The sequence below is a fragment of the Bufo gargarizans genome, chromosome 3 (assembly GCF_014858855.1).
Source record: "Bufo gargarizans isolate SCDJY-AF-19 chromosome 3, ASM1485885v1, whole genome shotgun sequence".
Taxonomy (NCBI): domain Eukaryota; kingdom Metazoa; phylum Chordata; class Amphibia; order Anura; family Bufonidae; genus Bufo; species Bufo gargarizans.
In genome coordinates this window covers 539,266,387-539,554,744 of record NC_058082.1, presented here as the reverse complement: position 1 = coordinate 539,554,744, position 288,358 = coordinate 539,266,387, and positions in this window count along the sequence as shown.

The following is a 288,358-nucleotide window of genomic DNA, read 5'->3' as shown; positions in this document are numbered from 1 at the left end:
GTGCCTGCGCAACGACAGCAGAGTTGCCCACATTTTAACCTGTGCGGACTACTGGGTTGCCACCCTGCTGGATCCACGCTACAAAGACAATGTGCCCACCTTACTTCCTGCACTGGAGCGTGATAGGAAGATGCGCGAGTACAAGCGCACGTTGGTAGACGCGCTACTGAGAGCATTCCCAAATGTCACAGGGGAACAAGTGGAAGCCCAAGGCCAAGGCAGAGGAGGAGCAAGAGGTCGCCAAGGCAGCTGTGTCACGGCCAGCTCCTCTGAGGGCAGGGTTAGCATGGCAGAGATGTGGAAAACTTTTGTCAACACGCCACAGCTAACTGCACCACCACCTGATACGCAACGTGTTAGCAGGAGGCAACATTTCACTAACATGGTGGAACAGTACGTGTGCACACCCCTCCACGTACTGACTGATGGTTCGGCCCCATTCAACTTCTGGGTCTCTAAATTGTCCACGTGGCCAGAGCTAGCCTTTTATGCCTTGGAGGTGCTGGCCTGCCCGGCAGCCAGCGTTTTGTCTGAACGTGTATTCAGCACGGCAGGGGGCGTCATTACAGACAAACGCAGCCGCCTGTCTACAGCCAATGTGGACAAGCTGACGTTCATAAAAATGAACCAGGCATGGATCCCACAGGACCTGTCCGTCCCTTGTCCAGATTAGACATTAACTACCTCCCCATAACCATATATTATTGGACTCCAGGGCACTTCCTCATTCAATCCTATTTTTATTTTCATTTTACCATTATATTGCGATGCTACCCAAAGTTGAATGAACCTCTCCTCTGCCTGTGTGCTAGGCCTAAATATATGCCAATGGACTGTTGCAGTGGTGGCTGACATGAAGCCTGATTCTCTGCTATGACATGCAGACTAATTCTCTGCTGACATGAAGCCAGATTGTCTGTTACGGGACCTCTCTCCTCTGCCTGGGTGCTGGGCCTAAATTTATGACCATGGACTGTTGCAGTGGTGGCTGACGTGAAGCCTGATTCTCTGCTATGACATGCAGACTGATTCTCTGCTGACATGAAGCCAGATCGTCTGTTACGGGACCTCTCTGCTCTGCCTGTGTGCTAGGCCTAAATATATGCCAATGGACTGTTGCAGTGGTGGGTGACGTGAAGCCTCATTCTCTGCTATGACATGCAGACTGATTCTCTGCTGACATGAAGCCAGATTGTCTGTTACGGGACCTCTCTGCTCTGCCTGTGTGCTAGGCCTAAATATATGCCAATGGACTGTTGCAGTGGTGGGTGACGTGAAGCCTCATTCTCTGCTATGACATGCAGACTGATTCTCTGCTGTCATGAAGCCAGATTGTCTGTTACGGGACCTCTCTGCTCTGCCTGTGTGCTAGGCCTAAATATATGCCAATGGACTGTTGCAGTGGTGGGTGACGTGAAGCCTCATTCTCTGCTATGACATGCAGACTGATTCTCTGCTGACATGAAGCCAGATTGTCTGTTACGGGACCTCTCTGCTCTGCCTGTGTGCTAGGCCTAAATATATGCCAATGGACTGTTGCAGTGGTGGGTGACGTGAAGCCTCATTCTCTGCTATGACATGCAGACTGATTCTCTGCTGTCATGAAGCCAGATTGTCTGTTACGGGACCTCTCTGCTCTGCCTGTGTGCTAGGCCTAAATATATGCCAATGGACTGTTGCAGTGGTGGGTGACGTGAAGCCTCATTCTCTGCTATGACATGCAGACTGATTCTCTGCTGACATGAAGCCAGATTGTCTGTTACGGGACCTCTCTGCTCTGCCTGTGTGCTAGGCCTAAATATATGCCAATGGACTGTTGCAGTGGTGGGTGACGTGAAGCCTCATTCTCTGCTATGACATGCAGACTGATTCTCTGCTGACATGAAGCCAGATCCTCTGTTACGGGAGCTCTCTCCTCTGCCTGGGTGCTGGGCCTAAATTTATGACAATTGACTGTTGCAGTGGTGGGTGACGTGAAGCCTGATTCTCTGCTATGATATGAAGACTGATTCTCTGCTGACATGAAGCCAGATTGTCTGTTACGGGACCTTTCTCCTCTGCCTGGGTTCTGGGCCTAAATTTATGAAAATTGACTCTTACAGTGGTGGGTGACGTGAAGCCTGATTCTAGGCTATGATATGAAGACTGATTCTCTGCTGACATGAAGCCAGATTGTCTGTTACGGGACCTTTCTCCTCTGCCTGGGTTCTGGGCCTAAATTTATGAAAATTGACTCTTACAGTGGTGGGTGACGTGAAGCCTGATTCTCTGCTATGATATGAAGACTGATTCTCTGCTGACATGAAGCCAGATTCTCTGTTACGGGACCTCTCTCCTCTGCCTGGGTGCTGGGCCTAAATTTATGACAATGGACTGTTGCAGTGGTGGCTGACGTGAAGCCTGATTCTCTGCTATGACATGCAGACTGATTCTCTGCTGTCATGAAGCCAGATTGTCTGTTACGGGACCTCTCTGCTCTGCCTGTGTGCTAGGCCTAAATATATGCCAATGGACTGTTGCAGTGGTGGCTGACGTGAAGCCTCATTCTCTGCTATGACATGCAGACTAATTCTCTGCTGACATGAAGCCAGATTGTCTGTTACGGGACCTCTCTCCTCTGCCTGGGTGCTGGGCCTAAATTTATGACAATGGACTGTTGCAGTGGTGGCTGACGTGAAGCCTGATTCTCTGCTATGACATGCAGACTAATTCTCTGCTGACATGAAGCCAGATTGTCTGTTACGGGACCTCTCTCCTCTGCCTGGGTGCTGGGCCTAAATATATGCCAATGGACTGTTGCAGTGGTGGCTGACGTGAAGCCTCATTCTCTGCTATGACATGCAGACTAATTCTCTGCTGTCATGAAGCCAGATTGTCTGTTACGGGACCTCTCTGCTCTGCCTGTGTGCTAGGCCTAAATATATGCCAATGGACTGTTGCAGTGGTGGGTGACGTGAAGCCTCATTCTCTGCTATGACATGCAGACTGATTCTCTGCTGACATGAAGCCAGATTGTCTGTTACGGGACCTCTCTGCTCTGCCTGTGTGCTAGGCCTAAATATATGCCAATGGACTGTTGCAGTGGTGGGTGACGTGAAGCCTCATTCTCTGCTATGACATGCAGACTGATTCTCTGCTGACATGAAGCCAGATTCTCTGTTACGGGACCTCTCTCCTCTGCCTGTGTGTGTGCTGGGCCTAAATATATGCCAATGGACTGTTGCAGTGGTGGCTGACGTGAAGCCTCATTCTCTGCTATGACATGCAGACTAATTCTCTGCTGACATGAAGACAGATTCTCTGTTACGGGACCTCCCTCCTCTGCCTGGGTGCTGGGCCTAAATATATGCCAATGGACTGTTGCAGTGGTGGCTGACGTGAAGCCTCATTCTCTGCTATGACATGCAGACTGATTCTCTGCTGACATGAAGCCAGATTCTCTGTTACGGGACCTCTCTCCTCTGCCTGTGTGTGTGCTGGGCCTAAATATATGCCAATGGACTGTTGCAGTGGTGGCTGACGTGAAGCCTCATTCTCTGCTATGACATGCAGACTGATTCTCTGCTGACATGAAGCCAGATTCTCTGTTACGGGACCTCTCTCCTCTGCCTGTGTGTGCTGGGCCTAAATATATGCCAATGGACTGTTGCAGTGGTGGCTGACGTGAAGCCTCATTCTCTGCTATGACATGCAGACTAATTCTCTGCTGACATGAAGACAGATTCTCTGTTACGGGACCTCCCTCCTCTGCCTGGGTGCTGGGCCTAAATATATGCCAATGGACTGTTGCAGTGGTGGCTGACGTGAAGCCTCATTCTCTGCTATGACATGCAGACTGATTCTCTGCTGACATGAAGCCAGATTCTCTGTTACGGGACCTCTCTCCTCTGCCTGTGTGTGTGCTGGGCCTAAATATATGCCAATGGACTGTTGCAGTGGTGGCTGACGTGAAGCCTCATTCTCTGCTATGACATGCAGACTGATTCTCTGCTGACATGAAGCCAGATTCTCTGTTACGGGACCTCTCTCCTCTGCCTGTGTGTGTGCTGGGCCTAAATATATGCCAATGGACTGTTGCAGTGGTGGCTGACGTGAAGCCTCATTCTCTGCTATGACATGCAGACTAATTCTCTGCTGACATGAAGACAGATTCTCTGTTACGGGACCTCCCTCCTCTGCCTGGGTGCTGGGCCTAAATATATGCCAATGGACTGTTGCAGTGGTGGCTGACGTGAAGCCTCATTCTCTGCTATGACATGCAGACTAATTCTCTGCTGACATGAAGACAGATTCTCTGTTACGGGACCTCTCTCCTCTGCCTGGGTGCCGGGGCCTAAATATCTGAGAATGGACTGTTCCAGTGGTGGGTGACGGGAAGCCAGATTCTCTGCTATGGAACCTCTCTCCAATTGATTTTGGTTAATTTTTATTTATTTAATTTTTATTTTAATTAATTTCCCTATCCACATTTGTTTGCAGGGGATTTACCTACATGTTGCTGCCTTTTGCAGCCCTCTAGCTCTTTCCTGGGCTGTTTTACAGCCTTTTTAGTGCCGAAAAGTTCGGGTCCCCATTGACTTCAATGGGGTTCGGGTTCGGGACGAAGTTCGGATCGGGTTCGGATCCCGAACCCGAACATTTCCGGGATGTTCGGCCGAACTTCTCGAACCCGAACATCCAGGTGTTCGCTCAACTCTAATCTGTATGCATATTACTTATCACCTATTTCCATTACCCAGACACCCTGTTCCATCTGTGCTCCTTTTTTAAAGATTTGTTTTTGTTCCCTCCGATAACCAACTTTACATTTGCTTAGTATGGGAATTAACCTACAGTAAATTAATTAATTCATGTCGTGAGCTTGTATTCACCTAGTAATGGAGCCCAGGTAAAAAAAAAAAAAAAACATTTGAAATGAACAATTGCTACGCAGCCATGGAGCATTTGTATTTATTTTGTGAGTGTATCAAATGTTAATCTGGCAAAGCTACTTTCAACCAGCAGGAAAGGGCCATGTGTCACTGTCTTTCTTGCACACATTCCCCAGCTGAGAGAACTTATTGCTAGCAATGTCTGCCAAATACCTTCTCCAAATCATTCATTACTTGCATAATCTTTTAGAAAAGTCACTTGGCAAATGCGGTAGTAGTTTCCAAAATTAACAAATAAAAGCATTTGAATAGTCAAAAAGTCAAAAGCAAGGTCTAATTGAGTTTGTTGAAAAGTAAATAACCTCATGCTCAGATATTAACTTTTTTTTCAGTACTCAACACAGCAATTAGTTTACGACTATGTCAGAAAGTCACGTCTTGAGATCCTTTGGTTGAATATTTTTTATATGTTTATCTCTCTTATTTTTCAAACACAAAAACAGAAATGTACTGGTTTAAAATATTGTGTCATACAGGCATTTAGTGGACCAGTTACCCATTACAGTGTTGTTAAAAGGGGCAATTGCCCAGAGGCCTCCACCACCAAGGGGTACTCTATTAGCAAGCTCTGTTCAGTCCTTCAAGATGCTCCCAAGGAAAAGAGGACACAATATGGGAGCTTGAAAATATTTAGTGCACTTCCAACAATATGTATTGTGCTGTATGTATTGTGATATTTAATTTAAAGTATGTTCCAAAAGTATATTTATTATACATAGGCTTTGCTCTGTTCTTTTTTTTTAGTAACATTAATGCCTCATTCAGACATCAGTGTTTTGGTTAGTTATTTCCATCAGTGATTTTGAGCCAAAACCAGGTGTGGCTCTAAACACACAACAGGTGCAGATCTTTCCCTTATGTCCGTGGAGGCTCTAATTCTAGCTTTGGTCACAATCACTAATGGAAATCATTGACCAAAACACTGACGTGTCAATGAGGTTTAACTTTGATAAAATATAAAAAAATACATATTTTAATAAAGGTATGTCTTGGAAATTGAACCCCAGACAAGGCAGCAACCTTACCTACTAGACTATGGAATAACTATAGAAAAAGTTTAGGATTTTCTGTGCCTAAATAGTATTACAGAATTTTTCATAGACATAATTTTTAATAAATAGTAACTACGAGGGAAAATCCAATTTAAACACTGGAGTTTTTCTATACATTAGAGGTTAAGGTTGCTGCCTATCATACATAGGGTTGGGGGTTTGATTTCCAGTTTATTTTTTTACATTTTTTTAATTACAATTTATGGCAAAAGAATGGAACATTTATTTTACCGCTTTTCTGTTAAAACTTTTTTTTTATGTTGCTAGAAAAAAAAACAGAACAAAAACCATTACAATAAGTGCATTTTTGTGACACACTTACTATTAAATATCACAAAACAATATTTAGTATCCCTGTAATCATAATAACCCAGACAACACAATGGGGATCATTTACAAAGCTTTTTATGCCAGTCTTTTACTTCTTTTTTGTAGTGGTTTTGCTCACAAAAGATTCTCTAAATTTATCATGAGAGGAGTGTGCCTTGTCATAAATTAGGTGCATCTTCAACAAGTCCATTTGCCTGCTGGAAAAAAATAGACCAGACCCGGGCTGGATTATTTTTTTGTCAACATTTACCATGTTTGGCCCTCAGCATGCCCCTGCCTGACCTTCACCACACTCTTGACACTCCTATGCGTGGAGCATGGTGTAAAAAGCCTGTACAACAAAATATTGTCACACAAGCATTCAAAAAGTAAAAAAAAAAGGGGGTTATACAGCATTTTATGCCAAAAACTGGCATAAAAATGTTTGTAAATAACCCCCATTATTCATTATGATTGCCAAAGCTATGTTTAGCAGAGTAGGAGTGCAGGCTCTGATGGGAAACAGTGTTCACACGGGTGTCACATCTGAATTGCTGCTCTGAAGCCAAAGCAGAGCCTATGCCCTTGGCTGGGCTAAATCTCCAGTCTTTAAATTTAGTGGCACATGGGTGCTTCTTCACTTGTGGAGACAGCCCCCCACAGGTGAATAAGCCCTTCTAATGAGACAAATTAATTTGTAGAATTGATTTGCTCATCTCTATGCAACACCTTTTCATGGGTTGTGACTGGTTCGTAGCTTGGCTATAGAAAATAAAAAGCATATAGGATGCTTCATAGGCAGTATTGTATTTAGTGATAGGTAGCATGTTTTTTAGACTTAGGGGGTCATTTATGAAGACCGCAGTTTTAGAAGCCAGTCTTAATAACCCCTATGCTGGCGGTAGATCTTCAGTAGTTGCATAGAGGCGTCAACCTCTACATAACTTTGGCGCATCCATCACCAGTCTAAATCTAGGCTGTCTTCCTTGCTGACATACATTTAGAACATTTTGAATTCCTATAACAATTGTAGAAAATGATCAATGAGATGGGCCTAGCATCCCACCCCCTTCCACGCCCATGTCACACTTTTTTTTAGACCTAGTGTGAGCTGAGAATAGGATTGGTTCACAAGTGATAGGTCGCACTACTGTATGGGGGAACCCGGATGGGTGCTCACAGCCCGCAGATTCACCCAATCTAACAAGCAGAAAATTATACAAAAGAAAGGGCTGGGCACTCACTATATCTGGTAGCCGTGGTACTTTATTGAATAAAATAAAATATTATATTATTAAAACCATATATTTATACATATATACATACACATCAGTAATAAAAGTACCTAAAATATATATATAATCACTGTAACACAATCGTAAAAAGGACCTATTTGATATATAAAAAAGGCGGATATGGCCAATAATTCGCATATATGGAGGATAGGAAATATCCGAAACTATCCAAATTTTCAGTCCAATGTCAGAGGTGTGCCATATACAAGAAAAGACGGATGATATTCGTAGCCTGTATAATTGTAATCGTGGATTCAAATATATTTGCACAGTTCAAGGTAACAGCGTTAACTTCCAAATGAATTATTTGTCCAGTCTACTCACATAATAGATGTACTTAGGCGGCTCAGATCAACAATCCGCGTAATGGTCAGGGTATGATCTCCGCTTGCACGTGTGAGCCTCGACTTCACAATAGGATGGTATATGATAACCCCCAGTGAATTTCACAAAGGGTTTTAGACAAGCTGTTTTTCAATTGAACAATCAGAGTTCCTCACTTACTGGCGCCAGCTCTGCAGCTATACGATCAACCTTCAGTGTATTTTCTCCAAGAAGAGTCGGAACTGCAAGAATTTGTGGTCCTTAAGTCCAATTGGTGGGTCCAGTACCAGACGCGTTTCGGGGCTCTTAGTGGCTCCTTCATCAGTGGATGACCTCCCCTCCTTAATGTCTCTCCTTTTATAGAGGACTTCAGTAATCAGTCCGACTTGGGAATAAACCAGGTATTCCTCAAATTCTGAAATGGATCGGGTTATCCTCAAAATCTGTAGTGTATCTTAATGTTGGGATCTCTTCAAATCAATCACTATTATGGTTTTCAATAAAACAGAATATCCTCCATAATCCTTTTCATAATTTTCATTAGCTATGCATGCTATTTGTAAATCTGGATTGTATATGTCAAGGATACACCAAATATAGGAACCGCATATGCGGTATTGGTGCGTCTTTGTTGCGTTTATATTGAAAAACAATCCAGGTTTCATAACTGCATGGATCCCTCATATACATATATACTAAAATATATAAACATCAAATAATTAGTCACCATCGTGTTGGGCTATGTTATATAGCCTTATTATGATGTACAGAAGATTTGTGAGCTGAGAAAAGTCAAAGATTTTGGCACAAATAACCTTCGCCCCACAATCTGCAACAGATATAGGCCAGAAAACTGACCTATATCTGATAGTAAATTACCTCCTTAGTGCTTATGCGCTGACTGTAGCAACTTTGCCTCTCCCTGCTTCAGAAGCCAGGCACAGAGGCAGGAGAGGGCCTTGACTGAGACAAGCTCACTTTTTCTAGCTCCTAAGATGGAACAGATACAGTAGGCAGGAAGAGGCTTGCTTTTTAAGCCAATCAGGTAGATCTGTTCTCTATTTCAAATCCTACTGTCTAATCCTACTTTGCTTAGTGCCAGTTATTATTTATTAATCTTGTATTCCTGTGCATTTTGTGAGTATACTTATGTTTATTCACCCGGCTTATTTACCAGATTATACTTAGTCTTCTCCGTAGTGTTTTTTGCTGTGTATTACTTTGGACTGTTTCTGATCATTCTATTGCTTTTCATTTCTGTGTTATATGTGTTTTTTGGTTTGACCTGGCTTGTTGCTGTTATGGATACTGGTAACCAATTTGGCTTTTTACATTTTTCCCACAGTACCACCACCCTACCTGTTCACTCTACCTGCTAACAGTTACCCTTTGAATGCAGCCGTGGATTCTATTACAAGCAGGGACCACTCAGGGTAAATTGGTCTAGGCTCCTGAGTGGGAATGCTCTTACTGGGGCTGCTATTCTGCTGTAGGTATTTAAGATTTTGAAACTGATCCTTTTTCAAGTTACCAAATAAGATCCTTCTTCAAGTTCCCAAGTTTGAGAACATAAATAAGGATTCATTTTGGATATGAAATGTATTGTTTGTGTAAAGAACAGATAAAGAATTTGAAAGCATTTTGTCAGAATTAGCTTGCTAGAGTCTACCAGAAGAATTCATTTGGATGGTCTACTCTCCATCTGTACAGGACATTACACATACACAGAGAACATATCATCAATGTGTTCTAGTGTGTAACTGGTAAGAAATGGGACCTCATCAGCTTCAAATGCAGCTGGACCTTTAATGCTCCTTACAAAGAATCACTGGTGGACTTTTCCATATGGAATATATCATTATACAGCTAATTTGATGTGATATAAATGTGCACATTTGTGGTTTGCGTGTGAAATATTCCTCAATATTTATTTTGTCGATCTAGATATTTAACTATGCATTCAGTTGGCTCCTTGTACAAGGAACCATGATATAACAATTTTTTTTTTTTTTTTTATGTGCATTAAGTATTCTAATTTGGAAAATTAGCTACATTGTAATTATTTTCCCAAATGATTTATATGACCATACTTAATACTTACAAATTAGTTATGGTAGAAGTGTCAATGTTTAAGACAAATTAACTGTAAATTAAAAATATGTACCCTATGTACAAAGTTAATTGAATCCACTGGAACCAAACACAATTAAGAGTTTAAATATCAAGCTATGGCTCATTACTAGTACAGTGTAATTTGAGGGAATCACTAGACTATATTAAATGAGGTGCCAACATTTAATATAATTATAGTTTAGTTTATGTGGTTGCTCATACTGCACTGTGTCTATGAAGGGCTGTACAGGAGTTTTAAAAATCATCACTAATGTTTCTGATTGTTTGTGAACCATAAATTATTGTTACTACTAGCAGTTACTACTACTAAGTTTCTGCATGACTTAGAGAGGCATAACTAATTCTTCCTTAAAAATAAAAAAATAAAAAATAAACAACCAAAAAACAAAATCATTGCTTTAGGCATTGTAGCATAGGCTTGAGTGGAATCATCACATTGGCTATTTCAGCAGACTTTGAACTTTGCATTAAACTTACCACTGACTCTTATCTAATAATAACTATACCACGATGATAGAAGACAAAAGTAAAGCAATAGAGATGGCTTTGCAGTTCGCCCAGCGGGCGTTTTGCGGTGAACTTTGCTCGTTTGTGGGTTCACCGAACAAGCAAACATATAGCAATGTCCGCCGGCGCCATATTCTTTTGCATTGTGCCGAAATGTTATCCATGATACATCCATCAGGTGGGACAGGACAGCCAATTGAGATGTTTCAACACATGTACACAACCCCTACCCTATAAATAAACCCGATCTGGCCGCCATTTTACATTCAGTTTTTAGCCAGTGTAGGGAGAGGTTGCTGTGTGGAGCTGGGACAGACTGTTAGGGACAATAAAAGCTGGCTAATAGGGCCACAAAAGTTGTTTAAAGGTATAGGGGTGCTATGGATAGGCGTGACATACTGAGGGGTGTGATATATTTATAATATACTTTCTAACATAGAAAGTATATTATAGTACATTTGTATTATGCAGCAGTTGTGTTCGATTCTGCTGCTATACTGCAGCTATACAGAGGGACAAACGCTATTGGAATAACTAATTGTAATGGGGGTGATATTTAGTGATGGACGAATATCTGCCGGGACAGTTCGCGAACGCGATCACGCGAACGCGGTCAAATGTTCGCGAACCACAAGTTTGCTGCGGGTCGCATTCATTTTAATGGCAGGCAAATTTGTGATCTTCATTCACTATTTTTTTCAATGAGAGATATCGGCAATATAATTTTCGCGTACACGCATGTGCAAATGCACTATAAAGTACCCACATGCACTATAAAGAAAGTATATTGGTATATAACACCCCACTTCAAATCATTTTTTTTGGGGGGGCGACTGGTATATAACACCAGTAGAAATTATTTGTTCCAATAACGCTTGTCCCTCTTTATACCTGCAGTATTGCAGCAGAACCGCACACAACTGCCGCACAATACAAATGCACTATAATATACTTTCTAACATAGAAAGTATATTATAACATTGTGCAAGGAAGGCAATCCATTAGAATATACATAAAGATAAAACGTAACCTTTAATAATGTTACTATGAGGGTCCATTCACACGTCCATAAGTGTTTTACAGATCCGCAAAACACGGACACCGGCTATGTGCATTCCGCTATTTGCGGACGGCACAATAATAGAAAATGCCTAATCTTGTCTGCAATTGCAGTCAAGAATAGGACATGTTCTATTTTTTTGCGGAAACGGGAGCACGGATGCGGATGTGCGGATCCGCAAATGCGGACAGCACATTACGGCCCCATTGAAAATGAATGGGTCTGCACCCATTCTGCAAAATTGCGGAATGGATGCGGACCCATTTTGCGAACGTGAGAATGGAAAGATATGCCTCAAAATAAAAAAATAAAAATTATTAAAGTTAAGCAAAAAGCATAGATGTGATAGGCAATAACAAGTGCTCGGAGGCACTAAATCAGGTGCTCGGCGGCACCAAATCAGAGACCATATGTCCTACCATAATCCAGGGGGTTCCAGTGCACAGCCATAAATCCCAGAGGGAAAGCAAAAAACATCTATCCGTGGGCTAGATGATGATGTGGTATTGAAGGACAGGGTGGGCAAAGAACTGTCCCTGATATTGCCCTACAGTGGGTGCTATTCTGCCCCTGAAAGCCTTACCACAGACCACCCGCCTAGATAAGAACAACCCCATACGGAACCTTACCCTATATAAAAATGGCCCTAGTAAGCCCCTAGCCCCTAGGCCCCTGACTTCCAGGAAATCACTATACAGATCTATGTGTTTTTGACTCATTATAAAAGTATATTATAAGTATATTGCACCCCTCTCTGTATCACACCTATCGATAGCACACCTATACCAGTCCTTAAAATGACTTTTGTGGCCCTATAAGCTAGCGTTTGGGGTCCCTAACAGCCTGTCCCTGCTTCACAGCAACCTCTCCCTACACTGGCAAAACACTGAATGTAAAATGGCGGCCAGATCAGGTTTATTTATAAGGTAGGGGGTATGTACATGTGCTGAAACGTCTCAATTGGCTGTCCTGTACCACCTGATCGATGTGTCATGGGTCAAAGTTCTTCACAATGTAAAAGAATATGGCTGGCGCGAAAATCTCCATATGTTTGCATGTTCGGCGAATCGCGAACACGCAAAGTTTGCTGCGAAACGACCGCCGGGCGAACCGCAAGGCCATCTCTAGTGATATACCTGTTGCCCCCCCAAAAAAAAACTGATTGACAAGTGTGAAATACCTATTATATAACTTCTAACATAGAAAGTATATTATAGTGCATTTGTATTGTACAGCAGTTGTGTGCGGTTCTGCTGAGATACCGAAATACCAAATACTGAATAAGGATTTTATATAGCTGCTTCTACAAAACATTGATTGATTCCTTTGATACACCGGCTTTGACCAAATATTGATTAAGGGGTTTGATATGCCTGCTTCCAGCAAATACTCTTTAAGGGGTTCTATAAAACTGTTTCCACAAAATATTGATAGAAGGGAAATATATACCAGCTTCAACCAAATATTGATTGAGACCTTCAATACTCGGGCTTCCAACAAATATTAATTAAGGGGTTTGATATACCTGTTTCCACAAAATACTGATAGAGGGGATTGATATACCAGCTTCCACCAGATATTGATTGAGGCCTGCGATACACTGGCTTCCAACAAATATTGATTATGAGGTTTGATTTACCTGCTTCCAGCAAATACTCATTAAGGGGTTCTATATATCTGTTTCCACAAAATACTGATAGAGGTGATTGATATACCGTCTTCCACCAAATATTGTTTGAGGCCTGCGATATACTGTCTTCCACCAAATATTGATTAAAAAGTTTGATATACCAACTTCCAGCAAATGCTCATTAAGGGGTTCTATATACTGGTTTCCACAAAATACTGATAGAGGGAATTGATATGCTGGCTTCCACCAAATATTGTTTGAGGCCTGCGATACACCAGCTTCCACCAAATATTGGTTAAAGGGTTTGATATACCAGCTTCCGGCAAATACTTATTGTGGTGTTCTATATCCCTGTTTCCACAAAATACTGATAGAGGGGATTGATATACCGGCTTCCACCAAATATTGATTGAGACCTGCAATATACCTGCTTCCACAAATACTGCTTTTCTAAGGGGACTTTCACAGGGCCATTTTGAAAATGACAGGCAGAGGAAGAGGCAGGCCATTCCGCAGGGTAGATAGGGGTCGGGCAGGTGCACCACACCGTAGCCTAAGTGGGAAGTTGGAGAAGCTGTGTGCGATTACTTCAAAGGACGCACCAGAGTTGGATGAGTGGCTCACTCAGCCTTTCGCTTCTGCACCCTCCTCATCGTATGCTTCAGCACCCTACTCACTCTCTGCTGTGTGCACCCCCAAAGACACAACCACCAGCACCACAACCATAATCCGTCCACTCAAGTCAGAGGAACTATTTTCCCATCAATTTTCAGACCTTACCGATGAGCAGCCAATCTTGGCATCGGATGAGGAAAAGGAGGTAGCAACGGCAGCCTCCCAGCGGTCTGACAACAGTTCCCAGATCAGCCCAAGGAGGGTGGTCCCCCCTGTTGCTGTCTACTCCGAGATCTCTAATATCAGTGGTGGTGCAGGTGACGATGATAACATGTCGATGGACGTCACGTAGGTGCCCACAAGAGAGGCAGAGGAGGGGAGTTCAGAGGCAGAACTTGCAGTGCACTGGAGGCAAAAAGTAGACTGCAAATACAGGGAGTGCAGAATTATTAGGCAAATGAGTATTTTGACCACATCATCCTCTTTATGCATGTTGTCTCACTCCAAGCTGTATAGGCTCGAAAGCCTACTACCAATTAAGCATATTAGGTGATGTGCATCTCTGTAATGAGAAGGGGTGTGGTCTAATGACATCAACACCCTATATAAGGTGTGGATAATTATTAGGCAACTTCCTTTCCTTTGGCAAAATGGGTCAAAAGAAGGACTTGACAGGCTCAGAAAAGTCAAAAATAGTGAGATGCAGAGGGATGCAGCACTCTTAAAATTGCAAAGCTTCTAAAGCGTGATCATCGAACAATCAAGCGTTTCATTCAAAATAGTCAACAGGGTCGCAAGAAGCGTGTGGAAAAACCAAGGCGCAAAATAACTGCCCATGAACTGAGAAAAGTCAAGCAGTGCAGCTGCCAAGATGCCACTTGCCACCAGTTTGGCCATATTTCAGAGCTGCAACATCACTGGAGTGCCCAAAAGCACAAGGTGTGCAATACTCAGAGACATGGCCAAGGTAAGAAAGGCTGAAAGACGACCACCACTGAACAAGACACACAAGCTGAAACGTCAAGACTGGGCCAAGAAATATCTCAAGACTGATTTTTCTATGGTTTTATGGACTGATGAAATGAGAGTGAGTCTTGATGGGCCAGATGGATGGGCCCGTGGCTGGATTGGTAAAGGGCAGAGAGCTCCAGTCCGACTCAGACGCCAGCAAGGTGGAGGTGGAGTACTGGTTTGGGCTGGTATCATCAAAGATGAGCTTGTGGGGCCTTTTCGGGTTGAGGATGGAGTCAAGCTCAACTCCCAGTCCTACTGCCAGTTTATGGAAGACATCTTCTTCAAGCAGTGGTACAGGAAGAAGTCTGCATCCTTCAAGAAAAACATGATTTTCATGCAGGACAATGCTCCATCACACGCGTCCAAGACAGCGTGGCTGGCAAGAAAGGGTATAAAAGAAGAAAAACTAATGACATGGCCTCCTTGTTCACCTGATCTGAACCCCATTGAGAACCTCATCAAATGTGAGATTTACAAGGAGGGAAAACAGTACACCTCTCTGAACAGTGTCTGGGAGGCTGTGGTTGCTGCTGCACGCAATGTTGATGGTGAACAGATCAAAACACTGACAGAATCCATGGATGGCAGGCTTTTGAGAGTCCTTGCAAAGAAAGGTGGCTATATTGGTCACTGATTTGTTTTTGTTTTGTTTTTGAATGTCAGAAATGTATATTTGTGAATGTTGAGATGTTATATTGGTTTCACTGGTAAAAATAAATAATTGAAATGGGTATATATTTGTTTTTTGTTAAGTTGCCTAATAATTATGCACAGTAATAGTCACCTGCACACACAGATATCCCCCTAAAATAGTTAAAACTAAAAACAAACTAAAAACTACTTCCAAAAATATTCAGCTTTGATATTAATGAGTTTTTTGGGTTCATTGAGAACATGGTTGTTGTTCAATAATAAAATTAATCCTCAAAAATACAACTTGCCTAATAATTCTGCACTCCCTGTATATCTGGAACGAGCCATCCACCATGCACAGTCACATCTGGCGCTCCCAGAACGCAGGAACAGTGTGGGCTTTTTTAACGTGTCCGCTGCTGACAATAGTGTTGCCATCTGCAGCCTGTGCTGTCAACGCATAAGTCAGGTAAGCCCAACAGGCACCTGGCCTCCCATCACCGAGACCAGTTAGAGTAACACCGTCAAAACCCACAAAGCCACACTCCCGGCACTCCACGTTCTGCCTTTTCTCCTTCTCCTCTCTCCTCCAATTTGTTCTGCCCTCCTCCTTTGACTGTGCCGTTGTCATGTTTATCTGGCAAAAGGCAGGCTTCCGTGGAGCAAATGTTCGAAAGTAAAAAGTTGATGACGTCGGATAACCCTCTTGCCCAACGGCTGACTACTACCTTGTCGAAACTGCTAGCCCGCCAACTACTGCCATATAAACTGGTGTACTCAGAGGCCTTTAGAAGATTTATGGCCATTGGCACACCGCAAAGTAAGGTCCCATGGCGGAAATATTTCTCCCAGAAGGGCATCCCAGAGCTATATGGCCACGTTCAGCGGCAGGTGAATATATCTCTGGCACACAGTGTCGGTGCCAAGATACATCTGACCACAGACATATGGTCTAGCAAACAGGGGCAGGGAAGGTACATAACTTTTACTACCCACTGGGTGAACCTTCAGACGGCTGTGAAGCATGCAACCCATGGCACCCGTGTGGGATTGGTGTTTCCGCCATAGATTGCATGCAGCGCTGCCTCTTCTTCTCCTCCTCCTACTTCATCCTCCGTCTCCTCCTCAGCTGACTTGTCCTTTTCCACAGATACCGCCCCTTCGCTGCACCCGTCAAGCAGCCCAGAACCTTTTTTTTTTTTTTTTTTATTGCTTTCATAATACAAAATTAAAATATAATTTGACAATACAAAGTCTGAGTGCCTCTATATACCATCTACAAGAACAGCCATTACAATTAGAGTTGAGCGAACACCTGGATGTTCAGGTTCGAGAAGTTCGGCCGAACTTCCCGGAAATGTTCGGGTTCGGGATCCGAACCCGACCTGAACTTCGTCCCGAACCCGAACCCCATTGAGGTCAATGGGGACCAGAACTTTTCGGCACTAAAAAGGCTGTAAAACAGCCCGGGAAAGGGCTAGAGGGCTGCAAAAGGCAGCGACATGTAGGAAAATCCCCTGCAAACAAATGTGGATAGGGAAATGAATAAAAATAAAAATAAAATATAAAAAAATTTACCAATATCAATTGGAGAGAGGTCCCATAGCAGAGAATCAGGCTTCACGTCACCCACCACTGTAACAGTCCATTGTCATATATTTAGGCCCAGGCACCCAGGCAGAGGAGAGAGGTCCCGTAACAGAGAATCTGGCTTCATGTCAGCAGAGAATCAGTCTTTATATCATAGCAGAGAATCATGCTTCACGTCATCCAACACTGGAACAGTCCATTGTCAAATATTTAGGCCCAGGCACCCAGGCAGAGGAGAGAGGTCCCGTAACAGAGAATTTGGCTTCATGTCAGCAGAGAATCGGTCTTCATATCATAGGAGAGAATCATGCTTCACGTCACCCAACACTGGAACAGTCCATTGTCAGATATTTAGGCCAAGGCACCCAGGCAGAGGAGAGAGGTCCCGTAACAGAGAATCTGGCTTCATGTCAGCAGAAAATCAGTCTTCATATCATAGCAGAGAATCATGCTTTACGTCACCCACCACTGTAACAGTCCATTGTCATAAATTTAGGCCCCGGCACCCAGGCAGAGGAGAGAGGTCCCGTAACAAAGAATCTGGCTTTATGTCAGCAGAGAATCAGTCTTCATGTCATAGCAGAGAATCATGCTTCACGTCACCCAACACTGGAACAGTCCATTGTCAGATATTTAGGCCCAGGCACCCAGGCAGAGGAGAGAGGTCCCGTAACAGAGAATCTGGCTTCATGTCAGCAGAGAATCAGTCTTTATATCATAGCAGAGTATCATGCTTCACGTCACCCAACACTGGAACAGTCCATTGTCAGATATTTAGGCCCAGGCACCCAGGCAGAGGAGAGAGGTCCCGTAACAGAGAATCTGGCTTCATGTCAGCAGAGAATCAGTCTTCATGTCATAGCAGAGAATCACGCTTCACGTCACCCAACACTGGAACAGTCCATTGTCATATATTTAGGCCCCGACACCCAGACAGAGGAAAGGTTCATTCAACTTTGGGTTGCCCCGCAATATATTGGTAAAATGAAAATAAAAATAGGATTGAATAAGGAAGTGCCCTGGAGTCCAATAATATATGGTTAAGGGGAGGTAGTTAATGTCTAATCTGCACAAGGGATGGACAGGTCCTGTGGGATCCATGCCTGGTTCATTTTTATGAACGTCAACTTGTCCACATTGGCTGTAGACAGGCGGCTGCATTTGTCTGTAATGACGCATCCTGCCGTGCTGAATACACGTTCAGACAAAACGCTGGCCGCCGGGCAGGCCAGCACCTCCAAGGCATAAAAGGATAGCTCTGGCCACGTGGACAATTTAGAGACCCAGAAGTTGAATGGGGCCTAACCATCAGTCAGTACGTGGAGGGGTGTGCACACGTACTGTTCCACCATGTTAGTGAAATGTTGCCTCCTGCTAACACGTTGCGTATCAGGTGGTGGTGCAGTTAGCTGTGGCGTGTTGACAAAACTTTTCCACATCTCTGCCATGCTAACCCTGCCCTCAGAGGAGCTGGCCGTGAAACAGCTGCCTTGGCGACCTCTTGCTCCTCCTCTGCCTTGGCCTTGGGCTTCCACTTGTTCCCCTGTGACATTTGGGAATGCTCTCAGTAGCGCGTCTACCAACGTGCACTTGTACTCGCGCATCTTCCTATCACACTCCAGTGCAGGAAGTAAGGTGGGCACATTGTCTTTGTACCGTGGACCCAGCAGGGTGGCAACCAAGTATTCCGCACACGTTAAAATGTGGGCAACTCTGCTGTCGTTGCGCAGGCACTGCAGCATGTAGTCGCTCATGTGTGCCAGGCTGCCCAGGGGTAAGGACAAGCTGTCCTCTGTGGGAGACGTATCGTCAGCGTTCTGCGTTTCCCCCCCAGCCACGCACCAGTGATAGGCCCGAGCTGCGTTGGCTGCCACCCCGCTGTGACCATGCTTCATCCTCATCCTCCACCTCCTCCTCATCCTCGTCCTCCTCATCCTCCAGTAGTGCGCCCTGGCTGGCCACATTTGTACCTGGCCTCTGCTTTTGCAAAAAAACTCCCTCTGAGTCACTTCGAAGAGACTGGCCTGAAAGTGCTAAAAATGACCCCTCTTCCTCCTCCTCCTCCTCCTGGGGCACCTCCTCTTCCATCATTGCCCTAAGTGTTTTCTCAAGGAGACATAGAAATGGTATTGTAACGCTGATAACGGCGTCATCGCCACTGGCCATGTTGGTGGAGTACACAAAACAGCGCAACAGGGCACACAGGTCTTGCATGGAGGCCCAGTCATTGGTGGTGAAGTGGTGCTGTTCCGCAGTGCGACTGACCCGTGCGTGTTGCAGCTGAAACTCCACTATGGCCTGCTGCTGCTCGCACAGTCTGTCCAGCATGTGCAAGGTGGAGTTCCACCTGGTGGGCACGTCGCATATGAGGCGGTGAGCAGGAAGGCCGAAGTTACGCTGTAGCGCAGACAGGCGAGCAGCGGCAGGATGTGAACGCTGGAAGCGCGAACAGACGGCCCGCACTTTATGCAGCAGCTCTGACATGTCGGGGTAGTTGTGAATGAACTTCTGCACCACCAAATTCAGCACATGCGCCAGGCAAGGGATGTGCGTCAAACCAGCTATTCCCAGAGCTGCAACGAGATTTCGCCCATTATCGCACACCACCAGGCCGGGCTTGAGGCTCACCGACAGCAACCACTCATCGGTCGGTTGTTCGATACCCCGCCACAACTCCTGCGCGGTGTGGGGCCTGTCCCCTAAACATATGAGTTTCAGAATGGCCTGCTGACGTTTTCCCCGGGCTGTGCTGAAGTTGGTGGTGAAGGTGTGTGGCTGCCTGGATGAGCAGGTGAAAGAAGAGGAAGAGGAAGCTGAGTAGGAGGAGGTGGCAACAGGAGGCAAAGAATGTTGCCCTGCGATCCTTGACGGCAGAAGGACGTGCGCCAAACAGCTCTCCGCCTGGGGCCCAGCCGCCACTACATTTACCCAGTGTGCAGTTAGGGAGATATAGCGTCCCTGGCCGTGCTTACTGGTCCACGTATCTGTGGTTAGGTGGACCTTGCCACAGATGGCATTGCGCAGTGCACACTTGATTTTATCGGATACTTGGTTGTGCAGGGAAGTCACAGGGAACAACATACTGTGGGACAGCAAGCGACATGAGCTGTTTGAAGCTGTCTGTGTCCACCAGCCTACATGACAGCATTTCATAGGCCAGTATAGAAATGCTGGCATTCAGGGCCAGGGATCGAGGGTGGCTAGGTGGGAATTTACACTTTCTCTCAAATGTTTGTGAGATAGAGAGCTGAACACTGCCGTGTGACATGGTTGAGATGCTTGGTGACGCAGGTGGTGATGTTGGTGGTACATCCCATGTTTGCTGGGCGGCAGGTGCCAATGTTCCTCCAGAGGCGGAGGAAGAGGCAGAGGCGGCGGCAGCAGCAGAAGAGGCCGAGGCGGCAGCAGCAGAAGAGGCCGAGGCGGCAGCAGCAGAAGAGGTAGCAGGGGAACCTGAGTGACTTCCTTGTTTTTAAGGTGTTTACGCCACTGCAGTTCATGCTTTGCATGCAGGTGCCTGGTCATGCAGGTTGTGCTAAGGTTCAGAACGTTAATGCCTCGCTTCAGGCTCTGATGGCACAGCGCGCAAACCACTCGGGTCTTGTCGTCAGCACATTGTTTGAAGAAGTGCCATGCCAGGGAACTCCTTGAAGCTGCCTTTGGGGTGCTCGGTCCCAGATGGCGGCGGTCAGTAGCAGGCGGAGTCTCTTGGCGGCGGGTGTTCTGCTTTTGCCCACTGCTCCCTCTTTTGCTACGCTGTTGGCTCGGTCTCACCACTGCCTCTTCCTCCGAACTGTGAAAGTCAGTGGCACGACCTTCATTCCTTGTGGGGTCTAGGACCTCATCGTCCCCTGCATCGTCTTCCACCCAGTCTTGATCCCTGACCTCCTGTTCGGTCTGCACACTGCAGAAAGACGTAACAGTTGGCACCTGTGTTTCGTCATCATTAGAGACGTGCTGAGGTGGTATTCTCATGTCCTCATCATCAGGAAACATAAGTGGTTGTGCGTCAGTGCATTCTATGTCTTCCACCGCTAGGGAAGGGCTAGGTGGATGCCCTTGGGAAACCCTGCCAGCGGAGTCTTCAAACAGCTTAAGAGACTGCTGCATAATTTGAGGCTCAGACAGTTTCCCTGGTATGCATGGGGGTGATGTGACAGACTGATGGGCTTGGTTTTCAGGCGCCATCTGTGCGCTTTCTGCAGAAGACTGGGTGGGAGATAGTGTGAACGTGCTGGATCCACTGTCGGCCACCCAATTGACTAATAATTGACTAATGCCTGTACCTGCTCAGGCCTTACCATCCTTAGAACGGCATTGGGCCCCACCAAATATCGCTGTAAATTCTGTCGGCTACTGGGACCTGAGGTAGTTGGTACACTAGGACGTGTGGCTGTGGCAGAACGGCCACGTCCTCTCCCAGCACCAGAGGGTCCACTTACACCACTATGACCATGTCCGCGTCCCTTACTAGATGTTTTCCTCTTTGTTTTTTTTTTTTTTTGTTTTTTTTTTTTTTGCTTTCAAAAAAATTTATTGGGAAAACTACAAAACATTTGCAATAAAAAAGTTTTTACAATCTCTCAATTCTTAGTGACCCAACTAATTATATATAAATATAAATATATTCAACTCGTCTTTTCATAACATTTAGAAAACCCTCCCCTCCCTCCCCCCAGATTTGTGGTGCGTCAAAGTAGGACCCCTATATATAAAACAACCTGACCTCAGCTAATCAGACCTCCAGCCACCCCATATCTTACTCCATTGGTATTCAATTTCTCTCCGTCTATATATAATTTTCTCGTAGTTCTTTACCTTATCAATTAAATTTATCCATGTATTTATGTCTGGAGTGGATCGGGCAAACCAGGTCCGACTGATCAAAACTCTAGCCAACATCAGTATTCTACTCAGGAAGATCTTTTGATACTTGTGATTTTTTAGTTTGGAAAGATCATTAAGAACAAATACTTGTGGTTCAAAAGGAATTCGAATTTTTAGTTTATACATAATACAATTATTGATATTATTCCAGTAATTTATAAGTTCTGGACAGGTCCATATCATATGGAGAAAGTCTGCTCCTACAGTGTCACATTTGGGACAGTTGGACGTGTCTCTTAACCCGCATTCATTCATCCATAGGGGAGTAATATATAATCTGTGGCAAATATAGAATTGTATTAGAACATGGTTAAAGTTCTGGGATAATAAAGATAAATTCCCAAAAATATCCTCCCACCCTTCTATTTGTAAATTCGGACAATCCACATCCCACGCTTTTTGTCCTGGTGAGTGTATATCACTAAACCGTACCTTAAGTAATAACTTATATATATATGAAATTTTTATTCTAGAAAGTGTACCCCCTACCCAATCATTCAGAAAAGATGAATTATCTATATCTAACAACCGCTTATCATCCAAACTAGATAATACAGATCGCAATTGAAAATACCTAAACCATGAAAGATTTTTTATATTATGTGTCATTTCTATAAAGGGTTTAATTTCTCTATCTTTAACTACCTGTGAAATATATAAAATTTTATTCTTCTGCCAAAATGTGTCAGCTGCAATTTCATCCAGCCTTTCTAAATATAAATTATGCCAAAGAGGCGTAAATGTAAGTGAACCCTTAACCTTCAACCATGTCCTAGTTGTAGCCCACACCTTGAGGAGTAGTTTTATAGTCTCTTTATAGCCTTGCTCGTAACTCTTCAATAGGCCGGATTCCAACAAGGTAAAAATATTATTGTGAGCGTGACTAGATACCAACTTCCCCAGTAGTGCACTGTTCTCTGATTCATAGCACATCAATAACTGGGCTGCAATAAAATACCCCTTAAAGTAGGGGAGATTTAAACCCCCGCACTCCACTGATTTATACAAATATTCCAACTTTATTCGAACTCGCTTTCTTCCCCATATTAAATCATTAATTATTCTTTCCATAAGTTTAAAATGTTTGTCTTGTATCCAAATAGGTGTATTCCTGAGCACATAAAGAAATTGTGGTAATATCACCATTTTAACTAGTGAAACTCGATCAGCTCTAGATAGGGGAAGTTTGAGCCAGATTCCTATTTTAGCTCTAATCTTTACCATTATGGGGATCAAATTAAGTTCTAGAAAATTTTCGACCCGAGGCGATATAGTCAAACCCAAGTATTGAAAAGTATCAACAATATCCAACTGTGTAACAGGAACCTCTTTCTGTGGCAGGGGGTCTATTGGCATCAAGCTGGTCTTGGCCCAGTTTATAAGAAGACCAGACACCTCACCAAATACTTTAACCATTTGAATAATCCTAGGGAGAGTAGTTTCCGTATGATCTATAAAGAACAGAACATCATCTGCATATAATGAGATACGGTCTTGTATTCCTAGCGTACCAAATCCTTTAACCTGATCGTCCTGCCTGATGGCCATCGCAAGGGGTTCGATATACATATCGAATAATAAGGGAGATAGTGGGCAACCCTGACGGGTGCCTCTGTTTAAATCGATACTACTACTCAGAATTCCATTAAGACTCAATTTAGCCCTTGGGGATCTATACAATAACTTAAGAGTGCGTATAAACCTCTCTCCAAAGCCCATCCTAGCAAGAACCTTCCAGAGGAAACGCCACTCCACCCTGTCAAAGGCCTTGGAGGCATCCAGTGACAGGATGGAGCGGGCGGTCCCCCCAGGGGCCTGGATATTAGAAAAAAGCCAATGTAAATTATGATGTGTACCCTTGTTTTGAATAAAACCGCTCTGATCTGGATGGACAATGGAGGAGATGACCCTAGAAAGCCTTGTAGCAAGGACCCTCGCAAAAAGCTTTACATCTGCATTGAGCAGTGAAATTGGTCTATAAGATTCTAAATCTAAAGGGTCCTTGCCTTTTTTTGGAATTAGTATTATTGTGGCCTCCATCATTGAATCCGGCAGCATCCCATCCTCCATTGATTCAGCAAAGACCTCCAATAATCTAGGAAAGATACAGTCCCCGTATTTACTATAAAATTCATATGGAAGCCCGTCTGAACCCGGAGTGGAATTGGCTGAACATAGTTTAATGGCTCCCTCAAGTTCCTGAATTGAGACCTCCAATTCTAGTGCTTTCTTTTGCGTCTCAGAAATAGTTGAAAAGTTGATCCTATCTAGATAGAGATCTATCTTATCATCTGTAATATTAGAATCAGCCTTATACAGATCAAGAAAATAATCAAGAAAAGCCTTCTCCACCGGGCCCTGTCTAGTGACTATCCTACCATCCCTCACTCGAACCTTGTCTATATGTTTTTTGGGTTGTTGATTGGAGATTACTCTAGAGAGGAGTTTACCAGGTCGCCCAGACTCTGTGAAATATTTTTGCCCTTTAAAAAAAAGGTTCTGTTGGGCCTTATCCAATAAAAACTTAGCATATATTTGTGTGGCTTTTTGCATATTTTCCCTATTCTTCTCCGTCTTATTTATGTGGAAGGATTCTGTCGCCAACACTACCTGTTTTTCTAGATTTTTCAGTTTTTTTCCATATTCCCTTCTAAGGTTCGTGATATTGCTAACCATCAATCCCCTCATGTACGCCTTAAAGGTATCCCATACCACTTGAATTTTTGCTGAACCATAATTAATATCCCAAAATCGGCCTATTTAATTTCGAATTATTTCATGTGTCTTTATAACTGATAGCCAATAAGGGTTTAATCTAAAGGAAGGTTTTGGTGTATATCTTTCCTGAGATAAGCATAATTCAAGTAATAGCGGAGAATGGTCAGATATTGACCTTGTTTCATATTTCATTCGCTTTATCAGTTTCACATATTTACTATTTATCAATACAAGATCTATTCTGGACAACGATTTACCTGCTTTGCTAAAGCATGAAAAAACCCTTTTCCCCTGTCCCAGATGTTCCCAAGCGTCCTCAAATCCAGCCTCCAGGCAAAACCGTGCGAGGGGAGACCCCTGGACCGGACTGTCTCTCCCGGCACTCATAGAAACCCTGTCACGTAAAGGATCGATCACACAGTTAAAATCGCCAATAATCAATGTTGGACATTCGGCGATTTATCCATGAATAATAGAAGAGAATTAAGAACCGAAAAGGAAAATGGCGGTGGGATATAGACAAAGGCCAAAATACATAACTTTCCCCCTAACCTACAGTATAAAAAAATAAATCTCCCCTGTTGGTCGACAGAGGATGCCTCACAAACGAAGTCAATAAGTCTATGTATCAACACCGTAACACCTCTCGAATAATTGGAGAGGGTAGAATGATACGTATGCGCAGCCCATCCCCTGTCGACCACTCTAGTGGTCTCCTCAGTAAGGTGGGTCTCTAACAGGCATACTATTGATGGTAGATGGGCCTGAGTCAGGTCAAGAACCGCTTGTCTCTTACCTCTTTCTCCCAAACCACGTACATTCCAAGCAAAAATTCTAATCATCGTCATCAACAATGGTTAAATGGAGAAACAGGAGAGAGGAAGAAGAGAAAAAAAAAAGAAAAAAGTAATAGACTAAAAAAAAAAAGGGAAACCACACCTACTTTGACGCACCACAGCCCAACCCCACCCCCCCCCCCTTACCCCCCTCCCACAGGCAATCCACCACATATTGTAGTAGATTTCTTTCCTATGACCAACCCTCCACACTCCCCCCACTCAGCCACCCCCATTAAGAAGCAAAGAGAACTACATTTAGGGGTATAAGCCCCCTAAAGTACAAGTTGTTCCCGCCAGATCATAACTCAATTGAATTATCGATTATTTCGGTCAAGCCAGTCCGCGGCTTCTTCTGAAGTGTCAAAAAAAAGGATTTTATCCTCAAAAACAATCCGCAATTTGGCTGGGAATATAAGAGAATATTTAATATCCCTTTCTCTTAGCCTCTTTTTAACAATCATAAATGTGCGTCTCTTTTCTTGTATTTCTTTCGAGAAATCGGGAAAAAAGGCCAGTCTAATCCCGTTGTACACAACCGGTGAGGATTCCCTCGCCCTTCTCAAGAGGACATCTCTGTCCCCTGTAGTCAATAACTTAGCAAGGAATGTCCGAGGTTGTCTCCCTGGAATTGGTTTTCCTCCTGGGACCCGATGAGCTCTTTCAATCATAAAAAGAGGAGAAAATGACTCTTTCCCAAAGTTCTCAAGAATTAATTTCTGTACAAATTGGGTTGGATTTTTCTCTTCCACACCCTCTGGAATCCCAATTATTCTCACATTGTATCTTCGTGACCTATCCTCAAGGTCCACTACCTTTTTCTTCAAGAGATTATATTCTGCTTTAAATGTGGAGACTTCCGTATTTATTTTTTTGGATTCATTCTGTATAAGGGTGACGGAACTTTCAAGGTTGTGGACTCTGTCTCGCATTTTTGACAAATCATCTTTTATTAGTCCCACATCAACTTGAATAAACCCAAGTTGGGTTGTGACCGCCTGTATTAAATCCCCGTTCTGTTTAACCGCTAGGAGTATTTCTTCTAGCGGAGAAGAATTGTCATTAGGGATAACTTCCCCCATTATGCCGTCTTCTTCTTCGGGGTATCTAGCGACTTTTTGTGTTTCTAAGTCAGTTATCTCTGAGTCATCGTTTTTTTTTGCGAAAAATTCCTTTTGTCCGCCCCTCGTATTGACCCTAGGAGACCTCAGGAACTGGTCCAGTTTTGTTGGTTCAGCAGTTTTGGACCCGTGTTTCTGACCTGATAGATCAGTCGAGCGCCTAGGAGCTTTTGGGCCCATGTCTTGTTCCTTTTTTTTTTTTTTTTTCCTCTCCTTTTTTCTTTTTTTTCTTTTTCTTTCTTGCCCCTTATTCCGCCTCTTTCTCTCCTTTTAAATATATATCTTTTCTTCTTTGCTCTCCTTCTTTCTCTTTTTTCCTTTATATATATATATATTTTTTTTTTTCTTTTCTTTTCTTTTGTTTTTTTCTTATCCCCCTTTTATTTTTTTTATTTTTTTTTTTCCGCTCCTTTCTTGTTTATTCTTGTTTTCTTTTCTTCTCTTTTTTCCCTTTCTCCCCTTCCCTCCCTTTTCTCTTTTTTCCCTTTTTTTATGTCCCCTCCTCTTTATACTCTTTCTCCACTCTTTTCTTTTTTTCTTTTTTTTTCTTCTTTCTTTTTCCTCCTTCCCCTTCTCCACCTTATGCTTTAAACTCTATAGTTCACTTTCTTATAATCATAGGCACCTCATTTTTTATTTTATTTTTTTTCCCCTAAGGTATTAACACCAGCAGCCTATCAGAGTAGGATCAACAGAATTAATCCCAGCAGTATAAAGGGGAAAAAAAAAGGGGGAAAACAATAATCAGGAGAAAAAAAAAATACTGGACAGAATTCAGAGACCCAAAACGGAATTAGTTGTATCATAGACTTCATACATACAGGCCCCCTGAAGAGTCCTCCAACAAGTTATCAACCTCCAGCCCGGGTTAGTTAGAATCAGCAATCACAGCAATCACAGGGAGGTTAATCACCGCAGCATCAAAGAGAAGAGGGGGCAAGTCGGTAAAGGCTGAAAACACGAGGGAAGGACCAGATCATGTGGAAAGACGTAAGGAGAGAGCAAGCAAGGAGAATCGGCAACGGTCCTAAATATGTTTCTTCAGCTTGTCAGCTTGTCCAGAAAATCATCGAGTAAGGGAAACACACGGGTGTTACTCACACTGACAGCAGGAGGGGAGCAGCGGATCAACACACTCCACAAAAGAACTCCACATACCGACCTGTTCACGATGGCACAGAAGGTAAGAGAGGAGGAAGCGGCAGGAGCGGCAGGAACGGCAAGATCGAAAATAGGCAGAAAAGCTGGCCCCACGTCCAAGCACAACAATAGCAGTATCAGTGGAAGTAGCGTCATAGGCTGTAGCTGAGAGGCAGTAGAGCTGTAACGTGATAGCGCTTAACCCACGGTCATGGAGAGGGTGCGGGAAGGGTTCGGCACAAAGACGCCAACATGTTCTAAGCAGCGAGACAGCTGAGCCGTTGGGGAGGTGGGGAGCGCGACGTCCTCTACGTCATCACGTCATCCATGTTTTCCTCTTTGTTACCGTTTACCACAATAAGAAAAATACTATTTGGCCCAATGTATTGAATTCAAATTCAGGCCTTTTTTTTACAGACACCTATAACTATCTGGCTATCTATTTAGGTACCGTATTACACTAATAAAGGCACAGCAGTAACGACAGATTTAGCTGAATATAAATTTGAGGCCTAGCATTTAGGCGCTGGATGACAGGTATACGTTTACGGACAGAATTAGACTTGTAATTGCACAGTAGCGTGTGTGTGAAGTTATTGAGAATGACCCTATCTGCACCTTGAATCTTATATACCCTTTTAGGGATAGATTTAATGTAGGCCTGATACAGCAGAAACCACTAATTTAAAGAATTGTAAAATTGGGAATTGTATTTCAACCCAGAACAAAAACTGTGCTTTGACGGACACTAAATAACTTGACCAGCTACAGCAATAATGACAGATTTAGATGAATATAAATTTGAGGCCTAGTATTTAGGCGCTGGGTGACAGGTATACGTTTACACACAGAATTAGACTTGGAATTGCACAGTAGCATGTGTGGGAAGTTATTGAGAATGACCCTATCTGCACCTTGAATCTTATATACCCTTTTAGGGATAGATTTAAAGTAGGCCTGATACAGCAGAAACCACTAATTTAGAGAATTGTAAAATTGGGAATTGTATTTCAACCCAGAACAAAAACTGTGCTTTGACGGACACTAAATAACTTGACCAGCCACAGCAATAATGACAGATTTAGATGAATATAAATTTGAGGCCTAGTATTTAGGCGCTGGGTGACAGGTATACGTTTACACACAGAATTAGACTTGGAATTGCACAGTAGCATGTGTGGGAAGTTATTGAGAATGACCCTATCTGCACCTTGAATCTTATATACCCTTTTAGGGATAGATTTAAAGTAGGCCTGATACAGCAGAAACCACTAATTTAGAGAATTGCAAAATTGGGAATTGTATTTCAACCCTGAACAAAAACTGTGCTTTGACGGACACTAAATAACTTGACCAGCCTCAGCAATAATGACAGATTTAGATGAATATAAATTTGAGGCCTAGTATTTAGGCGCTGGGTGAAAGGTATACTTTTACAGACAGAATTAGACTTGGAAATGCACAGTAGCGTTTGTGTGAAGTTATTGAGAATGACCCTATCTGCACCTTGAATCTTATATACCCTTTTAATGAATAGATTTAAAGTAGCCCTGATACAGCAGAAACCACTAATTTAGGAAATTGTTAAGTTGGGAATTGTATTTCAACCCTGAACAAAAATATATTCTTTGCCAGACAGCAGACAATATTACAATTGGCTGGCCATAGCTGAAACACCAGATTTAGGGTACTGCTATTTTGGCAATTGTATTTCACCCCTCAATAAAATAGCAAGCACAGCCAAGCCCCTGATGTAGGATATAGCCAAAAAATAACCACACTATTGATGGTTAAATGCACTTGGTGACAGCTTGCCCCTGATGTGGGATATAGCCAAAAAATAACCACACTATTGATGGTTAAATGCACTTGGTGACAGCTTGCCCCATGTCCTATATAATTTCCCCATTTTTCCTCACTGTTAAACTTTACTATTTTACCCAGCCCCTTCCTTATTAGCCTATACCAGTGATGGCAAACCTTTTAGAGACTGAGTGCCCAAACCGCAACTCAAAACCCACTTATTTATCGCAAAGTGCCAACACAGCAATTTAACCTAAATACCAATGTAGTATATCTTCCATGTACTTTATCATTTAGCTGTAATAACCTGCCTACATTCAATGTGCTGTCTGTGCCGTTTATAGTGCTCCCTGCGCTGATGAATAGCAGGAAAAGTCTAAGGCATATTGAGGCACCATAGACATTTTCCAGGGTGTGGGTTCCCACAGAGAAGGCTCTGCACCCTTTATACAAACTGGACAGGCTGCCAATATGTACAAAATCTGGGGAAGTAACACCATCTTTATTAATGTGATTCTATCCGCTTATCCTATCGGTAACTTCTGCCAGACACTTATTTTGCTTTTGCATCTAATCAGCAGAGGGAAAACATTTAGTTTTGTGAAGTCTTGAATGCTTGCATTCAGATTTACACCCATATATTCAAAGGATTCCATAGGTTTTAATACCCTATTTTCTGCAGAATTCAGTAGGGGTGCCTGATCAAGTGGTAATAATACTGATTTGGCCCAGTTGATTTTATATCCCGAGATATCGCTAAACTTGTTTATTACTTCCATAAGATAAGACAGCTGAGATGTTGGAGTCTCCAAGAAGATTAACATATCATCTGCATATATACTTATCTTATCGGAGGTCACTTTTATACCAAAGCCTTTAATCTTTTTATCCAGTCTGATTTTAGCTGCCAGCGGTTCTATAACTAGAGCAAACAATAAAGGGGAAAGGGCACATCCCTGTCTTGTTCCTCTGAACAGCTCTATTTGCTCAGACCATACCCCATTGATATTTATTCTAGTTTAGGGATAATTATATAGAATATGGACCCACTTAATAAAGTATTGGCCCAGATTCATCCTATGCACCACTTTCCAGACATATTCCCACTCCACCCTGTCAAACATCTTCTCAGCGTCTAATGACAGGATGGAGCAGGAGCCTCCCCCCTCCTCAACCTGCATATTCAGAAAAGCTCTACCTATGCTGGATACCAATCTCTTGGGTGTAAACCCAGTCTGGTCTGGATGGACTAGCCTGTCTATAACTCCCTTTAACCTATTAGCAAAAATTTTTCGCTGATTTTGTAGTCTGTATTTAACAGAGAGATCAGGCGATATGACCCTATTTCTCTTTCATCTTTACCCTTTTTTTAAATGAGTGTGATCACAGCTTCAGATAGAGATAGAGGGAGTTCACCAGTCTGGTAGGTTTTGTTTAACACCTGTAGTAACATTGGCAAGATTGTATCACCATACTGGCGATAGATTTCAAACGGGAGCCCGTCAGTCCCTGGAGACAAATTTCCCCGAATGGTCTTAACGGCTTCTGATAATTCCTTTAAATCTATAGGCCGATTTAGTATTTTACAATCCTCCTCTGTTAGTCTAGGAAGATTAATGTTCTCTAGGAAATTTTCAACGTCTCCATCCTGCTGCTTATTATTGTTTGTATAAAAGGTATTATAGTACTTAACAAATTCCCCCTCTATCTCCTCCAGGCGCATAGTAATCACCCCTTTTTCCAATCTGATATTTTTTATCCTATTATTGTTTTAGATGGTTTGAACTTGTGAACACATTTATATGCTTCCCCTTAAACCATCCAAGTGTTGCTTTAGCAGTGTGTTTGGGTCATTGTCCTGCTGGAAGGTGAACCTCCGTCCTAGCCTCAAATCACGCACAGAGTGGTACAGGTTTTTCTCAACAATATCCCTATATTTAGCACCATCCTTCTTTGCCTCAATTCTGACCAGTTTCCCTGTCCCAGCTGCAGAAAAACATCCCCACAGCATGATGTTTCCACCACCATGTTTCACTGTGGGGATGGTTTTCCTTGGGTGATGTGTTGGGTTTGCACCAGACATAGCATTTTCTTTGATGGCCGAAAAGTTAAATTTTAGTCTCATCAGACCAGAGCACCTTCCTCCATACATTCCGGGAGTCTCTCATATGCCTTTTCGCAAACTCACAATGTGCCTTTTTGTTTTTAACTGAAAGTAATGGCTTTCTTCTGGCCACTCTGTCATAAAGCCAAACTCTATGGAGCGTACAGCTTATTGTCATCCTATGTACAGATACTCCAGTCTCTGCTGTGGAACTCTGCAGTTCCTCTAGGGTTACCTTTGCTAGGTCTCTGTGCTGCCTCTTGGATTAATGCCCTCCTTGCCCAGTCGATAAGTTTTGGTGGGTGGCCATCTCTTGGCAGTTTTGCTGTTGTACCATGTTATTTCCATTTGGTTATGATAGATTTGATGGTGCTCCTGGGGATCATCAAAGATTTGGATATTTTTTTATAACCTAAACGTGACTTGTACTTCTCAACAAGATTGTTCCTTACTTGTTTGGAGAGTTCCTTGGTCTTTATGGCAGTGTTTAGTTAGTGATGCCTCTTGCTTAGGTGTTGCAGCCTCTGGCAGATCATGTGACACTTTAGATTGCACCAAAGTGGACATCATTTTACTAATGATGTGACTTCTGAAGGTAATTGGTTGCACCAGAGCTTTTTATGGGCTTCCTAACAAAGGCGGTGAATACATACACACATGCCAATTTTCTGTTTTCCATTTCTAAACAATAGGTTTATTTATATATTTTTCTAATTTCACTTTACCAACTTAGACTATTGTGTTCTCATCCATCACATAAAATTCTGATTAACAAAACATTGAACTTCAGGTTGTAATGTAACAAAATACGAAAAAAGCCAAGGGGGGTGAATACTAGAGTTGAGCGAACACCTGGATGTTCGGGTTCGAGAAGTTCGGCCGAACATCCCGGAAATGTTCGGGTTCGGGATCCGAACCCGATCCGAACTTCGTCCCGAACCCGAACCCCATTGAAGTCAATGGGGACCCGAACTTTTCGGCACTAAAACGGCTGTAAAACAGCCCAGGAAAGGGCTAGAGGGCTGCAAAAGGCAGCAACATGTAGGTAAATCCCCTGCAAACAAATGTGGATAGGGAAATTAATTAAAATAAAAATTAAATAAATAAAAATTAACCAAAATCAATTGGAGAGAGGTTCCATAGCAGAGAATCTGGCTTCCCGTCACCCACCACTGGAACAGTCCATTCTCAGATATTTAGGCCCCGGCACCCAGGCAGAGGAGAGAGGTCCCGTAACAGACAATCTGGCTTCATGTCAGCAGAGAATCAGTCTTCATGTCATAGCAGAGAATCAGGCTTCACGTCACCCACCACTGTAATAGTCCATTTTCATAAATTTAGGCCCAGCACCCAGGCAGAGGAGAGAGGTCCCGTAACAGACAATCTGGCTTCATGTCAGCAGAGAATCAGTCTTCATATCATAGCAGAGAATCTGGCTTCCCGTTACCCACCACTGGAACAGTCCATTCTCAGATATTTAGGCCCCGGCACCCAGGCAGAGGAGAGAGGTCCCGTAACAGACAATCTGGCTTCATGTCAGCAGAGAATCAGTCTTCATATCATAGCAGAGAATCAGGCTTCACGTCAGCCACCACTGCAACAGTCCATTGTCATAAATTCAGGCCCAGCACCCAGGCAGAGGAGAGAGGTCCCGTAACAGACAATCTGGCTTCATGTCAGCAGAGAATCAGTCTGCATGTCATAGCAGAGAATGAGGCTTCACGTCACCCACCACTGCAACAGTCCATTTTCATAAATTTAGGCCCAGCACCCAGGCAGAGGAGAGAGGTCCCGTAACAGAGGATCTGGCTTCATGTCACCAGAGAATCAGTCTGCATGTCATAGCAGAGAATCAGGCTTCACGTCACCCACCACTGCAACAGTCCATTTTCATAAATTTAGGCCCAGCACCCAGGCAGAGGAGAGAGGTCCCGTAACAGAGGATCTGGCTTCATGTCACCAGAGAATCAGTCTGCATGTCATAGCAGAGAATCAGGCTTCACGTCAGCCACCACTGCAACAATCCATTGGCATATATTTAGGCCTAGCACACAGGCAGAGGAGAGAGGTCCCGTAACAGACAATCTGGCTTCATGTCAGCAGAGAATCAGTCTTCATATCATAGCAGAGAATCAGGCTTCACGTCAGCCACCAATGCAACAGTCCATTGTCAGATATTTAGGCCCAGCACCCAGGCAGAGGAGAGAGGTCCCGTAACAGAGGATCTGGCTTCATGTCAGCAGAGAATCAGTCTTCATGTCATAGCAGAGAATCAGGCTTCACGTCACCCACCACTGTAAGAGTCCATTTTCATAAATTTAGGCCCAGCACCCAGGCAGAGGAGAGAGGTCCCGTAACAGACGATCTGGCTTCATGTCAGCAGAGAATCAGTCTGCATGTCATAGCAGAGAATGAGGCTTCACGTCACCCACCACTGCAACAGTCCATTTTCATAAATTTAGGCCTAGCACCCAGGCAGAGGAGAGAGGTCCCGTAACAGAGGATCTGGCTTCATGTCACCAGAGAATCAGTCTGCATGTCATAGCAGAGAATCAGGCTTCACGTCACCCACCACTGCAACAGTCCATTTTCATAAATTTAGGCCCAGCACCCAGGCAGAGGAGAGAGGTCCCGTAACAGAGGATCTGGCTTCATGTCACCAGAGAATCAGTCTGCATGTCATAGCAGAGAATCAGGCTTCACGTCAGCCACCACTGCAACAATCCATTGGCATATATTTAGGCCTAGCACACAGGCAGAGGAGAGAGGTCCCGTAACAGACAATCTGGCTTCATGTCAGCAGAGAATCAGTCTTCATATCATAGCAGAGAATCAGGCTTCACGTCAGCCACCAATGCAACAGTCCATTGTCAGATATTTAGGCCCAGCACCCAGGCAGAGGAGAGAGGTCCCGTAACAGAGGATCTGGCTTCATGTCAGCAGAGAATCAGTCTTCATGTCATAGCAGAGAATCAGGCTTCACGTCACCCACCACTGTAAGAGTCCATTTTCATAAATTTAGGCCCAGCACCCAGGCAGAGGAGAGAGGTCCCGTAACAGACGATCTGGCTTCATGTCAGCAGAGAATCAGTCTGCATGTCATAGCAGAGAATGAGGCTTCACGTCACCCACCACTGCAACAGTCCATTTTCATAAATTTAGGCCCAGCACCCAGGCAGAGGAGAGAGGTCCCGTAACAGAGGATCTGGCTTCATGTCACCAGAGAATCAGTCTGCATGTCATAGCAGAGAATCAGGCTTCACGTCACCCACCACTGCAACAGTCCATTGTCATAAATTCAGGCCCAGCACCCAGGCAGAGGAGAGAGGTCCCGTAACAGACAATCTGGCTTCATGTCACCAGAGAATCAGTCTGCATGTCATAGCAGAGAATGAGGCTTCACGTCAGCCACCACTGCAACAATCCATTGGCATATATTTAGGCCTAGCACACAGGCAGAGGAGAGGTTCATTCAACTTTGGGTAGCCTTGCAATATAATGGTAAAATGAAAATAAAAATAGGATTGAATGAGGAAGTGCCCTGGAGTCCAATAATATATGGTTATGGGGAGGTAGTTAATGTCTAATCTGGACAAGGGACGGACAGGTCCTGTGGGATCCATGCCTGGTTCATTTTTATGAACGTCAGCTTGTCCACATTGGCTGTAGACAGGCGGCTGCGTTTGTCTGTAATGACGCCCCCTGCCGTGCTGAATACACGTTCAGACAAAACGCTGGCTGCCGGGCAGGCCAGCACCTCCAAGGCATAAAAGGCTAGCTCTGGCCACGTGGACAATTTAGAGACCCAGAAGTTGAATGGGGCCGAACCATCAGTCAGTACGTGGAGGGGTGTGCACACGTACTGTTCCACCATGTTAGTGAAATGTTGCCTCCTGCTAACACGTTGCGTATCAGGTGGTGGTGCAGTTAGCTGTGGCGTGTTGACAAAAGTTTTCCACATCTCTGCCATGCTAACCCTGCCCTCAGAGGAGCTGGCCGTGACACAGCTGCCTTGGCGACCTCTTGCTCCTCCTCTGCCTTGGCCTTGGGCTTCCACTTGTTCCCCTGTGACATTTGGGAATGCTCTCAGTAGCGCGTCTACCAACGTGCGCTTGTACTCGCGCATCTTCCTATCACGCTCCAGTGCAGGAAGTAAGGTGGGCACATTGTCTTTGTAGCGTGGATCCAGCAGGGTGGCAACCCAGTAGTCCGCACAGGTTAAAATGTGGGCAACTCTGCTGTCGTTGCGCAGGCACTGCAGCATGTAGTCGCTGGCTGCCCAGGGGTAAGGACAAGCTGTCCTCTGTGGGAGGCGTATCGTCATCGTCCTGCCTTTCCCCCCAGCCACGCACCAGTGATGGACCCGAGCTGCGTTGGGTGCCACCCCGCTGTGACCATGCTTCATCCTCATCCTCCTCCACCTCCTCCTCATCCTCGTCCTCCTCGTCCTCCAGTAGTGGGCCCTGGCTGGCCACATTTGTACCTGGCCTCTGCTGTTGCCAAAAACCTCCCTCTGAGTCACTTCGAAGAGACTGGCCTGAAAGTGCTAAAAATGACCCCTCTTCCTCCTCCTCCTCCTCCTCCTCCTGGGCCACCTCCTCTTCCATCATCGCCCTAAGTGTTTTCTCAAGGAGACATAGAAGTGGTATTGTAACGCTGATAACGGTGTCATCGCCACTGGCCATGTTGGTGGAGTACTCGAAACAGTGCAACAGGGCACACAGGTCTCGCATGGAGGCCCAGTCATTGGTGGTGAAGTGGTGCTGTTCTGTAGTGCGACTGACCCGTGCGTGCTGCAGCTGAAACTCCACTATGGCCTGCTGCTGCTCGCACAGTCTGTCCAGCATGTGCAAGGTGGAGTTCCACCTGGTGGGCACATCGCATATGAGGCGGTGAGCGGGAAGGCCGAAGTTACGCTGTAGCGCAGACAGGCGAGCAGCGGCAGGATGTGAACGCCGGAAGCGCGAACAGACGGCCCGCACTTTATGCAGCAGCTCTGACATGTCGGGGTAGTTGTGAATGAACTTCTGCACCACCAAATTCAGCACATGCGCCAAGCAAGGGATGTGCGTCAAATTGGCTAGTCCCAGAGCTGCAACGAGATTTCGCCCATTATCACACACCACCAGGCCGGGCTTGAGGCTCACCGGCAGCAACCACTCGTCGGTCTGTTGTTCAATACCCCGCCACAACTCCTGTGCGGTGTGGGGCCTGTCCCCCAAACATATGAGTTTCAGAATGGCCTGCTGACGTTTACCCCGGGCTGTGCTGAAGTTGGTGGTGAAGGTGTGTGGCTGACTGGATGAGCAGGTGGAAGAAGAGGAGGAGGAAGCCGAGAAGGAGGAGGTGGCAACAGGAGGCAAAGAATGTTGCCCTGCGATCCTTGGCGGCGGAAGGACGTGCGCCAAACAGCTCTCCGCCTGGGGCCCAGCTGCCACTACATTTACCCAGTGTGCAGTTAGGGAGATATAGCGTCCCTGGCCGTGCTTACTGGTCCACGTATCTGTGGTTAGGTGGACCTTGCTACAGATGGCGTTGCGCAGTGCACACTTGATTTTATCGGATACTTGGTTGTGCAGGGAAGGCACGGCTCTCTTGGAGAAGTAGTGCCGGCTGGGAACAACATACTGTGGGACAGCAAGCGACATGAGCTGTTTGAAGCTGTCTGTGTCCACCAGCCTAAATGACAGCATTTCATAGGCCAGTAGTTTAGAAATGCTGGCATTCAGGGCCAGGGATCGAGGGTGGCTAGGTGGGAATTTACGCTTTCTATCAAATGTTTGTGAGATGGAGAGCTGAACGCTGGCGTGTGACATGGTTGAGACGCTTGGTGACGGAGGTGGTGGTGGTGGTGTTGGTGGTACATCCCCTGTTTGCTGGGCGGCAGGTGCCAACGTTCCTCCAGAGGCGGAGGAAGAGGCCGAGGCGGCAGCAGCAGAATAGGCCGAGGCGGCAGCAGCAGAAGAGGTAGCAGGGGGAGCCTGAGTGACTTCCTTGGTTTTAAGGTGTTTACTCCACTGCAGTTCATGCTTTGCATGCAGGTGCCTGGTCATGCAGGTTGTGCTCAGGTTCAGAACGTTAATGCCTCGCTTCAGGCTCTGATGGCACAGCGTGCAAACCACTCGGGTCTTGTCGTCAGCACATTGTTTGAAGAAGTGCCATGCCAGGGAACTCCTTGAAGCTGCCTTTGGGGTGCTCGGTCCCAGATGGCGGCGGTCAGTAGCAGGCGGAGTCTCTTGGCGGCGGGTGTTCTGCTTTTGCCCACTGCTCCCTCTTTTGCTACGCTGTTGGCTCGGTCTCACCACTGCCTATTCCTCCGAACTGTGAAAGTCAGTGGCACGACCTTCATTCCATGTGGGGTCTAGGACCTCATCGTCCCCTGCATCGTCTTCCACCCAGTCTTGATCCCTGACCTCCTGTTCAGTCTGCACACTGCAGAAAGACGCAGCAGTTGGCACCTGTGTTTCGTCATCATCAGAGACATGCTGAGGTGGTATTCCCATGTCCTCATCATCAGGAAACATAAGTGGTTGTGCGTCAGTGCATTCTATGTCTTTCACCGCTGGGGAAGGGCTAGGTGGATGCCCTTGGGAAACCCTGCCAGCGGAGTCTTCAAACAGCATAAGAGACTGCTGCATAACTTGAGGCTGAGACAGTTTCCCTGGTATGCATGGGGGTGATGTGACAGACTGATGGGGTTGGTTTTCAGGCGCCATCTGTGCGCTTTCTGCAGAAGACTGGGTGGGAGATAATGTGAACGTGCTGGATCCACTGTCGGCCACCCAATTGACTAATGCCTGTACCTGCTCAGGCCTTACCATCCTTAGAACGGCATTGGGCCCCACCATATATCGCTGTAAATTCTGGCGGCTACTGGGACCTGAGGTAGTTGGTACACTAGGACGTGTGGATGTGGCAGAACGGCCACGTCCTCTCCCAGCACCAGAGGGTCCACTAACACCACCACGACCATGTCCACGTCCGCGTCCCTTACTAGATGTTTTTCTCATTGTTATGGTTCACCACAACAACAAATATATTATTTGGCCCAATGTATTGTATTCAAATTCAGCGGGATATAAATTTGAGGCCTAGTATTTAGGCGCTGGGTGACCGGTATGGATTTAGTGACAGAATTAGACTTGGAAATGCACAGAAGCGTGTGTGTGAAGTTATTCTGAATGACCCTATGTGCACCTTGAATATTATATACCCTTTTTGGGATAGATTTCAAATAGCTCTGATATAGCAGGAACCACTAAATTATGAAATTGCTAAATTGGGAATTGTATTTCAACCCAGAACAAAAAATGTGCTTTGACGGACACTAAATATCTTGCCCAGCAACAACAGTACAGCGGTAACGAGAGATTTAGCAGGATATAAATTTGAGGCCTAGTATTTAGGCGCTGGGTGACAGGTATGGGTTTAGTGACAGAATTAGACTTGGAAATACACAGTAGAGGGTGTGTGTGAAGTTATTCTGAATGACCCTATGTGCACCTTGAATATTATATACCCTTTTTGGGATAGATTTCAAATAGCTCTGATATAGCAGGAACCACTAAATTATGAAATTGCTAAATTGGGAATTGTATTTCAACCCAGAACAAAAAATGTGCTTTGACGGACACTAAATAACTTTCCCAGCTACAACAGGACAGCGGTAACGAGAGATTTAGCAGGATATAAATTTGAGGCCTAGTATTTAGGCGCTGGGTGACAGGTATGGGTTTAGTGACAGAATTAGACTTGGAAATACACAGTAGCGGGTGTGTGTGAAGTTATTCTGAATGACCCAATGTGCACCTTGAATATTATATACCCTTTTAGGGATAGATTTCAAATAGCTCTGATATAGCAGAAACCACTAAATTATGAAATTGCTAAATTGGGAATTGTACTTCAACCCAGAACAAAAAATGTGCTTTGACGGACACTAAATAACTTTCCCAGCTACAACAGGACAGCGGTAACGAGAGATTTAGCGGGATATAAATTTGAGGCCTAGTATTTAGGCGCTGGGTGACAGGTATGGGTTTAGTGACAGAATTAGACTTGGAAATACACAGTAGCGGGTGTGTGTGAAGTTATTCTGAATGACCCAATGTGCACCTTGAATATTATATACCCTTTTAGGGATAGATTTCAAATAGCTCTGATATAGCAGAAACCACTAAATTATGAAATTGCTAAATTGGGAATTGTATTTCAACCCAGAACAAAAAATGTGCTTTGACGGACACTAAATAACTTTCCCAGCTACAACAGGACAGCGGTAACGAGAGATTTAGCAGGATATAAATTTGAGGCCTAGTATTTAGGCGCTGGGTGACAGGTATGGGTTTAGTGACAGAATTAGACTTGGAAATACACAGTAGCGGGTGTGTGTGAAGTTATTCTGAATGACCCAATGTGCACCTTGAATATTATATACCCTTTTAGGGATAGATTTCAAATAGCTCTGATATAGCAGAAACCACTAAATTATGAAATTGCTAAATTGGGAATTGTACTTCAACCCAGAACAAAAAATGTGCTTTGACGGACACTAAATAACTTTCCCAGCTACAACAGGACAGCGGTAACGAGAGATTTAGCGGGATATAAATTTGAGGCCTAGTATTTAGGCGCTGGGTGACAGGTATGGGTTTAGTGACAGAATTAGACTTGGAAATACACAGTAGCGGGTGTGTGTGAAGTTATTCTGAATGACCCTATGTGCACCTTCAATATGATCTACCCTTTTAGGGATAGATTTCAAATAGCTCTGATATAGCAGAAACCACTAAATTATGAAATTGCTAAATTGGGAATTGTATTTCAACCCAGAACAAAAAATGTGCTTTGACGGACACTAAATAACTTTCCCAGCTACAACAGGACAGCGGTAACGAGAGATTTAGCAGGATATAAATTTGAGGCCTAGTATTTAGGCGCTGGGTGACAGGTATGGGTTTAGTGACAGAATTAGACTTGGAAATACACAGTAGCGGGTGTGTGTGAAGTTATTCTGAATGACCCAATGTGCACCTTGAATATTATATACCCTTTTAGGGATAGATTTCAAATAGCTCTGATATAGCAGAAACCACTAAATTATGAAATTGCTAAATTGGGAATTGTATTTCAACCCAGAACAAAAAATGTGCTTTGACGGACACTAAATAACTTTCCCAGCTACAACAGGACAGCGGTAACGAGAGATTTAGCAGGATATAAATTTGAGGCCTAGTATTTAGGCGCTGGGTGACAGGTATGGGTTTAGTGACAGAATTAGACTTGGAAATACACAGTAGCGGGTGTGTGTGAAGTTATTCTGAATGACCCAATGTGCACCTTGAATATTATATACCCTTTTAGGGATAGATTTCAAATAGCTCTGATATAGCAGAAACCACTAAATTATGAAATTGCTAAATTGGGAATTGTACTTCAACCCAGAACAAAAAATGTGCTTTGACGGACACTAAATAACTTTCCCAGCTACAACAGGACAGCGGTAACGAGAGATTTAGCAGGATATAAATTTGAGGCCTAGTATTTAGGCGCTGGGTGACAGGTATGGGTTTAGTGACAGAATTAGACTTGGAAATACACAGTAGCGGGTGTGTGTGAAGTTATTCTGAATGACCCAATGTGCACCTTGAATATTATATACCCTTTTAGGGATAGATTTCAAATAGCTCTGATATAGCAGAAACCACTAAATTATGAAATTGCTAAATTGGGAATTGTACTTCAACCCAGAACAAAAAATGTGCTTTGACGGACACTAAATAACTTTCCCAGCTACAACAGGACAGCGGTAACGAGAGATTTAGCAGGATATAAATTTGAGGCCTAGTATTTAGGCGCTGGGTGACAGGTATGGGTTTAGTGACAGAATTAGACTTGGAAATACACAGTAGCGGGTGTGTGTGAAGTTATTCTGAATGACCCAATGTGCACCTTGAATATTATATACCCTTTTAGGGATAGATTTCAAATAGCTCTGATATAGCAGAAACCACTAAATTATGAAATTGCTAAATTGGGAATTGTATTTCAACCCAGAACAAAAAATGTGCTTTGACGGACACTAAATAACTTTCCCAGCTACAACAGGACAGCGGTAACGAGAGATTTAGCAGGATATAAATTTGAGGCCTAGTATTTAGGCGCTGGGTGACAGGTATGGGTTTAGTGACAGAATTAGACTTGGAAATACACAGTAGCGGGTGTGTGTGAAGTTATTCTGAATGACCCAATGTGCACCTTGAATATTATATACCCTTTTAGGGATAGATTTCAAATAGCTCTGATATAGCAGAAACCACTAAATTATGAAATTGCTAAATTGGGAATGTACTTCAACCCAGAACAAAAAATGTGCTTTGACGGACACTAAATAACTTTCCCAGCTACAACAGGACAGCGGTAACGAGAGATTTAGCAGGATATAAATTTGAGGCCTAGTATTTAGGCGCTGGGTGACAGGTATGGGTTTAGTGACAGAATTAGACTTGGAAATACACAGTAGCGGGTGTGTGTGAAGTTATTCTGAATGACCCAATGTGCACCTTGAATATTATATACCCTTTTAGGGATAGATTTCAAATAGCTCTGATATAGCAGAAACCACTAAATTATGAAATTGCTAAATTGGGAATTGTACTTCAACCCAGAACAAAAAATGTGCTTTGACGGACACTAAATAACTTTCCCAGCTACAACAGGACAGCGGTAACGAGAGATTTAGCAGGATATAAATTTGAGGCCTAGTATTTAGGCGCTGGGTGACAGGTATGGGTTTAGTGACAGAATTAGACTTGAAAATACACAGTAGCGGGTGTGTGTGAAGTTATTCTGAATGACCCAATGTGCACCTTGAATATTATATACCCTTTTAGGGATAGATTTCAAATAGCTCTGATATAGCAGAAACCACTAAATTATGAAATTGCTAAATTGGGAATTGTACTTCAACCCAGAACAAAAAATGTGCTTTGACGGACACTAAATAACTTTCCCAGCTACAACAGGACAGCGGTAACGAGAGATTTAGCGGGATATAAATTTGAGGCCTAGTATTTAGGCGCTGGGTGACCGGTATGGATTTAGTGATAGAATTAGACTGGGATATGGCCAAAAAATAACCACACTATTGCTGGTTAAATGCACTTGGTGACGGGCGCAGCTTGCCCCTGATGTAGTAAATGGCCAAAAAATGAACAGACTATTGCTGGTTAAATGCACTTGGTGTCACAGCTTGACCAACCACACTACTGAGGGTTAAATGCACTTGGTGACGGGCGCAGCTTGCCCCTGATGTAGTATATGGCCAAAAAATAAACAGACTATTGCTGGTTAAATGCACTTGGTGTGACAGCTTCACCCTGATGTAGGCTTTAGCCAGAAAACAACCACACCATTGAGGGTTAAATGCACTTGGTGACAGGCGCAGCTTGCCCCTGATTTTGTATATGGCCAAAAAATGAACAGACTATTGCTGGTTAAATGCACTTGGTGTGACAGCTTCACCCTGATGTAGGCTTTAGCCAAAAAACAACCACACCATTGAGGGTTAAATGCACTTGGTGACAGGCGCAGCTTGCCCCTGATTTTGTATATGGCCAAAAAATGAACAGACTATTGCTGGTTAAATGCACTTGGTGTGACAGCTTCACCCTGATGTAGGCTTTAGCCAAAAAACAACCACACCATTGAGGGTTAAATGCACTTGGTGACAGGCGCAGCTTGCCCCTGATTTTGTATATGGCCAAAAAATGAACAGACTATTGCTGGTTAAATGCACTTGGTGTGACAGCTTCACCCTGATGTAGGCTTTAGCCAAAAAACAACCACACCATTGAGGGTTAAATGCACTTGGTGACAGGCGCAGCTTGCCCCTGATTTTGTATATGGCCAAAAAATGAACAGACTATTGCTGGTTAAATGCACTTGGTGTGACAGCTTCACCCTGATGTAGGCTTTAGCCAAAAAACAACCACACCATTGAGGGTTAAATGCACTTGGTCGCAGCTTGTGCTGGCGCACCACAAGACACAAAATGGCCGCCGATCACCCCAGAAAAATGTGACTGACAAACGGTCTGGGCAGCCTAAAAACAGTGAGCAATTGAGGATCAGCAGCTCAATGATCCACAGCTGCAGATCGATCAGTTAATCAAGTCCTTTGGAGGAGTTAATCTGCCTAATCTCGCCCTACTGTCGCAGCCGCAACCTCTCCCTACGCTAATCAGAGCAGAGTGACGGGCGGCGCTATGTGACTCCAGCTTAAATAGAGGCTGGGTCACATGGTGCTCTGGCCAATCACAGCCATGCCAATAGTAGGCATGGCTGTGATGGCCTCTTGGGGCAAGTAGTATGACGCTTGTTGATTGGCTGCTTTGCAGCCTTTCAAAAAGCGCCAAGAAAGCGTCACAAAAGCGCCAAGAAAGCGACGAACACCGAACCCGAACCCGGACTTTTACGAAAATGTCCGGGTTCGGGTCCGTGTCACGGACACCCCAAAATTCGGTACGAACCCGAACTATACAGTTCGAGTTCGCTCATCCCTAGTGAATACTTTTGCAAGGCACTGTATATTTTCCTCCACCCAGAACAAAGAATGGTCCCTGTCTTATGTAAATACAGCGGCATAAAAGGTCATTTCTGTCCGGTGAATGCCTAATGTTTGGGGCCTGTACTTCAATGGCCTGCAGTAAAGATGATATCCAATTAACATCTAATATATCTCCAGCCACATAATCACCTGATCATTTCTGTCCGGTGAATGCCTAATGTTTGGGGTCGTACTCCACTGGCCTGCAATAACATTTTTATCCAATGAGCAACTAATATACCTACAGCAACATAATCACTTGATATTTTCTCTCTGGTGAATGCCTAATGTTTGGGGCCTGTACTCCACTGGCCTACAGTAAAATTGTTATCCTATGACCGTCTAATATACAGTGAGGAACAGAGGTATTTGAACACCCTCCCACTTATAAATTATGGAGGGGTCTGAAATTCACATTGTAGGTGCATTCCCACTCTGAGAGACAGAATAATAAAAAAAAATATATCAGGAAATCACATTGTATGATTTTTAAAGAATTTATTTGTCTTGCACTGCTGAACATAAGTAATTGAACATCAGAGAAAGAGAGAGAATTCTCACTCTCAAAGACCTGTTATTGTGCCTTTAAAAAGTCCACCTCCACTCATTAATGTAACTTAGTAGCACCTGTCTGAGCTCTTTAAAGACACCTTTCCACCCCACAGTTAGTCAGATGCCAACAACTACCATGGGCAAGACCAAAGAGCTGTCAAAAGACACCAGAGACAACATTGTTGACCTCCACAAAGCTGGAAAGGGCTTAGGGGCAATTTCAAAGCAGCTTGGTGAAAATAGATCAACTGTTGGAGCCATTGTTAGAAAATGGAAGAGGCTAAAGAAGACTGTCAGTCTCCCTCGGACTGGGGCTACATGCAAGATCTCACCTCATGATAAGAAAGGAGAAGAATCAGCCAAGAACTACAAGGGAGCAACTGGTCAATGACATGAAGAGAGCTGGGACCACAGTTTCAAAGTTTTCACTGTCGGTAGAACACTATGCCGTCATGGTTTCAAATTATGCATTGCACAGAAGGTTCCTCTGCTCAAGTCATCACATGTCCAGGCCCGTCTGAAGTTTGCCAATGACCATATGGATGATCCAGAGGAGGCATGGGAGAAAGTAATGTGGTCAGATGAGACCAATTTCAAACTATTTGGTCTAAACTTCACTTGTGTTTGGATGAAAAAAAAAAAGGATGAGTTGCAACCCAAGAACACCAACCCTACTGTGAAGCATGGGGGTGGTAACATCATGCTTTGTGGGTTCTTTTCTACAAAGGGGACAGGACAACTCCACTGTATTAAGGAGAAGATGAATGGGGCCATTTATTGTGAGATTTTGAGCAACAACCTCCTTCCCTCAGTCAGAGCATTGAAGAAAGGTCGTGGCTGGGTCTTCCAACATGACAACTATCTGAAGCACACAGCCAGGATAACCAAGGAGTGGCTCCGTAAGAAGCATGTCAAGGTTCTGGAGAGGCCTAGCCAGTCTCCAGACCTAAATCCAAAAGAACATCTTTGGAGGAAGCTGAAACTATATGTTGCTCAGCGACAGCCCCTAAACCTGACAGATCTAGAGGAGATCTGTGTGGAGCAGTGTACCAAAATCCCTGTTGCAGTGTGTGTAGTGATGATCGAGCACCAAAGTATTCGGGTGCTCAGCCGAGCACCCGAGTATAATGGGAGTCAATCAGGTACCCCCTGCTCGGAAGAGAAGAGAGTGTCTGGTTCCTAAAAAAAAAAGTTAGAAATTGATGAAAATCCCATCAAAATGGTTTGTAAACAGCATTAAGAGGATAGCTGAATGTGTCTTAGACTCCTATTATGTACAACATACAATAGACAACCACACAAAGGCTGTATGCCAAAAGCCAGGTATGTGCAAGCCATCAATCTATCCATGAGACAGATGACAGGCTTAGTCAGCATACCTTACAATGGCAGCCTTGTGCACAATGATATATTCCAAACCAGCTCTCATCTGACTGAGAATCAGTAAACCTCAAAGTTATTTTGCATCTGTTAGATGGCTTGGGTAGACCTGCACACCTAGATCAATATCATTAGGGTGACAAAAAGTTTTCTGATTGTTCTAACATAATATTCAATAACCGTTCTATACAGTTTTGTCATGTTAAAACTCATTTGCATAAACATGGGCATATGGGAAAGACATGCAAATGAGCAGAATCTGACTTTTTTTCAGCTGTCATAAGACTATGAAAACCAATAGATGGTGCTATTGAGTTATAAACAGTGCCATCTATTGGTTTCACAGTCTTATGACTAGAAAAATATTCTTGTCAGAAGACTATGAAACTAATAGAGGGCACTATTGAGTTATGATTGTGAACAGCGCCCTCTATTGGTTTTACAGTCTTATGATGAGACAAATATTCTTGTCAGAAGACTAAGAAACCAATCGAGGGTACTGTCGATAACTCAATAATGCCCTCTAATGGTTTCATAGTCTTCTGACAAGAACATTAGACTGAGTCTTATGACAAGCTTATTAGTGTAGCCTTTTGCATCGAAAATTTGCGATTAGAATATTCGCGATCTACACTAGGATGATATCTGACACTGGGAAAGCTGGTTAATAACTCAGTGATAAAATCTGACACTGGGAAAGCTGGGTAATAACTCATGATCTACACTGAGTTATTACCCAGCTTTTCCAGTGTCAGATATTATCACTGACTTACTACATAATTATTACATAATAATTGATATATTGCTATATATTCATTTTTTAGAGTATAATGAGCATTCTAAAAAAAACAAATATATAGCAATATAGAGAATATTATGTAATAACTATGTAGTAAGTCAGTGATAATATCTGACATTGGAAAAGTTGGGTAATAACTCAGTGTAGATTGCAAGTTATTACCCACCTTTCCCAGTGTCAGATATCATCCTAGTGTAGATCGCAAATATTATAATTGAAAATATTCCAATCGCGAATTTTCCATGCAAAAGGCTACACGAATAAGCTTGTCATAATACTCAGTCCAATATTCTTGTCATAAGACTATGAAACCAATAGAGAGCTTTATTGAGTTATGAACAGCACCCTCTATTGGTTTCTTAGTCTTTTGACAAGAATATTTGTCTTGTTATAAGACTGTGAAACCAATAAAGGGTGCTGTTCATAACTCAATACCGCCATCTATTGGTTTTCATAGTCTTCTGACAGCTGAAAAACAAGGCAGATTCTGCTCATTTGCATGTATCTCCCATATGTCCATGTTTATGCAAATGAGTTTTTACATAGCAAAACTGTATAACTCAGTGTAGATTGCAAGTTATTACCCACCTTTCCCAGTGTCAGATATCATCCTAGTGTAGATCGCAAATATTATAATTGAAAATATTCCAATTGCGAATTTTCCATGCAAAAGGCTACACGAATAAGCTTGTCATAATACTCAGTCCAATATTCTTGTCATAAGACTATGAAACCAATAGAGAGCTTTATTGAGTTATGAACAGCACCCTCTATTGGTTTCTTAGTCTTTTGACAAGAATATTTGTCTTGTTATAAGACTGTGAAACCAATAAAGGGTGCTGTTCATAACTCAATACCGCCATCTATTGGTTTTCATAGTCTTCTGACAGCTGAAAAACAAGGCAGATTCTGCTCATTTGCATGTATCTCCCATATGTCCATGTTTATGCAAATGAGTTTTTACATAGCAAAACTGTATAACTCAGTGTAGATTGCAAGTTATTACCCACCTTTCCCAGTGTCAGATATCATCCTAGTGTAGATCGCAAATATTATAATTGAAAATATTCCAATTGCGAATTTTCCATGCAAAAGGCTACACGAATAAGCTTGTCATAAGACTCAGTCGAATATTCTTGTCATAAGACTATGAAACCAATAGAGAGCTTTATTGAGTTATGAACAGCACCCTCTATTGGTTTCTTAGTCTTTTGACAAGAATATTTGTCTTGTTATAAGACTGTGAAACCAATAAAGGGTGCTGTTCATAACTCAATAGCGCCATCTATTGGTTTTCATAGTCTTATGACAGCTGAAAAACAAGGCAGATTCTGCTCATTTGCATGTATCTCCCATATGTCCATGTTTATGCAAATGAGTTTTTACATAGCAAAACTGTATAGAAAGGTTATTGAATATTATGTTAGGACAATCATAAAACTTTTTGTCGCCCTGATGATATTGATCTATGTTTGTATAGTAGAGTTAGCAATCCTGCTTTCTGAGATTTCTGAGTTGTGTTATGTAATCTAAGCAAACACCATCAATTGCTTTTCAAAGGCTTTTGTCTCAAGATAACGCGATGAGTTAATACATTTGAGTTAAGATCTGAAGTGCTAACCCTGCTACATCTGTAACATAGTAACATAGTACATAAGGCTGTAAAAAGACATTTGTCCATCCAGTTCGCCCTGTTATCCTGCAAGTTGATCCAGAGGAATGCAAAAAAAAAAACTGTGAGGTAGAAGCCAATTTTCCCCACTTTAAGGGAATAAAAAATTCCTTCCCGACTCCAATCAGGCAATCAGAATAACTCCCTGGATCAATGACCCCTCTCTAGTAGCTATAGCCTGTAATATTATTACGCTCCAGAAATACATCCAGGCCCCTCTTGAATTCCTTTATTGTACTCACCATCACCACCTCCTCAGGCAGAGAGTTCCATAGTCTCACTGCTGTTACCATAAAGAATCCTTTTCTATGTTTGTGTACAAACCTTCTTTCCTCCAGACGCAGAAGATGTCCCCTCGTCACAGTCACAGTCCTGGGGATAAATAGATGATGGGATAGATCTCTGTACTGACCCCTGATATATTTATACAAATTAATTAGATCTCCCCTCAGTCGTCTTTTTTGTAAAGTGGATAACCCTAATTTTGATAATCTTTCAGGGTACTGTTGTTGCCCCATTCCAGTTATTACTTTAGTTGCCCTCCTCTTGACCTTCTCCAGCTCTGCTATGTATGCCTTGTTTACAGGAGCCCAGAACTGTACACAGTACTCCATGTGTGGTCTGACTAGCGATTTGTAAAATTTTAGGACTATGTTCTTATCACGGGCATCTATGCCCCTTCTGATGCAACACATTATCTTATTGGCCTTGGCAGCAGCTGCCTGACATTGGTTTTTGCAGCTTAGTTTGCTGTTTATTAAAATTCCTAGATCCTTTTCCACGCCAGTGTTACCGAGTGTTTTACCATTTAGTATGTACGGGTGACTTGCATTATTCCTTCCCGTGTGCATAACTTTACATTTGTCAGTGTTAAACCTCATCTGCCATTTATCTGCCCAAGCCTCCAATCTAGCCAGATCCCTCTGTAGTAGTATACTGTCCTCTTTAGTGTAAATTACTTTACACAGTTTAGTGTCATCTGCGAAAATTTATACTTTACTATGCAAGCCTTCTACAAGGTCATTAATAAATATATTGAAGAGAATAGGGCCCAATACTGACCCCTGAGGTACTCCACTAGTGACAGTGACCCAATCTGAGTATGTACCGTTAATAACCACCCTCTGTTTTCTATCATTGAGACAGTTACTTACCCACATACAGATGTTTTCTCCCAGTCCGAGCATTCTCATTTTATATACTAACCTTTTATGTGTTACAGTGTCAAATGCTTTGGAGAAGTCCAGATATATGACATCCATTGATTCGCCGCTGTCAAGTCTAGAACTTACCTCCTCATAGAAACTGAATAAATTAGTTTGGCATGACCGATCCCTCATGATGCCATGCTGATATGGCGTTATTTGCTTATTTCGATTGAGATGCTCTAAGATAGCATCTCTCAGAAAACCTTCAAACAGTTTACCCACAACAGATGTTAAACTTACCTTCCTATAGTTTCCAGGCTATCTATAGGTGTGCAGGTCCACCCAATCCATCCAACAGATGCAAAATAACTTTGAGGTTTACTGATTCTCAGTCAGATGAGAGCTGGTTTGGAATATCTCCTAGTGCACAAGGCTGCCATGTTAAGGTATGCTGGTTGTTTTCGGTCTCATTGATAGATGGATGGCTTGTACATACCTGGCTTTTGACATATAGCCTTTGTGTGGTTGTCTATTGTATGTCGTACGTAATAGGAGTCTAAGACACATCCAGCTATCCTCTTAATGCTGTTGCAAAACCTTTTTTATTGGGTTTCTATCAATTTGTAACCTTTTTTTATGAACCAGACACACTCTTCTCTTCTTAGCATGGGGTGCCTGGGGTTCTTCAATTGACTTCCATTGTATTAAATTGTATTAGAGCATCCAAATTATTTAGCCGTGCATAGCGCTGCTCGAGCCGAACAGTAGTTCGGCCGAGCATGCATGCTCATCACTAAGTGTGTGCAAACCTGGTCAAGAACTATAGAAAACATTTGACCTCTGTAATTGCAAACAAAGTCTTCTGTACAAAATATTAACACTGGTTTTCTCAGGTGTTCAAATACTTATGTTCAGCAGTGTAAGACAAATATATTCTTTAAAAAAAATCATACAATGTGATTTCTTGATTTAAAAAATTAAATTAAATTATTCTGTCTCTCACAGTGGGAATGCACCTTTAATGTGAATTTCAGACCCATCCATGATTTCTAAGTGGGAAAACTTGCAAAATCACAGGGTGTTCAAATACATTCTGTTCCTCACTGTACCTCTGGCCTCATAATCACTTGATCTTTTCTGTCTGGTGAATGCCTAAAGTTTGGGGCTCGTACTCCACTGGCCCACAGTAAAACTGTTATCCAATGACTGCCTAATATACCTCCAGGCACATAATCACTTAATCTTTTCTGTACGATGAATGCATAATTTTTGTGGCATGTAATCTAACTGGCCAACAGTAAAATTGTTATACGTTGACTGCCTAATGTGCCTCCAGCCACATAATTACTTGTTCTTTTCTTTAAGGTAAATGCCTAATGTTTGAGCGCTGTACTTGCCTGCAGTAAAATAATTATCCAATGACCATCTAATATACCTCCAGACACATAATCACTTGATCTTTTCTGTCCGCTGAATGCCTAATATTTGGGGTATGTACTCCACTGGCCTGCAGTAAAATTGATATCCAATGACCGTCTAATATACCTCCAGCCACATAATCACTTGATCTTTTCTATATGGTGAATGCCTAATTGTTTGGGTCTCTGAGGAATTTAACACCTGTGACGACCACGTGTTGATGAATTTCACCTATTATCATTTGGGGTTTATTCAACAGGGGGGATTTTGTTAGCCATGTTTTTAATCCAATTTTATATTTTTAGTTCATTTAAACATATGTATTTGAAACGTATTTGTACTGGCCTGCAGTAAAATTGATATCTAATTACCGTCTAATATACCTCCAGCCGCATGATCTTTTTTGTACGGTGAATGCCTAATGTTTGGGGCCTGTACTCCAGTGGGGTGGGCTACAGTAAAATTGTTATTCAGTGACCGCATAATGTACCTCGAACCACATAATCAGAATTTCTAATATGTGAGGTGAATACCTAATTTTTTATTTTATTTTTTATAATTTTTTTATTTTCGTAACATAACATAACATGGTACATTAGTACAGATTTTACATCTTGCAAGATGTTTGTCAGAAGTATAGTCGTCATGTCATCAAATACAGATCATATCGTACAATCGTACAATGAGTACAAGGTCAAAAGCTACAGAGAAGCAGCATTCACAGCAGACTGGACATTGTGAGGAATAGGCAATCACGATTCAGATGATTGAGGGTTGCATAACAGGATTCCAAAGGGTACATTAATATAGATGCGTACATCGTACACGATATTCAACAGGTATGTAGGCGCAATTACGTAGAACGTATTGCACGCCACTCAGGCGAGATGCTATGGAAGGGGAATACCCAATAAATGACAAGTATCTACCAAATACCAAAGGCTTCCAACCGTTCAGACAAGTCCAACATAGTTTATTAAGCCGGCAAAAGGTAGGTAGTCACATTTACCGAGGAACAGAACCTCCATTGTAAAGAGTCCGGGGACCCTATAACCACATGTATTGGTAAGTTCTAGGATAGCCCTAACTGCAAAATGTAAGATGTAATATCCTCTCGTAATGGTAGATAAAGATCGGCTAGTGAAAGAACTAGACTCCCTGTGTGGTAATGCTGAGCAAGTGCAAGTTTTCTAAATCACTCTGGGCAGAGGAATAGGACTTACTTATAGCTCGGGTGTCTGCTCTTCTGCCAAAAGTGCCATTGCTGTCTAAATTTCGGATGGTTCCTAGCTTCCCAGGAAGAGATCTCCTCAAAACGGAAGATCTGATCAACTTTTAGTTTCCAGTGCTCAATTGAGGGAAGAGCGGAAGAGAGCCAGTGTTTTGGGATTAGCAATCGAGCTGCCATCAAAAGCTGTTTGAAGAGAAAAGGCATAGGACGATCTGTCTTACTCGTTTCGAGATTGAGTAGGGCCCTACTCGCAGACACCGGTATATTAGTTCCACATATTAAATTGCTAACCTGGAATATTTCCTCCCACCATACCTTAATGAGTGGACAGGTCCACCAGATGTGAAAAAAGGTTCCCCTATCCGCACTACACCTCCAACATGTGTCATCGGCCGTCACTGAATACAATGAGGTAATGTCAGGTGTCTTGTACCATCTGGTCAGGATCTTATATCCGTTCTCTTGTATGCGGACACATCTGGATGAGCAGTGCGGGGAGGACAATAAATCTGGTAATGTGGAATATGATAATTCATGTCCCAAATCCCTTTCCCAATGGCGAACAAAGGCTGGTTTGGTAGGGATCGAAGGGATGTTCAGCCTCCTGAAGATTTGTGAAATCAGTTTCTTTGGAGGGGTTAGATTGGAGATAAGGGCCTCGGACCAAAGTAGAGGGCGGTAAAAATCCCCAATTGTGATATGTTGAGATATAAATGCGTGTATGTATGACGTGGAGGAGATATGTTTATGAGCAGCATCAAAGACGATTTGAAACTCTTTAAGTTTGATTAAAGACCCGTCAGACTCGAAGAGAGATTGAATCGGCAGCACTGACTCCCTCAGATCTCTTGGAGTACTTTCTACTACCTCTGGTATGGCCGTCTCTAAGATATCACTGATGGACAGAAGGGGCGAGGGGAAGGGGATGGAACAGTGAGAGGCCTGAAACCATTTCCATGTATTTAACGTCGCCTGAATTATAGGAAATAATGGCAAGGAGGGTGTATTAGAAGCAGTCTTATTACCTAATAATAAGGATCTAAAAGGTTTGTTTACTAGTTCTTGCTCCATTGCAACCCATGGTTTTGTGCTACTAGGTCTAAGCCATTCTATTATTCTTGACAGCAGGACCGCTCTGCCATACATCTCAGGGTCTGGTAAGGCAATGCCCCCGAAGCATTTCGGGCGCGAAAGCAGCTCATAAGATAATCTTGGTTTCTTCCCTCTCCAAATGAATGAGCGGAATAGCTTTTTTAGAGTGATATAATAGGTTCTAGGGACTGGGATGGGGAGAACCTGTTGCAAGTAGGTAAGGCGGGGGAGTATCAGGGACATCAGTAGATTTTTTCGGCCAAACCAGGAAATAGTTGGGATATCCAACTTGTCTATGCTGGAAGAGATGTCTCTCAATAACGGGGTATAATTTAGTGCGAACAGTTCTTTAGTGTCTGAACTAATTTTTACCCCCAAATATGTCAAATATGGGGAAGACCAATTAAAGGGAGAATCTTTTTTTAGGCCTGCCTGAATCGATGGAGGGACCCCCACACATATCACAAGTGATTTCTGTTTATTGATTTTGAAGTTAGAAATAGAGCCGTAGTTATCAAGAAAGCTTTGAATTATGGATATTGAGTCCTTGGGGTTGGAAGTCATGATCAAAATGTCGTCCGCGAATGCGGCCACCTTATGATCCCTGCCTCCCAACCTGAGACCTCGAATTCCTTCATCCTCTCTCAACTTCAGAAGAAGCGGTTCCAAGGCCAATATGAAAAGCAAAGGGGAAAGGGGACAGCCCTGTCTAGTGCCATTTTTGATGGAGAAGGGTTCCGACAGATCTCCATTGATCAGAACAGAAGCCGAGGCCCGAGCGTACATTGCGAAAGTAGACCGTACAAAGGGATCAGGCAGGCCAAACCGGTTAAGGACGTGTTTCAGGAAGGACCAATTAATTCGGTCGAACGCTTTTTCTGCGTCCGTGCTCAGCAGGAGCAGAGGCTTAGAACGGACCGTAGAAAACTGCATTATATTTAATACTCTGACTGTATTATCTCGTCCCTCTCTACCTTTGATGAAGCCTGCCTGATCCCCATGCACTAATGAAGGAAGGAGGGCCGAAAGCCTGTTAGCCAATAATTTCGCCAGCAACTTCAGGTCTATGTTGAGAAGGGAAATAGGTCTATAATTGGCACAGTGTTTAGGATCCTTCCCCTCTTTAGGGATCAGGGTAATATGGGCTTGGGTCATATCCCTGGATAAATTTTCCCCTAGTAGGGTCAAGTTACAAACCTCAAGCAAGTGGGGGAGTAAGCACTGTTGGTATGTTCTATAATATTGGACAGGGAGGCCATCAGGGCCTGGGCTTTTGCCTGAAGGAGTCTGCTTTAATGCGGAGGTGAGTTCTGGGAGAGTGAAAGGAGTTGTAAGCATCTGTTTCTGGTCATCAGTGACTACTGGTATTGGAAGTGACTCTAGAAACGAAGACACCAAAGAAGCATGTGCCTCAGGGGGAAGTGTTTGGGGTAGGTTATAAAGGGATTCATAGAACTCCCTGAATTGGACACCTATGTCTTTGGAAGAGAATAAGGGAGCACCTTGCGGGGATGTTATTTGATGAATATAGTTTACGGCTCTTCTATTCTTAATTCTGCTCATCATAAATTTTGAGGTTTTATCTCCATGGGCGAAGAATTTGTGTTGTGAATTTAAGAAGAGTTTAGTTGTGGATTGTTGTAACATCGATTTCAGTTCAGCTCTGTACCCGGATAACTCCTGGAGCTGCAGAGCGGAAAAGGATCGTTTGTGTAAGGATTCTAACTGTTTTATTTTTTGGCAAAAGAGATCTAATTTCTCACTCCTCTGTTTCTTTTGGTAAGCGCCCAGACTTATAAAATGCCCTCTAACAAAGGGTTTGTGGGCATCCCAGACTGAAAGGGGAGAGATATCAGGGTTTTTATTTAAGCTAAAATATTCCGTGAGGAGTCCTGCTATTTTATCTCTAGTATCCGGATTCCCTAGAAGGGTTTCATTCAAACGCCATCTGAATTTCTGCTGCTTAGAGGTAGGCGCTGAGACTAATAGTGAGATGGGGGCATGATCGGATAAGTGAATGGATCCTATTTGCGGTTCTCGGCAAAATTGAAGGTGTTCTTTAGACACAAAAAGATAGTCCAGGCGCTGATATGTGCCATGAACCGTAGAGTAGAAAGTATAATCCGATGTATTGGGGAAGAAAGTGCGCCAAACATCAATGAGATGGAGATTCCAGAACCCCTCTCTAATGAACCTTAATGTTTTGAGTGCCAGGGCCGATTTTGAGGTTGAGGAGTCCAGCTGGGGGTTCAAGGTAGCATTGAGGTCCCCTCCCACTATGATTAGGCCTTCCGCAAAAGATTTAACAATGGGAAATACCATGGAAAACCATCTATGATGGCCGGTGTTTGGAGCATAAAGGTTAACGAACGTGTAGGACTGAGGTCCAATGGTACCCTTGACTAGTAAATAGCGACCATCAGGGTCCTGCTGGTGGGAAATGTAGCAGAAAGGAACCCTCCTCTGGAACCCGATACTTACTCCCCCTGAGGCAGAGGAGCCGCCGCCACAATGGAACCATTGAGAATAGTGGCCATGTGATAAGTTGGGGTAGTGATCAAATTTGAAGTGCGTCTCCTGGAGGAGTAGGAGAGTAGCTCCCGATTTGCGTAACAATGAGAAAACCTGACTCCGTTTTGACGGAGAATTAAAGCCTTTGACATTGTATGACGCAAATGATAAGTCAGCCATAAGGTTTTGTGTGTTGTGCGTTACCTCGCTGAGTGTCCCTCCTCCTCCAGGAGGACGCAGTCCTGTTGGACAAGCAGGATGTAGTATGGGTGAGCAGAATGGAGTCCAGAGGAGGGTCCTGCATCAGACATGACCTTGGTGCACCTGATCCATGTACCTTCATAACAAAATAAACAGAATGAACAAAATAAACATAACAGTCATTAACAAGATACCCTACGTTTTCGTAGGTCAAGTATATAAGCATAGGGGGGAAAATGGTCTACTGACCCAATAGATGATCTCTATCAATAAGGAATCTAGACCTAAGCAAAGTAGTCAAACATTAGACAATATGCTAGAGGTGTAGTTAAGGGAACAACAACATTCCTATATGACGGGAGCTCAAAAAGGAGATGCTTGAGGAGAAGAGAAATATATAATGAAGTGAACAGAGCAGTACTCTTTAAAATTAGTGAAAGAAAAGCCTAACTTGCTACTGCTAGAAGATAACTCATTCGGCTTGGTTGAGTCTCTTTGGTGTCATCTGACGGCCCCTCTTCCCGGATCTCTGTGCTTTAGGGGTCCGCTGCATAACAAAAGGAGTGATAGTGGGAACTTCAGGTAAATCAGCCAGATCTTGGAACAATTCCCAGTTCTCCACTTGTAGTGACGGTATTTGTAGCTGTTCATAGAGATTTTCTAGCTCCAAGTAAGAGGAAATATTGTGACGCCGACCTTCTCGATTAAATGAGATACCAAAAGGAAAGTTCCACTTGTACTGTATTTTCTGGGAGCGCAGCCAATCCGTCAGAGGTTTCAGGGCTCTACGTTTTCTGAGGGTGGAGGGAGCCAGGTCTTGAAAGATTGATATTTGCGCGCCCTCATAGGAGAAGTCAGGGCGGTTTCTTGCTGCATCCTGAATCGCAGATTTAATTTGGAAATTCAGAAACTTGCATATAATGTCCCTTGGAGGGTCTTCTGGCTTGGGCTTGGGACGCAGGGCTCTATGAGCACGTTCTATTACAATTTCTTGATCAAAGTCAGGACCCATAAGCTGCGAGCAAATCGACATAATCATGGAGGTTACGTCACCTGGCTGTGCCGCCTCAGGGACCCCTCTGAAGCGCAAATTGTTCCGGCGCCCCCTGTTCTCCTGGTCTTCCAGGGCATTGTGCAGATCATTCAGGTAGGTGCCACATCTTTGAAAAGCGGCAGAGGTGGCTTTTTGGTGTTCTAGGACTGAGGCCTGATGTGTTTCCAGCACCTCGACTCTGTCCCCCACTTGCCTCATATCCTGGCGAAGCGCAGCGATCTCTTCTAGCACCGGCTCCATCGCTTTACAGAGGGCATGTTTTAAGTAGTGCCTGGTGATAGGGAGCGAGCTCTTGCCCTGCGGCTCCTCCGCCTCACTGTCTTCCTCTGATCGGTCCGGCGGCCGCGCCATGCTTTTCTGAGGAGGTTCAGGCGCCATCTTTGATTCTCTAGCCACATAGGCTGAGGCTGCCTTCTTCAGGAATTTATCCATTTCTCCCGGCGTAGCCTGCACTTTGCCAGCTGCAGAATGATCTCCAGTCCTTGCGTTCCCGATCTTCACCATTTTCAGCTCGATTCAGGTCATATGATAGCTAATATCGCTGGTTGTAGAGATCGGTGTTCACAGAGCTCAGTGAAGTGCGGCCATCTCAGACCGGCGCTAGCTCCGCCCCCCGTGAATACCTAATTTTTAAGGCCCGTACTCCCGTGGCCTAAAGTACAATCTTTCTAGGCTCCAGCAGGGCACATTTTTGAGAATTTCCCTTTAAGATGCACAATAATGGCCCATGATTAAAATACATATTTTTTTGTTGGAATATTTGTCATTGATCCCCCTCTAGTATGTCACTGTCCATGTTGTGGGACTATTTGTGCACTTCTAGTAAGTATTTGGTGGCTGTAAATATGACCTGAAGGTTTCTCAGGTTCGCCAGCCATTAAAGTGAATGGGGCCTGCCGCGAACTTGCGGTTCACACACATTTGATCACGTTTGCGCGTTCGCGTTCACGAATCGTCCCGGCCGATGTTCGTCCATCGCTATAAAGCAACACTGTCTAAATCCAAATGCGAGCCATGGACAACAGAGGTTAATAGAGAAAGGATAATGTGGTGCTCAATTTAAAGTAAATCTGATATCATTGTATATTTATAGAGGAAAAAGTAGTGTCACTATCCATCCTTAAAATGTCACTTTTATTACTCCAGAATAAAAATCCTAAATATGTGGGAGAATACAATTTATTTACTGTACAATTACTTGAGCTTGCTCTTCTGCTTCATATTCTGGATTTTTCTTCTGGAATAATAAAAGTTACATTTTAAGGATTGGTGTGACCCATTACTTTTTTTTCTATGGATGTACAGTAGGGTCTTTCATTTTGTAATGGAAAAAAATAAAATGTAAACTTTTAGCAGACTTTGCTTATGAACCAAACCTGAGTGATGTAATAAATATATATACCAAATTTCAAGAAGATTAGGTAATATTTAGAGGTTGCACACTCTGATGTGTGACAGTTTTGTAAAAGTAGGCAAAAAATAAGATTTTTCAATGTTAATTACTTTTTTGGGAAAACTAGAAATCACAAACTTAAAATAATATTAAAACTAGACATTAAGATTAATAGGTAGTATGATAGGCAAAACATGTGTTATATTAATCAACTTTGAATGATGCAATCCCTTCTTTTGTTAGCTTGGTGATGACTTTTCTGTGATGCTCGACTACCCTCAACAAGAATTGTTTTTGCTGTTTGTCCCTGACCGATTCATTAAACTCTTTTATCAGAGCAATTCCTCTTTCTGCGGCATTGACCACCTTAAGAGCATTCACATGGCTTCTTAGAGAATCACTGCAGTATTCTGTCACGTCGTGGATCCCAAACAAGAACGTCTTTATTAGTAACAAAATGGCTCAGGTCTTTTCCTTCAAAAACTAGGTTTTTACCCTCTAATTGTTTAATTTCCTTTTTCTTTGCAGCAGGTTTGGTTTCCAAATTTTTTGTCATATTTTCCTTAAAGGATAACTGTCACACTTAGACCCTAATTTCAATTTTCATATATGTAGTTACTAATAACATGATATTCCAGAATCAGTTACTATTAGACTGACTTACCCCATATTAAATAAGATTCAGCCCTTAGCAAGTCTGCATATAACTGCAATTTCATGATTCAGTTAAGATGGCCGCCACTGCCCTCACCCTGAGGATAATCCCGCCTGCCCTCACTAGCCAGTAACAATAGCCCTCCAAAAGTGTCAGTAACCAGAACGCTCCCCTCTAAAGGGTTAATCTCCTGCAGCACAAAGGGGTCCTCTTACCACATGTTGCTTTCATTTATACACTGAGCAGATGGCAGATCTCCACTCCCTGGTCTGCGCTGCTTTGACTCTGCATTGTCCCAGCTCTGCTGAGTGAGGGAGCGTCTGCCAAGCGCAGGGACAGGGAGAAGGGCACACACCCCAGGCACTGTTATCGGCTGCTCAGGAGGACCTGGCTTTAATCATTTACTTACAGTCCCTGGCTGTCAGTAATCTGACCTTGCACACTGCGTGCTTCTGCGTCCTCCGTTCTTCAACACATAGACGGACCATGCCTAGCAACCTTATTTTAAGCACAGGTAAAAGTAGGCAGTACAGGGAACAAAAATGTGGAATTAAGGGGCAATTGAATACACAGTGAAAAGTTGAAATAGGGCGACAATCCGATACTCCCAAAAAAAAATAAAAAAAAATATGACAGTTATACTTTAACAGCCTGAGTACTATGTTGACCAAAAAAGCTAATCCTATGTTTGTTTCTGACAGATACTAAAGGTGTCTCTTAGCAAGTGTGAGAGCAGTTTTTTATGTCTGCATCTAGGTAAGTGCTCAGAAGCTGTAGCATATCCAAATCATTCTTTGGAACCCATCGACTTACAATTGCCTCGTGCAAAAAGCGAACATAAATGAGACTGACAAAATGTGCAAGCCGTTTCATTCCTTTCAATTCTCGCTGAGGAATATTCATCTGTTTAGTGAAGAGGACAATTTTAAGTGCATTTATTGCCTTTGCCATCCACCAACTTCCTAGGTACAGGAGTGAGAGTAGTAATAAAAGTGATCAATGTGTGCAATCCCTAAATATTATCCAATCTTCTTGAAATCTGTCATATATATATCTTTAAATCACTTAGACTCAGGGCGTAATCAAAGACATGTAACAATCACATCTTTAGAAGAATGAAACACCCTAATGTACAGTACAGTAAAATAACTATACCTTTATGTAACAGTCATGTCCAGAAGTTTTAAAACTGACATAACTTTTGTTCTTCACAAAGTTTGCTGCTTCAGTTTTTATGGTAGCATTTTTAATTAACTCTAGATTATCAAGAGCGAGCAGATGAATTGAAATTTATTGTAAAGTCTTTTCTTGTCATGAGAATTGACTTACTCAAAAGAAACCTATTTCTTCTACATTTCAGTCCTGACACAAAATAACCTGTTAACATAATTTCAGTGACCTTCTCATTTGCTCAGGAGAAATGAGTGCTGATGTGGAGCCGGCAGCTGATTGAATTAGAAGAGTAGACTGGTTGCTTTAAAGACAGGATGATGTTTGAAATTATTGTTTTCTTCTGTTAACTATGGTTACCTCCAAGGAAACATGTGCTTTGCATTGAAAGGGTTTCTTTGTCAAAGACTTTGGTTCTTGTAAGATTGCATCTAAATCAACCATTTATTGGATCATCAAGAACTTCAAGGATAGAGGTTTCATTGTCATAAAAAAGGATTAAGGGCACCCAAGAATGACCAGCAACTGTCAAGACTATCTCCTAAAGAGGATTCAACTATGGTATTGGGTAACCACCAGTGCAGTATATTACTCAGGAGTGGCACCAGGTATGTGTGAGAGCATTTACACTCACAGTGAGGTGGAGGCTTTTGAAGGAGGTCCTGGTGTTAAGAAGAGGCAGCAAAGAAGACACTTATTTCCAAGAAAAATTTCAAGGACAGACTGACTTTCTGCAAGAATTACAGGGATTGGACTGCAGAGGATTGGAGTAAAGCTATTTTCTCAGAGGATGCCCCCTTTAGACTGGGACATCTGGAAAAATGATTGGAGAAGAAAAGATAACCACTACCATGAGCCCCATGTCATGCCAACAGTAAAGTATACTGAGACCATTAATGTTGGTTCTCACCTAGGGAGGGAACTCACTCACAATTTTGCCTAAGAACACTGCCTTTATTAAAAAATGGTATCATAACAGCCTTTAAAAATAACTTCTCCTAATGATCCAGAAGCAATACATAGTTTTTACATCATGTTGGAGTACAATGTCATAAGGCAAAAGTCATAACTAAATAGCTTGGTGAACAAAACATTGAAATTTTAGGTCCCTGACCAGGAAACTCCCAAGATTCCAGTCCCATTGAGAAGAACCTGTAGTCAATCCTCAAAAGGCAGGTGGACAAATAAAACACAGCAATTGTGATGAACTCCAATGAGTTGCCATCAGTCAGGATTTGGCACAGAAGCTGACATCCAGCATCCCGTGGAGAATTGCAGAAGTTTTAAAAAGGAAGGGTCAACATTGTATTAAATCTTGACAGATCTTGATGTATTTGTCAATAAAAAAATAAAAATAAACCTTAGAAAATTAATATCATTGTACCTCAGTATACCATCTAAACATCTGATAAAAAGATCTAAATACTGTGAAGCAGCAAACTATGACTATGAAAATTGTATATTCACACTGAAGGCATCAAAACTATGAATTAACACATGTGGAATTATATACATAACAAAAAAGTGTGAAACAACTGAAAATATGTCATATTCTAGGTTTTTCAAAGTAGCCACCTTTTGCTTTGATTACTGCTTTGCACACTCTTGGCATTCTCTTGATGAGCTTCAAGAGGTAGTCACCTGAAATGGTTTTCACTTCACAGGTGTGCCCTGTCAGGTTTAATAAGTGGGATTTCTTGCCTTATAAATGGGGTTGGGACCATCAGTTGCGTTGTGGAGAAGTGCCCTGTCAGGTTTAATAAGTGGGATTTCTTGCCTTATAAATGGGGTTGGGACCATCAGTTGCGTTGTGGAGAAGTCAGGTGGATACACAGCTGATAGTCATACTGAATAGACTGTTAGAACTTGTATTATGGCGAGAAAAAAGCAGCTAAGTAAAGAAAAACGAGTGGCCATCATTACTTTAAGAAAGTCAGTCCAAAAAATTGGGAAAACTTTGAAAGTGTCCCCAAGTGCAGTCACAAAAAACATCAAGCGCTACAGAGAAACTGGCTCACATGCGGACCGCCCCAGAAAAGGAAGACCAAGAGTCACCTCTGCTGCGGAGGATAAGTTCATCCGAGTCACCAGCCTCAGAAATCGCAGGTTAACAGCAGCTCAGATTAGAGACCAGGTCAATGCCACACAGAGTTCTAGCAGCAGACACATCTCTAGAACAACTGTTAAGAGGAGACAGTGTGAATCAGGCCTTCATGGTAGAATATCTGCTAGGAAACCACTGCTAAGGACAGGCAACAAGCAGAAGATACTTGTTTGGGCTAAAGAACACAAGGAATGGACATTAGACCAGTGGCAATCTGTGCTTTGGTCTGATGAGTCCAAATTTGAAATCTTTGGTTCCAACCACAGCGTCTTTGTGCGACGAAGAAAAGGTGAACGGATGGACTCTACATGCCTGGTTCCCACCGTGAAGCATGGAGGAGGAAGTGTGATGGTGTGGGCGTGCTTTGCTGGTGACACTGTTGGGGATTTATTCAAAATTGAAGGCATACTGAACCAGCATGTCTACCACAGCATCTTGCAGCGGCATGCTATTCCATCCGGTTTGCGTTTAGTTAGACCATAATTTATTTTTCAACAGGACAATGATCCCAAACACACCTCCACGCTGTGTAAGGGCTATTTGACCATGAAGGAGAGTGATGGGGTGCTGCGCCAGATAACCTGGCCTCCACAGTCACCGGACCTGAATCCAATCGAGCAGAGTGAAGGCAAAAGGGCCAACAAGTGCTAAGCATCTCTGGGAACTCCTTCAAGACTGTTGGAAGACCATTTCAGGTGACTACCTCTTGAAGCTAATCAAGAGAATGCCAAGAGTGTGCAAAGCGGTAATCAAAGCAAAAGGTGGCTACTTTGAAGAACCTAGAATATGACATATTTTCAGTTGTTTCACACTTTTTTGTTAGGTATATAATTCCACATGTGTTAATTCATAGTTTTGATGCCTTCAGTGTGAATCTACAATTTTCATAGTCATGAAAATAAAGAAAACTCTTTGAATTGGAAGGTGTGTCCAAACTTTTGGTCTGTACTGTATAAGTATTGTATGTTAATTTGTTTTATTCTACTGGTGTATCAGTAGACAGGGTTATCTACAAACAGTATATTGGATATTACTTTATTTTTGATGTTATGTTTTGATAAGTGATATAGTTATAGATAAATTGGGTTTTGCTGCTTTAAAGTGGACCTGCCCACTTTTTAAACATTTTTTTTTTGTAAATAATGATGTTCTCTATAAAACAATGATTGTGCTGTTCCTCTGTTAATTCTCTTTGTGAAATTTTGAATACATTGACTACTCAGTGTTACAATTCACCTTGTAAAAATAATGTGTGTCTCTACACAGATTGATACTCCCAGCACTAACTGGACAGTGTCAGACTGGGTAGGGATATACCCCTGACTGATAAAACGGATTTATACATTTCTAAAGAAGAGGAACAGTACAACACAAAATTTTAAGAAACAGTTCAGACATTACATTTTGAGTTATTTTCTATGAGTGACATGTTTTGAGACCTGGCAAGTCCTCTTTTAATGGGTCCTTTTACATGTGCCAGTTTGATGCCTTTTTTGGAGTTTTGAACTGTAAAGTGAAGAAAATTATATAGGCAAGATTGTATTTCTCTCTGATATTGGATGCCTTGAAGGCTATAAATAACTCTTTATGGGGCATTTTTTTGTTTCCATGATGAATAGCATTGACAAAAACTCAATAAACACACAACAAGCTGTTTTATAGTGTTTTAGGGTGAAAACACCAGACTAAAATTATATGTGTGCTGTCTAAGAGGTAGCATAAAGTTAGACAAGTGTCTAAAGATTCACCAAACCTCTAAAACATCCTGAGAATAGGTCATCAATATTAAAAGCCTGGAGAACCCCTTTAACTGCTCCCGCCACCCTGGTCCTTTGCGCTGCTTTATCTGCCTCCATCTTCTGGTTCCTGCGTTGTTTACACCTGTCAGTGCGTGGATATGGTCACATACACCGCTCCAGTCAATGACTGGCTTCAGTGGTGACACACTGCTTGTGGCCACATCACTGCTGAAGCCAGTCATTGATTTGAGAGGTGTATGTGACCATGGTCGTGCACTGCCAGGTGAAAACATCACGGGTACCGGAAGATGGAGGCAGCAGGGGCAGTGCAGAGGATCGAATCGGCAGGGAGCAGGTAAGCTTAACTCTTCGGTTTCAGGGGCCATGCTGCAGGAACGTGTTAGAAATTCATTTTTACTGAGAAATCCCTTTAAGCCCCTAAACTGTGAGATGTTCAGGTCAATTATTCGGAACAAGTGTTCATAAGAGCGCTCATTCATGATAACTGGCCGCAATAATCCTGCCGCACATCTGTATGTGTAATCAGGGATGTGCTACTGATAATCAACATAACTAAATGAAGAAGGAATAACTGTTATAGTGATCATTCCTCCCCATTCCTGTTTAATAGGCCAATGCAAATAAGTGCCGATCAACACTTTTTTCTTATTTGCGGCCCCCTGAAATAGAGCGATGTGACAATGCGGCCCTCAGACCAAAAAAGGTTGTCCCTGGTCTAGGCTGATATATGTTTTCCGTGCCATATGAATTCCCATACCCAAATCATTCTTTAAAGCAGCGCATAAACTTTTTAATTCCTATATATGGAAAGCAGGCCACCCTAGAATCAATCCATAAGAAAAAAGAGAGCAGGCGGCATTGGTCTGCCCTCGATTAAAGACTACTTTTATTCCATAGGCCTCTCCTTCCTTAGGGAGTGGTGGAACCCCACATCGGGAAAATATTGGGTCCAAATTAAAGATGACTCACTAGTTGGAGACACCTTGAAAGACTACCTCTGGCTGCATGGAGACCTGCTTTACTTAACCCTCCTCTTTTAATGATAACACATGCTGGATCTTTGTGGTCACAGCTCCGCCACTCCTAGGGAGGACAGAGCCCTCTTCTGTGTCCTCATGTATCCACATATATCCTGGAAAAGTGCATTGGGGACATTGACCTGTCCAATTTGCTGGTATAACCTAAGTAGCACAACTGATTGGGGATACTTCAATCGTCCCCTTTGAAACTCTTCAAAGAGTAATGTACTTGCCCCATAACAGAATTCTTTGCCTATATGAGGGTCCGTCACTGCCTTGGCTCCCTCCTCCACTATCTTCCCAACATTCACTCTGACATCATTAGACTATTGTAGAATCCATCCCTGTTTAAACAATGTACTACACAATACATTTATGATTTACTGGGAGATAAGACCAGGTTAATCAAATCTCCTCCGATGGCGAAATGGGAACAAGACCTGCAAACAACCTTTTTGGTAGAGGAGTGGGCCAATGCAGTGGGGTTTTTGGTGTCAACTTTCAAATGTATTTCTCAGTATGAGGCTGGGATGAAAACCTTGCTCAGGTGGTACTTCACCCCCCACAGACTAAGTATCATACACCCGGGTACATCTGCATGCTGCTGGAGAAACAGCGTGAAGACTGGATCATTAGATCATATTCTATGGTCCTGCCCAAAACTTGGTGACTATTGGCAACAAACCTTTTCTTTGGTTATGCAGGTCTCTGGGATACAGGTTACTCCCTCACCTGCCCTTGAACTCTAATTTATAGGCATGGACTGCATCTCCTTTGGGTATAGACGCATTACTGGCCATAACCTATCGAATGCCAAGCTAATAATCACCAGTCATTGTAACTCTGTGCATCCCCCAACCCTATTGTAGATCACTCAAGCCTTAACCACCTCTTGTAGATATGTAAAAAATGCTACCTGCCACCATAATCAATCCAGCTGTCAGCAATAGTACATGGGCTCCCTGGATGTTACATGCAGAATATTCTCCATAATACTTAAAATCTGAATTACTCAAGCTGTATTTCCTGAGTGACCGTTCTTAACAATTTTCTTTTGGTTTTCTGTGATGTTTACTTTCATTTGTTTAAGATGTACTTGTCCTTTCTGCTAATGTGAATGCCAACAGGCAGAGGGACTCACAGCATACATCAGCTATCAGGCCTTGTATTGTATGCTTCATTATCATATGTTTAATCATTTTCATTACTGTTTCATATTCTTGTAAGGCCTATCAGCTTCTTTTGTACCTTTTGTACTTTAAAACTAATTTAAAAGATTATTCCAAAATTGCCATGTCGGCACTTTGCAATACATAAGAGGATTTTTGGTTAAAGTTTGGGCACTCTGCTTCTAAACGGTTCCCCACCACTGCTGTAGGGCATGCTGCATGTGAAGATATGCACCTATATTTTAGATACAACTCCTGCTGTTAATTATAAGCAAATATGTAATGATACATATAAATAACGAAGATAAAAGTTTGCTCTAGCCTATTTGAATAAGTTAACTTATCAAAATTTGTATCTTACTTGTTATTCTGCCATCCCACGAAAATGTACTGCTTATTAATGTATAATACATTAAAGCTGAAACTTTGCAACGCACCAATTAACCAGTACCATTAAAATCTCAGTCACAGATGGCTATATCTCTCCAGATAATTCAGTGAAATATTGAGATTTGTTTTATTGAATTTTAAAGTGCTGCATATTGCGCCTCACCATGGAAGCAAATCTGTTCAAAAAGGTCTATGAGTAAAAAATAGTCTTAATGTTGTTCAAGCTGTAGGACTCAATTGTTCTATAAATGGTGCATGGCCCAGGAGGTCTAGTTTCTTATAAATATATTCATTTTATGCTGTAGGTAATTTTTACCCTTGGGTACTAAGGACTTAGCTCTATTCTGTCATGATTTCCTAACAGAAGAAGTTGTCTTTATTCAGTTCCTATGAACTAATGACTTTTTTAGGATGATAAACACGTTACAGCAATAACATTATTATGCATTGTTAAATTTTCTAAACACATGTTTGGTACAAACCTCACTTACAGATTTATTTGCTAAGTGCCTCTAAAAGTAGTATGTAATGTATACACCATACTTATGAACTTGACAGAACCAAACACAATTTGTTTTATTAATTTTAACAGCCATGGTTACCAATAATGTCCCTGAAAACACTCTCCACATTATTATTCAGTTCAGTGACTCACATTTTGGATAGCAGTGAGATTGATAGTTGAAAACAAATGAGGGAAAAGAGGTAAGTCTGTTTAAATGAGAGTATAACAGCACTCAAAATTAAAAAAAACGGTGAAATAATTATTTGTCATATAGTTAATTGCATTTGTTTTTTTGTTTTGTTTTTTACATTTTTAGCAATAATTAATATTATATCATAATCGGTTTTAAGGTACTGTTGACTTGTTTGATGGAGTTTTGGAAGCCAAAACCTGGAGAAATCTTAAAGGGAAAGTGTCATCAGAAAATTACCTATTCTTTAAATCATGTTTCTATATAAAGCATGTTTGTTTGTTTGTTTTAATTCTGGTGATTTTTATTTTATTTTATTTACCATGTCATAAAGTTGTGCAGTTTTCACACTAGTCACTAAGCCTTAAATACGTTAAGACTTCCCATATTTTTAGATAAGCTACATGGGCTATATACACAGTGGACATGAGCAGACCCTATTGACTTCTGTGAGAGAGTTTCCTAGTCATGCTTTGTGATGGCTGCAGGGGTCAGGAAGGAGCAGTTATGAAGTGATATCTCCAACTGTGAATGGTTGATCTTGTGTTGTCTATATAGAAGTGTTACTTGTCATTGCAATTCTGCCTGTGATGATAATGAGATAGCTACTGAAAAGTGAAAGTCCTTTTATGAGAGTAGATAACTGATTTGATCAAGTGACTAATAAGTTGTTATGTGAGCCATTAAAGGGAATCAGTCACCAGTGACCTCTCTATCTATCTGCACAGACACATAGCTGTAGTTCACCGTAGTAAAACCCTTTTTCGTTTGTTGATCCTAATCTACATTCCCGAGTAATAATTCTTTAAAATATGCAAATTAGAGGCTGGCCAAAAAAGAAGTGAAGCTTAGATGCAACAGGAGCAACGGTGATACCCTCATTGCCTCAAAGGCCTAATTTGCATATTAACAAAAAGCATTTTAATTTGGGAATGGAGCCACAGATCAACAACAGAAAACCAGCATTTTAATTGAGTGCACCACATTGAGTGTTCATAATTCCCTCTAGCCTAATTAAGGCCCCAGTTCCAGCTGAAGAAAAACAGCCCCAAAGCATAATGGTTCCACCACCATGCTTCACTGTGGGTATGGTGTTCTTTTGGTGACGTGCAGTGTTGTTTTGGAATTATGGCCAAAAAGTTCAACCTTGGTTTCATCAAACAATAGCACATTTTCCCACATGCTTTTGGGAGACTTTGGATGTGTTTTTGCAAAATGTAGCCTGGCTTGGATGTTTTTCTTCATAAGAAAAGGCTTTGTCTTGCCACTCTACCCCATAGCCCAGACATATGAAGAATACGGGAGATTGTTATCACATGTACCACACAGCCAGTACGTGCCAGATATTCCTGCAGCTCCTTTAATGTTGCTGTAGGCCTCTTGATAGCCTCCCAGACCAGGTTTCTTCTCGTCTTTTCATCATTGTGGAGGGACGTCCAGTTCTTGGTAATGTCACTGTTGTGCCATATTTTCTCCACTTGATGATGACTGTCTTCACTGTGTTCCATGGTATATCTAATGCCTTGGAAATTCTTTTGTACCCTTCTCCTGACTGATACCTTTTAACAATGAGATCCCTCTGATGCTTTGGAAGCTCTCTGTGGACCATGGCTTTTTCTGTGGGATGTGACTAAGAAAATTTCATGAAAGACCAACTAGAGCAGCTGAATTTTATTTAGGGATAATAAGAGGCACTTTAAATGATATATATAATCATGGAAAATGTTAAAAATCTAAAAAAAAAATGGCTAATATTAAAACATGATTTAAACAACAGAAAAGTAATATGTTTCCTTCATAGTTTCTCTCTCTTGACCATATGCCTTTACCCTTCTCTGAAAAAGATCAATTAATCAACTTATATTATTGCTATGAGGCTATAGTCACGTAGTGCAGTGATGCAGCAGGTGAGATGTGGCTATGGTGCTGCCTGAAAAACATAGATATGCAACATGCCAATATTTAGCTACCTCCTTACAAACTGATTTTTTTTTTTTTTTTTACTGTTCATTGTTAAGAGTCAAACAGTTTTGCGGGTTAATGCACAGCCATTAACAATGAACAGTGAAAATCACTTTGTAATGTTAATTGAATACTGTGTCTCATCTACTGCTTCACATTGAGTCCAGTATCACGTATGCTGCTGCTCATTCCCCATTTCCCTCTTCATAGACTTATATTGACATATAAGATTAGGAGAGGACTAGACATTTCTTACTGATAAAACATATTACAATATTTTTTGTGGATGTTACTATTATTTATGTAAAATTGTGTGAAATCACAGTTACTGTAAGATCCTCACCTGTCTCGCACTCCGGTGTGACCAAAAAGGGTCCTCGTGGAGCTGCTCGACAGTTTACGCATGTCTCCATTGATACACCAGCTCCGACCCCTTTGCGAACCGACGCGGAGATGCGTTCGCATGTGCGCTGGAAGGAAAGACTGCATGGCTTTCGGGGATAGCTTGGCTGGGCTCGTACCGTACGCTGCAGCCAAGCTTGTCTCCGGTGCCTATTGTGGATTCCATTTCGGTGTCCATGTCGATGTGCACTCTCGCAGAGCCTGTCGTGCATTCGCATTTATTTTCGAAAACGGGTTTGAAAGGGATATGCGGTCTCGTGTATGCGCTTCTTATGCGCTTCGCCGACCAGCTAAGGGAATAGCACCTGGCCGCAAGTTCAAAGAAGATTAGGGGGCTGGCATTGGTCTAATTGACTAATGATCAACCAAAGCCTTGTACACAGGTGTAGGGCAGGATCATGACCTATGGGGAGTGGACACTTGGCGCCCTAGGATTTGTTAGCAGGCACATAAAGTCACACTCCAAAATGGTATCAATAAAAACTAAAGATTGTCCCGCAAACAATGATACCCCACACAACTCAGTAGATATAACTATAAAAATGTTATGGGGGTCAACATTTGGTTTACAAAAATTAGACCTTGACATGGTTTGAATGTCTGCCAGTAAGACACGTATAAGTGTTAATTGTCAGAAGAAAAATTGGCTTGTGAATGAGCCTAAAACAATTCTCCCTCTTAATTGGGAGCAGCTGCAGTACAGTGAGGATGTGGAAAGGGTACCATACAGATATAATGCCATGCATCCGCAATAGAAGCGGCAGCATAGTATGGAAGTAGTAATAGTAGTAGTAATAGTAGTAGTAGTGATAGTGGTGGCAGATGCTTTAAGCTAATGGTGGTGGCAGTAGGAAATTAGCAGTGAGAAGCAGCATCAGCTGAGGCAGTGGTAGCTGCTGCAGCATCCATATGGTACATGTTGGCAAGCAGGCAGCAGCATTATAGAGGCAGCAGCAGCCTAATTGAAGATGATGGTTAGCAGTTTGCAGCAGTGGCATGATGGCAGCAGTGGCATGAAGGAGGCATCATCAGCAGCCATACAGAACGTGATGGTAGGCAGGTCATAGCAGATGCATGATGGATGTGGCAGCAGCATCCATAAGGAACATGAATGTAGGCAGGTTGCAGCAGTGGCACAATGGATGCGGCAGCAGCTGCTGTACAGAACATGATAGTAGGAAGGTCACAGCAATAGCATTATGGCAGAGGTGGCATGATGGAGGCTGCAGGAGTAGCCATACAGATCGTGATGGTAGGAAGGTTGCATCAGTGGCACGATGGAGGGGACAGCAGCAGCCATAAGCAACAAGATGGTTGGCAGTTTGCAGCAGTAGCATGATGGCAGCAGGCAGGCAGACAGCAACAGTGGCAAGATCTATTCATCCAAATCAACCGGAGGAGTGTGAAAATCCTCTTGAATCCATGCTTCCTGTGGCGCTGAAAATTCTTTCCGAGATGACACTGGAGGCTGGCCAAGAAAGAGAGCATACTGTGCCAGTTCAGGCCACTGTTCTATTCTGGCTGCTCAGAAATTCATAGGGTCAAAGAACAGGTTATGCAACAGGGACTTTCCAGAGTTTAGGTAGGCATGAACCTGGGCATTGAGGAGGGAGCTGCCGGCTGGCTCACTGTCCTCAGCCTGGCACGGCACATGGAAAAACTATATATAGCTTTTTTGAAAACTGAGATTTGTAAATTAACTGTTAAACAAACTTAAGCTGGGAATGTTGCAATGTCACTGCCACAGAGGCCTCCTAGAAATGGAAGATGGGTTACTGCAGGTTCTGGTAGACTAAGAGTTGTTGATAGAAGACATGTCCCACAGTCTGTGGCTCTCCATAATTCATTTGCAGCACTTTCAGAGCGCAAGAGCAACATGGAGGATAGCTCAGGCACAGTGGGTGAGGAACAATCATCTCCCATGCCTAAAGTATGCAAGACTGCAGCCAAAGACCAAAAGGATAAGGTGGGGACTGATCGAAAGCAGCTGTTGGTGGGCGATTCTATCATAAGAGGTGTGAAGTTTGAGGAAAATGGTTTTGTGAGATGTCTCGATGGGGCTACCGCTAGCAGAGATAGACGATGTATCCTTAATATTGTTAGGCAAGCAAAGCAGGAAAGAAGGTTGATGTTATTGTCCATCTTGGGACAAATGATCTGGCTTGCAATGATGTTTCAAAGGTGAAGGAAGCTTTTCACACACTTGGAAATTATATATGGGAGGTTGCATTAACTGTTTCATTCTCTGCAGTTTTGCCTGTGCATAATCTTCAGTATGACAGGAAGAAGCACATTAAGGAATTCAATGTATGGCTTGGTGAATGGTGTCTGAACCAAGGGTTTGGCTTTGTGTCTCATGTTAGCTCTCGTTGGAATGCAAAAGAACTGTCCAAGAAAGATGGTTTGCATCTTTCTCTCAAGGGAACAAATGTCCTCAGTGAACAGTTCAAAATATTTGCTAAGGAGCATTTAAACTAGAAAAGGGAGGCAAAAGAGTAATAATCCAGCAGTACGATTATCCCCTGGAACAATTCCAGAAGATGCCAGTAGCACATAGGTTAAGAAATGACAAGCTCAGAGTCTTTTCTACAAATGCTCGCAGTTTAGGGAATAATATCAATGAACTTGAGTCTATAATGGCATCTGAGAATATAGATTTAGTGGCTGTTACTGAGACATGTTTCATTTGGGAGTAATGACTGGGATATAACAATACTAGGGTCTTCTCTATATAGAAAAGACAGAAAAGGCAAGAAAGGGAGAGTGGTGATCCTGTATGTGAAAGATAGCATGAAATCTAATTTAATACAAGTTTGCGAGACCAATTTAGAGTCAGTTTGGGTTACCTTGCAGCTTGATAATCATAAGGTAACTCGTTTAGGTGTGATATATAGACCACCTAGCCAAGTCAAAGAATTAGATGATCTACTAGTTGAGGAAATAGACAATGAAAGCGGAAGTTATCATTATGGGAGACTTTAATCTTCCTGATTTAAACTGGAAACCCAAAATAGCTAGTAATCCCTACTGGGATTATCTCTACAGCAAGTAGTTGAGGAGCCAACCCGGAAGGAGGCCATTTTAGATTTAGTATTCACAAATGGGAATTTAGTATCTGATATTATTGCAGGGGAAAGCTTGGAGTCTAGTGATCACCAGTCAGTGTGGTTTACTATAAGCACAGTGACTAAGTCACACCACACAAAAACAAAAGTTTTAGATTTTAGAAAAACTGACTTTTCTCAAATTAGATTAGTGGTATATGAGTCCCTGTTCCTGTTCAGATTGGAACAGTTTCAATGGAGTCCAGGAGAAATAGGACTACTTAAAAGTGGCACTATTCAAGGCAACAGATAATTGCATTAGGCGTGTCAGTAAAAGCAAAAAAAATGAAGAGACCACTGTGGTACTCAGCAGAAGTGGCCAAAATCATTAAAAATAAAAAGATAGCATTTAGTAATTGCAAAAAAAAAAAAAAAAAAAAAAAAACAAGGATGAAAGGCAAATTTATAAGATTAGGCAGAGAGAGGCCAAACAAGTTATAAGAGCTTCTAAAGCACAGGCAGAAGAGAAATTAGCTCAGTCAGGGGAAAAAGGCGATAAGACATTCTTCAGATACATAAATGAAAAAAGGAAACTAAAACAAGGAATTACCAAATTAAAAACAAAAGAAGGAAGGTATATGGAAAAAGATAAAGAACTAGCTGACTGCCTCAATGAATACTTCTGTTTAGTCTTTACGAAAGAAAATGAAGGAAAAGGACCTCAGTTAGGAAAGAAGACTAATGAATCTTTTGATGCATGTGTCTTTACAGAGGAAGAGGTTCTAAGTCAGCTGTCTAAAATTTATACAAATAAGTCACAGGGGCCTGATGGGATACACCAAAGCTTTTAAAATAGCTTAGCGGTGTACTAGCAAAACAATTAACAGATTTATTTAACCAATCACTGGTAACAGGAGTCGTCCCAGAAGAATGGAAATTAGCAAATGTTGTGCCCATTTACAAGAAAGGTAGTAGGGAGGAATCGGGCAACTATAAACCAGTAAGCCATAAACCAGTAAGCCTGACATCAATAGTGGAGAAATTAATGGAAACCATACTTAAGGAGAGGATTGTGGAACATCTAAAATCCCATGGATTGAAAGATGAAAATCAGCATGGGTTTACTTCAGGGAGATCATGTCAAACTAATCTTATAGATTTTTTTGATTGGGTGAGTAAAATAATAGATGACGGAGGTGCAGTAGACATTGCTTATCTAGACTTTAGTAAGGCTTTTGATACTGTCTTTAGTAAGGCTTATCAATAAATTGCAGTATTTGTGCTTGGACTCCCATATTGTTGAATAGATTAGGCAGTGGCTGAGAGACAGACTACAGAGGGTTGTAGTCAATGGAGTATATTCAGACCATGGTCTTTTTACCAGTGGGGTACCTCAGGAATCTGTTCTGGGACCCTTATTGTTTAATATCTTTATCAGCGAAATTGCAGAAGGCCTCGATGGTAAGGTATGTCTTTTTGCTTATGACAAAAAAAAAGAGATCGAATTGCAACATAGTGTTGAGAGGTTCAAAACATCATTGGCTGAACGAAAACATAGGCAGTTTATTAAAGACCTCACAGATTTTAACATCTTAAGGACCCTGCCATTTTTCACCTTAAGAAACAGGCCATTTTTTGCAAATCTGACATGTGTCATTTTATGTGGTAATAACTAAAACGCTTCTACTTATCCATGCCATTCTGAGATTCTAAGAGTTTTCTCATCACCTATTGTACTTCATGACAGTGGTAAAATTGAGTCAAACTAATTAATTTTTATTTATAAAAATAATCTAAATTTACCAAAAATCTAAAAAAAAATTAACAAATTTCCAAATTTCAATTTTTCTACTTTTATAATAGGTAGTAATTAGGGATGAGCAAACCCGAACTGTATAGTTCGGGTTCGTACCGAATTTTGGGGTGTCCGTGACACGGACCCGAACCCGAACATTTTAGTAAAAGTTTGGGTTCGGGTTCGGTGTTTGTCGCTTTCTTGGCGCTTTTTGAAATGCTGCAAAGCAGCCAATCAACAAGCGTCATACTACTTGCCCCAAGAGGCCATCACAGCCATGCCTACTATTGGCATGGCTGTGATTGGGCAGTGTAGCATGTGACCCAGCCTCTATTTAAGCTGGAGTCACGTAGCGCCGCCCGTCACTCTGCTCTGATCAGTGTAGGGAGAGGTTGCAGCTGCGACATTAGGGCGAGATTAGGCAGTGATTAACTCCTCCAAAAGACTTCATTCAGTAATCGATCTGCAGCTGTGGATCATTGAACTGCTGCTATTCAATTGCTCACTGTTTTTAGGCTGCCCAGAGCGTTTTTCATTCACTTTTTTCTGGGGTGATCGGCGGCCATTTTGTGTCTTGAGGTGCGCCAGCACAAGCTGCCACCAAGTGCATTTAACCCTCAATAGTGTGGTTGTTTTTTGGCTATATCCTACATCGGTCAAGCTGTCACACCAAGTGTATTTAACCATCAATAGTGTGGTTATTTTTTGTCCATATACTACATCAGGGGCAAGCTGAACCTGTCACCAAGTGCATTTAACCCTCAATAGTGTGGTTGTTTTTTGGCTATATCCTACATCAGGGTCAAGCTGTCACACCAATTGCATTTAACCATCAATAGTGTGGTTATGTTTTGGCCATATTCTACATCAGGGGCAAGCTGAGCCTGTCACCAAGTGCATTTAACCCTCAATAGTGTGGTTGTTTTTTGGCTATATCCTACATCAGGGTCAAGCTGTCACACCAAGTGCATTTAACCATCAATAGTGTGGTTATTTTTTGGGCATATCCCAGTCTAATTCTGTCTGTAAACGTATACCTGTCACCCAGCGCCTAAATAATAGGCCTCAAATTTATAGTCAGCTAAATCTGTGGTTATTGCTGTGGCTGGGCAAGTTATTTAGTGTCCGTCAAAGCACAGTTTTTGTTCTGGGTTGAAATACAATTCCCAATTTAGCAATTCTCTAAATTAGTGGTTTCTGCTGTATCAGGCCTACTTTAAATCTATCCCTAAAAGGGTATATTAGATACAAGGTGCTGATAGGTTCATTCTAAATAACTTCACACACACGCTACTGTGCATATCCAAGTCTAATTCTGTGTGTAAACGTATACCTGTCACCCAGCGCCTAAATAATAGGCCTCAAATTTATAGTCAGCTAAATCTGTGGTTATTGCTGTGGCTGGGCAAGTTATTTAGTGCCTGTCAAAGCACAGTTTTTGTTCTGGGTTGAAATACAATTCCCAATTTAACAATGAAAAAAACATCTAGTAAAGGACGCGGATGCGGACATGGTCGTGGTGGTGTAAGTGGACCCTCTGGTGCTGAAAACCAAGCCCATCAGTCTGTCACATCACCCCCATGCATATCAGGGAAACTGTCTGAGCCTCAAGTTATGCAGCAGTCTCTTATGCTGTTTGAAGACTCTGCTGACAGGGTTTCCCAAGGGCATCCACCTAGTCCTTCCCCAGCGGTGGAAGACATAGAATGCACTGACGCACAGCCACTTCTGTTTCCTGATGATGAGGACATGGGAATACCACCTCAGCACGTCTCTGATGACGAAACACAGGTGCCAACTGCTGCGTCTTTCTGCAGTGTGCAGACTGAACAGGAGGTCAGGGAGGAAGACTGGGTGGAAGACGATGCAGGGGACAATGAGATCCTAGACCCCACATGGAATGAAGGTTGAGCCACTGACTTTCACAGTTCGGAGGAAGAGGCAGTGGTGAGACCGAGCCAACATCGTAGCAAAAGAGGGAGCAGTGGGCAAAAGCAGAACACCAAGAGACTCCGCCTGCTACTGACCGCCGCCATCTGGGACCGAGCACCCCAAAGGCAGCTTCAAGGAGTTCCCTGGCATGGCACTTCTTCAAACAATGTGCTGACGACAAGACCCGAGTGGTTTGCACACTGTGCCATCAGAGCCTGAAGCGAGGCATTAACGTTCTGAACCTTAACACAACCTGCATGACCAGGCACCTGCATGCAAAGCATGAACTGCAGTGGAGTAAACACCTTAAAAACAAGGAAGTCACTCCGGCTCCCCCTGCTACCTCTTCTGCTGCTGCCACCTGGGCCTCTTCTGCTGCTGCCGCCTCTGCCTCTTCTGCTGCTGCCACCTTGGCCTCTTCCTCCGCCTCTGGAGGAACGTTGGCACCTGCCGCCCAGCAAACAGGGGATGTACCACCAACACCACCACCTCCGTCACCAAGAATCTCAACCATGTCTCACGGCAGCGTTCAGCTCTCCATCTCACAAACATTTGAGAGAAAGCGTAAATTCCCACCTAGCCACCCTCGATCCCTGGCCCTGAATGCCAGCATTTCTAAACTACTGGCCTATGAAATGCTGTCATTTAGGCTGGTGGACACAGACAGCTTCAAACAGCTCATGTCGCTAGCTGTCCCACAGTATGTTGTTCCCAGCCGGCACTACTTCTCCAAGAGAGCCGTGCCTTCCCTGCACAACCAAGTATCCGATAAAATCAAGTGTGCACTGCGCAACGCCATCTGGTGCAAGGTCCACCTAACCACAGATACGTGGACCAGTAAGCACGGCCAGGGACGCTATATCTCCCTAACTGCACACTGGGTAAATGTAGTGGCGGCTGGGCCCCAGGCGGAGAGCTGTTTGGCGCACGTCCTTCCGCCGCCAAGGATCGCAGGGCAACATTCTTTGCCTCCTGTTAGCTCCTCCTCCTACTCGGCTTTCTCCTCCTCTTCTTCCACCTGCTCATCCAGTCAGCCACACACCTTCACCACCAACTTCAGCACAGCCCGGGGTAAACGTCAGCAGGCCATTCTGAAACTCATATGTTTGGGGGACAGGCCCCACTCCGCACAGGAGTTGTGGCGGGGTATAGAACAAAAGACCGACGAGTGGTTGCTGCCGGTGAGCCTCAAGCCCGGCCTGGTGGTGTGCGATAATGGGCGAAATCTCGCTGCAGCTCTGGGACTAGCCGATTTTACGCACATCCCTTGCTTGGCGCATGTGCTGAATTTGGTGGTGCAGAAGTTCATTCACATCTACCCCGACATGTCAGAGCTGCTGCATAAAGTGCGGGCCGTCTGTTCGCGCTTCTGGCGTTCACATCCTGCCGCTGCTCGCCTGACTGCGCTACAGCGTAACTTCCCGCTCACCGCCTCATATGCGACGTGCCCACCAGGTGGAACTCCACCTTGCACATGCTGGACAGACTGTGCGAGCAGCAGCAGGCCATAGTGGAGTTTCAGCTGCAGCACACACGGGTCAGTCACACTGCGGAACAGCACCACTTCACCACCAATGACTGGGCCTCCATGCGAGACCTGTGTGCCCTGTTGCGCTGTTTCGAGTACTCCACCAACATGGCCAGTGGCGATGACGCCGTTATCAGCGTTACAATACCACTTCTATGTCTCCTTGAGAAAACACTTAGGGCGATGATGGAATAGGAGGTGGCCCAGGAGGAGGAGGAAGAGGGGTCATTTTTAGGACTTTCAGGCCAGTCTCTTCGAAGTCACTCAGAGGGAGGTTTTTTGCAACAGCAGAGGCCAGGTACAAATGTGGCCAGCCAGGGCCCACTACTGGAGGACGAGGAGGACGAGGATGAGGAGGAGGTGGAGGAGGATGAGGATGAAGCATGGTCACAGCGGGGTGGCACCCAACGCAGCTCGGGCCCATCACTGGTGCGTGGCTGGGGGGAAACGCAGGACGATGACGATACGCCTCCCACAGAGGACAGCTTGTCCTTACCTCTGGGCAGCCTGGCACACATGAGCGACTACATGCTGCAGTGCCTGCGCAACAACAGCAGAGTTGCCCACATTTTAACGTGTGCGGACTACTGAGTTGCCACTCTGCTGGAACCACGGTACAAAGACAATGTGCCCACCTTACTTCCTGCACTGGAGCATGATAGGAAGACGCGCGAGTACAAGCACATGTTGGTAGACGTGCTACTGAGAGCATTCACAAATGTCACAGGGGTACAAGTGGAAGGCCAAGGCAGAGGAGGAGCAAGAGGTCGCCAAGGCAGCTGTGTCACGGCCAGCTCCTCTGAGGGCAGGGTTAGCATGGCAGAGATGTGGAAAAGTTTTGTCAACACGCCACAGCTAACTGCACCACCACCTGATACGCAACGTGTTAGCAGGAGGCAACATTTCACTAACATGGTGGAACAGTACGTGTGCACACCCCTCCACGTACTGACTGATGGTTCGGCCCCATTCAACTTCTGGGTCTCTGAATTGTCCACATGGCCAGAGCTAGCCTTTTATGCCTTGGAGGTGCTGGCCTGCCCGGCGGCCAGCGTTTTGTCTGAACGTGTATTCAGAACGGCAGGGGGCGTCATTACAGACAAACGCAGCCGCCTGTCTACAGCCAATGTGGACAAGCTGACGTTCATAAAAATGAACCAGGCATGGATCCCACAAGACCTGTCCATCCCTTGTGCAGATTAGACATTAACTACCTCCCCTTAACCATATATTATTGTACTCCAGGGCACTTCCTCATTCAATCCTATTTTTATTTTCATTTTACCATTATATTGCGGGGCAACCCAAAGTTGAATGAAACTCTCCTCTGTCTGGGTGCCGGGGCCTAAATATCTGACAATGGACTGTTCCAGTGTTGGGTGACGTGAAGCCTGATTCTCTGCTATGACATGCAGACTGATTCTCTGCTGACATGAAGCCAGATTCTCTGTTATGGGACCTCTCTCCTCTGCCTGGGTGCCGGGGCCTAAATATATGACAATGGACTGTTCCAGTGTTGGGTGACGTGAAGCCTGATTCTCTGCTATGACATGAAGACTGATTCGCTGCTGACATGAAGCGAGATTCTCTGTTACGGGACCTCTCTCCTCTGCCTGGATGCCTGGGCCTAAATATCTGACAATGGACTGTTCCAGTGTTGGGTGACGTAAAGCATGATTCTCTGCTATGACATGAAGACTGATTCTCTGCTGACATGAAGCCAGATTCTCTGTTACGGTACCTCTCTCCTCTGCCTGGGTGCCTGGGCCTAAATATATGACAATGGACTGTTACAGTGGTGGGTGACATGAAGCCTGATTCTCTGCTATGACATAAAGACTGATTCGCTGCTGACATGAAGCGAGATTCTCTGTTACGGGACCTCTCTCCTCTGCCTGGATGCCTGGGCCTAAATATCTGACAATGGACTGTTCCAGTCTTGGGTGACGTAAAGTATGATTCTCTGCTATGACATGCAGACTGATACTCTGCTGACATGAAGCCAGATTCTCTGTTATGGGACCTCTCTCCTCTGCCTGGGTGCCTGGGCCTAAATATCTGACAATGGACTGTTCCAGTGTTGGTGTCACGGCCATGGCCATGACCGTGACTCCTTAACCACATGCGGTTGCCTGCGGTTTGTTTTTGGTTGTTCAACCACAGGTGAGGGCTGCTTGTGTGTTGTCTCACTTGTGGTTGCCGCGGGCAACAAGTGGTTGGAGTTTGTCGCAGATAGCAGCCTGAGCTGGTGCTAGGCAGCTTGTGGCATCGTCATGCGGTTACACCTAGCAACCTTTCTGTTAGGTGTGTGTGTATGTATGTCTGGTGTGCACTGTGTTTTATGTTACGTGTGCACTGTGACCCTTCCCTTCACTGTTGTTGTCCGTGGCAACGTTTGGTCGTTGTTGTACATGTGGTGGCAGTGTCCCAGCCTTCGGGCTGACTCCCAGGACATGAGTGCCACCCATGTCGTTGCCTGCGGCAACAGCCACAGTGTGTGTTAGTGAGTTGGACACTTTCCCTTTAATGTGTGTTTCCCTTCTGTGGTGCTGGAAGGGTTAACTCCCTTCCCAGTGTGTGTGTGATGTCACTGGGTGTGTCCGACTGTGGGGTGTGGCTTCTTGGCCTATATAGCCTTGGTGTTTGGCATGGCTCAGTAGGTTGCTTCAGTCATGCTTGGCTGGAGCAGCCTCCTGTGCATATTTGCTTTGTGTTCCCCTTGTCCCAGCAGCTTGGCCATGGAGACTCCTGCTCCTCCGTACTTTGGAGGAGGAGGTCGTCTTACCCAGCTACTAGCTCAAGGATCTGCGGAGGGTAAGTCAGGGCTCCGAGGTTCTTGCGCATGGGCCCTCCTACCTTAAAGGTCGGCCCATGCAGGTAGGAGTTAGGGTCAGGTTAGGGATGCTAGAGGAGGTGACCTGCTCCCTATCCTGTTCTCATGGCCGAGTAGCCACAACATCATCTGGCATAACACGGCTGAGGGTTTCCCCCATCCTCAGCCGTGACAGTTGGGTGACGTAAAGCATGATTCTCTGCTATGACATGCAGAGTAATTCTCTGCTGACATGAAGCCAGATTCTCTGTTACGGGACCTCTATCCTGTGCCTGGGTGCCGGGGCCTAAAAATATGACAATGGACTGTTACAGTGGTGGGTGACGTGAAGCCTGATTCTCTGCTATGACATGCAGACTGATTCTCTGCTGACATGAAGCCAGATTCTCTGTTACGGGACCTCTCTCCTCTGCCTGGGTGCCTGGGCCAAAATATCTGACAATGGACTGTTCCAGTCTTGGGTGACGTAAAGCATGATTCTCTGCTATGACATGCAGACTGATTCTCTGCTGATATGAAGCCAGATTCTCTGTTATGGGACTTCTCTCCTCTGCCTGGGTGCCTGGGCCTAAATATCTGACAATGGACTGTTCCATTGTTGGGTGACGTGAAGCCTGATTCTCTGCTATGACATGAAGACTGATTCTCTGCTGACATGAAGCCAGATTCTCTGTTACGGGACCTCTCTCCTCTGCCTGGGTGCCTGGGCCTAAATATCTGACAATGGACTGTTCCAGTCTTGGGTGACGTAAAGCATGATTCTCTGCTATGACATGCAGACTGATTCTCTGCTGACATGAAGCCAGATTCTCTGTTATGGGACCTCTCTCCTCTGCCTGGGTGCCTGGGCCTAAATGTCTGACAATGGACTGTTCCAGTGTTGGGGGATGTGAAGCCTGATTCTCTGCTATGACATGCAGACTGATTCTCTGCTGACATGAAACCAGATTCTCTGTTACGGGACCTCTCTCCTCTGCCTGGGTGCCTGGGCCTAAATTTATGACAATGGACTGTTACAGTGTTGGGTGACGTGAAGCCTGATTCTCTGCTATGACATGCAGACTGATTCTCTGCTGACATGAAGCCAGATTCTCTGTTACGGGACCTCTCTCCTCTGCCTGGGCCTAAATATCTGACAATGGACTGTTCCAGTGTTGGGTGACGTAAAGCATGATTCTCTGCTATGACTTGCAGACTGATTCTCTGCTGATATGAAGCCAGATTCTCTGTTATGGGACCTCTCTCCTCTGCCTGGGTGCCTGGGCCTAAATATATGACAATGGACTGTTACAGTGGTGGGTAACGTGAAGCATGATTCTCTGCTATGATATGAAGACTGATTCTCTGCTGACATGAAGCCAGATTCTCTGTTACGGGACCTCTCTCCTCTGCCTGGGTGCCGGGGCCTAAATATATGACAATGGACTGTTACAGTGGTGGGTGACGTGAAGCCTGATTCTCTGCTATGACATGCAGACTGATTCTCTGCTGACATGAAGCCAGATTCTCTGTTACGGGACCTCTCTCCTCTTTCTGGGTGCCTGGGCCTAAATGTCTGACAATGGACTGTTCCAGTGTTGGGGGATGTGAAGCCTGATTCTCTGCTATGACATGCAGACTGATTCTCTGCTGACATGAAGCCAGATTCTCTGTTACGGGACCTCTCTCCTCTGCCTGGGTGCCTGGGCCTAAATATATGACAATGGACTGTTACAGTGTTGGGTGATGTGAAGCCTGATTCTCTGCTATGACATGCAGACTGATTCTCTGCTGACATGAAGCCAGATTCTCTGTTACGGGACCTCTCTCCTCTGCCTGGGTGCCTGGGCCTAAATATATGACAATGGACTGTTACAGTGTTGGGTGACGTGAAGCCTGATTCTCTGCTATGACATGCAGACTGATTCTCTGCTGACATGAAGCCAGATTCTCTGTTACGGGACCTCTCTCTTCTGCCTGGGCCTAAATTTATGACAATGGACTGTTACAGTGGTGGGTGACGTGAAGCATGATTCTCTGCTATGATATGAAGACTGATTCTCTGCTGACATGAAGCCAGATTCTCTGTTAAGGGACCTCTCTCCTCTGCCTGGGTACCTGGGCCTAAATATCTGACAATGGACTGTTACAGTGGTGGGTGACGTGAAGCCAGATTCTCTGCTATGGGACCTCTCTCCAATTGATATTGGTTAATTTTCCCTATTCACATTTGTTTGCAGGGGATTTTCCTAAATGTTGCTGCCTTTTGCAGCCCTCTAGCTCTTTCCTGGGCTGTTTTACAGCCTTTTTTTGTGCCGAAAAGTTTTCAAAAAATCGAATCAGAAGTCATCTAACACATTACATTTATAAATATAATGTGTTAAATGGCTGCTGTGCTCCTCTGCTGGTTCTTTTCGTCAGTTGGTTCCAGCAGAGGAGCACAGTTCACAGTGAATACACACAAACAGTACACTTAGCCGCAGATCACCCCTCACCACCCCAATTAACCCCTTGATCACCCCTTGATCGCCCCTGTCAATCACCTGCAGTCACTGATTCGCTGATTAGCGTATCGCTAATCAGCATTTGTACTGTTATAGTATCTGTAAGTGATCAGAACTGATCACAGTCAGATCTATAATAGTATTAGTGTCACCTTAGCTCGCCCTCCACCCAAAACACAGTGTTTGCCCGATCAGGCCTAATCGGTCGCCCACACGTGCGTACACCCACGCCCGCCCCGCCGCAGTGACAAAATTTTTATTTATTTTTTATCACTGCACAATCACTTTACAAGCGCTGCGGCAATAAAAAAAAAATCAGTCTTCCTCTTTTTTCTTGGGTAGTCTCAGGGAATACCCCCTAAATTTAGTAGTCCAAATGGCAAATAAGGGGTATTCTTCTGAAGAGGCCTACAGGCTTCTGACCCAGTCGGATGAGGAATGGGAACCCTCATCTGACAAATCCAGCGGGTCAGAATATGTATCTGTAGAAAGCAATAGCAGTCTGACCCAAAGTTCGGACGAGGAGGTTGAGGTCCCTGATACCACCCTGTGTTGCTAGACCACAGGTTGCGCAGGATTCGCTTCAAGGGCAGCAGAGTGGGGATGGCGCTGTCGGATTATGTGGTGAGGCATACACCAGCAGCGCAACCCATCCTGGACCTAGTACCAGCACTGCCGTAGAACATGGTGAAGTGGCCAGCACCAGAAGGGCAGTTGAAGCTGGTGTGGTGGCACGTGCAGTAGTTCCCCCGTCGCAGCCACCGCACAGACAGGCCCGTAGAGCCCCTAGAGTCCCTGAGGTGTTGGCAAACCCTGATTGGCAGCCCCCAACTTCAGCCGCACCAGCAGTTCCCCCTTTCACCGCCCAGTCTGGAGTTCGGGTTTAGACAGCTCAGATCGGTTTGGAACTGGTTTTTATTTAGCTGTTCTTGACTGCAGAGCTGTTGGACTTAGTTGTGGCAGAAACAAATTGATATGCCACTCAATTTATAGCCGCCAACCCGGGAAGCTTTTATGCCCAGTCTTTCCGGTGGAAACCCGTCCAAGTTTCCGAAATTAAAACTTTTCAGGGCCTTCTCCTCAACATGGGCCTGGACTTCAATGACCAGATGTTGGCTCACTATTTACTTTCCCGCAGAACCAGACACTGGTATAAGAAGGTGTCTGTATATTTGATTCAATTGGCTGTAAATAATAATTTTGTTCTCTACAGTAAGGCTGGGAGAACAAGATCCTTCCTCAAATTTCAGGAAAAGATCGAGAACCTCCTGTATCCAGGAGGTTCCCTGGCCCCAACCACCAGTATAGTGAGCAGTCTACATGAGAGACATTTCCCCAGTGTCGTTGCCGGTACCTCAAACCAACCACCACCCCAAAAATGTTTTTGTGTCTGTAGCAGGAATGAAATAAGGCGTGACACCCGCTATTTCTGTCCTGCCTGCCCTGACCACTCTGCCCTATGCTTAGGGGAGTGTTTCCGGAAGTACCACACAGGTACACTTAGCATAGGGATTGCATCTCACAGGACAGGCACACAGGGCTATTAGAGCCCATTCACACAGAGCTGCTGCAAACCTCTCCTTTCACCTGGGACAAAGTGCATAATGTACTTCGCCACATCTCTGGGCGATTTGCGCTTTGCACATTGTCCCATGGGGAAGGAGAGGTTTGTCCTATAAAGGTAAAAAATAAAATAAAAATCACCGGTAAGCAAAAAAGTTAATGTTCTTTTTCCAAAGTTCATAAAAGTTAATGTTCTGTTCAAATGTTATTATAAAGTTCATGTTATTAAATTTATTGCATTGCGGCCTGTTTTTTTTTTGTTTTTTTTTTAACATTCTAGGTGGACCAACCGATCTACCAGCTGCAGCACTGATGTGCATTCTGACAGAAGTATTTTGCTGCTGTCAGATTACAAAAAAGTCGGCGTATGCAGCGCTGCAAGACGAGATTTCTCCTCTGCAGTAAAAAAGATATGTTTGCCGATGCTTATGAGCTGAGGGGGCGGTGGTGTTCATATGCTTTGGCAAACACTTTGTATATAAAAAAAACAAAAAAAACGGCCAATGATTTATTCATCCACATCGATTGATGTGAATGGAGAAATCGGGTTTGCCAGGGCATACGAGCTAAGTGGGTATGGATGTTGGGCGGAGCTCCTATGTCCTGGCAGACGCCTTTCCCCTCCTTTTTTTTTTTTGGGGCAGAGATTTTTTCATCCACATTGGTCGATGCGAATGAAGAAATCTGTGCCGTTCAGTTTTTCTTTCAGCCCAGAGGCTGAACGGAAAAAAAAAATCTCATTACCTGTATGCTCAATATAAGGAGAAACTCCTAATGCTGGCCATACATGTAATGATTGCGGAGACCCTTAAATGCCAGGGCAGTACAAACACCCCACAAATGACCCCAATTTGGAAAGATGACACCTTAAGGTCTATGCTGATGGGCATAGTAAGTTCATAGAAGTTTTTATTTTTTGTCAGAATTTAGCGGGAAATGAATTTTTTTTTTTTTTTTTTCAAAGTCTCATATTCCACTAACTTGTGACAAAAAATAAAAAAACTTCCATGAACTCACTATGCCCATCACTAAATACCTTGGGGTGTCTTCTTTCCAAAATGGGGTCACATGTGGGGTATTTATACTGCCCTGGCATTTTAGGGGCCCTAAAGCAAGAAAAGAAGTCTGGAATCCAAATGTCTAAAAATGCCCTCCTAAAAGGAATTTGTGCTCCTTTGCGCCCCTAGGCTGCAAAAAAGTGTCACGCATGTGGTATTGCCGTACTCAGGAGACGTTGGGCAATGTGTTTTGGGGTAACTTTTTACATATACCCATGCTGGGTGACATAAATATCTGTGTCAAATGACAACTTTGTATAAAAAAATGGGAAAAGTTGATTTTTAGAGAGATATTTCTCTCACCCAGCATGGGTATATGTAAAAATACACCCCAAAACACGTTTCCCTTCTTCTTTTGAGTACGGCGATTCCACATGTGTGATACTTTTTTGCAGCCTAGGTGGGCAAAGGGGCACAAATTCTAAAGAGCACCTTTAGGATTTCACAGGGCATTTTTTACACATTTGGATTTCAAACTACTTCTCACGCATTAGGGCCCCTAAAATGCCAGGGCAGTATAACTACCCCACAATGACCCCATTTTGGAAAGAAGACACCCTAAGGTATTCGCTGATGGGCATAGTGAGTTCATGGAAGGTTTTATTTTTTGTCACAAGTTAGTGGAATATGAAATAGACTTTGTAAGAAAAAAAAATCTTAATTTTCCACTAGTTTGTGACAAAAAAATAAAAAGTTCTATGAACTCACTATGCCCATCAGTGAATACCTTAGGGTGTCTACTTTCCGAAATGGGGTTATTTTGTGGGTTTTTTCTACTGTATGGGCATTGTAGAACCTCAGGAAACATGGCAGGTGCTCAGAAAGTCAGAGCTGCTTCAAAATGCGGAAATCCACATTTTTGTACCATAGTTTGTAAACGCTATAACTTTTACCCAAACAATTTTTTTTTTACCCAAATTTTTTTTATCAAAGACATGTAGAACAATCAAATTTGAGTAAAATGTATATAAAAATGTATTTTTTTATTTTTTTCAAATTACAACTGAAAGTGAAAAATGTCATTTTTTTGCAAAAAAATCGGTAAATTTTGATTAATAACAAAAATGTAAAAATGTCAGCAGCAATGAAATACCACCAAATGAAAACTCTATTAGTGAGAAGAAAAGGAGGTAAAATTCATTTGGGTGGTAAGTTGTATGACCGAGCAATAAACGGTGAAAGTAGTGTAGTGCAGAATTGTAAAAAGTGGTCTGGTTATTAAGGGTGTTTAAGCTAGGGGAGCTGAGGTGGTTAAAAGAAAATAATAAAGTATTTATTAATACCTCCAGACTCAAGTAATGTAGTATAGGAGTTTAATTATATCCACTGCACAACCTAAAGTCTGGACTAAATCCCTGTCCAGCTAGCACGCTGGTGCCAACATTAGCTGGGGAGGGAATCAGGACACGGTTCTTATATTTGAACCAGGCACAGGTGCGTTAATGAGCAGTCCTACCTAGCGTGAATTGTAGAGCAGCTTCAAGTGAGTCATAAGCTGCGTGCCCCAGGCAGTCCAGCATCAAGCATCCACCCAGTGTTATTAGATATTGTGGACGCTCACTCAGCTGCCTACACCAGCCTACCCATTCATGCACTACAACACTGGGTCTCGGTATCAGACCGCATTCACACTGTCAAGTCAGCTGTTACGCTGCCTGATGATTAGTCTGCACCCTGCCTGAAGAGCCGTGTCCTAAGTAAAGATCACCGGCTCAACGCGTTTCAATATGACACAGTCTGCCACATATCTTCAGGAGCAAGAGTCTCTTAAATAGAGGTAAGCCTGTAGAGCAGAAATAGCCTCACACTTGTGCGTGTCAAGGCTCCAGCGCTATGATGGCCGTAAGTGGCCGCTCAAGCACCAAAAGGATATCAGACAATGGTGGTGGGTGTGCTACTACTCCGCAAATCATCGAGAGGCGCGTCATCTGAAATTCGCCCCCCTGATCCGCCCAGTACCCACGTCACTACACACGCCTCCTCTTGCCAGCGCAGCAAGCGCTACTGTATTGGGGGAACCGAAAGTTGCGGCTGAATACATGTCATATAAATACCTCGCTCCTGTGTCAGTATAGCAGAAGACCCTGACAGATGACTGATCGGCATTCATATACTTCTATTATAGAACCGTAATAAGGCACACACAAACCAAAATTATGACACTGTGTCACCCATATCCTCCCTGCGTGTCAATCACCATACCTGTCCATTGTAACTAATTGCCACTCACAGTGAACATGGTAAGAATTTGGGGAAAGACAAGCAAGGGAGAAAAGCAAAACACCTTCATTCAGGCCTCTTGGCTGGATAGTTTGTAACTTAAAGATCCACATTGCTTCTTTGCGAAGTAGTGGTATATCAACAATCCCTTGAACCCGCAAAACATCTGGATTACCATCATGTGCCTCACGCACATGACGTGACACCGTAGTGTCCCGTGAGTTGCGGATGTCTGATAGGTGTTCACCTATTCTCCTCCTAAGCTTGCGCGTTGTGGCCTACAGAATGTAGGTAAGCGATTTCATATGCTTGCTTCATTTAAGCCAGATGTATTACACAACTATGGGTTGTCTCACGAATGTTTGCGTAATACAGATATAGACTGAGGTGTGTTTCTTTTCTCCCTTGCTTGTCTTTCCCCAAATTCTTACCATGTTCACTGTGAGTGGCAATTAGTTACAGTGGACAGGTATGGTGATTGACACGCAGGGAGGATATGGGTGACACAGTGTCATTATTTTGGTTTGTGTGTGCCTTATTATGGGTACTGGGCAGATCAGGGGGCGAATGTCAGATGACGCGCCTCTCGATGATTCGCGGAGTAGTAGCACAAAGCCCCTCCATAGGCGGGGCTTGTCTGATATCCTTTCGGCGCTTGAGCGGCCGCGTATGGCCATCATAGCGCCGGAGCCGTGACTCGAACAAGTGTGAGGCAATTTCTGCTCTACAGGCTTACCTCTATTTAAGAGACTCTTGCTCCTGATGATATGTGGCAGACTGTGTCATATTGAAACGCGTTGAGCCGGTGATCTTTACTTAGGACACGGTTCTTCAGGCAGGGTGCAGACTAATCATCAGGCAGCATAACAGCTGACAGTGTGAATGCGGTCTGATACAGAGACCCAGTGTTGTAGGGCATGAATGGGTAGGGTGGTGTAGGCAGCTGAGTGAGCGTCCACAATATCTAATAACACTGGGTGGATGCTTGATGCTGGACTGCCTGAGGCACCCAGCTTATGACTCACTTGAAGCTGCTCTACAATTCACGCTAGGTAGGACTGCTCATTAACGCACCTGTGCCTGGTTCAAATATAAGAACCGTGTCCTGATTACCTCCCCAGCAAATGTTGGCACCAACGTGCTAGCTGGACAGGGATTTAGTCCAGACTTTAGGTTGTGCAGTGGATATAATTAGACTCCTGTACTACATTACTTGAGTCTGGAGCCTGATAGTCACGAAAGTGATGTACAGTTAATTCCTGTTTTTAACCAGATATTAATAAATACTTTATTATTTTCTTTTAAATACGTTCTTCAGGCAGTGTGGCAATTATATATATAGTGAACGTACAAAATAGTATCTTGTTCGTGTGAGATATTACTTTGCATTCCCCATATGTCTACTTCATTTTTGGATCATTTTGTGAATGCCATTTTATTTTTGGGGACATTAGAAGGATTAGAAGTTTAGGAGCAAATCTTGAAATTTTTCAGAAAATTTGTAAAACCCCCTTTTTCAGGACCAGTTCAGGTCTGAAGTCACTTTCTTAGGCAAACATAATAGAAACCACCCAAAAATGGCCCCATTTTGCAAACTAAACACCTCTAGGTATTTAAAACTGATTTTACAAACTTGGTTAACCCTTTAGGTGTTTCACAAGAATTAATGGAAAATAGAGATCAAATTTCAAAATTTCACTTTTTTGGCAGATTTGAATCAATTTTTTCCAGTTACAAAGCAAGGGTTAACAGCCAAACACAACTCAATATTTATGGCTCTGATTCTGCAGTTTACAGAAACACCCCATATGTGGTTGTAAACTGCTGTACGGGCACACGGCAGGGCGCAGAAGGAAATGAATGCCAAATGGTTTTTGGAAAGCAGATTTTGCTGGACTGGTTTTTTGACACCATGTCCTATTTGAAGCCCCCCTGATGCACCCTAGAATAGAAGTTCCAAAAAAGTGACCCCATTTTGGAAACATCAGGATAAGGTGGCAGTTTTGTTGGTACTATTTTAGGGTACATAAGATTTTTGGTTGCTCTATATTACACTTTTTGTGAGGCAAGGTAACAAGAAATAGCTGTTTTGGCACCGTTTTTATTTTTTGTTATTTATTTCATGTGGTATTTTTATAGATCAGGTTGCTATGGATGCGACAATACCAAATATCACTACTTTTTTGGGTTGTTTGTTTCAGTTTTACATAACAAAGCATTTTTTTAATGATTTTTTAGTGTTTCCACATTCTGAAAGATGTAGTTTTATTTATTTTTTGGGCAACTGTCTTGTGTAGGGGCTCTTTTTTTGGGGGGATGAGATACATCTACATATCCCTCTAAACATTGGACCCCTCAACAAACCTATCATGGAGAAGACTCAATGTATACAGAGAGGGGAGTAACACAGCCGGGGGCAATAGAGGGACCACCACCCTCCTCCTCTTCTTATACAGCAGCCTCCTCCTACTCCAACCCGACTCCTCCTTCTTCTTCTTTTTTAGCTCAGGGTACGGCCAACACTTATGCACTAAGAGACCAGTTTACATCATATTAAACCTCTCTGGGATTTCTTTATCCCAAGCTTAAAGAAAGATATTAGCAAAAGGATTGATGTTTGTGCAAGCCACTCAGTTTAAACTATTTGATTAGATTAAGGACCTACATCTCTTCACAAGGAAAGTCAGATGGCACAAAATATTTGCCTCGACAGACAAAAAAGATGTACTGAGCTACGTCTTAAACCAGGAAACCTGCAGGGTCTTGACACATTGGTAGAATTACTTGGATAAAATGATCTCCCAAGGGGACATGGTCCATTTACAACCCTTAGGAGCAAAAGTCTCAAAATGCCCCCTAAAACCCTCAATGAGGCCAATATTGATATCTTTTTGAACATATTCAACCAACCCAGTCCTCAAAAAACTATACCCCATTTGAAATGGAGGCCCTACAACAATTGAGCAATAACAAAGGCCTGTTAATAAAGCCAGCAGACAAAGAGGGGAATATAACCATTCTTACAGCCACCCAATATAGAGACATGTGTCTGTGTCACCGCCAGATATCTGAGAAGCTCTGACAGACATTCTTCAGAACCTCCTGCTTGAGGTTCTTTTGTTTTGCTTTCGTTTTGTCATCTCGTTTCCCTCTCTCAGCTGTCATCTAGTTGCACTGATTGCATCCCTTCCCATACTGCATCACTTTGCAGTTTATACAACTTCCTGGAGTGTGTGCATGCTGGATGCTACAACTGATGCTTCTACAGATAAGTCTGTTCATTTATTTGTGTTTTCCTGTTTGCTTGATCCTAGGTGACCCTGACTCCCTCTGTATTAAGTGAAGGGAGCCGGTGGTCATGTCCCCTCACTATTATAGGGTGTTCAGGTGTCATACAGTCGAGGAACGAGGGTATGCAATTATCTACCATAGAGATTTCTGCATAGGCTGAGCAGTAAGGGAGAGAGCTAGGGCTGTTACAGGGCTTAACCTTTGGTTCCTTAGTTTTGGATCAAGTCAGTCGGATCTTCATTTGTGTCTTCTAGTTTTCTGTAACACCTTCCGTGACAGTATGTCTCTATTATCAGAAAATCATAACTACAAACAATTAAAGATTGATCCCACTAATGCATTTTTGTGTGAATTGTCTAATATTGAAAGCAGCGCAAACTCAGAGATTGGACGGAATTTGAATTTCTGTCTCCAACATTTCCGAGGTTAGCAACCTTTTATGCATTACCCAAGGTGCACAAGCGTTTGAACACCCTCAAAGGACGGCCTATCATCTCCGGCATCAGCTTTCTGACTCAGAACGCGGGCACATATATTGATCAGGTACTACGGGACACCACTGATCTCCTCCAACATTTGAATGGAACCAGAATTGGGGATGGCCTCAATATACAGAGGCTCTGTATACCTCAATCCCTCACAACAAGGGATTGGCAGCTGTTAAGTATTTTCTTTACTCAGGATCTAGGGATGTATGTGCACACAACTGTTTCATCATCAAACTACAAAATTTCATCCTGACTCACAATTATTTAATTTTTGAGGGCCAGTTGTACCACCAGCTCAGGGGCACCGCTCTGGGCAGCCTTTGTGCGCCCACGTATGCAAATCAGCTCCTGGGCTAGTGGGAGGACACCATTGTATTCTCTGATGCCCTTTCCCACTTCACTAAGTACATTACTCTGTGGTCTCGCTAGATAAACGACATTCATTTTTTTTTGGTTGGGTTCCGAGGCAGACTTTAAACTGTTCATGAAGTAACTAAATTCCAACCATATTGGCCTCTTTTTTACATCCAAACTTCAACGGCACTCTATAACCTTTCTAGATACCCGTATCTATAGGGAGGACAACAATTCTATCACAACCACTCTCCATCGAAAGAAAACATCAACCAATAGCCTTCTCAGATGGGATAGCTTTCACTCCAAGCCAATAAAAAGAGGGATCCCCCAAAGGACAAATTCAGCAAATTCGTTCAGAACAAAAAAATTTACACTAGAAGCGTCAAAACTTTTTGACAGATTTAAACAGAGGGTACCACAATAACTATCTTTTTGAAGCATGAAGCAATGCTAATACTACTAGGTGAGTTTCTCTGCTTCAACCAAAAAAAACAACAAGATCAACAACAGGTTATCAGGGTTATTGGTGCCTATGACACCGAATCTAAAAAGATTTGGGAGATTCTAGGTAAATATTGGTCACTAATTAAGACTGACCCGTATCTAGTAAAGGTCTTACCCGACTAATCAGCCTTCACTTTCAGACGAGGATGGAGTGTCGGGGACGCACTGATACACAGCCACTTTGAGACCCCACTGAGAACTACATGGTTATCATATAGGGATACAGTACCTTTAAATGCATGTCCATTTATTAGAGTTGGCAACACATTCATGAATCACACAAATGACAAGGTTTTCACTGCCCACAGTTTTGCCAACTGCAATACTGCGGGACTGGTTTATCTGGCAAAATGTACATGTGGCCTTAAATATGTGTGGAAGACATGTAGGCCCTTTAAGAAACGGATTCTTGAGCATGTAGGAGACATGCACAATAGACTGGATAAACCAATTTCAAGACATGTTTGTCTACATCATAGGGGCGATGCAAAATCAATGCACTTCTGCATGATGGAAACCATCAAACCATCCATAAGAGGTGGTGATTTAGATAAGATTCTCAAACAAAAAGAGTCAAGATGGATATTCACTAGAGTTGAGCGAACGCCTGGATGTTCGAGATCGAGAAGTTTGGCCGAACTTCCCGGAAATGTTCGGGTTCGGGATCCAAACCCGACCCGAACTTCGACCCGAACCCGAACCCCATTGAAGTCAATGGGGAACCGAACTTTTCGGCACTAAAAAGACTGTAAAACAGCCCAGGAAAGGGCTAGAGGGCTGCAAAAGGCAGCAAAATGTAGTTAAATCCCCTGAAAACAAATGTGGATAGGGAAATGAATAAAAATAAAATAAATAAAAATTAACCAATATCAATTGGAAAGAGGTCCCATAGCAGAGAATCTGGCTTCCTGTCAGCAGAGAATCAGTCTTCATGTCATAGCAGAGAATCAGGCTTCACGTCACCCAACACTGGAACAGTCCATTGTCATATATTTAGGCCCCGGCACCCAGACAGAGGAGAGAGGTCCCATAACAGAGATTCAGGCTTCATGTTAAAGCAGAGAATCATGCTTCACGTCACCCAAAACTGGAACAGTCCATTGTCATATATTTAGGCCCCGGCACCCAGACAGAGGAGAGAGGTCCCATAACAGAGATTCAGGCTTCATGTCAGCAGAGAATCAGTCTTCATGTCATAGCAGAGAATCAGGCTTCACGTCACCAAACACTGGAACAGTCCATTGTCATATATTTAGGCCCCGGCACCCAGACAGAGGAGAGAGGTCCCATAACAGAGATTCAGGCTTCATGTCATAGCAGAGAATCATGCTTCACGTCACCCAAAACTGGAACAGTCCATTGTCATATATTTAGGCCCCGGCACCCAGACAGAGGAGAGAGGTCCCATAACAGAGATTCAGGCTTCATGTCAGCAGAGAATCAGTCTTCATGTCATAGCAGAGAATCAGCCTTCACGTCACCCAACACTGGAACAGTCCATTGTCATATATTTAGGCCCCGGCGCCCAGACAGAGGAGAGAGATCCCATAACAGAGATTCAGGCTTCATGTCAGCAGAGAATCAGTCTTCATGTCATAGCAGAGAATCAGGCTTCACGTCACCAAACACTGGAACAGTCCATTGTCATATATTTAGGCCCCGGCACCCAGACAGAGGCCCCATAACAGAGATTCAGGATTCATGTCAGCAGAGAATCAGGCTTCATGTCATAGCAGAGAATCAGGCTTCACGTCACCCAACACTGGAACAGTCCATTGTCATATATTTAGGCCCCGGCACCTAGACAGAGGAGAGAGGTCCCATAACAGAGATTCAGGCTTCATGTCAGCAGAGAATCAGTCTTCATGTCATAGCAGAGATTCATGCTTCACGTCACCCAAAACTGGAACAGTCCATTGTCATATATTTAGGTTCTAGCACCCAGACAGAGGAGAGAGGTCTATAACAGAGATTCAGGCTTCATGTCAGCAGAGAATCAGTCTTCATGTCATAGAAGAGAATCAGGCTTCACGTCAACCAACACTGGAACAGTCCATTGTCATATATTTAGGCCCCGGCACCCAGACAGAGGAGAGAGGTCCCATAACAGAGATTCAGGCTTCATGTCATAGCAGAGAATCATGCTTAACGTCACCCAAAACTGGAACAGTCCATTGTCATATATTTAGGCCCCGGCACCCAGACAGAGGAGAGAGGTCCCATAACAGAGATTCAGGCTTCATGTCAGCAGAGAATCAGTCTTCATGTCATAGCAGAGAATCAGGCTTCACGTCACCCAACACTGGAACAGTCCATTGTCATATATTTAGACCCCGGCACCCAGACAGAGGAGAGAGGTCCTATAGCAGAGATTCAGGCTTCATGTCATAGCAGAGAATCATGCTTCACGTCACCCAACACTGGAACAGGCCACTGTAAGATATTTTTAGGCCCCGGCACCCAGACAACGGAGAGGTTCATTCAACTTTGGGTTGCCCCGCAATATAATGGTAAAATAAAAATAAAAATAGGATTGAATGAGGAAGTGCCCTGGAGTACAATAATATATGGTTAAGGGGAGGTAGTTAATGTCTAATCTGCACAAGGGATGGACAGGTCCTGTGGGATCCATGCCTGGTTCATTTTTATGAACCTCAGCTTGTCCACATTGGCTGTAGACAGGTGGCTGTGTTTGTCTGTAATGACGCCCCCTGCCGTGCTGAATACACGTTCAGACAAAACGCTGGCCGCCGGGCAGGCCAGCACCTCCAAGGCATAAAAGGCTAGCTCTGGCCACGTGGACAATTTGTAGACCCAGAAGTTGAATGGGGCCGAACCATCAGTCAGTACGTGGAGGGGTGTGTACAAGTACTGTTCCACCATGTTAGTGAAATGTTGCCTCCTGCTAACACGTTCGGTATCAGGTGGTGGTGCAGTTAGCTGTGGCGTGTTGACAAAACTTTTCCACATCTCTGCCATGCTAACCCTGCCCTCAGATTTGCTGGCCATGACACAGCTGCGTTGGCGACCTCTTGCTCCTCCTCTGCCTTCGCCTTGGGCTTCCACTTGTTCCCCTGTGACATTTGGGAATGCTCTCAGTAGCGCGTCTACCAATGTGCGCTTGTACCCGCGCATCTTCCTAACACGCTCCAGTGCAGGAAGTAAGGTGGGCACATTGTCTTTGTACCGGGAATCCAGCAGGGTGGCAACCCAGTAGTCCGCACACGTTAAAATGTGGGCAACTCTGCTGTCGTTGCGCAGGCACTGCAGCATGTAGTCGCTCATGTGTGCCAGGCTGCCAGAGGTAAGGACAAGCTGTCCTCTGTGGGAGGCGTATCGTCATCGTCCTGCGTTTCCCCCCAGCCACGCACCAGTGATAGGGCCGAGCTGCGTTGGGTGCCACCCCGCTGTGACCATGCTTCATCCTCATCCTCCTCCACCTCCTCCTCATCCTCGTCCTCCTCGTCCTCCAGTAGTGCGCCCTGGATGGCCACATTTGTACCTGGCCTCTGCTGTTGCAAAAAAACTCCCTCTGAGTCACTTCGAAGAGACTGGCCTGAAAGTGCTAAAAATGACCCCTCCTCCTCCTGGGCCACCTCCTCTTCCATCTTCGCCCTAAGTGTTTTCTTAAGGAGACATAGAAGTGGTATTGTAATGCTGATAACGGCGTCATCGCCACTGGCCATGTTGGTGGAGTACTCGAAACAGCGCAATATGGCACACAGGTCTCGCATGGAGGCCCAGTCATTGGTGGTGAAGTGGTGCTGTTCCGCAGTGCGACTGACCCGTGCGTGCTGCAGCTGAAACTCCACTATGGCCTGCTGCTGCTCGCACAGTCTGTCCAGCATGTGCAAGGTGGAGTTCCACCTGGTGGGCACGTCGCATATGAGGCGGTGAGCAGGAAGGCCGAAGTTACGCTGTAGCGCAGACAGGCGAGCAACGGCAGGATGTGAATGCCGGAAGCGCGAACAGACGGCCCGCACTTTATGCAGCAGCTCTGACATGTCGGGGTAGTTGTGAATGAACTTCTGCACCACCAAGTTCAGCAAATGCGCCAGGCAAGGGATGTCCATCAAACCGGCTAATCCCAGAGCTGCAACGAGATTTTGCCCAATCTCGCACACCACCAGGCCGGGCTTGAGGCTCACCGGCAGCAACCACTCGTCGGTCTGTTGTTCTATACCCCGCCACAACTCCTGTGCGGTGTGGGGCCTGTCCCCCAAACATATGAGTTTCAGAATGGCCTGCTGACGTTTACCCCGGGCTGTGCTGAAGTTGGTGGTGAAGGTTTGTGGCTGACTGGATGAGCAGGTGGAAGAAGAGGAGGAGGAAGCCGAGTAGGAGGAGGAGCTAACAGGAGGCAAAGAATGTTGCCCTGCGATCCTTGGCGGCGGAAGGACGTGCGCCAAACAGCTCTCCGCCTGGGGCCCAGCCGCCACTACATTTACCCAGTGTGCAGTTAGGGAAATATAGCGTCCCTGGCCGTGTTTACTGGTCCACATATCTGTGGTTAGGTGGACCTTGCGCAGTGCACACTTGATTTTATCGGATACTTGGTTGTGCAGGGAAGGCACGGCACTCTTGGAGAAGTAGTGCCGGCTGGGAACAACATACTGTGGGACAGCAAGCGACATGAGCTGTTTGAAGCTGTCTGTGTCCACCAGCCTAAATGACAGCATTTCATAGGCCAGTAGTTTAGAAATGCTGGCATTCAGGGCCAGGGATCGAGGGTGGATAGGTGGGAATTTACGCTTTCTCTCAAATGTTTGTGAGATGGAGAGCTGAACGCTGCCGTGAGACATGGTTGAGATGCTTGGTGACGGAGGTGGTGGTGTTGGTGGTACATCCCCTGTTTTCTGGGCGGCAGGTGCCAACGTTCCTCCAGAGGCGGAGGAAGAGGCTGAGGCGGCAGCAGCAGAAGAGTCCGAGGCGGCAGCAGCAGAAGAGGTAGCAGGGGGAGCCTGAGTGACTTCCTTGTTTTTAAGGTGTTTACTCCACTGCAGTTCATGCTTTGCATGCAGGTGCCTGGTCATGCAGGTTGTGCTAAGGTTCAGAACGTTAATGCCTCGCTTCAGGCTCTGATGGCACAGCGTGCAAACCACATCAGGTCTTGTCGTCAGCACATTGTTTGAAGAAGTGCCATGCCAGGGAACTCCTTGAAGCTGCCTTTGGGGTGCTCGGTCCCAGATGGCAGCGGTCAGTAGCAGGTGGAGTCTCTTGGCGGCGGGTGTTCTGCTTTTGCCCACTGCTCCCTCTTTTGCTACGCTGTTGGCTCGGTCTCACCACTGCCTCCTCCTCCGAACTGTGAAAGTCAGTGGCACGACCTTCATTCCATGTGGGGTCTAGGACCTCATCGTCCCCTGCATCGTCTTCCACCCAGTCTTCCTCCCTGACGTCCTGTTTAGTCTGCACACTGCAGAAAGAAGCAGCAGTTGGCACCTGTGTTTCGTCATCATCAGAGACGTGCTGAGGTGGTATTCCCATTTCCTCATCATTAGGAAACATAAGTGGTTGTGCGTCAGTGCATTCTATGTCTTCCACCGCTGGGGAAGGGCTAGGTGGATGCCCTTAGGAAACACTGCCAGCAGAGTCTTCAAACAGCATAAGAGAGTGCTGCATAACTTGAGGCTCAGACAGTTTCCCTGATATGCATGGGGGTGATGTGACAGACTGATGGGCTTGGTTTTCAGGCGTCATCTGTGCGCTTTCTGCAGAAGACACAGTTGGGAGATAATGTTAACGTGCTGGATCCACTGTCGGCCACCCAATTGACTAATGCCTGTACCTGATCAGGCCTTACCATCCTTAGAACGGCATTGGGCCCCACCAAATATCGCTGTAAATTCTGGCGGCTACTGGGACCTGAGGTAGTTGGTACACTAGGACGTGTGGCTGTGGCAGTACGGCCACGTCTTCTCCCAGCACCAGAGGGTCCACTAACACCACCACCACCATGTCCGCGTCCGCGTCCCTTACTAGATGTTTTCCTCATTGTTACCGTTCACCGCAATAAGAAAAATATTATTTGGCCCAATGTATTGAATTCAAATTCAGGCTTTTTTTTACAGACACCTAACACTATCTGGCTATCTATTTAGGTACCGTATTACACTTATACAGGCACAGCAGTAACAACAGATTTAGCTGAATATAAATTGTAGGCCTAGTATTTAGGCGCTGGATGACAGGTATACGTTTACAGACAGAATTAGACTTGGAAATGCACGGTAGCGTGTGAAGTTATTGAGAATGACCCTATCCGCACCTTCAATCTAATATACTCTTTTATGGATAGATTTAAAGTAGGCCTGATACAGCAGAAACCACTGATTTAGGGAATTGCTAATTTGGGAATTGTATTTCAACCCAGAACAAAAACTGTGCTTTGGCGGACACTAAATGAATTAACCAGCCTCAGCAATAAACACAGATTTAGCTGAATATAAATTTGAGGCCTATTATTTAGGCGCTGGGTGACAGGTATACGTTTATGGACATAATTCTTCCCCCAGTATGGAATTGTACAGTATAGTGCAACTTAGTCTTATACATTCATTTTCATCAATAGGAACGTCTGGTCACTTGACTGGACAGCCGCCCATGTGATTGGTCATGTGACCTTTATTCCGATCACGTGGTCCCTTACGTCATCTTTTTTGCTCCATAACAGGGCGCGAACTGGCGCAACTACACGCCACAGTGCCGGTGGACGCCATCTTCGTCCAAGCATGTAACTTGCTAACCAATGTGGATTGGTCCTGTATCCTAATCTAACTATGCTATCTGCCCCTACTGTATTCTACATAGGTAAGTGGTATCTGTGCTTGCAATCATCTGGGGGACCTTATGTGAATGGTTAGAGATGGCTTTAACATGCCCAATTCCTGATGTATTGTTTCATTTCAGGTGTCTGTCACTGATGGCCGCCGCTTTCTGCGTGGCGTGGCAATATCTTATACACTTTGACACCATACCGGCGACATGCAAGTAGCAATTATATCACTAACAGGAGGGGTCCCTGGTCTGTTCAGCCTATCTGAACATATATATTCTATGCTATTCTTTGCCTCTATCGAGCCAGGCTGTTCAGCCCCTCTCTGAACGCTATACAGGCGTACTTAGCATATCAAGCTGCCCCTGTGTGGTAACATCTGACTTAGTCTGGTACTACACAGACATACAAGTAGCAACCATAGTACTAAATTGAAGGGGCTCTGTATATGCTTGGTTTTCTGACAGTCTGTTTTTTAACTCCATGGTTAATGTGTTAATTTACACTGGTTGGCATTAGTTTCTATATGAACTACACCTCCACAATCTTCTTTGGTGTCCCCTGATGAGCCCTCCAAGTGTGTGGGCCAGGGACATGTGTATCCAGCACTTCCCATGATATCACTATGAAATAACTGTGGTACTTTTCAAAGTGACCTAATGACTCATCCAGGGCCGGCTCCAGGTTCATGTGGGACCTTGGGCGATAAATCCCAGTGGGCCCCCATGAGGCATTTTTTTACATTGACATGTCCCCCTGTGGCTCCCACACGGTATAATGACCCCCAGTGGCCTCTATACAGTATAATGACTACTAGTGGCCATTCACACAGTATAATGACTACTAGTGGCCCTTCACACAGTATAATGAACCCCCAATTCTCCCTCCCCCACACTGTATTATGACCACCTGTGGCCCTGCATTCAGAATAATAACCCCCAGTCGCCCCCATTCAGAATAATGACCCCCAGTAGCCCCCACACTGGGGGAATACTGTATGGAGGGGGCTCTGGGGGTCATTATACTAAATGGGGGACACTGGGGGTCATTATACTATGTAAAGGGCCCTCACAGTATAATGACCCCACAGTGACCCTCCATTCAGAATAATGACCCCCAATCGCCCCCACACTGGGGGTTATACTGTATGGAGGGGGCACGAGGGGTTATTATATTTAATGGGGGCTCTGGTGGTCATTATGCTAAATGGAGGATCAATGGGGATCATTATACTAAATGGGGGGCACTGGGAGTCATTATACTGTGTAAGGGGCCCTCACAGTGTGATGAATGACCCCCCAGTGGCCCCCTCACATACCTATCATTGCAGGGGAGCTGGTGGTCCTGTCATTCACTAACTGCAGCTCCCTGCGCTCCTTCTCTCCGGCGGCCCGCTGCAGCAGTGAGCCAGGCCTGGAGGAGAGAAGGAGATGTGCAGTGATATAGGTAGAACTGACTGGGCCCCACAGCAAATTTTAGTACGCCCCCCTTCCCCCCCAATGTGTGTTCACATCACGTTTTTCCTATTGGTTTGATGTATACAAATGTACAGCACTCCACGTTTTTGTATCCTGCAGAGTCAAGTAAAAAATGCATACATTAACGTATATGTTTTTTTACAATGGAACTGTATGGTGAACGGACGCCACTGTACGGCATCAGTCTGAAGATTGTATGGTGAACGGACGCCGCTGTACGGCATCAGTCTGAGGCATCTGTAACGCATACATTTTTGGTATACATTAAATGGATGGCACAAATGGGATGTGAACCAGCCCTAGTATCAGAATAAGCACCAGTACACAGCGGAGCAGCGTGGCAGAGAGGGGAGGCCGCCATGTACGGACAGAGCGCTGCCTGGTCCTGGTGGTCAGTGGTGAGGACTGTGTTTCCCAAGGATCATTTTCTACTGGGAAATACAGGGCACAGTATAATACACTAGAATCTATATAATATAGATATTAGCCCTACCCCCAAATAATAATACAATTAGGGGGTCATTTATTATATAGAAATACATCTATGTTAGGCTACTTTCACACTAGTGTTCGGGGCTCCGCTTGTGAGTTCCGTTTGAAGGCTCTCACAAGCGGCCCCGAACGGATCCGTCCAGCCCTAATGCATTCTGAGTGGATGCGGATCCGCTCAGAATGCATCAGTCTGGCAGCGTTTGTCCTCCGCTCAGCAGGCGGACACCCGAACGCTGCTTGCAGCGTTCGGGTGTCCGCCTGGCCGTGCGGAGGCAAACGGATCCGTCCAGACTTACAATGTAAGTCAATGGGGACGGATCCGTTTGAAGTTGACACAATATGGCTCAATTTTCAAACGGATCCGTCCCCCATTGACTTTCAATGTAAAGTCTAAACGGATCAGTTTGCATTATCATGCAAACGTATCCGTTCTGAACGGATGTAAGCGTTTGCATTATAGGTGCGGATCCGTCTGTGCAGATACCAGACGCATCCACACCTAAACGCAGGTGTGAAAGTAGCCTTAGGCGTATTTCTGACACAGATTGTGGCACAAAGGTCCTTAGCACTGCAATCTGTATATTTTCCCGCTCATGTCAGGTCTAAAAAAGGATGGCGTGGGCAGGGAAGGGGATACAGTTATGGCCATGCAGTTATTGGATACCACCGCCATATAGTGATAACACCGCCATACAATGATAAAACCACCATACAGTGACCGGATAAAAGGGTATAAGAGGGCACAGTACAGGGAATGACTATGGGCACTGCACAGGGTGTGGTAAGAGGGCGCAATGCAGGGTATAAGTGGGCACAGTACGGGGTGGGGGGCACAGTCACATGACCCTGTGACGTTAGAAGGTCCTTATGGTGAATGCGGTTCAGATGCCACCATAATGAGAGGCAGAGGAGTGAGACAGGGGCCCTGGATGGACAGGAGGGGTGGACACAGCAAGTAGGTGGAAGGGGCTCTGAGGGGGATTCATACAACAAGTAGGGGCAGGAGGTCTGTGCAGGGCAGCAACAGGAGACAGGAGGGTGAAACAGGAGCTCTGGATACATGAGGGAGGAAAGGAGACAGCAGGGGCCCCATGAGGATGAGATAGGACAGGATATGGGGGGGGGGGGCAGATGTGGGGGGGGTGCAGGTATCATGGAGGCAAACTGCTTAATGAAACAGTAATACAACTAAATAGAATGAAGCAGCAGCCGATCGGAGAGTCCCCCCCCCCCCTTCTGTCCCACAGACAAGAGACAGTCACAGTGCAGACTCACTCACAGCTCCAGCCCTCCGGTCTCTCTCCTCAGGCAGCATGTGTCCTGTGTAGAGGGGGCGTGTCTGAGTCTCTGCAGCTCAGAGGGCCCACCAAAGGGGTACTGCGTAAGTGAAGTGACAGCAGTGAGAGCTCCCATCTGTATTGATGGAAGTGCTCATAGCAGCTCAGTGGGCCCCCCCAGGAGCATTGGGCCCCGGCACTTGCCCGGGGATGCCGGGTTATGACGCCGGCCCTGGACTCATCCCTTGCTGTTGATATGCACATATCTGTCTCATTGTTTATTATTTTTGGTACATATATTTTCATTTGGTAAAGACTAACTAACTGTAGCTTGCTCTATACTCCCCGATCCGGGCCATCCTAGCGCGTCTAGGAGGTTCCTGATATGGGATAGCCCCTATTGGGGTGGCCATTCCATTCTAGGCAGGGCAGAACGTAGATAGGGTCATCTTTAGGGACAGTCCCACAAATATTGTTCATCATACGAATCCTAGCCTTTTCTTCGTCCACCATTGTGAGGATTGTCTCTCCTACAAGAGTAATTTTCTTTTGTTTCTTGTTTTGTCTCTTTTTTTCATATTTCTTTGTGTATTGGTCTATTAGGGGTACTTTATGTGTTTTTATTTTATACTAATAAAGGCTAATCTGTGATTATACTTAACCTCATTAGACCATCACAAATTATATTACCCTCTGATGGGTTACAGTCTGTACTGTGAGCATGGAAACAAGCAGTGTATAATGTGATGGAAAATTAATCCATTCAGCAAAGGAAACAAGATGGACAATCACAATATATTAATAAATGGCTTGTATTAACCGTCTCTACATGAAAACTGCCATTTGCTGAAGAGAGACAACCCCTTTAATATCCTATTAACACTCATAGGTAAGTTGTTACCCTGACTATGTATTAGTGTACTAATCACCTATATGCTGCTTTAATTAAATTGAAATTTGTGTGAAAATAGAATTCACAGAAACGGACAATTGAGGCCTGATGCATTTTTTTTTTATTATCATTCACATTTAGATTGCTACCCTACCCTGTGTATTGCTGCAGTAATTACTGTATGCTGGTTCAATTAAATTGAACAATCCATCCAAAACATTTAATTCCAATCATGTGGAAATGGAATTCATGAAAATGGACACTTGTGGCTTGATGCTTAATTTCATGCTAACACTCACTAGTTAGATTACTGCCCTACCCTGTGTATTGCTTTAGTAACCATGAATATATGTTGGTTAATTAACCCCTTAGTGACCAGCCATTATTTGGACTTACTGACCTAGCGTTTTTCTTACTTTTTTCATTGTCGCCTTCCAAGAGCTATAACTTTTATATTTTTCTGTCTATGTAGCTGTATAAGGAATTTTTTTTTTTTTGGCCATTTGGGGTGGGAAGAGGTGTATATCCCACTCAGATACCTCAGCTGGGTGGGATAGCTAAAGTCTGGGATGTTGTAGTCTCAGCAGCATGTAGGTTGTTGAGACAAGGTTTTTGTTGGTGTAATCTGGGCCATATTTTATTGGGATTGGCAGATAGGATGGGAAGTGGGATCTGACAATCCACACCCTTCCAGCACGGGTGTTCCCTTGAACCAGAGAGGATTACAGATGAGGTTTGCGATAATCAGACTGGGATAAAGATCCTCCCAGGGTGTCAGTTAGGGGGAGTGTGAAAACAGAGGCCTGGTGAGGCTCTGTGAGTGTGGTCTCAGCGGTGCAAGGCTGGGAGACCACGAGGATGGGAGATAGTCTGGACTGACTGTGCTAAAGCCTGGGGGCTGGTGGACTACTGGCTGAGAAAGCCACACCAGAGACAGTGTGTGAACTGCACTCTGTATAGTTGAGTCAGGGATTTATGTTATATGTTTAGGTAGAGCCCAGACGGGCAGGCTTTCATTTTGTACCGTGTTTGCTGGGGCTGGTGTCAAAATAAATGCACTGTTTGGACAATCAACACGGTTGTCAGCAAGAGTTCTGTGACCTGAGACCCCAGATTTAGAGCTAAACCCTCACAGGGGCACGCATAACTTTCTGATTAACTTTTAGAAACTTTTTCTGGGAGGGAAATAGGAAAAACAGAAGAACTGTTTTTACATATTAAATTATGTGGCATTCATTTTTCAGCATAAATAACATATTATAATATTTATTCTATGGCTCTGTATGATTACAGTGATACCAAATATATATAGTTTTATAGTTTTTTATGTTTTACTAATTTTGTTAAAAAAAAAGCTTCTTCTTTTTTTTTTTTTTTTGCAATGCCACATCCCAAGACTAGTAATAAGCATACTTTAGTTTTCTAAGTTCCAGTTTAAATTTGGGTATGTACTGAATTGCATTATTGATTCTGATACCATGGATCATAATGCAATTCCATGACAGAATGCATAACAGAATTCCTTTAGAGGCATTCCATTATGCATTCCACCATGATAGAAGTCTATGGCCAGCATAAAGGATCCATCAGAAGGAGTCTCATTGAAAAGTGTATTTTCAATGGAAAAACAGCATATTTTTATTGGAATTTTTTTAATGTTATATATTTTTTTTCCTTTTTTTTACTACTTAATAGTCCCACAGGGGAACTATTACAGGCAATCGTTTGATTGCTTCTAAGATACAATACATTATCCCTATAGTGCAATGCATTTTAATGTTAGTGCTATATTGATATTGACCATAGAGGCGCAGCCTGCTGGAGACCACTCAAGGCAGGCTTGGGGCCTTTACCAGGTCCCAATCAGCCTATACACACATCAGCACCCAGGAGTCCGCTCCCTCTGTTGCAACTTACATGGAGTTAAATAGCCCAAATTGGACCCGTGCAGCACTTAGACTGGGCCACCATGAAAAGGCAAAGGACCAGCCTAAACTAAAACAAAATTTAAAATCAATTATATTACATATGTGAGATGACCTGACATAGAGTTCTCCCTAGTATTATATACACTATAATAGATTCATGGTAGAACAGGTGTTGGTGCAGTTTTTGCTTATTCCACTCCCATGCCCACACCCCGCCCAGAAAAAAAAAAAAAAAAAAAGGTTTGCCAAGCTGCAGTTCTGCTAGGAGGCAAAGCGGCCACAGCTCCTTACTCCTTGTTGCCTGGATGTCAGCTTCCCATCTTTTTCCTATTCTACACACACAATTCTTCTATTTCTTTGTAATTCTAGCCTTTCTTTTCACTGTCCCTGACAGTAAAATATAAACGTGATTGATTTCTGACTGTCCCTGGTTGATTTTTTTTTCACTTTCCCTGACCCCCTAAAATTGTTTTTCTGGCAGACACTGTAAGACCCATGCACCCTCATTCACAACCCAGCATAGAATGACATTCTGCTCATTCTGCTAGGGCACCTCCCTTCCTGCTGCAGCATTTATTGGAAGATAATCAGGGCAAGCCTCCACCCACACACTTCCTCATGGACATGTAAGACCCCTTCTTCTTTCTCCCAAATGCTTTTTTTCAGCTGGCATGTGCACTAAAATAGTAATACACACTGCTTTAGTTTATTTGTCCAGAATTTACCTGAAAATATTTGGGTTTGTCTGTCTTCTGAAAAATAGCAAAGTTCAGACTGAACCAGGTTCAGGCATTCTTATTTCCAATGATACTGTTATTTTATTATTCTTCTGCTAAGGATTCTAGAGTTTTTATAGTCTCCATTTCCTCCTGGGTTATAAAAAGATACCTTGAATAACTTTTGTGATGAAATTTCATTAAAACCAACTTTCTTGCAAATAAATTCACATCTTTTAGTATGGTGAACAAATCCAAATTAGTAGTTGGTGAGAAGCTTGGGCCTTTTGATAAAACATTCAATTGTATTTCACTTAATTGACACTGATATACATTTATTACCTTGAATTGATCTTCCTTTCTTATTTTAGTTCCTCTTTTAGAATGATCATGCAATTTTCTCTTCTCTCCATATTACTTTATTGAATCCCATTTATTATCCACACAAGTAAAGAGGCTCTGTCAACAGGATCAACCCTATTAACAATGCATACTGCCTGGTAGGGCTTATCATGCCGATTAAAACAATACTTTACATTTGCATGTATTCTATACAGCTGTAGCAATATCTGGATTTTTATTCATATGTAAATGTGAAGTTTGAGCACCAGGTGGTGGGGCTGAATCCTTTAGGTACTGCTTTGCAACACCCTTTGTGGTCTGTACAATCCCCCCTCCCTTTCATAGATAGGGCTAGACATTAGCATACTGAGGGCAGAGATGTCTACATATATACTCTATGTACTATAGACTCACTACACTGAGATATGCTCAGAACGCTAATATACATATTACTGGTTTCAAAAGCACAATATATGAATATAATGAAACTAATAATATGTGTTAGCTTATAAGCATAGAAAAAAAACAGGCTCCTATATTTGATAATGCTATAGCTTGGCTGCTAAATACTTGGGAGAGACTTCAAGGATTTTTACTACCATACTTAACCCATAATACAAGTCTATATCCTTATCATATTAGGAATAATGTTTTTAGACTTAAAAAGCTAATACATATTGTTGGTTTCTTTATAATCATATATTGTGCCTGTAAATAAATCAGCAATAGTTTTTAGGTTTCTAAGCTTAAACAAACATAATTCTCAATATAGTAAGGCCATTTATTGTTATTATATAACATTGACTCTCTCTATACACATATATATATATATATATATATATATGTACAGTACAGACCAAAAGTTTGGACACACCTTCTCATTCAAAGAGTTTTCTTTATTTTCATGACTATGAAAATTGTAGATTCACATTGAAGGCATCAAAACTATGAATTAACACATGTGGAATTATATACATAACAAAAAAGTGTGAAACAACTGAAAATATGTCATATTCTAGGTTCTTCAAAGTAGCCACCTTTTGCTTTGATTACTGCTTTGCACACTCTTGGCATTCTCTTGATGAGCTTCAAGAGGTAGTCACCTGAAATGGTTTTCACTTCACAGGTGTGCCCTGTCAGGTTTAATAAGTGGGATTTCTTGCCTTATAAATGGGGTTGGGACCATCAGTTGCGTTGTGGAGAAGTGCCCTGTCAGGTTTAATAAGTGGGATTTCTTGCCTTATAAATGGGGTTGGGACCATCAGTTGCGTTGTGGAGAAGTCAGGTGGATACACAGCTGATAGTCCTACTGAATAGACTGTTAGAATTTGTATTATGGCAAGAAAAAAGCAGCTAAGTAAAGAAAAACGAGTGGCCATCATTACTTTAAGAAATGAAGGAAAGTCAGTCCAAAAAATTGGGAAAACTTTGAAAGTGTCCCCAAGTGCATTCACAAAAACCATCAAGCTCTACAAAGAAACTGGCTCACATGCGGACCGCCCCAGGAAAGGAAGACCAAACGTCACCTCTGCTGTGGAGGATAAGTTCATCCGAGTCACCAGCCTCAGAAATCGCAGGTTAACAGCAGCTCAGATTAGAGACCAGGTCAATGCCACACAGAGTTCTAGCAGCAGACACATCTCTAGAACAACTGTTAAGAGGAGACTCTGTGAATCAGGCCTTCATGGTAGAATATCTGCTAGGAAATCACTGCTAAGGACAGGCAACAAGCAGAAGAGACTTGTTTGGGCTAAAGAACACAAGGAATGGACATTAGTGCTTGGTCTGATGAGTCCAAATTTGAGATCTTTAGTTCCAACCACCGTGTCTTTGTGCGCCGCAAAAAAGGTGAACGGATGGACTCTACATGCCTGGTTCCCACCGTGACGCATGGAGGAGGAGGTGTGATGGTGTGGGGGTACTTTGCTGGTGACACTGTTGGGGATTTATTCAAAATTGAAGGCATACTGAACCAGCATGGCTACCACAGCATCTTGCAGCGGCATGCTATTCCATCCGGTTTGCGTTTAGTTGGACCATCATTTATTTTTCAACAGGACAATGACCCCAAACACACCTCCAGGCTATGTAAGGGCTATTTGACCATGAAGGAGAGTGATGGGGTGCTGCGCCAGATGACCTGGCCTCCACAGTCACCGGACCTGAACCCAATCGAGATGGTTTGGGGTGAGCTAGACCGCAGAGTGAAGGCAAAAGGGCCAACAAGTGCTAAGCTTCTCAAGACTGTTGGAAGACCATTTCAGGTGACTACCTCTTGAAGCTCATCAAGAGAATGCCAAGAGTGTGCAAAGCAGTAATCAAAGCAAACTTTGAAGAACCTAGAATATGACATATTTTCAGTTGTTTCACACTTTTTTGTTATGTATACAATTCCACATGTGTTAATTCATAGTTTTGATGCCTTCAGTGTGAATCTACCATTTTTATAGTCATGAAAATAAAGAAAACTCTTTGAATGAGAAGGTGTGTCCAAACTTTTGGTCTGTACTGTATATATATTATTTATTATAGTAAAGTCTTTAATTATGAAGCAAAACAAATGGAAAAAAACGTATATGTAAGTCTCACCTGGGACTTGAAATTAAGATGTCTACGTGCATGGTAAACGACTTATCACTAAGCTACAGAATTGCTACAAAAATAAATATTTTTTTTATCCTTAGAAACTAACACATTATACTGGTGTCTTTATAATCATATGTTCTACCTGTGAAAAAAATGTAATATGTATATTAGCTTTCTAAGCATTACTCAGTGTGATAAAGCTATAGTACATAGTGTATATGAAATGTAAATGCTTGGGCGCAGCTGTAGAATAGTGTTGATCACGAATAGTGTTGAGCGAGCATGCTCGGCCGTACTGCTGGTTATCGCTATGCTAGGCATATGGCGGTACTTGGCCGAGAACCGCATGTGGTCGAGCGCCATGCTCGAGTCTCCTCCCCGCACGTTCCTCAGCTACTATGCAGCCAATAAACGTGCAAGTACAGTAAGTACTGCCCTCACTGTAATGCCAGTAGCCATGTTGGCTACTGGCATTACAGTGATTGGCTGACTGGAACACGTCATGACGCATGTTCGGCTCATTTGTAGTCAGGGAGAGCTGTGCTTAGGAAGGGACAGACCGTGTAGGGAGTGTGATCGCAATCTATTTAGTTGAAAAACGTTTCAAAGCCCTTTAAGGATTAATAAGGTGTGGTGGCAGGCTGGCAGCAATATAATATAGCCATAATTATTTTTTCTTACATCATTTTCAATACTTTTTCTATAGATCAGGAAGACAGGAAAAATCTAAGTGAAAACTAGTATATTTTTTACATAATTTTCAATACTTTTTCTATAGAGGGTGTCTGCAGTGACTTGTGACATCTGTCCAATACCTTCTGTGTTATAGGGCCAGAGATAGGAAAAATATAAGTGAAAAATAGTATATTTTCCCTTCATTTTCAATATTTTTTTATAGAGGGTGTCTGCAGTCACTTGTGACATCTGTCCAATACCTTTTGTGTGTCAGGGCCAGAGATAGGAAAAATATAAGTGATTTTTTTTTTTCCTTTTTCCATACTTTTCCATACTTTTTCCATATACTGTGCTTGCTATGAACTGTGACATCTGTGCCACATCTTGTGTATCAAGCGTGCATATAACTTTTAATATGAAGAAGGCAAGCAGTAAGGGACGGGGAAGTGGCCATGATGCTGATGGTTCATGCAGAGCACAAGAAAAACAATCATCCACGATACCTAGCTTCATGTCCCAGTTTGCAGGGCGTCACAGGACAAAACTCTTGAAGTCAGACCAGTGGAACCAGGTGGTCGGTTGGATTGCAGCTGATAACATGCAGCTGGATAACTTCCAGTCGGTTAAGTACCACCCTGAATTCCGCCAAGTCCAGTCTCAGAGTCTGGTCAACAGAATCCTCTCCCTGATCCTTCTTCCTCCCACCATGGAAAGTCTGGCCAAACAAGTGATCCCACACTCTGAAATTTGAGGAGCTCTCTTCATCGCCATTACTTGATTTGGCCTTCTCGCCAAGCATGCTTGAAGAGGGACATGAGATCTTGTGCCCTGATTCCCAACCTCTTGAGCATCGACAGTAATAAGAACATGACAGTGGGGAATGGCAATTAGTTTTTAATGAGGTGGATGATGATGAGACACAGTTGCAAAGAGTCAACCACAATTACTGTCTCAAGAGATTGATGAAGAGGATGAGACACAGTTGTCAATCACTGAGGTTGTTGTTAGGTCAAGAGGATTTTCAGAATGAGGAAGTGGTGAAAGGTGAGGTCACTGACCCAACCTATGAAGGTGGAAAATCGAGCGAGGACAGCAGCACAGAGGGGAAAGGATCTGTAGCACCACAACATGCTGGAAAAGTCAGTGGGGTGGCAAAAAAGAGAAGGCGGGCCACACCACACTGGCCCGCAACTGTTCCATGGAACACCCCCTTGCGTAAATCTACCTTGCCAAGGGGAAGGTGTTTCGCAGTATGGCACTTTTTTTAGGAAAGTCCGGACGACAAAAGAATAGTAGTTTGCAACCTGTGCCACACACAAAATGAGCCGGGGCGTGAACACTAGCAACCTCACCACCACCAGCATGATCTGCCACATGGCATTCAAGCACTGTAATAAGTGGGATGAACGCCAGGGTCCACAATCTGTGTCTGTTGGGTCACACCTCCACTTCCCTTATGGTACGTGCTGGCCAATTACCTTTTGAAGGCGCAGGCGAGGATGCCTCCCGCCCTGCACCTAGACCTTCACAAGCACCAGTCAATAGGCCGTGCTGAAGCTGATATGCTTAGGGGACAAACAGCACATCGCTGGAGAGCTGTTGCAGGGGATAAGAGACCAGACTGAGCTGTGGCTCTCGCCACTCAACCTACAACCAGGAATGGTTGTGATAATTGGCGTAAATTGGTGGCGGCTTTGGAGCTCGGCAATCTCAGACACTAACCATGCCTAGCCCACGTCTTAAACTTAGTGGTTCAGTGGTTTCTCAAAATCTACCCCAATTTGCCTGAGCTACTGGTAAAGGTGTGCCGCGTGTGTGCACATTTCCGCAAGTCATCCACAGCTTCAGCTGGTCTGTCAACACTGCAGCAGTGCCTTAACTTGCCAGCTCACCGGCTATTGTGCAACATGAGAACATGCTGGAACTCCACGTTCCACATGTTGGCCAGGCTTTGTGAGCAGCAGAGGGCAGTAGTGGAATACCAGCTTCAACATGGTCGTCGCCTTTCCAGTCACCTTCTGCTAATCAGAAGCGAGGAGTGGGCATGGATGTATGACCTCTGTGAGGTTTTAAGAAACTTTGAGGAATCAACACAGATGGTGAGTGGCGATAAAGCTATTATCAGCATAACCATCCCACTTCTGTGTCTACTGAAATGCTCGCTGATCACAATTAAGGACGATACTTTGAATGTGGAAGAGGTGGACTGGGGGAAGAAGACATTACAAAGGGTTATAGCCAAACCACCCTCAGTTTGTCTTCTCAGTGCAAATTGGATGATGAAGAGGAGGAGGAACAGGAGACTGTTGCCTCCGCTACAGAGGGTAGTACCCATGGAAGTTTAATTCCATCTGTTCAGCGAGGGTGAGAAGAAGAGGAAGAAGAGGATGAGGAGATGGACAGTCATTCTCCTGATGAAGACAGCAAAGTCTTGCCTGTTGGTACACTGGCACACATGGCTGATTTAATGTTAGGTTGCCTTTTCCAGCGAGCCACGCATTATACGCATTTTAGACAATGCTACAAAGAGAACTTCTCATCTCTCATTCCTCAGGTGGAGAGGATGAGCAAAAGGGTGCAATACCAGAAGGTCCTTGTTGAAAAATTGCTCCCAAAATTCCATCTGACACCATTGGTGGCAGAGTCCGTACTTCCTTGTGAAACCGAGTAGGGCAGAAAAGGGGAACACACAGCAGTTCAAACAGAGGCAGTGCAACACTCTCCAAGGCCTGGGACAGTTTCATGACACCCTGCCAGCACCCTCACCCTGATGCGCAGCCTAGTGTCACAAGGAAAGCAACGTTTTGGAAGATGGCGAAGGAGTACGTAGCAGACCGTGTTAACATCCTCAGTGATCCCTCAGTGCCTTACAACTACTGGGTGTCCAAGCTGGACACGTGGCACGAATTGGCACTCTACGCCTTGGAGGTGCTGGCCTGCCCTGCCGCCCGCATTTTGTCGGAGCTGGTATTTATTTAGTGCTGCTGGTTGCATTATAACAGATAGGCGCATGAACAAGGCTTGGATTGCCCAAGACTTCTCAACTCCACCAGAGGAAAGCGGATAAACAAAGGCACTTTAAATGTGTTGTTTAATGTACTCAATACACCGTATTCCCATGCAACCCTTTCACCACAAAAAAGAGGTATATGGTTAAAGCTTCCTTTTCTCCTCCTCCTCCACCATCATATCAACATGCTTATTTGTCGCATATAATGCACGCGGCGCATATAATTTTTTACAGGGTCAGCTCACCTGCAGGCCCTTGCATATAATGTTTTACAGGGTCAGCTCACCTGTAGGCCCTCACATATAATGTTTTCCGGGGTTAGCTCACCTGCAGGCCTTCACATATAATGTTTTACAGGGTCAGCTCACTTACAGGCCCTCGCATATGTTTTACAAGGTCATCTCAACTGCAAATAATTTGCATATAATGTTTTACAGGGTCAGCTCACCTTCAGGCCCTCGCATATAATGTTTTACAGGGTCAGCTAATCTGTTTTGGAGTGTTGGTTCCTTGTAGAGATGTCGCGAACATGAAATTTTCCGTTCACGAACGGCGAACGCAAATTTCTGCAATTGTTCGCGAACGGGCGAACCGGGCGAACTGCCATTGACTTCAATAGGCAGGCAAATTTTAAAACCCACAGGGACTCTTTCTAGCCACAGTAGTGAAGGAAAAGTTGTTTCAAGGGGACTAACACCTGGACTGTGGCATGCCAGAGGGGGATCCATGGCAAAACTCCCATGGAAAATTACATAGTTGACGCAGAGTTGGATTTTAATCCATAAAGGGCATAAATCACCTAACAATCCTAAATCTTTTTGAACAACGTGGTTTAAAACATCCAGTGTGTGTATACGATCAGGTATGATGTTGTATCGATCAGGTAGTGTAAGGGTTACACCCGCTTCACAGACATTGACAGACCAAACTCCGCTTTTAATGCACCGCAAACAACCGCAAACAGTCCATTTGCCCAACAGCAAACTTCCCATTTGCACAAGGTTGGATACAAGCTAGCCATGTCCCGTTGATGTCATTGAAGGTTTCTTCCTCCACCCAGCCACGTATAACACCAAGGGTCCCCGAAAGGTTAATTGAATAGATTTTTCGAATGGGGAGATGGTTAAAAAAACGCTGGCTCCCTCCCCTTTGTTTGAATCCACGCCACGGACCCTGCGTCTGCGCCGTGCAATTTACTGTCAAAACCGATATGAGTGGTATTTTCTGTAGTACTTTTCTCATCAGTTTAATCCCTGTTACGTGACATCCCAAATCTGGGGTCCATTTATTAAATTGTTTTTTCGAACGGGGAGATGGTTAAAAAAACGCTGGCTCCCTCCCCTTTGTTTGAATCCATGCCACGGTCACTGCGTCTGTGCCGTGCAATTTACGGTCACACCCGATATGAGAGGTCTTTTCTGTAGTACCATTCTCATCAGTTTAATCCCTGTTGCGTCCCCTATCCGAGGATGTGTGTCGAATTGATTAATCATTGTCGAATTAACGACATCCTGAAATAATTTTGTTCTGAGCTCTGTACTTGCTTTGTATTGGAATTGATAGGGATTTTTTAAATTGTCTGCATTATTTCTAATAAAAAAAATCATAAAAAAGTCTCTTAATAGTTTATTTTATGTATTAAAAACCCATACAACTTAAAAAAGAAAAGAAAAATAACATTTTTTCTATGAAAAATTATCCAGCCGATCGCTTTTAGTCTGATCATAATGAAGCAACGGCCCGATCTGGGGTGTGGCCACATTGCCAACACACTCATAGAGGTGATGATCGCTTCATTGTGACACGCAAGACCCTTCACCACAACAAGGTACCGATCACGAAGGGGAATTGACACATGTATGTGCCTTTTTTTTGTTTTGTTTTTGCAGCCACAGTGCAGCACTAGAGACCAGAAAAATTAGGCATGTACACATGCCTGAAAAATTAGGTATTGTTGCAGCCAGGCAGAAAGGTGACTGAAACATTGCGGCTTGAACCCTAGTTGGTGGCAGAGAATTCACGAAAGTCATCCGGTATGCAGACATTAAATACAGCAGCATGGGGACCATTTTGAAGCCAAGGCATGTCATCAGGCCTTTTGTTAGTTAAACGTATCCCCCACTGTCAGTCCCTTCGGGATCCATGCCTCATTCATCTTAATGAAGGTGAGGTAATCAACACTTTTTTGACCGAGGCGACTTCTTTTGTCAGTGACAATGCCTCCTGCTGCACTGAAGGTCCTTTCTGACAGGACACTTGAAGTGGGGCAGGCCAGAAGTTCTATCGCAAACTGAGATAGTTCAGACCACAGGTCAAGCCTGCACACCCAGTAGTCAAGGGGTTCATCGCTCCTCAGAGTGTTGATATCTGCAGTTAAGGCGAGGTAGTCTGCTACCTGTCGGTCGAGTCGTTCTCTAAGGCAGGATCCCGAAGGGCTGTGGCGATGTGTAGGACTGAAAAAGCTCTGCATGTCCTCCATCAACAACACATCTGTAAAGCGTCCTGTCCTTGCCGCCGTGGTCATGGTAGGAGGAGGATTACTTTACCCTCTTCCCCTGTTAGATTGCCGTTGTGCTGTGACATCCCCCTTATAAGCTGTGTAAAGCATATTTTTTTGTTTGGTTTTGAACTGCTGCATCCTTTCTGACTTCCGGTAATTTGGTAACATTTCCGCCACTTTCTGCTTATACCGGGGGTCTAGTAGCGTGGCCAACCAGTACAGGTCGTTCTCCTTCATCCTATTTATACGAGGGTCCCTCAACAGACATGACAGCATGAAAGACCCCATTTGCACAAGATTGGATGCCGAGCTACTCATTTCCCGTTCCTCCTCCTCACTGATGTCATTGACGGTCTGTTCTTCCCCCCAGCCACGTACAACACCACGGGTCCCAGATAGGTGACAACAACGAGCACCCTGGGATGCCTGCTGTGGTTGGTCCTCCTCCTCCTCAAAGCCACATTCCTCCTCCTCCTCTTCCTCATACTCCTCTTGCAGCGTTGCCGCAGGTCCGGCAAGCGATGATGACAAGGCTGTTTTTGGTGGTGATGGTGACCACAACTCTTCCTCTTCACGCTCATCTACAGCCTTATCCAGCACTCTTCGCAGGGCACGCTCCAGGAAGAAAACAAATGGGATGAGGTCGCTGATGGTGCCTTCGGTGCGACTGACTAGGTTTGTCACCTCCTCAACAGAACGCATGAGCCTACAGGCATTGCGCATGAGCGTTAAGTAACGTGGCAAAAAAAATCCCAGCTCCGCAGAGGCTGTCCTAGCACCCCGGTCATACAAATACTCGTTGACGGCTTTTTCTTGTTGGAGCAGGCGGTTGAACATTAGGAGTGTTGAATTCCAACGCGTCGTGCTGTCGCAAATCAAACGCCTCACTGGCATGTTGTTTCGGCGCTGAATGTCTAAAAAAGTGCGCCATGGCCGTGTAGGAACGCCTGAAATGGCCACACACCTTCCTGGCCTGCTTGAGGACGTCCTGTAAGCCTGGGTACTTAGACACAAAGCGTTGTACGATGAGATTCAACACATGTGCCATGCACGGCACATGTGACAACTTGCCCAAATTCAATGCCGCCAACAAATTGCTTCCATTTTCACACACCACTTTGCCGATCTCCAGTTGGTGTGGGGTCAGCCACTGATCCACCTGTGCGTTCAGGGCGGACAGGAGTGCTGGTCCGGTGTGGCTCTCTGCTTTCAGGCAAGTCAACCCCAAGACAGCGTGACACTGTCGTATCCGGGATGTGGAATAGCGCCTGGTGAGCTGGGGGGATTCAGTTGATGTGCAGCCAGACGCTGTAGCAGAAGAGGACTCAGCCGAGGAGGTTATGGAAGAGGATGGAGTAGGAGGAGTAGAGGAGGTGGCAGTAGGCCTGCCTGCAAGTCGTGGCGGTGTCACCAACTCCGCTTCAGAGCCACACATTCCATGCTTGGCAGCCGTCAGCAGGTTGACCCAATGCGCAGTGTAGGTGATATACCTGCCTTGACCGTGCTTTGCAGACCAGGTATCAATTGTCAGATGTACCCTTGCCCCAACACTGTATGCCAGAGATGCCATGACTTCCTTGTCCGGGTACCTTCCACTGTGGTGTCCCAATAGCGACACATTTTTTGAAGTCCTCGGACTCCACCAGCTGGTATGGTAAAAGCTGGCGGGCTAAGAGTTCCGTCAAGCCAGCTGTCAGACGCCGGGCAAGGGGGTGACTCTGTGACATTGGCTTTTTACGCTCAAACATTTCCTTTACAGACACCTGACTGTGGGCAGATGAGATGGAACTGCTGAAGATGATAGGCGGAGTGGCGGGTGGTTGAGAGGGGGCAAGGAGGACAGCAGTGGTTGACGTGGCTGAAGATGCTGGACCAGGAGGAGGATGGTGGCTTTGAGCTTGTGTGCTGCTTCTACTCGTCATCATGTGTTGATCCCATAGGTGTTTGTGATGTGCGATCATGTGCCTTTGCAAAGCAGTTGTACCGAGGTGGGTGTTGGATTTCCCACGACTCATTTTCTTTTGGCACAGGTTGCAAATGGCATCGCTGTTGTCAGAGGCAAACACACAAAAAAAATGCCACACTGCTGAGCTTTGCAATGACGGCATTCTGGTGGTGGCAACAGCATGCGTTGATTGGCGTGCTGTCTGGCTGACACTGGGTGCCGATACATGCTGTCTGACTGTGCCACTAGCTCCTTGCGACGACCTCCCCCTGCTTCCAACTCGTCTCCTCCTTCTTTTGTCTCCCCTTCTGAACTTTCCCCCTCTTCTTCTTCTCTTCGAGCAGGCACCCACGTGGCATCCACGGACGCATCGTCATCATCAACCACTTCACTTGTATCTGACACCTCAGCAAAGGAAGCATCAGTGGGTACATCATCATCATCACACTGTACGTCCATGTGTGTAATGCTGCCTGACTGAGACATATCCCTGTTATCTACATCGCCTGGCAATAATGGTTGTGCATCACTAATTTCATCCAACTGATGTGTAAATAACTCCTCTGAGGGATCAAGTGAAGCGGCTGTGGTGGCTGTGGTGGTAGTGGTGGTGGTGGCGGCAGGCGGGAGAGTGGTGACCAAAGCTGAGCTGGAGGAGGATGGTGCGTCAAGGTTCTTAGTGGAAGCTGTTGAAGATTGGGTGTCCTTTGTAAGCCAGTCAACTATTTTCTCAGGATATTTTGGGTTCAGGGTGTGTGGCCTCTGAACACTGGGCATTATTCCAGGGCCAGTGGAAATCACAGCACCACAACCACGACAGCCCCTGCAGGGTGGTCTGCCTCTGCCTGACATTTTTTTTTTCAGATAAGTGGTTTATGCGTGCAAGGTACTGTGCCACCCTATATAAGTTGTGGGCCTGACACACGGGTTTGCAAATGTGATTATATCACAGAAAAAAATTAAATAGATTTTTTTTTTTATCTACAAGGTATTTGAGTGAATGACACCCTGTAACGGTATGAGTGGAGACCTAGCCACTAGCCAGTGGCCACAATACAGTCTGTGTGGGCCTGACACACATGGGCTTGCAAATGTGATTATGTCACAGAAAAATATTAAATATTATTTTTTTTTATCTGCGAGGTATTTTCTGTCACACCCTGTATGAATGGTGTGCTGTCTATGACTGAGCCTGCAGCCTCTCACAGACGGGCAGCCAGGCAACTGCAATATACATATATACAGTATATATATATATATATATATATATATATATATATATAAAATAAAGCACACTGATGTACCAGCCCATAAAAGGGCTTTTTGGGGTGCTGTCAGGACGCTGTCCTTACAGCAGATGAGTTTGTGGACACAGAACAATGCCTTAGCTAACACTTTCCCTATTGAATAAGCAGCAGCAGTAGCAGCACTCTCCCTCCTCTCACTGTGAATGCAGCTTCCGAATGAATCTAAAATGGATGCTGTCCGGGAGGTGGGAGGGTCTGGGAGGGAGGGTCTGCTGCTGATTGGCTGGAATGTGTCTGCTGACTGTGAGGTACAGGGTCAAAGTTTACTCAATGATTATGTATAGGGGGCGGACCGAACATTGCATATGTTCGCCCGCAGCGGCGAACGCAAACAAGCAATGTTCCCCGGGAACTATTCGCCTGCGAACTATTCGGGACATCACTAGTTCCTTGTAATTTTAGACAGCCCTTTCACTTAGTGCATAGGCTTTATGAGTACAGATGAGGGGACACCTGGAAGTTCGGGTTCGATGAGTTTGGCCGAACTTCGCAAAAAAAGTTCGAGTTTGGGACACGAACTTGACCCAACTTGAACTTTGGAGCACTAAAATGGCTCTAAAAAAAGTCATGGAAAGGGCTAGAGTGCTGCAAAAGGCAGCAAAATGTGGTTAAGAGCATGGCAAGAGTTCTGCAAACAAATGTGGATAGGAAAATGACTTAAAATAACATAAAATACATAAAAATAAAAAATTATAATCTTGATCTAGGAGGAGGAGGTCCATATTGAGTAGGAGTATGAGGAGGCGGTGGATGTGGCGGTGTAGGTGGAAACTGCGATGGAGGAGGAGGAGGAGATAGCCAACACAGTTTTTTTGTTTTGTTTTTATTTTATTTTATTTTGTTAAAATTTCCGTAGACCCCAAAACATTGGAAAATATAAAAAATAAAACAAAGAGAAAGTGAGCTGGAGTACAACAATGGCGGGGTGAGGCCGGTATACATGTCTATTCTGCACAAGGTAGGGACAAGTCTTGTGGGATCCATGCCTGGTTCATTTTAATGAACTTGAGCTTGTCCACATTGGCTGTGGACAGGCGGCTGCGCTTGTCTGTGATAATGCCCCCTGCAGTGCTAAACACACGTTTAGACAATACACTGGCTGCAGGACAGGCCAGCACCTTGAAGACATAAAGGGAAAGCTCAGACTATGTGCCCAATTTGGAGACCCCAAAGTTGAAGGGGCAGACCCATCAGTCAGTATGTGTAGGCATGTGCACACATACTGCTCCACCATGTTGCTTAAATGCTGCCTTCTGTCAAGACATTCCGTATCAGCTGGTGGTGCTGGTTGTTGTGGAGTGCTGACATAGCTTTTCCACATTTCGGCCATGCTAACCCTGCCTTCTGAGGTGCTGGTGGTGCCCCAGCTGAGTAATCGACCTCTTCCTCCTCCTCTGCCTTTGCCTTGTGCTTTCACTGTGCCTCCACTGTCAGGTGGGAATGCCATCAGCAGCGCGCCTACCAGCGTGCGATGGTGCTCGCGCATCTTCTGATCACGCTCCAGTGATGGAATTAAGGACGGTACGTTGTCATTGTAACAGGGATCCAGCTGCGTGGCCACCCAGTAATCCATGCCTGGATCATTTTAATGAACGTGTAGGCCGCAAATATACTTTATATCTATAACAAATTTAATTTTTCACCCAAAAATGTAACTGCAGCATTTGCCGGTTTTAAATAAAAAAAATAGTGGATATGTCACCCCTACAATGGAACGGATGGATTTGACGAATTTATGTGCCTGCCTATCACATGTGCACGCCTTAGAGGTACTTTACACCCAAAAATTGGAATTTGAAGCCCAAAAATGTAACAGCGGTATTTAATGGTTTTATTTGACTGACAGGAACACAGCTTAGGCCGCAAATGTACTTTATAGCAAGAATAAAAAACATTTTTTACCAAAAAATGTAACTGCAGTATTTGGCGTTTTTATTGAACTGTCGGAAATGCAGCACAGGGCAAAAAGGTACCTTATTGCCCCAAAAAAGATTTTTAACTCTAAATGAAACAGATGGATTTAACTGTAATTATATTTCACTCTAACACATGAAGCACAGGGGTTTTTAACATAAAAAATGGTGGATATGTAACCCCTACAATGGAACAGATGGATTTGCTGAATTTATGTGCCTCCCTGTCACATATGCAGTGCAGACCTCAGACGTACTTTACAATAAAACATGTAAATATGTCACCCCACAATGGAACACATGGATTTCACTGATAAAATTTCACTCTCAGAAATGCAGCACAGGGGTACTTTACAGAAAAGAAATAGGGATATGTCACCACCTGGGTCCCTGAACTCATAGACGGTATTAATTTCTAGTGATGAGCGGCAGGTGCCATATTCGATTTCGACGAAATTCGCGAATATTCGATAAAATATTTGTTTTATATTCGTCGAAATCGAATATTCGTCATTATTCTTGTTATCGCGATTAATATGCGATTTAAATAATCACGTATTGCGATTTTAACTTAGGCTACTCTCCTATTGAAATAGCAATGCAATTAATTCAAGTTATAATAATCGAATTTCGATTTTAACTTAAAGGCTACTCTCCTATTGAAATAGCAATGCGATTAATTCAAGTTATAATAATCGAATTTCGATTTTAACTTAGCACTGCTATATTCCATATTCGTTAATTCTAGCCTAATATGGAATATAGCAGTGCTAAGTTAAAATCGAAATTCGATTATTATAACTTGAATTAATCGAATTGCGATTTCAACTTGGACCTGGTTTACTATGGTTGGCTTGGTAGAATTAGCGAATATGACGAATGTATTCGTCATATTCCACAAAACGAATATAACGAATGTATTCGTCATATTCCACAAAACGAAGATAACGAAGTATTCTGCATCTTCGTTTTAGCTACCTATTCATCAACTTCGCTAATTCTAGCAATCATATAGGAAAGTTTACTATAGAGACAGCTAAGTTTAATTCGCTATGCGATTATATTACTTTGCTTTTTTTTTATAAATAGAATAATTATAATAATTATCAGGGATTATAATTATTCTATTTTTTTTTTTTTTTTTTAAAAAGCAGTCATATAATCGCATAGCGAATTAAACTTAGCTGTCTCTATAGTAAACTTTCCTATATGAGTGCTAGAATTAGCGAAGTTGACGAATAGGTAGCTAAAACGAAGATGCAGAATACTTCGTTATCTTCGTTTTGTGGAATATAACGAATATATTCATCATATTCGCTAATTCTACCAAGCCAACCATAGTAAACCAGGTCCAAGTTGAAATCGCAATTCGATTAATTCAAGTTATAATAATCGAATTTCGATTTTAACTTAGCACTGCTATATTCCATATTAGGCTAGAATGAACAAATATGGAATATAGCAGTGCTAAGTTAAAATCAAAATTCGATTATTATAACTTGAATTAATCGCATTGCTATTTCAATAGGAGAGTAGCCTTTAAGTTAAAATGGAAATTCGATTATTATAACTTGAATTAATCGCATTGCTATTTCAATAGGAGAGTAGCCTTTAGGTTAAAATCAAAATTTGATTATTATAACTTTAATTAATCGCATTGCTATTTCAATAGGAGAGTAGCCTTTAAGTTAAAATCGAAATTCGATTATTATTAGGGATGAGCGAACTCGAACTGTATAGTTCGGGTTCGTACCGAATTTTGGGGTGTCCGTGACACGGACCCGAACCCGGACATTTTCGTAAAAGTCCGGGTTCGGGTTCGGTGTTCGTCGCTTTCTTCGCGCTTTTGTGACGCTTTCTTGGCGCTTTTTGAAAGGCTGCAAAGCAGCCAATCAACAAGCGTCATACTACTTGCCCCAAGAGGCCATCACAGCCATGCCTACTATTGGCATGGCTGTGATTGGCCAGAGCACCATGTGACCCAGCCTCTATTTAAGCTGGAGTCACATAGCGCCGCCCGTCACTCTGCTCTGATTAGCGTAGGGAGAGGTTGCGGCTGCGACAGTAGGGCGAGATTAGGCAGATTAACTCCTCCAAAGGACTTGATTAACTGATCGATCTGCAGCTGTGGATCATTGAGCTGCTGATCCTCAATTGCTCACTGTTTTTAGGCTGCCCAGACCGTTTGTCAGTCACATTTTTCTGGGGTGATCGGCGGCCATTTTGTGTCTTGTGGTGCGCCAGCACAAGCTGCGACCAAGTGCATTTAACCCTCAATGGTGTGGTTGTTTTTTGGCTAAAGCCTACATCAGGGTGAAGCTGTCACACCAAGTGCATTTAACCAGCAATAGTCTGTTCATTTTTTGGCCATATACAAAATCAGGGGCAAGCTGCGCCTGTCACCAAGTGCATTTAACCCTCAATGGTGTGGTTGTTTTTTGGCTAAAGCCTACATCAGGGTGAAGCTGTCACACCAAGTGCATTTAACCAGCAATAGTCTGTTCATTTTTTGGCCATATACTAAATCAGGGGCAAGCTGCGCCTGTCACCAAGTGCATTTAACCCTCAATGGTGTGGTTGTTTTTTGGCTAAAGCCTACATCAGGGTGAAGCTGTCACACCAAGTGCATTTAACCAGCAATAGTCTGTTTATTTTTTGGCCATATCCCAGTCTAATTCTGTCACTAAATCCATACCGGTCACCCAGCGCCTAAATACTAGGCCTCAAATTTATATCCCGCTAAATCTGTCCTTAGTGCTGTAGCTGGGCGAGTTATTTAGTGTCCGTTCAAGCACATTTCTTGTTCTGGGTTGAAATACAATTCCCAATTTAGCAATTTCATAATTTAGTGGTTTCTGCTATATCAGAGCTATTTGAAATCTATCCCTAAAAGGGTATATAATATTCAAGGTGCACATTGGGTCATTCAGAATAACTTCACACACACCCGCTACTGTGTATTTCCAAGTCTAATTCTGGCACTAAACCCATACCTGTCACCCAGCGCCTAAATACTAGGCCTCAAATTTATATCCAGCTAAATCTGTCCCTAGTGCTGTAGCTGGGCGAGTTATTTAGTGTCCGTTCAAGCACATTTCTTGTTCTGGGTTGAAATACAATTCCCAATTTAGCAATTTCATAATTTAGTGGTTTCTGCTATATCAGAGCTATTTGAAATCTATCCCTAAAAGGGTATATAATATTCAAGGTGCACATTGGGTCATTCAGAATAACTTCACACACACCCGCTACTGTGTATTTCCAAGTCTAATTCTGGCACTAAACCCATACCTGTCACCCAGCGCCTAAATACTAGGCCTCAAATTTATATCCAGCTAAATCTGTCCCTAGTGCTGTAGCTGGGCGAGTTATTTAGTGTCCGTTCAAGCACATTTCTTGTTCTGGGTTGAAATACAATTCCCAATTTAGCAATTTCATAATTTAGTGGTTTCTGCTATATCAGAGCTATTTGAAATCTATCCCTAAAAGGGTATATAATATTCAAGGTGCACATTGGGTCATTCAGAATAACTTCACACACACCCGCTACTGTGTATTTCCAAGTCTAATTCTGGCACTAAACCCATACCTGTCACCCAGCGCCTAAATACTAGGCCTCAAATTTATATCCAGCTAAATCTGTCCCTAGTGCTGTAGCTGGGCGAGTTATTTAGTGTCCGTTCAAGCACATTTCTTGTTCTGGGTTGAAATACAATTCCCAATTTAGCAATTTCATAATTTAGTGGTTTCTGCTATATCAGAGCTATTTGAAATCTATCCCTAAAAGGGTATATAATATTCAAGGTGCACATTGGGTCATTCAGAATAACTTCACACACACCCGCTACTGTGTATTTCCAAGTCTAATTCTGGCACTAAACCCATACCTGTCACCCAGCGCCTAAATACTAGGCCTCAAATTTATATCCCGCTAAATCTGTCCCTAGTGCTGTAGCTGGGCGAGTTATTTAGTGTCCGTTCAAGCACATTTCTTGTTCTGGGTTGAAATACAATTCCCAATTTAGCAATTTCATAATTTAGTGGTTTCTGCTATATCAGAGCTATTTGAAATCTATCCCTAAAAGGGTATATAATATTCAAGGTGCACATTGGGTCATTCAGAATAACTTCACACACACCCGCTACTGTGTATTTCCAAGTCTAATTCTGGCACTAAACCCATACCTGTCACCCAGCGCCTAAATACTAGGCCTCAAATTTATATCCAGCTAAATCTGTCCCTAGTGCTGTAGCTGGGCGAGTTATTTAGTGTCCGTTCAAGCACATTTCTTGTTCTGGGTTGAAATACAATTCCCAATTTAGCAATTTCATAATTTAGTGGTTTCTGCTATATCAGAGCTATTTGAAATCTATCCCTAAAAGGGTATATAATATTCAAGGTGCACATTGGGTCATTCAGAATAACTTCACACACACCCGCTACTGTGTATTTCCAAGTCTAATTCTGGCACTAAACCCATACCTGTCACCCAGCGCCTAAATACTAGGCCTCAAATTTATATCCCGCTAAATCTGTCCTTAGTGCTGTAGCTGGGCGAGTTATTTAGTGTCCGTTCAAGCACATTTCTTGTTCTGGGTTGAAATACAATTCCCAATTTAGCAATTTCATAATTTAGTGGTTTCTGCTATATCAGAGCTATTTGAAATCTATCCCTAAAAGGGTATATAATATTCAAGGTGCACATTGGGTCATTCAGAATAACTTCACACACACCCGCTACTGTGTATTTCCAAGTCTAATTCTGGCACTAAACCCATACCTGTCACCCAGCGCCTAAATACTAGGCCTCAGATTTATATCCCGCTAAATCTGTCCTTAGTGCTGTAGCTGGGCGAGTTATTTAGTGTCCGTTCAAGCACATTTCTTGTTCTGGGTTGAAATACAATTCCCAATTTAGCAATTTCATAATTTAGTGGTTTCTGCTATATCAGAGCTATTTGAAATCTATCCCTAAAAGGGTATATAATATTCAAGGTGCACATTGGGTCATTCAGAATAACTTCACACACACCCGCTACTGTGCATTTCCAAGTCTAATTCTGTCACTAAACCCATACCTGTCACCCAGCGCCTAAATACTAGGCCTCAAATTTATATCCCGCTAAATCTGTCCTTAGTGCTGTAGCTGGGCGAGTTATTTAGTGTCCGTTCAAGCACATTTCTTGTTCTGGGTTGAAATACAATTCCCAATTTAGCAATTTCATAATTTAGTGGTTTCTGCTATATCAGAGCTATTTGAAATCTATCCCTAAAAGGGTATATAATATTCAAGGTGCACATTGGGTCATTCAGAATAACTTCACACACACCCGCTACTGTGTATTTCCAAGTCTAATTCTGGCACTAAACCCATACCTGTCACCCAGCGCCTAAATACTAGGCCTCAGATTTATATCCCGCTAAATCTGTCCCTAGTGCTGTAGCTGGGCGAGTTATTTAGTGTCCGTTCAAGCACATTTCTTGTTCTGGGTTGAAATACAATTCCCAATTTAGCAATTTCATAATTTAGTGGTTTCTGCTATATCAGAGCTATTTGAAATCTATCCCTAAAAGGGTATATAATATTCAAGGTGCACATAGGGTCATTCAGAATAACTTCACACACCCGCTACTGTGCATTTCCAAATCTAATTCTGTCACTAAACCCATACCTGTCACCCAGCGCCTAAATACTAGGCCTCAAATTTATATCCCGCTAAATCTCTCGTTACCGCTGTCCTGTTGTGGCTGGGAAAGTTATTTAGTGTCCGTCAAAGCACATTTTTTGTTCTGGGTTGAAATACAATTCCCAATTTAGCAATTTCATAATTTAGTCGTTTCTGCTATATCAGAGCTATTTGAAATCTATCCCTAAAAGGGTAGATCATATTGAAGGTGCACATAGGGTCATTCAGAATAACTTCACACACACGCTTCTGTGCATTTCCAAGTCTAATTCTGTCACTAAATCCATACCGGTCACCCAGCGCCTAAATACTAGGCCTCAAATTTATATCCCGCTGAATTTGAATACAATACATTGGGCCAAATAATATATTTGTTGTTGTGGTGAACCATAACAATGAGAAAAACATCTAGTAAAGGACGCGGACGTGGACATGGTCGTGGTGGTGTTAGTGGACCCTCTGGTGCTGGGAGAGGACGTGGCCGTTCTGCCACATCCACACGTCCTAGTGTACCAACTACCTCAGGTCCCAGTAGCCGCCAGAATTTACAGCGATATATGGTGGGGCCCAATGCCGTTCTAAGGATGGTAAGGCCTGAGCAGGTACAGGCATTAGTCAATTGGGTGGCCGACAGTGGATCCAGCACGTTCACATTATCTCCCACCCAGTCTTCTGCAGAAAGCGCACAGATGGCGCCTGAAAACCAACCCCATCAGTCTGTCACATCACCCCCATGCATACCAGGGAAACTGTCTCAGCCTCAAGTTATGCAGCAGTCTCTTATGCTGTTTGAAGACTCCGCTGGCAGGGTTTCCCAAGGGCATCCACCTAGCCCTTCCCCAGCGGTGAAAGACATAGAATGCACTGACGCACAACCACTTATGTTTCCTGATGATGAGGACATGGGAATACCACCTCAGCATGTCTCTGATGATGACGAAACACAGGTGCCAACTGCTGCGTCTTTCTGCAGTGTGCAGACTGAACAGGAGGTCAGGGATCAAGACTGGGTGGAAGACGATGCAGGGGACGATGAGGTCCTAGACCCCACATGGAATGAAGGTCGTGCCACTGACTTTCACAGTTCGGAGGAAGAGGCAGTGGTGAGACCGAGCCAACAGCGTAGCAAAAGAGGGAGCAGTGGGCAAAATCAGAACACCCGCCGCCAAGAGACTCCGCCTGCTACTGACCGCCGCCATCTGGGACCGAGCACCCCAAAGGCAGCTTCAAGGAGTTCCCTGGCATGGCACTTCTTCAAACAATGTGCTGACGACAAGACCCGAGTGGTTTGCACGCTGTGCCATCAGAGCCTGAAGCGAGGCATTAACGTTCTGAACCTGAGCACAACCTGCATGACCAGGCACCTGCATGCAAAGCATGAACTGCAGTGGAGTAAACACCTTAAAACCAAGGAAGTCACTCAGGCTCCCCCTGCTACCTCTTCTGCTGCTGCCGCCTCGGCCTATTCTGCTGCTGCCGCCTCGGCCTCTTCCTCCGCCTCTGGAGGAACGTTGGCACCTGCCGCCCAGCAAACAGGGGATGTACCACCAACACCACCACCACCACCTCCGTCACCAAGCGTCTCAACCATGTCACACGCCAGCGTTCAGCTCTCCATCTCACAAACATTTGATAGAAAGCGTAAATTCCCACCTAGCCACCCTCGATCCCTGGCCCTGAATGCCAGCATTTCTAAACTACTGGCCTATGAAATGCTGTCATTTAGGCTGGTGGACACAGACAGCTTCAAACAGCTCATGTCGCTTGCTGTCCCACAGTATGTTGTTCCCAGCCGGCACTACTTCTCCAAGAGAGCCGTGCCTTCCCTGCACAACCAAGTATCCGATAAAATCAAGTGTGCACTGCGCAACGCCATCTGTGGCAAGGTCCACCTAACCACAGATACGTGGACCAGTAAGCACGGCCAGGGACGCTATATCTCCCTAACTGCACACTGGGTAAATGTAGTGGCAGCTGGGCCCCAGGCGGAGAGCTGTTTGGCGCACGTCCTTCCGCCGCCAAGGATCGCAGGGCAACATTCTTTGCCTCCTGTTGCCACCTCCTCCTTCTCGGCTTCCTCCTCCTCTTCTTCCACCTGCTCATCCAGTCAGCCACACACCTTCACCACCAACTTCAGCACAGCCCGGGGTAAACGTCAGCAGGCCATTCTGAAACTCATATGTTTGGGGGACAGGCCCCACACCGCACAGGAGTTGTGGCGGGGTATAGAACAACAGACCGACGAGTGGTTGCTGCCGGTGAGCCTCAAGCCCGGCCTGGTGGTGTGTGATAATGGGCGAAATCTCGTTGCAGCTCTGGGACTAGCCAATTTGACGCACATCCCTTGCTTGGCGCATGTGCTGAATTTGGTGGTGCAGAAGTTCATTCACAACTACCCCGACATGTCAGAGCTGCTGCATAAAGTGCGGGCCGTCTGTTCGCGCTTCCGGCGTTCACATCCTGCTGCTGCTCGCCTGTCTGCGCTACAGCGTAACTTCGGCCTTCCCGCTCACCGCCTCATATGCGACGTGCCCACCAGGTGGAACTCCACCTTGCACATGCTGGACAGACTGTGCGAGCAGCAGCAGGCCATAGTGGAGTTTCAGCTGCAGCACGCACGGGTCAGTCGCACTACAGAACAGCACCACTTCACCACCAATGACTGGGCCTCCATGCGAGACCTGTGTGCCCTGTTGCGCTGTTTCGAGTACTCCACCAACATGGCCAGTGGCGATGACACCGTTATCAGCGTTACAATACCACTTCTATGTCTCCTTGAGAAAACACTTAGGGCGATGATGGAAGAGGAGGTGGCCCAGGAGGAGGAGGAGGAGGAGGAGGAAGAGGGGTCATTTTTAGCACTTTCAGGCCAGTCTCTTCGAAGTGACTCAGAGGGAGGTTTTTGGCAACAGCAGAGGCCAGGTACAAATGTGGCCAGCCAGGGCCCACTACTGGAGGATGAGGAGGACGAGGATGAGGAGGAGGTGGAGGAGGATGAGGATGAAGCATGGTCACAGCGGGGTGGCACCCAACGCAGCTCGGGTCCATCACTGGTGCGTGGCTGGGGGGAAAGGCAGGACGATGACGATACGCCTCCCACAGAGGACAGCTTGTCCTTACCCCTGGGCAGCCTGGCACACATGAGCGACTACATGCTGCAGTGCCTGCGCAACGACAGCAGAGTTGCCCACATTTTAACCTGTGCGGACTACTGGGTTGCCACCCTGCTGGATCCACGCTACAAAGACAATGTGCCCACCTTACTTCCTGCACTGGAGCGTGATAGGAAGATGCGCGAGTACAAGCGCACGTTGGTAGACGCGCTACTGAGAGCATTCCCAAATGTCACAGGGGAACAAGTGGAAGCCCAAGGCCAAGGCAGAGGAGGAGCAAGAGGTCGCCAAGGCAGCTGTGTCACGGCCAGCTCCTCTGAGGGCAGGGTTAGCATGGCAGAGATGTGGAAAACTTTTGTCAACACGCCACAGCTAACTGCACCACCACCTGATACGCAACGTGTTAGCAGGAGGCAACATTTCACTAACATGGTGGAACAGTACGTGTGCACACCCCTCCACGTACTGACTGATGGTTCGGCCCCATTCAACTTCTGGGTCTCTAAATTGTCCACGTGGCCAGAGCTAGCCTTTTATGCCTTGGAGGTGCTGGCCTGCCCGGCAGCCAGCGTTTTGTCTGAACGTGTATTCAGCACGGCAGGGGGCGTCATTACAGACAAACGCAGCCGCCTGTCTACAGCCAATGTGGACAAGCTGACGTTCATAAAAATGAACCAGGCATGGATCCCACAGGACCTGTCCGTCCCTTGTCCAGATTAGACATTAACTACCTCCCCATAACCATATATTATTGGACTCCAGGGCACTTCCTCATTCAATCCTATTTTTATTTTCATTTTACCATTATATTGCGAGGCTACCCAAAGTTGAATGAACCTCTCCTCTGCCTGTGTGCTAGGCCTAAATATATGCCAATGGACTGTTGCAGTGGTGGCTGACGTGAAGCCTCATTCTCTGCTATGACATGCAGACTGATTCTCTGCTGACATGAAGACAGATTCTCTGTTACGGGACCTCCCTCCTCTGCCTGGGTGCTGGGCCTAAATATATGCCAATGGACTGTTGCAGTGGTGGCTGACATGAAGCCTGATTCTCTGCTATGACATGCAGACTAATTCTCTGCTGACATGAAGCCAGATTGTCTGTTACGGGACCTCTCTCCTCTGCCTGGGTGCTGGGCCTAAATTTATGACAATGGACTGTTGCAGTGGTGGCTGACGTGAAGCCTGATTCTCTGCTATGACATGCAGACTGATTCTCTGCTGACATGAAGCCAGATTGTCTGTTACGGGACCTCTCTGCTCTGCCTGTGTGCTAGGCCTAAATATATGCCAATGGACTGTTGCAGTGGTGGCTGACGTGAAGCCTCATTCTCTGCTATGACATGCAGACTGATTCTCTGCTGACATGAAGCCAGATTGTCTGTTACGGGACCTCTCTGCTCTGCCTGTGTGCTAGGCCTAAATATATGCCAATGGACTGTTGCAGTGGTGGCTGACGTGAAGCCTGATTCTCTGCTATGACATGCAGACTGATTCTCTGCTGACATGAAGCCAGATTGTCTGTTACGGGACCTCTCTGCTCTGCCTGTGTGCTAGGCCTAAATATATGCCAATGGACTGTTGCAGTGGTGGGTGACGTGAAGCCTCATTCTCTGCTATGACATGCAGACTGATTCTCTGCTGACATGAAGACAGATTCTCTGTTACGGGACCTCCCTTCTCTGCCTGGGTGCTGGGCCTAAATATATGCCAATGGACTGTTGCAGTGGTGGCTGACATGAAGCCTGATTCTCTGCTATGACATGCAGACTAATTCTCTGCTGACATGAAGCCAGATTGTCTGTTACGGGACCTCTCTCCTCTGCCTGGGTGCTGGGCCTAAATTTATGACAATGGACTGTTGCAGTGGTGGCTGACGTGAAGCCTGATTCTCTGCTATGACATGCAGACTGATTCTCTGCTGACATGAAGCCAGATCGTCTGTTACGGGACCTCTCTGCTCTGCCTGTGTGCTAGGCCTAAATATATGCCAATGGACTGTTGCAGTGGTGGCTGACGTGAAGCCTCATTCTCTGCTATGACATGCAGACTGATTCTCTGCTGACATGAAGCCAGATTGTCTGTTACGGGACCTCTCTGCTCTGCCTGTGTGCTAGGCCTAAATATATGCCAATGGACTGTTGCAGTGGTGGGTGACGTGAAGCCTCATTCTCTGCTATGACATGCAGACTGATTCTCTGCTGACATGAAGCCAGATTCTCTGTTACGGGACCTCTCTGCTCTGCCTGTGTGCTAGGCCTAAATATATGCCAATGGACTGTTGCAGTGGTGGCTGACGTGAAGCCTCATTCTCTGCTATGACATGCAGACTAATTCTCTGCTGACATGAAGACAGATTCTCTGTTACGGGACCTCTCTCCTCTGCCTGGGTGCCGGGGCCTAAATATCTGAGAATGGACTGTTCCAGTGGTGGGTGACGGGAAGCCAGATTCTCTGCTATGAAACCTCTCTCCAATTGATTTTGGTTAATTTTTATTTATTTAATTTTTATTTTAATTCATTTCCCTATCCACATTTGTTTGCAGGGGATTTACCTACATGTTGCTGCCTTTTGCAGCCCTCTAGCTCTTTCCTGGGCTGTTTTACAGCCTTTTTAGTGCCGAAAAGTTCGGGTCCCCATTGACTTCAATGGGGTTCGGGTTCGGGACGAAGTTCGGATCGGGTTCGGATCCCGAACCCGAACATTTCCGGGATGTTCGGCCGAACTTCTCGAACCCGAACATCCAGGTGTTCGCTCAACTCTAATTATTATAACTTGAAATAATCGAATTGCGATTTCAACGTAATTCTCAAATCCGACAGTACATTCTAGTATATGGAGACGTTCCCATGGTGATGGGGACGCTCCATGAGCATGGAAGTCGGCAGAAGCGGCAACGGGCACTGACTGGAGCAGCCAGGAAGCCAGGAATCCAAAGGACAGGTAAGAACAACTTTAGGGAAGTAGGAAAGAAAAAAATATAACAATTTAAAAAAAAAAAAAGAATATTCGAAATATCGAATTTATATCACTATATTCGAAATATTCGCGAATTAGCGAAGTGCCGATATTCGCGAAAAAAATTCGATATTCGAATATTCGCGCTCAACACTATTAATTTCCCTTCCCCTGGCACATATGCAGCGCAGGTGCACTTTAAAAATGGGTATATGTCAGCCACTGAACTACAAGAACAGGATTAAATTATTGTCCCTGACACATATGCAGTGCTAGTGCACTGCTGTTGCACAAAATTGCCGCCGACACCCACTTAACTGACAGACAGATTAAAACTTTTTTTCAGTCTCACTGGGCTTAGGGCAGGGTACAAAAATGTTGTATTGCAACCCCAAAACAAAAAACGCTGTAGATCGCTGACTTCACACCAAGTGCAGATATCAGAGTCTTTCCTAATCTCTCCCTCACAGCAGCAGCATCCTATCCCTACAACTAGTAAGAGCAGAGTAACGTGTGGCGCTACGTGACTCCAGCTTATTTAGAGGCTGGGTCACATGCTGCACTTGGCCAATCACAGCCATGCCATTAGTAGGCATGGCTGTGATGGGCATGGCTGTGATGGTTTCTAAGGGCACACTAGTTAAGTGCTTGTTGATTGGCTGCCCTGTAGCCTTTCAAAAAGGACCATTAAATCGCCGAACACCGAACCCAAACTTTTGCAAAAATGTTTGGGTTCAGATCCGGGTACAACAATAACTAAAGTTTGGTACGAAGCCTATTTATGAATGTAGGAATCCCAGTACCTAAACTATTGTACCACAATGTGAATGAGGCCCTCCATTATGTGATATGCAGGTTGCATCGGAGTACCTCTTCCTTGTAATTTTTGGCAGCACTTGCACTTTATATACAAGTAAATATACAGGAAATAATTATTTTTAATTTTTCCTCTAAAATTGATATGTATATTTTTTGGGTTTTGTGCTTATTATTGTCAGTCTGTAAAAGTAACATACTACTCAGACAACATGTTTCCCAGCAGTGACCTGGGAGTCAAAGATGAATCGAGACATCCTTCCCATGCTGTTCCCGAACCATTTTGTTGATGTTTCCAACAATTTCTGACCTTTTGCTATGAACCAGGCACCCTCCCCTCTTCAGAGCATGGGGTGCCTGGTTTAATGCTCAGGTTCTCCCATTGACTTCCATTATACCGAGCACCCGTGCATCCCGATGTGTTCGGCCAGAGCACCCGAGCACTTTGGTGCTCTATCAACACTAATCAAATCTTCTAATTGCAAATTCTTATCGCGAATATTGGCACTTCGAGAATTCACGAATATCTAGAATATAGTCCTATATCTTCGTAATCTCAAATATTCTAGATTATTTTTTATCAGTACACATGATCCCTTACTGCTTCTTGCTTGTGGGCCAATGAGAAGGCTGCAATAACTTTGACTTTAGGAGTAGTGTTGATCTCAAATTTTTGAATTTGTGAATATATAACAAATATTCACCCAAATATTTGTGAAATATCGCAAATTTGAATATTGTCCCTGCCGCTCATCACTGCTAAATAACACAGATCTGCTCTCAGCAGTCTAATGTCCAGCCCTGTCAATCAAGGGGAGGTGGGAGTGTGCAGAGCACAGGGAGCATTACAAAGCAGGATACAAGGCTTCAGTTTCACCCCCTTGTGATCAAACTTGCCTATTTGCATATCTCTGCAGCTGTTTAGCATACAGACAAAAGAAAGGAACTGTTTTAATCAGCTGAACCAGGCAGTATGTATGGTTTGATAGGATTGATCCTGGTGATAGAGCTTCTTTAAATCGTTGGATTACTTCTTTATCCACCTTTGACTACGACTCCAAATCTGATCCCATAAAGTATTAAGTCCTTAGATAAGGTGTTGTCCATTGTCATTTTTCTAGTTTTAAATTGCTGACTTTCATTTTTGGTTCACTTCATTTTTATGTATCTATGATTATTTGTATTAGATATTAATAACATATTTTTTTATGGGGAATATTACAGGTTCTAATGTGTATTTGTTAATATTGCTGTACATAAGTTAAACAGTTTTCCAGTAAAGAGAAGAAAACCTAAAAGACAAATATGCAGAACTAAAAAAAAGAAACAGGACAAGCACAGGATGAAGAAAAACAAAAGGAGAAGGTGGACCCATGATGGCATACCTGATATAGCAGATTAAACTGGATTAATTCCAAAGCTAGGGAGGTAGATTTTTAAATTGACACCAAGAATCCAAAGAGGTGAGTTATAGTGTTGATAGAGCACCAAAGTGTTTGGGTGCTCGTGTTCTCTGGCCAAACACATTGTTATGCTCGAGTGCTCTACCAAGCACCCGAGCATAATGGAAGTCAGTGGGAGAACCCCAGGCACCCCCTGCTCGGAAGAGAAGAGGATGTCTGGTTCACAAAAAAAGGTTAGAAATTTATGGAAATCCCATGCTACACGGTGTGTAGACTCTGTTGAGCAGGGTGCACCACTTACTAGCGCCCTAACTAGATGAACAGCACCATCTTTTGGTTTCATAGTCTTATGACAAGACTAATTGTCTTGTCATAAGAGTCATAGTCTAAACGTCTTGTCATAAGACTATGAAACCAATAGATGGCGCTGTTCATGACTCATGAACAGCACCATCTATTGGTTTTATAGTCTTATGACAAGACTATGAATCCAATAAATTGAGCTGTTCATGAGTAGTGTAGATCACAAATTTTCCATGCAAAGGGTTTTTCAGCTAAAAAACAAGGCAGAATCTGCTCATTTGCATGTCTTTCCCATATGCTCATGTTTATGCAAATACGTTTTTACATGACAAAACTGTATAGAAAGGTTATTCAATATTATGATAGGACAATCAGAAAACTTTTTGTCACCCTAATGATATTGATCTAGGTGCGCAGGTCCACCCAAGCCATCCAACACATGTGAAGAAACTTTGAGGCTTACTGGCTCTCAGTCAGATGAGAGCTGGTTTGCAATGTCTCATAGCGCACACGGTTGCCATTTTAAGGTATGCTAACTGTTATCTATCTCATGAATAGATTGTTGGCTTCCACATACAGATGTAGAAGAGTTAACATACATGCTTTCTGAAACGTGTTATTTAAACTAAATGTGTTAAGCAAACACCTTCAATTGCTTTTCAAAGGCTTTTGTTTCAAGATAACACGATGAGTTAAGAAATTTAAGTTAAGAGTTTGTGTGTTAACCCGGCTACATCTGTACCTGTTTTTTTTGCATATAGCCTTTGTGTGGTTGTCTATTGTATGCCATAGATAACAGAGTCCAAGACGCATCCAGCTATCCTCTTAATGCTAATCCAAACCATTTTGTTGGGGTTTCCATCACTTTCTAACCTTTTTTTTGTGAACCAGACACTCTCTCTTTTTCAGAGTAGGGGGTGCCGGTTTGATGCTCGAGTCTCCCATTGACTTTCATTGTATTAAATTGTACTCGAGCTCCCCCAGTATTCGGCTGATCACTGCAATGTGCCGAGCATAGCGATGCTTGAGCCGAACAGCAGTTTGGCCAAGCATGCTCGCAGAACACTAGTGAGCTATTGTTGCCTGAAGCCCTCATTTCCTCCATGTGCTTTAAAATATCCACAGCCTCCACCCAACTCAAACTTGCCATCATAGATTTTAATCTTTATTTCCTCTGGATAATTTGCCTCACAACAAGCACAAAATAAGTATAAAAGCCTTCTTTTCTTCGAGATACGACATATGAACACAGAAAGCAGAGCAACCTCTTGAGAGGATTGCCAAAGCACATTATAAAGCAAAAATATCTTCTTTCATAGAGAGGCCACACTGGGACAATCCCACCAAATGTGAAGCATTATACCTGAGGTTGACAAACACTTCCAGCACATATTTTGTAAATATAAAATATATGTAAGTTTGCTGGGGTTTTGTACCAATATGTTAGTATTTTGTAGCTGAGTTCTTGCAGTCTACAACACATTAACTTATGTGTGAATAAAAAGGATTTATTCTAGAGATTATCTGAAACCAAGTGATCCAGCTCTCCTTTCCAAGTACCGTAGCTACATACTGTATCAAGGGATATTTCTCTCTGTCTCTGCTGAAAGTAAGATCCTATAGAGACTAAAGGGACTAAGAAGACACTGACTAGATGCAGAACTTCACAAAAGAGTTGAGTTGGCTATTTTAAATTTTGAATATTTAATATTCTAAAATATTAAAATATAATATACATTATATAGAAAAATGAGACACCAATATACAAAATACAAATTATCGCTGTCCATCTGATCACCACCCTCTGCACAGCGGCTCCCACCAAATGAACCACAACAGATCATATGATGAATCCTCTAGCAACTGCAATGCACTCTGTAGTCTGCTTTATAGGATATGTAGTATGAACATTTATAGTATTGTCCTAGTATTATTTATAGCAAATAACTAAGAAGCTGTGGAAGGCAGCAGGGACAGGCTACTGAGATAGATAGTTTGTGTGGCACTGTGTTTATCTCAGGCTGATGCACATTGCCACTTACTCCCCTTGGCTCTGTCACCCACAATCAATTACTTGCTAAGTCACTATAAAATACATGAATTACAATCATCCTGACTGCAAATATTGGCCTGAATCAACCTCCACTTTTAATTTAGATTTCATGGAGAGAGACTTTAGAAACACTACATCCTTTGTGGAGTTTGTAACTTCTGAGCTAAAAATGAATGGAGAGAGCTGTGCCTAGACCACGTGCCAAATGGTCAGGACATGACTGGCCTAGGCTAATCAGTGAGAAGAGGGCTTTCTCAAACAGCTGATCAGCGGATATCCTGGCTGTTGTGCCCCACCTATCAGATGCTGATGACATATTCAGAGGAAAAGTCAACAGTTACAAAGAGTCTGATAACCCCTTTAACAAATATCCTTCTATTTTTTTAAAGATTCTTTTTAACATCTGATAAACCCTTTAAGTCAAATATCACTCTATTTTCTTATTTATATTATAAAATATAAAAATCACACCTGTTTTTGGTTGCTAACAAAATAATTATCTATTAGTGATGAGTAGCATAAGCAATATTCAAATGTGCAATACTTCACAAATATTCACCATAAAATCATTATTGCAAACATTGATAGTGTAATGTAAAACATATTGCACACGTAATTTCATTACCTATAACATATTACGAACAGACAATCACACAAAGGCTGTATGCCAAAAGCCAGGTATGTACAAGCTAACAACCTATCCATGAGACAGGTACAGTCAGCATACCTTACAATGGCAGCCTTATGCACTATGAGACATTCAAGACCAGCTCTCTATCCACACAGACTTGGGAGCCAGTGAGCCTCTAAGTCGCTTGACTTTTGTTGGACGGCTTGGGGGACCTGCGCATTAGATCATGTTCCAACCTGAGTATCAACAATTAAGCAGAATATTGTTGCACAATCACCTAAACTGTGCGTCTTGTAGCAATAGGCTCCTGAGGAAGTGCCGAGTTTATGCAGGCTTTTGTCATACAGCCTTTGTGTGATTGTCTGTTATATGTTGTCTATTGTATGTTATAGCAGGGCTCATCATTGAAGAGGATAGACCTCCATTCCAGCCTTCCTTGCCGTCTTGCTTTGCACCATGATATCCTTTGAAAGCAGTGGCACAGGGTCAATAGAACACCTGTAGCTGTATGGTTGACTTGTAGCCTAATGTCATGCAAACACCTTTGTGTAGACACTGTTTGTCATGCTAGGCTTGGGATTTGACACCCAATTTCATATGCAGTACAGAATTAATCGCTACAAGACATTCTGTGCACCTCTAGTTTCCAGTTTGTTCTTTCTCGCAATCATAAAGACACACAACATTGAACAGTTCTGACATCCTGGCCTAGACAGAGATCAAGGTCCCTCATTTCAAGGATTCTGTCCCTCTCAGTTTGCAACAAGTGGTGATGACTGGCATGTTGTTGAACCACAGGCTTGCACATGACTTGATCCAATTTTTGAGGTTTCATGTGGGTAAAAATCTTTGATTTAAATCTGGCTTTTTTGCCCCTCTCACACGTCACAGATTGGAGCTAGGTGCTTTGATAATCTGCAGATATTAGTGTCACAAGCTACTTGCTTGGTTTGCATAACCTTACGGCTTGTCCTTCTTGGTTTTGCAATTTCAGAGTTGTGGAGAGTACAACTAATGAATGTTTACATCTCTGCATATGTATTTTGGCCTGTTATTATTATTATTATTATTACTGTTATCACAATCATAATGTTTTCTATAATAGTGGTATTTCTTCCATTTTCTTCCAATTTCTTCTTATTATAGTTAGGATATTGTTCCAGTGTTTTTTCGTAGTCATTTACAGGCTACCAAAGGTGCCACTTTACCAGCATTATCACTTGACCGCTCTGGGTTCTCAGGGTTCATGAGAATGTTAAACTCCTTTGTTAATGTCCAATAGACATCACTATCAGTATTAATCATATTGTCTGAGGGGTCAAGAGGCTAGTATCCCACGGATTATTCCTTGGGCATAGCTCTGGTGTTTGTAATCTACATATCTAAGATAGATAGATAGAGGCTGATCCTGAAGGTCGACAGGTTTCATCCTGATAACCTCTTTAATGGGCTTTCAAAGGAGTGTTGGTAAGATACACTGTTTTTTTCTCTAATTATTGTGTATGCAGATCACAGGAAATGCTGATAAATGCATATTTTTATTGACCTTTTTAAATGACAGTTTAAGACCATATTTCCCTGGTATCCCCTCTGCTGTCATGTGACAAAGGACATTCTCTGACATAATGACATCATTAATTCTTTCCCAGATAATTATTTTAGCTCTTTCACACATTATTAAACCTCTTCTCTTACTGCCATGTCAGGAAATGTTAATTTGCCATCTAAACTTGAGACGGCATGTATGCTGTGTGTGTAGCTCATATGAAAATGTACAGTACAGTGTGTATTATTGATGCAAAGGACCATTAATAAACACTGAAAAGTTATTGTAGAAGAAAAAAAATTGCATTAAAAAATAATGTGCACACTAAAATCCTGAAAACATCATTTTAAAGGGTCTGTTAAGCAATAGTAAAATACCTGACCATTAACTGTGCAGGTAATAATTACATACACACTAAACCATTTTAGTGCATATCAGAATGAGATCATAAACACAAAATAATTGTAGTCATCTTTTTAAATGTTATCTAAGCTGTATAGAAAAAAAGACCTCCAAAGCTAATTAAAGTTTGCTTAAAACATACAGTATGTACTTGGAAAGTGCTGAGACTGAAGCCATGTAAGGGCAAAACATCTATCATGTTTGTATAGCCAGGCTTAATTACAGGATATTCAGGCAATGTAGAGTAGACAGAACTGTTAAAAGGACATATTTATATATATTTTTTTTTCCCTGGAATATAATGCATAAATTGAACATTTTAACATATGTGCAGTTTGTCATATTAAATTGGTCTTCTATTAATTTTTGTGTGTGCTGCAAAATTCTGCATTATTAAAGATTTGTCCTTATTACTGCTCACTTTATTTCTTATGAATGTTAAAACAATCCTGCTTTTCATTCTGCATGGAAAATGTTCACTAATATCAAATTTGTAGTCACCCAAAAGTGTTTATTAACCCCTTCAAGACCAAGCTAGTTTTTACCTTCAGGATCAAACCACATTTTCACTTTAAGTGGTAATAACTTTGGAACACTTTTACTTATCCAAGCCATTCTGAGATTGTTTTATCAAGACACATTGTTGTACCTCCTCAGGAAGCAGAACGGCGAAACGTACGTCGAGGCGGCAGCGTCCGCTTTTCCTGTCACCATCTGGTATGATTATCTTTTTTCACTTCAGTAGTCTTTCCAGACATCTTAACACTTACTTGTATATAGCGTAAGAGAGTGTTGTTTTGTTTTAAGTACACTAATATATTTTCAGAGGGTGGCTCTCTCTGCTATACATGCCATAATTCAGTGTATAGTATGTTTATTTATTATTTTCAAATTGTTTTCATTATTTTCAGAGGTAAGTTTACCGACGTGAGAAAATAACAAAGTCTTAGTAACACTTAGTAAAGTTTGGACACACCTTCTCATTCAAAGAGTTTTCTTTATTTTCATGACTATGAAAATTGTAGATTCACACTGAAGGCATCAAAACTATGAATTAACACATGTGGAATTATATACATAACAAAAAAGTGTGAAACAACTGAAAATATGTCATATTCTAGGTTCTTCAAAGTAGGCACCTTTTGCTTTGATTACTGCTTTGCACACTCATGGCATTCTCTTGATGAGCTTCAAGAGGTAGTCACCTGAAATGGTTTTCCAACAGTCTTGAAGGAGTTCCCAGAGATGCTTTGCACTTGTTGGCCCTTTTGCCTTCACTCTGCGGTCCAGCTCACCCCAAACTATCTTGATTGGGTTCAGGTCCGGAGACTGTGGAGGCCAGGTCATCTGGCGTAGCACCCCATCACTCTCCTTCATGGTGAAATAGCCCTTACACAGCCAGGAGGTGTGTTTGGGGTCATTATCCTGTTGAAAAATAAATGATGGTCCAACTAAACGCAAACCGGATGGAATAGCATGCCACTGCAAGATGCTGTGGTAGCCATGCTGGTTCAGTATGCCTTCAATTTTGAATAAATCCCCAACAGTGTCACCAGCAAAGCACCCCCACACCATCACACCTCCTCCTCCATGCTTCACGGTGGGAACCAGGCATGTAGAGTCCATCCGTTCACCCTTTCTGCGTCGCACAAAGACACAGTGGTTGGAACCAAAGATCTCAAATTTGGACTCATCAGACCAAAGCACAGATTTCCACTGGTCTAATGTCCATTCCTTGTGTTCTTTATCCCAAACAAGTCTCTTCTGCTTGCTGCCTGTCCTTAGCAGTGGTTTCCTAGCAGATATTCTACCATGAAGGCCTGATTCACACAGTCTCCTCTTAACAGTTGTTCTAGAGATGTGTCTGCTGCTAGAACTCTGTGTGGCATTGACCTGGTCTCTAATCTGAGCTGCTGTTAACCTACGATTTCTGAGGCTGGTGACTCGGATGAACTTATCCTCCGCAGCAGAGGTGACTCTTGGTCTTCCTTTCCTGGGGCGGTCCGCATGTGAGCCAGTTTCTTTGTAGCGCTTGATGGTTTCTGTGACTGCACTTGGGGACACTTTCAAAGTTTTCCCAATTTTTCGGACTGACTGACCTTCATTTCTTAAAGTAATGATGGCCACTCGTTTTTCTTTACTTAGCTGCTTTTTTCTTGCCATAATACAAATTCTAACAGTCTATTCAGTAGGACCATCAGCTGTGTATCCATCTGACTTCTCCACAACGTAACTGATGGTCCCAACCCCATTTATAAGGCAATAAATGCCACGTATTAAACCTGACAGGGCACACCTGTGAAGTGAAAACCATTTCAGGTGACTGAAGTGTGCAAAGCAGCAATCAAAGCAAAAGGTGGCTACTTTGAAGAACCTAGAATATGACATATTTTCAGTTGTTTCACACTTTTTTGTTATGTATATAATTCACATGTGTTAATTCATAGTTTTGATGCCTTCAGTGTGAATCTACAATTTTCATAGTCATAAAAATAAAGAAAACTCTTTGAATGAGAAGGTGTGTCCAAACTTTTGGTCTGTACTGTATATCAGTATGCTTATTCAAAAACTATACAATGGTTATAAATACAGTAATACAATCATCGTATCGATTGATCTAGTAGAACTAGTTTTAGTAGGGTTTAGGGGTAGTCTTTGGGAAAGTCTGAGGGGAAGAGGATGAAGGGTAATGTAGAAAAGTAATTTCAAGATGACCAAAGGCTTTATACCATAAAACCTCTAAACTTTTTCCACGGTTACCCAAATATCTAAGAATCGTTGAGGTGTTCTGGCATCCCAATGCGCAATTTGTTCTAACCGATAGAGCTGGTCACATTTCTGAAACCAGTGGTGTAATGATGGTAGGAAAGTATACAGCCAGTATACAGCTATGAGAAGACAGGCAGATGCTAGGAGAGACTTACACAAGGTTTGTACCTCTTTTGATTTTGAACAGCCAAATTCTCCCAATAGCCCAAAAAGACACATCTTAGGCGATGCTAGCACATTTACTTTGCAAACTTGGGAAAGTATTTTACATATCTCTTGCCAATAAGTTTGTACTTTATTACAAGACCACCAAATATGACTCTGTGTAGCAATTTCACATCTCCAGTAAAAAGAGCTGACTTCTGGGAACATATTGTGCAAACGTTGTGGTGTATAGTACCATTGTGTAAGGACTTTGTAGCTATTTTCCTGAATTTTACACACCTAGAGCATTTCACTGGAGCTATTAATACTTTTGGCAATTCCCATTCATCAAACTTTATTGCTAGTTCCTCTTCTCATTTACTAATAAATTTGCATCTATCTGAATTAGTGAAGGAGACAATCGAGGAATACAACTGAGAAATCTTCCTCTTAGGTTCTAATTTTTGCAAAGCCATTTTCTCAAATATTGTATGGTCTGTGCCCCAAACAGGAGCCCTAGTCAGTTTTTTAAAGATGTGGTAGCAATGTGATATTTGGAAAATAGTACATTGAGCCAAAGCAGGATGTGATTCTAGTTCTGATAGTGATGGCATATCAGCGTCTGGACACAAGGACAGTATCGACGTTGTGTTATTCTTGTCTCCTTCTTTTACAGTGTTCCAGAAACATAAATTTGACTGACACAAAACGTCTCTTACTTGCATGAGTGTTGCATAATTAGGTGAAAGTAAAGGGATGGCACTCAAAACATAAGTGATGTATGGATGATAGGTTTATTCAAAAATTATTTATTAAAGAATGGCTATAATATGCCTAAAAAACAATGGCTGGGTATGCCTGAATAAAAATAGTATCATAAAGTGTATCGCCAATAGATATGAACAATATCATAAAGCAAATCGCTAGTAAATATATATATATATATATATATATATATATATATATATAAGTATCCACACTTGTATTCAATATAAAATCAACATACTAGTAAAATGGTGGTTTAAATGTCAATTCATAAAAATCCTGTTAGAAAAAAAATTCTGTTGGAAAAAAATCCTAATGAAAAAAGGGGAGGTATTATACACCTGTTGAAAAAGAGTCTGTGGAAGGAAAGTCCAATCTTATGATGCAATATCCAGTGGAAGGAATGAATGTACAAATCCTGTTAATAAAAACTAATGGACAATGTCCGGAAATGTCAATTGTATTCAAGTCCTGTTGGAGGAAAACACATCTGGTGGACTAATAAGATAAGTGTCTCCTTGTGGCAAGAATATCACATTAGATTTGGTATAGAGTTTCATTACAGGTCCGATGACATGAGCTGTATATATGAAAAAACTACTGCTGTATAAGCAGGTACGTTACCCTCCTGTTAGTCGCTGGTGGAATGGTAAGCGGCTCCTGCCTGCAGAGCGGCGTGCACGAGGAGTTACCCGCCCGCTGAGTATTCCGGCCGTGCAGTCTTCACTTCCGTTGCATAATTTGGCATCAGTTTCGGAAGCATATTCAATGTACACCAATGGGTTATTGTATGTTTAGTATTCGAGCTGTGTGTTATAAGCATTTTGTTTACTCTCGCTAGGTCAAGGAAAAGTAAAGATTTTAGTTTCAAAGTGTTTTATTTATTTACAATGGTAGAAATCATGAACATCTTACAGCATATATAAATGGTACAGAAGTAATATGCTTCACGGAAATCAGATCATATATGCAGAGTAAATAACATTATATCCATAAGGAGTATGATAGAGTATAAATAATGAATAGAACAAAAAGAAAAAAGAAAAGAAAATAAAGCAACATTAACGTGTGGAGATCATACCAAGGAGCAAAAGTAAACTAATTTAGTGCCTACTTCATATTTAGAGACACACAATGACCCTCAGACAAGTACTGCCAAGCAACATACCCTAAGAATCGCAATTTCTAATGTCAATTCACGTTGTACATTCATTGAATATGAGGAGGACATCCAGGGCTCCCACAGCTTCTCAAAGGCTTCATAGGTGTCTTGGCGGATAGCAGTTAATCTCTCATAGAGCAATATTTTGTTAATTCTGGCCACTACTGCTTGAAAGCTAAGATCCGCCGTTCACCATTTATAAGCAATATGAATCCTGGCTGCTAATAACATGTGCTGAGACAATTTAAATTTGGAATATGACATCCCTGAAGATTTGTCGCCAAGAAGGCACAAGGTAGGTAACAGTGGGAAGGCACAATCCAGCACAGAAGAGATCAGGTCACGAATCTTACTCCAAAATCTCTGTACTACTGGACAAGACCACCAAAAGTGGTAGACTGTGCCGTCCACTCCGCATCCCCTGAAACATAAAAGAGAGACTTCCAGATAAATGCGGTGAAGTCTATATGGGACTAAGTATGTCCTGTGAAGAACCTTGATTGAGGTCTCTGCTAGAGTAATTTGCCAAGAGGTCTTAGTCAAGGTCTGCGAACATTGATGCCATTTTGCTATAGAGAGGTCTTCCTGGATGTCCCCCTCCCACTCTAACATATATGGCCGTTTAATTCCCTCTGGCATGGTATTTAACAAACCATAAATCCTAGAAAGTAACCCCTGCTTATACAATGAGTAAGTAATAAATCTCTCAAAGGGTGTAAAATCCAGTGTCATATTACTAATCTTCAGGGAGTGAAGGCATGAAAAGATTCGTAAGGCATTAAATGACTCACAATCTGGTAGATCGTATTTATTCTTAAAGTCGTCTATGGACATAAGTTTCCCTCCAATCAAAAATCTATAAAGAGTGGTAAAGTTATTGGAGGTCCACCACCGAAATATCCCTATCTGGAGGCCAGGGGGGAACACTGGATTACCAAATAAGTGAAAAAGCGGTGAATGTTTGGATTGGAAGCCTTCTTTAAATCTAACAGACCGCCATAGAATCAATAAGTGATGTGACAATGGTGAAGCTGTTCGAATGGCTGATGGCAAGGGAGTGGTATTCCAGAGCAAGGATCTCCAGGTCCGGGGAGCACAAAGGGTTTGTTCCAGAGACACCCACAGGGGGAAAACCTCCGGTTTTAAGTGGGTCAGGAATAATTGGGCCAAACCTGCTGCTTTGTAATACTTAATGAAATCTGGAACAGAGAGACCTCCCTGAGATTTGTGTCTACACATTGTGGACCTGGAGATCCTGGCCCGCTTACCGGCCCATATAAATTTCATTGTACCTGCCTGTAAGTTTCGAAGATCTTTAATAGGGACCTGAACCGGGAGTGTCCAAAATAAATAAAGGATGCGGGGCAGGACCACCATCCTGACAATATGTATTCTCCCTATCCATGAGACTGGTAGCGTGCCCCAAGTTTTGTAATCTTCTCTAATCCTGCGGTAAAGCGAAAGGTAATTGAGTTTGTATGTTGAGGACAACCTCGCAGGTATTGAAGTTCCTAAATATTGAATATGGGTAGTTAGTTGGGGGAAGGGAAAGTTTTGTGAAAGTGAAGATTGAAGGGATGGGGGGGAGTTACACAACAAAAGTTCAGACTTCTTGTGGTTAATCTTGAGCCCTGAGGCTATGGAAAAGGTGTTTAGCAGCTTTAGTAAGTTTGGAAGCGAGATAAGAGGGTTGGTCAGGGATAGTAGGAGATCATCAGCAAACAAACTCAGTTTATAATCAGTGTTTCCTATCTTAAGGCCTGATAAGTTAGGGTCGTTCCTAATAGAAATAGCGAGGGGTTCCATGGCCAGGGCGAATAAGGCAGGGGAAAGAGGGCAACCTTGTTGAGTGCCTCTGAGAATTTGGATTGGTGAGAGATGAGTTGTTGGGAGTTTAAGGTATGCGACAGGTGCTGAATATATAGCCTGTACCGCCTGTAGAAAAGGGCCTTTGATGCCCATATTGAGCAACACTTTAGACAGGTATTCCCAGCTAACAGAATCAAAGGCCTTTTCTATATCCAGCGCCAAAATGGCCAGGGGGGTCTTTCTTGTGTTAGCTACCTGAATCACATTAAGCACCTTTCTGATGTTATCTGGTGCTTCTCTGTCAGGGATGAATCCCACCTGATCTTTATGTATAAGACCAGGGAGAATAATATTAAGGCGTCTTGCTTAAATAGATGTAAATATTTTAGTGTCCAAATTTAACAGAGATATCGGTCTGTAGTTAGTAGGTGATAAGGGGTCTTTTTTAGGTTTGGGCAGTACAGTGATGTTAGCAAACAGAAAATCAGGATGGGGAGTATGGCCAGACAATAAATGGTTGCAGAATTGTGTAATATGCGGCACTAAAATTGGGAAGTATTTTTTGTAGTACAGAGCTGACAATCCGTCTGGGCCCGGGGCTTTCCCCAGTTTCAAGGAGTTAATTGCATAGATTACCTCCTCAGAAACGACGGCTCTACCAAAATCATGTAATGCTTCGGAAGTCACCTGTGGGAGTGGTATTGAAGACAGAAAGTCGTCTCTAGCTGAGACATGTCCATCATCCGAACCTTTATAAAGCTGTTGGTAAAAAGCGTGAAACGTATCGTAGATAGTTTTAGGGTTAGAAGTTATATGGCCTGAGCGCGGATTTGGAAAACCTGGTTGATTTTCTGTTTGGCCTTCAGTTGGCGTGCTAACATTTTATCAGGGTTATTAGCATATCTGTAGAAATACGATGCAGTCCATCGTAGGGCTTTTTCCGTATTGTTTGATAAAATTAAGTTTATTTGCATTTTGGTATCCTTGACTGCTTTAAGTAGGTATAATGAGGGCGACCTCTGATGCGCCTGTACTAGTCTACTCAATTTAGATTCAAGAGCCAGGAGGGCCGCCTGTCTCCCCTTCTTTAGATGTGAAGCTTCTCTAATCAGCCTACCCCGCATGTAAGCCTTATGTGTAAGCCATGTTAACATGGGATCTATATCCGGGTGTACATTTTCAGCAAAAAAACACTTCATGTCCTCCTGAAGGCTATCATGAACGGCTGGTCGTGTAAAAAGTGACTCATTAAGTCTCCAAGAGAATAATCGATTTGTAGGTGTGTTTGGAGTCATATCAATCAGTACCAAGTCATGATCGGACCAAGAGGACACAATATGCCTGCTATATGCCAGAAAGGGGAGCATAGAGGTAGACAGCAATATGAGGTCAATACGGGAATACAAACTATGAGCCGGGGAATAATAAGTATATCCCCTTTACCGTTATGCTCCCTCCATGAATCCGCTACAGAAAGGGACTCCAAGACTTTCGTGAGAGCAACCTTACATGAGGCCGGACGTGGTATAGTGGGTGGAGCAGAACGGTCAAACACAGGGTCCATCACAAAGTTGAAATCCCCACACCAAATTATTTTGTCGTAGGTAAGAGACTCAATATTGCGCCGCATATGGGAGAAGAACATAAGTGATTCAACATTGGGGCATACATATTGACTAGACACCACACCTCACCGCAAAAATCACCCAATAGGATGACATAACGCCCATTCTGATCTACTATGGAGCGTGTAACCTGAAATGGGAAGTTATTCTTAAGTAGGATCATGGTCCCTCTGCACTTGGATTGAAAAGTGGAAGAGTAGAATCTAGTGTACTGAGGGTGGAAGTACTTAGGGTGGGAAGTTGCGGTGAAATGGGTCTCCTGCAAACATATGATATCAGGTTTATGTCTACAATAGGATGAAAAAGCTGTTTTACGTTTCCTCTGGGAATTAAAGCCCCGTACATTGTGTGTTAAAACCTTACACATGTCCTAATACGAAACAAGGTATGGTTAGGGCAGGTCATAGTGTGCAATATCATATATCTCACTTGGCTCAATGTAGGATCTCCAACAGAAATTAAAAAAAGTCATAACGGTCATAAGAACTAATGCACTATGGAGTGCAACATAATATAGTCTAAATGGGTGAATTGTGGTCATCAGGAAGAGAAAAAAACAATCCTGACCCCACAATAAACAAATGTCCTATAAGGACGGGCACCGTCCGACGGGCACGGTCCGATCCACCGTGTCCCTTCACAAAAACATGTGGACCATGAAGGAGAACATTAGTGAGAGGAATAAAAAAAACTGAGAGGTCGCGAGTTACCCAGATTCAACCAGTCCCTGCAGATCCGGTATATCGGCGCCCATCTAAGGTGTAACGTTCAGGTCGTCGGTGATCTGGTTCCTGATGGTGTAGCCAAGATGACCTTTGTCCATTCCCTCGCCGGGCGTTGGGGCCTAGGGTGCACGGAGGGGCCCTCTGGACGGTCTAATTCGAAGCCGAGCTTCTGCAGAACCTCGATCCCTTCAGCCGGCGTGCGAATGGTATGGCTACATGTGTTCAGCTGAAAGGAGAGGGCGAAAGGGAATCCCCATCGATACTTCACTTGCGCTTGCTGAAGAGCCTGTGTCACAGGTCTCATCTCCCTACGTTTCCGTAGTGTGGACAGTGCCAGATCCACGTAGAGATCTCGGAATGAGTGTCTGGCAATAATTCCGCAAACAGGGACCCCATTGTCGTGAGCAAATCTTGATAAAGTTCAGGTAGGCCTCAAACTCTGAGGTTACCTCTTCTGGACCTATTTTCTAGGTCCTCGATTTTAAGTTCGAGCTCCTGCAGCTGGGCCGTATGTGAATCAATATCCGCTCTGTCTGCTCCAATGGCATCTGCAAATTCATCAGCTCTGGACTCCATGTCTGATACCCTGTTGCCCAGGTCTTGTATCTGCCGTGAAAATTCTGCCACCGCTTGCGTCAGCTCGGTTCGGAAAAGAGCTGCAATATTGTTATAGAGGTCAGTCGGGTCTGGCTGAACCTCTTCAGGAGCTGGCTGCTGTCCACTATCAGTGGAGGAAGCAGGGCTTGCTGGGAACGCGGCCTGGTCCGCCATGATGGATTGGCGCGTAGACCTGAATATCTCTGGAATCGTCTGAGATGGAGCAGGTGTAGCCGGCAATCTAGTCTTCCCTTTGCCGCGGGATGTTTTCTGTGTCCCCTGCATGAGAACACTTCTGCAGTGGAGCCGTGATGACGGCGATTATAGCAGGATTAAGGCGGCAGTCGGTGCGGAGCTCACGCAGGCATGTCCTCCCAGCGAGCCGCACGCATGCGCCCCCCCAAAAGTAAAGATTTTAAAGGAAGGTTTCGACATTGCGTCTTCCACCCTAATGTCTAGTTGACCTGGAGATGGGCGCAGTCAGTCTAAACTTCTAGTACAGAGGATTGCTTTATGATAAATGTAAATATCCGGTATTCCCATACCTCCTCTCGTGGGATGACGGGTTACGTATGCCGAAGGCATTCTCACTTTCTTCCCTCCCCATAAAAATTTTAGAAAGATCTTCTGAACTTTTTTAAAGAAAGCTAGGGGGATGGGGATCGGTAGAGCTTGCAGATAATATAGCACTTTTGTGAGGAGTATTGTTTTTATAAGGGATTTACGGCCAAACCAGGAGACAAAGTGAATGTCCCAGCTGCTTATCAGGTCTTCCAGTTGTTGGGGGATAGATGAAAAGTTCTTATCAAATAGCTGGTTAAACTCAGGGGTTAATTCAATTCCTAAAAACGTTATTGACTTTGATGTCCATTGGAAAGACGTGGTGTTTTGTAAAATAGTTTGTATGTGCGGGCAGGGATACGTTTAGAACTGTAGACTTCGAAAAGTTAACAGAAAAGTTGGAAATCTCGTGGAATTGTCTTATAACTGACATGATCGCTGGGAAAGCCTCTTTAGGGTTTGTGACTATTAATAGGACATTGTCTGAGAATGCAGCTGTTGAGTGGACTGTCTTCCCCACGGTCATCCCAGTTATCTCTGAGTTTTGTCGGAATGCCTGTAACAGTGTCTCTATCGTCAGTATGAACAATAGAGAAGATAATGGGCATCTCCCTGCCGAGTGCCATTTGTTATATTGAAGGCAGGGGAGAGAGTGCCATTCACCAAGACCCTTGTTGTTGGATGTTGATACATTGCCATTACTCCATCAAAAAATGATTGAGGAATACCAAATGTCAATGTCAATCTGTCAAACGCTTTTTCAGCGTCCATATTGAGCAAAATCAGAGGTGTAGATGTTTGTTTTTGCTAATTGCATAAAATGTATCACTCTAATAATGTTGTTTTTCCCTTCCCTACCAGGTACGAAACCTACTTGTTCAGGGGAGATTAGATCTGGTAAGTATTTTTTCAATCTGTTTGCTAACATTTTTGCGAAAAACTTTAGATCATTATTTAGCAGCGATATAGGTCTGTAGTTTGCGCAGACTGAGTGGGCTTTTTTAGTTTTGGGGATGATAGAAATCTGTGCTTGCAACATGTCTTTAGTGAAGGCCCCTCTCTCCCTCGCCTCATTACAAGTTTTGTAAAAAAATTGGGAGTAGAATCTCCTTGAAGGTAGAATAATACGAGACTGGGAACCCATCAGGGCCCGGACTTTTATGTAATGGTGATTCTTTTAATGCAGTTTGTAGTTCTGCTAATGAAAAAGGGGCGTTTAGGGATAACGTCTGTTCTTTTTTTTTAACTGGCAAATTTAATTAATCTAGGCAATGTTTGGTAGCTTGTTTTAAATAATCTCTTCTAATTTGAGAAAGGGTCCCTCTTAGGTTATATAATTGACTATAGAAGTCGCAAAATTGCTGAGCAATCAAGTTGGTTTTGCGTAATATGTTAGATTCTGACGTCTTAATGTTGGATATATAAGAGGATATTTTCCTTTTTTTTTATCTGGGACAAGAGTACTTTAGTGGCTTTATTTCCATGGGCATAGAATTTATATCTTGTGGAGAGGAATTACTTTGCTGTATTTGCGTTCAGCAAATTTTTCATTTCCTAGCCGAAGGTCTCTAACTGCGCTAATACACTCTCTTGTTGAGATTGCCTATGGCATTTCTCTAATTGCTCAATTTTCAAGTTTAGTTCCTCAATTCTCTTTTGCTTTTTTATATAGGCACCTAAAGCTATCAAATGTCCTCGCATTACCGGCTTATGGGCTTCCCATAAAATCGTGAACGGTAAGTCACCCACACTATTTAATTGGAAGTACTCTTGTAAAAGCTGAGATAATTTTGGGATATAGGAGATTTTAAGCCGCCATCGGAATTCCGATTATGGCATATTGGGTATCACCATAGACAGGAATACCGGGGCATGGTCAAATAATAGAATATTACCAATATTCGAGGAGATACAGTATTGGAGGGATTGCACTTTGAGAAATATATAATCTAATCTCTGGTAGGTTTTGTGGGACGCTGAGTAGAAAGAGTAGTCTTTGTCATTTGGGTGCATAGTTTGCCAAACATCTACAAAACCCGCGGGTGTTAATGTAGTATTCATTTTCTGAAGGGTGGTATTGGATAGGGCAGAAGACCCTGTGGAGGAGTCTAGTCTAGGTATTAACATAAGATTTAAATCCCCATTCATAAAAACAATGCCTTCCTCAAAATCATTCAGAACTGCTAAGGTTGTAATAAGCCATGGAACCTGAGACACATTTGGAACATAAACATGACAAAAGGTGTACATTTGTGGGCCTATTGTTCCCTTAAGAAATATATATCTACCATCTATATCAGTTAGCGTGGAGATATGGACAAACTGCATATTTTTATGGAATATTATGCTTACTCCTTTGGATGCTGCTCTTGCTGAGGTGCTGTGGAACCACTGGTTATATAGCATATGTGATAGTCTAGGAACAAAGTTTGCGCGAAGATTTGTTGCCTGCAGACATGCTACTTGAACTTTACTTTTATGTAAAAAGTGACATATTTGGCTCCTTTTTTGAGGAGCATTAAGTCCCTTCACATTGTATGAGCAAACTTGTAGACTAGCCTTATTTAGTGTAGATAGGACCATATTCCCTAGTTCTAGCTAGAGATCTTAAAGTGTATATGCTGGAGGGAATGGGGGTAAGAAAGACAAGGGAAGAGAGGGAGGGGAACAATTGATCCAATTCAACGGATCTAAACATATAATCACATCAGTCATTGAAGGTACTAATAACATACTTAATATAAAGTTTTAAGAGTAATTAACTGGTTAACCCGGGGAGGGGATCTATTCTGATGGACCGGGTACCCTCCCGAGCTAGCTGTAATGGGTTATCAACAATCAGAGCATATAACTCACAAAATACAATAACATAACTTTCACTAGATGTTGCCACATGACATGGGAATACTTCTTTAAGGTAGACCTAGAGAATTTTAACCGTTTGTGGTAAAGATGAAAACTAGTGGTGAAAAGCAAACAATGTTAACTTGCTGAATGGGTGGACAAGTGTAAATGGAAACCTGTCAGTTCCCACATTAATATTAAGGTACATGATACTTGACCCCTCTTGCGTCATTCAATGGTCTGGCACTCCTGCGGCACTCATCTCGGATCTGGTCAAGGCTTTAGCATGATGTCGCTTGTTTTTGTAGCGCTTGGGAGAGTTCACTTGCCACGTATAATATGTTGGTAGAGGTGGTAATGATGAGATATTCTGCGCGGGGCATCAGTCCGGAATATCCAGCTGAGGTGTTCCAAGAACGTCACACTCTAGGCAAGTCTGCATGAGATCTGACTTGCTTTCTGTTGGGTGTGTTGATCAGTAACCCAAAAGGATGTAGCCATCTATATGTTATCACCTTTTGATTCAGGACTTCTAAGAGAGGTTTCAGTTGTCTCCGCTTTCCAAGCGTCATTGGAGATAAGTCCTGTTATAAGGACACAGGAGCTCCTTCTATCTCTGCCGACCGATTCACTCGCGTTGCGACTATAAGTTGCTCTTTAATTTGGAAATGCTCAAGACGACAAATAACATCCCTAGGTCTTGTGGTTTAGGCAGGGGCCGAAGCGCTCTATGAACACTGTCCATCTCAAATTTGTCAGTTGGCAGATCAGGTAAAAGGCACATGAAAAATCTCTGTACCTCTTGCACCAGTGATTCTGTGCTGACGGACTCTGGGATCCCTTTCAGGCGTATGTTATTGCGCCGTGCTCTGTTGTCTTGGTCCTCCACCAGTGAGTAGAGATAGATATATAATTTTATTGCGAATATAGGTACTTCGAAAATTCACGAATATTTAGAATATAGTTATATATATTCGTAATTTCGAATATTCAACATTTCCCGATTTTTTTTCCGATTTTTTTTCCGATTTTTTTTCCGATTTTTTTCCGATTTATTTTATTTTTTTAAATCAGTACACATGATCCCTTCCTGCTTCTAGCTTGTGGGCCAATAAGAAGGCTGCAATATACTTGACTTTAGGAGTAGTGATGAGCGGCAGGGGTCATATTCAAAAATGCACGATTTTTTTTTTCTTGAAAAAATCGGCAAGGTAATGATTGTGTAATATGCAAATTTTCATAATTCTAATTTTCGGATTCGAATTTTTTTGCGAATTTTTTAACAGACAAAGAAGATTATAGCACTATATTAGCTAAATTTCTCTATATTTGTTTTTTTCGAATATTCGCTATATTGCTATATATTCTTGTTTTAGAATATAACAAATATTCGAAAAAACGAAGCTATAGCAATATAGCGAATATTCGAAAAAAAAACAAATAGTTGTAATTTACAACTATAAAAAAAGATTATAGCACTATATTAGCTAAATTGCTCTATATTTGGTTTTTTTTTGAATATTCGCTATATTGCTATATATTACGAATATTCAAAAAAACTGTTATAGCAATATAGCGAATATTCAAAAAATCGAATATAGAGCAATTTAGCTAATATAGTGCTATAATCTTCTTTGTCTAATAGTTGTAAGTTGAAAAATTCACTAATAAAAATTTGAATCCGAAAATTCGAATTACGAAAATTTGCATATTACACAATCATTACCTTGCCTATTTTTTTCAAGAAAAAAAATCACATATTTTCAAATTTTCGAATATTCGACGAATATTCTAAAAAAAATTTGCGAAAATATCGCAAATTCGAATATGACCCCTGCCGCTCATCACTATCCACTATATGCCAACCATAATTGCGGAATTTATATGATTATGAATTGTTGTTTTGATTTGTGTTATTTGAATAAACATTATATTTTTAATCTATGGGAAATAAATGTACTCTTTTTTGCGTGGTATTCATACTATAATATACTTTGTATGTTAGAAAGTATATTATAAGTATATTACACCCCTCGGTAAGTCACACCTATCGATAGCACACCTATACCAGTCCTTAAAAGGACTTTTGTGGCTCTATTAGATAGCATTTAGTGTTCCTAACAGTCTGTCCCTGCTCCACACAGCAACCTCTCCCTACAGACTGAATGTAAAAGTTCGGCCAGATCTGGTTTATTTATAAGGTAGGGGGTATGTCCATGTGCTGAAACGTCTCAATTGGCTGTCCTGTACCACCTGACTGATGTGTCATGGGTCAAAGTTCTTCACAATGTAAAAGAATATTGTGCCGGCGGACATCACCATATGTTCGCCCGTTCGGTGAATCACGAACGAGCAAAGTTTGCTGCAAATCGACTGCCGGGCAAACCGCAAGGCCATCTCTAGTCAGGATCTCTTTAGGTAGGCCCACTCGGGAAAACATTTCCATTAACTCTTTGACTATGAGTTTGGCGGAGGTATGTTGCAGCGGCACAGACTCCGGGTACAGAGTACCCGTGTACAGAGTGGCATAGTCCAGGACTACCAGGATGTGTTTGCGCCTTCTAGTGGATTTTGGTACTGGGCCTATGAGATCCATAGTGATCCACTCGAATGGAACCTCAATAATTGGAAGTGGGACCAGGGGACTATGGAAATGTGGCTGGGGGCTGGTTATCTGGCAGGTTGGGCAAGACTTTCAATACTCTTTCACCTCCCTGAACACACTGGGCCAGTAAAACCGCTGTAGAATTCGATACTGCATTTTATGCTGGCCCTGGTGTCCCCCATGAACATTTTGGTTGGTTAACTCCAACACGAGCTTGCGATACATCTTGGGCACCACCAACTGTTCAATATGCTCATCTCGTAGTTGATTTACCCGGTACAGCATCTCCTGTTGAACCACAAAACAGGAACATATGCTCGACCCCCGGTTGTTGTGGCTCACCCTCAACTACTACCACATTTTCCCAGGCTCGAGATAGAGTCGGGTCCTTGGTGCTGGGCTGTACCAAAATTATCTCTGGAGACAATGAGGTCTGCTAACTCCGGACCCGGCGGCAAGTCCTCCACGTCTTCCACCATCAAACATAGAAGAGTTGTCTCCCCTTCTTCAACCGAAGTGGCTGTCCCCCCAACCGCTGGCCCTTCGGACTCAGGTTCCCAGGATTCTGGTCTCCCCCCTGAGCCAGGCCACTCTACTAGGGTTATCCCTGTCTCATGGGTATTGGTGACTCTTTCCTCAGGCCACAATGACGGGAACCCGGGGAAGTCTCTCCCAATTATTAGTTCATAATGTAACTTTGTGATGACAGCCACCTGATGAGTCCACCTGCCGGGCACCGTGGATAGAGTCACCAGGGTGGTGGGATAGTCCTTTAACTCTCCATGGATGCACACAACACCGACTTTCTGGCCAGTATATTTGGCGGGCTGCACCACAGCAGCTCTTACTAGGGACACCAGGCTCCCTGAGTTCAGCAGTGCCACCTCCATGGTATCTCCCACTTGTACCTGGCACATTGTCTATTGTCTCGGGGATAACGGTGACACACAGCCTCCTGGCATACATTGAGGGGCTGTAGCCAAAGTTAGTGTCCATGGGTTCCCCCCGATAGGGACAGTCGGCCCTTATGTGACCAAGGTCTTGGCACCACCAACAGACTATTGGAGCTGGGTCTGTAGGGAGTATATCCAAAGCGGGTTTTGTTAACACTAGCCACCTGGTCGAGGGTGGAGATTTTCTGGGGTTTGATTGGCCCCCTTCCAAAAGAACCCCCCTATAGATTTCTGGTGGCCTCATAGCCCTCCACCAGGTCGACCATCTCTAGGGCATTACCAGGAGACAGACATCTGGCCAATTCCAATGCTGGAGAGGGTACGAAAAAGTCCTCCAGAACACATATGCAAACAGATGGTCCAGCATAGCAGTGGGACTCAGTACATCAGGCTGTAGCCATTTTTGCAACGGGTGTAGCAGATCATAATACTGCGGTCTGGCGGATTCACTGATGCACCCTCTGGGCCCGGACCAATACATACACCCCTAGTATTGCCAGAATCTTACCTCTTACGGTCAGGTAGTCGGCTGCTTGATCACCTGGTAGGTCAAAAATCACCAGCTGGGGTCAAGACGCCAGGAACGGAGGGACAACCTCAGCCCATTGGTCTCGGGGTAACTTCGCCCTCATGGCCATCTTTTCGAATACCACCAGATAGGTCTCAATGTTATCCGAGGGGGTCATCTTAGGGATTGCCGCATGGACAGCTTTCCGGGTATTGAGGACGTTCTATGACGCTCCTGACACTTGTAACGCCATCACATGCTGTAATAGCAGCTGGTTGGTTTCCTGCTGCTTGTTAGTCTCGTGCTGCTACAAGTTAGCCTCCATGAGGGCTTTCATGACCACCTCCATTTTGTCAGGGGACACGGGTCATAACCTTGCCGGCTTAATATAGGACATACACCCGTGCCTGGGGAAAAAACTAAAACTTCAAATGCCTCACTGCATTTGCCCACATCCTCCACCAAATGTGGGGATTGGCTCTGGTAGACAGGTTAGCAGACGCAGTATAGAGGCAAGGAACCAGGTTGTAAATCAACTTCAGTGTTTTAGTCACACTCAGCAAAAACAACTTAGTCTTGGTGCTTATTCACACAGCAAAACATAACAATGATCACCTGAAATCCTTGGTGTCAGTTCACACCCGGCTATATGCTCAGACACAGACAAGTTCACTGGCAGGCTTCCAGATGGCCTGCATGCCTGTTTGCTTCCAGATGGCCTGCATGCCTGTTTGCCATGCTCAGCACAGAGTACTTCACAGCTTTTCTGTCAGATGGAGGATAATCCATCCCACCTGATAAAGCTGACTGCTTTTTATAAGCCTCTCAAGACCCGGCCTGGAACGTGAGGAGTAGCCACCCACCCAGCACATTGACTACCCCCAGTAAGAGCTGTCATACTAAACAGCTGAAGTGTCAGACTGCAAAGCAATAATGACACTTGTTTTTTGTTTTTTTTATAACAGAATATGACAGCAGTATATAATGCTTGAATTTCACAATGACAGATGCAGACAAGGCCGCAAACGATGCTCATAATGCTTTAACAGAAGAAATGGAAATGATAAAACACAAACTTATAGCTGTATTTCTAGCTTAAATTGCACAATGACTAATGCGGCAGAGGCCCAAGATGGAGTTTATTACCAAAAATGAGTGTTTTTTCAAAGCCAGAAAAATGTGGAAGTATTTCAAGCTTGTTTTAACAAGCTTGTTTTTTTTATAACAGAATATGACAGCAGTATATAATGCTTGAATTTCACAATAACAGCTGCAGACAAGGCAGCAAACAAAGTATTTTGCCAAAAATTGGTGTTTTTTTTTAAATAACAGAATATGACAGCAGTATATAACACTTGAATTTTACATGTACAGGTGCGACAAGGGCTGTAAAATGTTATATTTTACCCACAAAGTGTTTTTTTTAAAACCCAGAAAAATAAAACTGTATTTCTAGTTTAAATTGCTCACTGACTTATGAGGCAGAGGCCCAAGATGGAGGTTAATACCAAAAATAGGTGTTTTTTTAAAAGCCAGAAAAAACATTAAGTATTTCAAACTTGTTTTTAACAGTCAAAAGCTGCAATATTAAGTATTTTGCCCAAAATGGGGTTCAGGTTCGCTCAACCCTTGTCCTCTTTAATGAAATTGGAAAGCAAATTATAAAAAAATGAGATTGGGATTTGCTAAAATGCATATTGACAAGCTGCAAAGCTTCTGGGAGAATGTCCTTTGGACAGATGACATAAAACTGGAGCTTTTGGCAAGTTACATACAAAGAAAACTAGTACCTACTGTGAAACATGGAGGAAGTTCAGTTATGCTTTGTGGCTGCCTTGCTGCATCTGGCACAGGGTCTTGAATCTGTGCAGGATACAATAAAATCTCAAGACTGTCATGGCATTCTGGAAGTGAAATGTGCTGCCCAGTGTCAGAAAGCTTGGTCTCAGTTGGAGGTCACAGGTTCTCCAACAGGATAATGACACAAAACATTCTAAAAACATTCATGAATGGCTAGGACCAAAACATTGGACTATTCTAAAGTGGCCTTCTATGATCCCTGATCTTAATCCCATTGTCCATCTGTAGATAATGGCCAATGGGATAGAGAAGGCGCTCACAGGGTAAGTAAATTCAACAAAACAAATCTCTAATAAAAGAAATGGTTTTCTCACCTATTGCGGTTGCATCAATTGGATGCAACTGCAATGGAGATCGAGTGTAAATAAGAGATGGTTGGTGCAGCCAAGATTCGTCCTAACACCTTGGGCAAGAGCCACCTTGCCACTAGGGTAATGGAAATGAAGAGAAGTACGCTGAACCTTAAGTGGAGCGTGTGGACTGCTGGGGGCGCACGAAACAACCGATCAAAGACAGTGTTTTAGTTTCAGTAATGTTCCATTTACAAATGGAACATTACTGAAACTAAAACACTGTCTTTGATCGGTTGTTTCGTGCGCCCCCAGCAGTCCACACGCTCCACTTAAGGTTCAGCGTACTTCTCTTCATTGTCCATCTGTGGAAGAAGCTGAAACATGCAGACGACAGAAATCATCCTTCAAATATGAGACAGCTGCAGAATTTTTTACACGGAGTGGGTCAAAATACTGTACCTGTGGACAGGTGCAGAAGTCTCGTTGAGAGTTACAGAAATGACTTGATTGCAGTTTTTGCCTCAAAAGGTTCTGCGACAAAATATTGATAAGGGTACAATCATTTTTGTCCAGGCAAGTTTCATTAGTTTGTTTTATACTGTAAATTAGTATGCTGATTCACAATTCAAAAGCAATGTCTGAGTTTTATTATTTGATTTTCTGTAAATATTTATTACTTTAGTCAGTTTTGAGTTATTTCAGGTACCATTATGGGTTTTTCTTTCTTAAACGGAAGGGTATCAACAATTTTTTTCACATATATAGCATGGTCTACATTTGAATCCCACTTTGGGAAAAGCTTCTTCTCTTTCTGAGGTCTGCTTTCGGGTACTTTGGAGGAATGCATTTTTTATATAAAAATTTGATATATAGACAAACATAGCCAAGTGAGTAGTTCGGTTGAATAATACTGACTTCGCCTTAACCCTTTCTACCCCAGAGTTTTTTGTTTTTTTCACTTTTGCATTTTTGTTTTCTATTCCTTGCCTTCTCAGAGCCATAACTTTATTTTTTATTTTATTTTTTATGTTTACATAACCGTATGAGGGCTTTAGGGGCAAATTGTAACTTCCAATATTACATATGTTGTAGTGGGAAGCAGAAAAAAAAATCCAAATGGGGTGGAATTGAATTTTTTTAAAAAAATTCTGCCACAGTTTTGCAGTTTTTTATTTTAGTTATAACATTCAATCTGCAATAACACTGCCCAGTTAGTTTCATTCTACAGGTTAGTATGAATCCAGCGATACCTTATATGTATAGTTTTTCTTGTGCTGATACTGATAAAATAATAAAAACCTTGGTAAAAAAATCAGTTTTAATTTTTCATCATCATATTCTGACCCCTATAACCTTTTTTGTAGTTATGTGTACAGAGCTGTATGGGCATAATTTTTTTTGCAGAGTTATTTGCACTTTTCATTGATACCATCATAAAATAAAGTGACCAAAAATGGCAAATCACAGATTTTCCGTTTCACCATTTGCTCTATGGGGAAAATATTTTTATAGTATGGAGTTTTTGCACATGGCGATACCCATAGTGTGTATTTCCTCGTTTTATAATTTTTTTTGGGGGGGGGAAGGGGGGTGATTTGAATTTTTCCTGTAGGGAACTACAACAAGCAATCATTAGATTGCTATTGTTATAGACTCCATAGCTACAGACAAGTGCTCCATAGGAAACACTGTGCAGTAGCCTCCTGTTATTCTCTATGACAGGGGCTGCTGCATACAAGCTCCAACTCCTCCGATTGCCACACAGGGAGCCAGAGCATACCCTGAAGTGCACGCTTCCGGTAATACACGTGCTCAGATGAAGTGGTCAGGTTTGACCAGTTCACCTGAAGTCTCAAATGTCTCTGAACAGAAATATCGCTGGTCGCAGACCTGTGCCACGGGTGTCTGGTGTATGAAACAGCAAGCGCCCCACGGCTATGAGTTGAGTGAGCGCCATCTTTAAAAACCCAGTCAGCGCCGTGGTAGTCGGGAAAGGGTTAAGAACTTTTTCTAAATGAAAAGGACATGGACACCAAATACACAAAAAGAAAGATGGCTTTTCTAATGCTTCCACGGCATCCCCAGTGCAAGCAATATTGTGAAAATTAAAATACAGCAACAGTTAGCCAGCATGGAGAAAAATATAGCAATGACAAATATATTATTTCAGTTAAACTCTATTGTGCTAGATCATAGACATGTAAAGGTTAATTTTGTTACAGTTATAAATATGCTTTGCCAGGCATGATCTTGATTCACCTTAAAATTCACTGTACTGATGATTTACATTTTTAGAATAAAATAATATATTTGAAATTGTTTCTTGTGTCACTTTAACCTTCATTGCTTCCGAACATAGAATTACTGTAGCTTGTAACAGTTTCAGCTACAAAATGGAACATTTCATGAAATTCTACTCAATATAAAGCAGTGAATTTTATTGTGTTACATTAAAAGCACACAAATCTTGACCTTAATAATCTATAATAAGTACTGATGCCAAGCAAATTAAATGTAATTTGCATTCATAGCTTTTTGTACTCTACATTTTGCAGACTAAAACCAAAAACTTAAAAGATGATCTGAATTTAGAAAAAAAAAAAAAAAAAACAGCAGCATACACGTATTTAATAAATACCCACCCACTCCGATCCAGTACAGAAGCTCGAGCTGTCCCAACGTTCATTTATAAACAGCCAAAAAGTTACAGCCAATCAATGGTCATAGGCTGGCCATTATTTAGTTGACCATTAATTTAAATATTATTAATGAGCCAATTTTATATATTAACCCCTTAGTGACCAGCCTGCTTAGTTTCATTTTTTTTTTATCATTGCCTTTTGAGAGCTATCACTTTTTTATGTCTGTCCACTCCCTCTGTAACCGCTTAAATGCCGTGGACACTATTGACCACAGCATGTAAGGGGTTAAATGACCTGGATCTACACTTTGGGGGATCTGAGCCATTCGTGATCCGAGCCAAGCGCGGCTCTCATGTCAGAGATAAGCCCCGGCTCTTGGCTACACGAGCCTCCCAAATAATAAGCCTCCCAAATGATGGCATCCTACCATAGTGACATTCACGTGCCTTGCTTACCCTGCAGGTTGAGTAGCAAACAGATGAGTGAGAGTATAACTGTGTTACCAGCAACAGGGTCTGTCTGTTGCTTCAAGTATACTTATATCCTGATATTTTTTGTAACTATCTTACATTTGAATCTGGGTTTGGTTATCATCTAGCCTTACTTGACTGACAAGGATGAAGTACAGATTTTAGAGTCTATTTATATCTAGGCTTTATTTCACTCTAGTTGTCAGGGATAATGTTTGCCATGTGCATGTCTTGTTCTAGTCTAGTATGTTTTTTGTATATTCTATAATCTCTAAGTTCAGAGAGTCTAGTCTGTTATCTGCATGTTCTGGAATCTGTAGTTCCACAGAGTTTTATGTGTTGCTGTTTTAGGAATTTTCCTGTTCTTGTACTACCCTAGTTGAATTGCTGGGTAGAATAAATATAGGGGCACTTATATTGCTCCTATTATGTTCACTGTCATTTGTTCACTATGGGGGTCATTTATCAAACTGATGTAAAGTCAAACTGGCTTAGTTTCCCATAGCAACCAATCAGATTCCATCTTTCATTTTGGACAGCTCCTTTAGAAAATGAAAGGAGGATTCTAATTGGTTGCTATTGGCAACTAAGCCAGTTCTAAACTAGCTTGATAAATGATCCACCCGTAATTCCTAAATCTGTTATGTTCTCTTTCGGTGGATTATCTTCTCCTTCAATGACTCTTAGCAACCAGTTCCAGTCAACCAGTCATCCACTAGTGTTTGCTTAAAGGGGTTCTCTGGGATTTACATATTGATCGCCTATTGGATCCTAAGGATAGCTCATCAATATTAGATTAGCAGGTGTTCTGGGAGTCAGACCAGTCAAGATCATCTGTTTAAGGGAACTGTGGCCTCCTCTCAGCTTACTTTGCATAGCTCTGTACATTTTACAGTGACTATGCTTGATATTGAGCTGCATCTTGGACTTCTGACTGATAAACGTGATGTCACATGGCCTGGGAAGAAGTTTAACCCCTTAAGGACTTAGGGCATACCGGTAAGCCCTATTTCCCGAGTCCTTAAGGACTCAGGGCGTACCGGTACGTCCTAAGTTTAAATAGTGATTGCGGCACCCCGGGGGTTATTCTGAACAGGATGCCGGCTGAAATCATCCAGCCGGCATCCTGTCACAACGCCGGGGGGGGTCATGTGACCCCCCCGTGTCGGCGATCGCAGCAAACCGCAGGTCAATTCAGACCTGCGGTTTGCTGCGCTTTCTGCAGTTTCTGATCCCCGCGGTCCCTGACCGCGGGGATCAGAAACTTTAGAGTGCCTACAATAAAGATTTTGAACCCCCCCTGCACGATTTTATGCCGGCGGGTGGTACGGGGGGTGTCGCAGGCGGTGCGGGCGTTGCGGGAGGCGGGCGGTGCGGCAGGCGGGATCGCGATCCCCCGCCCACCTCCCCTTGAAAATTTGTTGGTGTACAGTGGTATACCAGAGTGTCAGCACATTGCTGTCAGCCATTTGACCCTTTCCATACCGCGGTCCGTACAAACTTTGTAGCCCTCAGACAGGATGGAGTCACAGAGAGCCCCCGTCCTTACCCTTCCCCGTCTGCGCAGTTCTGGCCACTACTGAGCAGACGGGGAAGGTTCCCATGGCAACAGGACACCTTCTCAGGTGTCCTGCTGTCCATGGTGCTGAACAGATCTATGCTAAAGGCATAGATCTGTTCAGACAAAGTGTAAGTAAAATAAAGTACAGTAACCTATATGGTGTACTGTACTGTATTATACAGACATCAGACCCACTGGATCTTCAAGAACTAAGAAGGTCTGGGTCAAAAAAATGTAAAAAAAAGTTAAGATAAAAAAAACATTTATCACTGAATAAAAATAAAAATAAAAATACGCTACACATATTAGGTATCGCCGCGTCCGTAACGACCTGATATATAAAACGGTTATGTTACTTTCCCTGCACGGTGAATGCATAAAAATAAAAAAATAAAAACTATGAGAAAATTTTAATTTTGCCCACCTTATTCCCCCAAAAAGGTAATAAAAGTTATCAAAAAAGTTGCATGTACGCCAAAATAGTACCAATCAAACCGTCATTTCATCCCGCAAAAATCATACCCTACCCAAGATAATTGCCCAAAAACTGAAAAAACTATGGCTTTTAGACTATGGAAACACTAAAACATGATTTTTTTTGTTTCAAAAATGAAATAATTGTGTAAAACTTACATAAATAAAAATAAAGTAAACATATTAGGTATCGCCACATCCGTATCAACTGGTTCTATAAAAATATCACATGACCTAACCCCTCAGATGACCACCGTAAAAAAATAAAAATAAAAACGGTGTAAAAAAAAGCAAGCAATCAAAAAGTCATATGCACCCCAAAATAGTGCCAAACCGTCATCTCATCCCGCAAAAAATGAGATCCTATTCAAGATAATCGCCCAAAAACTGAAAAAACTATGGCTCTTAGACTATGGAGACACTAAAACATTTTTTGGGGTTTTAAAAATGAAGTCATTGTATAAAACTTACATAAATAAAAAAAATTGTATGCATATTAGGTATCGCCGCATCCGTGACAACCTGGTCTATAAAATTACCACATGATCTAACCTGTCAGATGAATGTTGTAAATAACAAAAAAAAATGTGCCAAAAAAGCTATTTCTTGTTACCTTGCCGCACAAAAAGTGTAATATAGAGCAACCAAAAAACTCTGTACCCTAAACTAGTACCAACAATACTGCCACCCTATTCCTTACTTTCTAAAATGGGGTCACTTTTTGGGAGTTTCTACTCCAGGGGTGCATCAGGGGGGCTTCAAATGGGACACGGTGTCAAAAAAAACAGTCCAGCAAAATCTGCCTTCCAAAAACTGTATGGCATTCCTTTCCTTCTGCGCCCAGCCGTGGGCCCGTACAGCAGTTTACGACCACATATGGGATGTCTCTGTAAACTACAGAATCAGGGCCATAAATAATGAGTTTTGTTTGGCTGTTAACCCTTGATTTGTAACTGGAAAAAAATATTAAAATGGAAAATCTGCCAAAAAAGTTAAATTTTGAAATTGTATCTCTATTTTCCATTAAATCTTGTGCAACACCTAAATGGTTAACAAAGTTTGTAAAATCAGTTTTGAATACCTTGAGGGGTGTAGTATCTTAGATGGGGTCACTTTTATGGAGTTTCTACTCTAGGGGTGCATCAGGGGGCTTCAAATGGGACATGGTGTCAAAAAAAACAGTCCAGCAAAATCTGGCTTCCAGAAACCATACGGCTTTTGGAACAGTAATTGAATAAGACATTTTATATTTGTGCAGCACTGGAGCGGTGGGGCGGGGCTATAGTACAGTGACTGCACCACCCCGCCGCTATTGCCGGCCCCAGCTCCTCCCAGTCCCTCCCCCTCTCGCTCGTACATCGCAGACTGTGATGTTAAACTGTCAGCATTTGCCCATAAGAATTTTTTTTTGGGGGGGGGGGTGCGTCTTATGGGGCGAAAAGTACGGTACTTTAGACCAGTTTGAAAAATGACCCCATTAGTCTTTAATAACTTGTTAATAAATTATTCTTTGAAACAGAAGATATTTTAGTTAAAGGGATTATGGAATGATTTATGTAAAAAAAAAAAAAAATCAGACCTTATACCAGACCTGCACCTTACATGCATTCAGAGATTTCCCCATTCATTGCTCCAATTGTTCTTTCTTGATTATCTTTAGCCTGGCAGCTTAGGGAGCATGTCTTTCTGTTGCAGTTCTCTCCTTGTACCTGTCATAGCTTCTAACAGAACATGTGGCTGGTGGCGTTTGAAGTTGTAAACTGAGCACATTCGACCAGCTCATTGAGAGACAAAAGTATTCAGATTCAGGTGCTGGTTTGAAAAATGTAGAATATGTTATGACACAACTGTTCATTTGACCATACTCACATTAATTAATCCATGAATTTTCTATCTGTGATGAAGTTGCTGTGGTAAAGGATTATGTATAACGGATTGGCCACATATGGTCTGTGTGATTGTGCTCTTAATGCCACCCATTTTCTTTTGGCAAAGCATATTCTATTAGGCAGAAAGCCTGAGGTATTTCCACATTTATAACAAGTGTGGAATGCAAGTTGATTAACCTAAGATTATTAGAACCAATCCAATTGAAAATCATTTAAACATGTTATTTACTGGAAGAAATAAGACTCAAGGAAATAGTACCCTCTTGTATTAAGGCAATAAAGAACATCACTCACCAAAATGTTTCTTTTTTGTGTCTTTAGAGAAATCATTATAGAGTCATGTGATAGATACATTATATACTATGTTACTGTGAAGTCTTACATTGCAGGTGTTCAGAAATGTTTCTATATAGCTTAGCAAAATAGCTACTGATAAATATTCATAAATGCATTCATACATAGTCAGGTTTTGATCAGGTTTTTAGATACAATTTTAAAGCTAGAACCAGGTGTGTATCAAAAATGAAAAGATATTATAAAGGAAAGTTTCTACTTTAGAGATGAGCAAATTTATTTAAATTGGTTTTACGTTTGGTTTGTCAAATAAAAAATAATAAATATTTGTGTTCAAATTGATTATATACAAATCAGGTCAGCACTAGGGATGAGCGAACTCGAACTGTATAGTTCGGGTTCGTACCGAATTTTGGGGTGTCCGTGACACGGACCCGAACCCGGACATTTTCGTAAAAGTCCGGGTTCGGGTTCGGTGTTCGTCGCTTTCTTCGCGCTTTTGTGACGCTTTCTTGGCGCTTTTTGAAAGGCTGCAAAGCAGCCAATCAACAAGCGTCATACTACTTGCCCCAAGAGGCCATCACAGCCATGCCTACTATTGGCATGGCTGTGATTGGCCAGAGCACCATGTGACCCAGCCTCTATTTAAGCTGGAGTCACATAGCGCCGCCCGTCACTCTGCTCTGATTAGCGTAGGGAGAGGTTGCGGCTGCGACAGTAGGGCGAGATTAGGCAGATTAACTCCTCCAAAGGACTTGATTAACTGATCGATCTGCAGCTGTGGATCATTGAGCTGCTGATCCTCAATTGCTCACTGTTTTTAGGCTGCACAGACCGTTTGTCAGTCTCATTTTTCTGGGGTGATCGGCGGCCATTTTGTGTCTTGTGGTGCGCCAGCACAAGCTGCGACCAAGTGCATTTAACCCTCAATGGTGTGGTTGTTTGTTGGCTAAAGCCTACATCAGGGTGAAGCTGTCACACCAAGTGCATTTAACCAGCAATAGTCTGTTCATTTTTTGGCCATATACAAAATCAGGGGCAAGCTGCGCCTGTCACCAAGTGCATTTAACCCTCAATGGTGTGGTTGTTTTTTGGCTAAAGCCTACATCAGGGTGAAGCTGTCACACCAAGTGCATTTAACCAGCAATAGTCTGTTCATTTTTTGGCCATATACAAAATCAGGGGCAAGCTGCGCCTGTCACCAAGTGCATTTAACCCTCAATGGTGTGGTTGTTTTTTGGCTAAAGCCTACATCAGGGTGAAGCTGTCACACCAAGTGCATTTAACCAGCAATAGTCTGTTCATTTTTTGGCCATATACAAAATCAGGGGCAAGCTGCGCCTGTCACCAAGTGCATTTAACCCTCAATGGTGTGGTTGTTTTTTGGCTAAAGCCTACATCAGGGTGAAGCTGTCACACCAAGTGCATTTAACCAGCAATAGTCTGTTCATTTTTTGGCCATATACAAAATCAGGGGCAAGCTGCGCCTGTCACCAAGTGCATTTAACCCTCAATGGTGTGGTTGTTTTTTGGCTAAAGCCTACATCAGGGTGAAGCTGTCACACCAAGTGCATTTAACCAGCAATAGTCTGTTCATTTTTTGGCCATATACAAAATCAGGGGCAAGCTGCGCCTGTCACCAAGTGCATTTAACCCTCAATGGTGTGGTTGTTTTTTGGCTAAAGCCTACATCAGGGTGAAGCTGTCACACCAAGTGCATTTAACCAGCAATAGTCTGTTCATTTTTTGGCCATATACAAAATCAGGGGCAAGCTGCGCCTGTCACCAAGTGCATTTAACCCTCAATGGTGTGGTTGTTTTTTGGCTAAAGCCTACATCAGGGTGAAGCTGTCACACCAAGTGCATTTAACCAGCAATAGTCTGTTCATTTTTTGGCCATATACAAAATCAGGGGCAAGCTGCGCCTGTCACCAAGTGCATTTAACCCTCAATGGTGTGGTTGTTTTTTGGCTAAAGCCTACATCAGGGTGAAGCTGTCACACCAAGTGCATTTAACCAGCAATAGTCTGTTCATTTTTTGGCCATATACAAAATCAGGGGCAAGCTGCGCCTGTCACCAAGTGCATTTAACCCTCAATGGTGTGGTTGTTTTTTGGCTAAAGCCTACATCAGGGTGAAGCTGTCACACCAAGTGCATTTAACCAGCAATAGTCTGTTCATTTTTTGGCCATATCCCAGTCTAATTCTGTCACTAAATCCATACCGGTCACCCAGCGCCTAAATACTAGGCCTCAAATTTATATCCAGCTAAATCTGTCCCTAGTGCTGTAGCTGGGCGAGTTATTTAGTGTCCGTTCAAGCACATTTCTTGTTCTGGGTTGAAATACAATTCCCAATTTAGCAATTTCATAATTTAGTGGTTCCTGCTATATCAGAGCTATTTGAAATCTATCCCAAAAAGGGTATATAATATTGAAGGTGCACATTGGGTCATTCAGAATAACTTCACACACACCCGCTACTGTGTATTTCCAAGTCTAATTCTGTCACTAAACCCATACCTGTCACCCAGCGCCTAAATACTAGGCCTCAAATTTAAATCCCTCTAAATCTCTCGTTACCCACCGCTGTACTGTTGTTGCTGGGCAAGATATTTAGTGTCCGTCAAAGCACATTTTTTGTTCTGGGTTGAAGTACAATTCCCAATTTAGCAATTTCATAATTTAGTGGTTTCTGCTATATCAGAGCTATTTGAAATCTATCCCTAAAAGGGTATATAATATTGAAGGTGCACATAGGGTCATTCAGAATAACTTCACACACACGCTTCTGTGCATTTCCAAGTCTAATTCTGTCACTAAATCCATACCGGTGACCCAGCGCCTAAATACTAGGCCTCAAATTTAAATCCCTCTAAATCTCTCGTTACCCACCACTGTACTGTTGTTGCTGGGCAAGATATTTAGTGTCCGTCAAAGCACATTTTTTGTTCTGGGTTGAAGTACAATTCCCAATTTAGCAATTTCATAATTTAGTGGTTTCTGCTATATCAGAGCTATTTGAAATCTATCCCTAAAAGGGTATATAATATTGAAGGTGCACATAGGGTCATTCAGAATAACTTCACACACACGCTTCTGTGCATTTCCAAGTCTAATTCTGTCACTAAATCCATACCGGTGACCCAGCGCCTAAATACTAGGCCTCAAATTTAAATCCCTCTAAATCTCTCGTTACCCACCGCTGTACTGTTGTTGCTGGGCAAGATATTTAGTGTCCGTCAAAGCACATTTTTTGTTCTGGGTTGAAGTACAATTCCCAATTTAGCAATTTCATAATTTAGTGGTTTCTGCTATATCAGAGCTATTTGAAATCTATCCCTAAAAGGGTATATAATATTGAAGGTGCACATAGGGTCATTCAGAATAACTTCACACACACGCTTCTGTGCATTTCCAAGTCTAATTCTGTCACTAAATCCATACCGGTCACCCAGCGCCTAAATACTAGGCCTCAAATTTATATCCCGCTGAATTTGAATACAATACATTGGGCCAAATAATATATTTGTTGTTGTGGTGAACCATAACAATGAGAAAAACATCTAGTAAGGGACGCGGACGTGGACATGGTCGTGGTGGTGTTAGTGGACCCTCTGGTGCTGGGAGAGGACGTGGCCGTTCTGCCACATCCACACGTCCTAGTGTACCAACTACCTCAGGTCCCAGTAGCCGCCAGAATTTACAGCGATATATGGTGGGGCCCAATGCCGTTCTAAGGATGGTAAGGCCTGAGCAGGTACAGGCATTAGTCAATTGGGTGGCCGACAGTGGATCCAGCACGTTCACATTATCTCCCACCCAGTCTTCTGCAGAAAGCGCACAGATGGCGCCTGAAAACCAACCCCATCAGTCTGTCACATCACCCCCATGCATACCAGGGAAACTGTCTCAGCCTCAAGTTATGCAGCAGTCTCTTATGCTGTTTGAAGACTCCGCTGGCAGGGTTTCCCAAGGGCATCCACCTAGCCCTTCCCCAGCGGTGAAAGACATAGAATGCACTGACGCACAACCACTTATGTTTCCTGATGATGAGGACATGGGAATACCACCTCAGCATGTCTCTGATGATGACGAAACACAGGTGCCAACTGCTGCGTCTTTCTGCAGTGTGCAGACTGAACAGGAGGTCAGGGATCAAGACTGGGTGGAAGACGATGCAGGGGACGATGAGGTCCTAGACCCCACATGGAATGAAGGTCGTGCCACTGACTTTCACAGTTCGGAGGAAGAGGCAGTGGTGAGACCGAGCCAACAGCGTAGCAAAAGAGGGAGCAGTGGGCAAAAGCAGAACACCCGCCGCCAAGAGACTCCGCCTGCTACTGACCGCCGCCATCTGGGACCGAGCACCCCAAAGGCAGCTTCAAGGAGTTCCCTGGCATGGCACTTCTTCAAACAATGTGCTGACGACAAGACCCGAGTGGTTTGCACGCTGTGCCATCAGAGCCTGAAGCGAGGCATTAACGTTCTGAACCTGAGCACAACCTGCATGACCAGGCACCTGCATGCAAAGCATGAACTGCAGTGGAGTAAACACCTTAAAACCAAGGAAGTCACTCAGGCTCCCCCTGCTACCTCTTCTGCTGCTGCCGCCTCGGCCTATTCTGCTGCTGCCGCCTCGGCCTCTTCCTCCGCCTCTGGAGGAACGTTGGCACCTGCCGCCCAGCAAACAGGGGATGTACCACCAACACCACCACCACCACCTCCGTCACCAAGCGTCTCAACCATGTCACACGCCAGCGTTCAGCTCTCCATCTCACAAACATTTGATAGAAAGCGTAAATTCCCACCTAGCCACCCTCGATCCCTGGCCCTGAATGCCAGCATTTCTAAACTACTGGCCTATGAAATGCTGTCATTTAGGCTGGTGGACACAGACAGCTTCAAACAGCTCATGTCGCTTGCTGTCCCACAGTATGTTGTTCCCAGCCGGCACTACTTCTCCAAGAGAGCCGTGCCTTCCCTGCACAACCAAGTATCCGATAAAATCAAGTGTGCACTGCGCAACGCCATCTGTAGCAAGGTCCACCTAACCACAGATACGTGGACCAGTAAGCACGGCCAGGGACGCTATATCTCCCTAACTGCACACTGGGTAAATGTAGTGGCAGCTGGGCCCCAGGCGGAGAGCTGTTTGGCGCACGTCCTGCCGCCGCCAAGGATCGCAGGGCAACATTCTTTGCCTCCTGTTGCCACCTCCTCCTTCTCGGCTTCCTCCTCCTCTTCTTCCACCTGCTCATCCAGTCAGCCACACACCTTCACCACCAACTTCAGCACAGCCCGGGGTAAACGTCAGCAGGCCATTCTGAAACTCATATGTTTGGGGGACAGGCCCCACACCGCACAGGAGTTGTGGCGGGGTATTGAACAACAGACCGACGAGTGGTTGCTGCCGTCGAGCCTCAAGCCCGGCCTGGTGGTGTGTGATAATGGGCGAAATCTCGTTGCAGCTCTGGGACTAGCCAATTTGACGCACATCCCTTGCTTGGCGCATGTGCTGAATTTGGTGGTGCAGAAGTTCATTCACAACTACCCCGACATGTCAGAGCTGCTGCATAAAGTGCGGGCCGTCTGTTCGCGCTTCCGGCGTTCACATCCTGCCGCTGCTCGCCTGTCTGCGCTACAGCGTAACTTCGGCCTTCCCGCTCACCGCCTCATATGCGACGTGCCCACCAGGTGGAACTCCACCTTGCACATGCTGGACAGACTGTGCGAGCAGCAGCAGGCCATAGTGGAGTTTCAGCTGCAGCACGCACGGGTCAGTCGCACTACAGAACAGCACCACTTCACCACCAATGACTGGGCCTCCATGCGAGACCTGTGTGCCCTGTTGCGCTGTTTCGAGTACTCCACCAACATGGCCAGTGGCGATGACACCGTTATCAGCGTTACAATACCACTTCTATGTCTCCTTGAGAAAACACTTAGGGCGATGATGGAACAGGAGGTGGCCCAGGAGGAGGAGGAGGAGGATGAGGAAGAGGGGTCATTTTTAGCACTTTCAGGCCAGTCTCTTCGAAGTGACTCAGAGGGAGGTTTTTTGCAACAGCAGAGGCCAGGTACAAATGTGGCCAGCCAGGGCCCACTACTGGAGGACGAGGAGGACGAGGATGAGGAGGAGGTGGAGGAGGATGAGGATGAAGCATGGTCACAGCGGGGTGGCACCCAACGCAGCTCGGGTCCATCACTGGTGCGTGGCTGGGGGGAAAGGCAGGACGATGACGATACGCCTCCCACAGAGGACAGCTTGTCCTTACCCCTGGGCAGCCTGGCACACATGAGCGACTACATGCTGCAGTGCCTGCGCAACGACAGCAGAGTTGCCCACATTTTAACCTGTGCGGACTACTGGGTTGCCACCCTGCTGGATCCACGCTACAAAGACAATGTGCCCACCTTACTTCCTGCACTGGAGCGTGATAGGAAGATGCGCGAGTACAAGCGCACGTTGGTAGATGCGCTACTGAGAGCATTCCCAAATGTCACAGGGGAACAAGTGGAAGCCCAAGGCCAAGGCAGAGGAGGAGCAAGAGGTCGCCAAGGCAGCTGTGTCACGGCCAGCTCCTCTGAGGGCAGGGTTAGCATGGCAGAGATGTGGAAAACTTTTGTCAACACGCCACAGCTAACTGCACCACCACCTGATACGCAACGTGTTAGCAGGAGGCAACATTTCACTAACATGGTGGAACAGTACGTGTGCACACCCCTCCACGTACTGACTGATGGTTCGGCCCCATTCAACTTCTGGGTCTCTAAATTGTCCACGTGGCCAGAGCTAGCCTTTTATGCCTTGGAGGTGCTGGCCTGCCCGGCAGCCAGCGTTTTGTCTGAACGTGTATTCAGCACGGCAGGGGGCGTCATTACAGACAAACGCAGCCGCCTGTCTACAGCCAATGTGGACAAGCTGACGTTCATAAAAATGAACCAGGCATGGATCCCACAGGACCTGTCCGTCCCTTGTCCAGATTAGACATTAACTACCTCCCCATAACCATATATTATTGGACTCCAGGGCACTTCCTCATTCAATCCTATTTTTATTTTCATTTTACCATTATATTGCGATGCTACCCAAAGTTGAATGAACCTCTCCTCTGCCTGTGTGCTAGGCCTAAATATATGCCAATGGACTGTTGCAGTGGTGGCTGACATGAAGCCTGATTCTCTGCTATGACATGCAGACTAATTCTCTGCTGACATGAAGCCAGATTGTCTGTTACGGGACCTCTCTCCTCTGCCTGGGTGCTGGGCCTAAATTTATGACAATGGACTGTTGCAGTGGTGGCTGACGTGAAGCCTGATTCTCTGCTATGACATGCAGACTGATTCTCTGCTGACATGAAGCCAGATCGTCTGTTACGGGACCTCTCTGCTCTGCCTGTGTGCTAGGCCTAAATATATGCCAATGGACTGTTGCAGTGGTGGGTGACGTGAAGCCTCATTCTCTGCTATGACATGCAGACTGATTCTCTGCTGACATGAAGCCAGATTGTCTGTTACGGGACCTCTCTGCTCTGCCTGTGTGCTAGGCCTAAATATATGCCAATGGACTGTTGCAGTGGTGGGTGACGTGAAGCCTCATTCTCTGCTATGACATGCAGACTGATTCTCTGCTGTCATGAAGCCAGATTGTCTGTTACGGGACCTCTCTGCTCTGCCTGTGTGCTAGGCCTAAATATATGCCAATGGACTGTTGCAGTGGTGGGTGACGTGAAGCCTCATTCTCTGCTATGACATGCAGACTGATTCTCTGCTGTCATGAAGCCAGATTGTCTGTTACGGGACCTCTCTGCTCTGCCTGTGTGCTAGGCCTAAATATATGCCAATGGACTGTTGCAGTGGTGGGTGACGTGAAGCCTCATTCTCTGCTATGACATGCAGACTGATTCTCTGCTGACATGAAGCCAGATTGTCTGTTACGGGACCTCTCTGCTCTGCCTGTGTGCTAGGCCTAAATATATGCCAATGGACTGTTGCAGTGGTGGGTGACGTGAAGCCTCATTCTCTGCTATGACATGCAGACTGATTCTCTGCTGTCATGAAGCCAGATTGTCTGTTACGGGACCTCTCTGCTCTGCCTGTGTGCTAGGCCTAAATATATGCCAATGGACTGTTGCAGTGGTGGGTGACGTGAAGCCTCATTCTCTGCTATGACATGCAGACTAATTCTCTGCTGACATGAAGACAGATTCTCTGTTACGGGACCTCTCTCCTCTGCCTGTGTGTGTGCTGGGCCTAAATATATGCCAATGGACTGTTGCAGTGGTGGCTGACGTGAAGCCTCATTCTCTGCTATGACATGCAGACTGATTCTCTGCTGACATGAAGCCAGATTCTCTGTTACGGGACCTCTCTCCTCTGCCTGTGTGTGTGCTGGGCCTAAATATATGCCAATGGACTGTTGCAGTGGTGGCTGACGTGAAGCCTCATTCTCTGCTATGACATGCAGACTGATTCTCTGCTGACATGAAGCCAGATTCTCTGTTACGGGACCTCTCTCCTCTGCCTGTGTGTGTGCTGGGCCTAAATATATGCCAATGGACTGTTGCAGTGGTGGCTGACATGAAGCCTCATTCTCTGCTATGACATGCAGACTGATTCTCTGCTGACATGAAGCCAGATTCTCTGTTACGGGACCTCTCTCCTCTGCCTGTGTGCTAGGCCTAAATATATGCCAATGGACAGTTGCAGTGGTGGCTGACGTGAAGCCTCATTCTCTGCTATGACATGCAGACTAATTCTCTGCTGACATGAAGACAGATTCTCTGTTACGGGACCTCTCTCCTCTGCCTGGGTGCCGGGGCCTAAATATCTGAGAATGGACTGTTCCAGTGGTGGGTGACGGGAAGCCAGATTCTCTGCTATGGAACCTCTCTCCAATTGATTTTGGTTAATTTTTATTTATTTAATTTTTATTTTAATTAATTTCCCTATCCACATTTGTTTGCAGGGGATTTACCTACATGTTGCTGCCTTTTGCAGCCCTCTAGCCCTTTCCTGGGCTGTTTTACAGCCGTTTTAGTGCCGAAAAGTTCGGGTCCCCATTGACTTCAATGGGGTTCGGGTTCGGGACGAAGTTCGGATCGGGTTCGGATCCCGAACCCGAACATTTCCGGGATGTTCGGCCGAACTTCTCGAACCCGAACATCCAGGTGTTCGCTCAACTCTAGTCAGCACCAATTGGCCTAAGAATCGGTCTGTTTTCTATTTTCTTATTTTTTTAATGAATTTTTGACCTTCTACCCTTTTTTAAGCTCTTGAATATGACAGCAATAGCAGTAATGCCCATGATATTCACATATCATATATAGCTATAGGTAAATGCATGGTTAACATGTGTTATACTTTTTCATGTTATAAAAATTAGCCTCAATGGATCAAATCTCTACCCCTTGTAGGAGAGTTCAAGGGATGATTGTGGATGATAGATATGTGTCACTGAGGTTCCTGGTATGGGTGAAGTAATAGCTGGTTTCATGTGTTAGCAGCAGTTGCTGTTTGACACAATACTATTTAGTATGGCTATTATAGCTGATCCGGGACGGCTCTTACTGGGAGTAGTCAAAGTGCTGTGTGGGTGACTACTTCCCATGTTCCAGGCCAGGTCTTGGTTTTGGGCTATAAAACACAGGCAGCACTGTCAGGTGAGGTGGATTACTCCTCTCTGACAGTGGAGCTCTATCAATCTCTATATTGGGACCTGGGAGTTTGGGCCTGGATTAAGGTCTGCTACCTTGTTGGTGGGAAAGCAGGTGTATTCTGCTTTGTCCAAGGACTGTTTCTTTGCTGCATGGTGTGAACGAACACCAGAATCACAAGGTGACTGTTTTCCTTGAAACTGACTTTTTTTTTTGTCATTTTCTTAATGTGTGAATTCACTGAGAACCACCAATTTATAACATAGTCTTTAATTATTTATTTAATACCAATTCACCCAAACAGATATACAATAAAGAAGAAATAAATTAAAATAAAACAAGATTTATATTCCGATCTCATATAGTTGTAGGTGGGTATAGTAGATATACCATTAGTATAGGGTGTTGGACAGTAACCCTATTGATGTCCCTATCTCTGCTGCACTGCCTACAAACGGAATAGACGCCCCGATTGGGGCGATCCCGTGTCTCGTGCCTCCTGGAAACCCTAGGATGGCCCTAACAGAGGGATATATTCCAACAATGTGGAACAGTGGCCTAGAATAACTACCTAGACTGTTATAAGTTACCAAAAATAATAACAAACAATATTAGTGTCCCAATTAAAGTGACATGATCCACCAAATAATATACAGCAAGGAAAATAATAATCTAGAGAAATACACAGCAATAAAAAATGCTATATCTCCTCAGGGGACACTCTAACATAGAAAACACATGTCACCTCAAAGATTGTCAAAAGACTTAGAATAATTGCAGATACTAGGAACACAAAACTCGTTATCAAGATAATTGCGGACAGACAAATAGCTGATAAATCAATCTAGGTTCAGTTTGTGATCTGTACTGGGATAACAACAGATACACCAAACACTTCCATTATGTAAATATCTCCTCTAGTGCCTATGATGACATTTCTCTCATAGGTACACTCCCCTACTCAAATGTGCACCCTCATGGATTAAACAAGATAGTAATAATCATGTAAAATACTACCGGTATATTCTGTTTTACAGTGAAAAATGATCACATACAATCAATCTAAACCATACCGGTACATTGTGGGCATAAAACACCTAGTGCAAATCGCACCCTGGTTATGTATTATATTTGGGTGCCCATCACTGATAGGGAATCGGCCCGAGTCAGATGCATTATAGGTCCCACAGGGAGTGGAGGGGCTGGCAGAGGTGTCCGCAGATGAGAAGCAGCGGGCGGCACCCCGCTCTTACAGCTTTTTATACCTCACTTCCAGGTTTAATCTTACATCATGTGACGTTAACATGACTTCCCGTCCTGTCATGTGATCACGCAGGCCGGGGAAAGCACCGGAGATCTCTAGTTTCAGTATTAGTGCGGGGCTGGATGGTATCCCGATGACACTAAGGCAGAGGAAGGAGGAGGATTGAATATTAGGCTGTCTTATTCCTTTGGTATGTTAGATATTGACAAACAGCACCTAAATACTAATAAATGTTATCGATAAGATGGCCACAAACCTGGTGATATATCAAAAGTATGTATATATATATATATATATATATATATATGAGAGTGATTGGTAAACATGCTTGGGACATCTAGGGAAAGTTTTAACCCTGACAAAACTGCAATAAGATGCTAAAAATAAATAGACAAATCCCCAGCTAATAGAATAAGAAAGGCCAATCATTTGATTACAGAAAGCAGACAAATTTGATGCACTCATTTAGTCCAGAGGGTGCAACGGTGTTGAGCGTATATATATCCATCTGGACTCTTTCTGTATTAAAGGTTTGTCTATGTCACCACTAGAGTTGAGCGAACACCTGGATGTTCGGGTTCGAGAAGTTCAGCCGAACTTCCCGGAAATGTTCGGGTTCGGGATCCGAACCCGACCCGAACTTCGCCCCGAACCCGAACCACATTGAAGTCAATGGGGACCTGAACTTTTCGGCACTAAAAAGGCTATAAAACAGCCCAGGAAAGGGCTAGAGGGCTGCAAAAGGCAGCAACATGTAGTTAAATCCCCTGCAAACAAATGTGGATAGGGAAATAAATAAAAATAAAATAAAAAAAATTAACCAATATCAATTGGAGAGAGGTCCCATAGCAGAGAATCTGGCTTCATGTCAGCAGAGAATCAGTCTTCATGTCATAGCAGAGAATCATGCTTCACGTCTCCCAACACTGGAACAGTCCATTGTCATATATTTAGGCCCCGGCACCCAGGCAGAGGAGAGAGGTCCCATAACAGAGATTCAGGCTTCATCTCAGCAGAGAATCAGCCTTCATGTCATATCAGAGAATCATGCTTCACGTCACCCAACACTGGAACAGTCCATTGTCATATATTTAGGCCCCGGCACCCAGGCAGGGGAGAGAGGTCCCATAACAGAGATTCAGGCTTCATGTCAGCAGAGAATCAGTCTTCATGTCATAGCAGAGAATCAGGCTTCACGTCACCCACCACTGGAACAGTCCATTGTCATATATTTAGGCCCCGGCACCCAGACAGAGGAGAGAGGTCCCATAACAGAGATTAAGGCTTCATGTCAGCAGAGAATCAGTCTTCATGTCATAGCAGAGAATCATGCTTCACGTCACCCAACACTGGAACAGTCCATTGTCATATATTTAGGCCCCAGCACCCAGGCAGAGGAGAGAGGTCCCATAAAAGAGATTCAGGCTTCATGTCAGCAGAGAATCAGTCTTCATGTCATAGCAGAGAATCATGCTTCACGTCACCCAACACTGGAACAGTCCATTGTCATATATTTAGGCCTCGGCACCCAGGCAGAGGAGAGAGGTCCCATAGCAGAGATTCAGGCTTAATGTCATAGCAGAGAATCATGCTTCACGTCACCCAACACTGGAACAGGCCACTGTCAGATATTTTTAGGCACCCAGACAGAGGAGAGGTTCATTCAACTTTGGGATGCCCCGCAATATAATGGTAAAATGAAAACAAAAATAGGATTGAATGAGGAAGTGCCCTGGAGTACAATAATATATGGTTAAGGGGAGGTAATTAATGTGAATAGGTCCTGTGGGATCCATGCCTGGTTCATTTTTATGAACGTCAGCTTGTCCACATTGGCTGTAGACAGGCGGCTGCGTTTGTCGGTAATGACGCCCCCTGCCGTGCTGAATACACGTTCAAACAAAACACTGGCCGTCGGGCAGGCCAGGACCTCCAAGGCATAAAAGGCTAGCTCTGGCCACGTGGACAATTTGGAGACCCAGAAGTTGAATGGGGCCGAAGCATCAGTCAGTACGTGGAAGGGTGTGCACATGTACTGTTCCACCATGTTTGTGAAATGTTGCCTCATGCTAACACGTTCCGTATCAGGTGGTGGTGCAGTTAGCTGTGGCGTGTTGACAAAACTTTTCCACATCTCTGCCATGCTAACCCTGCCCTCAGAGGAGCTGGCCGTGACACAGCTGCGTTGGCGACCTCTTACTCCTCCTCTGCCTTGGCCTTGGGCTTCTACGTGTTCCCCTGTGACATTTGGGAATGCTCTCAGTAGCGCTTCTACCAACGTGCGCTGGTACTCGCGCATCTTCCTATCACGCTCCAGTGCAGGAAGTAAGGTGGGCACATTGTCTTTGTACCGTGGATCCAGCAGGGTGGCAACCCAGTAGTCCGCACACGTTAAAATGTGGGCAACTCTGCTGTCGTTGCGCAGGCACTGCAGCATGTAGTCGCTCATGTGTGTCAGGCTGCCCAGAGGTAAGGACAAGCTGTCCTCTGTGGGAGGCGTATCGTCATCATCCTGCGTTTCCCCCCAGCCACGCACCAGTGATGGGCCCGAGCTGTGTTGGCTGTGAACATGCCTCATCCTCATCCTCCTCCTCATCCTCGTCCTCCTCGTCCTCCAGTAGTGGGCCCTGGCTGGCCACATTTGTACCTGGCCTCTGCTGTTGCAAAAAACCTCCCTCTGAGTCACTTATAAGAGACTGGCCTGAAAGTGCTAAAAATGACCCCTCATCCTCCTCCTCCTGGGCCACCTCCTCTTCCATCTTCGTCCTAAGTGTTTTCTCAAGGAGACATAGAAGTGGTATTGTAACGCTGATAACGGCGTCATCGCCACTGGCCATGTTGGTGGAGTACTCGAAACAGCGCAACAGGGCACACAGGTCTCGCATGGAGGCCCAGTCATTGGTGGTGAAGTGGTGCTGTTCCGCAGTGCGACTGACCCGTGCGTGCTGCAGCTGAAACTCCACTATGGCCTGCTGCTGCTCGTACAGTCTGTCCAGCATGTGCAAGGTGGAGTTCCACCTGGTGGGCACGTCGCATATGAGGCGGTGAGCGGGAAGGCCGAAGTTACGCTGTAGCGTAGACAGTTGAGCAGCGGCAGGATGTGAACGCCGGAAGCCCGAACAGACGGCCCGCACTTTATGCAGCAGCTCTGACATGTCGGGGTAGTTGTGAATGAACTTCTGCACCACCAAATTCAGTACATGCGCCAGGCAAGGGATGTGCGTCAAACCAGCTAGTCCCAGAGCTGCAACGAGATTTCGCCCATTATCGCACACCACCATGCCGGGCTTGAGGCTCACCGGCAGTAACTACTCGTCGGTCTGTTGTTCTATACCCCGCCACAACTCCTGTGCGGTGTGGGGCCTGTCCCCCAAACATATGAGTTTCAGAATGGCCTGCTGACGTTTACCCCGGGCTGTGCTGAAGTTGGTGGTGAAGGTGTGTGGCTGACTGGATGAGCAGGTGGAAGAAGAGGAGGAGGAAGCCGAGTAGGAGGAGGAGGAAACAGGAGGCAAAGATTGTTGCCCTGCGATCCTTGGCAGCGGTAGGACGAGCACCAAACAGCTCTCCGCCTGGGGCCCAGCCGCCACTACATTTACCCAGTGTGCAGTTAGGGAGATTTAGCGTCCCTGGCCGTGCTTACTGGTCCACGTATCTGTGGTTAGGTGGACCTTGCCACAGATGGTGTTGCGCAGTGCTCACTTGATTTTATCGGATACTTGGTTGTGCAGGGAAGGCACGGCTCTCTTGGAGAACTAGTGGCGGCTGGGAACAACATACTGTGGGACAACAAGCGACATGAGCTGTTTGAAGCTGTCTGTGTCCACCAGCCTAAATGACAGCATTTCATAGGCCAGTAGTTTAGAAATGCTGGCATTCAGGGCCAGGGATCGAGGGTGGCTAGGTGGGAATTTACGCTTTCTCTCAAATGTTTGTGAGATGGAGAGCTGAACGCTGCCGTGTGACATGGTTGAGATGCTTGGTGACGGAGGTGGTGGTGTTGGTGGTACATCCCCTGTTTGCTGGGCGGCAGGTGCCAACGTTCCTCCAGAGGCGGAGGAAGAGGCCGAGGCGGCAGCAGCAGAAGAGGCCGAGGCGGCAGCAGCAGAAGAGGCCGAGGCGGCAGCAGCAGAAGAGGTAGCAGGGGGAGCCTGAGTGACTTCCTTGGTTTTAAGGTGTTTACTCCACTGCAGTTCATGCTTTGCATGCAGGTGCCTGGTCATGCAGGTTGTGTAAGGTTCAGAACGTTAATGCCTCGCTTCAGGCTCTGATGGCACAGCGTGCAAACCACTCGGGTCTTTTCGTCAGCACATTGTTTGAAGAAGTGCCATGCCAGGGAACTCCTTGAAGCTGCCTTTGGGGTGCTCGGTCCCAGATGGCGGCGGTCAGTAGCAGGCGGAGTCTCTTGGCGGCGGGTGTTCTGCTTTTGCCCACTGCTCCCTCTTTTGCTACGCTGTTGGCTCGGTCTCACCACTGCCTCCTCCTCCGAACTGTGAAAGTCAGTGGCACGACCTTCATTCCATGTGGGGTCTAGGACCTCATCGTCCCCTGCATCGTCTTCCACCCAGTCTTTCTCCCTGAGCTCCTGTTCAGTCTGCACACTGCAGAAAGAAGCAGCAGTTGGCACCTGTGTTTCGTCATCATCAGAGACGTGCTGAGGTGGTATTCCCATGTCCTCATCATCAGGAAACATAAGTGGTTGTGCGTCAGTGCATTCTATGTCTTCCACCGCTGGGGAAGGGCTAGGTGGATGCCCTTGGGAATCCCTGCCAGCAGAGTCTTCAAACAGCATAAGAGACTGCTGCATAACTTGAGGCTCAGACAGTTTCCCTGATATGTGACAGACTGATGGGCTTGGTTTTCAGGCACCATCTGTGCGCTTTCTACCGAAGACTGGGTGGGAGATAATGTGAACGTGCTGGATCCACTGTCGGCCACCCAATTGACTAATGTCTGTACCTGCTCAGGCCTTACCATCCTTAGAACGGCATTGGGCCCCACCATATATCGCTGTAAATTCTGGCGGCTACTGGGACCTGAGGTAGTTGGTACACTAGGACGTGTGGCTGTGGCAGAACGGCCACGTCCTCTCCCAGCACCAGAGGGTCCACTAACACCACCACAACCATGTCTGCGTCCGCGTCCCTTACTAGATGTTTTCCTCATTGTTACCGTTCACCACAATAAGAAAAATATTATTTGGCCCAATGTATTGAATTCAAATTCAGGCCTTTTTTTTTACAGACACCTAACACTATCTGGCTATCTATTTAGGTACCGTATTACACTAATACAGGCACAGCAGTAACGACAGATTTAGCTGACTATAAATTTGAGGCCTATTATTTAGGCGCTGGGTGACAGGTATATGTTTACGGACAGAATTAGACTCGGATATGCACAGTATCGTGTGTGTGAAGTTATTGAGAATGACCCTATCTGCACTTTCAATCTAATATACCCTTTTATGGATAGATTTAAAGTAGGCCTGATACAGCAGAAACAACTGATTTAGGGAATTGCTAAGTTGGGAATTGTATTTCAACCCTGAACAAAAACTGTGCTTTGGCGGACACTAAATGAATTGACCAGCCTTAGCAATAAACACAGATTTAGCTGAATATAAATTTGAGGCCTATTATTTAGGCGCTGGGTGACAGGTATACGTTTACGGACAGAATTAGACTTTGAAATGTACGGTAGCGTGTGAAGCTATTGAGAATGACCCTATCTGCACCTTCAATCTAATATACCCTTTTATGGATAGATTTAAAGTAGGCCTGATACTGCAGAAACAACTGATTTAGGGAATTGCTAAGTTGGGAATTGTATTTCAACCCAGAACAATAACTGTGCTTTGGCGGACACTAAATGAACTGACCAGCCTCAGCAATAAACACAGATTTAGCTGAATATAAATTTGACGCCTATTATTTAGGCGCTGGGTGACAGGTATACGTTTACGGACAGAATTAGACTTGGAAATGCACGGTAGCATGTGAAGTTATTGAGAATGACCCTATCTGCACCTTCAATCTAATATACCCTTTTATGGATAGATTTAAAGTAGGCCTGATACTGCAGAAACAACTGATTTAGGGAATTGCTAAGTTGGGAATTGTATTTCAACCCAGAACAAAAACTGTGCTTTGGCGGACACTAAATGAATTGACCAGCCTCAGCAATAAACACAGATTTAGCTGAATTTTAATTTTAGGACTATTATTTAGGCGCTGGGTGACAGGTATACGTTTAGGAACAGAAATAAACTTGGAAATGCACGGTAGCGTGTGAAGTTATTGAGGATGACACTATCCGCACCTTCAATCTAATATACCCTTTTATGCATAGATTTAAAGTAGGCCTGATACAGCAGAAACCACTGATTTAGGGAATTGCTAAGTTGGGAATTGCATTTCAACCCAGAACAAAAATATATCCTTTGCCAGACAGCAGACAGTATTACAATTGGCTGGCCACAGCTGAAACACGAGATTTAGGGTACTGCTATTTTGGCAATTGTATTTCACCCCTCAATAAAATAGCAAGCACAGCCAGGCCCCTGATGTAGGATATAGCAAAAAAATAACCACACTATTGATGGTTAAATGGACTTGGTGGCAGCTTGCCCTTGATGTAGGATATAGCAAAAAAATAACCACACTATTGATGGTTAAATGGACTTGGTGGCAGCTTGTTCTACAAAATGGCCGCCGATCACCCCAGAAAAAAGTAACTGAAAAACGCTCTGGGCAGCCTAAAAACTGTGAGCAATTGAATAGCAGCAGTTCAATGATCCACAGCTGTAGATCGATCACTGAATTAAGTGTTTTTGAGGAGTTAATCACTGCTTAATCTTGCCCTAACAGTCGCAGCTGCAACCTCTCCCTACACTGATCAGAGCAGAGTGACGTGCGGCGCTACGTGACTCCAGCTTAAATAGAGGCTGGGTCACATGCTGCACTGGCCAATCACAGCCCTGCCAATAGTAGGCATGGCTGTGACGGCCTCTTGGGGCAAGTAGTATGACGCTTGTTGATTGGCTGCTTTGCAGCCTTTCAAAAAGCGCCAAGAAAGCGACGAACACCGAACCCAAACCCGGATTTTTACGAAAATGTTTGGGTTCGGGTCCGTGTCACGGACACCCCAAAATTCGGTACGAACCCGAACTATACAGTTTGGGTTCGCTCATCCCTAGTCACCACCTCTAATAGATGGTCTAAGGAAGGAAAAATGAATGGCTTTAGGGTTACTAGCATGACTTGACCACATATGTCTAGATACGGGTTTGTCCCGTCTATTACGGATGTCACCAATGTGTTCAAGAATTATTTTCTTAAACACTCGACACGCTTTACCTACGTATTTTAAACCACAGTCGCATCAAGTCAAATATATTACTCCCAAGCTGTTACAATTAGCAAAACTGCAGACATAAAATAATTTATTAATGAATGTCTTCACTGTAAAAAAGAATATACCGGCAGTGTTTACATTGATTTTACAGAATTATTACTATCTTGTTTAATCCATGAGGGTGCACATTTGAGTAGGGGAGTGTACCTATGAGAGAAATGTTAACATAGGCACTGGAGGAGATATTTACATAATGGATGTGTTTGGTGTATCTGTTGTTATCCCAGTACAGATCACAAACTGAACCTAGATTGATTTATCAGCTATTTTTCTGTCTGCAATTATGTTGATAACAAGTACTGTGCTCCTAGTATCTGAAATTATTCTGTCTAAGTCTTTTTTTTTTTTTTTTAAGTTTTATTGAATAAATCAGTACAATACAAAAATAGAGCAGAAGAGAAGTAAACAAACTCCTCTACTCTTATATATAAGAAAACGGAATACAGGTCTGTCAGATATCAAATATACAGTAAGTATTATTTTTTTTATTTTTTTTTTAAGCTAGCATCCAAGGGGTTAATCGGTATAGAATATCCCATGGAAAATATGGAAAGTACACTTCAGAAAAAGCACATTTAAGAACCAGGTGGCAATTATTGATCTAAAATGTCTGTTAAATACCTTAGGTCTTAATGATACGTTCCATCCGAGACGGTCCCGAGCGGGAGCAGCAACACCGTCTGAGCAACTCAACGTCCAACAATCCAAGAAGGGTTAGGAGATAAGTGGATGGGGAGATAGATGGGGTAGGCCCTAGATGCTGTATATCTAAGGATAATGTTGATAGTGCTAATCTCTGTCTAATAGCCCCTAAAGGAAATCCATTGACTCCAGTTCTTTAGAAACTTATGATGAGATCTCAGTTCCCATGAGGATAACTCCTCTAATCTGTAAATTTGATCTATTTTCTGATACCATTGATCCAAAGAAGGAACTTCGGAGGATAACCATAGTGTAGGGATCAGCAATTTTGCAGCATTCACTAGATGTTTGAAAAGAAGTAGGTTAGGGGGGGAGGGGTTACGAGGATAAAGATTCAGGAGGGCAACTTCCGGAGACGGGGTAATATTGGAATTGCAGATCTTGTTGCTGATTTGAAAAACCTTTTCCCACCAATTAAGTAAGATTGGGCAGGTCCACCATATGTGGATAAAAGCGCCCCTTTCTTTTGAGCATCTCCAACATGTGTCAGATGCTGTAACTGAATATAAGCATGTCTTGTCGGGGGTTTTATACCATCTTGTAATGATTTTATAGTTATTCTCCTGAATCCTGACACACCTTGAAGATTTGTGTGAAGAGTTATATATGATGCCGGTATCCTCCGGTGAGAGACTTATATTTAGGTATTTTTCCCAAAGTCTTATGAAAGCAGGCGTTAGTGCTTCAGGAGGAGTTCTCAGCCTGTTGTACCATTGTGAGATCAGTTTATGTGGGGTGGAATCACGAGAGATAACATGTTCAAGCCAGGTAATAGGGCGTAACAATGTGTGTAAATGTACGTTTTGAGACATGTATGCCCTTAAGAAGTGGAGCCCATTAAAACTTGAGAGAGGGCTTTTTAGGAGATCACATATCTCTTTTATGGAGAGTAGTTTGCCTTCTTTGTATAAATCTATCAGTTTCAGATTAGACTGAGTAATTTCAGTGGGAAGGCTGCTCTGTAAGGCCTGGGGGGCTAGGTGAAAAATATCCTCTATTTTGAGGACAGGAGATGGGAGTGGGGAGCTTAAGGATGATTTTTGTAAGGTGTACCATGCATTCAGAGTGGCTTTCATAACTGGAGTAATATTAGGATGGGGGGGCAGTGGAGACATGCGTCCCAGTAGAGCCGCTCTGAACGGAAGTTCCAACAAGGACTCTTCCATTGGGACCCAAGATTTCTGCTTGGGGGCCGTTAACCAGTCTACTACTCTAGTGAGTAAAATAGCTCTGCCATAGAGTTCAGGGTCTGGTAAAGCTATTCCTCCCCTCTCTCTCTCGGATAAGACAAAGATTTGTAAGACGTTCTGGCCTTTTTCTTGTTCCATATAAAGGAACGAAACATGGACTTGAGTTTAGAGTAATATGTGGAAGGAATGGGGATTGGTAAGGTTTGTTGGAGGTAGGTAAGTTTAGGGATGATGAGTGACATTAATATGTTTTTCCTCCCGAACCACGAGAGTATAGGGATATCAAGAGAAGTTAAATCTTCCTCCAATTTATTTTGGAGAGGGATATAGTTCAGGTTAAAGAGTTGATTGGGATCTGTACTCATTTTGATGCCTAGATAGGTTAGATAAGGAGAGGACCAGTTAAATGGCGAACACGCTTCTAGCTGACTTTTCAAAGACTTTTTAAGTCCTGTGGATATTATTAGTGATTTATTGTGATTCACCTTGAAATTAGAAAGTGATCCATATGTTTCAAAATGGTCATAAATTTTCGGGAGAGCCATTTCGGGGTTACTTATTATTAAAAGCAAGTCGTCCGCGAATGCGGCTACTTTGTGCTGTTGGTCTCCTAAATTTATTCCCAATATGTCAACATCCATCCGAATAGTCTGTAAAAGAGGTTCTAAGGCAAGAACAAACAGGAGGGGAGATAGAGGGCAGCCTTGCCGGGTGCCATTACTAATTCTAAAAGAATTTGACAGGGTATCGTTGACCCTTACTGAAGCTGAGGCATGTTGATACATTGCTTTTATTGCTGCTATGAAGGGGAGGGGGAAATTACGAGATTGCAGCGCCGCATACATGAAGGACCAGTTGACTCTGTCAAATGCCTTCTCAGCATCTGTGCTGAGAAGGACCAAAGGTAGGCCTTTCCTCTTGACATAGTGAATAATGTTGAGGATACGAGCCGTGTTATCTTTCCCTTCTCTTTTTTTCACGAAACCTACTTGGTCTCTGTGGATTAATGAGGGGAGAAATTTTGATAATCTGTTTGCGAGCATCTTAGCTAGAAGTTTTAAATCAATATTGAGAAGAGAGATGGGCCTATAGTTGGGACAAAGAGAATGATCTTTACCTTCCTTGGGTATTAAGGTGATGTGAGCTTTGGTCATGTCTGTCGATAATGGTATACCCCGCAGGGCGCTATTGTATACTGGTATAAGATGTGGGATTAGTACTTCATGAAAAGACAAGTAGTAGGGTATGGGGAACCCATCCGGGCCTGGGCATTTCCCTTTGGGGGAGTTTTTAATGGCTTGTAGGAGTTCATCTGAAGAAAATGGGGAAGCTAAGTGAGCTTTATCCTGTTCCGAGAGAGAGGAGAGGGCCAAACCACTAAAATATGAAGTAAGAGATGGCGGGACCACTGTATCATCGGAGGAAGATTGCATTGGATTAATATTATAAAGAGATTCGTAATAGTCTCTAAATAATGAAGCAATTTTACTTGGTTCAAAGGTTAGAGCACCCTCTGGAGTCTTTAGTTTATGTATGTAATTACTTAGTTTTCTACGTTTAAGTCTGGACATCATATATCGAGAAGCTTTATTACCGTGGGCAAATATTTTATATTGTGAATGTAGGTAAAGTTTGGCAGAGGCCGTGTTTAACAGATTTTTGATGGCAGCCCTACATGAAGAAAGTTCCATTAAGTGTGATTCTAATTGGGATTTTTTGTGGACACTCTCCAGGTGACTAATTTTTTCATAGAGGGCGTCTAACTGTTTTTGTCTCTCTTTTTTGAGATGGGCCCCTAAACTGATACAGTGGCCCCTTATAAATGCTTTATGGGCATCCCAAATTGTTTGAGGCGAAACCTCAGGAGTACAGTTTGTTTTGAAATATTCTTCAAGAAGGTCTTTTAGTTTAGATTTAGTGGCTGGTAGATTGGTGAGTTGCTCATTGAATCGCCAATGACTGGAGGGTTTATGGTTAAGGGGAGATTTCATATGTAAATATATGGGAGCATGATCCGAGAGGATTATAGATCCTATATCAGCTCTAGAGCATAAATGGAGATGTTCCTTTGAGATGAATAAATGATCTAGACGTTGATACGATCTGTGTAGTGATGAATAGAAAGTGTAATCTCTAGAATCCGGATACATGGTGCGCCAGACATCTATTAGGTGAGCCTTGGCTAGTGACCTTAATAGAGAACGGATTCCCTTTTGGGATTGGGCTGATTTGTGCAAGGAGGAGTCAATGAAGGGGTTTATGACCAAGTTAAAATCCCCCCCCAACTACTGTAATGCCATCCCTAAAAGATTCTATTTTTAGTAGAATTGACTTGAGCCAGGATATCTGACGTTTGTTTGGAGCGTAGATATTTATAAAGGTATATAGGTGTTGGCCTATCTTGCCTTTAATCATAATAAAACGACCTTCCGGGTCACATAGCTGATCATCTAAGATGAAGGGTATCTTGCTCTGGAAGCCTATACTGACTCCTTTAGAGTTTGACTTGGGGGAACCACAATGAAACCACGTAGGATAAAATGAGAAGGATAAATTGGGGAAGTGTTGGGACTTAAAATGTGTTTCTTGTAAAAAGATTACGTTCACTTTGTCTCTCCTCAACATCCCAAAGATCTGGCTCCGCTTAGAAGGTGAGTTGCAGCCCTTAACGTTATAAGAGGCAATGCTAATAGCCATTATGGGGGTGATGAGGAGTGGCAGAGCAACGAGTCAGATACTTATGGAAGGATTTAATGAAAGTGAACTGCTCAGAGTACTTAGCGTTTGAACGAGACGATAGTGTTGGGAGCCGCTGACTCGGAGGTAGGATGGACCGTCTCGGATGGACATACCACTGTATATTGAGAGACCTGTGTAGAACAAAATAAGACAAATACAAATTGAACAAAAGAGAAACTATAAGAACCATACTCAATGGGTCTTGAATGACTTATCAAGTGGGGGGAAGTGGCAAATGCCATTTGTAGACCCGGTTCACAACACTAACTATCATCTTAGCTAGTGATTATAATTAATTATTATTATTAAGGGTAAATAGGATTAAATTAAATGGGCTGTGCCTTGAGCACATAAGGTTTATCCTCACCGGTGAACCAAAATGAAGCCAGGGGCCGCTGAATACATAAAAGTATAACAAAACTTAAGCGTTAGTAAAGTAGTGTGACATTATGATACCGGCCACACATTAAATCATCGCAGAGAAAGAGAACACGGCGATAATGCGTGGTCGGGAGCACCGTCAGTGACCAACAAGTATATGATCAGGTCTCGTTAAGTAAGGGATATTTGAGGGTCAAATTTCAAATATGTTATAACTATAAGCCTAAGGCCGCTGAATACATAGGAAATAAAACCTAAATAGAGCGAATAAAATATGATCCTATGCTGCCGGCTACACACTGAATCATCGCCCAAATAAGAAAGCACATAGACAGTGTGTCGCCGGGAGAACAGTCAGTGACTGCTGAATACAGACCTCAGCTTCATTGCTCTAGAACTAGCATCCAAAGGTGATTTCAACTATGGTGTAGGTATAAGCTTAAGGCCACTTGGTACATATAGGATAGAGCATAGACAGTATGAATGAGCATGACTTTACATTGCCGGCTACCCACTGAATCATCGCATCAATAAGAAAGCACAGAGACACTGCGTAGCCGGGAGTGCTGACAGAAATCACTGTCTACCAGTTAGAACTACAGAACTCTAAAAATACTGTCTATAAGTGGTTTTCAAAAGAGGCTTATTTATAAGCTTAAGGCCGCTGGGTACATAGATGATAGAGCATAGGTAAATCGGATATGCATAACATCACACTGCCGGCCACACACTGAATCATCGCGTAAAAAGGCAAGCACAGAGTCACTGTGGGACCGGGAGTATCGTCTAGGATGCTTGGATACACGACAAAACTACCCTGCTGTAAAAATAGTATCTGGAAGTAATTACACGAACGGCATATATATCAGCTTACGGCCGCTTGATACATAAAGAGTAAAGCACCGGCAATGTAAATAGTAATGATATTTTGCTGCCGGCTATACACTGAGTCATCGCATACACGAGCAAGCACAGAAGCAATGTGTAGCCGGGAGCAGCATTAGAGACTACTAGGTGCATATATAAAGAAAGAGAAGGAAGAGAAAGTTAAGCAGAGTATTTAAGGGTATAGATAATGGAGTCGAGGGTAGAGATATAGAAATAGAGGATTTTGCATCTTATACTCAGCATAAGTAACGAGAAGATACGAGAAGTGTTCTTTTTGTGTCTCAGGCGACATCTGTAGAAATACGTCTTGGGGTAAGAGGTTGATTTCTCTTCTTCTCCTTTTGTCTTTGGGCTTTAGGTGTGCCTCTCAATTCAAAGGGCAGAATCCTAGGAAGCTCCGGTAACAATGCCAGTTCTTGTACTGTATCCCAGTCCTCGATTTCTATGGGAGCGATATCCAGGATGTCAAATGCAGGCCCTAAGTCCTGGTGAGATTTGATGGAGAGCTTCCTGCCTTGGAAGGAGAAGGCTAATCCAAATGGAAATTGCCAGCGGTATAATATCTTTTGGTTTCGGAGCCAATCTGTGAGGGGCTTGAGGGCCCTTCTTTTCTGAAGGGTCATTGGGGCTAAATCTTGAAAAATACTTATCGGCACCCCATTGTGCTTCATTCCATTTGGCAATCTTGCTTTGTTGAATATGGCCTCCTTGTCTTGGAATTGGAGGAAACGGCATATAATGTCTCGAGGGGGCTCATTGCCTTTAGGTTTTGGGCGCAAAGCTCGGTGAGCCCGTTCGATGATAATTGAGGCAGAGCGTTCTGGGCCTAGAAGGCTTTCACAGATCTCTTTGATTATATCGGTAGAGTCCTGTGGGGCTTCCGTTTCTGGGATCCCTCTGAAACGTAAGTTGTTTCTTCTCCCACGGTTTTCTTGGTCCTCCAGGGTGTTAAATGCAGCATTAAGGTGCGTTTGGCAGTTCTGTAAGCTTTTAGTTGTAGCTATCTGAAAGTCCAGAATTGCGGCCTGGTTAGATTCAAGGGCTTCTACCCTACCGCCCACGTGCCTAACGTCCTGTCTGAGGGAAGAAAGCTCGCTAATCAGAGGTTCCATTGCTCTTTGAAGAGCTGAGTCCAGGTATTTTCTGGAAATCGGGAGGTGCTTACGTTGTTTCTGATCCTCCACCTCGCTGCCATCAGCTTGGAATTCTGATTCGCTCTCCTCAGTTTCTTTATGAGGATCCTGCGCCGTTTTTGCTTCTCTTGCCGCGTAAATTGCCGCCGCTTTTTTAACAAACTTATCCATGTCTCCGCAGTTTGTAGTTTGCTTGTGTGAAAGGGACGAGTCTCCCGTTCTCTGCTGGCCTATTTTTCCCATTTTTAGAGCTTAGTAGCCAACATTAGCTGATGTGAAGCTGGGTCTGATTTGCAGAGCTCAGCCACGCACGTCCATTCCTGTTCGGCGCAAGCTCTTTCCCCCCAGGTTCAGACTTTTAGAACATTTTATGAACGTGGGGGATTACTGCTGTAATTTTAGGATACCGTCCCTTTAATTCTGCCGACTTCACCTAGGAGATATCCTTATATTTAAAGTTCAATGATGTAAACCTCCTTGCAATGCAACTTGTAATATTATCAGCGGGAGTGTGTCTCCAGTTGGTAGCTTAAGCAGCTTTTCTGGCTGCAGCCAAGCTCTGTACTTAATGGTAGCACAATAGACAGTTTAAATTTCGCTCCTCTCAGAGCCGGCGGAGTGATCCGTTTAGTGATGCGGCTGCCAGGTCCTGCACAGTAACAATGGCAATCTCATGTAGCAGGGAGTATAGCTGCCAAGGTTCTATATGTTACTGCCGCTTGGTAAGGACAGCTCAGGGCACTCACCGCATCTATGATCGCTTGAGCAGGGATGTCCTGGGTGATCTTCGGTGGTTTTCTAATTTCAAAACGGCCGCGATTACGGCCGGATCTACTTTCTCCGGTTCAAAGCTCTGTCTGACCGGCTTCAAGCGACGCTGCCGATTCACCTTCTATCCGGCGGGTCCCAGATACTGTGGCCTCACACCTAAGGAAGACCTCACGTCCGCTGAGGGCCTCTATTAAATCCGGCGGCAGGTGGTACAAATGCCGCGGGGCACGGCTTCTGTGGCCCGGGTGAGCGCGCCAATAAAGTCCGGTGCTCACCAAGTTCTTGTAGGCCGCAACTCCCCGCCGCCTCAGATATGTGAAAAGATTATATTTCCTTGATCCAGGCGATGATCTGAGCAAGGATCTGTTGTTTCAGGCGTAGATAAGCCTTAATTTGCCGAGTTATAACGGTTTACATCAATTTTTTCTCCAGAGCTCCTACACGCCACTTCTGGTCCCTATCTAAGTCTTTTAACAATCTTTGAGGTGACAGGTGTTTTCTGTGTTGGAGTGTCCCCTGAGGAGCCTTAAATCAACTGGGAAAAACACATTGGAACTGTTTGAGGACATATTGCATTTTTCATTGCTATGTATTTCTCTAGATTATTATTTTCTTTGCTGTATATTATTTGGTGGATCATGTCACTTTAATTAGGGCACTAATATTGTTTGTTATCATTTTTGGCAACTTATAGCAGTCTAGGTAGTTTTTCTAGGCAACTATCCCACATTGTTGGAATATATCCCTCTGTCAGGGTCATCCTATGGTTTCCAGGAGGCACTAGACACGGGATCGCCCCTATCGGGGTGGCTATTCCGTTTGTGGGCAGGGCGGCAGAGATAGGGACATCGATAGGGAAACTGTCCCACAATCTATACTAATGGTATGTCTACTATACCCACCTACAACCATATGAGATCGGAATATAAATCTTGCTTTATTTTTTTATTTATTTCTTCTTTATTGTATATCTATTTGGGTGAATTGGTATTAACCCCTTAAGGGCCGGGCTCATTTTTACCTTCAGGAACAAGGCCATTTTTTGCAAATCTGACCAGTGTCACTTTATATGGTGATAACTTTAAAACGCTTTAACTTATCCAGACCATTCTGAGATCGTTTTTTCGTCACATATTATACTTCATGACACTGGTAAAATTGAGTTAATTTTTTATTTTTATTATTTATAAAAAAGCACCTAATTTGCCAAAAATTTGAAAACATTTGCTAATTTCCAAGTGTCAATTTCTCTACTTCTATAATACATATTAATACCTACAAAAATAGTTATTACTTTACATTTCCCATATGTCTACTCCATGTAAAGATCATTTTGGGAATAACATTTTTTTTTTTGGGACGTTACAAGCCTTAGAAGTTTAGAAGTAAATCTTGAAATTTTCAAAAACCAACTTTTTAAGGACCAGTTCAGGTCTGAAGTCACTTTGTGAAGCTTACATAGCAGAAACAACCCAAAAATGACCCCATTCTAGAAACTACACCCCTCAAGGTATTGAAAACTGATTTTACAAACGTCGTTAACCCTTTAGGTGTTCCACAAGAATGAATGGAAAATAGAGATACAATTTCAAAATGTCACTTTTTTAACAGATTTTCCATTTTAATATTTTTTTCAGTTACAAAGCAAATGTTAAAAGCCAAACAAAACTCAATATTTATGGCCCTGATTCTGTAGTTTACAGAAACACTCCATATGGTCATAAGTTACTGTACGGGCACACAGCAGGGCACATAAGGAAAGGAATGCCATACGGTTTTTGGAAGGCCGATTTTGCTAGACTGTTTTTTTTTTACACCATGTCCCATTTGAAGCCCCCCTGATGCACCCCCAGAGTAGAAACTCCATAAAAGTGACCCCATATAAGAAACTACACCCCTTAAGGTATTGAAAACTGATTTTAAAAAATGTTGTTAACCCTTTAGATGTTTCACAATAATTAATGGAAAATAGAGATACAATTTTAAAATTTCACTTTATTGGCAGATTTTCCTTTTTTTTTTTTTCTTCCAGTTACAAAGCAAGGGTTAACAGCCAAACAAAACTCTATATTTATGGCACTGATTCTGTAGTTTACAGAAACACCCCATATGTGGTCGTAAACTGCTGTACGGGCACACGGCAGGGCGCAGAAGGAAAGGAATGCCATACTGTTTTTGGACGGCAGATTTTGCTGTACTGTTTTTTTTTTTACACCATGTCCCATTTGAAGCCCCCCTGATGCACCGCTAGAGTAGAAAATCCATAAAAATGACCCCATCTAAGAAACTACACCCCTCAAGGTATTCAAAACTGATTTTACAAACGTTGTTAACCCTTTAGGTGTTCCACAAGAGTTATTGGCAAATGGAGATGAAATTTCAGAATTTAAATTTTTGGGCAAGTTTTCCATTTTAATCCATTTTTTTCAGGGCGCAAAAGGAAATTAATGCCATACGGTTTTTGGAAGGCATATTTTGCTGGACTGTTTTTCTTTTACTCCATGTCCCATTTGAAGCCCCCCTGATGCACCCCTAGAGTTGAAACTCCAAAAAAGTGACCCCATTTTAGAAATTATGGGATAGGGTGGAAGCTTTGTTGGTACTAGTTTAGGGTACATATGATTTTTGGTTGCTCTATATTACATTTTTTGTGAGGCAAGGTAACAAGAAATAGCTGATTTGGCACAGTTTTTTCTTTGTTATTTACAACATTCATCTGACAGGTTAGATCATGTGGTAATTTTATAGAGCAGGTTGTTTGATTTTTGCGAGATGAGATGACGGTTTGATTGGCCCTGACCAACACAGTTACTGGAAAGGTCCACTTAACCACGGACACATGGACAAGTGCATTCGGCCAGGGACCCTACATTTCCCTGACAGCACACTGAGTAAACATTGGGCTGGGAGAGATTCGTACACTGGGATGGCATAGGTACTACCCACGCCAAGGATTGCGGGCCCTACATTGATCAGGGTTTCCGCCAGCACCTACATTAGTGGCTCCAACCCCCACTTCTCCTCCTCCGCCTCCCCCTCCATTCCCACCTCTGAATTATCCGCATTTAGCACCAGTCAGTCATCAGTTGGGAATTTGAAGCAGTGTAGCACTGCAGTGGGAAAACAGCAACAGGCCGAGCTGAAGCTCGGCCTCTTGCTGTTTTCCCACTGCAGTGCTACACTGCTTCAAATTCCCAACTGATGACTGACTGATGACTGACTCAAAGCTGTTACAGGGGATAAGAGACGAGACTGAGACTGAGACCAGACTGAGACCAGACGCTACAAAGAGAACTTCTCATCTCTCATTCCTCTGGTGGAGAAGATGAGCAAAACGGTGCAATACTAGAAGATCCTTGTTGAAAAATTCCGTAGTTCCTTGGCCAACCGAGGAGGCGAGACAAGGTGAACACATAGCAGTTCCAACAGAGGAAAGAGCAACACTCTCCAAAGCCTGGGACAGTTTTATGAAACCCTGCCATCAGTGATGCACAGTTTGCAGTGTTCGCCAGCGAACACATGCAGGCTGCCATCTTTAGTAAGGTAGACTCACCCGTCCGGCGATGCACAGGTAAGCCCTTACCTGTGCCTGTTCCGGGAGTCGGTCTGAAATCAAATGGTGTCACGGGGAGCAGGTTGTTTCGAGAACAGCCACTGGGGGCCTTCATCGGGCTGTTCTCAATACTGCCTGCTCCCGGTGACTGCATTTGATTTCAGACCGGCTCCCGACACAGGGGGGCTTACCTGTGCATCGCCGGACGGGTTAGTCTGCCTTACTAAAGATGGCAGCCCGCATGTGTTCGCTGGCGAACACTGCAAAATTACCATCACCCTTACACTGATGCGTGGCCTAGTGTCACAAGAAGGGAAACATTTTGGAAGATGGTGAAGGAAGATGGTGAAGGAATACATAGCAAACCGAGTCAGCGTCCTCAATGATTAAAGGTGCTGGCCTGCCCTGCCATGAGCGTTTTGTCTGAGCAAGTATTTAGTGCTGCTTGTGGTATTATAACAGATAAGCATATCCGCCTGTCAGCTGAAAATGTTGACAGGTTGACTCTTATAAAAATGAACAAGGTCTGGATTGACCATGACTTCTCGACTCCATTAGAGGAAAGCGGCTGAACATAAAGGCACTTTAAATGTGTTGTTTATAATGTACTGAATACACTGTATTCCCATGCACTCCTTCCATCACAAACAAGGGTATATGGTTGAATCTTCCTTTTCTCATCCTCCTCTTCCATTATATCAACATGCTTATTCGTCACATAAAATTCCCTCACATATATGCCCTTCGTATATAATATTTTATAGGGTTAGCTCACATGCAGGCCCTCGCATATAATTATTTAGAGGGCCAGCTCAGCTGCAAGCCCTCAAACATAATTTTTTAGAGGGTCAGTTTACCAGCAGGCCATTACCTACAATCTTTTACAGGGTCAGCTCACCAGCAGGCCTTAATCTGCAATCTTTTACTGGGTCAGCTCAGCAGCAGGCCCGCACCTCAAATCTTTTACATGGTCAGCTCACAAGCAAGCCCGCACCTTAAATATTTCACAGGGTCAGCTCACCTGAAGGCCCCCGCATTAAATTATTTAGAGGGTCAGCTCACCTGAAGGCCCGCACATAAAATATTTTGCAAGGTCAGCTCACCAGCAGGCTTGTACCTAAAATCTTTTACAAAGACAGCTCACCAGCAGTTCTGCACCTGAAATCTTTTACAGGGTAATCTCACCTGAAGGTTCTCACATTTAATTTTTTTAGAGGGTCAGCTAACCTACATGCCCTAACATATAATGTTTTACAGGGTCAGCTTACCAGCAGGCCCGCACCTAAAATCTTTTACAGGGTCAGCTCACCAGCAGGCCCTCACAAATAATTTTTAACAGGGTCAGCTTACTAACAGGCCTTCACATACAATCTTTTACAAGGTCATCTCACCAGCAGGCCTGAACATAAAATCTTTAACAGGGTCATCTCACCTGTAGGCCCGCACCTAAAATCTTTTACAGGGTCAGCTCATTTGCAGGCCCTCACCTAATTATACCTAATAGGTAATTTGAGCGCATGCTACCTTGCTTTTATGTGGTAGCCATAGCTGTTTCTCAGGCTCCCTCTCCGGAATCGAACCATGATTCCCCCATTACCCATGGTCTACATGGTTTTGGCTGAAAATAACATTGATAAGTTGAGTCACCAAAGCGGCAGCAGGCCCTCGCCCATAATGTTTTAGATGGTCAGATCAGCAGGCCCTTGCTCCAAATGTTTTTGAGAGTCACCAGCAGGCCATCAATCATAATTTTTCAAGGCTGTGTATGATGCCCTCCTTTATGTGTAACAAAGGGTGTATTGGAGTGTCGGTTCCTTGTATTTTTTGGCAGCCCTTTCACTTAGTGCTAAGGCTTTATGAGTGTAGGAGTTCCACTACATGAACAATTGTACCACAATGTGAATGAGGCCCTCCTTTGAGTGATATACAGATTGTATCAGAGTGCCTCTTCCTTGTAATTTTTGGCAGCACTTGCACTTTATATACAAGTAAATATACAGGAAAGAATGTTTCCTATCAATTTTTTCTCAGCAGCGATCTTCGAGTACAAGATGCATCTAGACATCCTCCCCATGCTGTTCCAGAATAATTTTGGTGGTGTTTCAATCAATTTCTGACATTTTCCTATGAACCAGGCACCCTCCCCTCTCTAGAACATGGGGTACCTGGTTTAATGCTCGGGTTCTCCCATTGACTTCCATTATATTCGGGTGTTCGCTCGAGCACCTGAACATCCCGATGTGTTCGGTCCGAGACCCTGAGCACTACGGTGCTCGATCAACACTAGTACAGACCGATGCCTCCGAAATAGTCCTCTGTGCTGTACTTTCTCAGGAAGTCAATGGGGAGGAGCATTCTATTGTCTTCCTCAGCCGTAAGCTCACCCTGCCGAGACCAAGTATAGTATAGTGGAGAGAGAGTGCCTAACTATCAAGTGGGCACTAGAGTCTCTCCGCTATAATTTGTTGGGGAGAAAGTTCCGCCGGGTGACTGACCATACCCCTCTTAAATGGAGGAGCAAGGCCAAGGACAGAAATGCCCAGGTTGCCCGATGGTTTCTCTCCCTACAAAATTTTAACTTTTCTGTGGGACACAGGGCAGGCCTGTTGCAAGGATATGCGGATGCCTTGTCCCGGGTACACTGTTTGACGTGTGTTCACCCCCTCAGGGTTTAACAAAGGGGTGGTATGTAGGATGGTTCAAGCGATGATCGTGGATGATAGATATGTGTCACCGAGGTTCCTGGCCTCTTGACACGTTACTATTGACACGTTACTATTTAGTATGGCTGTTATAGCTGATCTGGAATGGCTCTTACCTGGGAGTAGTCAAAGTGCTGAGTGGGTGACTACTCCCCACGTTCCAGGCCGGGTCATAGTTTTGAACTATAAAACACAGGCAGCACTGTCAGGTGAGGTGGATTACTCCTCTCTGACAGAGAAGCTCTGTCAGTTTCTGTGTTGGGACCTGTATTAAGGCCTGCTACCTTGTTGGTATGAAAGCAGGTGGATTCTGCTTTGTCCAAGGACTGTTTCTTTGCTGCATGGCCTGAACGGACACTAGTAACATAGTAACATAGTACATAAGGCCGAAAAAAGACATTTGTCCATCCAGTTCGGCCTGTCATCCTGCAAGTTGATCCAGAGGAAGGCAAAAAACCACTGTGAGGTAGAAGCCAATTTTCCTCACTTTAGGGGAATAAAAATTCCTTCCCGACTCCAATCAGACAATCAGAATAAATCCCTGGATCAACAATCTCTCTCTAGTAGCTATAGCCTGTAATATTATTACGCTCCAGAAATACATCCAGGCCCCTCTTGATTTCCTTTATTGTACTCACCATCACCACCTCCTCAGGCAGAGAGTTCCATAGTCTCACTGCTCTTACCGTAAAGAATCCTCTTCTATGTTTGTGTACAAACCTTCTTTTCTCCAGACGCAGAGGATTTCCCCTCGTCACAGTCACCGTCCTGGGAATGAATAGATGATGGGATAGATCTCTGTACTGACCCCTGATATATTTATACATATTAATTAGATCTCCTCTCAGTCGTCTTTTTTCTAAAGGAATAACCCTAATTTTGATAATCTTTCAGGGTACTGTAGTTGCCCCATTCCAGTTATTACTTTAGTTGCCCTCCTCTGGACCCTCTCCAGCTCTGCTATGTCTGCTTTGTTCACTGGAGCCCAGAACTGTACAAAATACTCCATGTGTGGTCTGACTAATGATTTGTAAAGTGGTAGGACTATGTTCTCATCACGGGCATCTATGCCCCTTTTGATGCAACCCATTATCTTATTGGCCTTGGCAGCAGCTGCCTGACACTGTTTTTTGCAGCTTAGTTTGCTGTTTATTAAAATTCCTAGATCTTTTTCCATGTCAGTGTTACCGAGTGTTTTACCATTTAATAAGTACGGGTGACTTGCATTATTCCTTCCCATGTGTATAACTTTACATTTGTCAGTGTTAAACCTCATCTGCCACTTATCTGCCCAAGCCTCCAATCTATCCAGATCGCTCTGTAGTAGTATACTGTCCTCTTCAGTGTTAATTACTTTACACAGTTTAGTGTCATCTGCGAAAATTGATATTTTACTATGCAAGCCTTCTACAAGATCATTAATAAATATATTGAAGAGAATATGGCCCAATACTGACCCCTGAGGTACTCCACTAGAGACAGTGACCCAATCTGAATATTTACCATTAATAACCACCCTCTGTTTTCTATCATTGAGCCAGTTACTTACCCACTTACAGACGTTTTCTCCCAGTCCGAGCATTCTCATTTTATATACTAACCTTTTATGTGGTACAGTGTCAAATGCTTTGGAAAAGTCCAGATACACGACATCCATTGATTCGCCGCTGTCAAGTCTAGAACTTACCTCCTCATAGAAACTGATTAAATTTGTTTGACATGATCGATCCCTCACGAAACCATGCTGATATGGCGTTATTTGCTTATTTCCGTTAAGATGCTCTAACATAGCATCTCTCAGAAAACCTTCAAACAGTTTACCCACAACAGATGTTAAACTTACCGGCCTATAGTTTCCAGGCTCTGTTTTTGGACCCTTTTTGAATATAGGCACCACATTTGCCATGCGCCAATCCTGTGGGACATTCCCTGTCGATATAGAATCTGCAAATATCAGAAATAAGGGTCTGGCTATGACATTACTTAATTCCCTTAGGATACGGGGGTGTATGCCATCCGGTCCTGGCGATTTGTCTATTTTAATCTTTTTAAGTCGCTGTTGCACTTCTTCCTGGGTCAGACAGGACACTTTTAATGGGGAATTTATTTCAACATTCGGCATGTCATCTGACAGTTTATTTTCTTCAGTGAATACATTGGAGAAAAAAAATAGTTAACAGCTTTGCTTTCTCCTCGTCGCTCTCTGCGACTCCCCCCTCATTACTCTTTAACAGGCCGACACCTTCAGATTTATACTTTTTAACATTTATATAATTGAAGAACATTTTAGGGTTAGTTTTACTCTCTTTGGCAATTAATCTCTCAGTCTCTAGTTTGGCAGCTTTTATTTGTTTTTTACATGTTCTATTTTTTTCCTTATAGTTTTTCAGTGATTCCGTGCTACCTTCCTGTTTTAGTGTTTTATATGCTTTATTTTTGTCATGTATTGCTTTCTTTACAGTTCTGTTTATCCACATTGGTTTCTTTTTGTTCCTTTTATCCCATACGGTATGTACCTCTCACAATTAGATTTTAGGATGCTTTTAAAGATATCCCATTTTGTGGCTGTATTTTTATTTGTGAGGACTTTATCCCATTTAGTTAGGCCTATGGCCTCTCTTAGTTGGCTAAATTTAGCTTTTTTGAAGTTTGGTATTTTTGTTCCTCCCTGTAGAAACGCTCTTTTGAATGGTAATTGGAAGGTTATTACTCTGTGGTCACTATTTCCCAGGTGTCCCCCAACCTGCACGTCTGTTGTTCTGTCAGGCCTATTGGTTAATACTAAGTCCAGTATGGCCGTCCCTCAAGTCGGGTCCTGAACCAGTTGGGAGAGGTAATTGTCTTTGGTTATTGCCAAGAAGCTTTTTCCCTTATGAGATATACAAGTTTCAGTTTCCCAGTCTATATCTGGGTAGTTGAAGTCCCCCATAATAACCACCTCATTATGATTTGCCGCCTCGTCTATCTTGTTTAGTAGTAGATTTTCTGTGGACTCTGGTATATTAGGTGGTTTATAGTAAACTCCTATTAGTAATTTATTATTGTTATTAGCGCCATGTATCTCTACCCACAGTGACTCCACATGTTCATGTCCCTCACTTATATCTTCACGGAGTGTGGTCTTTAGACCGGACTTTACATAAAGGCAGACCCCTCCCCCTCTCCGGTTTTGACGATCCTTTCTAAGCAGACTGTAACCCTGTACATTAACTGCCCAGTCATAGCTATCATCCAGCCATGTCTCAGTTATTCCCACTATGTCATAGTCCTCCTCACACATCACTAATTCCAGTTCACCAGTTTTATTAGTCAGGCTTCTGGCATTAGTATACATACATTTGAGAGGTTTATGTATATTTTTTACTCTACACCTTTCCTTCTAAACTGTTCTAGTCCCTCCTTCCATTCCTCCCCCAGTCTCACTACCTTGCCCCCGGTCTCTATCTGCACTATCTTCCCATTCTATAACATAATTACCCTCCCCCCAGTCCCTAGTTTAAACACTCCTCCAACCTTCTAGCCATCTTCTTCCCCAACACAGCTGCCCCTTTCCCATTGAGGTGCAGCCCGTCCCTACGATAGAGCCTGTAGCCGATAGAGAAGTCGGCCCAGTTCTCCAGGAACCCAAACCCCTCCTTCCTACACCAGTTCTTGAGCCACTTGTTAATTTCCCTAATCTCCCGCTGCCTCTCTTGTGTGGCCCGTGGTACAGGTAGTATTTCGGAAAATACTACCTTTGAGATCCTTGCCCTCAGCTTTTGACCTAAATCCCTGAAATCATTTTTAAGGACTCTCCACCTACCCCTAACTTTGTCACTAGAATCACAAGGTGACTGTTTTCCTTGATACTGACTTTTTGTTTTAATTCAAAGACTTTTTGTTGCCTCTATACTGCGTTATCATACTGCACAATCATTTAAAACTAGCTAATTTTAAACAATTGCAAAAAAAATTGACAGCTGGGAAGAAGTATGAATATCATACAGCAGAATAACATTTTGGGGATAATGGAGAAGGATTCAGCTATAGAAAATGAATCAATTTTGATGATGTCACAAACTACTTGACCAAAGGTCCAAATGATGGGTTATTGCAAAAACTATAGCTGATGACATACAGAAGAATTACATTTTAGAGAAGAATTTAATTTTGTGGAAGAATCCGATCTGAGCCACATTTACCACTAACTGGTAAGGCAGCAACTGTATAGTCAGCAACTTAGCCATGTTGGAGTTTATCTTGCACAAATGTTAATTGCTGGTTGCTAATAGTTTTCTCATGGCCATACTGTACATTTTGTTATGATTGTTTAATGATGGAGTGAAGGACAAAGGAGGCATCTGAGCCAAAGAGGAAGCAGCGGATGATGGTGACAAAGTGGGTATGTAGTCTGGTTGCCACAAATAAGACCAATAGAAGGAGCACAGACCACTTATTGCAATGCTGTCTCATATCCTACAATATATATCTGCAGACTGTGGTTTTGTGTGCCAGACTTGAGAAAAAAATACTATTTGGGAGTTGCTCACACAGAGCTAGAGGTAGCCTAACTTGGCCTAGGTCTGGCATGTTTTGAGCATTCACCCACAGTATCAGTTGTATTACCAGTTCTCGAGCTGAACACAATAGAAGCAAGACTGACCCTGGTAGTTTTTTAGGAGGTTTTGGCCATATGTTGCTGTTACCTCAGCAGCACTTCAATAAGGTTTGTTACACAGATTACTGAATTGCTAGTGTTTTGTGTAATGCAACGACAAATACACAATTAAATGTCCCCCCTCCCCCAGGAATACACTTGCATAGACAATTTACTTGGTAATAATTCAATTTTTGTAGTAAAATATTTTTGCACTACTTGGTCTGATGCAGTAATGTGTACAATAAACAGGCATAACAATGGAATTTTTGTAGTAAAATGTCTTTGGTCTACACAGTCTAATACAGTAACATGTTCAATAACATGGGCACAACAATACAGTGCTTGCAGTAAAATATTGTTGAACTATGCATTCAATAACACAGTATAACTGCAAGTTTTACTTTAAAATGTGTTTAAACTACAGTCTGATACAGTAACTAGGGTTGAGCGAACCCGAACTGTAAAGTTTGGGTTCGTACTGAACTTTAGGATTTTTGTACCACGGACCCGAACCCGAACATTTCAGCAAAAGTTTGGGTTCGCTGTTCTGCGATTTATTGGCACTTTTTGAAAGGCTGCAGAGCAGCCAATCAACAAGCGTTTAACTCTGAGCCCTTAGAAGCCATCACAGCCATGCCTAGTAATGGCATGGCTGTGATTGGCCAGTGCAGCATGTGACCCTGCCTCTATCTAAGCTGAAGTCACATAGTGCTGCACGTCACTCTGCTGTTAGTAGTGTAGGGAGAGGATGCTGATGCTGTGAGGGAGAGAATAGGAAATAAACTTTAATCAGAACTGCAATTGAACTCAGCGATCTACATAGATTTTGTTGTGTGGGTGCAGTGCACAATCGTTTTACCCTGCCCTGAGCCCAGTGACAGAGAAAAATAACTTGTATCCGTCTGTTAGTTAGGTGGGCGGCGGCGACCATTTTATGCAAGCTCAGTGCACCAGCACTGCATCTGTGCTTTTGTGACATTGAAATACAAGCTTGAAATACTGCAATAATAATCTGGGCTTAAAAAAACACAAATTTTTGGCAATATCCTACATCTGGTGCCTTTGCAGCATTAGGCCTCATGCACACTGTAGTTTTTTTTTGCGGTCCGCAAAAACGGTTTCCGTTGTTCCGTGATCCATGTCCGTTTTTTCTTCCGTGGGTCTTCCTTGATTTTTGGAGGATCCACGGACATGAAAAATGAAAAAAAAAAATATAAGTCAAGTTTGCCTTTGAAATGATAGGAAAAAACGGACACGGATCACGGACACAGATCACGGACGCGGATGACAATCTTGTGTGCATCCGTGATTTTTCATGGACCTATTGACTTGAATGGGTCCGTGAACCATTGTCCGTGAAAAAAATGGGACAGGTCCTATTTTTTTCACGGACTGGAAACACGGATCACGGATGCCAAATATTTCCACGGACCCATTGAAAGTCAATGGGTCTGCGGAAAAAAAACGGAAAACGCGGATGCACACAGCGGTCGTGTGCATGAGGCCTTAGTCAGTGAGCAATTTAAGCTAGAAATACAGCTATAATTTTCTGGGTTTTAAAAAACACCCTTTTTGGGCAAAATGCTTAATTTGCGGCCTTGTCTGCATCTGTCAGTGTGAAATTCAAGCTTTAAATACTTCAATAATTTTCTGGGTTTTAAAAAACACCGATTTTTGGCAATACCCTCCATCTGGGTCTCTGCCGCATTAGTCAGTGTGCAATTTAAGCTATAAATACAGCTATAATTTTCTGGGTTTTACAAAACACCCTTTTTGGGCAAAATACTAAATTTTACAGCCCTTGCTGCATCTGTACGTGTGAAATGAAAGCGTCATATACTGCTGTCATATTCTAATATAAAAATAAAAAAAAACACCCATTTTGGGCAAAGTACTTAATTTGCGGCCTTGTCTGCATCTGTCAGTGTGAAATTCTAGTGTTATATACTGCTGTCATATTCTGCTATAAAAAACACCCTATTTAGGCAAAATACTTAATATTGCAGCCTTTGCTGCATCTGTTATTGTTAAAACAAGCTTTAAATACTTCAACAATTTTCTGGGTTTTAAATAAACACTCGTTTTTGGCAATACCCTCCATCTGGGCCTCTACCGCATTAGTCAGTGTGCAATTTAAGCTAGGAATACAGCTATAATTTTCTGGGTTTTAAAAAACACCGTTATCACGACCGGCGTGCCGATCACATACGTGACGCAAAGGGAGGGAAAAGGGAAGGCCCTGTATAAGGGAGAGGGAAAGATGGTGACCCCCTAACTCACCTTGAGGCTGGCACCTGTCTGCCCTGACGTCCCTAGATGGGTTTTTCACCCGTATGCCGATCACGTGCCTAAACCCTGGCTTTCCTTAAGATGAGCTCTAAGTAGTGAATAGGGCGGTCGGAACACTAGTCTGCACCACTAACACTAAAAGAAAAAAACCAGGGAGAGGACAGACAATACTGACGAAACATATAATCCCAGGTGGGTGACAACAGCGGACAACAAAAGAACAACAGGGATCCGGAGGGTAATGCTCTGGTACGACAACCAGGAATAACAGCTACACAGCTCCAGTGGGTCAGTATAGAAGTCCAGGCAGGAAGCTCTATATCTGGCAACCAGAGAAGTGGGAGAGGGAAATATAAGGAGGTTAAGAGTGCAGGACAAGAAACAGCTGAGGAGAAGAAGCTACGGATCCCTGAGTGAGACAAAAAGGAAAGCTACCATGAAGTAACAGTACAATCTTTAGACATAGAGCGTGCAGCCACCCGCTGCGACTTCCTGACCCAGGTATAACGGAGTCAGACGTGGCTCTTGACACCCTTGTGACAATTTTGCAGCCCTTGCTGCATCTGTACATGTGAAATTCAAGCATTATATACTGCTGTCAAATTCTGTTATTTTTTTAAAAAAACACCCTTTTTCGGCAGTACTTATAATTGCAGCATTTTCTGCATCTGTTATTGTATCGCTGGGTTCAGACCTGAGCGTTCTGAAACGAGCGCTCTGTATGCGCGATTGTACGGGCGTTTACAATCGCGCATACAGAGACAGGCGTGCACACATTGTCGTGCGTTCCCGAATATCTATGTGCGGGAACGCGCGACAAACGCCCCAAAAAAAGCTCAAGCACTTGTTTGAGCGTCGGGCGTTTTACAGAGCGATTGTACGCGCTGTAAAACGCCCAGGTGAGAACCATTCCCATAGGGAATCATTGGTTCTTGCCTGTTGAGCGTTTTACAGCGCGTAGGAACGCGCTGTAAAACGCTCAGGTCTGAACCCAGCCTTAAAGCAAGCTTTAAATACTTCAATAATTTTCTGGGTTTAAAAAACACCTATTTAGGGCAAAAATCTTAATTTTGCAGCCTTTGCTGCATATGTCATTGTGAGATACACCCTTTAGATACTGTTGTTCTATTTTGTATTAAAAAAAACACCCATTTAGGGCAAAAAACAAAATTTTGCAGCCTTTGCTGCATCTGTCATTGTGAGATACACACATTAGATACTGTTGTTCTATTCTGTGATTTAAAAAAAAAAACACCCATTTTGGGCAAGATCCTAAATTTGAGAAATATGAGGAGAGCGTCAAATAAGGGATGTGGCCCCGGTCGTGGTGCTGCTGGTGGAGCTCCTGGTGCAGGGAGAGGACGTGATCGATCTGTGCCAACTACACGCACAAGTGAAACACCTTCCTCAGGTGCGAGTAGGCGACAGAACCTTCAGCAGTATTTGGTCGGGCCTAATGCGGCTCTACGAATAGAGGCCAGAACAAGTACAGGCGATAGTGGTTGCTAACAGTGCCTCCAGTTCCTTTACTTTGCCTCCTACCCAGTCTCCTGCAGAAAGATCAGAGTTGGCACCTGCAGCCGATGTCCATCAGTTTTTCACCTCACCCCCTTGCAAATCAGCCAAGCAGTCTGAGCCCCAAGTCATGCAGCAGTCTCTTCTGCTTTTTGATGACTCTATTAGCAGGTTTTCCCAGGGACATCCACCTATCCCTGCCCCAGAAGTGGAAGAGATTGAGTGCACCGATGCCCAACCAGTTATGTTTCAAGATGAGTACATGGGAGGACCATCACAACACGTCTCGGATGATGACAAAACACAGGTGCCAACTGCTGGGGCTTTCAAAAGTGTGCAGACCGACAAGGAGGGCAGGGGAGAAGACTGGGTGGAAGATGATGTGGAGGACGATGAGGTCCTCAACCCCAAATGGAATCAAGGTCATGCGAGTGACCTGTGAAGGTCGGAGGAAGAGGCGGTGGTCGCACAGAGGCACCAGCACAGCAGAAGAAGGAGCAGGCTGCAAAAGTGGAACGGCCGTCCTCTAGACAGTATGCCTGCTACTGCCCACCGCAGCAAGGGACCGAGCACATCAAAGACAGCTCCAAGGAGTTCCCTGGCGTGGCAGTTCTTCAGACAATGTGCTGATGACAAGACATGAGTGGTTTGCTGCTGGTGGAGCTCCTGGTGCAGGGAGAGGACGTGATCGATCTGTGCCAACTACACGCACAATTGAAACACCTTCCTCAGGTGCGAGTAGGCGACAGAACCTTCAGCAGTATTTGGTCGGGCCTAATGCGGCTCTACGAATAGTGAGGCCAGAACAAGTACAAGCGATAGTGGTTGCTAACAGTGCCTCCAGTTCCTTTACTTTGCCTCCTACCCAGTCTCCTGCTGAAAGATCAGAGTTGGCACCTGCAGCCGATGTCCATCAGTTTTTCACCTCACCCCCTTGCAAATCAGCCAAGCAGTCTGAGCCCCAAGTCATGCAGCAGTCTCTTCTGCTTTTTGATGACTCTATTAGCAGGTTTTACCAGGGACATCCAACTATCCCTGCCCCAGAAGTGGAAGAGATTGAGTGCACCGATGCCCAACCAGTTATGTTTCAAGATGAGTACATGGGAGGACCATCACAACACGTCTCGGATGATGACAAAACACAGGTGCCAACTGCTGGGGCTTTCAAAAGTGTGCAGACAGACAAGGAGGGCAGGGGAGAAGACTGGGTGGAAGATGATGTGGAGGACGATGAGGTCCTCGACCCCAAATGGAATCAAGGTCATGCAAGTGACCTGTGTAGTTCGGAGGAAGAGGCGGTGGTCGCACAGAGGCACCAGCACAGCAGAAGGAGCAGGGTGCAAAAGTGGAGCGGCCGTCCTCTAACCAGTATGCCTGCTACTGCCCACCGCAGCAAGGGACCAAGCACATCAAAGCCAGCTCCAAGGAGTTCCCTGGCGTGGCAGTTCTTCAGACAATGTGCTGATGACAAGACATGAGTGGTTTGCACGCTGTGCAATTAGAGCCTGAAGCGAGACATAAACATTCTCAACCTGAGCACAACCTGCATGACCAGGCATCTAAGTGCAAAGCACGAGCTGCAGTGTAGTAGACACCTCAAAAACCAAGAAAGGTCTCTGGCTCCTCCTGCTTCCTCTTCTGATGCAGTTTCGGCCTCTTCATCCACCTCTGGAGTGACAGTGCCACCTGTCACCCCGCAAACAGAGTATATGCCAGAAACACCATCATCTGGGTCACCAAGCTTCTCCACAATTTACCACAATAGTGTTCAGCTCTCCATCTCCCAAACACTGGAGCGGAAGAGGAAGTACCTCCCTACCCACCCGCGATCCCTGGCCCTGAATGCCAGCATTTTAAAATTACTGGCCTTTGAGATGCTGTAATTCCTTCTGGTGGAGACGGAGAGTTTTGAAAGCATTATGGCGGTGGCTGTCCCACAGTATGTCGTGCCCAGCCGCCACTACTTTTCCAGGCATGCCATCCCTTCCCTGCACAACCAAGTGGGGGACAAAATCAGGTGTGTTTTTTAAAGTCATTTCCCTATCCACATTTGTTTGCAGAGCACTTGCCATGCTCTTAACCACATTTTGCTCGCATTTGCAGCCCTCTAGCCCTTTCCATTACATTTTTAGAGCCATATTAGTGCTCAAAAGTTTGTGTCCCGATTGACTTCAATGGGGTTCTGGTTCAGGGTCAAGTTCGGATCCCGAACTCAAACTTTTTTGTGAAGTTTGGCTGAATCGGTCGAACCCGAACATCCAGGTGTCCGCTCAACTCTAACAGTATCACATTGCATAAAGCTTGTGTAACAATGCAATGTCTGTGGTAAAAATGTCTTTAAACTATGCATTCAATAATTCAGGTACAGCAATACAATTTTTGCTGTGAAATGTCTGAACTACATTATCTGATCCAGTAATGCATTCACTAATACAATAAAAGTATTTTATTTGTATAAAAATGCAATGATTGCAGTAAAATGCATTTGAACTATGAATTCAATAACATGGGTGCAATAGTGCAATATTTACAGTAAAATATCTTTGTCAGGGCCGGCCTTTGGGGTGTGCGGGCTGTGCGGCCGCACAGGGCGCCATAGCAACAGGGGCGCCGGGCGGCCGACAGCCCGCAATGTAATATGGCACTTATGACAGCCCTCGGCACTTATGTTTTCCCACGGGGCGGGGGCGGGGGCGGGGGCGGGGGCGGCCCCCCCCCCCCTCCCTCCTGTATTCAGCAGGGGGCGCCCGGCGCCCGTTGCGGTTTAAAAAAAAAAAAGTTCCTTATATAAGTTGGGGGCGGCTGGCGGCGCCCCTCATTCTGCGCCGCCTGAGTGGCTGAGGCTGAGCGCTTGCCGCTCTAAAGAATCCTGCGCCTGTTAATGTAGCGTGGCCGAGCTCTGTTAGGTCCGCGGTACAGGAGCTTTGTTTCCTGTACCCGGCCGGACTGACAGGAAGTGCTCACTTAGTGTGCACTTCCTGTCAGTCCGGCCGGGTACAGGAAACAAATGCTCCTGTACGCGGATCGAACAGAGCTCGGCCACGCTACACTAGAGGTGGAGGTGGGAGTAGAAAGAGAGTGACAAGGGGGGAGGGGGGAGGAAAGAAAGAGAGTGACAAGGGGGAAGGGGGAGGAAAGAAAGAGAGGACAAGGGGGAAGGAGGGAGGGGGGAGGAATAATGAGTGATATGGATAATGAGAGTGATGGGGGGGGGGAATAATGAGAGTGATGGGGGGGGGGAAATAATGAGAGTGATGGGGGGGGGGAAATAATGAGAGTGATGGGGGGGGGGAAATAATGAGAGTGATGGGGGGGGGGAAATAATGAGAGTGATGGGGGGGGGAAATAATGAGAGTGATGGGGGGGGAAATAATGAGAGTGATGGGGGGGGGGGAAATAATGAGAGTGATGGGGGGGGGGAAATAATGAGAGTGATGGGGGGGGGAAATAATGAGAGTGATGGGGGGGGGGAAATAATGAGAGTGATGGGGGGGGGGGAAATAATGAGAGTGATGGGGGGGGGAAATAATGAGAGTGATGGGGGGGGGGAAATACTGAGAGTGATGGGGGGGGGGAACTAAGAGAGTGATGGGGGGGGGAAATAACTGAGAGTGATGGGGGGGGGAAATAATGAGAGTGATGGGGGGGGGAAATAACTGAGAGTGATGGGGGGGGGAAATAACTGAGAGTGATGGGGGGGGAAATAATGAGAGTGATGGGGGGGGGAATAATGAGAGTGATGGGGGGGGGAAATAATGAGAGTGATGGGGGGGGGGAAATAATGAGAGTGATGGGGGGGGGAAATAATGAGAGTGATGGGGGGGGGGAAATAATGAGAGTGATGGGGGGGGGGAAATAATGAGAGTGATGGGGGGGGGAAATAATGAGAGTGATGGGGGGGGAAATAATGAGAGTGATGGGGGGGGGAAATAATGAGAGTGATGGGGGGGGAAATAATGAGAGTGATGGGGGGGGGGAAATAATGAGAGTGATGGGGGGGGGAAATAATGAGAGTGATGGGGGGGAAATAATGAGAGTGATGGGGGGGAAATAATGAGAGTGATGGGGGGGAAATAATGAGAGTGACAAGGGAGGGTGGGTGGAATAATGAGAGTGACAAGGGAGAGGGGGGGGAATAATGAGAGTGACAAGGGAAGGGGGGGGGGGGGAAGAGAGTGACAATGGAGTCCCCAGAGCCAGACTGCAGCCAGAGTCCAGATCATCTAATTGTCCTGGCGGTAAGTAGACAATGCAATATGTTTATTATTTAATTGTTTAGTTATTAATACTACATTGGAAACGAATTTTCTCAGCTGGACACCGGCCGACACTGCGCATGCGCTGGGAGCCTCACCAGCGGTTAGGGTAGGGAAAAAGCACTGGCCCGTACGTAATTTTTCCCTTCCCTAACCGCTGGTGAGGCTCCCGATGCATGCGCAGTGTCGGCCGGTGTTCAGCTGAGAACATCCATCCGATCACTGCGCCTGCACATTGGCCCATAGTTTTTCCCTACCCTAACCGCCGGCGAGGCTCCTGGCGCATGCGCACTCTGCTGTGAAATTTCCCTAACCTGTCGTTGTGCGCCTGCGCGGCGCTGCACACCTCCTCACGTCATGTCCGGTGCGACCGGAAGTGACGAGGGTAGGGAAATCTCACGAACTAGGGAAGTATAACATTACACCGGCCTTTGGGGTGTGAGGGCTGGTAACTACTTGGTTGGATAGTCAGCCAGCCTATGCCATGATGCCAGCAACAAGCAGTGTTTTTTTTTTTTTTTTTTGGGGGGGGGGGGCGCCACAAGGTTATCTCGCACAGGGCGCCTGAACACCTAAGGCCGGCCCTGATCTTTGTACAATGAGTTCAATAACACGGCATAACTGCAGTTTTTGCAGTGAACTATCTTTGAACTTCACAGTCTGATCCAGTAATGCATTCGCTAAAACAGGTATAGCAATGCAATGTTTGTAATAAAATGTCTTTCAACTATATGGTCTGATGCAGTAGTACATTGAATTACATAGCAATGCAATGCTTATGGTAAAATATATTTGAAATTTGCATCCAATAATATGGGTATGACAATCCAATTTTTGCTGTGAAATGCCTAAAATATGTGGTTCGATACAGTAATGTGTTTGCTAACATAGGTATAAAAATGCAATGTTTGCTATAAAATATCTTTGAACTATGCATCCAATAACATGGGCATAACAATGCAATGTTTGCAGTAAAATGTCTTTGAACTATATTATAACACTGGTATAATAATGGTGTTATTACTGTAAAATGTTTTTGCTATAATGTAACAGAATGAATGCACCCTGTTTCAAATTATTATGCAAATTCTAGTTGAGTGTCACAAAAATTAGCTCTTTTGATGACTGAAAACAATCTAGGACACCTGTGATAATAGATTGGCAGGTGAGCCCAATTTAAGGAAAAACTACTAAATGAGGGTGTTCCACATTATTAAGAGTACCTTTTTTCAAGCAATATGGGGAAGAAAAAGGATCTCTCTGCTGCCGAAAAGAGTGAAATAGGTCAATGCCTTGGACGAGCTATGGAAACTATTAAGAGATTTGTGGCTGATTCAGAGCACAGACGGGTTCCTGCAGAAAAAGGCACATTGAGGAAGATTTCTGCCAGATCCATGCATCGGATCAAGAGAGCAGCTGCTAAAATTCCATTACATAGCAGCAAACAGATATTTGAAGCTGCTAGTGCCTCTGGAGTCCCATGGACATCACGGTGTAGAGTTCTCACGAGTCTTGCAACTGTGCATAAACCTTCTATTCGGCCACCACTAACCAATGCTTACAAGCAGAAACGGCTGCATTGGGCAGAAAAATACATGAAGAACAATTTTCAAACAGTCCTGTTCACTGTTGAGTGCCATGCAATTCTGGATGGTTCAGATGGATGGAGTAGTCGATGGTTGTTGAATGGCCACCTTGTTCCAACAAGGATGCAACGTCAGCAAGGCGGTGGTGGAGTCATGTTTTGGGCCGGAATCTTAAGAAGAGAACTGGTCGGCCCCTTTGGGGTCCTCTAAGATGTAAAGATGACCTCTGCAAAGTATGTGGAGTTTCTGACTGACCACTTTCTTCCCTGGTACAGAAGGAAGAACTATCCTTTCCGTAATAAAAATCATCTTCATGCATGACAATGCACCATCTCATGCTGCAAAGAATACCTCTGCATCAATGGCTACTATGGGGATAAAAGGAGAGAAAGTCATGGTGTGGCCTCCATCCTCCCCTGACCTCAATCCTATTGAGAACCTTTGGAGCATCCTCAAGAAAAAGATCTATGAGGCATGGGAGGATGTTTACATCCAAACTGCAGCTATGGGAGGCTATTCTGACATCTTGCAAACAAATTAAATTAGAAACTGTCCAAAAACTCACAAGCTCAATGGATGCAAGACTTGTGAAGCTGCTATCAAAAAAAGAAAAAGATGGTCCCTAGGGGGAGCAGGTGCTGAGGCACCCCCCCCCCCCTGCCCCGGGGTGTACTGCTCTGTAATGAGAGATATGTGAAAATAAGGGGCAGTAACGTGTTAAAGCCTAGAGTTTATTAGGACAATTAAGATCCCGAAATTGGGAAAAGAAAGCACCTACCAGACAAACTATACAAACATCGACAAGGGACCTACGTTAATAGGTCACCTGCAGGTCAAGTCCACTACTGTGCTTTAAGATGGGGTGGAAGTGGAGCTGACCAAAAGACTATGTGGTGTTAAGACTACGTGGTGTGCCATAGGTCTATTAATATGCCAATAGGCGAGAGAAAAAAGGGTAGATCTTACCGGTGGTAAACGTCAGGACCCTGTGATCCAATGCATGGGGGGGGGGAGATTCTTGTACTTGAATGCGTCCTCCAATCGGTTGTACCTTGATGCCAAAGGGCCACAGGGAAAGTCTGTCCCTGTTAATGCCTTACTTGGCCTATTATATCCTAAGGTACCCTCCTAATATGGAGTCCTATCCCCGCAAGGGGTGGCCCCGTCCGGAACCTGACCCCAATTAATGAACCCTAAATGGCCCTGTGGGGACAGGAGAATTGGCCCTATTGGGGGTAAGAGCTACCAGGGTGTGAGGAACAGGTAATAGTAGATATATTCAAAGTCCCTATGCGTTTCATTTGGGAATATATTGTGCTTAAAAGGGAAAGGGTACCTCTACTTCTAAAGGACCCCCTAACTCATCAGGGGACAGGGGTGACGAGTAGAGGAGATGTCCCCACTCCTAAGACATTTGGGTGGTTATCTCAGATGGAGGGAGGGGGGAGGTGGGGAAAAGAGTAAAGGTTGTGCAGACTTAGAAGGACCAGTGTGGTCCAAATCCACCCAGATACCTGCAGGTAGGAGAACAACAAAGGGAATCTATTCAAATACAGGACCTGGCTGCAATTCTTACTGATGGCATATAATGAATGGGTTTGCTCACTGTTTGTCTCATGGAGCGCGTATGGCCTATACCATGGGAAGCGGCAGGGCAGTCTGGCGGGCCGCCTATCTGCCAGCATCTGACACCGCGACTGTGCGTGCTGTTTAGTTTAAATGGATGGAGAGGGCTGACAGTGCGCCTGCGTGAGGGGCATGGCCGCCGCCCGCGTGATTGCGTGTGTGTCATCTGACGCGGCAGACCACGTCCCTCCTTGCGCATGCGCACTTGCCGTGTGGGCAGCCCATTCGCCGCGCGGCTTCAATGACGTCATGGCACACTCATAAGCACCATGACATGAGGGCTTGACCCTGGGCAGAGTGCAGCGTCGGCTGTCCATCAGAGGTAGCGGGGATGGGAGGAGTCACTGCTTAAGTCAAAGCAACTCCTACTACTACACTCACGCTAATGCTGGGGGTGATAATAAACATCACCACAAGCGAGGGACCTCGGAGGGGGCATTTAATGGCAGGCAACCCCCTTAAACCTAGATAGGGTATAGTAACCTTGTTTACAGGTGATAGTGATTGACGTTCAGACTGTGTGGTCATTAACTAGCGTGACACCTGCTGGTGACAGATAAGGGCATACACAGAAAACAACCACCAAATTAGGGTGCAAGGGTTAACCTTGCTAGTGCCAAGTTGGGCAAGGAGACAGGAGTCTGACAGTCAGATGGAAGTGCCCAAGAAAACACTTTCTAGTCACACATTAAAAGGGGAAGGAGGACCAACCGCAGATGGAAGGGGTGAAACGTCCAGGGACCTGGGAGGAGCCAGATTGACCCCTGGTCTCACCTATACAGGCACCCCATCCCATGTAACAGTTGAGTAGTGATATATGATGGGAATCTAAACTGGGTCACAAGAAGCAGCCAAATTGTAGCTAGTCATTCAAGCCAAGGGGGCTGGTGGGTAGAACCCGTAGAGTCAAGTGTCAGTGATTTACTCTGGGTGACGTATTTGCAGGAGCTGCAGCGGCTGCACTTGAAACATCCATATACTGGTTTGTCAAGCCACGTCCTCCTTTTGGGGGGATTGTAGTGGCTATGCACAAATTGATCTCTGAGGTTAGTCCCTCTCCTAAATGTCACTGATGGATGAGAGCTGACCACGTCTGCCAGATCCGGATCCATCAGGAGAGTATCCCAATTACGTGCTAGGATCTCTTTAATTTGCCTGGCCGCTGAATCGAATGTGCCGATGATTTTGTGGCTCAGTTTTGGGGCCCCCCCATGGGATGCAGGAGTGTGGTGCATGTCTCCTGTCGTGCTCTCTGATAAGCTTTTCACAGTGTATTGTCAGGATAACCTCGTGCACGAAAGCACTTTCTTAACTCGTTTGCCTGACGTTTAAACTCACGTGGTTCCGAGCAGTTACGCCTGAGTCTTAAATATTGGCCAACGGGAATCCCACGCTTCAATGGGACTGGATGACAGCTGTCCCATCGAAGAAATGAGTTCGTTGATGTCTCCTTATGAAAAATGGTGGTCTGCAAACCCCCTTGGTGTCTCTGGATATGCAGATGTCCAGGAAGGGAAGATTATTGCGTACAATCACAGACGTGAACCTGAGATTAAGGGTGTTAACGTTAAGTTTCTCCATCAACCTCTTGAAATCGTCCTCTGGCCTGTTCCACAGTATGAAGATGTCATCTATGTAGCGGGCCCAGAGGACGATGTACTCGGTGTACCAATTAGGTGCATCACCGAATACCATGGTCTCCTCCCACCAGCCCAGGAGCAGATTCGAGTAAGATGGTGCGCAAGAACTACCCATCGCGTGGCCCCTGAGCTGGTGGTATATCCGGCTGTCGAAGAGGAAACAGTTGCTGGTTAATACAAAGTTCAAGAGTTGGAGAACCAGTTCATTATGTGCAGAGAACTGTAGTCCTCTGGCTCTCAGGAAATATGCTGTAGCTGAGAGACCCTTGTCATGGGGGATGGAGGAATATAAGTCCTCAACGTCAATCGATACCAGAAACCAGTTGGGTTCTAGCTTGAGGTTCTCTAACTTGGAGAGAAGATCTCCTGTATCTCTCACGTAAGACAAAAGTGATTGTACAAATGGGCCTAGTATGCGGTCCACATAAATCCCGCTGTTCTGTGGCAAACTGCCTACACCCGATACAATTGGCCGGCCCTTAAGGGGCAGTGTGCCCTTATGGACCTTGGGTAGGCAGTAGAAAGTTGCCATAACTGGATGTGCTGGAAAGAGGAACTCAAACTCATCGCTGCTGATGAGCCCTAATAGACCTATGGCACACCGCCGTAGTCTTAACAAAGTGTCTGTTTTTTTTTTTTTTTTTTTTTATTGGTCAGCTCGACTTCCGCCCCACCTTAAAGCACAGTAGTGGACTTGACCTGCAGGCGACCTATTAACGTAGGTCCCTTGTCGGTGTTTGTATAGTTTGTCTGGTAGGGGCTTTTTTTTTGCCAATTTCGGGATCTTAATGGTCCTAATAAACTCATTATTTAACACATTACTGCCCCTTATTTTCAAATGAAGCTGCTATCAACTAAGGGGTCCTATGTTAAAATGTAACATGACCTGTTGAAATGTTTAAAAAGTTAAAATGTTGTTAAAAGTTTGATTGAAATAGCTTTTGATTTCAGTAAATATGCTGCAAACACAACAAATGACAAATTTCAGTTCTTTATAACCTATAAAGTGTTTTGAAACTTTCTGTGCGTACTTACAGTGGAACATTGTAAGTTTTTTTATGTTTAAAAAAAATACTTTTATCATTAGGAGGTTTGTTCAATAAAATTTGAATTATTTTCTTAATAGTTGATAACATGAGAATTATGCTGACTGTTATTTACATAAATTAGGTAAATGAGAAAACTATAATTTGCATAATAATTTGGAACAGGGTGTAAGGTCATGTTCAAATCTACATTTTGTTTTCTGTTCTTATGATTTCATGTATTATAGGTATAGTATCACTATGATCCAAATTAATCCATAATCCATAGTTCTATTGTTTGTATGTAGAGATGTCGCGAACATAAAATTTTCTGTTTGCGAACGGCGAACGCAAATTTCAACAAATGTTCGCGAACGGGCGAACGGGGCAAACCGCCATAGACTTCAATAGGCAGGCAAATTTTAAAACCCACAGGGACTCTTTCTGGTCACAATAGTGATGGAAAAGTTGTTTCAAGGGGACTAACACCTGGACTGTGGCATACCGGAGGGGGATCCATGGCAAAACTCCCATGGAAAATTACATAGTTGACGCAGAGTTGGATTTTAATCCACAAAGGGCATAAATCACCTAACAATCCAATATTTTTTTTAACAACGTGGTTTAAAACATCCAGTGTGTGTATACGATCAGGTATGATGTTGTATCGATCAGGTAGCCAGACATTGACAGACCAAACTCCCCTTTTAATGCACCGCAAACAAATGCAAACAGTCTATTTGCCCAACCGCAAACTCCCCATTTGTACAAGGTTGGATACCAAGCTAGCCATGTCCCGTTGATGTAATTTAAGGTTTCTTCCTCCACCCAGCCACGTACAACACCAAGGGTCCCGGAAAGGTGAATTGAATTGATTTTTCTAATGGGGAGATGGTTAAAAAAATTCTGGCTCCCTCCCCTTTGTTTGAATCCAAGCCACGGTCACTCAGTCTGCGCCGTGCCATTTTATTGTCACACCCGATATGAGTGCTATGTTTTGTAGTACTATTCTCATCAGTTTAATCCCTGTTACGTTACATTCCCAATCTGGGGTCCATTTATTAAATAGATTTTTCGAACGGGGAGATGGTTAAAAAAACGCTGGCTCCCTCCCCTTTGTTTGAATCCACGCCTAGGTCACTGCGTCTGCGCCGTGCAATTTACTGTCACACCCAATATGAGTGCTATTTTCTGTAGTACTATTCTCATCAGTTTAATCCCTGTTACGTGACATCCCCAATCTGGGGTCCATTTATTAAATTGATTTTTCGAACGGGGAGATGGTTAAAAAAAACGCTGGCTCCCTCCCCTTTGTTTGAATCCACGCCACGGTCACCGTGTGTGCGCCGTGCAATTTACTGTCACACCCGATATGAGTGCTATTTTCTGTAGTACTATTCTCATCAGTTTAATCCCTGTTGCGTCCCAAATCAGGGTGGGATTGCCTTTTGTGAAAAAAAATTTAGGCCGGGTACCTTTGACTGCCTTCACAGTGACAGATCAAACTCTGATACACCAAACTGAATTGATTTTAGGAACCGGGAGATGGAAAAAGCAGCTTGGTCGGTCCTTTTACTCCCAAGTTGAGGCGCTGCACGTGCACGGAGCGATGTGCTGTGACACCCTATATGAGTGGTGTCTTAACTAGTACTATTCCTATCAGTTTAATCCCTGTTACGTCCCCTATCCGGGGACGTGTGTCGAATTGATTAACCATTGTTGAATTAACGAACCATTACGACATCCTGGAATAATTTAGTTCTGAGCTTTGTACTTGCTTTGTATTGGAATTGATGGGGATTTTTTAAATTGTCTGCATTATTTCTAATAAACTATTAAGAGACTTTATTATGATTTTTATTTTATTTTATGTATTAAAAACCCACCCATACAACTTAAAAAAATAAAATAAAAAAATTCTAGTTTTTTCTATGAAAAAACATCCAGTCGATCGCTTTTGGTCTGATCATAATGAAGCAACGGCCTTAGCATCTGGGGTGTGGCAACATTGCCAACACACTCATAGAGGTGATGATCGCTTCATTGTGATACGCAAGCCCCTTCACCACAACAAGGTAACGATCACGAAAGGGGAATTGACACTTGTATGTGCCTTTTTTTGTTTGTTTTGTTTTTGCAGCCACAGTGCAGCACCAGAGGCCAGAAAAATTAGGCATGTACACATGCCTGAAAAATAATGTTATTGTTGCAGCCGCTGTTGTAGCAGCGGCCGGAAAAATTGATGTTTTCAAGCAAATAGCAAAAATGTGCTGACAATAAGCATATAAACTGTAGACGCTTAAAAAATAAGCTGTGTATACAGAAAAAAGAGATTCCTTTTCTTGAAGAGGGTTTGTATTAAACACTCAACTGGGTGATCATCCCTTCACTCACTTTCTCTAAAGCTGTCCCTGATCAAATTCTATCAAATTCTATCTTCTTATTCTCCTTATATACTCTGCTTTTAGTGTTCCTATAACATGACATTAGTGGATTGTGTCTGTAAGAGCGTTTTGTCAGATGCTGTCACATAACATCCTTCTAGCTCAAAAGCTAAAGACAGAATGGGGATTTTATTATCCTAGCATAAGTAACTGCCTGCCCATTGCCCCCTGATTGATGGATCCAGGCTGTCCATCAGCCTGTGAGCCAATCATGGCAAGCCTTCCCCCTTTCACTTACTCTCAGTATCATGTAATCCTTAATCTTCTTCCTCACTCGTGGTTTTCCCTGCCAATATTCATAGTAAAATGGCGTGGGCACCATTTCTGTGTGATTTGCCCAAACAAATCACAAAAGTTTCAGATTTGTTTGGCCACCAAATTTTTGTGAAATTTGCAATAAATCATTTACATGGATTTCTTGATTTGCTCATTTCTATCCTACTTCTCTTTCTTTTCATACCTGGTTTTGGCTTAAAAAATGGGTAAGAAAACCTGATCAAAACGTGAACATGTAAGGGCAGCCTAATTGGTTTCTCCTATATTTCCAGGTGTCCTTTCTCACCCCTGTTGCCAGCGGTTTATGTTTGCTCCCTCCCTACAGCATTCTGGTCCCATGCTGATGTATTCTACGGGTAGCTATCTTCATTACCTGTATTTAAGATTTAGTTCTACTCCATTATGGTGCATGTGCTCTCCCTGGCCCTTAATGGACCAGTGTGAAAGTGGCATCAACTGTCCCCAGCCAATGGCTGCCTTCTGTGGGTTATTTAAAGTATAACTGTCATATATTTTTTTTTTATAATTGGATTGTGGTGATTAACCCATTGATGCCCCAGTGTCCAGGTCAAAATTTACAAATCTGACATGCGTCACTTTAAGTGGTAATAGCTTTGGAACACTTTTACTTATCCACGCCATTCTGAGATTGTTTTCTCGTGACACATTGTACTTATTGACAGTCATAAATTTGAGTCAATATATATCTCCTTTTTTTGGAAAAAATCCCAAATTTACCAAAAAATTGTAAAAATTAGCAATTTTCTAAATTTCAATTTCTCTGCTTCTAAAACAGAAAGTGTTACCTCATAAAAAATTTATTACATAACATTCACCACATGTCTACTTTATGTTGGCATCATTTTGGAAATGTTATTTAAATTTTTTAGGACATTACAAGGCTTAGAAGTTTAGAAGCAATTCTTAACATTTTTAAGAAAATTTCCAAAACCCACTTTTTAAGGACCAGTGCAGGTCTGAAGTCACTTTGTGGGGCTTACATAGTGGAAACCCCCATAAATGACCCCATTGTAGAAACTACACCCCTCAAGTTACTTAAAACCAATTTTACAAACGTTATTAACCCTTTAGGTGTTCCACAAGAATTAAAGGAAAATGGAGATGAAATTTCTAAATCTCACTTTTTTAGCAGATTTTCTATTTTATTACATTTTTTTCTTTAACACATTAAGGGTTAACAGCCAAACAAAACTCTATATTTATTACTCTGATTCTGCGGTTTACAGACACACCCCACATGTGGTCGTAAACTGATGTAAGGGCGCACGGCAGGGCGCAGAAGGAAAGGAACACTGTATGGTTTTTGGAAGGCAGATTTTGCTGGATTGGTTTTCTGAACGCCATATGTTTTTTATTTTTATACCGATCGTCTTGTGCAGTGGCTCATTTTTTGCAGAAAGAGTTGAAGTTTTTATTGGTACCATATTTTGGTACATAGGATTTTTTGATCATTCATTATTACACTTTATGGGACATGGTGGCCAAAAAATTGGCTGTTTTGGAACATTTTTTTTTTGTTTTTTTTACAGCGTTCATCTGAGGGGTTAGGTCATGTGACAGTTTTATATAGCAGATCGTTACGGACGTGGCAATACCCAATATGTATACTTTTTCTTATTTATTTAAGTTTTACACAATAATAGCATTTCTGAAGCCAAAAAAATGATGTTTTAGTGTCTCCATAGTCTGAAAGCCATAGCTTTTTTATTTTTGGGGTGATTGTCTTAAATATGGGCTCATTTTTTGCGGGATGAGGTAATGGTTTGATTGGTACTATTTTGGGGTATAGTCGCCTTTTTTGATCGCTTGTTGTTGCACTTTTTGTGATGTAAGGTGACAAAAATGGCTTATTTTTTACACCGTTTTTATTTTTTATTTTTTATGGTGTTTATTGGACGGGGTTGATGATGTGATATATTTATAGAGATGGTCGTTACGGACGCGGTGACACCTAATATGTGTTTTTTTTGTTTTGTTTTTATAGGAAAAGTAAATTTATTTTTTAAATTTTTATTTTTTATTTTTTTACTTTTATTATTTTCACATTTTTTTTTTATCAGTTCCCCTCTTGGATCTTGAAGATCCATTGAGGCTGATGGTTGTACTATACTTTGCAATGCTCTTGCATTGCAAAGTATAATACAATCAGATGCCTGTAGGTGGCAGCACTGGACGCCTATACCATGGCAACCGGACGCCTTTGCAAAGCGTCCGGTTGCCATGGCAACCATCGGGCGCTGCGATCGCAGCAGCCCTGATGGTTGAGAGAGAGGGAGCCCCCTCCCTCTATTAACCTCATGGATGCCGATACTGCGGCATCTATGGGGTTACAGCAGTGTCAGCATAGAGCTGACACATGCTGCTGATGGCGGCGGCTCAGGAATGGAGCCGCCGCCATCACACACACAAGGGGGACCGCATCGGGGGCAGGGGACAGCGGAGAGCGCTGGAAACGGGGATAGGGGGACAGCATTTTACTTACAGATGGGGGCAGGAGGGGGCGGACCGCATCGGGGGGGGTCAGCATAAGAATATTGACAAGAAGGGGGCACAGATCGGGGCAGAATGGGCGGACCTCATCGGGGGCAGATCAAGAACAAGGAGCACAGATCGGGGGCTTCAAGGGGGCACAGATCGGGGCTTCAGGACACATTACCGATTTCAGGCTCTGATCTGCAGAGCGCAGATCAGAGTCTGAAACCGGCATTTTAACACTGACGCGATCCGATTGGTTAGTCTGCACAGACTAACCAATCGGATCGATTGCCGGCAAGGGACCACTCTGATTGGTCCCTTGCCGGCATTACTGCACTGTATGCTGTCCGTGACGGCAGCAGGGCAGTAGCAGAAGCTTTAATCCAAGCGCTTTGCAGCGCTTGGATTAAAGAGCTGCCAGAACGTTTATATACGTGGTAGCTGCACGGGGTATGTGCAGCTATCACGTATATATACAGATTGCAGACGTGAAGGGATTAATATCTCCTTAGTGGCCCTATTTCAACTTTTCACTGTGTATTCAATTACCCCTTAATTTCGCAGTTTTGCTCCCTGTACTGCCTATTTTTACCTGTTCTTAAAATAAGGTTGTTAGGCATGGTCCGTCTATGTGTTGAAGGACGGAGGATGCAGAAGCAGGCTGCGTGCAGGCTCACATTACTGACAGCCAGGGACTGTAAGTAAATGATTAAAGCCAGGTCCTCCCCAGCAGCTGATAACAGTGCCTGGGCTGGGTGCACTTCTCCCTGTCCCTGCGCTTGGCAGACGTTCCCTCACTCAGCAGAGCTAGAGAATGCAGAGTTGGAGCAGCGCAGACCAGGGAAGGGAGATCTGCCATCTACTCAGTGTATAAATGAAAGCAACATGTGGTAAGAGGACCCCTTTGTGCTGCAGGAGATTAACCCTTTAGGGGGAGGGCTCTGGTTACTGACACTTTTGGGGGCTATTGTTACTGGCTAGTGAGGGCAGGCAGAATTAGCCTCAGATTGAGGGCAGTGGCGGCCATCTTAACTGAATAGTGAAATTGCAGTTTTATGCAGACTGGTTGCTAAGGGCTGAATCTTATTAAATATGGGGTAAGTCAGTCTAATAGTAATTACTTATGGAATATCATGTTATTAGTAACTACATATATGAAAATTGAAATTAGGGCTAAGTGTGACAGTTATCCTTTAAGGTGGCTTCCCTATTGATGGGTGCCTTGGTATTAAAGTCTTAGCTTGTCTAGTCTGCAATGACCCCTCATCCTCAACCTTTGTTTGTTTATCAGATTGCCTTTTATTAATATTGGCTTTATACTGCCTGTCCTGTCTTTATGCTCAATTGAATAAACTCTGCCTGCCTTAACATCACTTTGTCCTTGTTCTCATCTGCCCCTTTGGTGCCTCCGGTCAGCTATCACATACTACTTTAAGAAATAGTAACCTACTGGTTCCCCTGTAGTGGATATAGATCCCTGCAGGGGTTAAATGGTGAAGAGCCAGGTGGACTTAGACAACCCCCTTAGGAGTAGCCCTAAGTGAAATCTGTTCAGTGATACAGTCTACATCCATCTTGCTACATCCCCTTGTTGAGCCCCCTTTTTAAGCAAATTATTAACTTGACATATTATGCTACATTTGGATTATCAGTACATTCATATCAGCCCCATCCTTTGCACTCATTTTCTTCAAAGTAAAACTACTGTGATTGAAAACTGGCAAAGAGTTACATTAAAAAAGTAAGAGATATCATTAATTAATCCTCCACAAGGTAATCGATCATAAGCTAATGTTAATTACGTCCGCCAAATTAGCATATAAGCTATGCCCCTTAACTAGGTCATTTTCAAATAATCCATTAATTAAATATTTTTCATTTAACATTTCATTAAATTTCATTAATACAAATACCACTTGTCTGTTAATGATAATTGGTCAGGTGGAGCTATCACCATTCTAGTATTATATTTATCCCTAAAATAATGATAATTGAATGGTAGCTTTGACTTTTAGACCACTGCTTCTCTCCATTAGCAATATGGGAGAAGGATTATTAATTGAAGACTGAGTTTTTTTCTTTACTAGAAGCACTGGCTATGTAAATAAAGTTAAAGGACTATGCAAAGGTGTGGGAGTAGCTACCAGGTCATGCCATGATCATGCATGGTTTTCAGGCCAAGGAGCTGAGCTTCCTATAAGCCCATGCTTATTAAATACTGGAATTAGATAAAAGACAATCATACTTTTGGTGGGTTCAAGATTTTCTTTATAGACTGTCTCTGTGAGAACTGCAACTGTGCATGCATTTCCTGACTATGGAGAATAGCGCTAGAAGTTAGTACAATTTTATGGACCCTCACCAACCCCATGTGGAACAAAAAAAGACTGAAAAGTAGAAAATAAATAAAAAATAAAGATGTATTTAAAATATCTTTGGTATAAAACATTTTAGCAAAAAAAAAAAAAAAAAGCTATTTAAATTAAAATCTTACAGAGATATTTTTATTTAATACACAGGAGTTCCATAAAACATTATTGAACTCAAGCTGTTCTCATTTTGTTGCATTTTGCTCAGGTCTTTATATCTGAATAACTTAAAACATATTAGATTTTTTGGTCCACAGAGATTAAATACACCATATTATTCTACATTATTATATTTTATTAAAGGGAATTGGACATAGAAAAGCACGAGGAAGAAATATAAATGGCATGAAAGACTTCTTATTTTCTTTGATGGAAACGAGTGCTATTGTTATTTATAGAAAACATATTAGCAAGGAAATCTTGGGGGCAATAAAAACATAAAATTCATTTTAGCACTGTTCTTAAACAGATGTAGGAAAATCTGTTTGCATTGTACCTGTGGTATATATCAATGATTCATATCTTTTTCATCTCTATCATCGATCTCTTTATTACTTGCCTAAATCACCTTGGACTGATACTAGGATTTATTTTTTTCCCAAAATATTCAGCATTTGTGTCAAAAAGGACAAATGCTAGATCACTGCTTCAATTTATCCTATACTGATAAGAACTATTGCAATGCAGACACATATCACTTAAAATATATTTCACATAAATCTTTTCATAGTCGTAAACTTAGAAAATTATGGAAGCGTTTTTGTGGCATATATTGCTCGAATGTCCTTCATATGCTATTGGTTTAGTTACAAAGCAATAGAGAAATGCATTAAGTAAAATAAGTTGGCTTATGGAGTTTATTCTAACTGCAAGTTCTTTAACAATCTTTTTCAATTTTATATTTTTTTTTACTTTACACTCATTCACTAATGTAGAGATGGCCTTGCGGTTCACTCAACAGTTGTTTTGTGGTGAATTTTGAGCATTTGGGATTCACCGAACATGCGAACATATGGCAATGTCCACCGGCGCCATATTTTTTTTGCATTGCTCCAAACTTTGACCCATGACACATCCACTAGGTGGGACAGGACAGCCAATTGAGATATTTCAGCACATAGACACACCCCCACCCTATAAAAGAACCCGATCTAGCAGCAATTTTACATTCTGTGTTTTGCCAGAGTAGGAAGAGGTTGTTTTGTTGAGCAGGGACAGGCTGTTATGGACAACAAACGCTAGCAAATAAGGCCAAAAAAGTCCTTTTAAGGACAAGTATAGAAGTGCTATTGATAGGTGCGATATACTGGGGGGGGTGTTATACTTATAATATACTTTCTAACATAGAAAGTATATTATAGTGCATTTGTATTGTGCACCAGTTGTGTGCGGTTCTGCTGTGATACCGCAGCTAAATAGACAGACAAACAATATTGTAAGAACTAATTGCAATGGGTGTGATTATTACACAAAATACTGATTGAGGGCTACAATATACCTGTTGCCCCAAAATAAACAGGGTGGTGTGATATAACTGTTGTGGCAAAAAAATAAAATAAATTGAAGGCTGTCATAAACCTGCTTCCACCAAATATTGTTTGAGGGCTGCGATATACCTTCTTCCACAAAATACTGATTAAGGGGTTCAATATAACTGTTTCCACCAAATATTAATTAAGGGGTGCGATATACAGTACAGACCAAAAGTTTGGACACACCTTTCAAAGAGTTTTCTTTATTTTCATGACTATGAAAATTGTAGATTCACACTGAAGGTATCAAAAATATGAATTAACACATGTGGAATTATATACATAACAAAAAAGTGTGAAACAACTGAAAATATGTCATATTCTAGGTTCTTCAAAGTAGCCACCTTTTGCATTGATTACTGCTTTGCACACTCTTGGCATTCTCTTGATGAGCTTCAAGAGGTAGTCACCTGAAATGGTTTTCACTTCACAGGTGTGCCCTGTCAGGTTTAATAAGTGGGATTTCTTGCCTTATAAAATAAAAATGAGTGGCCATCATTACTTTAAGAAATGAAGGTCAGTCAGTCCGAAAAATTGGAAAAACTTTGAAAGTGTCCCCAAGTGCAGTCACAAAAACCATCAAGCGCTACAAAGAAACTGTCTCACATGCGGACCACCCCAGGAAAGAAAGACCAAGAGTCACCTCTGCTACGGAGGATAAGTTCATCCGAGTCACCAGCCTCAGAAATCGCAGGTTAACAGCAGCTCAGATTAGAGACCAGATTAGAGACCAGAAATCGCAGGTTAACAGCAGCTCAGATTAGAGACCAGACCACACAGAGTTCTAGCAGCAGACACATCTCTAGAACAACTGTTAAGAGAAGACTGTGTGAATCAAGCCTTTATGGTACAATATCTGCTCGGAAACCACTGCTAAGGACAGGCAGCAAGCAGAAGAAACTTCTTTGGGCTAAAGAACACAAGGAATGGACATTAGACCAGTGGAAATCTGTGCTTTGGTCTGATGAGTCCAAATTTGAGATCTTTGGTTCCAAACACCGTGTCTTTGTGCGACGCAGAAAAGGAGAACTGATGGACTCTACAAGCCTGGTTCCCACCGTGAAGCATGGAGGAGGAGGTGTGATGGTGCTTTTCTGGTGACACTGTTGGGGATTTATTCAAAATTGTAGGCATACTGGACCAGCATGGCTACCACAGCATCTTGCAGCGGCATGCTATTTCATCCATTTTGCGTTTAGTTGAACCATCATTTAATTTTCAAAAGGACCATGACCCCAAACACACCTCCAGGCTGTGTAAGGGCTATTTGACCATGAAGGAGAGTGATGGGGTGCTGAGCCAGATGACCTGGCCTCCACACCGGACCTGTACCCAATCGAGATGGTTTGGGGTGAGCTGTACTGCACAGTGAAGGCAAAAGGGCCAACAAGTGCTAAGCATCTCTGGGAACTCCTTCAAGACTGCTGGAAGACCATTTCAGGTGACTACCTCTTGAAGCTCATCAAGAGAATGCCAAGAGTGTGCAAAGCAGTAATCAAAGCAAAAGGTGGCTACTTTGAAGAACCTAGAATGACATATTTTCAGTTGTTTCACACTTTTTTGTTATGTATATAATTCCACATGTGTTAATTCATAGTTTTGATGCCTTCAGTGTGAATCTACAATTTTCATAGTCATGAAAATAAAGAAAACTCTTTGAATGAGAAGGTGTGTCAAAACTTTTGGTCTGTACTGTACCTGCTTTTACAAAATACTGATTAAGGGGTTTGATGTACCTGTTTCCACACAATATTGATGGAAGCCTATAATATACTTGCTTCCACCAAATACTGATTAAGGTGGTTGATATAACTGCTTCCACAAAACACTTATTGAGGGCTCTGATATACCAGGTTCCACAAAATACTGATTAAAGGGTTTGATATACCTGTTTCTACCAAATATTGATTGGGGGGTGCAATATGCCAGCTTTCACAAAATACTGATTAAGGGGTTTGATATACCTGTTTCCACAAACTACTGATTGAGGGCTACGATATTCCTGCTTCCACAAAATACTGATTAAGGGGTTCGATATACCTGCTTCCACAAAATATTGATTGAGGCCTACAATATACCTGCTTCCACAAAATATTGATTGAGGCCTACGATATACCTGCTTCCACAAAATATTGATTGAGGGCTGCAAAATACCTTCATCAACAAAATACTGATTAAGAGGTTCAATATAACTGTTTCCACCAAATAATGATTGAGGGGGGCGATATACCTGCTTCCACAAATTACTGATTAAGGGGTTCAATATACCTGTTTCCACCAAATATTAATTAAAGCCTACAAAATATCTGCTTCCACAAAATAATGATTAAGGTGTTTGATATACCCGATTCCACAAAATACTGATTGAAGGCTCCGATATACCAGGTTCCACAAAATGCTGATTAAAAGGTTTGATATACCCGTTTCTACCAAATATTCATTGGGGGTGTGATACACCAGCTTTCACAAAACACTGATTAAGGGGTTCGATATACCTGCTTTTATCAAATATTGATTGAGGCCTACGATATACCTGCTTCCACAAAATAATGATCAAGTGGTTCGATGTACCTGTTTCTACCAAATATTGATTGAGGTCTACGATATACCTGCTTCCACAAAATATTAATTGAGGCCTATAATATAACTGCTTCCACAAAATAGTGATTAAGGGGTTCGATATACCTGTTTCTACCAAATATTTATTTAGGCCTACGATATACCTGCTTCCACAAAATAGTAATTAAGGGGTTTGATGTGCCTGTTTCTATCAAATATTGATTGAGACCTACGATATACCTGCTTCCACAAAATACTGATTGAGGGTTACAATATACCTTCTTCTACAAAATACTGATTAAGGAGTTCAATATACCTGCTTCCAAAAAATATTGATTGAGTGCTGCAATATACCTTCTTCTACAAAATATTGTTTAAGGGATTCAATATAACTGTTGCCACCAAATATTGATTGAGGGGGTGATATACCTGCTGCTTCCACAAAATACTGAAAAAGGTGGTCAATATACCTGTTTCCACTAAATATTGATTGAAGCCTACGATATATCTTCTTCCACAAAATACTGATTAAGGTGTTTGAAATACCTGCTTCCACAAAACACTTATTGAGGGCTCTGATATACCAGGTTTCACAAAATACGGCTTAAAATGTTTTATATACTCGTTTCTACCAAATATTGATTGGGGTTGCGATATACCAGCTTTCACAAAATACAGATTAAGGGGTTGGACATAACTGCTACCACAAAATACTGATTGAGGGCTACGATATACCTGCTTCCACAAAATACTGATTAAGGGGTTCGATATACCTGCTTCCACAAAATATTGATTGAGGCCTACAATATACCTGCTTCCACAAAATAGTGATTAAGGGGTTTGATATAACTGTTTCTACCAAATATTGATTAAGGGGTTCGATATAACAAAAATTGATTGAGGGGGTGATATACTTGCTGCTTCCACAAAATAATGATTAAGGTGTTTGATATAACTACTTCCACAAAACACTTATTGAGGGCTCTGGTATACCAGGTTCCACAAAATACTGATTAAAAGGTTCAATATACCTGTTTCTACCAAATATTGATTGGGGGGTGCAATACACCAGCTTCCACGAAATACAGATTAAGGGGTTTGATATACCTGCTTCCACCAAATATTGATTGAGGCCTACGATATGCCTGCTTCCCCAAATTACTAATTAAGGGGTTCAATATACCTGTTTCCACCAAATATTGATTGAAGCCTACAATATATCTGCTTCCACAAAATAATGATTAAGGTGTTTGATATACCTGCTTCCACAAAATACTGATTGAGGGCTCCGATATACCAGGTTCCACAAAATACTGATTAAGGGGTTCGATATACCTGCTTCCACAAAATATTGATTGAGGGCTGTGATATACCTTCTTCTACAAAATACTTATTAAGGGGTTTGATATAACTGTTTCCACCAAATATTGATTGAGGGGGCGATATACCTGCTTCCACAAAATACTGATTAAGGGGTTCGATATACCTGTTTCCACCAAATATTTATTGAAGCCTACAATAAATCTGCTTCCACAAAATAATGATTAAGTTGTTTGATATACCTGCTTCCACAAAATACCGATTGAGGGCTCCGATATACCAGTTTCCACAAAATACTGATTGAAAGGTTCGCTATACCTGTTTCTACCAAATATTGATTGGGCCGGTGCAATACACCAGCTTTCACAAAATAACGATTAAGGGGTTCGATATACCTGCTTCTGCCAAATATTGATTGAGGGGTTTGATGTACCTGTTTGTACCAAATATTGATTAAGGCCTACAACATACCTGCTTCCACAAAATACTGATTAAGGGGTTGGATATAGCTAATTCCACAAAATACTGATTGAGGCCTAGAATATACCTGCTTCCACAAAATACTGATTTAGGGGTTTGATATACCTGTTTCCACCAAAAAAAGATTAAGGGGTGTATTATAACTGCTTCCACAAATTACTGATTAAGGAGTTTGGTATACCTGCTTCCACCAAATATTGATTTAGGCCTACGATATACTTGCTTCCACAAAATAGTGATTATGGGGTTTGATGTACCTGTTTCTGCCAAATATTGATTGAGGGCTACGATATACCTGCTTCCACAAAATACTGATTAAGTGGTTTGATATACCTGCTTACACGAAATACTGATTGAGGGCTACGATATACCTGCTTCCACAAAATACTGATTAAGGGGTTCGATATACCTGCTTCCACAAAATATTGATTGAGGACTACGATATACCTGCTTCCACAAAATACTGATTAAGGGGTTCGATATACCTGTTTCTACCAAATATTGATTGAGGCATACGATATACCTGCTTCGACAAAATATTGATTGAGGGCTGCGATATACCAGGTTCCACAAAACACTGATTAAAAGTTCCGATATACCTGTTTCTACCAAATATTGATTGAGGCCTACGATATAACTGCTTCCACAAAATATTGATTCAGGGCTGTGATATACCTTCTTCTACAAAATATGGTTTGATATAACTGTTTCCACCAAAAATTGATTAAGGGGGGCGATATACCAGATTTCACAAAATACTGATTAAGGGGTTTTATATACCTGTTTCCACCAAATATTGATTGAAGCCTACAATATACAGTACAGACCAAAAGTTTGGACACACCTTGTCATTCAAAGAGTTTTCTTTATTTTCATGACTATGAAAATTGTAGATTCACACTGAAGGCATCAAAACTATGAATTAACACATGTGGAATTATATACATAACAAAAAAGTGTGAAACAACTGAAAATATGTCATTATTCTAGGCTCTTCAAAGTAGCCACCTTTTGCTTTGATTACTGCTTTGCACACTCTTGGCATTCTCTTGATGAGCTTCAAGAGGTAGTCACCTGAAATGGTTTTCACTTCACAGGTGTGCCCTGTCAGGTTTAATAAGTGGGATTTCTTGCCTTATAAATGCGGTTGGGACCATCAGTTGCGTTGTGGAGAAGTCAGGTGGATACACAGCTGATAGTCCTACTGAATAGACTGTTAGAATTTGTATTATGGCAAGAAAAAATAAGCTAAGTAAAGAAAAACGAGTGGCCATCATTACTTTAAGAAATGAAGGTCAGTCAGTCCGAAAAAATGGGAAAACTTTGAAAGTGTCCCCAAGTGCAGTCACAAAAACCATCAAGCGCTACAAAGAAACTGGCTCACATGCGGACCACCCCAGGAAAAAAAGACCAAGAGTCACCTCTGCTGCGGAGGATAAGTTCATCCGAGTCAGCAGCATAAGAAATCGCAGGTTAACAGCCGCTCAGATTAGAGACCAGATCAATGCACAACAGAGTTCTAGCAGCAGACACATCTGTAGAACAACTGTTAAGAGGAGACTGTGTGAATCAGGCCTTCATGGTAGAATATCTGCTAGGAAACCACTGCTAAGGACAGGCAACAAGCAGAAGAGACTTGTTTGGGCTAAAGAACACAAGGAATGGACATTAGACCAGTGGAAATCTGTGCTTTGGTCTGATGAGTCCAAATTTGAGATCTTTGGTTCCAAACACCGTGTCTTTGTGCGACACAGAAAAGGTGAACAGATGGACTCTACATGCCTGGTTCCCACCATGAAGCATGGAGGAGGAGGTGTGATGGTGTGGGGGTGATTTGCTGGTGACACTGTTGGGGATTTATTCAAAATTGAAGGCATACTGAACCAGCATGGCTGCCACAGCATCTTGCAGCGGCATGCTATTCCATCCGGTTTGCGTTTAATTGGGCCATCATTTATTTTTCAAAAGGACAATGACCCCAAACACACCTCCAGGCTGTGTAAGGGTTATTCGACCATGAAAGAGTGATGGGGTGCTGCTCCAGATGACCTGACCTCCACAGTCACCGGACCTGAAACCAATCAAGATGGTTTGGGGTGAGCTGGACCGCAGAGTGAAGGCAAAAGGGCCAACAAGTGCTAAGCATCTCTGGGAACTCCTTCAAAACTGTTTCAGGTGACAACCTCTTGAACCTCATCAAGAGAATGCCAAGAGTGTGCAAAGCAGTAATCAAAGCAAAAGGTGGCTACTTTGAAGAACCTAGAATATGACATATTTTTCGTTGTTTCACACCTTTTTGTAATGTATATAATTCCACATGTGTTAATTCATAGTTTTGATGCCTTCAGTGTGACTCTACAATTTTCATAGTCATGAAAATAAAGAAAACTCTTTGAATGAGAAGGTGTGTCCAAACTTTTGGTCTGTACTGTATCTTCTTCCACAAAATAATGATTCAATTGTTTGATATACCTGCTTCCACAAAATACTGATTGAGGGCTCCGATATACCAGGTTCCACAAAATACTGATTAAATGGTTCAATATACCTGTTTCTACCAAATATTGATTGGGGGGGTGCAATACACCAGCTTTCCCAAAATACAGATTAAGGGGTTTGATATACCTGCTTCCACCAAATATTGATTGAGGCCTACGATATGCCTGCTTCCCCAAATTACCAATTAAGGGGTTCAATATACCTGTTTCCACCAAATATTGATGGAGGCCTAGAATATATCTGCTTCCACAAAATACTGATTAAGGGGTTTGATATACCTGTTTCCACCAAAAATAGATTGAGGGGTGTGATAGAACGGCTTCCACAAAATACTGATTAAGGAGTTTGATATACCTGCTTCCACAAAATATTGATTTAGGCCTACGATATACCTGCTTCCACAAAATAGTGATTAGGGGTTTGATGTACCTGTTTCTACCAAATATTGATTGAGGCCTACAATATACCTGCTTCCACAAAATACTGATTAAGGGGTTTGATATACAGTACAGACCAAAAGTTTGGACACACCTTCTCATTCAAAGAGTTTTCTTTATTTTCATGACTATGGAAATTGTAGATTCACACTGAAGGCATCAAAACTATGAATTAACACATGTGAAATTATATACATAACAAAAAAGTGTGAAACAAGTGAAATATGTCACCTTTTGCTTTGATTACTGCTTTGCACACTCTTGGCATTCTCTTGATGAGCTTCAAGAGGTAGTCACCTGAAATGGTCTTCCAACAGTCTTGAAGGAGTTCCCAGAGATGCTTAGCACTTTTTGGCCCTTTTGCCTTCACTCTGCGGTCCAGCTCACCCCAAACCATCTTGATTGGGTTCAGGTCCGGTGACTGTGGAGGCCAGGTCATCTGGCGCAGCACCCCATCACTCTTCTTCATGGTCAAATATCCCTTACACAGCCTGGAGGTGTGTTTGGGGTCATTGCCCTGTTGAAAAATAAATGATGGTCAAACTAAACGCAAACCAGATGGAATAGCATGCCGCTGCAAGATTCTGTGGTAGCCATGCTGGTTCAGTATGCCTTCAATTTTGAATAAATCCCCAACAGTGTCACCAGCAAATGACCCCCACACCATCACACCTCCTCCTCCATGCTTCACCGTGGGAACCAGGCATGTTGAGTCCATCCGTTCACCTTTTCTGCGTTGCACAAAGAAACGGTGGTTGGAACCAAAGAGCTCAAATTTGGACTCATCAGACCAAAGCACAGATTTCCACTGGTCTAATGTTCATTCCTTGTGTTCTTTAGCCCAAACAAGTCTCTTCTGCTTGTTGCCTGTCCTTAGCAGTGGTTTCCTAGCAGATATTCTACCATGAATGCCTGATTCACACAGTCTCCTCTTAACAGTTGTTTCTAGAGATGTGTCTGCTGCTAGAACTCTGTGTGGCATTGACCTGGTCTCTAATCTGAGCTGCTGTTAACCAGCGATTTCTGATGCTGGTGATTCGGATGAACTTATCCTCCGCAGCAGCGGTAACTCTTGGTCTTTTTTTTCTGGGGTGGTCCGCAGGTGAGCCAGTTTCTTTGTAGCGCTTGATGGTTTTTGTGACTGCACTTGGGGACACTTTCAAAGTTTTCCCAATTTTTCGGACTGACTGACCTTCATTTCTTAAAGTAATGATGGCCACTCGTTTTTCTTTACTTAGCTTCTTTTTTCTTGCCATAATACAAATTCTAACAGTCTATTCAGTAGGACTATGAGCTGTGTATACACCTGACTTCTCCACAACGCAACTGATGGTCCCAACCCCATTTATAAGGCAAGAAATCCCACTTATTAAACCTGACAGGGCACACCTGTGAAGTGAAAACCATTTCAGGTGACTACCACTTGAAGCTCAACAAGAGAATGCCAAGAGTGTGCAAAGCAGTAATCAAAGAAAAAGGTGGCTACTTTGAAGAACCTAGAATATGATATATTTTCAGTTGTTTCACACTTTTTTGTTATGTATATAATTCCACATGTGTTAATTCATAGTTTTGATGCCTTCAGTGTGAATCTACAATTTTCATAGTCATGAAAATAAAGAAAACTCTTTGAATGACAAGGTGTGTCCAAACTTTTGGTCTGTACTGTACCTGCTTCCACAAAATACTGATTGAGGGCTACAATATACCTGCTTCCACAAAATAGTGATTAAGGGGTTTGATATACCTGTTTCTACCAAATTTTGATTGAGGCCTATGATATACTTGCTTCCACAAAATATTGATTGATGGCTGAGATATTCCTTCTTGTACAAAATACTGATTAAGGGGTTCGATATAACTTTTTCCACCAAATATTGATTGTGGGGGGTTATATATACGAGCTTTCACAAAATACTGATTAAGGGGTTCGATATACCTGCTTCCACCAAATATTGATTGAAGCCTACAATATATCTGCTTCCACAAAATAATGATTGAGGGCTGCGATATACCAGGTTCCACAAAATACTGATTAAAAGGTTCGATATACCAGTTTCTACCAAATATTGATTGAGGCCTACAATATAACTGCTTCCACAAAATATTGATTGAGGGCTGTGATTTACCTTCTTCTACAAAATACTTATTAAGAGGTTTGATATAACTGTTTCCACCAAATATTGATTGAGGGGGGTGATATACCTGCTTCCACAAAATACTGATTAATGGGTTTGATATGCCTGTTTCCACCAAATATTGATTGAAGCCTACAATATATCTGCTTCCACAAAATAATGACTAAGTTGTTTGATATACCTGCTTCCACAAAATACTGATTGAGGGCTCTGATATACCAGGTTCCACAAAATACTGATTAAAAGGTTCAATATATTTGTTTCTACCAAATATTGATTGGGGGTGCAATACACCAGCTTTCACAAAATACTGATTAAGGGGTTAGATATACATGCTTCTAACAAATATTGATTGAGGGGTTTGATGTACCGGTTTCTACCAATTATTGATTGATGCCTACAATATACCTGCTTCCACAAAATATTGATTAAGGGGTTTGATATAGTTGCTTCCACAAAATACTGATTGAGGACTACAATAAAACTGCTTCCACAAAATACTGATTAATGGGTTTGATATACCTATTATTGTGATAAAGTGAAATACATAAAAAAAATACATATTAGGTATCTTCACATCCATAACAACCAGCTCTATAAAAATATCACATGACCTTACTCCTCAGGTGAACACCGTAAAAAAAAAAAAAAAAAAAGCCATTTTTGTCACATTAAATTGCAAAAATTGCAACATCAAGTGATTAAAAAGGTCTATGCCCCCAGAATAGTACCATTCAGACTGTAACCTCATCCCGGACTACCTAAGAGAATCGATCAAAAAATTAAATTTTTTTAGTAAAATTACTATTATTGTGCTAAAGTGAAAAAAAAATTAAAAGTATACATATTAGGTATATCCACGTCCGTAACAGCCAGCTCTATAAAAATATCACATGACCTAACCACTCAGATGAACACTGTAAAAAAATGAAAATTGGTCAATAAATAAAAAAGCTATGGCTCTCAGACTATGAAATATCATTATTTCGGTTTCAAAAATGCTATTATTATGTGAAACTTAAATAAATAAGAAAAAATAGACATATTAGGTATTGCCAAGTCACATGACCTAATCCCTCAGGTAAACGCTGCAAAAGAAAATAAGAAACGGTGCCAAAACATACATTTTTTGGTTACCTTGCCTCACAAAAAAAGTAATATAGAGCAATTAAAAATCATATGTTTCCCAAAATAGTACCAATAAAACTGGCACCTTTTCCCGTAGTTTCCAAAATGTGGTCAATTTTTGGGAGTTTCTACTGTAAAGGTTCATCAAGGGGGCTTCAAATGGGACATGGCATCTAAAACCCTTGCTTGGCATCTTAACCCTTGGTTTGCTACTGGAAAAAATTGATTAAAATGTACAATATGCCAAAAAAGTGAAATTCTGAAATCTTATCTCCATTTCCCATTAATTTTTGTGGAACACCTAAAGGGTTGAGAAAGTTTGTAAAATCTGTTTTGTATACCTTGAGGGGTGTAGTTTCTAAAATGGGGTCATTATTGGGTGGTTTCTAATATGTAAGCCTCACAAAGTAACTTGAGACCTGAACTGGTTTTTAAAAAGTGGGTTTTGCTTCCAAACTTCTAAGCCTTCTAACGTCCCCAAAAAATAAAATGTAATTTTCAAAATTATCCAAACATGAAGTAGACATATGGGGAATGTAAAGTAATTACTATTGTTGGAGGTATTACTATCTATTATAAAAGTAGAGAAATAGAAATTTGGAAATTTTTCCAAATGTTTGGTAAATTTGGATTTTTTTATGAATAAAAGTGATTTTTTTAAAAATCATTTTTACCACTGTCATGAAGTACGATATGTGACGAGAAAACAATCTCAGAATGGTCTGTATAAGTAAAAGCTTTTAAAGTTATCAGCATATAAAGTGACACATGTCAGATTTGCAAAAAATGGCGTGGGCAGTAAGGTGAAAACAGGCCCGGGGTCGAAGGGGTTAATGCAAAAAAAAAAAAAAATCTACCATTTTTTAATTGCATAGTTCAATGCATTTTTGTGTATCAATTCCATTGTGTTCATTACCCCTACCCAAAAATCTGCAATTTTGAATAATTTATGACTGTGCAACTCTGCACATTTTAGCATGTCAATAACAATGTGTTCATAACAAGGCCCATTTTATTGTAAATGTCCCAAAAAAAACAACAAAAAAAGCAATTAAGCAATTCAGTGCATTTCATTGTGTCAATATGTCAAAACCAGTGTGTTCCTAGCAGGACGTATTTAATTGATCCTCTGTTAATTGCCAAAAAAAAAAAAAAAAAAACTGTTTCAATTTTGCTGTCATTTATAATTGCACAATTCAATGCATTTTAGTGCATCAATTTCAGTGTGTTCTTAGCAGGACACATTTAATTGGGCCTGTATTAATTACTAAAAGAATATATAGTTTTACTACCATTTATAATGAAACAGTTCAGTGGATTTTAATGTGTCAATACCAGTGTGTTTGTAGAAAGGGCACCTTTAATTATGTCTGTTAATAACATAAAATAAAAATGATCTCAATTTAGCTACCATTTATAATATAAAAATTCTGCCCTTTTTATTGTGTCAATTACGGGCATTTTTAATTGTGCCTGTGTAAGTTACCCAAATAAGAGGATGTTTAAATTTTTAAATGACTCTGTGTTAATTTAATTAAAAAGTGTAAATGTATCTATCATTTATAAAATGTAGCACATTTTAGTGCATCAAAATAAGCTGTGATCATTCAAACACAAACTTAGTCATCATAGTAGCTCTACAGTCATGGTTGAAAGTTCTGAGACTGACACAAATTTAGGTTTTCACAAAGTTTGCTGTCTCTTTTCTTATGGTGGCGATTTGCATTACTTCTAGATTGTTATGAAGAGTGATCCGATAAATGTCAAGGCAATTGATGAAAATCAACGTAATCATAAAAAACTATTTTCACTATATTACCACCCTACCTCGAAATGACTTACTTACAGTGATCAGCAATCTTCTCGTTAGCTCAGGAGAAAGCTAACTGATTTAACTCTGGCAACTGATATAACTCTGTTATGCCAAGAGCAAGAATAGTTGCTTTAAATGATGGGGTGGTGCTTGTCTTCTTCTAGTACCCATGTTTACCTTCAAGGAAACACGTACAGTCATCATTCATTTGTATCAAATAAGCTTCCCAGGCAAGGATATTGCATCCAAATTAACCAATTTAAAGTAGAAAGGTTTAATTACGTTGAAGAAGGCTTCAGGATCAGGGCACATAAGAAAGTCCAGCATGTGCTCAGTCCGCCTCCCAAACAGGATACAGCTACAGGATCTGGTAACCACCAGTGCAGAACACAGTGAGGCTACGGTCTTTGGAAAATGTCATTGTGTCAAGAAGAAAAGAAGCCACTTCTCTACAAGACAAAATAAGGTCAAGAATACTGCCATGAATCAAAAATGGTATCAAAATATCCTCTAAAAGCAACTTTTCTCAACAAATCAGGAATAGAATTGAGCGGACACCTGGATGTTCGGGTTTGAACGGGTTTGGCCGAACTTCGGAAAAAAGTTGGAGTTCGGGACCCGAACTTGACCCGAACTAGACCCAGAACCCCATTGAAGTCAATGGGGACCCGAACTTTTGAGCATTAAAATGGCTTTAAAAATGTCATGGAAAGCGCTAGAGGGCTACAAATGGCGTCAAAATGCGGTTAAGAGCATGGCAAGTGCTCTGCAAACAAATGTGGATAGGGAAATGACTTTAAATAACATAAAATACGGGGTAAAGGGCAAGCTCAGGCCATGTGCCCAGTTTGGAGACCCAGAAGTTGCAGGGGCTGAACCCTGTCAGTCAGTTCGTGTAGGCGTGTGCACACTTACTGCCCAACCATGTCACACGTCCCTGTGATGTTCACAATCCAATTTGATATCTGCTCTATCAACTTTTGATGTTCTTTTATGCGCCTACCATGGTGATCACGGGTGGCGGGGAATCAGGGTTCCAGGCCAGAGAGGGAGCGTGGGAAAGAGAGACCACATCCAAGGGAGGATTCATTTTTTCAAATTTAAAATTTGAGTTGAAATATGGGAGAAATTATTAAAGCATAAAAGTGTGACAACTTTTCAAAGTTTAAGCATTGAATGAAAGGATGTGGTGCGCATTAATTACTGAATAATTTATTAAATTTTATTCCCTGTCACCTATGCATAACAGGTGTTTATTCACGTCTAAAATTGTATAATGTCAGCCCAAGAATGTAAAAGAAAAATTATTGAAAAGTATTAAGCTGTCTGCTAGCTAGAGGAGGGGTATATTACACCCAAAAATTGGTGAATTTCACCATAAAATGTAACTGACATTTTTATTTTATTTTTTTACTGGTCCATTAGGTATAGCAGTGGTACTGTACACACCAAAATTGGTGAATTTCACCCTAAAATGTAAATTACAATGTATTTATTTTTTAACCGGCCTACTAGATATAGCAGTGGTACTATACACCCAGAAATTGGTTAATTTCACCATAAAATGTAACTGACAATTTTTTACTGGTCCACTAGGTATAGCAGTGGTACTATACACACCAAAATTTGTGAATTTCACCCTAAAATGTAAAGGACAATTTTTTATTTATTTTTTTAACCTGCCTACTAGGTATAGCAGTGGTACTATACACCCCAAAATTTGTTAATTTCACCATAAAATGTAAAATACAATGTATTTATTTATTTTATTTTATTTTTACTGGTCCACTAGGTATAGCAGTGGTACTATACACACCAAAATTGGTGAATTTCACCCTGAAATGTAAAATACTAATGTATTTATTTTTTAACCGGCCTACTAGGTATAGCAGTGGTACTATATACCCCAACAATTGCTTAAAGGGAACCTGTAACCAGTTTTATGGTGTCCTAACTAAGGGCAACATAAATAAGTGACTGATTCGCTTAGCAAAATACTGGGTCACTTTCTTTAATTGACCCAGTCAATCTGCCAACATCTTGTATTGAAAAGCTCCAGCTGATAATGATGAGTCATGAATATTCATGAGCTCCTGACTCTCCCCGCCCACCTGCTGCGGAATGACAGTTTGTGTCCATAGGAATCAGCAGAAGGTGGGCAGGGGAGTGGCTATAGCTCTGAATTAAATATACGCCGGGCTCAATGACATCACGCCGGACTCAAATCGGCTCATTAGCATGTGGCATGCAGCATCTTTGTGTGTATATTATGAGGTAACCATCTGTCACACCAGTAAGTGAATACATCTAAGGCACTTTTTAGTAGTTAATGATTGTATATAATTAGTTAGATTATAATCAAATATCCACATGACAGGTTCCCTTTAATTTCACCCGAAAAAGTTAATAACATTTTCTTTTTTGTTTAACCTGTCTACTAGGTATAGCAATGGTACTATACACCCATAGTGTTAATTTCGCCATAAAATGTAATTGACAATTTTTTTTTTTTTACCGGTTTACTAGGTATAGCAGTGGTACTATACACCCAAAAATTGGTGAATTTCACCCAAAAATGTAAATGACAAAGTAGTGAAATGATATAAAATAAAACACGTACAAAAAAAATTATGGATTTATGAGGTGGAGTTCCATATGGAGTAGGAGTTTGAGGAGGCAGTGAACGTAGCGGAGTAGGTGGAAGCGGCGGTGGAGGAGGATGAGATAGCCAACACAGGTTTTTTGGTTTTAATTTAATTTTGTAAAATTAAGGTACACTCCAAAAGAGTGTGAAATATCCAAAATACAAACATGAGCAATTGCGCTGCAGTATAACAATGGCTGCTTAGTGCTGGTATACATGTCTATTCTGCACAAGTTAAGGACAAGTCCTGAGGGATCCATGCCTGGTTCATTTTAATGAACGTGAGCTTGTCCACATTGGCTGTGGACAGGCGACTGCGCTTGTCTGTGATGACGCCCCCTGCCGTGCTAAACACACGTTCATATAATGCACTGGCTGCAGGGCAGGCCAGCACCTCCAAGGCGTAAAGGGCAAGCTCAGGCCATGTGCCCAATTTGGAGACACAGAAGTTGAAGGGGGCAGACCCGTCATTTAGTACATGTAGGCGTGTGCACACATACTGCTCCACCATGTTGGTGAAATGCTGCCTCCTGCTAAGATGTTCCATATAAGCTGGTGGTGCTGGTTGTTGTGGTATGCTGACAATGCTTTTCCACATTTTGGCCATGCTAACCCTGCCTTCTAAGGTGCTGGCGGTGCCTCAGTTGTGTTGGGTCCTCTGCCTTTGAATTGTGCTTCCACTGTGCCCCCACTGTCAGGTGGTAATGCCACCAGCAGCGCGTCTGCCAGCGTGTGCTTGTACTCACACATCTTACTATCACGCTCCAATGATGGATCTAAGGACGGTACGTTGTCCTTGTAACGGGGATCCAGCAGCATGGCCACCCAGTAATCAGCACAAGTTAGAATGTGGGCAACTCGGCGTTCGTTGCGGAGAAACTGCAGCATGTAATCGCTCATGTGTGCCAGGCTGCCCAGAGGCAACAAAAAGCTGTCCTCTGTGGAAGGTGTATCGTCTGTGTCCTCTGTATCCCCCCAGCCACACACCAGTGATGGCCATTAGCTGTTTTGTGTGCCGCCATGCTGTAAACATGGTTCCTCCTCTGTAATATAGGAAGCGGGGGCACATCAAAAATAGAACAAGAGTGCCGGCACACGGTATGAATGCACAATATGATACACAGGAAAGAAAAGAATACCGAGATAGTAGCCGCACATCTATAAAAATATCAAATTTATTTAAAGCAACAGACACAACAAAGAATAAGTTAAAAACATTGTATACAATGAATCTGGGTCATGTGAACTGAATATGGACACATGTCCCCCTGACTCACCACAGAAACATGAGCATTCCCCCACATATGCGAATAAGCAACAGCTAAAAATACATGTAATCCATCAACAATGAAAAAAGTGGAAAGCTATAATACTTATCATTTAGAATAGCTTGGTGGGGGTATGCATGGTGGTCAGAAAAAGCCCAACGCGTATCGCCAGGCTCTGCTGGCTTCCTCAGGGGTGCCTGTTCCTGAATAGCACATAGGTTCATATATACACATGATAGTCATTAATAACAATCAATTTAACCTATCATGTGTGCCAGGCTGCCCAGAGGCAACAAAAAGCTGTCCTCTGTGGGAGGTGTATCGTCTGTGTCCTCTGTATCCCCCCCCAGCCACACACCAGTGATGGCCATTAGCTGTTTTGTGTGCCACCATGCTGTAAACATGGTTCCTCCTCCTCCATCTCCTACTCCTCATCCTTCACCTCGTCATCCTCCTGAACTGTGCCCTTGCTGGACAACTGTGTACCTTGGGTTTGTGGGTGCAGTGATCCCTCTTCCTCCTCCTCCTCCTGTGCCACATTCTCTTCCATAATCGCCAGGAACGGTTTTTCAAGGAGGCATAGAAGTGGGATAGTAATGCTGAGAACGGCATTATCGGCACTGGCCATGTTGGTGGAGTACTCAAAACAGCATAACAAGGAACACAGGTCTCGCATGGAGGCCCAGTCATTGGTGGTGAAGTGGTGCTGTTCCGCCGAGCGACTCACCCGTGTGTGCTGCAGCTGAAACTCCACTATCGCCAGCTGCTGCTCGCATAGTCTGACCAGCATGTGCAAGGTGGAGTTCCACCTTGTGGGCACGTCACATATGAGGCGATGAGCGGGAAAGCCGAAGTTACGCTGCAGCGCTGACAGGCGAGCAACAGCAGGATGAGAACGCCGAAAGCGTGCACAGACGGCCTGCACTTTATGCAGCAGCTCTGACATGTCGGGGTAATTTATAAGGAATCTCTGCACCACCAAATTCAGCACATGTGCCAGGCAAGGGATGTGCCTCAAACCGTCTTGTCCCAGAGCTGCAACGAGATTTTGCCCATTATCGCACACCACCAGGCCAGGCTTGAGGCTGAATGGCACAAACCACACATCGGTCTGTTGTTCAAGGCCCGTCCACAGCTCCTGCGCGGTGTGAGGTTTGTCCCCCAAACAGATAAGTTTTAAAACTGCCTGCTGTCGTTTACCCCTGGCTGTGCTGAAGTTGGTGAAGGTGTTACGCTGACCGGATGAGAAGCAGGTAGAGGATGAGTAAGCAGAGTAGGAGGAGGAAACAAAAGGAGGCAAACTGAAGCTCCCTACAATCCTTGGTGGTGGAAGGACATGCGCCAAACTGCTATCCGCCTCAGGCCCAGCCGCCACTGCATTCACCCAGTGTGCTGTTATGGAGATATAACAGCCCTGACTGTGCTTACTGGTCCACGTATCCGTAGTCAGGTGCACCTTGCCACAGATGGTGTTGCACAGTGCACACCTGATTTTGTCCCCTAGTTGGTTGTGCAGGGAAGGGATGGCTCGCCTTGAAAAGTAGTGGCGGCTGGGCATGACGTAGTATGGGATAGCCACCGCCATAAGGCCTTTAAAACTATCCTTCTCCACCAGACGGAATGACAGCATTTCAAAGGCCAGTAATTTAGAAATGCTGGCATTCAGGGCCAGGGATCGCGGGTGGGTAGCAGGGTACTTCATCTTCCAGCGTTTGGGATATGGAGAGCTGAACGCTTCCGTGGGACATTGTGGAGATGCTTGGTGACCCAGGTGTTGATGTTGCTGGCAGATCCTCTGTTTGCGGGGTGCCAGGTTGCACTGTCACTCCAGAGGTGGATGAAGAGGCCGCGACTGCAGCACAAGAGGAAGTAGGAGGAGCCAGAGACCTTTCTTGGTTTTTGAGGTGTCTACTCCACTGCAGCTTGTGCTTTGCACTTAAATGCCAGGTCATTCAGGTTGTGCTCAGGTTGAGAATGTTTATGCCTCACTTCAGGCTCTGATTGCACAGTGTGCAAACCACTCGTGTCTTGTCGTCAGCACATTGTCTGAAGAACTGCCAAGCCAGGAAAACTCCTTGGAGCTGGCTTTGATGTGCTCGGTCCCTTGCTGCGGTGGGCAGTAGCAGGCGTACTGTCAAGAAGACGGCCGCTCCGCTTTTGCACCCTGCTCCCTCTTCTGCTGTGCTGGTGGCTCTCTGCGACCACCGCCTCTTCCTTCGAAACTACATAGGTCACTCGCATGACCTTGATTCCATGTGGGGTTGAGGACCTCATCGTCCTCCACATCATCTTCGACCCAGTCTTCACCCCTGCCTTCCTTGTTGGTCTGCACACTTTCGAAAGCCCCAGCAGTTGGCACCTGTGTTTCGCCATCATCCGACACGTGCTGCGATAGATCTCCCAAGTACTCATCTTGAAAGATAAGTGGTTGGGCATCGGTGCACTTAATCTTTTTTACTTCTGGGGCAGTGCTAGGTGGATGGCCCTGGGAAACCCTGCTAAAAGAGTCATCAAAAAGCAGAAGAGACTGCTGCATGACTTGGGGCTCAGAATGCTAGGCTGATTTGCAAGGGGGTGAGGTGAAAGAATGATGGACATCGGCTGCAGGTGCCAACTGTGGTCTTTCAGCAGGAGACTGGGTGGGAGACCATGTGAAGGAACTGAATCAACTGTCAGCAACCCAATTTACTATCGCCTGTACTAGTTTAGGCCTCACCATTCGTAGAGCAGCATTAGGCCCGACCAAATACCGCTGCAGGTTTTGTCGCCTTCTCGCACCTGAGGAAGGGGTTTCACTTGTGCATGTAGCTGGCACAGATATGCCATGTCCTCTCCCTGCAACAGGAGCTCCACCAGCAGCACCACGACCTGGGCCACGTCCTTTTTGACACTCTCCTCATATTTTTCGAATTTAGGATCTTGCCCTAAATAGGTGTTTAATTAATAGTAGAATAGAATGACAGTATGTAAAGGGATTATCTCACAGGACCTGAACCTCTGTAGGCCTGAAGTAAATATATCTTTGCACAAAAGTGCTGTATTTCAAATGGCTGTAATTCAATTGCCTGATTCAAACTCCTGTATGTAGAGGGGGTATCTCACACGGTCTGAACCACTGTAGCCCTAAAGTAAATATATCTTTTCACAAAATGGCTGTATTTCAAATGGCTGTATTTCAAATGCCTGAATCAAACCCCTGTATGTAGAGGGATTATCTCACACGGTCTGAACCACTGTAGGCCTGAAGTAAATATATTTTTGCCCAAAATGGTTGTATTTCAAATGGCTGTATTTCAAATGCATGATTCAAACCCCCTGTATGTAGAGGGGGTATCTCACAGGGTATATAGAAAAGTATAGCGTGCTCATAAAAACAATACCTTTATTATACATTGTTGGGTAAATGGAGCAGAAAGCTGCTCATATAGTGATCAAGACTTAACAAAAATTGGTTTAAGTCTTTTTTTCTTAAAAAATTCGTACTCAGATTAGGATGCCACAAAACTATTAAATAACCTGATAGAAGGGAATCTATAGTCAAACAGGTATTAGATCTGTGGACAGGTGATAAGGGGTATCAGGCGGGAGGGGAATTACTCTCCCTAGATATCCCTGACAACCTAGGCCCTCAGCCCAGGGATATCCCCAGATGGTAGAGATACCCTGTCCCCGTTCCTATGACTATAGTTAACCTAAAAAGACCCTACCTATATAGATAGTAACAAGTTGAAAATAAATATTATTGAAACAGACGCCAAAGCATTTCATCTGCGCCCAGCAGATTATCAGGGGGTGATAGATAAACCCTATTTTGTAGGGCAAAAAAGGATGATACAGAAAAATGATACAAAAAGTATATATTAGAAAAGCTGATACTTAGCTCCTATGTCTGGTCAGTGGAAGTGTGAGGATACTAAATCCTGTCAGTTCATGGATAGCTGAGCAGGATAATCCCACTGTGTTGCTTAGATGATATTAGGAGGGAGCTGATGAGTTCCATTGCGTCAGGCAGTAACAAATCAGACGTCTGATGGGCAGGTGGTGTCGCTGCTGAATGTTGGCAAGGAGAGCCATGGCCGTGTAAGATCTTCTAAAACGGCCAGAATTTTTTTCTGGCCTGCCGCAAGACGCTCTGGACCCCAGGGTATTTGACAACTAATTGTTGCACGACTAAGTTAATGACATGTGTCATTTTGCCCTGTTTCAGCACGCTCAGCAGATTGGCACCGTTGTCACACACCGCTTTACCAACTATCAAATTGAGCAGGCTAAGCCACTGATCGGCCTGTGATCGCAATGCTGAAAGTAGTGCAAGACCTCTGTGCCTGTAGGCTTCAGGCACAACAGCCTCAGCACAGCATGGCAACGTCTCACCTGGCACGTTGAATAGGTACAGGGGAGCTTGAGGGGTGCAGTGGAAGAGGCAGTAGCAGTGGAAAAGGAGCAGTCAGCTGAGGAGGAGACGGATGATGGATTAGGAGAAGGAGGAGGAGAAGAAGAGGCATGCTTGCATGCAATCCGTGGTGGTAACACCAAATCCACACGGGTGCCATGGATTACATGCTAGACAGCCGTCAGAAGGTTCGCCCAGAGGGCAGTAAAAGTTATGTTCCTTCCCTGCCCGTGTTTGCTAGACCACGCGTCTGTGGTCAGATGTATCTTGGCATGGACACTGTGTGCCAGAGATATATTAACTTGCTGCTGAACGTGGATATGTAGTTCAGGGATGTCCTTCTGGGAGAATTATTTCCTTCCAGTGACCTTCCATTGCGGTGTGCCAATTGCCACACATTTTCTAAAAGCCTCCGAGTCCACCAATATATATGGCAGTAGTTGGCGGGCTAAAAGTTCCGACAAGCCAGTGGTCAGCCGTTGGGCAAGAGGATTATCCGGCATCATCATTTTTTTACGCTCAAATATTTGGGTCACGGAAGCCTGCCTTGTGTCAGATGAACGCGACAACGGCACAGTGGAAGGTGGAGTGGAGGTCAAATTTGAGGAGAGAGGAGAAGGAGAAGAGGCAGGACGTGAAGCACCAGGAGTGTGTCTTTGTGGGTTCTGACGGTGTTGCTCTCACTGGGCTCAGTGATGGGAGGCCAGGTGCCTTCTTAAGGCGGTCATCCCTAGGCGAGTTTTGGGCTTACCGTGACCTATGCGTTGACAGCACAGGCTGCAGATGCCTCTGAACTCCCTTCCTCTTCCTCTCTTGTGGGCACCCACGTGATGTCCATCAGCACATCATCATCGTCACCTTCAAAACCACTAACATTAGAGATCTCGGAGTAGGCAGCAACAGCGGGGACCACCCTCCTTGGGCTGATCTGCGTAGTCATCAGACCGCTGGGTGGCGGCCGTTGCTACCTTCTCATCCTCATCCGATGCCAAGAATGGCTGCTCATCGGTAAGGTCTTGGAATGGATTGGAAAATAATTCCTCTGACTCAAGTGGAGGGGCTTTGGTCGTGGTGGTGGTGTTTTTGGGGGTGCACCCAGCAGAGAGTGAGGAGGGTGCAGATAGAAAGGATGAGGAGGGTGCAGAAGCGGAAGGCTGAGTGAGCCATTTAACCAACTCTGGTGCACCCTTTGAAGTTATCACACGCACCTTCTCCAACTTAGGCTCCAGCCTGGTGCACCTGTCCGACCCCTACCATCCCTGCAGAACGGTCTTGCCTTTTCTAAATAAACCTCTTTCTAAGTCCGTAGAGAAGAGCAGTATTTGTGGAAGAAGGTATATTGCAGCCCTCAATAAGTATTTGGTGGAAAAAGGTATATAGTAATTGCACCCCTCAATCAGTATTTTGTGGAAGAAGGTATATAGCACCCCTCAATCAGTATTTGGCAGAAAGTGGTATATGGCACCCCTCACTCAGTATTTTGTGGAACCAGGTGGATTGCAGCCCTCAATCAGTATTTGGTGGTAGAAAGTCTATAGCAATAGCAACCCTCAATCAGTATTTTGTGGAAGAAGATATATAGCACCCCTCAATCAGTATTTGGCGGAAAAAGGTATATGGCACCCCTTGCAAATAGTTGTTCCATTAACGCTTGTCCCTCTGTATACCTACAGTATCACAGCAGAACCGCACACAACTGCTGCACAATACAAATGCACTATAATATACTTTCTATGTTAGAAAGTATATTATAGGTATATCACACCACTCAATCAGTTTTTATTTTTTGGGGGGAAACAGGTATATCACACCCGTTGCAATCAGTTATTCCACTAGCCTTTGTCCCTCTATATAGCTTCGGTATCACTGCAGAACCGCACACAACTGCTGCACAATACAAATGCACTATAATATTCTTTCTATGTTAGAAAGTATATTATAAGTATATCACACCCCTTAGTATATCACACCTATCGATAGCACACCTATACCAGTCCTTAAAAGGACCTTTTGTGGCCCTATTTGGTGTCCCTAACAGTCTGTCCCTGCTCCACAAAAAAAACCTCTCCCTACACTGGCAAAACATGTTATAGGGTAGGGGGTGTGTCCATGTGCTGAAATGTTTCAATTGGTTGTCCTGTCCCACCTGATGGATGTATCAAAAGAATATGGCGCATGCGAACAATGCCATATTTCCGCATGTTCGGCAAATCGCAAACTAGCAAAATTATCACCGAAATGACAGCCGGGCGAACCACAAGGCCATCTCTACTTCTGGACATGTTTTTATCCTCAACAATAGCAGGGCAGAACTTTGTTTCCACTCCTCTTCCCTCCTCTCATATGCGTAAACTGAAACTAGAACTGATGAGCCAAGGTTATAAAAGCTACTAAAGCATATTAGTTGATAAATTGCATCAAGTAGCAAATATTTTGCAAGCCATCAGCTACAAAGGACAATGTGGTCAGCGATAATGGCAGGAATATTGTGGTTGTGCTGCATTTTAGGGAAAATAACACATGCTCTCTGCATGGCACACTTGAAAAATTTATTGGTGCAACATGTTTTTAGAAATTATAGTGGCTTGCAAAAGGTGCTGACCATGTCCATGAGTGTGTGCATTTCAGCCATTCTTGTGTGGCTAAAAATGATTATACCATACAGCAGACAATCTGAACAGGATGCATATGTTTTGGGAGCAAGCAGTAGCTGCTTATGAGGGATACGTGTGTCTTCAAAAAGGCCACCAGATTTATCTGTAGGGACAACTGTGGCATCTACTATAATTCCCCTGATAATAACTATAATTCCCCTGATAATAAAGCAAATGCTCATGCTTATGCAAGAATGGATACCAGAAGAACAGTTTACGGATTTTGCTAGCTGCCTTGTAACTATTGAGAACCCACAATGACAAACTTCCATGGAGAAGAAAGTGAAGGAGGGGTATACAAATGATTAACTATCACTGGAGGAGAAGGAGCAAGTGGAGGAGGAGTTAGTGGTGCATTATCCCAACACAGATGCAGACCTAATACTTTGTATGTTAAATTCTATGTTGTGTAGCTACTGCTGCCGTTACTATTGTTACCACTAGGGGTGAGTGAATCGATCTTTGGATCCAAGATTCAAAGTCGAATTGTTTTTAAACTTCCTTTTAATGCTGTACGGAGATTTAACTTTTCTGAAGTTATATGTATGGAGTGAGGGCTCATTTATCGGGTTGCAATTCTGTAACATAACATGTTTGAAGTGTGTAGTTTTATAAAAAAAATTTAGGGAGATGAAATAATAAAAAAAAAGGTATTGGCCTTTTTGATTTTTTTTTCTGTTATGCCATTCGCTGTGTGGGATAAATATTTTCACTAGAGTCTTTGTACTCCTTGGATATGAACAGTATGTTAGATCAGATATCCTTGCTGTTATTACATAGCTGCCAACTGTCCCAAAGTTGTGCCTTGCAAGGTCAAAAATAGGCAGGACTACTGCAAACCCCACTCACAAATAGGTGTTTCCGTCAGATTCAGGGCGTTTCCCAGACCGCAGATTATATGCACTAACTTTGTCAACTCAAATGTTTGTAAGTATGTTATTACTGAAAGTTTCTTGAACACTCGCCACTGTCTTTTGTTACTGTTGAGATTTCAGGTTTAAGGCCAGCACTCCTGAAGTGTTGCTTCTCTGAACTGTGGTTTCTTCCACCAGTGTATCACTACTTTATATCTCAAGACTGAGACAGTACTTAGGTGCTGCTCCCAGAATAGTGCAGGGGGTAGCTGATCCACCACGTGCAGCAGACCTCAGATCTCCCTGCCCCCAGCACTCTCTACACAGGCATAAACTAGCCTTGTTTGCCTTCTGTCTCAAGGACCTTCACAGGAGGGTCATGTTACCAATAGGTCTTGCAAAATGTACATGACTGGACACTTGGGACACTAGGTACCAGAATAGCAATGGACAGAAAAACATACATATCTCAGTCTATATGACAAGGATGCACATTACAATAATACACTTAACAAAAGAGCAATACAGTAGATAATAACAACCAGCTATACACATAGCAGGTATCAAAAGTCTAGTTTTTAGAAAGGGGTTTCTCTCCACACCTTACATGCAATTTATAATTGTACTAGCAAATCAAGTTGAGTTGAGTACTCCATTTCATATAACTTCCTCTTTTTCACAGGATGACAGCTAAATCTTCTTTTAATAAAATGGTTAATCAATGAGTTCAGCTCTGCTATACTTTTACAGCGCTGCTCTGAAGTATTATATGCAGCTTTTTGCTGCAATTTAACACCTGTATAGTCATCACAGATGCTGATGCTTGGGTACAAAGAGCGTTCACAGTTTCTTTTTAAACCAAGATGTATTTTTCACGTTTGTCACAGAAAGAAACTTACGTTATAATTAGCATCTGCATTTAGATTTGTTTGTGACAATAATTTTAGTCTTGTTGATTTTTTTTTCTATTGATTTTATTTTTATTTTTTTGCTTTCAGCTTCTTTCCATGTAGGCTAATTGTGCAGGTGCAGAACTATCCACAAAATGTTTAGGTAGTTTCTATCTGAGGTATCATTTCAATTTATGCTAAAGTATTTTTTAAACGATTGGATTTGAAGTGTTAAAATACAAAATATTAAAGGGGGTTACTGGGCTTTTACTATTGATGACCTATCCTCAGGTCATCAATAGCAGTGTGTATGTGCCATCTTCCTGCTCGCTACTGCTATGTCTATGGATAAGCAGCAGTGGGCAGGAAGAGAGACCGGAGAAGGCATGTACACACGGGGCGCACATCCCCTTCATACAGCTGATATTCGGGGGTTGCTGGGTGTCGGACGCTCGCCGATCTGATATTGATGACCTATCCTGAGGATAGGTTATCAGTATTAAAAGCCCAGAAACCCCTTTAAATATCTCAAATGCTATATTAAGATTATATAGCTGAATTCAGATACATTAGTTTGATTAGCTTAAAGAGGACCTTTCATAGGTCCAAAGAATATGAACTAAGTAGTAGGCTGCATAGAGCGGCGCCCAGCGGTGCACTTACTATTATTCCTGGGCGCCGCTCCGATCGGTTTTATTACGGTTGTACATGCATGGTGCTTTGCATGAATGCTATGCTTACTGTGCCGTATATGTATGCCACTCATAGTCTTGGGTTAAAGAGGACCTTTCATGGGTCCAAAGAATATGAACTTAGTAGCAGGCTACATAGAGCGGCGCCCAGGGATCTAAGTGCACTTACTATTATTCCTGGGCGCCGCTCCGATCGCCCGCTGTGGCCCCTGGTAATTTCTCAACATTCGGGGCAAGTAGGAGGAGATGCCAGTGTCTCTCCTTCTCCCTGACAGCAGCGCTTTCCAATCTCAGCTCAGAGCCAGGGAGGTTTTTTTCTCCCTGGCTCTGAGCTCTGCGCTGCGATTGGACAGCGCTGCTGTCAGGGAGAAGGAGAGACACTGGCATCTCCTCCTACTTGCCCCGAATGTTGAGAAATTACCAGGGGCCACAGTGGGCGATCGGAGCGGCGCCCAGGAATAATAGTAAGTGCACTTAGATCCCTGGGCGCCGCTCTATGTAGCCTGCTACTAAGTTCATATTCTTTGGACCCATGAAAGGTCCTCTTTAACCCAAGACTATGAGTGGCATACATATACGGCACAGTAAGCATAGCATTCATGCAAAGCACCATGCATGTACAACAGTAATAAAACTGGTCACCATGCCTAATAGGACAGTGACCAGACTAAGATGGCAGCTGTCCCTGACAGTCAGTGATCTGAATTAAGGGCAGAGGGTGGGGCAGACCAGTAAATCATAGCTTCCTCATGGTAAAAACCAGTGAGGGAGCTGCAGGTGAGCCCGGAAGGGGATAATTGATGCTGAAAAAAACAGCTTCAATCACCCTTTTAGACAGGGGACACCAATGTTTGTCATCCTCTGTTAGGTCAGTTTCTCCACATTTTTGGTGAACAGGCGAGTTCTCCTTGGGGTGACTATTGCCCCTGCTGCACTGAACACCCGCTCTGATGCCACACTACTGGCCATGCAGGACATGTTTTCCAGGGCAAACTCTGCTAGTTGCGGCCACAGAGACCAAAGGAGAGGGGGTGACATGAAGAGACTCCTTCCTTAAGCGGGAGGCCTTTTGGATACACTGCGCCCAAGGGGCCTAAATAGAGATTATGAGGTCATGCATTTATGATGTGTGTGTATGCATATACTTAATCAACATATTTTTGGTATCCTTTTTAGACCTCTACCTTATGAAGAATTCTCCAGCAAGGTAGAAACAATCTCTACAGAATGTCTGTTTATTTGTTGCTGATTTTTGATTGACATATTTCTGAATACCACCCATTTAGGGTCGGGACGTCCTTGTGGGCGGTACTTGTTATATATATAGCTTGGGATTTATCATTGGATGTACCTGTTGAGAAAGGCTTGTACGCCAAAACACGTCCTGGTTATAGGACATTTTCTGGGAACCTGTAATGAAATAAAAGAAATCCATTTGCAAAGACACATCTGCTGGGATTTGTTGTTCTATTGTTTGTTGGCGGTTGCTCCTCTCCCGTGCAGCGTGCAATTTGGAGTGAGTGCTGGCCGGCTTCCTCATCGATTGTTCAGATTTTTCTAGGACGTGCGCCGCCAATTCCGGATGAGTACTACAACCACCACTATCAGCTTTGATCATACAGATGCCGAGCAGATTCTATCGCAGGTGACGTTGGCTTCTGATTTTCTGAACATTACCACAAGCGAATACAAGAAATGACATTTGGAGAGAGAATTAAGGAGATTAACTTCCTATGAACTTCATGTGGCTATTCTAGCCGAGTATCACAAGGTTAATAGGATACCGAGGGGCTTAAGAGTGCATTTACACACTATCTTTTTCCCTGGTGACATGGAGTATTGCAAGGATTTTGAACATATTATCAATAAATGCTCATATGACCTCATCCTTCTAACAATTAATTGTATACAGAAGGCAATAGTCGATATTAAAGAACAAGTGGCCAGCCCCGAGCAACAGTTACGTGACTCTCTATCCTCGGACGATTTCAATAAGTTAAAGGAGGCTGTGGACACTCAAATCACGGCCTATAAACTGAGGAGAAGAAGAGATCTAAATTCTTACGCAAAAGTGAAGACTATTACCTGAATAAGGTTTACAGATGGCAGGATGCTGGTTTGTGATTACAGCTTGGATACAGAAAACCCGCGAGATATGGTTCTCAGACCTCCAGTTCCGGCAATGAGTCAGCTGGCTCTCATGAGACTCATCCTTTTTTCCGGAGAGGCGGCCAGCGTCCGCGTGGAGGAGGAGGCGAGCGGGGCGGAAGCACCACCGGCGGGACATCAGGGGGCGACGCAGAGCCAGAACATACAAACCAGATCACAGGTAAGACTCCATCGTTAGTCATAAACCTGTGTCTCGGTGTCTGGACTCTGAACAGATTTCTGTTCTACAGAGAGGCTTGTCATTTAGCCCCACAGCAGAATTTGACAGTTTCCAAATGGATGTAGACTTACAACAATTTTTCAGAAAAATCTGATTAAAGGCTCATTTTTCTGGACCCATTGGTGAGCAGTGTAATTACAGACCCTGTAAAGGCATAACCGGGCCTATGTCTGGCTAGCTTAGGCCTAAAAAAATAAATCTACTTTTATGCCCCCTAAGACCCATCACCCTGTTGAAACCTATGTGCAACTGGTCACCAAGGAGGTACGGGGACAGTTGGATTCCATTAAGAGGGGTGAACTATACATGACTCACAATGTTACCATCAGTGAGAGGAGAGCAGTTAAAACATTGATGGACGACAAAAATCTGGTAATAAAACTGGCGGACAAAGGGGGCTCAATAGTGGTAATGGACAAAACAAAATATGTTCAAGAAGTGATACGACAGCTGTCGGACCAGTTCACCTATCAACCACTAAATAGAGATCCTGTCTTTGAGATAAAAAAAATGAAATTAAGGGGATAGAAGAACGATTTGTGAAATTAGGTGTCATTGACCTACACTTTTATAAGTTTTTGATAAATTACACCCCAAGAACACCGGTATTATATATATTACCTAAAGTCCATAAGACTTTGATTGACACCCCCTGGATGCCCCATTGTTTCCTCGGTAGGAGCCATCTTATCCCCTCCAGCAATCATCCTAGAAAAAGTTTTATCCCTTTGATAAGAACCACTCTTAAGTCGTTTTTGTGGGATACACCCCACTTTCTCAGGATGATTGCTGCATTGGGCCCTGTTCCCCCTGATAGCCTCCTGGTGACCATCAATGTTGTAAGTTTATATACTTCAATTGGGCATCAGGAGGGCTTACAAGCTGTTTCGGCCCTTTTGAGCAATACTAAATATACAGCATTGGAACAAGAATTTTTCTTACAACTGTTAATCTTGTTTTAAATGAGAACTATTTTCTATTTATGGATACGTTTTACCTCCAGAAGTGTGGTACCGCGATGGGGTCTAACGTGGCCCCGCCCTATGCTAATATATTCATGTCATCATTTGAAGAGAATTATGTGTACAATACTGAGCTATATCGCAGTAATGTAATTGTTGGGGAAAGATTTATTGATGACATTTTTTGCATATGGGCGGGGCCACGGGAGACCCTATCGGATTTTATGAATCATTTGAATACTGTATTTGAAGGCCTACAATTTACAGTTACATCTGATACTAATATGGTGAACTTCCTGGACCTGAGAGTCATTAAGGATCAAAAAGGGAATCTTTCTACAGATCTTTTTCATAAAGATACGGATAGAAATAGTATACTCCATTTTAAGAGTGCCCACCCATTATCCCTTAAAAAAGCCATTCCTAGATCACAATACGAGTGGGATGGATAGTCTCTGATCCAGTTACACGTGACATAAGAATGGCTGAAATGACAGAGAGGTTTCAGGAAAGGGGTTATCCCCAGTCTGTTCTAATGAGAGCAAGAGAAGGGATTGAGGGTGATATAGGCCCACGAGAGAGAAACGTGATGTCCAGGATTGCGTTTATCCAAAAGTTCCACCCGTTTAATGTAAGCATTGACAATATAGTTAGGAAGCATTGGCACCCTTTTGGGTAAGGCATACCCAAAGGTTAATGAATTCAAGAGTCTGCCCTTGATCTGTAATAAAAAGAACCCGAATTATCAAGATAAAGTGGTCCATGCAGATTTGGGTAGTACTAAATTGATATTAAAACAACAGCAGATATCCACACCACGGATGGGTACGTTTCCCTGCCTGCATTGTCTACAATGTTTCCACATAATTAAGGGTCCTTCATTCCACCATTCACACACGGGCAAAAGTTTTGGAGTGAAAGTTTTTTTTACTTGTGAATCAATGAATGTGATATACCTTATCAAGTGCCCTTGTGGCTTATTATATGTGGGTGAGACAATGCATGGCAGCAGCATCAAGAGACCACAGAGTGGCAAGCTGACATAGTTTGGAGGTGGCAGCAGCATCAGGAGGCCACAGAGTGGCAAGGTGACATAGTGTGGAGATGGCAGAAGCAGGATACTACAGAGTGGCAAGGTGACATAGTGTGGAAATGGTACCAGCATAAGGAGGCCACAGAGTGGCAAGGTGACATAGTTTGGAGGTTGCAGCAGCATCACGAAGCCACAGAGTGGCAAAGTGACATAGTGTGGATATCGCAGCAGGAAACTACAGAGTGGCAAGGTGACATAGTGTGGATTTGGCAGCAGCAGCAGAATATCACAGAGTGGCAAGGTGATATAGTGGGGATATTACAGCAGCATGAGGAGATCATATTTGTGCTAAATAGTGCTATATATTCATTATATCGAATATTCGTCATTTTTTCCATCTGAAAACATGATTCCTCCTTGCTTCTTGCTTGTGGGCCAATGAGTCATTGACCCACAAGCAACTTAATCAGGGAGGAATCATGACTTCAGATAGAAAAAAATGACAAATATTAAAAAAAAAAAACTAATATATAGCACTATATTCAATATAGTGCTATATATTCGTATTTTAGAATATTCGTAATTTTTTTCCATCTGACATGAACAGTGTTCAGTGTTCATTTCAGATGGAAAAAATGACGAATAGTCTAAAAACTAATATATAGCACTATATATTCATTTTTAACACACACCTCTACTGATCGCATAATATTTGCATATTATGCGATTATTACCTTGCCGATTTTCGAGTAAAAAAAAAGTTGAATATAACGAATATTCGAATTCGTGAATATTCTACAAAATATTTGCGAAATATAACAAATTTGAATAAGACCCCTGCTGCTCATAACTAACCAAGAATTGACCCGGTAACAGAGTGGGGCGGTGGGTGGCAATACCAGTACCCGCTGACGAAGGTGGGTGCAAAAAAGAGCACTTAGCATCAGATGTGTGGCATCAGGCGGGCTGCAGCATCAGAGTAGTAGCTGAGGCAGGTAGTCAGAAGAAACCTTTCTCTTATCAAAATGTTGGTGTGGCACCATGGATGAGCTAGTCTTATGCATCAAGAATTGGTGGTTGGAAATCCTGGCTAATCCACGCCTGATTTATCTTCACAAAGGTCAGTTTATCCACATTTTGGGTGAACAGGCAAGTTCTCCTTGGGGTGACTATTGCCCCTACCACACTAAACATCCGCTCTGATGCCACACTACTGGCCGTGCAGGACATGTTTTCCAGGGCAAACTCTGCTAGTTGCGGCCACAAATTCAGTTTGGCTACCCAGTAGTCCAGCGGATCTTTAATGTGGGTTGGCAGGGTGCTGTCCAAGTATGCCACCACCTGCTGGTTCAGGTCCTGCTCCAGGTCTACCTGCTGCTGCTGGTGAGTAGTTTCTTCACTATGCGAGTGAAGAAGGCTACTCATCAGCGACTATATTCAGCTTAACGAAATAAGTCACAAAAGATTTTACGGCATATAAGTGCAGCGCTTAACACTGAATACAATTTGTTTTTCCACCAAAATAATTCACAAATGATTTTACCTTATATAAGTGCATCGCTTAACGCTGAATACAATTAGTTTTTCCACCAAAATAATTCACAAAAGATTTTACTGCATATAAGTGCAGCACTGAATATAATTTATTTTTCCAACAAAATACTTCAATAAAGATTTTACAGCATATAACGGAGGACGGAGATGGAAAGGGTCTTCGGATTACCCCCGCACTATATGGACGTCACAGAAATGAACCACTGCTCTCAAGAGCAGCTCCTGGGAAGGTCATGGAGCTTCCCTGTCATCCATTATCTATTCGCTCCGCTAAAGGATTATTTTCAAAGTGTGTAGAAGCCAGACAGGGCCCCCACGCTGCAGATTTATCATGGAGACATCATGGAGATTTAACAGCATATAAACGCAGCGCTGAACGCTGAATGCATTTTGTTTTTCAACCAAAATACTTCAATAAAGATTTTACCACATATAACCTGACTGCTACCGCCTCTACTTCCATGAACCCCTGTTACTTTCCGGGTAGGTTGGCTGCTACGAAGCAGGTGCTCTACCCCGGGCATGTTTGGCTCCCAACCTCCCACTGCTGCCACCCTGCTGACTGCCAACCATGCTTTTAACACATATAACCGCCGCCAACATGAACTGAGAATGTATTTTTCTGTTTGTACTGAAATCGGCCACTAAATGCTTTCAACACATCTAACCACCACCGACATGAACTGAGAATGGATTTTTCTGTTTGCACTGAAATAGGCCACTAAATGCTTTCAACACATCTAACCACGCCGACCTGAACTGAGAATGCATTTTTCTGTTTAGGCCACTAAACGCTTTCAATACATATAACCGCCGCCGATGTGAACTAAGAATGTATTTTTCTGTTTGTACTGAAATAGGCCACTAAACGCTTTCAACACATCTAACCACCACCACCACCGTGAACTGAGAATGCATTTTTCTCTTTGCACTGAAGTAGGCCACTAAACGCTTTCAACACATCTAACCTCCGCCGCCATGAACCGAGAGTGCATTTTTCAGTTTGTACTGAAATAGGCCACTAAACACTTTCAACACATTTAACTGTCACCGATTTGAACTGAAAATGTATTTTTCTTTTTGTACTGAAATACAAAATAACACATATAACCTCTGCATGGACTGACTGCTACAGCCGCTTCTTCAGTGAACCCCTGCACTACTATTTCCCAGGCAGGTAGGCTGCTGCGAATCAGGTGCTCTACCCCGGGGCGCGTTTGGCTTCCGACCTCCCACTGCTGCCACCCTGCTGACTCCCAGCCATGCTTTCAACACATATAACTGTCGACATGAACTGAGAATATATTTTTCTGTACTGAAATAGACCAGTAATAGCTTTCCGCAGAAATAAATGCACCAGTGAAGTGCATATATATTTTTCTTTCTTTACTGAAATAGGCCACTATACGCTTTTGCCACAATTAAGTGCACCAGTGCAGTGCATATATATTTGTCTTTATTTAATGAAATACGCCCTTTATGCTTTCACCGGAAATAACTGCAGAAGTGAACTGAGAATACAGTATTTTTCACCCTATAAGACGCACTCCCCCCCCAAAAAAAAGCCAGGTGTATCAGCTGGGTGGGATGAGGGGCTGGAGGCCGTCATCTGGTTTTGTAATGGCAGCGGAGCTCAGTGCAGTCACTGTATTCTATTACACCTGGCTCCCTCACTGTAGTAATCATATCTAACCTGTAGGCAATGTTAAACTATAGAAACCCACCAAAAGCACACCTTTTTTCCTCCTCAAAAACCTTATAGCCTTATAGGGCGAAAAATACTGCATATATTTCTTGTTGGAATGAAATAGGCCACTATACACTTTAACCAGAAGACAATTAAATAGTGCAGTGTGTATATATATTTTTTTTATTTTACTGAAATACACCCCTATATGCTTTCACCATAAATAACTGCAACAGTGCATTGCATATATATTTGTCTTTTTTTTTCATGAAATAAGGTCCTTATATGCTTTCACCAGAAATAATTGCAGAAGTGACCTGAGAATATATATTTTTTGTTGGAATGAAATAGACCACTATACGCTTTAACCAGAAAACAATTAAATAGTGTAGTGCATATCTAGATATTTTTTTATTTTACTGAAATACGCCACTATACTTTTTCACCAGAAATAACTGCAACAGTGCAGTGCGTATATATTTTTCTTATTTTACTGTAATACGCCCATATACGCTTTCAACAGAAATAACTGCAGAAGTGAAATGCGTATATATTTTTCTCGTACTGAATAAGATACTAAGATATAAGCTACTAAAGGCTTTCCAACATAACACTTGCAGCCCAATAATAAAAAGCTGGAATGAAAAAAAGCTGTCTAATGACCATTTGGATCCACAAATAATCGTTCCCTGAACTTGTAAATTATTTTCCTATCAATGTTGCTAGCGCCTTTTGTCGTCTCTCTCTGTGCTAAGATGCTGTGAAATGATTCCTTCCTATCCTTTCCCTGCACTTATAAATCCTTTTTTCATTTTTTTTTTTTTTTTTTAAACATAGAGGTTTTTAGAATAGCTGTCCCTTCACACATCTGTCCCTGTCCTGGATGTATTTCTGGAGTGCAAAAATATTACAGGTTATCATTATTAGATTTCTGGAGAGATTGTTTATCCAGGAAGTTATTCTGATTGCCTGATAGGAGTTGGGAAGGAATTTTCTCCCCTTAAATGAGGAACATTGGCTTCTACCTTACGGGGGTTTGCCTTCCTCTGGATCAACTAGTAGGTTAACAGGCTGAACTGGATGGAAGGATGTTTTTTTTTTCAGCCTGACAAACTATATATTTATGTTACTACTTTACTCACAGAAAGTTAGGAATTTGGGCTTTTGGGTGGAATTTAGGGATGAACCTAAAATAACTTTTACAAATGAACTTACTGTTAACTTCTCTAAACGTATGAATGCATATTTCCAACTGTTAAATGTTTCAGTACTTTTTGCCCTCATTGCTGTTTTCTAACAAGCAGATTAACGACAAAAATCACAACAGGTGTTTGATCCATGAAATGTCCAATACATTTCCCGGTTCAATTAGAATTGGTATTTAAACAATCCTCCTAATCATGCTGTTCACATTTTGACAGCAATATGACACCTAACAATTTATCAACAGTACCTCACCATTGCAAGACTTCAAGAAGGATGCTCTCAGACAGAATTGGCCACTGAGCTTAGAGTGTCACTAAGTCTCATCAGCAGATCGCAACAGCAAAACAGAGAATTTGGAAGAGTCACAGAAAGGCATAGAAGTGGAAATCCTTTGGCTACATTCCACATTGATGACCACTTCATTGTGAACAATGTCCTGCATAACCGGATGATGAATACCACAAAACTCCAGGTGAGAGGCACCTAAGTGTGAAGTGAGACCATTCGAAACTGTTTAGATCAGCATGGTCTGCGTGCTAGACAACCTGCAAGGGTACCTGACCACACCACCAGGCATAGGCGTTATCGACTTGCATGGGCCAGGGAGCATGTAGACTGGACGAGGGACCAATGAGAGTTAGTGCTGTTCACTGATGAAAATCGATTCATACTGAGAGATATGATGGCCGCCAACGATGTTGGAGACATCAAGGAGAGAACTACTTCATGCATCACCCACTGTTGTTACCAGATGAGCCTTTAGTGGTGGTGGTGTTACAGCTTAAGCAGGTGTGTTTAGTCAGTACAGAACTGCCCTACACTTTGTGAATAGTACAGTGACAAGCCAATACTACTGGAATAACATCATTAATCCAGTCATTGTGCCTCTGCCTGAACAACACAGGCCTAATTTAATCTTCATGGGCAACAATGCACCAGCTCATCAAGGTTCTCCACACCTGAATGCTATTGAAAACCAATGGGATCAGTTGAGTTGCCATGTAGAGGCTCGTAACTCTGTACTCCAGAACCTCAATGACCTCAGGGCTTCTCTTCAAGAAGAGTGGGATGCCATGACTCAGCAGACCATAAGTCGACTTGCGAATAGCATGAGACATCGTTATCAATCTGTAATTGATGCTTAAAGCCACATGACAAGTTATTAAGACATTAACATTATTTTGGGGGGGTATACCCACCACTGTTGTTGGCTTTTGCTTCAATACATTGTTTGAGATGAGGAAATCACTATGTTTGCATGATTCTAATTAAATGCCCTAGTTTCATGATATAATATCACTGTGGCATGAACTTTTTAAATTTTCTATGAATGTCAATTGAAAGCCAAATACCCCTAACTTTTTGTGAGTAGTGTATGTTAGTGTGAAAGCCTGTAGGCAGTTAAATATGGGTCCTCCTAATTATCACGTCCTTCTATACCTCTCCCTAAAATGACATAACAAAATCTTCAAAAGATTCTGATATTGTGATATTCTGTTAAGCTGGGTGAATATCTCAATGGTTGCTGTAATGGAAAAAATAATGTTTGTCGACTTGGGAAATCCTAAATCTTAATGGCTGAATAGAATAGTTAAAGTAAAAGTGGTGACGTTCTCTTTAAATTGTACCTAGATCAGCCAATATAGGTGCCCATATGAAACTTTGGAATGTACAGACGTGGACAAAATTGTTGGTACCCTTTGGTCAATGAAAGAAAAAGTCACAATGGTCACAGAAATAACTTTAATCTGACAAAAGTAATAATAAATTAAAATTCTATAAATGTTAACCAATGAAAGTCAGACATTGTTTTTCAACCATGCTTCAACAGAATTATGTAAAAAAATAAACTCATGAAACAGGCATGGACAAAAATGATGGTACCCCTAACTTAATATTTTGTTGCGCAACCTTTTGAGGCAATCACTGCAATCAAACGCTTCCTGTAACTGTCAATGAGACATCTGCACCTCTCAGCAGGTATTTTGGCCCACTCCTCATGAGCAAACTGCTCCAGTTGTGTCCGGTTTGAAGGGTGCCTTTTCCAGACTGCATGTTTCAGCTCCTTCCAAAGATGCTCAATAGGATTGAGGTCAGGGCTCATAGAAGGCCACTTTAGAATAGTCCAATTTTTTCCTCTTAGCCATTCTTGGGTGTTTTTAGCGGTGTGTTTTGGGTCATTGTCCTGTTGCAAGACCCATGACCTGCGACTGAGACCAAGCTTTCTGACACTGGCTAGTACATTTCTCTCTAGAATTCCTTGATAGTCTTGAGATTTCATTGTACCCTGCACAGATTCAAGACACCCTGTGCCAGACGCAGCAAAGCAGCCCCAGAACATAACAGAGCCTCCTCCATGTTTCACAGTAGGGACAGTGTTCTTTTCTTGATATGCTTCATTTTTTCGTCTGTGAACATACAGCTGATGTGCCTTGGCAAAAACTTCGATTTTTGTCTCATCTGTCCACAGGACATTCTCCCAGAAGCTTTGTGGCTTGTCAACATGTAGTTTGGCATATTCCAGTCTTGCTTTTTTATGATTCGTTTTCAACAATGGTGTCCTCCTTGGTCGTCTCCCATGTAGTCCACTTTGGCTCAAACAACGACGGATGGTGCGATCTGACACTGATGTTCCTTGAGCATGAAGTTCACCTTGAATCTCTTTAGAAGTCTTTCTAGGCTCTTTTGTTACCATTCGGATTATCCGTCTCTTAGATTTGTCATCAATTTTCCTCCTGCGGCCACGTCCAGGGAGGTTGGCTACAGTCCCATGGATCTTAAACTTATGAATAATATGTGCAACTGTACTCACAGGAACATCTAGTTGCTTGGAGATGGTCTTATAGCCTTTACCTTTAACATGCTTGTCTATAATTTTCTTTCTGATCTCTTGAGACAGCTCTTTCCTTTGCTTCCTCTGGTCCATGTCGAGTGTGGTACACACCATATCACCAAACAACACAGTGATTACCTGGAGCCATATATATAGGCCCAATGGCTGATTACAAGGTTGTAGACACCTGTGATGCTAATTAGTGGACACACCTTGAATTAACATGTCCCTTTGGTCACATTATGTTCTGTGTTTTCTAGGGGTACCATCATTTTTGTCCATGCCTGTTTCATGAGTTTATTTTTTTACATAATTCTGTTGAAGCATGGTTGAAAAACAATGTCTGACTTTCATTGGTTAACATTTATAGAATTTTAATTTATTATTACTTTTGTCAGATTAAAGTTATTTCTGTGACCATTGTGACTTTTTCTTTCATTGACCAAAGGGTACCAACAATTTTGTCCACGTCTGTATATTATTAGAGGAAATATTCTTGACTTTCCATCATCTTGTAGTTCCTATCCCTGCTTATAGATAATGCATATGTTGAGAAACCTTCAGGTATTCCAAAATATTAGTCGACAGTAACACAATAAAGTGGTAGATAAAAAGAATACAAGAAGTGTGGCGGAAGGATATGCAGCTTCAGGTGTTTTTAGCACAGTTGAGGCTACATGCTGTGATTTAGAAGACAAAGCAGAAGTGATGAGTGATCTGACTGCATAAGAATGCTCATCACAGCACATAATATAGTTTTACTAATTTGTGTGTGTTTGTGAGTATCGCTAAAAGATATCCACAGTGTCCCCCATAATAGTGACCTCCCCAGCAGCCCATCCCTTAACACTGACCCGCCCCCTTAAAATGTTACCCACCAGCACCCCACCAGCCCCCTAACAAAGACCCCCATAGCAGACCGCCTCCTTAGCAGTGACCCTCCACAGCGATCTACCCCTTAACAGTGATCTCCACAGGGCCCTGCCCCCTTAATATTGAGCTCCACAGCACCCCACCCCCTTCATTGTGACCTCCACAGCACCCCACCCCCTTAACATTGACCAACACAGCACTGCCCCTTTAACAGTGACCTTCACAGTATCCTGCCCTCTTAACAGCGATCTCCACGGTTCCCTGCCCCCTTAACAGAGACCTTTACAGCTCCCACCCCTTTAACAGTGACCTCAACAGTACCTTGCTCCTTTAATAGCGACCTCCACTGTCCCCTGCCCCTCTTAACAGTAACCTGCACAGTGCCCGCCCCTTTAACAGTGACCTCCACAGTGGCCCGCCCCTTAACAGTGCCTTCCACAGTCCCCTGTACAGTTAACAGTAACCTCAATAGCACCCACCCCTTTAACAGTGACTTTCACAGTACCCAGCTACCTTAACAATGACTTCCACAGCGCCCACCCCTTTAAGGGCTCTTGCCCACGAATGTAAGGGCTCCGTGCCCGAGCTGCAGACCGCAAATTGAGGTCCGCAATGAATGGACACTGATCGTGGGGCAGCCGCATGCTGATCATGGACCCATTCACTTGAATGGGGTCCACGATCTGCATCCGACGGTCCGCACCGCATGCACAACTTTTTAGCAGTGCGGAGGAACGGCCAGAAACACCCCGGAAGCACTCCGTAGTACTTCCGTGGGGTTCCGATCCATGCTTCCGCACCGCATCTCCGGATTTGCGGACCCATTGCCCTTACATTCATGGGCATGAGCCCTAACTGTGACCTCCGTAGCTGCCACCCCTTTTTTATTGACCTCCACTGTCTCCTTAACAGTGATTTCCTGAATAACCCGCCCCCTTAACAGTGACCATAACAGCACCCCCTTAACCCTGACATTTATAGCGGACTGTCCCCTTAACTCTGACCTCCACAGCAGTCTACCCCTTAACTCTGACCTTCACAGAACTCCGCTCCCTTAACAGTGTCATCCACAACTCCCTGCCCCTTCAAAGATGACTTATAGCAGTGAAGAAAAATGGCTGGGTTGTTATGGAAACCTGGTGTAAAACTGTGTGTATGTTGAGACTAAAAGGACCTGCGAGCTTCTATTGGCTGATAAGGGTCACGTGACCCTGTGTTTGTTGCAGTTGCGGTATGAGTGAAAGATTTGTGGGCTTCTATTGGCTAATGCAAGTCATATAATGGTGCCATTTTAGCATTTTTTCTCAGGAACTGTGATCCTAGAGAGCTGAGACCTGATGTACCTTTGTACCAAATTTGGTGCAGATCGTTTGGCAATGAATACAGAACAGACAGACAGAAATTCATATCTATATATATATATATATATATAAAATCTAATTCCTTTTCTTATGGGGCATTGTCTTTAATTATATAATAAGAATGGGCACTCATATATCTAGTTCACAAAGTAGGCAAGCGACCCAGGCAATATACAATAATATATTAATTTATTATAACAGCGTATATGGACAGATAAATAACAATGATGTTACCATATACAATCGATATTGTAACCTAAACAGAGCTATATCCCTAATTTGAATATAAAATGAATAAAACTCACATAAAACATGGAATAGTCCACTGTTATAGCTAATAAAAACCAGGGATCCGGTCCAGCTACAATAAATGGGACAATATAGATCAGTTAGTGACTATTATCTAAAACAGTGGCTAACAGCAAATAATTCCCCAGAGATAATAAACTAAAATAGATGAGGTGAATAACAGTTAAATCAATAGTGATATAGAACAATAATATAGTGTATGGTGTGATACCTATATAATAGATGGGGGTGTGAAGTAGAATGTGGAATAATTGATAAGAAAGTGTCTCTGGAGATTCAACAATATTGTGAATATTGCTGCGTCCCACTGATATTTCTATTCCTGGAATACAGTCTTTCTTTAATAATAGGACATATGATCTAAGAAGTCCGTTATATTTGCACAATTCTCTAAAGGTGCACAAAATCTTCAGCAGATATCTGCCTTGGCAACTTTTAAGTCCAGACCAGCCGACCACAGCGAACACAGCAGAATGGTTACACAATAATGCAAAATGTATCTAACAATGTTGCGCTGGTTCAAATGTAGCGGAGCCGAATTGGTTTACTCACGTACAGTCCTGCTCCCACCGTGGCGTCCCACGTGGTATAGATTCAAAATAGACTTGTCTTTAGGTAGCACACTCAAAGACTGCTTCGTTGTCTAATAGCAATGCTATGTGCACCCGACTGTGAACGGGAGTAGAGTTGAGCGAACACCTGGATGTTCGGGTTCGAGAAGTTCGGCCGAACATCCCGGAAATGTTCGGGTTCGGGATCCGAACCCGATCCGAACTTCGTCCCGAACCCGAACCCCATTGAAGTCAATGGGGACCCGAACTTTTCGGCACTAAAACGGCTGTAAAACAGCCCAGGAAAGGGCTAGAGGGCTGCAAAAGGCAGCAACATGTAGGTAAATCCCCTGCAAACAAATGTGGATAGGGAAATTAATTAAAATAAAAATTAAATAAATAAAAATTAACCAAAATCAATTGGAGAGAGGTTCCATAGCAGAGAATCTGGCTTCCGGTCACCCACCACTGGAACAGTCCATTCTCAGATATTTAGGCCCCGGCACCCAGGCAGAGGAGAGAGGTCCCGTAACAGACAATCTGGCTTCATGTCAGCAGAGAATCAGTCTTCATGTCATAGCAGAGAATCAGGCTTCACGTCACCCACCACTGTAATAGTCCATTTTCATAAATTTAGGCCCAGCACCCAGGCAGAGGAGAGAGGTCCCGTAACAGACAATCTGGCTTCATGTCAGCAGAGAATCAGTCTTCATATCATAGCAGAGAATCTGGCTTCCCGTTACCCACCACTGGAAAAGTCCATTCTCAGATATTTAGGCTCCGGCACCCAGGCAGAGGAGAGAGGTCCCGTAACAGACAATCTGGCTTCATGTCAGCAGAGAATCAGTCTTCATATCATAGCAGAGAATCAGGCTTCACGTCAGCCACCACTGCAACAGTCCATTGTCATAAATTCAGGCCCAGCACCCAGGCAGAGGAGAGAGGTCCCGTAACAGACAATCTGGCTTCATGTCAGCAGAGAATCAGTCTGCATGTCATAGCAGAGAATGAGGCTTCACGTCACCCACCACTGCAACAGTCCATTTTCATAAATTTAGGCCCAGCACCCAGGCAGAGGAGAGAGGTCCCGTAACAGAGGATCTGGCTTCATGTCACCAGAGAATCAGTCTGCATGTCATAGCAGAGAATCAGGCTTCACGTCACCCACCACTGCAACAGTCCATTTTCATAAATTTAGGCCCAGCACCCAGGCAGAGGAGAGAGGTCCCGTAACAGAGGATCTGGCTTCATGTCACCAGAGAATCAGTCTGCATGTCATAGCAGAGAATCAGGCTTCACGTCAGCCACCACTGCAACAATCCATTGGCATATATTTAGGCCTAGCACACAGGCAGAGGAGAGAGGTCCCGTAACAGACAATCTGGCTTCATGTCAGCAGAGAATCAGTCTTCATATCATAGCAGAGAATGAGGCTTCACGTCAGCCACCACTGCAACAATCCATTGGCATATATTTAGGCCTAGCACACAGGCAGAGGAGAGGTTCATTCAACTTTGGGTAGCCTTGCAATATAATGGTAAAATGAAAATAAAAATAGGATTGAATGAGGAAGTGCCCTGGAGTCCAATAATATATGGTTATGGGGAGGTAGTTAATGTCTAATCTGGACAAGGGACGGACAGGTCCTGTGGGATCCATGCCTGGTTCATTTTTATGAACGTCAGCTTGTCCACATTGGCTGTAGACAGGCGGCTGCGTTTGTCTGTAATGACGCCCCCTGCCGTGCTGAATACACGTTCAGACAAAACGCTGGCTGCCGGGCAGGCCAGCACCTCCAAGGCATAAAAGGCTAGCTCTGGCCACGTGGACAATTTAGAGACCCAGAAGTTGAATGGGGCCGAACCATCAGTCAGTACGTGGAGGGGTGTGCACACGTACTGTTCCACCATGTTAGTGAAATGTTGCCTCCTGCTAACACGTTGCGTATCAGGTGGTGGTGCAGTTAGCTGTGGCGTGTTGACAAAAGTTTTCCACATCTCTGCCATGCTAACCCTGCCCTCAGAGGAGCTGGCCGTGACACAGCTGCCTTGGCGACCTCTTGCTCCTCCTCTGCCTTGGCCTTGGGCTTCCACTTGTTCCCCTGTGACATTTGGGAATGCTCTCAGTAGCGCGTCTACCAACGTGCGCTTGTACTCGCGCATCTTCCTATCACGCTCCAGTGCAGGAAGTAAGGTGGGCACATTGTCTTTGTAGCGTGGATCCAGCAGGGTGGCAACCCAGTAGTCCGCACAGGTTAAAATGTGGGCAACTCTGCTGTCGTTGCGCAGGCACTGCAGCATGTAGTCGCTCATGTGTGCCAGGCTGCCCAGGGGTAAGGACAAGCTGTCCTCTGTGGGAGGCGTATCGTCATCGTCCTGCCTTTCCCCCCAGCCACGCACCAGTGATGGACCCGAGCTGCGTTGGGTGCCACCCCGCTGTGACCATGCTTCATCCTCATCCTCCTCCACCTCCTCCTCATCCTCGTCCTCCTCGTCCTCCAGTAGTGGGCCCTGGCTGGCCACATTTGTACCTGGCCTCTGCTGTTGCCAAAAACCTCCCTCTGAGTCACTTCGAAGAGACTGGCCTGAAAGTGCTAAAAATGACCCCTCTTCCTCCTCCTCCTCCTCCTCCTCCTGGGCCACCTCCTCTTCCATCATCGCCCTAAGTGTTTTCTCAAGGAGACATAGAAGTGGTATTGTAACGCTGATAACGGTGTCATCGCCACTGGCCATGTTGGTGGAGTACTCGAAACAGCGCAACAGGGCACACAGGTCTCGCATGGAGGCCCAGTCTTTGGTGGTGAAGTGGTGCTGTTCTGTAGTGCGACTGACCCGTGCGTGCTGCAGCTGAAACTCCACTATGGCCTGCTGCTGCTCGCACAGTCTGTCCAGCATGTGCAAGGTGGAGTTCCACCTGGTGGGCACGTCGCATATGAGGCGGTGAGCGGGAAGGCCGAAGTTACGCTGTAGCGCAGACAGGCGAGCAGCGGCAGGATGTGAACGCCGGAAGCGCGAACAGACGGCCCGCACTTTATGCAGCAGCTCTGACATGTCGGGGTAGTTGTGAATGAACTTCTGCACCACCAAATTCAGCACATGCGCCAAGCAAGGGATGTGCGTCAAATTGGCTAGTCCCAGAGCTGCAACGAGATTTCGCCCATTATCACACACCACCAGGCCGGGCTTGAGGCTCACCGGCAGCAACCACTCGTCGGTCTGTTGTTCAATACCCCGCCACAACTCCTGTGCGGTGTGGGGCCTGTCCCCCAAACATATGAGTTTCAGAATGGCCTGCTGACGTTTACCCCGGGCTGTGCTGAAGTTGGTGGTGAAGGTGTGTGGCTGACTGGATGAGCAGGTGGAAGAAGAGGAGGAGGAAGCCGAGAAGGAGGAGGTGGCAACAGGAGGCAAAGAATGTTGCCCTGCGATCCTTGGCGGCGGAAGGACGTGCGCCAAACAGCTCTCCGCCTGGGGCCCAGCTGCCACTACATTTACCCAGTGTGCAGTTAGGGAGATATAGCGTCCCTGGCCGTGCTTACTGGTCCACGTATCTGTGGTTAGGTGGACCTTGCTACAGATGGCGTTGCGCAGTGCACACTTGATTTTATCGGATACTTGGTTGTGCAGGGAAGGCACGGCTCTCTTGGAGAAGTAGTGCCGGCTGGGAACAACATACTGTGGGACAGCAAGCGACATGAGCTGTTTGAAGCTGTCTGTGTCCACCAGCCTAAATGACAGCATTTCATAGGCCAGTAGTTTAGAAATGCTGGCATTCAGGGCCAGGGATCGAGGGTGGCTAGGTGGGAATTTACGCTTTCTATCAAATGTTTGTGAGATGGAGAGCTGAACGCTGGCGTGTGACATGGTTGAGACGCTTGGTGACGGAGGTGGTGGTGGTGGTGTTGGTGGTACATCCCCTGTTTGCTGGGCGGCAGGTGCCAACGTTCCTCCAGAGGCGGAGGAAGAGGCCGAGGCGGCAGCAGCAGAATAGGCCGAGGCGGCAGCATCAGAAGAGGTAGCAGGGGGAGCCTGAGTGACTTCCTTGGTTTTAAGGTGTTTACTCCACTGCAGTTCATGCTTTGCATGCAGGTGCCTGGTCATGCAGGTTGTGCTCAGGTTCAGAACGTTAATGCCTCGCTTCAGGCTCTGATGGCACAGCGTGCAAACCACTCGGGTCTTGTCGTCAGCACATTGTTTGAAGAAGTGCCATGCCAGGGAACTCCTTGAAGCTGCCTTTGGGGTGCTCGGTCCCAGATGGCGGCGGTCAGTAGCAGGCGGAGTCTCTTGGCGGCGGGTGTTCTGCTTTTGCCCACTGCTCCCTCTTTTGCTACGCTGTTGGCTCGGTCTCACCACTGCCTCTTCCTCCGAACTGTGAAAGTCAGTGGCACGACCTTCATTCCATGTGGGGTCTAGGACCTCATCGTCCCCTGCATCGTCTTCCACCCAGTCTTGATCCCTGACCTCCTGTTCAGTCTGCACACTGCAGAAAGACGCAGCAGTTGGCACCTGTGTTTCGTCATCATCAGAGACATGCTGAGGTGGTATTCCCATGTCCTCATCATCAGGAAACATAAGTGGTTGTGCGTCAGTGCATTCTATGTCTTTCACCGCTGGGGAAGGGCTAGGTGGATGCCCTTGGGAAACCCTGCCAGCGGAGTCTTCAAACAGCATAAGAGACTGCTGCATAACTTGAGGCTGAGACAGTTTCCCTGGTATGCATGGGGGTGATGTGACAGACTGATGGGGTTGGTTTACAGGCGCCATCTGTGCGCTTTCTGCAGAAGACTGGGTGGGAGATAATGTGAACGTGCTGGATCCACTGTCGGCCACCCAATTGACTAATGCCTGTACCTGCTCAGGCCTTACCATCCTTAGAACGGCATTGGGCCCCACCATATATCGCTGTAAATTCTGGCGGCTACTGGGACCTGAGGTAGTTGGTACACTAGGACGTGTGGATGTGGCAGAACGGCCACGTCCTCTCCCAGCACCAGAGGGTCCACTAACACCACCACGACCATGTCCACGTCCGCGTCCCTTACTAGATGTTTTTCTCATTGTTATGGTTCACCACAACAACAAATATATTATTTGGCCCAATGTATTGTATTCAAATTCAGCGGGATATAAATTTGAGGCCTAGTATTTAGGCGCTGGGTGACCGGTATGGATTTAGTGACAGAATTAGACTTGGAAATGCACAGAAGCGTGTGTGTGAAGTTATTCTGAATGACCCTATGTGCACCTTCAATATGATCTACCCTTTTAGGGATAGATTTCAAATAGCTCTGATATAGCAGAAACGACTAAATTATGAAATTGCTAAATTGGGAATTGTATTTCAACCCAGAACAAAAAATGTGCTTTGACGGACACTAAATAACTTTCCCAGCCACAACAGGACAGCGGTAACGAGAGATTTAGTGGGATATAAATTTGAGGCCTAGTATTTAGGCGCTGGGTGACAGGTATGGGTTTAGTGACAGAATTAGACTTGGAAATACACAGTAGCGGGTGTGTGTGAAGTTATTCTGAATGACCCTATGTGCACCTTCAATATGATCTACCCTTTTAGGGATAGATTTCAAATAGCTCTGATATAGCAGAAACCACTAAATTATGAAATTGCTAAATTGGGAATTGTACTTCAACCCAGAACAAAAAATGTGCTTTGACGGACACTAAATATCTTTCCAAGCAACAACAGTACAGCGGTAACGAGAGATTTAGCAGGATATAAATTTGAGGCCTAGTATTTAGGCGCTGGGTGACAGGTATGGGTTTAGTGACAGAATTAGACTTGAAAATACACAGTAGCGGGTGTGTGTGAAGTTATTCTGAATGACCCAATGTGCACCTTGAATATTATATACCCTTTTAGGGATAGATTTCAAATAGCTCTGATATAGCAGAAACCACTAAATTATGAAATTGCTAAATTGGGAATTGTACTTCAACCCAGAACAAAAAATGTGCTTTGACGGACACTAAATAACTTTCCCAGCTACAACAGGACAGCGGTAACGAGAGATTTAGCAGGATATAAATTTGAGGCCTAGTATTTAGGCGCTGGGTGACAGGTATGGGTTTAGTGACAGAATTAGACTTGAAAATACACAGTAGCGGGTGTGTGTGAAGTTATTCTGAATGACCCAATGTGCACCTTGAATATTATATACCCTTTTAGGGATAGATTTCAAATAGCTCTGATATAGCAGAAACCACTAAATTATGAAATTGCTAAATTGGGAATTGTACTTCAACCCAGAACAAAAAATGTGCTTTGACGGACACTAAATAACTTTCCCAGCTACAACAGGACAGCGGTAACGAGAGATTTAGCAGGATATAAATTTGAGGCCTAGTATTTAGGCGCTGGGTGACAGGTATGGGTTTAGTGACAGAATTAGACTTGAAAATACACAGTAGCGGGTGTGTGTGAAGTTATTCTGAATGACCCAATGTGCACCTTGAATATTATATACCCTTTTAGGGATAGATTTCAAATAGCTCTGATATAGCAGAAACCACTAAATTATGAAATTGCTAAATTGGGAATTGTACTTCAACCCAGAACAAAAAATGTGCTTTGACGGACACTAAATAACTTTCCCAGCTACAACAGGACAGCGGTAACGAGAGATTTAGCGGGATATAAATTTGAGGCCTAGTATTTAGGCGCTGGGTGACCGGTATGGATTTAGTGACAGAATTAGACTGGGATATGGCCAAAAAATAACCACACTATTGCTGGTTAAATGCACTTGGTGACGGGCGCAGCTTGCCCCTGATGTAGTATATGGCCAAAAAATGAACAGACTATTGCTGGTTAAATGCACTTGGTGTCACAGCTTGACCAACCACACTACTGAGGGTTAAATGCACTTGGTGACGGGCGCAGCTTGCCCCTGATGTAGTATATGGCCAAAAAATAAACAGACTATTGCTGGTTAAATGCACTTGGTGTGACAGCTTCACCCTGATGTAGGCTTTAGCCAGAAAACAACCACACCATTGAGGGTTAAATGCACTTGGTGACAGGCGCAGCTTGCCCCTGATTTTGTATATGGCCAAAAAATGAACAGACTATTGCTGGTTAAATGCACTTGGTGTGACAGCTTCACCCTGATGTAGGCTTTAGCCAAAAAACAACCACACCATTGAGGGTTAAATGCACTTGGTGACAGGCGCAGCTTGCCCCTGATTTTGTATATGGCCAAAAAATGAACAGACTATTGCTGGTTAAATGCACTTGGTGTGACAGCTTCACCCTGATGTAGGCTTTAGCCAAAAAACAACCACACCATTGAGGGTTAAATGCACTTGGTGATAGGCGCAGCTTGCCCCTGATTTTGTATATGGCCAAAAAATGAACAGACTATTGCTGGTTAAATGCACTTGGTGTGACAGCTTCACCCTGATGTAGGCTTTAGCCAAAAAACAACCACACCATTGAGGGTTAAATGCACTTGGTCGCAGCTTGTGCTGGCGCACCACAAGACACAAAATGGCCGCCGATCACCCCAGAAAAATGTGACTGACAAACGGTCTGGGCAGCCTAAAAACAGTGAGCAATTGAGGATCAGCAGCTCAATGATCCACAGCTGCAGATCGATCAGTTAATCAAGTCCTTTGGAGGAGTTAATCTGCCTAATCTCGCCCTACTGTCGCAGCCGCAACCTCTCCCTACGCTAATCAGAGCAGAGTGACGGGCGGCGCTATGTGACTCCAGCTTAAATAGAGGCTGGGTCACATGGTGCTCTGGCCAATCACAGCCATGCCAATAGTAGGCATGGCTGTGATGGCCTCTTGGGGCAAGTAGTATGACGCTTGTTGATTGGCTGCTTTGCAGCCTTTCAAAAAGCGCCAAGAAAGCGTCACAAAAGCGCCAAGAAAGCGACGAACACCGAACCCGAACCCGGACTTTTACGAAAATGTCCGGGTTCGGGTCCGTGTCACGGACACCCCAAAATTCGGTACGAACCCGAACTATACAGTTCGAGTTCGCTCATCCCTAAACGGGAGTACTAGCTGTATCACGCTACAAATCCACATCTGATTTCTTTAATTGGAATGGGTGTTCCACCTGTCTGAATTAGTACTTGGTGGTAAAGATCTCACCCGTCAGACGCTGTGGTTCGGATTAGCCTTGGAAACCGTGATTCAATTGTCCTTTAGAAAGCGCTTTCTTAGTCCAGTAGATAATGAAAATTATAGCCAGTATTTTTGTCAGGTCCAATTGTTCCTCACCAGACGCGTTTCAAAGGCTGAACTGCCTTCTTCCTCAGTGAACCACTGAGGAAGAAGGCAGTTCAGCCTTTGAAACGCGTCTGGTGAGGAACAATTGGACCTGACAAAAATACTGGCTATAATTTTCATTATCTACTGGACTAAGAAAGCGCTTTCTAAAGGACAATTGAATCACGGTTTCCAAGGCTAATCCGAACCACAGCGTCTGACGGGTGAGATCTTTACCACCAAGTACTAATTCAGACAGGTGGAACACCCATTCCAATTAAAGAAATCAGATGTGGATTTGTAGCGTGATACAGCTAGTACTCCCGTTCAGAGTCGGGTGCACATAGCATTGCTATTAGACAACGAAGCAGTCTTTGAGTGTGCTACCTAAAGACAAGTCTATTTTGAATCTATACCACGTGGGACGCCACGGTGGGAGCAGGACTGTACGTGAGTAAACCAATTCGGCTCCGCTACATTTGAACCAGCGCAACATTGTTAGATACATTTTGCATTATTGTGTAACCATTCTGCTGTGTTCGCTGTGGTCGGCTGGTCTGGACTTAAAAGTTGCCAAGGCAGATATCTGCTGAAGATTTTGTGCACCTTTAGAGAATTGTGCAAATATAACGGACTTCTTAGATCATATGTCCTATTATTAAAGAAAGACTGTATTCCAGGAATAGAAATATCAGTGGGACGCAGCAATATTCACAATATTGTTGAATCTCCAGAGACACTTTCTTATCAATTATTCCACATTCTACTTCACACCCCCATCTATTATATAGGTATCACACCATACACTATATTATTGTTCTATATCACTATTGATTTAACTGTTATTCACCTCATTTACTTTAGTTTATTATCTCTGGGGAATTATTTGCTGTTAGCCACTGTTTTAGATAATAGTCACTAACTGATCTATATTGTCCCATTTATTGTAGCTGGACCGGATCCCTAGTTTTTATTAGCTATAACAGTGGACTATTCCATGTTTTATGTGAGTTTTATTCATTTTATATTCAAATTAGGGATATAGCTCTGTTTAGGTTACAATATCGATTGTATATGGTAACATCATTGTTATTTATCTGTCCATATACGCTGTTATAATAAATTAATATATTATTGTATATTGCCTGGGTCGCTTGCCTACTTTGTGAACTAGATATATGAGTGCCCATTCTTATTATATTACTATTGTTTTTGGTGATTGGGTACAACATCAGTTTGGTGCACCTTGCCATCTTAACTCAGAGGTGAGCCGTCCTTTATTTTTTGATTGTCTTTAATTGACAGCATATAAAACCCCACAGAATTAGTATACTCTTAAGGTCATGTGAGTTACATCAGCCTCTGCAACAACGTTGGCTAAGCGTCACAAATCAAAATCATATTAACTCACACATAAGCTGTCTTATACTAAGAATGTCCTTTGTTGCCTATAGCAACCAATCAGAGCTCATAAAAATGACCTGTAGCAAAATAGAAGTTGCTATATGCAAACCTGATGAATATCCAGGCTAACTGCCATAACAATCAACAGACAAGGGCTCCTGTGGTTTGGGGGTTAGGTTACTAAGCATATTTTTGGGCAAATAATTGGAAAGCACGGGGTGTAAATTTCCACTCAAAACATAGTCCATGATGTTACCCGAGTCACAGAAGGTGGCTGTGCAACATTTCGTGATTGTAAATGTGACGGTGCGGATTCATTTAGCGGACATACATACATTCAGCTTTATATATTAGATATATAATTGAAGGAAATCTTTATATTGCAGAAATAATACCCCAAGGATTTCTATTTTGCTGAGTATATAGTAGTAAGTCATTAGTATATTTAGATCCTGGTATCAAATGTCTTTCCGCTTTGTATCTTGAGCATAAAAAATATAGATTATTAGGATATTATTATTACAATTATTAATAAAGGTATCTCTAATGTAGGACAAAAAATAAATCAATGTACTATATGTCATTCTTTTAATTTCTTTCCAGTTGAATCCTTGAAAATATATGAATTCCTCTAGTAGGTACATACAGTATGATGAATAATTCATTCTGAAGGTGAGAGACCCCATGGTAGGTTGATGTTATCATGCACAAGTTCAGAGAACTGTAAACATTCATCTAAATGAACCTAGGTAACATTTCTCCAGATTCTTTCTTAGAATATCAAGTCATAAATAAACATAAGAACTTTCCAAAGAGTGGGCAACCTCAAGGGAAATACTCCTGAATTAATAACCTCAGTCTAAAGAGTTCTTCAAAACACGAGCAGGTAATAACAGAAATAGTTACACCAGTTGAAGAACAAGGCAGTACAGTATTGTAGATTCTCACTAGAGATAGTCAAATTTCATGTTATGAAATTCGTTCACACTTCATTTGGTGGTAAAAGCAGAATTGAGTTATGTATTCCGTTATCACGGACCATAACGCAATTCTATGACGGAATGCATAATGGAATGCCTTTAGAGGCATTCCGTTATTAATTCTGCCATAATAGAAGTCTATGGCCTGCATAACGGATCCGTCCCGTTTCCGTTATGCAGGAGAGGATCTGTTTTGCACCTCATAGACTTATTTTATGACAGAATAAATAACGGAATGCCTCTAAAGCAGGGATGCTCAACTTGTGGCCCTTCTGCTGTTGCAAAACTATATCTCCCAGCATGCCCAGATAGTCAGCTATCAGCCTACAGCAGGGCATGGTGGGAGTTGTAATTTTACAAAAGTTGGAAGGCTGCAGGTTGAGCATCCCTGCTCTAAAGGCATTCCGTTATGCATTCTGTCACAGAATTGCGTTATGATCCGTGGTAACGGAATCCATAACGCAATTCTGCTTTTACCACCAAATGAAGCGTCAATGAATTTCAAAATATGAAATTTGCTCATTTCTCACTTATTTACAGAATTTGTCTGCAATTATTTGTTCTATAAAAGGCAGAAACAGTGACTGTACAAAGGAGTGTGTTATTATAATGTTTAATACATTAAATTGAACCTGTAACCTGGATTTTGTGTATAGAGCTGAGGACATGGGCTGCTAGATCGTCGCTAGCAGATCCGCAATATCCATTCCCCATAGCTCTCTGTGCTATTATTGTGTCAAAAAAATGATTTTATATATGTGTAAATGAGGCAAGTAAGAAGCCCAAGGAGCTGTTACTAACATTTCCGGAGCCCAGCTATCTTCTCCTCCTCCGAATCACCTCCTTGATCCCCGACGTCACAAATCTAGAGGGCCATGTTCTCGCGATGCGTAAGCTAGCGCATGCGCAGTGTCAGCATAGTGTTCCTTCCCTGTGCTGGCATCAGCCTCAGGGAACGAACTGCGCATGCGCTAGCCCGCACATCACAAGATTACGGCGCTGTAGTTTGTGACGGTGGGGAGCAAGAAGGAGATTCGGAGGATGCGGGGCAGTGCTGGGCTCCTTCACAGTGGGCTCGGCTGGGCTCAGAGTGAGAGAACGCTGATCTCATCTCTCAAGCATGGAGGAGACAAGACTCATCTTTGCCTTATTTACACATCTATAAAATCGTATTTTTGACACAATAAAAGCTATGGGGATTGGTTATTCCAGATGTGCTACTGGCGATCTAGAAGCCCATGTCCTCAACTCTATACCCAAATTCCAGGTGAGAATGCTCGTCTTAAAGGGCCGGTACTTAGTGCCCCAGGACATTCTCGTCCGCGGTCTTTTCTCCCCCCCAGTGTGCGGTGCGTTACTGTTACTGACAGCCGGATCCCTGATGCATCTACCAGCGTTGGTTATAACGCAGATGCCGGTGAATTAACCCCTCATATGCCGTGGTCAGCTCTGACCGCAGCATATGGGAGGTTTGTGCTCCCTCACCTCACCCATCGGGTCCCCGCGCTGCTGTGGCGGGGACTTTATGGTTGCCATCAAAGCCCCAAGCCATTCCAAGGTTTGGGGCCCGGCATGTACGGAGGCCTAAGAGGCTTAGCCCCCAGGCTGGGTCTCCTAGGTAACTGTTAGCGTCTGACAGTGTGACACTAAAAGTTTCAAGTAAAAAAAATGTGTCCTTTTCCCAAAATAAAGTAATTTTAATTTATTTTTTATTAGGGAAAAGAAGAAAAGAAGACATATTAGGTATTTCTGGGTCCGTATCGACCAGCTCTATAAAAATATCACATGACCTCACCACAATAAAATAAAAACTGTGCTAAGAAAGCCATTTTTTTGTCACCTTACATCACTAAAAATGCAACACCAAGCAATCAAAAAGGCATATGCCCTCCAAAATAGTACTACTCTAACTGTAACCTCATCCCGCAAAAAAATAGCCCCTAAAAGAGACAAAATATTATCATGTAAAACAATTGTGTAAAACTTAAATAACTTTTAAAAAGTATACATTTTAGGTATGCCGTGTCCGTAACAACCTGCTCTATAAAAAAATTGCATTACTTAACCCCTCAGGTGAACACTGTAAAAAAAATATATAAACGGTGTCAAAAGCCATTCATTGTAACCTTACATCACAAAACATAGAATAGCAAGCGATCAAAAAGTCATATGCACCCCAAAATAGTGTAAATCAGACCGTCATCTCATCGCACAAAAAATGAGACCCTACCTAAGACAGTCGCCCAAAACTATGGCTTTCAGTATATGGAGACACTAAAACATGATTTTTTTATTATAAAATGTAAATTAATGTGCAAAACTTAAATAAATAAAAAAAGTATACATTTTAGGTATTTCTGCATCCATAAGAACCTGCTGTATAAAAATATCACATGACTAACCCCTCAGGTGGACACTATAAAAATTAAATTAAAAAAAAGGTGTCAAAAAAGCCATTTTTTGTCACCTTACATCACAAAAAGTGTAATACCAAGCGATCAAAAAGTCATATGCACCATAAAATACTACCAATCAAACCATCATCACATACTGAATAAAATGAACCCCTACATAAGATAGTCACCCCAAAATGTAAATTAACTATGGCTTTCAGAATATAGAGACGCTAAAAAATCATATATTTTTTTCAAAAATGCTTTATTATGTAAAACTGAAACAAACAACTAAAAAAGTACATAGTTACATAGTTAATATGGTTGAAAAAAGACATACATCTACGTCCATCAAGTTCAACCAAGGGATAGGTGGGGATGCAAATCCCAGAAGGAATTGAGATTCAGATTTATACAAGTTTTCATAAGCATTAATGTTTTTTACTTTTAAGAATTTGTCTAAACCGTTTTTTAAACTATCTACTGTTCCTGCTGTGACCACATCTCACGCCCTGCCCTGTTAGTGAACTGAAAAGATCTCTCAGACTTGCTGCACGTGAATCTATCTGACAGATTGATTTGTTGTGGCTTTGGGCAGGATCCCACCCCCTCACAGGTTCTGCTCATTAGTTAGTTAGTGATGCTATTTATACCTGCCTCTCACTATAGACCTTGCAGGCGCTGTTCATGAGAGATTTTGCTCATTTGCATGTCTTTCCCATATGCCCATGTTTATACAAATTTGTTTTTACTTGACAAAACTGTATAGAAAGGTTATTGAATATTATGTTAGGACAATCAGAAAACTTTTTGTCGCCCTAATGATATTGATCTAGGTGTGCAGGTACACACAAGCCATCCAAAAGATCCAAAATAACTTTAAGGTTTACTGGCTCTCAGTCAGATGAGAGCTGGTTTGGAATATCTTATAGTGCATGAGGCTGCCATTGTAAAGTATGCTGGCTGTTATCTGTCTCATGGATAAATGGATGGCTTGTACATACCTGGCTTTTGGCATATAGCCTTTGTGTGGTTGTCTATTGTATGCTATACATAATAGGAGTCTAAGACACATTCAGCTATCTTCTTAATGCTGTGCCAAACCATTTTGATGAGGTTTTCATCAATTTCTAACCTTTCTTATGAACCAGACACCCTCTTCTCTTCCGAGCAGGGGTTGCCTAGGGTTCTCCCATTGACATTGTATTAAATTGTATTTGAGCACCCAAATTATTCGGCTGAGCACTCGGATCTGCCGCACATAGCGATGCTCAAGCCAAACAGCAGTTTGGCCAAGAATGCTCGCTTATCACTAGTAGTTTCTAAAATGGGGTCACTTTTTGGAGTTTCTACTCTGGGGGTGCATTAGGGGGTCTTCAAATGTGACACAGCAGCTTAAAATTATTCTAGTGAAATCTGCCTTCCAAAAACCATATGGCGTTCCTTTCCTTCTGCGCCCTGCCACGTGCCCGTATAGCAGTTTACGACCACATATGAGGTGTTTCTGTAAACTACAGAATCAGGGTAATACATATTGAGTTGTGTTTGACTGTTAACCCTTGCTTTGTTAGCACAATTTTTTTTTTCCGATTAAAATGGAAAATCTGCCAATAAAGTGAAATTCTGAAATTTCATCTTCATTTTCCATTAATTCTTGTGGAACAACTAAAGAGTTAACTAAGTTTGCAAAATCAGTTTGAATACTTTGAGGGGTGTAGTTTCTAAAATGGGGTCATATTTGCGTGGTTCCTATTATGCAAGCCTCACACAGTGATTTCAGACCTGATTAAAAAGTTGGTTTTGGACATTTTCTGAAAATTTTCAAGATTTGCTTCTAAACTTATAAGCCTTCTAACATCCCCAAAAAATAAAATGACATTTACAAAATGTCCCAAATATGAAGTAGAAATATGGGGAATGTAAAGTAATAACTATTTTTTGAGTTTTGGGTAAATTTCGAATTTTTCTATGAATAAAAATGAAATTTTTTATTCAATTTTACCACTATCATGAAGTACAATATGTGATGAGAAGTAAAAGCGTTTTAAAGTTATTACCACAAAAAGTGACACGTGTCAGATTTGCAAAAAATGGCCTGGTCCTTAAGGTGAAAAATGGCAAGGTCCTTAAGGGGTTAAACATTATTAATATCTTGTGTTCTTTCCACTTGTTTATGTAGGCAGTTGATTCAAAGTTTTAACAATTCAACTGTTGTGATTTTAGATGATTGTATATAAAATAAGTGTAAGGCTTTTGCGTACAATAAAAATTATATTTATTGTTATTTAATCATTTTAAAGGGGTTGAACTCAGCCCAGATATACTGAAAATGTGGTTTAAAGCGGTCACAGTAGTAAATGTTAAAGAGGATGTACCACTAACTAGGGTTGAGCGAACCCGAACTGTAAAGTTTGGGTTCGTACCAAACTTTAGGATTTTTGGACCCTGAACCCGAACATTTCAGTAAAAGTTTGGGTTCGGGTTTGGTGTTTGGCGCTTTCTTGGTGCTTTTTGAAATGCTACAGAGCAGCCAATCAACACGCGGTTAACTGTCAGACCTTAGAAGCCATCACAGCCATGCCTACTAATGGCATGGCTGTAATTGGCCAGAGCAGCAAGTGACCCAGGCTCTATATAAGCTTGAGTCACGTAGCGCTGCACGTTACTCTGCTGTTACAAGTGTAGGGAGAGGATTCTGCTGGACTGGTGATTTCAGGGAGCGAATATGAGAGAATCTAACTCGGCAATCTACATAGAAATATTTGTGTGGGTGCAGGGCACAATCGTTTTACCCTGCCCTGAGCCCATTGACCAAAAAAAAAATAACTTTTATCAGTCTGTTAATTAGGTGGGCGGCGGCGGCCATTTTATGCAAGCTCAGTGCACCAGCACTGCATCTGAGCTTTTGGGACATTGTAAATCTCCTTTTTTTTGGCAATATACAACATCTGGATTAGTCAGTGTGCAATTTAAGCTAGAAATACACCCATCATTTCAGGGGTTTTAAAAAAAACCTTTTTTTTGCCAAAAAATCAGTATTTTCCTGATCTGCAAGTGGTAAATTCAAGTTTAATATATACAGCTTTCATATTCTGTTGCAAAAATAAAAACACTTTTTTGGAAATCTACAACATTTGGATTAGTCAGTGTGCAATTTAAGCTAGAAATACACCCATCATTTTCTGGGATTTTAAAAACACACTTTTTTTTTACCCAAAAACACTATTTTCAGGCCTTGCAGCATCAGCATGTGTGAAATTACAGGCTTATATACTGCCGTCAAATTCAGTTGTTAAACAAACACTCGTTTGGGTAAAAAAATAAAATAAAATGTCGGTAGCCTTTGATGCAGATGTCATTGTGAGATACACCCTTAATACATTTGGGTTAGATTCAGAGATTTGAAATACCGCCATTTGGTGCACCAATATTGAATTTCAGGCCTACAGTGGGTCAGGTCATGTGAGATACACCCTCTACATACAAGGGTTTGATTCAGGCATTTGAAACACAGCCATTTTGGGCAAAGAAATGTTTAATTCAGGACTACACTGATTCAGACCGTGTGAGATACACCCTCTACATACAAAGGTTTGATTCAGGCATTTGAAATACAACCATTCTGGGCAAATAAATCTTCAATTCAGGCCTACACTGGTTCAGGCCATGTGAGATACACCCTCTACATACAGGGGTTTGATTCAGGCATTTGGAATACAGCCATTTGAAATAGCTATTTTGGGCAAAGGAATCTTTAATTCAGGCCTACACTGATTCAGGCCGTTTGAGATACACACTCTACATACAGGGGTTTGATTCAGGCATTTGAAATACAGCCATTTGAAATACAGCCATTTTGGCCAAATAAATCTTTAATTCAGGCCTACACTGGTTCAGGCCGTGTGAGATACACCCTCTACATACAGGGGTTTGATTCGGTCATTTGAAATGCAGCCATTTGAAATAGAACCATTTTGGGCAAAGACATCTTTAATTCAGGCCTACACTGGTTCAGACCGTGTGAGATACACCCTTTACACACAGGGGTTTGATTCAGGCATTTGAAATACAGCCGTTTAGAGCAAACAAATCTTTAATTGAGGCCTAGTCTGGTTCAGGCCATGTGAGATACACCCTTTACATACTGTTGTTCTATTCTACTATTAATTAAACACCAATTTAGGGTAAGATCCTAAATTTGAATAATATGAGGAGAGCGTCAAATAAAAAAAGTGGCCCAAGTCGTGGTGCTGCTTGTGGAGCTCCTGTTGCAAGAGAGGACGTGGTCGATCTGTGCCAGCTACACCCACAAGTGAAACCCCTTCCTCAGGTGCGAGTAGGCGACAAAACCTGCAGCGGTATTTGGTCGGGCCTAATGCTGCTCTATAAATGCTGAGGCCTGAACAAGTACAGGCGATAGTAGATTGGGTTACTGACAGTGGATCCAGTTCCTCCACAGGGTTCCTCCACAGGGAAGTGGCCCCGGTCGTGGTGGTGCTGGTGGATCTCCTGTTGCAGGGAGAGGACGTGGTCGATCTATGCCAGCTACACGTACAAGTGATAAAGCTTCCTCGCGAGTAGGCAACAGAACCTATTTGGTCGGGCATAATTCAGCTCTACGAATGGTGAGGCCTGAACAAGTACAGGCGATAGTAGATTGGGTTGCTGACAGTGCCTTTAGTTCCTTTACATTGTCTCCCACCCAGTCTCCTGCTGAAAGACCATAGTTGGCACCTGCAGCTGATGTCCATCAGTCTTTCACCTCATCCCCTTGCAAATCAGCCAAGCAGTCTGAGCCCCAAGTCATGCAGCAGTCTCTTCTGTTTTTTGATGACTCTGCTAGCAGGGTTTCCCAGGGCCATCCACCTAGCCCTGCCCCATAAGAGATTGAGTACACCGATGCCCAACCACTTATCTTTCAAGATGACTACATGGGAGGACCATCACAGCACGTCTCGGATGATGATGAAACACAGGTGCCAACTGCTGGGGCTTTCAAAAGTGTGCAGACCGACAAGGAAGGCAGGGGTGAAGACTGGGTGGAAGATGATGTGGAGGACGATGAGGTCCTCGACCCCACATGAAATCAAGGTCATGCAAGTGACTTATGTAGTTAGGAGGAAGAGACGGTGGTCGCACAGAGCCACCAGCACAGCAGAAGAGGGAGCAGAATGCAAAAGCAGCAGTACGCCTGCTACTGCCCACTGCAGCAAGGGACCAAACACACCAAAGTCAGCTTCAAGGAGTTCCCTGGTGTGGCAGTTCTTTAGACAATGTGCTGACGACAAGACACGAGTGGTTTGTACGCTGTGCAATCAGAGCCTGAAGTGAGGCATAAATGTTCTAAACCTGAGCACAACCTGCATGACCAAGCATTTAAGTGCAAAGCACGAGCTGCAGTGGAGTAGACACCTCAAAAACCAAGAAAGGTCTCTAGTGCCTCCTGCTTCCTCTTCTGCTGCGGTCTCGGCCTCTTCATCCACCTCTGGAGTTACAGTGTCACCTGCCAGCCTGCAAACAGAGGATCTACCAGCAACACCAACACCTGGGTCACCAAGCATATCCACAATGTCCCAAGGAAGCGTTCAGCTCTCCATCACTGAAATGCTGGAGAGGAAGAGGAAGTACCCCGCTACCCACCAGCGATCGCTAGCCCTGAATGCCAGCATTTCTAAATTACTGGCCTTTGAAATGCTGTCATTCCGTCTGGTGGAGACGGATAGTTTTAAAGGCCTTATGGCGGTGGCTGTCTCACAGTATGTGATGCCCAGCCACCACTACTTTTCAAGGTAAGCCATCCCTTCCCTGCACAACCAAGTATGGAACAAAATCAGGTGTGCACTGCACAACGCCATCTGTGGCAAGGTGCACCCGACTATGGATACGTGGACCAGTAAGCATGGTCAGGGCCGTTATATCTCCATAACAGCACACTGGGTTAATGTAGGGCCTGAGGCGGATAGCAGTTTGGTGCATGTCCTTCCACCACCGAGGATTGCAGGGTGCTTCAGTTTGCCTTCTGTTGCTTCCTCTTCCTACTCTGCTTCCTCAACCTCTACCAGATCCTCATTCGGTCAGCGTAACACCTACACCACCAACTTCAGCACAGCCAGGGGTAAACAACAGCAGGCAGTTTTAAAACTTATCTGTTTGGGGGACAAACCCCACACCGCGCAGGAGCTGTGGACGGGCTTGAACAACAGACCAATGAGTGGTTTGTGCCAGTAAGTCTAATGCCCGGCCTGGTGGTGTGCGATAATGGGCAAAATCTCGTAGCATCTCTGGGACTAGCCGGTTTGACGCACATCCCTTGCCTGTCACGGCGATGGTTATGGTTGTGACTCCTTAACCGCATGCTGTTGCCTGCGGTTTGTTTTTGGTTGTTCAACCACAGGTGAGGGCTGCTAGTGTGTTGCCTCACTTGTGGTTGCCGCGGGCAACAAGTGGTTGGAGATTGTTGCAGATAGCAGCCTGAGCTGGTGCTAGGCAGCTTGCGGCATCTTCATGCGGTTACACCTAGCTACCTCTATGTTAGGTGTGTGTGTATGGTGTGCACTGTGTTTTATGTATTGTGTGCACTTCCCCTTAAAGTGGTGTTTTCCCTACCCTGGTGGTGGAAGGGTTAACTCCCTTTCTGTGTGTGTGAGACACTGGGTGTGTCTGACTGTTGGGTGTGGCTTCTTGGCCTATAAAGCCTCAGTGTTTAGCACATGTCTGAGGGTTGCTTCAGCCATGCTTAGCTGGAGCAGCCTCCTGTGTTTTCCACCTGCCAGTGGCGACCACCCTTGTGGTCATAAAGATTTATGTCACATTAAGTTTATGTCATGTTTATGTGTGATGTCTATGTGATGTTCAGTTGGGATTTTCCTTTGTTGTTTGGTGCAGCTTATGGATCTGGATTCCTGTGTGCACAGGGATCCAGTCAGCAAGGCTGTGGCAGGTAGGTGGAACTACCTTGGTTCACCTGCCATATCCGTAAGACTGTTAGTGTTCCCCTTTTCCCTGCAGCTTGGCCAGTGAGACCCCTGTTCCTCTGTGTCCAGAAGGAACAGGCCGCCTTACCCTGACTCCTAGTCGAGGGACCGGTCGGAGGGTGAGTTAGGGATCCGAGGTTCCTGAGCATGGGTCCTCCTACCTTAAAGGTCAGCCCATGCAGCTAGGAGTTACGGTCAGATTAGGGATGAAATTAGGAGGTGACCTGCTCCCTAATACTGTTGTCCTGGTCAAGCAGCACGTAATATCTTCTGGCATCGCACGGCTGAGGGTTTTCCCCATCCTCAGCCGTGACATTGCCTGGAGCATGTGCTGAATTTGGTGGTGCAGAGATTCCTTAAAAATTGCGCCAAAATGTCAGAGCTGCTGCTTAAAGTGCGGGCCATCTGTGCGCCTTTTTGGCGTTCTTACCCTGCTGCTGCTTGCCTGTCAGAGCTGCAGCGTAACTTCGGCCAACCCGCTCACCGCCTCATATACGACATGCCCACAAGGCAGGCGATAGTGGAGTTTCAGCTGCAGCACGGGTGAGTCGCTTGGCGGAACAGCACCACTTCACCACCAATGACTGGGCCTCCATGCGAGACCTGTGTTCCTTGTTGCGCTGTTTCGAGTACTCCACCAACATGGCCAGTGCCGATAACGCTGTTCTCAGCGTTACTATCCCACTTCTATGCCTCCTTGAAAAAATGCTCCTGGCGATGATGGAAGAGGATGTGGCACAGGAGGAGGAGTAGGAGGAGGAGGGATCATTTTGTAGGATTGCCGGGTCATTCCCAAGTGGCTCCAAGGCTGTGTTTCTGCACCCACAAACCCAAGGTACATAATTGTCCAGCCAGGGCACAGTTCTGGAGGATGACGAGGTGGAGGATAAGGAGGAGGCTATGGAGGAGGAGGAACCATGTTCACAGCAGGGTGGCACCCAGACCAGCTCATGTCCATCACTGGTGCATGGATGGGGGGATACAGAGGACACAGACGATACACCTCCCACAGAGGACAGCTTTTTAATGCCTCTGGGCAGCCTGGCACACATGAGCGATTGCATGCTGCAGTGTCTCCGCAATAACTGCCGAGTTGCCCACATTCTAACTTGTGCTGATTACGGGGTGGCCACGCTGCTGTATCCCCGTTACAAGGACAACGTATCGTCCTTAATTCCCTCACTGGAGCGTGATCGTAAGATGTGCGAGCACAAGCGCATGCTGGTAGATGCACTGCTGGTGGTATTCCCACCTGGCAGCGGGGGCACAGTG